This window comes from Triturus cristatus, chromosome 4_2 (genome assembly GCF_964204655.1).
Source record: "Triturus cristatus chromosome 4_2, aTriCri1.1, whole genome shotgun sequence".
Lineage (NCBI taxonomy): Eukaryota > Metazoa > Chordata > Amphibia > Caudata > Salamandridae > Triturus > Triturus cristatus.
This window is the reverse complement of record NC_140586.1, coordinates 421512603-421800960: the sequence shown is the minus strand read 5'-3', so window position 1 is coordinate 421800960 and position 288358 is coordinate 421512603. Positions and strand designations below refer to the sequence as shown.

Below are 288358 nucleotides of genomic sequence, written 5' to 3'. Positions count from 1 at the left end.
TAGGCAACCTCTCCTCACTTCGCCAGTTCCCGAAATGAAGCCCCACCGCTAACAGCGCCGACGTGGCCTGTGCTATCCACCGTATCCCCTGTAGGGGCCCCTCAGGGTGGCACCGCATGTACTCCCCCCTCACTTTCCAGTCGCCGAAATAGCTTGTCCAATTATGCACTCCGTGCGCGCCTCCAGGTAGACCCCGGCCGCCGGCAAAGATCAACTGCAGTCTTCTCAGGCCGCACAAAAGCAGCCTACCTCCCCTCCTGTCACCGTCCCTCAAGGGCAAGGCCGCCTCGCCGGGGGCCAAGGCGGGGGCAGCATGAATCACCCCACAGCCCTCCAGGGTCCAGCAATCTCCAAGCCTTGCCGCTGTCACAACTCTGCCCACCAAATCCGGCGCCGCTCCGCTCTCCCCAGGCTCAGGGGGCCCCTCTCCGTCTCCTCCGCACACAAGGCCACGGGCAGGCAGTCGTCACACAGTGCAGGGAAGGCAGCCAAAGCGGAGCCGAAGGTTCATGCGCCCGTCCCCAGCGACCGCTCGTTCTCCTGGATCTGCGCAGGTGTCCTCGGGCCGCACAGGAACGGCCGACACCCCGTCCTCAGCTTCTCTCAGGGCGAGTCTGCCGCGCCGGGAACAGAGGCCGGCCGGCACCCCTCAGCCTATGCCCAGTCGCAGCCAGTTCCTCCGGGACAGCACCACTCACCGGGAGGAGGAGGGATTCCCTCGCCGGTCCGCTCGCCTCACTCGGTGTCCAGTCTTCTCCGCCTTTCCTGGACGCCGCAACCAGCGCTCGAGGCTCCAACCACTCAGTCGCGATGTCGGTCAGCCGGGGAGCCTCCGCAGGCCCGCCATTTTAATCGTCCCGGCCGGCGCTCTGAGCAAGCAATCCCCTCCGGCAGTTCTCCCACAGTTTACCCACCAAAACTGGTGTCACTCGGTGCCCCCGAGTCCCAGGGGTCTCTCCTCGTTACTTCCCACACGGGACCGTGGGTAGGCAGGTATTACACCGGATGATTGAGTCAGCTGGCGCGGAGCTAAGGGCTCACGCGTCCGCCATCTTCGACTGCTTGGCCATGCCCCCCATGCAGCATTGTCATGATGATCCCTTGGCGGGCCACAAGGGAATAACTAAGACCATTGAATTGATTAAACGAAATTTTTGGTGGTCCGATTTGGAAGCTCAGGTGAGACAGTATGTGGCATCTTGCGCAATTTGTGTTAAGGGAAAAGCTTTAAGACAGGCCCCACAAGGTTTGCTCCAACTTCTGCCCGTCGCCCCATCACCCTGGCACACAATCTCAATGGATTTCATTGTGAATCTTCCTTCCAGCCAGGGACTGTCCACTATTTGGGTTGTTGTAGATCATTTCTCCAAGATGGCTATTTTATTCCATTGAAATCTCTTCCCAATTCAAATCAACTAGTCACTCTGTTCACTCAACATATAATTAAAGCACATGGAATTCCCAAGCTGGTCATCTCAGATAGGGGCCCCAATTTATTTCACGGTTTTGGAGAGCCTTCTTGAGCAAATTGGGGATAGACTCTCGTTTGTCCACCAGCTATCACCCACAGACTGATGGGCAAACAGAGAGAGTCAATCAAGTGTTGTAGCAATATCTGCGCCTCTACTTGATGGACTATGAGGGAGATTGGCCAGAGTTAATATGGGCAGCCGAATTTGCATACAATAATGCTGTACACTCATCCACAGGGGTTTCCCCCTTCTTTTGAAATTTTGGCAGACATCCCAATACCCTGGTGAACAAGTGAGAAAGTTTGGTACCAGCAGTTGAAGAGAAGGTGCGAAAGTTACAAAAAACCTATCAGATTGCTACCCAGAACTTGATTAGGGCCAAAGTAGCACACAAGAAACAGGCAGACAAAAATAGGAGGAAGAACACCATTTTTGAGTCAGGAGACAAGGTGTGGTTGTCCACGCGGTATTTGCGCCTCAAGGGAAATCGAAAGTTCCAGCCTAGATTTGTAGGTCCTTATGAGGTAGAAAGAATGGTGAACCCAGTCAGTGTCAAACTTAAGCTTCCTTCCAGTTTAAAAATTCATCCAGTATTTCATGTATCGTTGGTAAAACGAAACCCAGTGGAAATAAGAATGGATTTGCCTTCAAATCCCATTTGAGATCTGTCCGAAGAGAAATTTAAAGTGAAAAGGAACCTTGACTCTAAATTAAAGAAAGGGAAAATCTTTTATTTGGTTGACTGGAAATGGTTTGGTCCTGAGGATCATTCATGGGAGCCCAGTATCAATGTGCATGCCCCCAAATTGGTTCGCGAATTTCATAAGGCTCATCCCAATAAACCTACTGAGTGAGAGGGAGGATTCTTGGTGGGGGGTATTGTCAAGAAAGGAAATCTGCTCCTCCTCTGCTTCCAAACTCGTAGCTTATAGGAGAAAACAGCTGAGTTACCCTTGGGGCAGACTCCGTCGTTTCCCTTCCCGGAGACGCTTTAAATGGTGATTAGTGCTCCTTCCGCCCCTTCCATCATGGCGCCTATTCAAGGAGCGATATCGTAGGTTAGCGGTCTAGTGCTCCCCAAATATTTTCAAGTTCGTGCGCGTGTTCCTCTAACGTGACGCACTTCAACTGAACTGTCTTGTGAGGAGGTAGTGTCTCTCGTTTATCCTCTCACAGCAACACCAGGAACATTTTCCTCAGGGGCGAATTCCTTCCTCAGCAACATTTCGCTGCCTGACTTCCAGGAGATAAGAAGATTTTGGGCAGCGCTTTAAGCCCTTCAGAGACTCGTCCTCAAGAGCAAATTTGAGGCAATTTCTGTGGTGTTGTCAGAACCAGCTCTTCTCTCGCTGGTGGTTGACACAGGAGCAGGATGACGCAAGCTCCCAATTCCTCCTCTGAACTCCCCGGCCTCCACAATTTCTAAATGCGTAGCCAGAAGAGCCCCAAGGGGGAAAGGGGAATTGGACAGAGAAGAGAATGCACACACTGGTGGTCTTCTTTTCTGCTTCTTCTTATGTAGTCTATCTTTTCTCAGGCTCTTGCTGTTGTTCGTGAGCTGTAATAAACAATTACATGTAAATCACTTTCTACTTCCCTTTTCTTCCTTCCTGTGTCTTTCCTTATTCTCTATTGTACCCACCCTGATTGCTGTGTGCCTTTGCTTCTCTTCTATGCTACTCGTTCTTCTGTTCTTATGTTTTTTCGCTGTAAGATAAAAATCTGGTGTTATTATATTTCCTTCTCCCTTCCTGATCTCTCTCTAGCCCCTTTTTCTCTAAACTCACTTACTGGACAGAGAACGGAAGCCTTGGTTTATTTTCTTATTCTTCTTCACCTCTTATTGGTTGTTCTAACTACTGTTGCTTCTCTGTAGTTTTGTTCTTACTTTTCTGTGTCATTTGTATTCTGCCCTCAAGAGTATCCACTCCCTATGTTTTCTTATTGACAGGAATCGGAACTACTCAGTGTACCAGAAAACCTGTTATATTCTTTGACTTGAGCTAACTCAACTCGAACCCAAAAAACTATGCTACGTCAGAACTTGTGTTGTCTTTTGAACGCTGTAATTTCATTCACATGAACCGGTGCTTCAGTTAAACTTCCGCTGCTGCGAAGTTCGGAACGTTTTCTGTGGTAGAAAATATGGAACAGTCTTACTTGGGGTTGTTGGCTGCTTCCAATCTCTAATTCTCCTCAGAATTCTCGCGACGCGTATCTTCTTTTCCCTGACTAAACGCGACGCGTTGAAGGTACCTCCTACTCCTCTCACGGTTCAGGTGAAGTGCGCAGCTCTCCGCGCGCCTCACCGGTATCACGCAATTCTGCCCGATCAACTAGAGCGCTAACCCGTTTCGGATTATGGAACGCTCTGCCGCCATGTTGCATTCGACCTCGCACCAAATGCTGTTTGCACAGTCTTGACAACACAGCCACCATCATTCCTTTCTTGACATGTGACCTCTTGGTTGGGGACCTGACAGTACCCTCCCTCAAAGATCTTCCTTCCTTCCGGACCTTGCTTGGAAATCTTCTGTGGAATTCTGCTACTAGTCGTGGAGCATTCACTTCAGACTCTGGCTCCCAGGATCTTTCCTCCGGACCGTAACCCTTCCAATCTAATAAGTAATACAACTTTCCATTCTGTAGTTTGGAATCTAAAATTTGTTGAACTTCAAACTCGCTTCCTTTCTCAGTCTGAATTGGCTTTGGGGTCTTACTCAATCTAACTTCTGGTTCTGCCTTCTTTAATAAAGAAACATGAAAAACTGGGTGTATCCGCAACCTCTTAGGTAATTTTAGCTGATAATTTAAGGTGCTAAGCTTTTTTGCAATTGGATAAGGTCCAATGTATCGTGGTTGGAACTTCCTAACCCCTTTTAATCTAATATTTTTTGTACTTAACCAAACCTTGTCTCCTACCAACAATTCTGGTTCTTTTCTTCTCTTTTTGTCTGCGTAGTGTTTATATTTTGCCTTCGCTACTGTCAGATTCTTGATAGCTCTACTATGGGCTTGTGTCAGTTGTTCTACCCAATTGGATACTGCTGGAACACCCACTTCTTGGAAGTTTAAGGAATGTTGTGGATGTCTACCTGTATTCAGAAAGAATGGAGTGTATCCAGTTGATGCATTTGTAGTGTTATTATGTGCAAATTCTGCTGCCCATAAATAATCAGGCCAATCTCCCTCCTGTTCTAAAAGACACAATCTCAGATATTGCTCCAGTTCCTGATTTGTGCGTTCTGTTTGCCCATCTGACTCTGGGTGGAAGCTAGTGGAGTATCGATTCTCTATGTTTAAACGCTTGGTGAATGCCTTCCAAAAATGTGACAGAAACTGAGAGCCCCTATCTGACACCAAAACCTTAGGTATACCATGTGCACGAACTACATGCTGACTGAAAGCATCTGCTAACTCCTGGGCAGAAGGTACCCCCTTCAAGGGCACAAAATGCGCCATCTTTGTAAAGGCGTCCACACACACTAGAATGGAATCATAACCATGACTAGAGGGTAAATCTACTATGAGATCTAAGGTCACAGTGTGCCAGGGAAACGGAGGGGTGGGCAAGGGCTGTAACAGGCCTTGTGGACGTTTCCTTTCTGATTTTCCTCTTGCACAAGTCTCACAAGTCGCCACATACTGATGTATATCCTTGATCATGTTTGGCCACCAGAATCGTCTGCGTACCAATTCTTTAGTCTTGTTAATTCCCTTGTGTCCTGATAAGATGCTATCATGACATTCTTTTAAGGCCTTTAACTGCATCTCTGGAGTGGGCAAGTATAATGCTCCATGGTGATAGGGTAGTCCTTCTCGAATTTCTCTTTTGGAATCTTCTTTTAACCAACTCCTCATCTCTTCGCAACTCAAAGGATCTTCTTTCTCTTGATTTTCTACGGTTTCTTGCAAGACGGCATTGATCACCTTTTCCGCTGGAATTATTGCCTGATCCAGAACCTTTTCCGTGACTCCTTCCGTCTCTAATCTAGATAGGGCATCCGCTTTTCCATTCTGGGCTCCAGGTCGAAAGGTGATTACAAAATCATATTCAGAGAAATACAAGGACCAGCGTAGCTGTCTGGGAGTTAAAGTTCGGGCTGATTTTAGGAACTTCAAATTTCGATGATCAGTATACACTGTTACTACATGTCGAGCTCCCATCAAATAATGCCTCCACTCCTTGAAAGCATCCTTTATGGCCAGTAATTCTTTTTCAGTGATTGTATAATTAATTTCTGGAGGTGTTAATTTTCGAGAGCGGAAGGCCACTGGATGGAGCTGACCTGTAGTTTTGTGTCTCTGCGATAACACTCCTCCCAAGGCCAGATTTGACGCATCCGTTTCAACAAAGAATGGTTCTGCAGGATCTGGATGCAACAAAATAGGCGCTGTGGTGAAATCCTTCTTTAATTGCTCAAATGCTGCCTCTGCTTCCGCATCCCACTGGAAAGGAACTCCTTTCTTCAATAAACGTGTGATTGGGATTAACTTTTTTGAGAAAGACTGAATAAACCTTCTATAGAAGTTGGCAAATCCTATGAAACTTTGGATTTCTTTAACTGAGGTAGGGGATTTCCACTCAGTCACAGCCTTTATCTTATGTTCATCCATGGTGATTCCTCCTGGAGCAAGTACAAATCCCAAGAACTCGACTGTGGTTACATCAAATGCACATTTGTCCAATTTGACAAATAACCCATTCTCACGAAGTCTTTGTAGTACCTTCTTGACATGTTCTTCATGTGTCTCTACTTCTGTCGAGTAAATCAATATGTCGTCAATATACACAATTGCTATTTGGTCTATGCAATCCTTCAATACATCATTGATAAAATGTTGAAATGCAGCTGGCGCGTTGCATAGCCCATATGGCATCACCTGGTATTCGAATAGACCTTGCTTCGTTCTAAACGCCGTCTTCCACTCATCGCCTTCTCTGATTCGAACCAGGTGATAAGCCCCTCGCAGATCAAGCTTGGTATAGATTTTAGCTTCTTTCACCTGGTCCAGAAGAGTGGAAATCAGAGGTAAAGGGTAACGATTCTTGATTGTTATTCGATTTATTGCCCTGTAGTCTATGCACGTGCGTAATTCTCCATTTTTCTTTGGAATGAAAAACAAAGGGGAGGATACTGGAGACTGCGAAGGTCGGATGAACCCATTCTCTAAGTATTCCGCCAGATACTTCTTTAAATGTTTATCCTCTTGTTCGGTCAAAGCATAGATTCTACTGCAGGGTAAGTTCACTCCTGGTTCCAAGTCTATTTTACAATCATACTCCCTGTGAGGAGGTAATTTCTTTGCTTCAGCTTCATTAAAGACATCCTGATATTCTCCATATTTCTTTGGCAAGGTTACCGTGTCTATCAAACAAACTGAATTTTCGTTTACACTTAAATGATAAGCAGGTGATTCTTTTATTTCAATTTTGCAGTCTTTGAAACAATTTTCCTTGCAGTAATCCGAGTTCAAGGTCATTGTTCTTGCGGCCCAATCTATGGTGGGGTTATGCTCCGTGAGCCATGGTAACCCTAAGATCAATTGAAATTGCGGAGCGTCTATTAGATTGAATTGTAATATTTCATGATGACCTTCTGTGGTTTCTAGATGCACTGGCTCTGTGTGACTCACAATGGGGCCTGATGACAGATTAGTACCGTCCACTGCTCTGACGGGCTCACTCTTCTCCTTTCGGATTGCTAGTAATCCTATTCTCCTTGCGAATTGTAAATCGCAGAAATTACCTGTCGCTCCCGAGTCTATCATCACAGCTATTTGATTTCTCTTTTGTTCTCGATAGCTCAGAGTGACAGATATCACCAAATGAGGAGTGTCTGCTTGTAACGTATTTGCCAAAGCATGATTCATTGGAGCTGACTTTGTTTCTGCAACCACCAGTCCAACTCCAGCTACTGGTGGCGCGTGGCGTTTTCCGCCGACTGCGTCTTGGGCTTCTTGGGGCAATCTCGAACAAAATGCCCACTTCCTCCACAATAGAGACACAACTTATTATTCCGCCTCTTCTCCTTCTCCTCCTTTGTAAGAGGTCCACGGATAGTTCCTATTTGCATAGGCTCGGTTCCGCGATTGGTATCTAGCTCCTTGTGAGGTTCATATCTGGCTCTATCAAAACGCGGTACACTGGGTCGATAATCTCGTTTCTTCTCGCCTCTTCTCTCGCTCTGGCGAAAATCGATCTCCAACACTAGATCCACCAAAGCAGAGATGTCTGTGGGACGATTGGGAACTTGTGCTAAGGCATCCTTTAACTCATCCTTTAGCCCCCGATAAAATACTGCGGCTCGTTTGTTCTCTGGCCATTCCGTTTCTAACACCAACTTGTTGAATTGGGCCAAGTATGCAACTAACTCTCTGTTTCCTTGTCGGATCTCTAAAAGTTCATTGTCGGTAGCTTGAGACACCTTCCGACGGTCAAAAATTCGCATGAACTCTTTCTTGAAGTCTTCTAAATTGAATAGCACAGGGTCGTTTCTGGTGACCAAAGGCATTGACCAAGCTGCGGCATCCCCACTTAAGTAGGAAAGGATAAATGCCACTCGAGACTGAGCATCAGGAAACAAGGCTGGTCTGCACATAAAGTGCAAGGAACATTGAGTTAAAAAGACTTGGGCCTTCTGGGGGTCTCCACTAAAGCGTTCTGGAGGTGCTAAGGGAATCACCGGGGATAAAGAATGTATTACTTGTGTGTTACCCCTTGACTGGGACGGAGTTGCTTCCTCAAATGAACCCAAAACTGGGGAAGATATCTTATACTCATCTCCCGCAACCAAACTCCCTATTCTTTGCGCCAGTTCTGTGGTGTCCTTTTTGAGTTCCCTGTTTTCTTCTCTAACGGTAATTAGTTCTCTTTGTATCTCATCCAAAATGTTTCCTAGCTTCTTCAAATCCAAACCTTCCGCCATTCTGCTCAGGTGCCAATACCTCGTGGGCACTTCACTCTGTCAGAACCAGCTCTTCTCTCGCTGGTGGTTGACACAGGAGCAGGATGACGCAAGCTCCCAATTCCTCCTCTGAACTCCCCGGCCTCCACAATTTCTAAATGCGTAGCCAGAAGAGCCCCAAGGGGGAAAGGGGAATTGGACAGAGAAGAGAATGCACACACTGGTGGTCTTCTTTTCTGCTTCTTCTTATGTAGTCTATCTTTTCTCAGGCTCTTGCTGTTGTTCGTGAGCTGTAATAAACAATTACATGTAAATCACTTTCTACTTCCCTTTTCTTCCTTCCTGTGTCTTTCCTTATTCTCTATTGTACCCACCCTGATTGCTGTGTGCCTTTGCTTCTCTTCTATGCTACTCGTTCTTCTGTTCTTATGTTTTTTCGCTGTAAGATAAAAATCTGGTGTTATTATATTTCCTTCTCCCTTCCTGATCTCTCTCTAGCCCCTTTTTCTCTAAACTCACTTACTGGACAGAGAACGGAAGCCTTGGTTTATTTTCTTATTCTTCTTCACCTCTTATTGGTTGTTCTAACTACTGTTGCTTCTCTGTAGTTTTGTTCTTACTTTTCTGTGTCATTTGTATTCTGCCCTCAAGAGTATCCACTCCCTATGTTTTCTTATTGACAGGAATCGGAACTACTCAGTGTACCAGAAAACCTGTTATATTCTTTGACTTGAGCTAACTCAACTCGAACCCAAAAAACTATGCTACGTCAGAACTTGTGTTGTCTTTTGAACGCTGTAATTTCATTCACATGAACCGGTGCTTCAGTTAAACTTCCGCTGCTGCGAAGTTCGGAACGTTTTCTGTGGTAGAAAATATGGAACAGTCTTACTTGGGGTTGTTGGCTGCTTCCAATCTCTAATTCTCCTCAGAATTCTCGCGACGCGTATCTTCTTTTCCCTGACTAAACGCGACGCGTTGAAGGTACCTCCTACTCCTCTCACGGTTCAGGTGAAGTGCGCAGCTCTCCGCGCGCCTCACCGGTATCACGCAATTCTGCCCGATCAACTAGAGCGCTAACCCGTTTCGGATTATGGAACGCTCTGCCGCCATGTTGCATTCGACCTCGCACCAAATGCTGTTTGCACAGTCTTGACAACACAGCCACCATCATTCCTTTCTTGACATGTGACCTCTTGGTTGGGGACCTGACAGGTGTGTCTTGAGTCCTGTGTTTGTACTGGCCATTGGTGAGTCGACTTTAGTCTTTACTCGCCTAGTAATTTGGAAGAAAGCGCGTAGGAGTTAGCAGCTGGCTACAAAATGTTTTAAGTAAGAACTTGGCAGCGCTTCCAGAGAATTTCTTCCTGAATAAATAAGTTCTGGTCACTTTGAACTTTGTAATGGTGTGACTAGCAGCTTCTTGGGCAGAGCAGCCTTCCTTGAAAATTAGAACATTTGCTGCGCAGGAAGGCTATAAGAATCTCTTGGCAGAGACAGTACTTGAATTGATATAGCATGTATGTAGAAATATATATATATATATTATGCTTACCAACAACCTTCAACTGCCTGCCCAGAAAGTATTTACATCTACTTCTTCAGCTCTGCATTATCTACAATATCTCCAGCATCATTTCAGAGAGAGGCGAATCCACTGTTTAGCTAAGGTAAAGGTGTAGTGAGCGTGGGTGGTGGTATCTTGGAGTCTTGGTAATAAACTATAGTAATTATGTTTATTTGTAATTACAGATGCCAGAGCAATCCTACATAGAATCCGAGGAAGCAGGCATTGCAGTGGAGTCTCTCTTGTTATCCCGTTTTCCCCCCTTCCCCCGTCCTGCTGGAAGTGAATTTATTTGCTGGAGTGGGGCAGGGAAGTTGGGAAATATTTCATCACGTTTGGGTCCTGGTTCTCTGAAGGTTGCTGCTCCTGTGGAAGTCAAAGTGTTTCAGGTGCGTGGTACCTTCTTTCTGATAATTGTGACAGGGGTGATGTTTTTAAAAGGATCTCCAAAATTGAAGCGTGCTTTCTATTACTTGTATTGTGCCAGTTATTATAATAAAGTGGTTATTTGTATCAAATGTTTCTTTATATATTAGTTGAGTAACTACAAGTAAAACAATTGATTAAATAATTGTAGCGAGTTTAATGCATAGTATCACTTATTTGTAGTGATATACGGTGCAGTTTTGAGTTTTTTTCTATAATCAATGCGATTGTTTTTTCCCCACTGCTCAAGGATGAATATTTATATAGAGCACATTATTTATGGTGTTCAAGTATGAAAGCTGAGAACAGTAAAAAAGGGAAAATGAAATACCTTAATCAAATGTAAAATACTATGGCATCATAACAAATCTGTACTGTATTGATTATAATATGAACCCATGCACTAGAAAAAATTAAAAGCTTATTATGTCATTTAGGAAAATCTTATACTAATTTATATTTATGTTTTTTTTTGTTTTCATAGAAGAGGTGAATCTCAGCATCTACTGGAGTAATGTAATATCCTAATTAATTCTTTGTATGTTTTTATAACTTATATTGTCAAGGTACATGTCAAGGCAGAAAGTGAAACAGCCACTAACACATCAAGCCACCCACCGATACAGCCATTCATATACCCTCCCACAAACCAGTAAATACAGTCACACCCACTTGCTCATCTATACAGTCACTAACACACCTACTAAACAAACCAATACAGCTAGTTACAGACACACACACTGATCTATATAGGTACTGACATAGTCACTTTAGCACAGATAGAGCCATTGAGACAGCCTCTCAGTCAACCATATACCCACTGACACACCCACTTGGTAACCCATACAGTTAGTAATGCATCCACTAACTCACCCATACAGCCATTAACACATCCACAAACTTACTCATGCAGCCACGCACACACCCACTCATTCAAACGTATAGATTTTTAAATACTATTGGACAACCAGAAAAATTTCGAAGAGTTAAATACCGTTTTATAAAGACATGAACTTCTCAAATCTCCATTTTAAATGAAATTTTAAATAACTGTTGTACTAAAGTACTTTGTAGATTAACTGTGTAAAAATTCTACTAATAAGTATGTAGTTGAACTATTTAAAAACGTCATTTGGTGTAATGTTTTTTGTTTTTAAAAGATCGATCACCTAAAATTAAAAATCTTGAGTCTTGAGTCATTCAAACGTCTACCCACTGACACATACACTCACACACCTATACAGTCACTCACACACACACACACTCACCATAGCCTTATAGCCTGCCGAAGTGGGCTATACTGGCCATTATAGGCCCAATCCAGCGTTAAATAAGGGAGCGGGCCTTTCATGGCCGTTATAGCTCACTATCGGGGGCTATAAGGCTATTAGAACATTCCACCCCTGGAGGATAGAATGCTTCAATCAGTCAATGCAAAGCCTCATGAAGCCAGTGGTGGTTGAAATCCCCTAAGGCTCCGTGAGGCCTTTGTTCACAACAATAGCTGGGAAAGCAGAACATTGAAATTTGATTATTTGGGGTTCTACCAGCCATAGAAGCCCAAAGAACTCCATTGTCTTCAATGGAGCACTTAACATTCCATTGTTCCAATCATGAACACACCATTCACACACCCATTCACTCATCCATAGAGGCATTTATGCACCCACACATACACCACTCATGCACTCACTTATAAAACCACTCATGCACCCTTTCACTCACCCATACAGTCACTCACTCATGCACCACTCACACTCACTCACCCATATAGCCTCTTAAATACCTTCTCACTCACCCGTTAAGCCAGTTATGCAGCCTATCACTCACTCATGCAACTACTCATGCACCCACTGAGTCACCCATACAACTACTCACAGACAGATTCACTCATTGATACAGGTAGTGCTTCATGCACTGACTTGCCTATACAGCCCCTAATTCACCCACTCACTTACCTATACAACCACAAATATACGCACTCACTAATTAATATAGCCACTCACACAGGTACTCACTCACCCATAGAGCTACTCACACACTCAGTCATATAGCCAGTCACAAACACAGTCACTCACCAATGCAGGCACTCACACACACTAACTAACCTATGCAGCCACAGACACAGCCACTTACAAACCCATATAGAGACTCACACACATATACCATTGATGGAATCACTCACTTACCAATACAGCTAGTCACAAACCCAGTTATCCACTCATAGCTTGAGACACACTAACTCCCTCACTCACCCATACAGCCTCTCGTGCACCATTGACTCATCCACTCATGCCACTTTTCACTCACCAATACAGGCACGCATGCACCCACTCACTCATTGCATACAGCCACTTATGCCCCCACTCGCTTACCAATAGAGCTACTCACACACCCACTGACTCACCCATACTGCCACTCATACATGCACTGACTCACCCATATTGCCACTTATGAACCCACTCACCCATCTAGCCACTCACATACCTATTCACTTATCCATACAGCCACGTATGTACCCTGTCACTCACTTATACAACTGCTCATGCACCCACTCACTCACCTATACACCTTCTCACATAACCACTTACTCGCTCATACAGTCACTCACACCCCACTGAGTCACCGATACAGCCACTCACACTCACTCACTCACTAATACAGACAGTTCCACATGCACTCTCCAACCCATACAGTCACTCACACATGTACTCAACCATACAAGCATTCACACACCCACTCACAGACCCATACAGCCACTAACATACACACTCACTCATTCAAACAGCCACTCACACAGGTATTCCCTCACCCATACAGCTACTTACATACATACCCACTCAGTCACTTATACAGCTAATCCCCAACACAGTCACTCAGTAATACAGGCACTAACATACACTAACTAACCTGTGCAGCCACTAACACATCCAGTCACTCAGTCACTCATTCAGACACTAACACACCCACTCACTCATCTACACACTCACTGATACACTTGGACAATACAAGACATATTCACATTGTTACAAACATATATGAAAATATAGGGGCATATTATCAAGCCAGGCGATAAAATTATCACCGCTTTAGCAGCAGAAAACTGCCGCTAAAACGGCGATAATGGGCTTGATAATATGCTCTATGGCATTCCAATTGAAGCCCATGTTAGATGTCCTTCGCATCTAACATGGGCTTCAATTAGAATTCCATAGAGCATATTATCAAGCCCATTATCGCCGTTTTAGCGGCAGTTTTCTGCCGCCAAAGCGGCGATAATTTTATCGCCTGGCTTGATAATATGCCCCATAGTTTTTCTTTTTCAAACCAGAATAGGTGTTTCTAACAAGAACCATTTTTTTGTATTTTCTAACAATTCGGATTTTTTGTGTTTTTTCAGTTTTTCAAATAAAGCAGTAAAACATATTGCTTTGACACAAAACAAAAGTTCTGCAAAAAATGATGTAACAAAAAACACTTGTGTGTGTTACAGAGCAAGGATTGACTGTTTCCCCCTGCTTAAAATCTTCTTACAATTAAGGCAAAATTGCCCGACCTTCATGAACTCCGGTCGGCACAGGAACGTCTGATGACATTTGAGGACCTGATGATGTCCCGGGCTGTACCCGTCATTTCCAGCAGTTGTTCCTTACTGGCTCTTTCTGGGCTCATTCAAGATGTTAATGGTGGACTGTTTTAAGAGGCTTTAGCATGCTGGAAATACCACACAAGTACTTCTTGGCTGTGCCACTCGATAGTATCTTGTGGCAGATGTTGCATCCCACCTTTTTCGCCACAACTTTGTTTTTCATCGAATGGAATTGAAAAATACTGTCAGGCAATACTCTCTTTCTTTTGCTTTAAGTCCTTCTCTGATGCAGAGCTTGAATGATCTTCTCAGTGAATCTCAGGAGCAGTTGCCATTTTTTGCAAGAAAAACTAACCAAAACATCAAATCCATAACAAAATGAATAAGGAAGATGGAGAAGTGTGAAAATTCACACCCACTCCTAAACAATACAGAAAATGGAGTAACCTTCCTCTATTAATCAATGAAAGGCGTTTAAACCAATCAAATCCATTTTTCATGTCTCACATGGGATTCGCGATCATGCCGCAACATTATTGCAAATCTAGAAAATGAATTTAAATAGTTTTGTCTATAATTATAACACTTTTATCCCTTTATTAGTAAACCACTTATCCTAACCAATATGTGCAAAGTCTCTATATATGTTTATAACTATTGCCAAATAAAACACCCGAGTCGCAACTCTCCCATGGCCCTGGAAATATGTGACGGCATTGTTCCCAACAAATTTGAGACCCCCCCCCCCCAAAAAATAAGAGAAATACCACTCTTTAATTTCCACTCTAATAATGTCATTGGGTACAAGGGCCGACAGTGGTCTCTGCAACATGGTACTGGGAGTAATGAGGGCTCAACTATAAAGCTGTGCATTTGATCACATTACCAAAATTAAATGCACAAGGTGACTGGAGACATTTCTTCATAGTCCATTGCAAATCTGTACAGTTGAATATGCACTAGATATTATCGATCAATGTTTCACTTACTAATTAACCAGTAGAAAGTACTCCAATTGAGTAGATATTTTGTGCAAAATTGTGAAACCTTGTAGGATGAATGGGCCAAACCCCCTCTAAGCACAATCGAAGGCCATGCGCAGCAGGAGGTTGGATTTACGTATAGTAATTAAATGTTACTCTGCATTAAGAAAATCCCAGAAATTCACTGAAAAACAACAAAGGTTAAAGGGACTTTCTAAGTAGGGTAGGAGTTATAGTTACGTGAGATACCTAAAACTGGTGAATTTCAGTGGTATTTAGAGTTTGAAACATTACGTTGTTACTGAACATTTCACCTAACTATAATTTTACTTTAACCTTTGTTTTTTTCAGTGATATATACATATGCATATATATGTATATTTATTACCTAGTAGCAGTCGCCACTAGGTAGTTAGACACAGGCAGTGTTCTCCCTCCTCTTTTTGTGATTGGCTTCTTGCTGAGTTATTGGGCTGATGGTGCTCTGGGAGTGGTACTAACCCTGAGAAGACAGTAAACAGCATTGCCAGCATCCCCAAATTTCACTTGTTAGTCTCTACTGAGGAAGGACAACAGTCTTGAAATGTGTCTAGAGATACACAGCACTGGCTGCACCAACAAAGGTGACTACTAAAGACTTTCAACAGAAGTGAGTGTTATCAAGCACGACATTTACCACAATGCATCTGAACTACTTATATGCGGATCTGTCAGGCAGTGTGATCCCTCCTCTTTTTGTGATTGGCTCCTTACTAGGTAGTTACAGTGAGGTCTGGTTTTCCGGAGTGTTTTTTTTGTTTGCTAATAACTTTGGCCCCGTTTGACAAATCTTCACAAAACATAAAAAAAAATAAAAAAATAAAGCTTATCCACCTCAGCTCCTTCCTGGAAAGTTTTGTGGTGATCCCCCAAGCAGGGGCAGGGAAAAAAGAGGGGGAGGTCCCAAAATGCTAAATCCCCGTGCATTTTCTATAGACTTCTTTAAGACGAGCTATAGCAAATAACGCTGAACGGAATTACTCTAAATTCGTCACGAAGGTAGATTTTGGTCTGCAGAGTGTACTTTTTGTGCTTTGGTGTAAATCTGTTCAGCAGTTTTTGAGATATTAAGGGACAAAAAATATAGGGGCTTATTTATGAGCCAGTGGGTCACTATTGCGACGCCGGCACCAGCAGGGTAAAAAATGCGCCATGTTGCGTCATATTTACAAAGTGACTCATCTAGGTCGAAGCTTCACTTTGTAAACCCCTGCGCCACAGTATACCTGCGCCAGGTATAATGTATGCAGGGTGGGCATTTTAACGCAAGTAAGCCTCGTAGAAGTGACGAAGTGAAATCTATGAGATTTCACTGCATCACTTCTAGGATGCAAAATATGTCAATATCTTATGCCTGCCTCACAGCAGGCGTAATACTGATGCAGGCACATTTGAAATGGGACTTGCCCATGTGAAATGACCCATTGATGGAGTTACGTCACTTTCGTGATACACTCCAGCAATGCGCCATTTTTGCGCCTACAGATACATCAGAAATACGGACGTATCTGTAACTCCTTGCGACATGATGCATCATACTGAAAATATGACGCATCCAGCATGTCGCAAGGAAGGCGCAATGAAAAGAGACGCATCGCTGTTTTCACGCAGCGATGCGTCACTTTTCATAAATGAGGCCCATAGATATTTGGGCGGTTGGGCTGGCAAGAGTCTCAGAGACTTGCAGGATCGCCAATTTAAAAAAAGAGCATTCTGATTAAATGGGGAGGAGGCTGCATCACCCCCCCTCCCCACTTCCCCAAGTCTCAAAAGGCCACCAGGAGCCCACCTGAGACCGAAATGTAAAAAAATGGGGAGTGGGGGCTACATGGCTCCCCTCCCTAAGACTCAAAAGGCCCCAGGGAGCCCACTCCTGGGGCCAATTCCTTTACAGCCCTGGGGACCCCATTCTCAGGGGCCAGCTCACAGACTATGTCCTGTTGAGCCCACCCCAGGACATACTGGTTTCCCTGCCCGCAGCGGCATGGGCTGGGAAACCTGTGTTTGCTCTTGCTTGGGCTGGAATTGGACTAAGGAGGGGCGCCCATGCCCCCCATAAAAATTAGGAAAGGGACTCGGGGAATGGGGAACTCAGGGCAAAATCAGCTCATGGAGGGGGCTGCATGACCCTCCTTCCTAGAAAAACATGCCAGGCATGCGGGAGGTCGCAGGGGCCATAAATTGGCCAGACAGAGGGGCCATGCGTCCCTCTCCCCAGGCATGCTGGAACTCCTGGGGATGGGGTCCCCAGGGTAGAAATCGGCCTGGGGAAGGGGGCTGTGTGCCCCCCCGATAATAAAGCCAGGCCCCGGAGGATGGGGTCTCTGGTGCCAATAACGGCCAGGGAAAAGGGGCGCATTGCCCCCTTCCTCTCTAAAATTCTCCAGGCTCTGGTAGACAGGGTGCCCGGGGCTGAAATTGGCCTGGGGGGGCTGCGTGCCCCACTTCCCCTGCAAAGGGCACTGGGCCCCAGAGGATAGGGTACCCATGTCCAAAATTGGTTTGCGGAGGTGAGCCGTGTGCCTCCTTCCTCATAGAAATTGCGCCGGGCTTTGGGGGATAGGGCACCTGGGGCCAAAATCAGCCCAGGAAGGAGGGCCATGCACAACCCTCCCCTTTATTTAAAAGAGTGGCCCTGGTGGGTGGGGTCCCCAGGACCTAACAAAGCTTGAGGAGGGCCCTACACGGCCCCCTCCCCTTTATTTGAATAAGTGGGTCTGGGGTCGCAAAGAACGATAACTGCTCAGGGAGGGGGGCTTCCTCCCCTTTAATAACATTTAAAAAACGACCTGGGGGATGTGGTCCTGAGGGCCTGGCCCTATGGCCAACCCCCTTTGGCGGTGCACACCGTGGGGTTGGCTGTATGGGGGTGTTGACTGCAAGGCCTGGCAGTGCACAGCAGTGTGTTGCATTTACGTATGGTAATTAAGTATTACTTTATGTTAACCCAAGAAATTTACTGAACCTAAGGGAGTTGTATCTGTGATTGCACTAATGATGGCTGATATTCTCCAGAGCTATTTTGCACTTACTGTCAGGCCTCTAATGCCATAGTAATTTATAGACCAATATTCAGGAAAATGAAGCTTGCATAATGCCATGAGTGATGTCATTTGAGATGCCACGAGTGATGTCATCAATGATGTCATAGAAAGTGTCATGAGTGATGTCATATGTAAGGTCATAAGCAGTGCATGACAGGTGCATGAGTTACAGTTAACCCTGCTAACTATATCTGGCAAATTACTGTGTTTTGTTTAATTTAAAAAGTTAATGGTATCACTGACATAGTCACCTAACTATAATGTTACTTTAACCCCTTCTGTGCCCATGACGAGCTGGACTCGTCATGGAGCACAGTCGCGCTGTGCCCATGATGAGTCCAGCTCGTCATGAGGCATTCCCTGGGGAATCCCTCTTGTGCGGGCACCAGAGGGATTCCCTTTTACTGACAATAGCCTCGGGAGCTGGGAAAGAGCTTCCCCAGCTCCCGAGGCCCCCCCCCCCCCTGCTTTCAGTGTAATGACGATCGGCGCGCACGTCGCGCCAACGTCATTACACTGAAACTGAAACTGAAATGAGCCAAGAGGCTCATTTCAGTTTCACTTTGTACGTGCTCAGGGGGCTATCTCAGCCCCCTGAGCACGTAGAAAGACGGGAGAGGTATCGTTGGAAAGGGGAGAATACAGTGGATCCCTGCTTGGGGATCGCCACAGGAGGGCGATCCCCAAGCAGGGATCCACCCACTAGACACCAGGGAGGGGGGAGCGGCCCCTTGGGCAAGGGCCTTTGCTCCCCCCCAAATAATTTTGGCCTAATTTAGTCTTTTTGCCCCCCTGGGGTGCAGATGGAGGCAAAAAGACCACTAGACACCATGGAATTAAAAAAAAAAAAATAGGGGTGGGGGCTGCCCAAAACGGCCAGGCCCATGCCCCACCCCACCCCCCCAATTATTACAGTCTTTCTGCCCCCCCGGGGGCAGATGGGGCATTGGCCCCTAATCTGCCCCTTCGGGGGGCAGAAAGCCCACTAAACACCAGGGATTTTTTTTGCGCAATTGTTTTTAGGGTGTGGGCTGCCCCAAACGGGCACGCCAATGCCCCCACCCCCCCCCCCACAAAAATGACAGTCTTTCTGCCCCCCAGGAGGCAGATGGGAGCTGTAGCCCCCAATCTGGCCTCCCCTGGGGGCGCAGAATGCCCACTAGTAACCATGATTTTTTTGTTTTATTAGTGTTGGGGTAGGGGCTACCCAAAATGGGCATGACAATACCCCACCCCACCCCCAGAGAAATTCCAGTCTTTCTGCCCCCCCCCGGAGGGCAGATGGTGGCAGTGGCCCCTGATCTGCCCCCCCACTAGGCGCCAGCGAGTACGCAGGCTTTTTTTATGCGTGGGGGCTGCCCAAAATGGTCATACCAATGCCCCCACCCCCACAAAAAATAGCCACAGTCTTTCTGCCCCTTTAGGGGCATATCAGGATGAAACCCCCTTCCCCGATTCCCCCCCAGGGCGGCAGAAAGCCCACTGGGCTCCGAATCTTTTTTTGCAATGTGCATACCTGTGGATTTTGGGCCCTAGCGCAGTTGGCACGTAGGCAAACCTAGCAAACCTGTACATTTTTTAAAACTAGACACAGAGGGGAATCCTGGATGGGGCGACTTCACTGGATCTCACCAAGTTCTGTTACCCAGAATCCATTGCAAACCTAAAAATGTGTCCAAAATAACACATTTTGCTCACATTTCTGTGGTGGAAAGTTTTGGAATCTGCGTGGGTCCACAAAATTCCACCCACCCTGCGTTCCCCAAAGTCTTCAGAGAAAAATGGTACCTCACTTGCGTGGGTAGGCCTAGTGCCCGCGTCAGAAAAGGGCCCAAAATCTATTGAGGAGACATCAAAATTACCTATCACAAACCAACCTGGTTTTGCAAAGGGGGTCCCATGAGTTTTTGGCCCCGGGCTTGGCGGCCATCTAGGGAAACCTACCAAACCCACACATTTCTGAAAACTAGACACCCAGGGGATTCCAGGTAGGTATGGCTTGTGTGGATCCCCCAACGTTTCCTTACCCAGAATGCCCTGCAAACCTCAAATTTAGCTGAAAAAAATCACCTTTTTCACAAATTTTTGTGGGGGAAAGTTGTGGCATCACCGGGGTCACACAAATTTCCTACCACCCAGCGTTCCCCCGGGTCTCCCGATAAAAATGGGGCCTCACTCATGTGGGAGGCCCAAGTACCCGCGACAGGCAAGGGCCCAAAACGTATTGAGGCAACATGAAAATTGCCTACCTCAAAACGACCTGGTTTTGCAAGGGGGGTCACCTGGGTTTTTTGGCCCGGTGCTCGGTGGCCACCTAGGGGAACCTACCAATCCCACACATTTCTGAAAATTAGACACCCGGGGGATTCCAGGGTATTGAGGCGACATTAAAATTGCCCACTGTTTTTATCGGGAGACCCGGGGGAACGCTGGGTGGTAGGAAATTTGTGTCAGCCCGGTGATGCCACAACTTTCCCACACAAAAATGTGTGAAAAAAGTGTTTTTTTCAGCTAAATTTGAGGTTTGCAGGGCATTCTGGGTACGGAAACGTTGGGGGATCCATGCAAGCCATACCTCCCTGGAATTCCCCAGGTGTCTAGTTTTCAGAAATGTATAGGTTTGCTAGGTTTCTCTAGGTGCCGGCAGAGCTATGGTTAAAAAACTACAGCTAGGCACTTTGCCAAAAAAGGGTCATTTTTCACAGCGAAATTGAGGTGTGTCCACGTTACGTTTTGCGCCGTTTCCTGTCGCGGGCACTAGGCTGACCCAAACAAGTGAGGTACCATTTTTCTCGGAAGACTTTGGAGAACGCGGGGTGGGTGGAAATTTGTGGATCCACGCAGATTCCAGAACTTTCCACCAGAGAAATGTGGGGAAAATGCGTTTTTTGGGCAATTGTTTAGGTTTGCAAGGGATTCTGGGTAACAGAACCTGGTGGGAGGCAGTCAAGTCACCCCATCCTGGATTCCCCTGGGTGTCTAGTTTTCATAAATGTATAGGTTTGCTAGGTTTCCCTAGGTTCCGGCAGAGCTATGGTTCAAAAACTACAGCTAGGCACTTTGCCAAAAAAAAGGGTCATTTTTCACAGCGAAATTAAGGTGTGTCCACATTGCGTTTTGCGCCATTTCCTGTCGCGGGCACTAGGCCGACCCACACAAGTGAGGTACCATTTTTCTCGGAAGACTTTGGGGAACACTGGGTGGGTGGAAATTTGTGGATTCAAGTAGATTCCAGGACTTTCCACCAGAGAAATATGGGGAAAATGTGGTTTCTTTGGCAATTGTTTAGGTTTGCAAGGGATTCTGGGTAACAGAACTTGGTGGGAGGCAGTCAAGTCACCCCATCCTGGATTCCCCTGGGTGTCTAGTTTTCAAAAATGTATAGGTTTGCTAGGTTTCCCTAGGTGCCGGCAGAGCTAGGGTTAAAAAACTACAGCTAGGCACTTTGCTAAAAAAGGGTAATTTTGCATTGTGAAAATGTTGTGTGTTCACATTGGGTTTTGAGCCATTTCCTGTCGTGGGCACTATGCTTACCCCTACAAGTGAGGTACCATTTTTATCGAGAGACTTAGGGTAATTCAGATTTGTAAAGGAACTGTTATTACCTATTGACTTTCGATGCATTTCTGCCTTCCAAATGAAAGACATTGTGTAAAAAAGAAGTCATTCTAAAAAATGACTGATAATTCTCATGCTAGTATGAGTATCCCAATTTCGGAAATGTGCAAATATCTACTGTTTCTAAACTCTATATTTTGTTCCCATTTTAGAAATACATAGGTGTCTTTCATACCGATTTTTCCATGTACACATTTTTACAGAATAATTACTATATACCCGGTACATAATAAAAAAACCATTGCAAGTTGCTGCTCAGTTTTTGGCTCTGGGTTCAACGGGTTCTTGGTGAACCTACAAGTCCTATATTTCCCCACAACCAGTAATGTCCAGCGGATGTAACGGTCTAATGCTTTCAAAGAGCTGTCAAAATTAGAAGAAGTTACAGGTGAAAACGTTGATCTACACAAATTACCCCTTGCTGAATTCAGAATTTTGTCTACTTCTCTAAAATGTATAGCTTTCCAGGATCCATTATTGCTTTTGTACCCATTTCTACCATTAACTGGAAGAAGGTTGAAAGCACAAAAAATAGCAAAAAATAGGCTATGTCCCAGAAAAATGCCAAAACTGTGTAAAATATTTTGGGTTTCTGACAAAAGTCTGGTATCCCCTAAAAGCTGGGAAAATGGTGATTTCAGCCCCACAAACCCTTTTTTGATAACATTTGCAGTGAAAAACCCAGATGCTTTCATTTGCAGCCCGTTTTTCCCATTTTCTCAAAAAAAAACAAAATTTTGCTGTATTTTGGCTCATTTCTGTGACCCCTCCAGGGGAATCCACAAACCCTGAGTACCTTCAGAATCCCCATGATGTTGGAAGAAAAGGACTCAAATTTGGCGTGGATACCTTATGTGGTCAAAAAGTTACAGGGGCCTCAGCGCGCACTACCCCAAATAGCCAAAAAAAGGGCGTGGGACAGGGGGAGGAAAAGGCTTGGCAGCGAAGGGGTTAACCTTTGATATTTTTCTGTATATTTCAAAGTTTTTTATCATACCTAACTATAATATTACAACTGTGGTCACCAGTATGTTGTCATAGTTAGGATCTAGTTTCAATAGGAAAAGCGTTTTTTGACATGCCTATATCTTTGGTGCCAGTTGATGAATCTTCACGAAATGTTCCCAAAAAAGTCCCTCAGTGATTCTTGTTGTGCATGGAAAGTTTTGGAGCAATCAGTCAAGTGGGGGCCATGATAATTTCCATAGAGATTTTAGTTGCAACTACAACCCGAACCACAAGGCATAATTAAACCAAATTTGGCAGAACAGTAGCTTTTCGTCCAGAAAGAACCCTTTTTGTTATTTGGTGTAAATCCGTTCAGTAGTTTTTGAGATATTAAAGGGAATGTAAATTTGTATGTAAAGGGACGCTATATAGGGACATGGATCCTTCAAGGATCTAACAGTCCACAGGCTGAAATGCAGGTGTTGGCAGCAATGTTGGAAATCTGCTTCAGCGGAGTCCCAAAAAACAACTTTAAAAAATAGAGAAGGGGGCAGGGTAGGAATACCCTGACACCTTAGGCTTCTTGGAGAGGTCTCACCGGGACCCCACCTGGGGCTAAAAAACATTTCTTTTTGTGTTCGGCAGGAGTCCCTGTCTTCTGCTGAAGGAAAAAACAAAAGAACAGGCTCCCATGCTTCTCTATCATTTAGCCACCGGGGGCCTTACATAAAATTTAGAGAGGGGCACATGGGGCCCCCCTACTTGTGCATTTTTTTGCCCAAGGGACCACCACCTTATATTGTGTAACAGGGGCTGCACTCAGCCCCCAGGCAACTCAACCTCCCGAAGGAAATTCTAAATACATTGGTTTTGAGGTCACTGACCATGTCATGAGTGATGTAATATGTGAGGTCATAAGCAGTGCATTGCAGGGGCATGAATAGTTGGCTCAGGTAACTAGAACTGCTGAATTTCTATGGTTTCGTACGAGTAAAATCTGAGCCTAAGTATAAGATCCCTATAATCGTTGGGTGTTTTTGTGGACTTCCAAGGTTTTTTAAATTCTATTTCCTAACTATAATGACCCTGTAACCATCGTTTTTATCAGTATAACTAAAAAATGTAATTATATTTATATATATATTATATATATATATATATATATATATATATATATATATATATATAAAATGGATATTGAATGGAAAGAGGGCTACTTATTGATTACGCTAGATGTCTGCAGCCTTTATACTTCAATTAGGCATGCCCAGGGTATTCAAGCCTTTCAATATTTCCTTAGCTCTCGCTCCATTTCTTTTCTCAGACACAATGAGATGTTGTTACAGATGATGACCTTTTGCCTGGAGAATAATTTCTTCATTTTTGATGGAATTTATTTCAGGCAAAAACAAGGAACTGCGATGGGCACCTGTTTTGCTCCCAGCTTCGCCAATTATGTTATGGGTTGCTGGGAGCAGCAGGTGTCGAAGACACATCATCTGTACCGCAGCCATGTCAAACTTTGGCTGCGGTACATTGATGATCTTTTTATCATTTGGGGTGGATCTGAGTCACAAGCGCACAAATTCATCTCTGATTTAAATCAGAATGAGGTGAATTTGAAGTTTGAAGGCACTGTAAGCAATCACAGTGTGGAATTTCTAGATCTTCATATACAGGCAGTGGATAAAAGATTGGTCTCTAAGCTCTTTCGTAAATCCACTGCGGGTAACACCTTGTTATATGCTGACAGTGGACACCCAAAAACTCTTATTCGCAGTATTCCTTATGGGGAGTTCCTCCGAGCTCGGAGAAATTGCAGTCTGTACTCGGAATTTATTGCCGAGAGTAATTGCATGACTCAAAGATTTTTAGAGAGAGGTTACACCCCTAGGGTCATTGAAGAGGCACTGACGAAGGCAAAGAGATTTACGCAGAGTGAATTGCTGTTACCAAGAGACAAAAGGGACGAGGATTTGAATGAGGGAGTTATAAGATTTATAACCACGTATCACTCCAATTCCTGGGAAACGCGTAAATGTCTTAATCAACATTGGAAGATACTATCCACTGAACCAACACTGAGAGACAGAATAGGTTTGGTGCCTAGTATCACTTATAGGAAGTCAGATTCCTTAAAAGACAAGCTTTGTAAGAACGAGGTAACGAGCAACAATAACTCTGACATAGACATACAAGGATTCTTTACTTGTATGTCATGTAAAGCGTGTAAATGTAGTTCAAACGTGAAGAAAGTGTACTATCCTGTCAGTGATACAGAAAGAAACATAAGCAAACATCTGACTTGTGTGTCGGACTTTTGTGTTTATGTTCTGGTTTGCCCTTGTGCTAAGAAATATGTGGGCAGCACGATGTTCACTGCAAAGAAACGCATTTTGGAACTCCAAAGGGCAATCCAGAACAAGGATAAGTTGTCACCAGTTGCCAGACACTTTGAGGAATTTCACACAAGTAACTGCAACTTATTGAAATTCTTTTTTATTGACAGGGTGTTGGCAACACAAAGAGGGGGTGACAGGATACGCAAACTCCGGCATTTGGAGTCAAGATACATTTTAGATTTGAATACTAAAATCCCTGAGGGACTCAATTCTGAAGAGGAAATGTCCTGGCATCTGGGGGACTGACTCTGTCTATTTGAAGGGACGATTAGTGCCAACTCATTGATAGGATTAAGTTCCCACTTCCAAATTTTCAGGGTATTACCTAAAGTGCAGCGGAGGTAGTGCTAGTTCTGGGTAATTTGGTCAGGATATATTACGTGATCTAATTGAAAGTGTCATTCTGTGCACTTCTGTGTGTCTATTCACAAAAAAATCCATTGGCTTATTTATTTTTATATTTTTATATTGTGGATTGTTGTGTGTTGTATGTTGAACGTTTGTGGCAGGCGTAGCTGAATAATATGAAGCCCAATCTTTCTCTGGCTTATTAGATTGTGATCTTTTCATCTAGATCTCCTCTTCCTTTTGTTTCAGTCTCTGTAGAACAGTCTTGAGAAATGAAGAAGTCCTGGCTATTACGTCTGAAATTGGAAAGCACTCTTATCCACTTGGATAGAATTGGTTTGCTATATATACTATCGATATGAGGATAGAGAATTGAATGTATGAGATTTCTCACTCTATTATATTCTTGTTAGATGGTGAGCTAATGTATTCCCTTTTTGGAACATGATTCTCTAATGGATGTTATTTGTTCATTAATAGTCTTTCCTGCGTGACTACATGCAAGATGATCTGAGGCTTACAAGCTTCATGATCACATATCCATTGATTAAGTGGAAGGATATCCTTTTTCTGTCGATGTATGATACATTTGTATTTATTAATATGCAACTGTTCACTTTGAGATCATTTAGTACGAGAGGCAACATTTTTGCAAATAGATTCATATATGATTTCTTGAGGTCTCGTCACATACACCTAAGATTGTCAAATTATTCAGTTTGTGTGCATGGCATAATGCACACTATACTGTTGCAAGATGGCCGCCACGTTTATTATTTTTGATTTGCATTTCCAATTACGTGGATGCCCGAACTATTAGAACGAGAGGCAGCATTTTTGTATATAGATTCGTAAAGAAATTGTGAGTTTCTCGTTATATACAGTTGAGATTGTCAAAGCATTTAGTTTGTAGTATTGTCAATTATAACTTTATTGTGTTTGAAATTCACGACACAATGTATACAATACTGTTCTAAGATGGCCGCCACGTTATGTTATCATTTCGATTTGCAAGTCCTTTGTTTATGTTTATGCGGATGACGTTGCATGCAACATGTAATCTTAATAAATGTGTGTTTTCGGAACATATACTTACCCGTGACCAAGGCGAGTTTCGCCGAAACGCGTAGGGTAATATTCGGGCTGATGCTCTATAATATGGAATAAAGCAAGATCTTCCAATAACGGATGGACTCGTAGCGGTGATCATTTCCTGACGAGAGGGCACTTGTACTTGGTACTTAGTGAAACTGATTTGAATTTTATGGGGCTACTTCGGACCCCCAGATGCACCGACGTACGAAGTGTCCCGGTGTTCTGAAGAAGTGAGAAGTGATATATATATATATATATATATATATATATCCCAGAAGTAACCTGTTTGGAGTCCGGCAACGGAAACATGGAGCCCCCTGCTGAAGCAGCTGTTGGGAATTTTCCTGGGACGAGTTAGGAAGCGTCGAGCCGAGCGTCTCGAGTGGAGCGGACTCGGAGGACTTGTGCCCAGCAAGGAGGTGGCAGCACTACTGGCAGCTCGAGAACCAGGTACGGAACCGCGAGCATACAAGCAGCAGGTGGGGAGGGGTGCACCTGGGGAGCCGGCCTCTAGGAAAATTTGATAAGAGGAGAAGGCGTCCTACCGGGGCATATTGTGACATTAGCAGTGCAAGGGAAACATGTCCGCCGCAGCGTTACGCAACAGAGAATTGGCTGCAGAGGGGATGTTTTCGGACTCACCTTCAATATCACAGCCTATACACAATAGAGGGGCCAATAATGAATCAAGCAGCGAGCAAGGCCTAAAAGAAAAATACCGCATTTTGGAAAAACTAATGCGGCAAGAACAAGCTAAGTGGTGGGAATCAAAATCATTGCAGGGGTATTTGGACGTGGGCAGGATACCGAGGGGATTGCGCATTATGTTTGCCCCAAGTTATGACACTCCGAACCCCCAAATGATGGCTGAATGGGCAGAGACAAATTTAGAATCATCAAGAAAACTGGTTCAAATCCTGGTCAAATATGCTGTAATTGACCGTGGGGATTTGCAATTAAAAATAGATGCACTGGAATTGGAAATAAATGCTATGGGGGATTCCCAACAGAAATCCAAATTACATGAGGACATGGTGACTAGACTTAGCAAAGAAGAGGAAAAGATAAAACAGCGAAAATCATTTACATTTCAAAGAGATAAAGATGATTATGCAAGTGGGCAGATTTTCACTTTTGCCCGCAAATTTGATGCATACAGATCAGCAGCAGCAAGTCAACATGGGCAAGCACATAAATCTGCGTCCAGATCATATATTCGTGACGAGACACCCACAGCGACTGATTTGAGCTCTGCAGTGGAGAGCGAGTCAGAGGCAGAAGGGAGAGCGGAGCGTATGCAATACAATGCCATGAAACCTACTCTAGGTGAGGAGTTAGATTATATGAGAAGGAGCAGAAGGGAGACATTGCGTCCACAAAATCAACCGGCAAAAAATGACGAACAGCATCCCGAAGACAAAGGAGAAAAACAGCAAGGGTCCGCTGGCTACAACAAACATCCAAACAAGGGAAGAGGCCGTCGGGGGGGATGAAAGAGCAGATAGAAAGTAATATACAAAATTCATCCACTACACCAAGGGCTAAAATTATAATTAATCTTTCAGACATAAATTTGACAGAGGCGGAGGAGCAATTATTATCTTTAGGATTGTCGTATTGTCCTGAGTCGAACTTTGATTATCCTACGACTCGGGCAGATATTTACAAATTTATCCGCAAACTAAAATTGAAAAAGTTTCACGAGTTAAAGTCCCGATCATCCAAGGAAAAAAGGGGTGGGACGATCATGAGTACAGGGGAAACTCGTGAACCTTTGGTGGCAGATCTTGAGGCCTTACAAAGTTTGCAAGAATTGGCAAAGGAGTCAGACACATCCACAAGAGAGCCCGGCCTCAGCCCTGTTTCAAGTTTTGCTATTAGTGCACAGCCAATAGAATTTGATACTAGCGCTAAACCGACTACTCCATTCAAGATAAAATCTAAATTCACTCCCATTATGCCTCGAGATTCCATTGATGGTTTTAACGAACAGGTTGTGGCACAAATAAAGAAATTGAACGTAACCATTAACAAAGAAAAAAGGAAAATGACAAATCATGAAAGGAAGTACAATCAGCTGATAACGAAATTGAAAAAGGAGATCAATGTGGTGATCAGAAACTCCGATAAAGGGGGAAACATCGTGCTGTGGCCGATAAAAGAGTACTTAGAGGAAGCTTACTCTCAATTAAATGATGCCCAATGCTATCGTAGAAGTTCCCTTTTGAAATATAAATCCGTGCAGAATCATTTTTTTTCAAAGTTATTGGCATGGAAGAGTATTGGCCTTCTTAATATGGAGGAATACAAATACTTAAAGACGGAACATCCGATAACACCATCTATGTACTTTATTCCTAGGGTCCATAAAAACATTGAAAAACCTCCTGGAAGACCGATATTAGCGTCTAACAATGGGTTACTAGAGAACAAGTCACGCTACATTGATTTTTTCCTTCAAGAGCAAGTTAAAAAACTCAATTCATTTGTACAGGACACCGGGGATTTTATTAGGAAAATTGCTGACATACAGTGGCAGGAAGGGTGTCACTTATTGGCCCTAGATGTGTCCGCCCTGTATACGTGCATCAAAAATCAGGATGGATTGAAAGCTGTTGAGTTCTTTTTAGCAAATAGGCCACTTAAATACGCACAACATAACAAGATGTTGATGGATATGTTTGGAGAATAATATGTTTATGCTCAAAAACCAAATGTTCCAGCAAATTCAAGGAGTTGCTATTGGGGCTAGCCTGATTTTGTTGCACAGTTGATTGACAATGATGTAAACCTTCATTTCACTTTTAACATTAGCGACACAAGTATAGCCTTTTTAGATGTACAGGTCAATATAATCAATAACAAAATGACCACTTCTTTACATCGCAAGGAAACGGCAGGTAACACATTGTTACATGCGTCAAGCGCACATCCTCCGCATCTAATACAAAGCATCCCCTATGGGGAGATGCTTCGTATTCGAAGAATATGCAGTGAGGAATATGATTTCAATATAAAACAGGGAGAGTGCAAACAGCGGTTTTTGGACAGGGGTTATACCAATACCACTATTGAAACCGCAATAGTCAAATCTAGAAGCCAATCGAGACAAGAAATTATGCAGGATAACAAAAAATCCCATAAGCCAGATGTGGTCAGGGGGGATAGAGCTGTAGAGCCTACAAGACTTATCCTCATCTATTCTAGACAAGAACAACAGCTGAGAGCCATTATAAGAAGAAATTGGCCAATAGTACATGATGATCCAGTGATTGGCGCTCTCCTACCTAAATAACCAGCTATTACCTATAGAAGAGCAGCCTCCATGGGCAATGCTTTGGTTAAGAAAAATCCTGAAGAACACGAGCAAACAGGATGTCTAGTAGCTAGAAGGGGATTTTTTAAATGCTCTAATTGCAAGGCATGTAAGTATGCCTCAAACAGAACCACATACCAGACCGCTTTCAGCGATAGGACTTGTGACATAAAACAACATCTGACATGTCGGACAGATTATGCTGTATATGTTTTACAATGTACTTGCAATCGGTTATACATAGGAAGCACTAAATAACATGTCCACAAGCGTATATTACAGCATATTAGGGCTATCACTAACAATGATCCTAGTTATCCTGTCGCAAGACACTTTAAAACACATCATGACTATAGTTTGCAACATTTAAAATATGATGTCATTGATGCAGTACCCCCGCAAAGAAGAGGCGGGGATCGTGAATTAAAATTAAGGCGCCTTGAAACACGATATATTCTTGAGCTCGACACAAAACAACCAGGGGGTCTTAATACAAGTGAAGATTTACACACTTATCTTGAGTAGGTAGATATTAGACCACCCATAGCTCAGTACTATTTGCACTCCCTCATTCCTTCTTAGCTGCTAATTCTGTCATCCTTTTTACCTTATTGACAATACATCTTTTAGATATATTGTTTTAAAACCTCATGTATTTGAGATGCTTAATCAATTTGCATAGGACTTATTTTAATGAAAAATTTGATATTAAGATTGTTTTATGGTGAATTTTAGGAATCAAACTGTATTTTTGATAATGTATATTTATATATTTTATATTTATATACTAATTCTATTGATTTTATCAATATAACAGTGGGAAATAATTGTCTCACACAGTTCAACCTTCCAAAGACCAATCAATCTATGTTCAAATATTTTCTATAAGTCTTGCTGTTTACACAGATGATAATATTGTTTCGTCTTATCCTTGGAGGCCAATTTGATATGACCCATAGTTATGATAATTAGGTCCGGGACAAGAGAATCAGTTTAAAATAGTTTATAAATATATATATATTTTTCAAATAATTTTTATATCTTCTTGCACATGCACTTTATTTTTAGCACCTGTTCTCTAATCCATCTATGTTTGTTTTGGGCATATTGTAAGATTCTCTTTTTTTACACACAGGGTCAAAATCCATATAATAGACATTGGTTTAATGTACGATCCTTCTCGCATTATGCTGCTATGTTGATAGGATCAAGACTGGCCGAATTTTATGTAAAACGAGTATGTTTGGGTGCTACATGACTATAAGCAATTGAATTGCAATGTACATTTAAGCAACCGATACACAGTAGGCAGATACCGGGGTTTTCTTGCTTCTTGCTTATAGTTTTAAATATTCAATCAGACAAACCAAATACTTTGAAAAGCGAATATTGATTTGGTTTTGTACCCATTCAATATCTAATTATCCATACATTAATTGTACAGGCCTTTTCTTTGCATTATGTATAAATATATATATATTTTCTATATCTATTGGAACATGTGACCTTGCACTAGCACTTTAAAAATGGTGAATCTCCGAGAGAACGCTGTCATGTGATCAAGGCAGAGGAGCTGCCGAAACGCGTCATGGCGGAGTGTTTCCACTTGCAATAAAAAACAAGTTAAGCACTCATTTGGGTCCACTCTCGTTTCGTTTTCCGTAAAAGAGATACAGAAAAGCGAGGATTCTTCACATATATATATATATATATATATAAACTGGATTCCATACCAAGGAAAAAGTAAAGAGGGGCACTCCGGGCGGTGTCATTATTTAATTAGCAAGGCAGAGCAAATAGCGTATTTTCTCTGGCGTGCTAATTAAAGAATAACAACACCACCGGAGTGCTGCTCTGTATTTTTTGGAATCCAATTTGCATTTGAATACGCCCGGGTGTTGACGAGTACCCCTGGCGTTCTGGTTGCATGTCTGCTGTATGCATTCTAAGGAGATTATATATATATATATATATATATATATTTCTTTTTCCAATTAATGGCTAAACTAAAGAACAACTCTACTGTGGTAATTAACAAATCCGACAAAGGCGGAAATACTGCTCTGTGAGATAAAGAGGACTACAAAGCAGAGGCTTACCGGCACCTTGATAACCAAGACTGTTACAAAAAAAATCACAGCGGTAGAGGTCAAGAGAATAAGTAAAAATTGTAAAGATGAACTTACAGCCTGGAAAAGAGAGGGCTTAATATCAAAGGATGAATTTAATTATCTAAATAATGATTTTCCTGTGATGCCAACTATTTATTTAATCCCAAAAGTTCACAAAGGAATCAGCACCATTCCAGGAAGACCTATTATTTCCGCTAAAAACAGTATCTTTGAATGCAGTTATGTTGATTATTATTTACAAGAACATGTCATCAAACTTCCTACTTATATACGTGACTCCAATGACTTCCTTTCCAAACTAAACGCACAACCGTGGTCCGAGGATTATTTATTTTTAACCCTTGATATAACCACCCTGTACACTAGCATTCGACACGAGGACTAATTAAATGCGGTAGACTTTTATTTGAGATAGACCCATATCCATGTATCAGCACAATATCATGTTGTTAAAGATGATTAGATGGTGTCTTTGCAACAATGTTTTCACATTTGATGGTAACATCTTTCAACAGTTGCAGGGTGTGGCTATGGGGGCATGCTTCTTCCCCAGCTATGCCTGTCTCCACGTAGGCTGGTGGAAGGAGCATGTCCTACTAGTCCAACACAGGACCGATTGGGACAATCATGTTGTGCAAATGTGATACACTGATGATGTATTCATCATTTGGAAGGGAACACAGGCACAGGCGAAGAAATTTACAGACAATATCAATTGTAAATCCATGAACCTAAATTTTACTGCAAATATTGATCTTAACACCACCAATTTTCTTGACATCACTGTATATATTGAGAATGGCAACATTGAAACATGTCTCTATAGAAAACCCAGAGCTGGTAATACTCTTTTACACGCCACAAGTTTTCACCCACGGCATACCATTACTAGTATTCCGTATGGCGAATTCTTGCGGATTCCTAGAGCTAGAGCCTGCAGCACCAACAAAACATTGGCATTGCATCAAAATTCTGCCAAACAGAGGTTTATAGAGAGAGGATATAATCCCAGCAAACTAAATATTGCTATCAAAAAAGCAAACAACAAATATAGACAGGGTTTGCTCAATCAGAATGATAAGGATTTAACTACAGATTCCTCCGGTGACCAAACCTCTGTCGACAGTTCTTCACCTAACATCACAGAAGTAGCATTGTGTAGGCTTATCACCACCTACAGTAAACAGGCCAATGCCATTAAAAGCATTATCAGTGCACAATGGCCTATTGTATTAACGGATGATACTCTCAAGCAAATACTGCCTACTAGACACAACCTTACCGCAAGGCAAACTCCATGTACAATGACCTAGTCAGAACCAGCCCCGAATGTGATAATAAGATCAGTTGGCTATCCTCAAAAAAGGCTGTTACAGGTGCAGCACATGTCGTGCATGCAAATTTGGAGTCAATACTACTTCCTACTCCACCACCTTTTCTGACATTCCAGTTAAACTCAGAGGTCATTTCACATGCCGTACCGAATATGCCGTGTACGTTCTGCAGTGTAAATGTGGGTTACGCTACGTCGGTAGTACAAAGTTACAGGCTTATGCGCATACCTTACAACACATACGCACAGTCAATTCAGATCCCACATATCCTGTCGCAAGACACATCAAAACAGAACACAATAACAACCTAAATGTTCTTCAGTACTATGTCATAGACAACATACCCCCCAACAAACGAGGTGGTAATCGAGAAAAAAAGTTAACACAACTAGAATCTCAATATATAGTTTAACTTGATACCAAAGCACCACAGGGTTTAAATCTATGTGAGGATCTGCACATTTATTTATAATTATATGTATTTATAATTGTATATAGCCTTGGCAATTTTACTGGGTGCGTTTTCATCTTTCTACATTATGATCAGTTGCCCCAACTCAGTTCTATCAGAGAAAGGTAATATCATCATTTGGCGTCACTGAAGTTGCTTTTCATAGAAATTACATTTAGGTGATTTCTCTTGCTCTACCATTTGCAGTACCTGGGGGCTCCCAGGTACATTAGAAATATGAGTTGTAGGTTTTATAATATTTGTTTATTGAACCTTTACTATGATATTCACATCAGCTGCTAAAATGTATATTTATCAGCACTTTTTTCCATGTAGTTGCACTTTTGCACATGTGCACTAATCGTTTGCATTTTAATAACAGTTCTGCACTTTATAAATCTTGCACTTACACGTAACACTATCATATGACCAAGGCCACTGCGTTGGCCAAAATGCGTCATGATCGACTGCACCCGAAACTAAAAAAATAAACGCCGCATTGGCAAAACCAGCATATGAAGTTGTCCGTTTCTCTCGCCGTGTGTGAGTGCACATAGGAGTGGTAATTGTATGTGTATATATATATATATATATATATATATATATATATATATATATATATATATATATACACACACAACCACTATTTAATTATTTTAACATTAGTTCCTAAAGGGTGTTGTTTTAGTTCCCTGCCTCCATCTTTCCTATGGGAGTGTGTTGCTGCACCTGTGGTTGCCTATGTGTGGGGCTTGATTTACTCCAGGGCTGAGCTGAAATACATTTACACCAGTTTTGACACCTTTAGAGCTGTAAAAGTGTGTGTAAATAGTAGTGATTTTACTCTTTTGCATGGTGTGTTTGTAGTAGCATATCTCTTCCTAAACCGTCTTCTTAAATCTCCTTAACACCCACCCGACACTTTTTCGTAGTGGTTGCATGGTTGGAGTGGAGGTACAGCCCTTTTGAGTGCTTATTTTTTTTTATAGAGTAGAGTGCTTAGTATAGTGTGTGTGAAAGATTTGGGTCATGTATGTGACATGGAGGAATGCTGCAATTTTATCATTGCAAACTTGCAGCAGCTGTTCTACATGAAATGGGGCAGAGGCAGTTATTTTAAGATGCATACTGCCCTTTGAGATGCATTTTGATTAAGGCTGTCTTAATATCTTTTCCTAGGAAACAGGGCTCCTTGGTTGATCACGACAAAGATTTGTAACTAGTAGGGCTTGGGATACATAACTCCGTTTTGATCTGTGCTTGAGAGCTCTCAGGCAATGGAACTGTATGCACTGAGACTTTTGAAAGGATGGACTCCAAAAGAACATACTGCCTTGGCATCAACAGTAGTGACTGAGTAGATGTAGTCATAGGTATCTCTGCTTTGTGGGAGATCTTGTCATCCTTCGGTGTTTCAAAATTTAGGAGTGCTTTAACATCAAATTTCTTGAGTGTCTCAATATCAAGCATGGAGGTGATGGTGTTACTCTTCAGAAGGCTGCTGCTGTTGGAGGGGCCATTCAAATTCCAAAATAAAGGAAGGACTACTGTCTTGAAGCTTGTTCTAGGACTCTATGGTACACAGTTCAGTCTATTTTCCAAGAAGGCTCAATGGAGCTCACAGGCCTCAACATCCTTCGAGCTCCTAAACATCAGTTCATGGCAAATTCCGAAGTAAGTCCAGAAAATAGCATTTTTATTTTCTTCTACATTACTTTCCACCTGTTATTCCTTGTCAAAAAGATGACATGGTGATGAGAAGAAGCTCACTTTGTCATAATAAGGAAGAAAACTGCGTTAACTTCATAATATTTAAAAAAAACAGCAACTAAAACCCCAAAATGTTGAGTGAAGTAAAAATGTCCAGAAGAGGCAGCATCTTTACTTCATGAAGCACAAACATTAACTGCCTAATGGACAATGCACAGCACAATAAGACATTGCATCGTCTAGAATACCTGCAAGGAGCAGGGTCAGATTTCCAATGTCTATGTCATAATTTCCAATTAGTTTTTCCTCGTACAAGGGTTGAATTTTTTTTGTCCAGCCAAATGTAAACTCAAGTGCTGAATTACAAATTATGCTTGGCATACTGATAAGGAGTCTTAATGCTTTGCCTATGATATGATTTGTAAGCAAAAATGCATGTAGCCATAATAAAACAGTTTACATTTAAAATGTATTCCTGAAGCCTCTGCCTGGTAGGATGTACTGTTTAGCATATTCGGAAGTAGGAGGCTAATATGTACAGACCTTAAATTAACATAGGCATTGATCTTATCTTAGGGTACATTATTTTATCCATTTATAATTAAATAAATATTCTAGTCAAATTAGTCAGCATTAAAAAAATCTAATCTGCAGATTGCTCATATTTAAATTATATAGGAAAATAAGATAAGTCGGTTTTTAAAAGTTACAAGATTAATTCTCTGGCAAGAAATGACAGAATAAGATGTGAAATGTGATGGTCAATATTATTAAAGGATAAATCAAGAGTCAAACATAGGTTTCCTTCATTCTGGCTTTTCTATATTTTTGCAAGCTACAATGACTTATGAAACCAACCTACATTACTGAGGTGGTAAATACGGTGTTTGGACAAAATATAGAGTTAGAAATATTAGGAGACAGAAATATCAGAAATTAAATATTGTGACATAGAAATATTGTGATGCACAAATATCGTTGACAAGAACATCACTTTTTGAGGCAAGCAATCTCATTTTAAATAATATTGTTTTTAATATTGTTTCCAATAAAATAGTGGGTAAAAATATTGTTAATTATTTGAATGTGTTTTAGTTGATCTCATTTTATGTTACAATTGTTCACATAAATGTTAATAATTTTGTTAATATACCTTGTAATTTCTAAGTGATTTAGAATGTTTTATTTATATTTTAAAAGTAATTTATAGTCATAGCGGTTTGTTGAGTTTATAGGGGGACATGGTGGGAAGTTAATTTGGCAATAATTAATTATGAATGATGTAATACATTTTATTTAATTATAGGACTGATTTATTATTTAAATTATGTAATACTGATTTGCTTTTGCTGTATGTTATTTGTGGGCTGTTAGGTCTGTAGGGGTATGTATCAGTCAATTATTAATTGATTTCTATCTATGTAATATATGGAATACATATTTATATAACTTATATTTAGTTGTGGGCTCTAAGGTTTGTATGGCTCGAGGGTGGAAAATCAATTACGGAATAATTAACAATGCATTATTCATTCATTATCAAATCGATTTTTAATTATGTAAATTATGAAATACTTATGTATTTTAATATTTTAGTTGTGGGCTGCTAGGTTTGTAGAAGTCTAGGCTGGGGAGTTAATTAAGTAATAATGTAATAAAAATGAATTATTAATAGTTAATTATTTAATTAATTTGAAACATGTAAATTATGGAAAACTTATTTTTTTTAAATATTTTCGGTGTAGGCCTCTAGGCTTGCATATAAGGTGCAAAGTTAATTAAATAACAATTATTAAATTGATAATTATTTTATTGAGAAATTATGTAAATAGATTGTTTTAGCTTTTTAAATACATATCTATAAATCATGTACATTAATAATCTTTAAATCTATATCTATAAATCAAGTAAATTACTAATCTTTATATTAAGAGTTTAATATTTTTTCCATTTTCATGGGGTTACTTATATATGTAATAAGTTTGAAGTAAAGTACTTTATTTACTCTTCTTTAGGCAACAGTAGGAATAGCAAAATTAACAGCGTCATAGTTTAACACTTTCCCTTCTGTTGTGCTGTTTGGAGTGGGAATAGTACATTTTACCCCTCTGAAATACGCTTTCCCTTCTGTTGCATTGCTTGGAGTGAGAATAGTAAACTTCACTGTGGGAGGGCTGGTGGATAAATAGGCAAGGAGGCTGTATATATTTCTTAATGATGAAGTTTTATTGTTCTTATCACACAAAGTGCCTAATTACAATGTCGACTAGAAAGCCTCCTACCAACATTATGATGACGGCAGTTGGAGTTTAACCCGTCCGGGGAATCTGACGCAGTTCCGACAGGCTAAAGGAGCTCGTTGGCCAGTCGGAAAGCCCACATAATCCCTTAAGTACAGGGTTTCCGCCGTCGGGATTAGGATGTTGGTTTTCAACTACCAATCCCTGTTGGCCTTTCTGACATGGATTTGCAATCAAAAACTGACTTTAGGGCCCCTAGCAGGGCCCTTTTACCCCTGGCCCTCCGCATTTGGCCCTAGGTTGCACCAATGGTGCCCCTCTAAACATCCCTGCACCGTGTGGCAGGCACCGCAAGGTGTCGGACACTGGTGCAGGGATGTTTAAAAACTTAAATTTTCAAATGGAGCTGGTGCTGCGGGTGGTTTCAGCCCACCGCACATGCTCCCATTGAAAAATTGATGTTTCTGACTGCATTCAAATAATGCAGTTCTAACTGTCGGTCGGTTCCCAATCCTCAACAGTGTCAGTCTGAGGCAACTCCGACCGACATCATAGTGAGGGTCAAAGTATTTTGTAACATTACCCCCTCTATCTATTGGACTCCATATGGTCTTATGAGACTTCCTTATCTTTATTTCTTCCTTCAGATTCTCGGTCCACAAAGAGGGTAGCATCCGGAGGTTCAAGCAAAAGAAAGAGCAACAGTAAGTAAGAGTTTTACAAAAACCTTCTTCCAGCCCGTCACCACAACTTATAGTTTGGTGTTTTGTTGGCTGGGAGAAAGAGGAAAGAGGAATGTGCCAATACTAACTAATGAAGTAGGGTGCCTGAGAGAATTAAACATGCATTCCATTCCGTTTTTTAGGTAACTTTTATTCCCAACTCGTCCTTTCTGAGTTTGGGAGGATGTAGGTATAATCTTTCCCAAGTGTGTTAATTTCTGTCTGCTTTGAATAGAATTGTTTTACTCAGAACAGCACTTCTACACAGTATCAGAGTTTCAAAGATATTTAGAACCGCAAGGGTATTTTTCCCTGTGACTTGACAAATGGAAAATAAACCATGTTGTGCTCCCCTACCTCCCTCAATACAACCGCTACCCTTCCTGCTTAAATGTACCCGCTACGAGGCAACTCTCCTGAATTGCGGCCACTCATCTGCTCCCTCGCTGGGGCTCCACCACTCTTCACTCCATGAGTTGGGCTCTTGTCAGAATCAGCTTCTTCCTTCCTCCAGTGGGCGAACACAGCTGTCATCCTGCTGTTCGGATCGTTCCCTCTTCCTGTCATGACTTCAGTCTTTTTTGCCTCGATGTCTTTTCACTGCCTCCAGGATCCAGGGATTGTTTGCTGCCCCAAGGCACTCCTCTCATCTGCCTAAGACAAAGATAGTCCTTTGTTAATGTTGGGATTTTGTTTATGGGTCCTTTCTATTTTTTTACAGGTCCTGCGACGGAATCGGGAGCCAGCTGCGGGAGTTGTTTTTTGGATATATGGTAAGTAGGAGGGGGGTAGGGGATTGCTTCATCGCATTGACCCCTCCAAAGCCCAACACTTTCCCTAATGTTTAGACTGGCATGGGAATATTAAATTTTACCGTCCAAAGTCCCATGCTTTCCCTACTGTTGCTTTAACTGGAGTGGGAATAGTAGATTTGACCCTTTGAAGCTAAACACTTTCCCTACTGTTGCAGTGATTGGAGTAAGAACAGTAAATCTAATCCTCCTGAAGTCCAACACTTTTCCTACTATTGCGGTGACTTGAGTAGGAATAGTATATTTAATATTCTTAGACCCCAATAGTTTTCATAATATTGTTAACAGATTTTATAGCAATATTTGTTTTTTATTTTTATATTTATTTTATTTTTAAATGTATTTTAATATTAATGGTATTTTTAGTAAATGTGTTTTAGAGGGCCTTGTATTTTAAATATTTAATTTATGGTCTAAATGAATTAGTATTTTTTTCATATTGAATTCTTTATATTTATGGTTTTATTGTGTATGTATTGTAAATATAAATAGTGTAACAATTAGTAAAACTATTTTTTACTTTTTAAAGTTATTACTATTAATATATATCATAAATTTTAAAAATAGAAAATTAATATAATGTAAAATAAATATTTTTATTATGTTACAGGATATATATATATATATAAATATTTATATAAACACATTCATTTATGAGTTTATTTAAGCATCTATTTACACATAGTACTAAACTTCAATGGAATGTATTTAACTTACATATTAATTAAAATATTAAACATTTACTACTTTAAACCATGCATATTGAAAAAAAATCTAAATGCTTGCATATGTTTGAACTATTAGTATCAACAATATTTTTTGGTACTTACCATTATGAGTATAAGAGCATGATATTTTGGCAAAGGATTTTTTTGACACAATATTTTTGTCAACTATATTTTTTGCCAAATTATTGTGTCAGTGATCCGGTAAAACATATCTATATTCTAATGAAGACTGTTTAATGATGGACCACAGAAACACTGCCTCAGTGGGAAATTCTACAACCTGAAAAACCAATTCTGCATGCTATGCTGCACAGTACAACCATAACTGAATTTTAAAGTAAACACTTGTTTGTGAGGGGGAGCCAATTTCGCATGGCTCTGTACGACGTCTGCTCCGTATGACGTCAGCTCCGTATGATGTCGACTCCGTATGACGTCAGCTCCATATGATGTCGGCTTTGGATATGGCATCAGTGGAGTCATATAAGTCCCCTCCGGTGCGCTGACGTCCGCTTCTTCTGTGAAACTTTCTGCACGGAATGCAGAGACAGGTAGAAACTGGCTGTGGAAACTGTGTTGAAAAAGAGGAAAACATCTTTACAACAACAAACGAAAAAGGGGAAAAAAAGGTACGATAATACCAGAGAAGACCCTCAAGGAAAAAGCCAAAAAGTCAATGAAGGACAAGTCATGAGGAACAGTGCACAGAGGTGCATGAAACAGTACACAAGAAAAACACCTCCTACTCCCTTAACCCTATACCAGGAGGAAAGGGTGGAAGAGAACTCCATATAAAGTCAATGAGACCAGACCAGCGAATCTGGAAAGCCCCACCACAACAGATGCAGAATAAGGAAAAAGGGAGGCCCACGCACACGCCAACAGCCAGACAATCAGGAAGTAATTGAACTGAAAACACCAAGACCAGACCTCAAGGTCATTCGCAGAGCGAGGGGAAGGACAGGGCGTTAAGGATTCTGCAGATAGACTATGTTTCTACCAGATACATCGTTACCGAAGGGAAGTAACTTTTTCATCTGATACAGACATCTTGCCGCAGATTCCTTAACTTGTGAATTTGATGCCATAGCCATAGTCTCTAGGAGAAGGGTCTGGAAACCAGTCCCACCGTTGGTCCAGGAGGACCGGCTGACCGAGATTAAAGATCAAACACACCACAATGGGAGAAGATAAGGAAGAGAGAGAGAGCAAGGTGGTAACAACCACAACAAAAATGCAAGCAAGTTACATGCGCCAAGAGTAAGGAGCACGTTTCTTCAGGCATAGTGGTACCGAAGTACAGACGCTCATTGTAATCCAACTCCAAGGAAGATAAGCATGGATCCAAATGAACAAAAGTCTAATTGGCCCCATTTGAACATGGGCGCATGACCACTAGAAGGGGCAGAGGAGTCTGCAATGTATACTATAGAGGACTAAGCCACCAGACCGACTAAGCAGAGGATGGCATCTATCTTAGATGAAAGAACGTGGCCACCAAAGAATTCAAAGCAAACCACTAAGTGGAAAGAAAAACTAAGATATTAAAAACAGTGCGAATCAACCTGTGCAAACACAACAAAATGAATTAAGTGCCCCACCAACAGGTGGAAAGGAAAGACCAAGTGCCAAAAAGAGGAACTGGTAACCCAGGCAAGGAAAACCGAGTCTGAGGGAAAAGAGACGTAATCCTACACAAAATCACCTGACAGAATGCATAATGTGAACCTCCAGGGTACACTAAAAATGGGTACGAAAGAACACATGAGGCTCCTGCCCTGATAAGAGCAACAGAAGAAGGGCCACCTGACACAAACCCCTTAACACAAACAGGGGAAGGCCCTAGAAAACAAGGCATACACCAAACGAAGAAGTATCAGATCGAAAGGGATGAACGCCACACTGCCGGAAAGCCCACATAACAGAATATATCCAAAGAGCATAAATGGATACATGAAAAAATGGAACACCATCCTAGCAATAAACCTATGCAGGTAATGCATGGCGCAACCTGATAATACCTGGCAACGCTCAAAGGCATGTCAAGTACGCCCCAGATATTAAATAATGTCTTGGAATATAAGATAATATCTTGGAATATTGCGGGACTGAGGGCCAAAAAAAGAGGATGAACAGTGGCTAGCAATAATAAGGAAAGGTCACAGAGTCGCATTACAGGAAACATGGGACACCGCTGACTCTTTTGTCCTGGATGGCTTCGCCCCCTTTTTTTAAAGTTGCATCCCCCTCTATAGCAGGTCACACAAAGGGAGGCTTGCTTACTTTGATATTGCTTAAAATAACCTGCACTAATAAGGTTATGACTTGCCATTCACCCCATTTACTAGCTGTGGAATTAACCTTCACTAAGCGTCCTACTCTGTTGGTGATTAATTTGTACAATTCCTTTTGCAGAAAAATGACACTGAATATATTGCTGTATTGAAGGGTTTTCAAGAGCACTATGCAGAGGAGAGATGCTCATATTATGAGGTTATTATTTTGGGGGATTTTAATGTACTACTTTGCCAATCTAATTGTATCCTAGGTAAGGGACCCTGGGATACCTTGGTTCCTTCGATTCACTTCAAACACTCGGACCAAGGATGTCGGCTAGAAAGCCTGCTTGCAGCCAATAATCTGCATTGCCATGAACATACAGGTGAAATGGGGGCAGTTCCACCGTTTATCGGTAGGGGCTGTTCCTTCACTATTGATTTCATCTTGATATCTGCTCCATTGCTCCCCACCGTACTTTATTAAAATCACAGTTGGAGTTGTTTTAGTTTATCATAACTCACTGATTTTGGTAATGATGGGGGAGCAGGTTTTTCATGGAGCTGTGGGAAAGAGCATATCAAATAAGGATCTAAAACCAAGAGACCAGGCTCACTGAATTAAGTGGGAGAAGATAATGCTGGAGGCTTTTTTAGACAAGATATACACAGAGGGTGAGGAAGACATTGAACTTTGTCTTGACAACCACACACAGGCCAGCATGGAATTAGGCTCCTATAGTAATTTAGTAAAGCGGATCGCGAATAACCTAATGGTTAGAGGTAGGGTTATGGACATTAAGGTGGGAAAATGGTTTGATGGGTAGTGTTCTTAATCCCATAGATCTCTCATTACTGCTCTGAAACAAAAATCCAGGGGTGAATAAAGGGTAAAGGCATGTAGGAGAGCTTATCAATCTGCTACTAAGCAAAGGAAAGAAAATATAAAGGAACAGGAATGATACGATTTAAATCAAGTCAGCGTCTTGTCCAACAGCTCTAAATTCTGGTGAATTTTTAATAGCCCTTTTTTTTGCAGATCAACACCCCTCGAGAGTGGATGCATTATCCCTTTTGATAGATGGGTCTAACATTTTGAGCAGATCTATAGAGGGGTGGACCTTGGGATGAATGACAATCCATGGAAGCCCAGCATAGATTTTGGGGTAGACGAGGTTCACATAGACCATTATAAAGCTGATCCTGGGACATGGGCCAAGATCCTGACCTGGGTTTTTAATGCAACAACCATGAGTGACCTACCACCCTTTTGGTCTACTGGGTTATTTTACAGATTTGGCGGCAGAAATTATGGGAAAGATGATTGCGGATCGCCTAACACAACGGCCAGATGGGAACAATGTAATCTCAGACCTGCAATATGGCTTTAGGAAAGTAAGTGGGACTGTGGACCAATGCATCAATTAGCTTATGATGATTGGCAAATACATAATAACCATAAAGGGTCGTATGCACACAGCATTTATGGACTTAAAGTTCGCATTTGACTGAGTTAATAGGTTGAAACTACGGCCCTTGCTACCAGATGTTGGCATGGACAGAAATCTGGTGGCCTTTTTGCACTGGTCATATTTAAATCTCACTGCATCGGCCAGATATAATGAAAATGGCTCTCTCACAGCATCCTGGGATGTTTATGCAAAGGGGATGCATCTTATGTCCCTTTTTATTCACCCTATAATATAATAAATTCGGGGCTGCCCTGTCACCGTAAGTAAATATATTCCCAGAGTAGCTTTTAAACCCATCCCAGCACTTTCATATATGCAGACGATGCGGTTTTGCTTGCCAGGACAGCTGTGGTGCTGCAAAGACTTTTAAACACATTTATTGATTTTATGGTCTCACTTGACCTTTCCATAAATTTTTTCAAGTCACATATAATGACGAAAGGTAACAGAATGCAGGATTGCATGCAGAGGGGAACAATTGACTAATGTTGCCACATTTCTATACTTGGGTGTCTTCTTTGATGAAAGAGGGACAAGGGTGGTTCAGCGAACACTCGAAAACCTTGACAAGAGCAGCAGGAGCCACTATGGACTTCGCTAGGAGATTGGGGGCCAAACCGTTACGTCCACTACTGAAGGCCTATAATGATAAATGTATACCAATGGCCACATGTGGCAGTGATGTTTGGGGTTATAAGGATGCCTGTGATTTGCAGGTGTATGAGAAGAAACTCCTCCGCAAACTCATTGCAGTACCCCCCTGTACCCAGTCCTTCATGGTACATGAAGAACTTGAATATAATATGAAATCCTTCACCACTGGAAGGGCAAACTCATGTAAGCACTCCAATGCGAAAAAATTGCTTCAAACATTCAACTCTCCATTAGACGTATTTCACTTGGATTTATTTACCTTCATATTCCAATGGTGAAATTTCCATCCATTTGTTTAAATTCTTTCATACAGTTAAGTATCAAAACATATGAAATCAACAGTTGTTTGATTCACAGGAATAACAAAGAAAATTCCCCAATGCATTTCGGGTTCAGCCCTTCTTCAGGGGTTCTCCCTGTAAAGAAATTGAGATACACTACAATGAGCGGCCAGAGTTGTGAAAAATGTGAAGCGTCTAATGCATGTGCTCAAAGTGACGCGTTCACACAAGTGCGGAAGTGTGATCAAAGTGAATCGTTAAAACAAATACAAAAGTAAACTCCGTAATGATCAAGGTAATCAGGGAGAATAAGTGATAAGAAATGATACGAAGCCGACCTGGCACGGTAGTCAAAACAGAACGTTACGAATGTTACCTGTGAATGCTCAGAACAGAGCGTAATCCATGAAAACGGTCTTCGCGTTGTGCGTGTGTGAGCCGGCAATGAAATCCGGAACTAAATGGCTATACGACCCGGAAGTGAGCCGCGCAAGTATAATTACCACTGAGAACAAACAATCGTGGAACCTATATTACGAGAACAAAGAAAAGATAATGTTGAAATTCAAACAAAGAGAATATCCTGAATCTATTTTATGACAAACAGAGGAAAGAGCAAAACAAAAAGAAAGGGCTGAACTGCTCAAACCTAACATTCATACAGAGAAAAACGAAGAAAGAGCAGCATTCGTGTCCAAATACTCAACCAAAAGTTTCAAAATCAAACAAACCATTAGAAAATATTGGCCTCTTTTACAGGCAGAACTGGATTTCTAAGGCATATTTCAAGAGTTCCCAATCATTGCTTACCAATGCACGAAAAATTTGCAACAACTATTGCAACGAAAGAAGGACCTGACTTATCCTATATACAATGGAAATATCCCGTGTTACAACTGTGGGAGTTGTAATAACATAATAAGGGGTACTACTCTGATGCATCCCACCCAAGGAACTCCAATTAAATTACAAGTGACAGCTACCTGTGACACCAGTAACGTTGTGTACTTGTTAAAATGCCCATGCGAGCTACCCTATGTAGGGAAGACAGAACGAAAAATTAAAATTCGTCTTGTCGAACATAAAAGTAACATAAGATTGAAAAATCTTAAGTCAACAGTTGCTGCACAATACTCAGATAAAAATCATAACATTTGTCAACTAAGGTATTTGATTATGGAACAAGTAGAGATAAAAGGAAGAGAAAACAAAAACGTTTTGCTACAACGTGAACTGTACTGGATCCATAAATTGAACTCACTGAGCCCAAAGGGTTTAAACGAATGTTTAGAATTCAGCTGTCATCTCTAATACTTTGCCTTCATTACAGTGCATACATCCATGATGGACAACATCGTCAACCTTTCATAATGTTATAATGTTATACTGATGTTCACGTATCAATGTGCTGATATGTGCTTCATTGAGCCAGCAAGGGCTCGTTCATAACGTACAGATGTTTTTTTGACTATGTGTGGGCGCTTAGATGCCAGGATGCACCCTTATTTTTTCACTTTCAACTCGTAGTACTGCAAATTATCATCCATTCATTTTCACACTCCCACGAGCACTGTTCAGGTCACAAACTAATGCCATCACACTTTAATATTATTTTTAATTTGTTTCTAGGTTCTCACTATAGTCTATCTTTACATTTATCCCACAATCGTCTGTTTTCAGTGGTAATTGTACTTGCGCGGCTAACTTCCAGGTCGTATAGCCATTTAGTTCTGGACTTCATTGCCGGCTCACACATGCACAATGCGAAGACCGTTTCATGCATTACGCTCTGTTCTGAGCATTCACAGGTACGAGATTTTAAACACCACAGATTTAGTTTGGCACGCTGTATTTGAGCACCTAAGCATGTTAGGGTCACAGTTAAACTTTTTCACTTTTCGAGCGAGTTGGTATCATTTTTGTATATTTTTTTTAATCACTAGGCGCACGCTATACATTCGTGACGTTCCGTTTTGACTACCATGCCAGGTCGGCTTTGCATCTTTTCTTATCACTTATTCTCCCTGATTACCTTGATCGTTACGGAGTTTACTTTCGTATTTGTTTTAGCGAGTCACTTTGATCACACTTCTGCACTTGTGTGACCGAGTCACTTTAAGCACATGCGTTTGACGCTTCACATTTTTCACAACTCTAGCCGCTCATTACGAGCGTTTCTTTTTCTATCTCACACCTTTTTCACGATCACGAGGCATACCATTGAATACATTTTTAACCATTTGAAACAATCCTCTGCATGATACATCACACGGTTGCAACTACTGATTATATTGCTGCCAGACATACGCATTCTGATTCAGGATCAAGTAGTGTATCTCAATTTTTTTTACAGGGAGAACCCCCTGAAGAAGGGCTGAACCCGAAATGCATTGGGGAATTTTCTTTGTTATTTCTGTGAATCAAACAATGGTTGATTTCATATGTTATGATACTTAACTGTATGAAAGAATTTAAACAAATGGATGGAAATTTCACCATTGGAATATGAAGCTAAATAAATCCAAGTGAAATACATCTAATGGAGAGTTGAATGTTTGAAGCAATTTTTTCGCATTGGAGTGCTTACATGAGTTTGCCCTTCCAGTGGTGAAGGACTTCATATCGTATTCAATTAATACACCTCATGATCAGGCGGTGATACTCCATAGCACCCATACACTATTGAATCGTGGTCTCAATTGTTCACTATTGAAAAAAAGGAGTGTAACCGTTCTTTCATTTTTTCACATGAAGAACTTGGGCAGGGTTACATTTCTGATCTTATAGCTATGGCCCCTTTAATACGGTGGTTAAATATATGGTCTAGTCCCACTCCTACCATGAACCAGTCTGTAGTAAAAGACTGTATGAGGTTTGACATGACCGTTGAGATTCATTGGCTAAATAAGTCTCAGAGCAGTCGACAAACCTAGGGCGCCCAGAGCTGTTTATACACCATAGACTGATGCACCCCAACTAGTTGAGAGATATAAAATCACTATTTTCAGCCAGGAGGATGGCAGAAAGGGAAAATAGGGAACTCACCAAGCCCACGGTAAGGCAATACACAATATTGAGCCCAGGGAGTTAGAACAACCCTATTGGACCTATATTACTAACCAACACCATTGTTTTCTTTAGTTAGGCTCAGGTTTAACTATATCCACTGGTGACTATCTGCCCCTAATGGCTTTTCTAAGCCGGGCGCCCTAAACCCTTGAGCTTGTGATGATTTTACGCAACCAGATCTTTTACATTTTCTTTTCTTTTGCAAATTCTATAGTGATCTACAGAAAAAAATATGTTTTACCACTTTTAACGCATTGTAATTTTGCACAAGTGAAGCCAGCCCCGATATACTTGCAAATGTTGTCTTCACCCTTGATTTGTTTTGGTGTTGCTAGTTTTTTATCAGGTGCTCTAAGACAAAGAAAAAAACTGTTTAAAGCTCAAGTGAGATGAAATATATACATGTATCTCTCCTTTTTCATGCACTGAGCTGGTTTCAGAACTTTTACCATATATTAGTGGCCTTTCCTTTGTAAAAACTATGTACTGTATAAGAATGCACTTTAAAGGTCAGTCAAAGTTTAGTCTTCCTGTCTTCTGAGCTAATATCCTCAGATACTTAAATACAGCTTATGTAAAGGGTTTTAGATGGTTCAGTGATCTGTATTGGCAATTGTATATGAAATATTGGTCTGTTCTTTCACCATGTATTGACTAATTGTAGTAATTATTTCTTGTGTGTGTCAATATTGGTTGAATAAAGTTTTATTTGACTTGATAAGGGATTCACACAACAGGCGAATCCAACAAACCCCACCAGCCAGTAGGGGAACACCCCATGCAGGGTCTCAAGACAGGCTGCTAGCAAGCAGCCTCAGAAGACCAGGGCAGAAACACTGATCTGGCAACTGATGCCACAAAACGCACATAACAGCATTGCAATAACAAGGGAAAAAGGGAGGGGGCAAGCTAAGAGTCTGACCCTCCCCAACTAGCCCGAAACCTACGTAAGACCAAATCTGCTTGGGCTTCAAAAAGATGAACCCCATCAAATGGCATGTCAAGCAAGGCTTACTGGACAGCTTCTGGAAATCCAGACAACCAAAGCCACATCTGATGAGCAGTTTGACTGGCTGGTGACCATCTAAATTCAACTCACCCTTGTTGACCTCTGGGAACAAAAGGTAAAAGTTGTGCCAAGGAGTCCCACAAGGCATGGAGTAAGCATCTGAGGACATAAATTGCGTTGGTAGAGTGTAACGCTGCACTAGAGGAGGAAAAAACACGTTTGTCGCAAGAATCCTGCTTCCTGCTTCCTGGACTCCTTGTCGAGGGGGAATGAGGAAGGTTCTCCATCTCAGAGGACACCGTAATGGCCTGGACAATGAAGCTGCGGTGAGTGAGCTGTCGAATAAAGCAAGCGGGGTCCCCTGGGGCTGGCCAATATTTGAGGGTAAAAGTATGGTCTACTGGTACACCTGGCTTAGGTTTTGGCAATGCCCCGAATAAAATATCAGAAAGTGCCTCGCACCCAACTGGCCGGGATGAAGGACCTCAAGAGAGTCAGTAGCCTTCTCCACTGCAGGTAGAGTTAGATGTAAGACATCAGCCACGCTTTAAAAAATTCTGCCAAAGAAGAACTGGCCTCTGAGGCAAGGCCAGGAGGCGATAAAAGAGAGGAAGCAGGCGATTAATCTAGCCTGCTCGCTTCACTCAGCTCAGCAATCCAGCTGTCCAACATAGTAGGACCCACAAGCACTGGCTGCTTTAAGGGGGCTATCCCCTAACGTCCTTCCCCCAACGGCTCTGTATAGACGTCCGCATGGGAAGGTGCATAGGCATCAGACAACATTGGCGCAGATGCAAGGAGCTGAGGCCGACCCTACGAAACACACAGTTGTGTTATGCACTGACTCTGGCTGGGAGTCCTTTGGCACCATAGAAATAGGCACTGGCGGGGTGACCGACGTTACGTCGAAGTCAACCGATGTCACTAGTGGAAGCCCTGAAGGACCGTGCACCAACGCCTCTTTGTCTGAGACTGGACTGCCATCAAGGGCGAACCCGCTGGCGATGATGCAGTTACTGCCCCTACGCCCTCCTTGGGGCTCGCAGGTGTTCCAGAGGGAGACGAGGGCCCAAAGAAGAAATGGAGAGCCCGGTAGTACTCCTGCATCTGGTTCCAGGTCGCCCCACCTCCAGGAAAAGGTGGGATGCGCGGGAGGGACGCTGAAGAGGAGGTAGAAGAGTCTCCGCGATCCACCTCGTGAGTCGAAGGAGCCAGAGAAGGCCGGGACTTCGATCTCTTGTGATGCCGCTTACCATGAGATGCAACCGGAGAATGGGACCGCTGCCGTTGAACACTGGGTGAAGATCGGCGCTCAAGAGAATGACCCCTGAACTGGGAGGATGACCGAATCTGCGGGGAGCTGGAGGCCAGTGACAACCGTGCAGTCAGAAGTTTCATGCGCCACAACCGCAGCGCCTTTGGCTTCAACCGCTGGCAGGCATCACACTCAGTGTCGTGATGCTCACCCAAGCCCCACATACAGATAGAATGTGTGTCCGTACCCGACATATGGCGAGCACAGGACCTACAGGACTTAAACCCATAGGGCAGAGGAATTAAGCACACAGTTTCAAATGAGAAAAGTTAATCACAGAAGGCCGAAAAATGGCCAGAGATGTGCTACTTTGAACCCGCCTGCAGGGCGGAAAAAGGAGAAACTGATGTCAGTGCGCCAGCGGAGGGGACTTATATGGCTCCACTGACGTCAAATACGGAGTCCGACGTCGTACAGAGCCATGCGGCACAACCCCCTGGCGCGCAGAGGTAATGTTGGGAGAAAACCTACAGCTCCAGTCTTACGCCTGGGGAGAATTCAAAAGTTAAGGAATCAGTGGCTAGATGTCTCTATCAGATCACACTAATAAAGCCTTCACAGGCTCAGAGATATTTCTCCACAACAGGCAGGAATAAAATGAAAAGAATATAAATTGGCATGCTGCATCCTGGCTCCCCTCCTTTACAGGAGTGCTTGAACCTAAAATTGGCACTCCGGTTCAGGAGCACTAAGATAAATTGATGTGTCATGTTAGTACAAATATTCTAAAATCACAAATATGCCAAGCTGGAAATCTTATGTATGTAAACCGTGACCTGGATTTTGTTCTCTTGAATCCAAGTGATTTCGTCCAAGGTGTTTTTATAATAGGAAAATGCACAAGACAATAAAAAACATTAGTAGCACTGACTTTCACACTTTAAAGAAGTACCTTGGGCCAAATTTCAATTTTATTCAACTTTAAAAAATAAATTGGTTAAATTCTCTGGAAAAAACACAATGGTAACTCCAATAGTCAAAGTACCAATGGCACCAGAACAAGTTTGTGCATGTTCTGTATAATGTGCATAGGCAATCTTATTTAATACGTAAAATTAGAAGAGTTGGCCCTGCGGACCCTACATTTCGTACATCATGAGTTCCAGTTAATAATGCAAACCACCAATTTAAATTTTGGAATCAATATACTTAGAATATGGTGCTTAAATATTGAATGTCAATCTCAGTATCTCAAATCCCTTCACTGATCATGACATAACCACTCTATTGCACTGCAGTCATAGGATTATTTCTCCCACTGAAGGATGGGCTGAATTGGTCATGTTTAATAGTGCCTTGAATATGATTATAGACTCATACCGTTGATAGACGGAATTCAGCTCTTTCACTCATAGCAAAAGAGTGCTTTTGCTGAGGGAACAAGCATAAAGTGATTGTTCTGCTGTATAGATAATGAGCGGTACAGCCCATGCTCTTCCTGCTGCCTGTAAACAGATCGGCATTCTAAACACAGACAGGAAAATCTCCATATATAGAATTTAAAAGCTCACAAAACAAGTTCATGATAAAGAGACATGGAGCTTGCTTGTCCTCCGACCCCATAAAAAGAAAGAAAGAGCTGAATTCCAACATTATGATTCTAACTAGTAAAAACCCAAAAAACCCTGCTGTTGTATAAAACTTACACATTAAAAGCAATAGGCTGTGCGGAAAGACAAATGTGAAATACTTTTTTTGTGTACCACAAAATTTGATAAACATTCACAAATTCAGATAAATATTGCATTTTTTTGAATACATCAAAGTCCTCCCCCCCCCCCCGCACCCTCCACCCTCCTGGCCCATGTTACCAGTTCACCTTTGCAGGGTATATTTATATACAAAAAAGCAGCAACCATTTCATACAGGGTACATTTTTCAGTCTGAGAACATGATATTTCAGAAAAGAAGACAATGGTTATGCTCCGACTTTCATTAAAAAAAGAAACTTTGCAAAATGTATATAAATTCCATTCACTGGTAAAGGATGCTACTTTGCAAGTAAGACTGTATATTTCTGACCCTGCGATAGTAGGAGAAAAATTGTGTGATGTTATCTACATTTATTAACAAAAGTACAGATTTCTACACTCACAGATATTTTTAAATGCTTATCTTCCTTTATAATCTTGAGAATACTCGTATATAAATTCCGTAATAAAAATGGAGTATAACTAAATGCTCCAGTTTTTTTTTAATACATGAAAACAACCCAAGAAAACATAATGGGCAGGAGTCCTCTGTAAAACCAATATCATTACAAAACATTAAAAGGAAAACAACACATGTGATGCTTTTTTTTACCTACATTGGCAAATACAATTGAAGATGTAAAGGCACTTTGAAAACCCAATATGGTTTGGATCATTAAGTTTGCAAAGTACAAACAGGATTTATGAACATATGACTATGCAGAAGAATGTCAACATGGGTGACATTACGGCATGAAACAAATGTCCAATACATGATAACATTGGTTTTGGGAAGGAAAAGTGGTATGAACTATAAGCAAAACAAAGTATAATGGAATAGATCACAATTATGCTTTTGTACAAAACAAAAATGAAGTACAATAGCAGAGGAACAAAAGGGTTGGTGAGTTGAGAAAAGACAAAACCAATGGTCCAGCACACATTTTTTAATGATTACTCCCCAGAAGTAAATTTCATGAGTAGACAATCGAAGGCAGAAGAGTCTACTTAGTCCAGATGCTTTGTTGATGGTGACTCAGCTTCCAAACGAGGAGCACAATGTTTTAGATCAATACAGTACCAGGAAACTTTGGTCCACAATTCAGAACGTAAGATGTTTCTTACATAACCGCAAAGTCAATCTGTACATAAAGTTGCCTCACCCCAGCCTGTAAAAAAACAAAGAGAAGGAAAAAATATATAAATATGCACATGTCACAGATAGACTAACCAGACATAGCAGGAGGGAAAGGTACACTATAAGTAGGCTTGATAAAACCTCATGGATCATTTGCCAGTGTAGCATCACAGCCTTCTGCCCAGAACTAGAACATTGTGAAAGGCACTGAATCTGAGTCATAACAGGGATGAGGCATTTTAACAACCAAGGCATTAGAGTTATAAAGCGATTTCAACTTTCCAACCACTGTGTGTAGAAAGTTCTCAACTAAAAAGAGAGAAACAGTAAGACAGGCCTTGGAATGCACTTGCAGCCGTTATTTGCCATGAGCCACTAAAGCCTTAAAGCCCACCGTAGTGGGCTCTACCAGTTGGGGAAGGCCTTTAACAAGGGAGTGGGCCTTTAATGGCCGGTAGAGCCCGCTATGGCGGGCTCGAAGGCTATGAGAGCATCCTGTCCTTAGAGGGCAGAATGTTCTAATTTGTAAAAACAAAGGCCTCACGGAGCCCAAGGGAATTAAAATCTCCTCGGGCTCCATGAGGGCTTTGTTCACAGCAAAAGCTGTGAACAAACATTGGAATGTTGCAGCATTGGGCTTCTACCGGCCATTAGAAGCCCAGAGCACTCCATTGTTTTCAATGGATCTCCCAACATCCCAATGTTCTAATACACTTTCTTCAATACAGCACGCAACATTCCCATGTTCTAATCTGATTTGGCGATATCCTTGCCCATTCTTAACTTGCTAGGATGCTTTGAAAAATCATGATCTTTGGTTTATTACAACCACAGGCAATATATCTGGAGTAAGAAGCTGTAGATTACGATTAATTGACATACTATGCCTGGTTTAAGGATCGCAGGCTAAAAAATTTAAATGTTAAGACTCGAGAGCCAAAATGCATATTCATGCTGTTAAAAACAATCATTGCCTGTTCTTTAAAGAGGCTACTCCCTCTTAAATTAATTCTTGAACAGTGTCATGATTCTTGTCTGACAATGTTCTTTCATTGTCAGAAGTTTTTCCCTTCAGAGAGTTGTTTTTTCAGTACAGCACCTCTTACTGCATTCCATGGGTTTCTAAGTGCTGTAACCAGTGTTAGTAATAACAGCTTGATGACACTAAACTTGACAATTGAACAAATTTGACTAGACCTTCCCCAGAGCTCAAACAAAACTCAGATCACTGTTTTTTTCAGTAATGACAGTTCATATCAGGGAGCTATCAAGTCAGTCTCTCCCTCTCATTCCTTTTCTTCATATACTGTCTCGACCTGTAATTAAAAACTATTCAAATTCTCAATTCTTTGCCAGTCCATGTCAGACTTTTACACGTCTTCATTAGTCTAAAGATATGGTCTCAAATACAGTGTCAGTGTACTCTAAATGATATCGAAGAAATTATCTCCACAGTAGTAGTATAATCCTTTTCTTTTGGAAAAAAAATTCATTGTAGTTTTTCAGTATACAAACACTCAGTTGCAACAAGAGACTCCCTAAACAGGGAATCATGAAATTAAACATATGGGGGCCTATTACGATATTGGTCGTAAGGTCTCTAACCTCAGGTCGGAGGCCTTACGACCGACATCTTCGGTTTTAATTCCGACGGGCTGATTTTGATTCAGCTGGTCGGAATTGTTACCAGATGGTTATTATGGGTGGATTCTGCCAGTCGGAACCAGCTTGTAATCCAAATGGACGGTGGTTTACGCCATCCGGATTACAATGCACTGTTTCCGGCAGGGTTTCCATGCCGGACTTTCAGCCATGGAAACCATGTTGGAAAGCGTGTTTGAGGACCCCTAGCAGGGCCCCCTTTCCCTTTCAGCATCCGTTTGGGGGGCCGAGGGGGCACCTATAGTGCCCCCTGTTAATCCCAGGAACCGTGGCAGGGACCTTGAGGTACCTGCCACAGGGTGAAGGGATTAACACCACCTCCCATTTCCCTATTGGAGCATGTACTACGGCCGGTTTAAAGCTGTAACACATGCTTCCATAGGGAAATGTCAGAATGAGACCGAACAGTGTTCCGAGATGCACCCGACATCGTAATAGGCCCCAGAGTGTATAATGGGTGTCAACTCGCGGATGTGCCACGTTGAACATAGGGTATACATCTAGTACAGCAGTACTGTATCAGCAAGTCTTTTCTTATAATGTGTTGTCGCTGTAATCCCCCAACCATTATCCTGTCCCTGATCAGCATTTAATCACACTACTAGCTCCCTGAAAGATAACCAAGGTCCCCATTTTTGTTCGGTGGTTTTGATAACCTTCTAATTGGCATGAACATCCCCTTGGAAGAACGATTCACTCTGATTTTAAAACATAATTCGCCAGTAGCCTTGACTTACTTTCTATTTGCTATGCTATGCTATTATTATTTCCCTTTACTTTGCTTAAAAATAAAGAAATAATAATTTTGCTAACTTGGCTGTACACTATTGGTAGGGACTTATTAGCTATCCTCTTAGGAATTCTTACCACTACTAGTAAGTTGATATTGCAAAAGTGCTGCAGGACCTTATGGAGATGGATCTCAGTTACTTGCACAGAGAGAGGAAAGAAGCCAGTGTGCAGGGCTGCAGCAATTGACCTATAAACACACTGCTTCTAAGTGAGTGGGTTAAAGATACGCCTTCATTAGCAAATGACAAGGTTTTTTTTATTTGCTTTGTGTTGTAGTCATTCTTGCCCTTTACCTCACACCCAACTTTACAAAAAAAATATATCTATCTATATTTGTATATATATATATCTATATCTATATGTATATTCACTGAAAAAACCATAGGTTTCACACATGTTATAGTTAGCGGAAATTTTACTGATAAAAAACCAATAAAATTCCCCCGTTATAGTTAGTGCAGGCAACTATAACTCACGCGACCGCAATCCTCTGCTGATGCTAATACTGTATTTAGACACTTATTTGCCCATGTCTTCTTCCATACATTTTTAGCTATACATATATTACAAATATTTTTTTTTCACAAAGACACATATGTCATCAGCAGAAGATTGCGGTCGCGTGAGTTATAGTTGCCTGCACTAACTATAACGGGGGAATTTCATTGGTTTTTATCAGTAAAATTTCCGCTAACTATAACATGTGTGAAACCTATGGTTTTTTCAGTGAATTTGCAAGGTTTTTTAAATGCTAATTCCTAACTATAACGTGTGTGAAACCTATGTTTTTTTCAGTGAATTTGTACGTTTTTTTAAATGCTAAGTTACTTTACGCCATTCGTGGCGTGCGCGCCCACTTTACGCAGTTAGTGCCGTGCACGCACGGTGGGCACGCGGTGCGCTATGCGCACCGCGTGCCCACGTTACACTAGATGGGCCATGTACGCACGATGCGCTTCGCGCACCGTGCGCACATGGAGGACATATGATGCACTTCGTTTTGAAAGGTAATATTTTAATTTTTCATATATCTTATAAGCCATGCACAAATGGTGCCCTTCGGGCACCATTTGCACACGGGGTGGAGAGAGTGTGGATAATTTTTTTTTTAAATTATTTTTTTTTAAATATTTTAGTTTATCTCATCGCTTATAAGCCATGCACAATTGGTGCCCTGCGGGCACCAATTGCACACGGGGTAGGGAGAGTGTGGATAATTTTTTTTTTTAATATTTTTTTACCGTACGCCTACGGTAAGCGTAATCGGCGAAATTAACGAGAAAATAAAAATTCCGTTTTTGGCCTTGGGGGATCTTTGGGGACTCCCTCAACATGGCTATGTGTGTGGGAGCTATCTAAACAGCCCCTTTACATGTTTTTGTGCTTTGTTTTATAATCCACACTCTCAGTGCGAGAGAGAAAATGGCGGCCGCCGCTTCCTGGTTTCGGCCGATTCGAATGTTTACTAAGATCTAAGAGCCAATCAGAATCGCGCTCGCGCACGCCACCGTACGCGTACGGTAAGCGTACCGTAAGCGCACCGTAAGCTGGCTCAGATATATATATTGATTTAAAGGCTATTTTCTCAGAATCTACTGAACAGATTTACACCAAACCTACAAAAGGCACTTCCTTGACCTGAGGACTACCTCTCTGCCAAATTTCTAGTAATTCTGTTCAGCCGTTCGGGCTGTAGCCCTGTCTAAAGGTCCTATGGAAAAATGCATGGGAAAAACGCGTTTTGGGACCCCCCTTTTATCTCAGCCCCCGCTTGACGAATCCCCCCGAGACTTTCAGGGTAGGAGCGGAGCGTAGCGCCCCACCTATTTTAAAAAATTCGCGAGGATTCGTCGACCGGCGCCAAAGTTATTCAAAATAGAATGTTGCGGATTTCCTATGGAAACGTGGTCCTAACTATAACTACCTACTGGCGACCGCCAGTAGGTAATATCTATATATATCTATATTTGCTAAAAGATAGGTTTCAGGGACGTTATAGTTATAAATTAGCATTTAAAAAACATTTGAAATTCACTGAAAAAACCATAGGTTTCAGGGACGTTATAGTTAGCTGCACATTTCACTCGTACAAAACCATAGAAATTTGGCCGTTTTAGTTAGTTGAGCTAACTACAACTCAAGCCCCCACAATGCACTGCTGATGACATCACAGATTACATCATTCATGACATGGTCAGTGACATCACTGATGACATCACTGATGACATCTCAAATACTCAGGCAACCAATCAATAACCCATATAGACACTCATTTGGCTACTCATCAACCAATGGAGCAGCTTACACAGCAATAGACAGACTGATACAGACATTCACACAGTTTAGTCACTAACCCATGCATTCAGCAAGACAGATTTAATCACTCACTTATACAGTCAGTCACGCACCTACTAAATCCTCCATCCACACACTTATACACCCACTCGTTCTTTAATATATCTTGGCCAATGTATTTATAAAACATATTTAAACTTTACAGAAACACACAGTCACTGGATGATGTCATCAGTGATGTCACTGACCATGTCATGAATGATGTGATATGTGACGTCATCAGCAGTGCATTGTAGGGGCGTGAGTTATAGTTAGCTGAACTAACTATAACGAACGAGTAAAATGTGCAACTAACTATAACGTCCCTGAAGCCTATGGTTCTTTCAGTAAATTTCAAAGGTTTCTCAAAAGCTAATTTGTAACTATAAAGTCCCTGAAACCTATGGTTTTTTCAGTGAATTTCAAAGGTTTTTAAAATGATAATTTGTAACTATAACATCCCTGAAACCTATGTTTTTTTTAGTGAATTTCAAAGGTTTTTTAAATGCTAATTTCTAATTATAATGTTCATTAAACCTATGGTTTTTTCAGTGATTTTAAATTATGATTCCATTCTCAACCTGGTGAAAAAAGTTGATATTGGCCGTTTTCCAGCAATAGATTCCGCCCAAAAAAAATTGCCACAAATGAGAGCAACAACTAACGCTAATAATAATAAGAAAACAGGCGATAAGCCTTGTTAGCAGTAGGAATGTAACATCTGCCTCTAACTGGTGTAAAGTAGGACGACTACCTATAGTGTGAAAGGGAGCGCAGCCCAGAATCACATCTGAAGACCAACTCATGTCATAGAGCTACTGATCATGCACCTCCCACACCCAAGAAGGCCATAAAACCCACTACCACCACCCTCAGGACCTCCACCCGGACCACCCCCCCCAACTACCACCGAGGCAGCGCACAACAGGACAGCGAACCTTCCAAAAACGACATGGCCCCTAAACCACACAATAGCTGAATGTTGAGAGATGTGGCAACCAAAGATGTGTGAAGGACGCAAGTCACCCACCAATAATAATGCACACAATACCAAGTGTAGCGGTCATGTGCTGGAAAGACCTCACTATGCAGAGCACAAACCTCTCCATGAGTACAGATACTGCTGGTGCTTCTAGTGTTGTGGACAGTGGACGCAACTATGTTACCTCAGACAGTGGGGAAGATCTCTGTCATGTACCTGTATCGTCGTCCCCTGTAAGCGGAAGTGCAGTGGGCTGGTCCAACATACGCAACTCCAGCGTAGAAGTGTGAATAAACAGGCCGGGGCTCTGGGCGTGGTTTACTTGTGTGAAGGCCAACGTGTCTGCCACAGCTGCGGTCCTTACCCTGCCACGTGGCTGCCGCCATGTCCTCCTCGACACCGGCCCCCTGCAAACACAGCGGCACAGCACCGCAGACTTATGTCTGTACAGACTACTGCCTTCGAACTACACTGCGGGCAGCAGAGCTCACAATTTCGATGGAGTGGCGATTGCAGATTACGCAGTCCAGTAGGCAAGACACATTTCTCCCAGTGCGGCCCGCCCGGACCACGTATCATCGCAGGCTGCGTACACTCTGAGCGCCAGAAAGTACCACTAACTCAGTGCACCACAAGTCAATGCCACGTGGCCTTATTAAGGCAGAATTCATTAGACAAAAGACATTGCTACCAGTGCGGCCCGCCTGGACCACGCATCATCGCAGGGTAAGCACACGTCGAGTGCTTCAGGTGCCACTAACTCACTGCACTACAAGTCATCGCCACGTAGCCTTATTAAGGCAGAATTCATTAGACAAAAGACATTGCTACCAGTGTGGCCCACCCGGACCACGCATCAACGCAGGGTGCACACACGCTGAGTGCTTCAGGTGCTACTAACTCACTGCACCACAAGTCATCGCCACGAGCCTTATTAAGGCAGAATTCATTAGACAAAGGACACTGCTACCAGTGCGGCCCGCCCGGACCACGCATCATCGCAGGCTCCGCATGTGCAGGTTGCTTCAGGTGCCACTAAGTGTGCAGCTCAACTCAACGCCACGTGGCTGTGGGTCCTTGCTGACCGCTGCCTCCGGCCTACACTGTGGTCAGCAGGGCTCACAATTAAAATTGAGTCTTGATTCATTAATTACAGAGTCCAGTAGGCAACTAACTACAACATCTTCGAAGCCTAAATAATATCCTTTTAGTATCCTTGCTTCAAGAACTTTTTGATATCAATTATACCTTTAATATAATGACCAAATTCATCTTGCAGGTCCAAAGGAACACTGAATGGCAGTCTACACTGCGGACAGCAGAGCTCATAGTTCGAATTCAGTTTTGATTTATTTATTGCAGAGTGAACTGTACTCTATATCTTTGGATTTTCTCAAGAGGAAGTCACAAAAAGCATTCCTCGATGTCTGTGCTGACTACTGCCTTCGATCTACACTGCGGACAGCAGGGCTCACAATTCAGATGGAGTTGCGATTGCAGATGACGCAGTCCAGTAGGCAAGAGACATTGCTCCCAGTGCGGCCTGCCCACACAACGCATCATCGTTGGCTGCGCACACGCTGAGTGCCACACCTACCACTAACTCTATACAGCTCAAGTCAACGCCACGTGGCTGTGGACCCTTCCTGACCACTGCCTACGGTCTACACTGCGGTCAGCAGGGCTCACAATTCAAGATTAGTATTGATGCAAATTGTGTAAGAGACCATAATCGGTTAAGAAAACCAAATGCTCCCAATCTGTGCAGCTAAAGTCAACGCCACGTGGCTGTGGGCCTTTTGCTGACCGCTGCCTCCGACCTACACTGTGGTCAGCAGGGCTCACAATTCAAATTCAGTCTTGATTCATGAATTTCAGAGTCCAGTAGGCAACTAACTATAACGTCCCCGAAACGTACACATTTCAGCAATGTATTCCATACATATTTCATCTTTAGTTACCTACACTGCGGTTAGCAGAGTTCACAATTTACATTGAGACATGATTTATTAATTGCAGACAGAATTGTACTCTATGTCCTCGGATTTTGTCAGGAGGAAGTGACAAAAAGCATTCTTTGATGTCTGTGCTGACTACTGCCATTATTAAGGACTGCAGGGCTCACAATTCAGATCGAGTTGCGATTGCAGATGACGCAGTCCAGTAGGCAACAGACATTGCTACCAGTGCGGCCCTACCGGACCACGCATCATTGCTAGCTGTGCACACGCGGAATGCTTCTGATGCCCCTACCTCAGTGCACCACAACTCATGGACCGTTTATGATAGAATCTTTTGTGTACGATTGTATGATCTGCTGTACCTACCTCAGTGTGCCACAAGTCATGAACCCTTTACGATAGAATCTTTTGTGTATTATTTCACATCTGCTGCCCCTAACTTAGTGCAGCACAAGTCATGGACCCTTTATGACTGAATCTCTATGTGTGATCCGATGATTACTGTTGTACTTGTTACCAGCACCACCCAACACGCATCCAGCACAGACGTCACTGGACATGTGACCCTGGCAATAAAAAGGAGTCGCACGCACGTGCCCGTACCCAGTTCCACTATCTATCTGTGTCCATGTGTTCGTTATGTATGCAACATGCTGCCCCTGGGCCCTACCACATTACATTGTGCTCTGGACAGCGTATGCAACCAACTTACCTTTGACAGTGGGAGAAAACTTTGGTTATGTAACTTTGACTCAGTCATTGTACAAGTACGTACGAAGAGACTGGATGATTAGATTACTGCAAGGAGAGTGTATAGTGAATGTATAAGTGTGTGGGGATTGGAGGAGTGATTGTATAAGTACATATGTTGGCGCGGCCTAACTCCGACAATGAGCTTGTCTAATTGGCTGCCCTCCATGTCCCAAAAACTGAAATTTGGGCTTTGCATGGCCCTGTATTGCTACAGCTGCAATACTCCACTCAATGTGCAATAAACATTCACATCCACACAGATGTGTCATGTCCACCATCTTTCTTGTGTGGAACTATGGATGAATGTAGGGTCACTGATTCCCCGTACCTTTCATGTTGGCCATGTTGTGGGACTTGGCTCACAGAGTGACACATTGACGATTGTGACACGGGAGACGGCAGCACTACAAGAAGAAGACCCGCATGGCATCAGTTGATACCTCATACAGCTCTCGATGGAGCCATGCCCATAGCTCCGGAGCCATTCCTCACAGCCTCACGTAGGACTGGCATACACCAGGCCAGCCCACTCTACTTACGCTTACAGGGAAGGACAACAACGCTACAAGGCACAGATTTTCATTGCAATGATCTGCTGGTCACACCCTAGCTGTCAGTACGTCACAGCCACTCCCTCACGGCTAGTATACACCCACACCACACCCATCCAGCACAGGCGTCACAGGACACATGACCCTCCCAATAAAAAAGACCGGGCGCACGTGCTCGACGCCATTTCAGAGTTGCTTGCACCGGATGCACTGCGGCCGGCACAGGCACACCAGCACGGGATGGTGACTTTCGGTCCACTGAGGTACAGGTACCGTAACTGCTGAGCGGGTGTGCAGTCTGTGGTGATGGCCTGTCCCGGCGGTCAGGACAGCTCAGGTTTTGTGTGCCCTGCTGGACCGCTGTGTAGGCCTGAATCATCAGACAGCGTAGGCCTACCGCCATGTGGCATCGCCTCGCTGGTCACTGAGTTAGTGGCACCGCAAGGGCTGAGCAGGTGTGCAACCTGCGATGATAGGTGCACTGGTATGTCCTCTGCCATGGCAAAATCAAGACGCAGCACCAAATGTGAGACCTGGCGGTCTGCAGAGCAGGGCTGCATGATATGCAGGGTGCCCTATCCGCGAAAAGGTGAGCAGTGAGGCCTGGGTGCGCAGGGACGGACAGACACCTCTGGGCGGTGGGAGTGGATGATGTGCAACAGCCTGGATGCACAAATGCGGAACAGCGATTTAGGCGTGCGCAGTCATATATACTCTGCCATTACTAATTCTGTACCATGTTTCAGATGTGGGAGCTTGAGGGCTCCACTAGGTCCCGGCAACTGGTTGGAGACACAGCGGTAGCATAAAGGTGAGATGTGAGGGTTTTGTCCACAGTATGGGCACTCACTGTCGCTCTTCATCTCTTCCTTTCTCACCTTCACACTCTTTCTCTCTCTCTTCCTCTCACACTATTACTCTCTTTCCCTCTCTCTTCCTCACACTCTTTCTCTCTCTCTCTTCCTCTCTCAGTTTCTCTCTCTTCATCTCTCTCACTCTTTCTCTCTGTCTTCCTCTTCCTCTTTCTCTCTTCCTCTCACTGTTTGTCTCTTACTTCCTCGCACTCTTTCTTTCTTTCTGTCTTCCTCTCACTCTTTCTTTCTTTCGCTATCTCTCTTTCTATCTCCTTTGATGGACGCATGACGCACAATCTTATCTTGCTTTTATCTAACCGGCTGTGATTCACGAATCAACGTCGTCCCCCCTCCCCACAAAACCACCACAGCTGAACGCGTGTAGAACCTAAGATGATGCGTGGCCATCCTGACAACGCCTGAGAAAGTTGCTTCGGCACGTGGTGGACCCTCTTACATACACGCCGATGGCGGAAGGTGAGCAGAGGGGCTTCTTTCCGCAGCAGCGGGCAGTCACCTCTGGGCGGTGGGAGTGGATAGTGTGCAGCAGCCTGGGCTCACAAGAGCGCACAGACACCTCCAAGCAGAGGGAGTGGATGGGCTGTAGCAGCTTCAGTGTGCATTGACGAAACAGAGAATTAGGCGTGTGCAGTTGTATGTACTCTGCAATTACGAATTCTATACTATCTTTCGGATGACTAAACTTGAGGGTGCACTATGTCCCGGCACGTGGTTGGAGACACACCGGTGGCACAAAGGAGAGCTGCGAAGATTTTCACAAGTGTCAACACTCCCTCTCCCTCTTTCTTTCTCCCTCTCTCACACTTTCTCTCTTTCTCTGTCTCTTCCTCTCTCTCATTCTTTCTTTCTCTCTCTTCTTCTCTCTCTCTCTCTCTTCCTCTCTCTCTCTTCCTCTCTCTCACACTTCCTCTGTCTCTTTCCTTGTATCTTATTGTTTCTCTCTTTCTCGGTCTTCCTCTCCCTCACTCTTTCTCTGTCTTCCTCTCTCTAACTCTTTCTCTGTCTTCCTCTCTCTCACTCTTTCACCTCCTCTCTCTCACTCTGTCTCTCTTCCTCTCTCTCACTCTTCCTCTCTTTCACACTGTTTCTTTCTTTCTCTTCCTTGTATCTCACTTTCTCACTCTTTCTTTATCTTCCTCTCTCTCTTTCTTTGTTTCTCTCTCTCCCTCTCATTCCTTTTTCTCCTTTGCTGGACGCATGACGCACCATCTTATCTTTCTTTTTGTCTTGCAGGCTGTGATTCACAAATGGTCCAGCGATGACACGACATGGCTGTACATAGTTTTATTTGGTTTTTTTTGTTTTAATAAAACGTTTTATATGTAAATCCATACATGACTAAGATTCTTATTTGTCCAACCTCACAAGCATCTTCTTACTAATAATAAACATTACCCCATTTTTTACGATCCAGATTCCCTAACGTGACTGTCACATTTGTTTGTGGGGGGGTGAGGGGGGATGGCGGACAAGGAGCAACTGCTGGGGGATGTCGGAGCAGTGTTGGGTGTCCGACCTGCATTATCGTTGCCTCCATTGCATCTGTTCTCAGAGACATTCAAGCCGGCGGGCTGGCTCGTAGATGAAGAGCTACGCACTGACTGGCAGGCCCATAGAGGGAGAACCAGCTCGCAGAGGAACACCTGCGGGCCGACTGGTATAGGGAAAGGTGCGGGCCATCGGCTTCCAAAGGGACAGCTGCGGAACAGTGATGTGGGGAGAGGGACCGTGAAGAGCGTATCTCGCAGAGAGACCTGCGATATATTTCAAGTCTTGGCTTCACAGATACAACTGTGGGCCCGAGAACACGCACCCGAAGAGCTGTGAGCCGACAAGTGCTTTGCAGAGGGAGACTTGCGGGCCCAAGAATGTTGTTGGAGGTAAGCTGTTGATGGGGGAAAAGGGTGCGGTACCTGCTGATCTAGGGAGACGCAGCGTGAAAAGGGGATCTCACACAGACAGAGCTCCGGTATATTAAATTGCCCCCGGGACCTTTCTTTTATATTTTCACTCGATGCGAGGCACAAGATGGCTGATAACACTTCCTGGTTTGAAGTGTTAGCAGCCAATCGGAGAACACTTCCTGGTTTGAAGTGTTAACAGCCAATCAGAGGCAAGCTTGTGCTCGGGAGTTAGGCACCGTCCAGATATATATATCTTTTTTCCTTTAATATCTCAAAAACTACTGAACGGATTTACACCATTTCAACAAAAGCGTGCTGTCTGGACGAAGACCTTTCTCCCAGCCAAATTTGGCGAAATTCCGTTCAGCAGTTTGACCTGTAGCCTTGTCTAACGTTTCCTATGGAAAATGCATTGAGAAAACACTTTTTCGGACCCCCCTTTATTCTCAGCCCCCCCTTGACCAATCACCCTGTAATATGTCTTTGCAGCTGGATGGCTCAGTTTGTGGGTGCAAATATCTCGCAATCAACTTGCTTTCAATTAACAACCAACCTTGTACGTTTCAATACACCCCTAAACTTTCAAGATAGGAGATGATCAAAGAGAGAAATGTTTTGGAAAATTTTGCAAAGATTCGTCAAACGACACCAAAGTTATCAGCACATGGAGGACTCCAGGAGGGTGGCCCCCCCCAACATTAGTGTAGGTCTTGGGGATACCAGCGGGCTCCCGCAGCCCCAGCGAGCCCCCCCTATTATTTTTTAAGAAATGCCCCCAGGACCTAGTCCACCCCGGGGTCTCATTAAAGTAAAACGCGGGAAGCCGAGACCCTAGCGCGAATTGCGCCGATATATATATATTTTTTAATGCTTTCTTTGGCCCCGAGGGTCCTTCTGGGAACCCCTGAGCAGGCCTAGGGGGTCAGGGTGTTTCTAACCTGTCCCCTTCTCTTGTTTTATACCTTTGTTTCTCTGTTTTCTGGTGACTTGCTTCTACCGAGTCACAAGATGGCTGCCAACACTTCCTGGTTTGGAGTGATGACAGCGAATCACAGTGAAGCTCGTGCACGGGACTTAGGCTCCGCCCAAAAATCAAAACTTTTATTTTTCTAATTTCTCAGCAACTACTGATTTACACCATTTAAAATAAAAGGTCGCTTTCTGATCCAAGCAGTACCTTTTTGCCAAATTTGGGGTAATTCCGTTCAGTAGTTTCGGCTCTAGCCTTGCACAAAGTTTCCTATGGGAAATTTATTTTTTGACTCTTATTCTTTGAATTGCTCAAAAACTAATGAACGGATTTACACCATTTAAAAACAAGATTGCTTTCTGAACCAAGCTCTACCTTTCTGCCAAATTTGGGGTAATTCCGTTCAGCAGTTCGGGCTGTAGCTCGTCGCAATATTTCCTATGGAAGTTAACATGGGGGAAACGCGTTTTGGGACCCCCTTTTTTCTCAGCCCCCACTTGACCAATCACCCCCAAACTTTCAGGATAGGAGCTGACCTGGATAGGCTTTTTTTGGGGGGAGAATTTCACAAAGATTCGTCAAACGACGCCAAAGATATTAGCAAATCAAAAAATGCTTTCCTATGGAAACTAGGTTGTAACTATAACTACCTACTGGCGACTGCCATCTCAGCAAGCCCCTTGTTAACCAGTAGTTGACTGCCCCCAGGTGATATATATATATATATATATATATATATATATATCTATCCTACAAGTCCCAGGATACCTTCAGACTGAATACAGATCCAACCCACCTAGAGGCAGTCAACTACTGGTTAACAAGGGGCTTGCTGAGATGACGTTATCACTGCCACTGACCAGCCGGTCCGTGAACAAGAAGCAGGAGCTTTGAAACGCGTTGGACCTTTCTGAACATTGAACATTGAAATGAAATTCGGTTGCGATGCAATAAAGGACCTTCTTGAAAGCTAAGGGGGCCCGCTTCTGTCTCTTGAGTGCATCTCCGAGCAAGTGGCAATCCTTTTTGAAAATATATTACGGCCAGCCTCGGTCGTGGAGTTTGCACTGCCACATATATATGGACTGTAGCGATATACTTGCATTTCGCAAAATACAGAGGAGACAAAGTTGTGCTTTAAATTAAACCGTAATTCATTTCATACCTACTGGAGGTTTAATACTTTGATACTTATGTTTTGTGGCAGGAACGCTCAATCCTACAAGTCCCAGGATACCTTCAGACTGAATACAGATCCAACCCACCTGGGGGCAGTCAACTACTGGTTAACAAGGGGCTTGCTGAGATGACGTTATCACTGCCACTGACCAGCCGGTCCGTGAACAAGAAGCAGGAGCTTTGAAACGCGTTGGACCTTTCTGAACATTGAAATGAAATTCGGTTGCGATGCAATAAAGGACCTTCTTGAAAGCTAAGGGGGCCCGCTTCTGTCTCTTGAGTGCATCTCCGAGCAAGTGGCAATCCTTTTTGAAAATATATTACGCCCAGCCTCGGTCGTGGAGTTTGCACCGCCACATATATATGGACTGTAGCGATATACTTGCATTTCGCAAAATACAGAGAAGACGAAGTTGTGCTTTAAATTAAACCGTAATTCATTTCATACCTACTGGAGGTTTAATACTTTGATACTTATGTTTTGTGGCAGGAACGCTCAATCCTACAAGTCCCAGGATACCTTGACTGAATACAGATCCAACCCACCTGGGGGCAGTCAACTACTGGTTAACAAGGGGCTTGTTGAGATGACGTTATCACTGCCACTGACCAGCCGGTCCGTGAACAATAAGCAGGAGCTTTGAAACGCGTTGGACCTTTCTGAACATTGAACATTGAAATGAAATTCGGTTGCGATGCAATAAAGGACCTTCTTGAAAGCTAAGGGGGCCCGCTTCTGTCTCTTGAGTGCATCTCCGAGCAAGTGGCAATCCTTTTTGAAAATATATTACGCCCAGCCTCGGTCGTGGAGTTTGCACCGCCACATATATATGGACTGTAGCGATATACTTGCATTTCGCAAAATACAGAGGAGACGAAGTTGTGCTTTAAATTAAACCGTAATTCATTTCATACCTACTGGAGGTTTAATACTTTGATACTTATGTTTTGTGGCAGGAACGCTCAATCCTACAAGTCCCAGGATACCTTGACTGAATACAGATCCAACCCACCTGGGGGCAGTCAACTACTGGTTAACAAGGGGCTTGTTGAGATGACGTTATCACTGCCACTGACCAGCCGGTCCGTGAACAATAAGCAGGAGCTTTGAAACGCGTTGGACCTTTCTGAACATTGAAATGAAATTCGGTTGCGATGCAATAAAGGACCTTCTTGAAAGCTAAGGGGGCCCGCTTCTGTCTCTTGAGTGCATCTCCGAGCAAGTGGCAATCCTTTTTGAAAAAAAAAAAAAATATATATATATATATATCCAAGAAAGGTTGCCCTCGTAGGAGTGCCGCTCACGAAGGGGTTACCGCACTCCAGCCACCAGTCACAGCACCCAGTCTGGCACAATCCATGCACTTAAAATGCCATACGCGTTTCGGGCGACTTAGCGCCCTTGTTGACTGGCTGCATCAATGGAAAACAACAGGCGTTGATTATAAGCACGTATTTATTTGAATTTGCGAGTCCCGCCCCAATGGGCTGTAGCAGAAAGGCATTGTGGTACTTGCCATTTTCTGCCAAACTCCGTCGCGCTATAAACCCCAGTGGGTGCCTGCTGTAGTCCGTTTAAAATGTCTTGACCCAGGTGGGTGGAATGAATTAAAACCAGCGCCTTGGTGCTGCCAATATTATCTGGTAGCTTAGGCCCCCCTCGTTCTGCTCGCTGCTCGACATCCTGAGCAGTGTAGATCCACATGAATCAGCGGCGGGGCACTCCCGTGACTGGACCAGCCACAAAACATAAATCCAAGAAAGGTTGCCCTCGTAGGAGTGCCGCTCACGAAGGGGTTACCGCACTCCAGCCACCAGTCACAGCACCCAGTCTGGCACAATCCATGCACTTACAATGCCATTTTCCCATAGGACCTTTAGTCGAAGGGACAGCCCGAACGGCTGAACAGAATTACTTGAAATTTGGCAAAGAGGTAGTCCTCAGGTCAGGCATGTGCCTTTTGCATATATGGTGTCAATCTGTTCAGTAGTTCCTGAGAAAATTGCAGTTAAAAGTACATAAATATCTATATGCGCGCAACGTGCGCGCACCGTGCGCGCATGGTGCCGTGCGCGAGCGTAATTCTGATTGGTGGTTAGATGTCAGTCAACATTCGAATCGGTCGAAATCAGGAAGTGTCGGACGCCATTTTGTGTGTGGCAGTGAAAAAGAAAGGTGCAGAACGTGAAAAGGGGGCAGGGTAGAGAGTTCCTGACCCCCGAGCCTTTGTCAGGGGGTCCCTGAAGGATCCAGAAGGGTGAAAAAAAACATTTTATTTTTTTTCAAAAAATCGTGGGGTGCGCGCACGGAGCACGCACGCATGCACACACGGAGCACGCACACATGCGCACACGGAGACGCACCGTGAAAAACCCGAAAAAAAAACAACAACAAAAAAAAAACTGTTTATAAGTTTATGGAAGATATTAACTATGCTGTTCAACTTTATCCAAATTAAAAAAAAAAGAGCTGAGCCATTCCAGATTACAGGATACAGTCAATCTATAACTATATACATGGGTAGTTTTTTTTTTTTTTTGATTTTCAAAACCTTTATTTGAGAGAGTACATCAACAATACAGCCTCACGCCTACAACCCCTCGGGCCGGCCGCTGTCCATCACCTTTCTAGCCATCATCTGTAAGGTACACGGCCATTTATCCGACAGCCCGGAGGCCCGGTGGCGAGAAGCAGTCACTCATCTCCCGCCTCAGTTCAGTTCTGTGCCTACTGAGCTCGGGGTCGTGCCGGTACATTTATCTGTAAGCTCGCATGTCTACCCTGTGCAGAGCCGGCAGAGTCCTTCTCATGGAAATCCGATCAGTAGTCCACTGGCACCTGGAAGGCCCCTTCGCCATAGTCATGCAGGATACATAGCAGCACTCTCCCCCTAGCCCGAGTGAACATGTCCTGCGGCAATATATTTTTCCGCAGCTCACGCGACGGCGACCCCAGCATTGGGTCGCGAGGAAGTACCTCCCTGCAAGCTGTGCGTCCACATTCACCACCACCCAACCAGTCTCCCTCACATACCGGACCATCATGTTAGCGTTCCTCCTGCCACAGCCGCGTAAGGAGACCTCCCCTCCTCCACTCCTCGGGGGTCTCCGTACTGGTCAGCACACCAAGCCATCTCCGCAGCAGCGTCACCCATCCCACAGCTGTAAGGTCTTCCGTTAGAGGCATAGCCCACTCCGTCAACAGTCGCCCTACACCCAAGCCGGTCATCCCATCGAATCCAAATCACACTATCTCGCCCCGCACACAGCAGTCCCCAGGCTTACCCCGCCCGCCTCCCGAGTTCCGTCCAGCCCTGAAGTGCCCTCAGCCACTAAATATGCTCTGAGCGGGTCCCAAATATCCTTGGCCCTATTACGCGCTGGTTGTGTTTCTGCATATAGTAGGTTCTGTTCCTGACAGTGTAGTAAGTCGGTGATCCACTCCTTAAACTTCGGGGCACGGCCCCTCCCCCACCGACAAGCGACTCTCCGTTTCGCCATCAAAAGTGCGATATCCCCAAACTTTCGATGCGCCTTGGGTAGCCTCATGGTATAGCCCAACAGCATCATGAGCGGGTCACAGTCAACCGTATCTCCTATCATGGTCGTCAGCGCTTTGTGGACCTGTGTCCAGTATGCCGCCACCGCCGGACAAAGCCACGACAAGTGTAAAAAATCCGCCCCCTCCATGTGACAACGCTCACACCTGTCATCTTCTGCCAAACGAAACCGCAGCTTCCTCGCTGGCGTGTAATACATTCGCTGCAGGAACTTATAATGGATCATTCGTAACCTGCAGCTAGCTGCTATCTGCGAGGTCATCCCGCAGCAGTACGCCCATTGCGCCTCCGTTATGTCCCTCCCTAGATCCGCACTCCACTGCCGGAGCGCTCTGCACTCCCCGTCACCACCATGCTCTTGAATACTTCGGTACAGGTGGGAGACCAGATGTTTGCCATCCTCTGACGTGTGTACTATTTGTAGAGGCAACACCACCGCAGGCTCCTCTGGGAAGTGCGGAAGGATGGCCCTCAGTCCCTGCCTCAGCCGAAGATAATAAAAGACCTCCAACGGGGTGTGCTGAACCCCATGGAACCACTGCTCCCTCGTCTTAAACCGCCCATCCAGGAAAAGGTCTCCCCAGGATCTAACCTCCAGACCGGCGCACATCTCCTGGAACCCCTTCTCCCGCAACAGGGATAGCTCTGGGTGATAAGCTAGTGGCAATTTTGGTGCATATAAAAACGGGAGCGCAATTTTGCGGAGGATCCGCCGCCACGCATCCACCGTACTCGTGACCGTTGCAGCCGGAGTGTCGAGCACCCCGTCCGGGCCGTAAATAATGCCCTTTAGTGGCAGCGGCCGAACAATCCAGTCCTCCACAGTCAGCTGCGGCATAAACGGCGTAGGCGCAAACCAGTGGTACGCAAAGTGGGCCTGGGCGCTAATGTAGTATGCCAGAAAATCAGGGACATCGAACCCCCCTGTCCCATAGGGCTGGGTAATAATGGACCATGCTAATCGAGGTTGCTTCCCAGCCCAGAACAATCTTATCAATTCTGTGCGGAGTGTACGGAAGAAAAAGGCACCCGGATAGTAAGGGATATTCTGGAACAGATATAAAAACCGAGGCAACACCACCATTTTAATAAGTGAGGCCCTCCCAGCCATGGTGAAAGGCAGGGAAATCCATCGTGTCACATCCTCAGTTAGCTTCGCAACAGCCGTGCCATAATTTAAACGCACAGTCTCTTCCCTATTTTGAGATATCTGTATCCCCAAATACCGCAGATCGGTATCACACCACTCGAGTGGATAATCCAGTGGGAAGCGGCGCACCGCAGGGGTCAGGGGAAAGAACTGCGATTTCTGCCAGTTAATTTGTACCCCGGATATCCGGCCGAAAACCAAGAATTCCCGAAGCAATGGGTTGAGATGCGCCAGCGGATCCACCACATACAACGTCAAATCATCAGCATACAATGACACGTCTATCTGACGCTGGACGCATTTAAATGCGCTTGGCTTGTGCAGTTGGCGAACACGGCAGGCCAATGGCTCGATCGCAATAGCGAATAACAACGGGGACAATGGGCATCCCTGTCTCGTGCCTCTGGTCAATGAAACCGGACGCGACATTTCCCCATTGATTAAGACTCTCGCTTTCGGGTCCGTATACAACAATCGCACCCAAGCAACAAATATTTTCGGAAACCCCATCCTATACAGAATAGCAAATAGATAGTTCCACTCCACGGAGTCAAATGCTTTGGTAGCATCGAGGAATACAGCAGCCACCGGCAACTCCGGCGCTATAGTATGCATCAGGGAGAAAAGTGTACGCAAGTTATTGCCCGTGGATCGCCCTGGGATAAACCCGGATTGGTCTGGGAGGGCTATTTTGGGCATCAGTAGCAATAATCTATTGGCGAGGACCTTCGCCAATATTTTAGCGTCGCAGTTTAACAGTGAGAGCGGTCTATACGCACCGCAGTCGGTAGGGTCTTTGCCCGGTTTCAACAACGAGGTGATCAACACCTCTCTCATGGACCCGGGCAACACTCCTACTTCCAGAGACTCCTCGTAGACCTCCTTGAGAACAGGGGCGATAATATCCACGTAGCTTTTATAAAATTCCGCCGGCAGCCCATCCAGGCCCGACGCCTTACCGTTGCTAAGAGACATAATGGCTTCCCTAATTTCGTCCAATTCGAACGGTGCCCCTAGAAACTGTCTGTGGTCATCACTCAACCAGCACAGTGCAATATTATCGAGAAACCCCCCAAAATCCACCTCGCCCACACTGCGTGCCGTGTATAGATCTTTATAATGTGCAGTGAATTGCTCCAAAATGCCTTTGGTATCCCGACTTATATCCCCTTCCGACGTGCCTAACTCCAATATGTGTGTATTGTAACGCGGCGGCCGTGTGATTTCCGCTAGCGCGCGCCCTGGTTGCTCCCCCTCGCAGAACCTGCGAGCCTGCCAATATTTGCCACAAAATCGAGCCTCCCTATCCGCCTCTTTTTCATACTGTGTAAGACGTTCCCTGAATTCCGCATGGAGGGGGCCCATTGGCCCCTGACTCATCCTGGTCTCCAACCCTTTAAGTTCCTCTTCTAGTTTCGCAAGCGTTTTTCGTATGTTTTTCAAGACCCCAAAGCTCTTCGCAATATAGTAGCCCCTAACCGTCACTTTAAATGCCTCCCAGATGGTTTCCACACTAGCCACCGAATCTTTATTGCGGGGAAAGAACTCTGCAATCTCCTCCCCCAGCTCTGCTTGAAATAAAGGGTCCAAAAGGGCCGTGGGCTGCATACGCCATCTTGTGGTCACCCCTCCATACCCCGGAAGCGCTATCTGAGCAAGGACCGGGCAATGATCCGAGTACGTCCGAGGTAGGTGCACAACCTTCCCCAAGTCCACCGCTATGCCCCGGGACACAAAACAATAATCCAGTCTAGCCCAGGAGTTAGCAAACGCTGTAAAATGCGTGCCCTCCCGCAACCCACCGTGCACGAGACGCCAGCTATCTATTAAGTGGCCTTCCTCCAAGATACCCGCCAGCGCATCTCGCGCTTTCTTATTGTAGTGAACACTACTATCCGATCTGTCTAATCCAGGGGCCAGCGCCACATTAAAATCGCCTCCCCATAAAATGTGCATAGATCCAATGTGGAGCATCTGTCCCCATAACTGCGCGAAAAACATCGGCGAGTCGACATTGGGGCCGTAGCAGTTCACAATCGTGATGGTGTCAGTGCCCAGCCTACCCCAGAGCATGACAAACCTTCCCTCCGTGTCCACGCGCTCACCAAGCTTCACAAAAGGTACATTCTTTTTGATCCAAATCGCAACCCCCCTAGCATACCCTGAGTAGGACGAAAAACTGCGTACCCTCGCCCATCTACCAGCCAGCGTATAGTGCGATCGGGGGGCCAGATGTGTCTCCTGCAACAGTGCGATCTGTACATGGTGCTGTTCTAGATAAGCCAACACTTTTCTGCATTTTCTAGCGTCATTTAGGCCCCGAACATTCCACGACAGCACCGTGAGCCGTTCTCTCCTGGTCGTCTCAGTCATCGCTCGGTCCACACCCATTCTCCCGACAGCATCTCGACTCCCAGCCCCTCATCTTCACATGCATTCGTGTAATCAGCCAATCACACCCCCGCAGCATCAGCAGCAGCCCCAAATGGGCAAGCAGCACAGGTATCTTCAACCACTCCGTCCCGAGTACTCTCCACGAACAACATACTCCCTTCATCCCCAACCCTCCCTCCCCCAACCACAAACTCTGAACATACCGCTCCCCAACGTCCCCCCCCACTCTTCCCCCGCCCACTGAAGCAAACCCCAACCTGTCAGCCATGTCCCCTCCCCATCCCTCCCCCAAATACCCCCTGAACAAGGGCGAAAACAGTCCCCATAGCTCCCCATGAGTTCTCGGGTATTTCCCTTCGGGGAATCCGCCTAGGTGGCATCACTAATTCCCCCTCATCTACTCCAGTCTCCCACCAATATGGCAGTCGGACTCGAGGACCCAGAGGGGGTGTCCGGCGTTATAAGCTTTGGCAACCCTAGCATGCCATCCCAACCTCACCGCAGTTCACAACTTATGGAGGAAACACATCTACATTATCCACAAACATCTCGTGCGAAAAACTGCAACCCTCTCCATGGGCCCCCCATGTCTCCCCTCCCCGCTGCCCTGAAGAGGGATACGGAGTACCCAGTCCAATGCTGTGCCTGCGTCAAGTGGTTTAACAGTTCACTTACTCGCCCCCAGAGGATAGTGTAGATTGTTCATCTGCTCTACTTACAGTTCGCCGTCTAGCCTCTCTCCGGGCAGCGGTGCCTGCTCATCGTCCACTTCCGCACCCGATTTGTGGGCGCGTTTGTAATGTTTGAGGAAGTCCTCTACCTGCTGCGGAGTCGTGAAAAACCGCTGACGGCCTTGGTATGTGACCCGCAGCTTCGCTGGGTAGAGTAGTGCGTAGTCTAGTTGCAGTGCCCGCAGCTTGGCCTTCACCGCCATGAATTTCCTGCGCTCCTCCTGGGCTATCGGTGTGAAATCCGGAAACAGCGTGAATGAATTGCCCTCATACGAGAGAGACCGGGTGCCCCTGGCTACTCTCAGGGCCGCATCCCGATCTCGGTAGTTTAGTAACCGGGCAATGATGGGCCTGGGAGTCGCTCCTGGTTTCGGTCTAGGGCCCAGGGAGCGGTGTGCCCTCTCTACTATAAAGTGAGGAGAGAACACTTCCGAGCCAATCGCTGTGCGTAGCATCCTTTCCACATACTCCTCCATTTTGCCCACATTGGTCGTCTCCGGTATCCCTATGATGCGAACGTTGTTGCGCCTGCTTCTCGCCTCCAAATCCTCGTTCTTGGACACTATGATGCGCAGCAGGTTATCCATTCTGGTAAGCTGCGAGGTGTGCTGCGAAACAGTGTCTTCTGTGTCCGATATCCGTTGTTCCGCACCCTTTAGACGCTCCTCGTGCGCATCCAATTTATGCACCACGGCATCCATTCTCGACGATATCCTATCCACTTTGTCCGCGATCGTCGCGAATCCCTGGCGCATCTCGCGCAGCATCTCCTGCAGGTCCGCCGACGCAGCCGAGGAGTCCCCTGCAGCTCCATTCACTCCAGTCGGGACTTGCGGCGCTTCCGAAGGTTTAGTCCCCTTTTTGCCGGTCTCAAACGACAGCTTGGGCTGTCTCACGTCCGTCTTACCCATCACGATCCGCCGGCAGGGTAGGCCGCCACTCCGGCCCCTCGACCGTCACCTCCGCCTCAGGTCTAGGCCCGCCTCGATCAGCAGACTCGTGCAAGGGGAAGACGGGGGTGGCTCGCCAGCCCCAGAACCAGCCCCCCGATGTGTCTCCGCGTCTGGCCACAGCTTTCCCCCGACGATAGCAACACCAGTGCCCAGGTCGGTCCAGTCGATGGCCCCCACCAGTGACCTCTCACGTAGCTCAGGTTCCGCTCCCGAGGCAGGGTATGTGGTCCGCCACTGCTGCTCCCCTTCGCGCCAATACCCAGCTCCAGCTGGTAGGCAGACTCATGCAGCGTAATACGCCGTGCAGGCGGCCTCCAAGGGCCCACAGCCCTCCTGTCCCAGCAAGCGGTTCCCCCTCACCGGCCGTCCAGCCCAGGCTGAGACGTCCTGTAGGTGGCCAGCGCTGCCCCCCGATCCCCCCCGGCAGCGAAGCGGGCGTCAGCGGTACCTTCCACCGCCCACGCGGTCTCCGTCTTGGCCTCCGTGCGACGCTGCAGGCCCGCCTGATGGGTGAGCCGGAGTGGGGCCCCCTGCGCTGTCCACCCGGTCCTGCTGCCAGCGACCGCGTTTCCCCCGCAGCTCGCAGTCAGCCGAGGAGCTCCCAGCTGCCACCTCCAGCTAGTCCTCCGCTGCTATGTCTCCGACGGGGGGGGGGGGACTGGGTCTCTCCCGTCTCTCCGGCAGTGTCTCTGACCCCGGGGGGGGGGGGGGCTCGCGCCGCTCTCCTCACCAGCGCCGGCTTTCGGGATCCGCTTCCCGCCTCTCGTCCGTCAGCGGCCTGCGGCAGTTATTGCAGCCCCGATCTCGCCTAGAAGGCGTCCCCCAGCTGGCCGGTTCCTGTCCTCCAGCCGCACAGGCCGCCGGGGCTTCCGACGCTCGTATCTTCCCCGCTGTAGTGGCTAGCAAGCCAGGACTTGGACAGCCAGCACCGGACCTCTCAGGGAAGCGATGGGTGTGATTGCAGCCTCCTAGGTCGCCATTTAAGGATTTTGTGAAGGATAAATGTCGCCGGACTGCGGGAGCCTTACACGAAGGCGACCATTCGCTAGTGCGCCACCTAGCGTCCCCCATATACATAGGTAGTTTATTGTAAAATAAATATTAAAAAAAATAATAATACATACATAAATTAGCATTTATAAAACCTTACAAATCCACTAAAAAAAACATAGGTTTCACACACGTTATAGTTAGAAATTAGCATTTAAAAAACCTTGCAAATTCACTGAAAAAACCATAGGTTTCACACATGTTATAGTTAGGAATTAGCATTTAAAAAACCTTGCAAATTCACTGAGAAAACCATAGGTTTCACACACGTTATAGTTAGGAATTAGCATTTAAAAAACCTTGGAAATTCACTGAAAAAACCATAGGTTTCAGGCACGTTATAGTTAGCTGGACATTTCACTCGTACAAAACCATTGAAATTCCCCCGTTATAGTTAGTTCAGCTAACTATAACTCGCGCGCTCGCAATCCACTGCTGATGACGTCACATATTACATCACTCATGACATGGTCAGTGACATCACTCATGACATCACTGATGACATCTCAGATGACATCTCAAATGACATCACTGATGACGTCATCCATGTGATAAATTACCGCATCTTCTCACATCCTAATATAACCTTTGATACACCGACTCAAAATTTCAGAGTTCCATTCTCAAAACCATAGATACTCCAATACCAATAACTACATACCCACTCATTGACTTTTAGGTCTACATACACCTCCACTCACTCACCTGTACAGTCACTCATACTTACAGTCACTCCATACAAGACTATCATATGCATTTATACACCTATATAGACACTCACACACCACCAATCATCCATAGAGGTACTCTCACACCTAGTCAGTCATGCAAATAATCACACTCCCCTTTACTCACCTATGCGGTTATACACACTCAAGTTCACTTACTCATAAAAATAGTACCACATTCTTACGGTCTTATAGAATCATTGATGCAAGCACACACTCATCCATACAGTCACTCTCACAATCATACACTCTCACATCTACCCACTTATATACTCTTACACGCATATATACTGCCTTTCACATATGTGGTTAGTCACAAATGTACCACTGAGATATACATTCAATCCCTAATACACCCATACATACACTCACTCAACCATACAGTTCATCACAGATGCACTCTTAAAACCATGCACCCACTGAATCACCCACTGACACATCTAGTCACAGAGTAACACACACCCTACCCACACAAACACACAGGATCCCATACAGATACTCAGACAAGCAATCAATAACTCATATAGACACTCATATAGCTATTCACAAAACCATGCAGCCACTTATACACCAACATACAGACACATACAGACATTCACACAGTTTAGTCACTAGTCTGCAGTAAGATACATTTAATGACTCACTTATAGAGTCAGTTAAGCACCACAAAAAATCATCCATTTACACACTTGTACACCCACTTATTCTTCAACAGGCCTTTCCCTATATATATTAAACATATTAAAACTGTTCAGAAACACATACTCAATGGATGACATCATCAGTGATGTCATCAGTGATGTCATTTGAGATGTCATCAGTGATGTCATGAGTGATGTCACTGACCATGTCATGTGTGATGTAATATGTGATGTCATCAGCAGTGGATTGCGGGCGCGCGAGTTATAGTTAGCTGAACTAACTATAACGGGGGAATTTCAATGGTTTTGTACGAGTGAAATGTCCAGCTAACTATAACATGTGTGAAACCTATGGTTTTTTCAGTGAATTTCCAAGGTTTTTTAAATGCTAATTCCTAACTATAACGTGTGTGAAACCTATGGTTTTTTCAGTGAATATATATATATACACATATATATATATATATATATATATATATACATATATACATATACACACATACACACACACCCACGACCCCGCATTGAAAGAGACGCGTTTCGCCTGCACAGCAGGCTTTATCAATATATATATATATTCAATCAACTGCAGTTTTTGGGTCAAATTCCCAACCTGTGGTGTAGAACATGGTTTAAATTCAGTAAGGGCTAATACATAATGTGAGAGAGGTAGGGCACTGAAGGTAGAAGAACACAGGTGATGGAGCAATGATGGGACAAGTTTTGGGAAAGTCCTTTGCCAAATGCTAGGGAGGATTCTACTGGTTCGTACCCCTGCTTCAGGGTCTAGCATAGGTGAATGCTGGCCTAATGCCCCAAGGGCTATTGCATACACAGTACAATTCTTCTTCTGCTTGCAAAATGATGGAGGAATGGGACGTTGGACTGCCAGCTATATCACTTTTGGAACAGAGACTTGGGCAGCTAGCAGGAGGCTACCAAGTCAAGCTCACAGTACTCTAGGGGCTTGACAGCATCTGCTGTACAAACTTGTTTTTTTAAATAAAAACAAATCACAATGATAACATGGTATTACTGATGTCTTTGTAGTAAAACTCTGCTGTTTCTAAGCGCTGTAAATTAAATTCAAAGTCACCTTGCACATCATAAACTGGGACATGTCATCCCCTGAGGAAGTGCTTTGTAGATTTTCTTCTTTGCATAGAGAATTTTAAACTAAAAATAAAGGTTTTTATGACTCTTAAATCACTGTTTGTGTACGTGATCACCAGTAAAGATGGCAAAAGAAATATCATTAACAGTTTAAGTGCAGGCACTAGGGAGGGCTGTAAAAGAGCACCAAAGAGTTGTATTTCTTTATTTTAGAGGCAGTCTGATGGGAAAGAGCTTCCCCAGCAGCCCAAGCAGCGCATGGTATGCTGGCGTCCTTTCATTGAAAGTGAAATGTTTCGATCTGCTCAATTCACTTTTGCTGCATCAGCATCAGTGCGTGGGCGCATAACTCAGCACCCCGGGCTCCAATTTTCCATTGGATCGTGCCTAGTTGATCCCTGCTTGGGGATCACCACAGGAGGGTGACCCCCAAGTAGGGATCCACCCACTAGACACCAGGAATGTGAATTGGGGGGGAAGATAGCACCCCCCCTGGGCATGGGCATGCTCCCCCACCTTGGGTCACATTAGTCTTTCTGCCTCTCCAGGGGGTTAATGAGTATTTACCCTGAATCTGCTACCCGCCCTCAAGATGAGGGGGCTTAAAGACCACTAGACACCAGGAATTGATGAATGGCATAACTATGTTTTAAGGGGGAGACCCCAATGACATAGGCCTGTGCCTCCTTCGGCCCGGGATGCATTAGTCTTTTAGCCCCCCCTCCAGAGGTGGATGAGGGTGATCACCCCCTATCTGCTCCCCAAGTAGGGCAGAAAGTCCACTAGATTGAGGGAGATTACCTTCAATCAGCCCCTGGAGGGTGGAGGGGGGGGGCTGCATAAAGCCCACTTCACTCCAGGGATATACTTTATGGTTGTAGGGAAAAAATGGTGTGTGGATGGACCACCATGGTGTTTGGACTATCCTTCAGCCCTAAAACCTCAACAGTCTTTCTGCCCACCTGCGGCCCAGCTCCAGTCTCATGACAAGCAGTTTGATCCTTTTGGCCGAAGTTTTGGCATATGGACCAGCAGGGTAGGATTAAATCCCGCAACAGAAATGGATCAAACCAGGGTTAATGGAAGTCCTCGCGGGAGAAGGAGGGCAAGGGGGCTCTTGTTAACTCTAGTTTGATTCATCCCTGTCGCAAGGAAAATGTTTAATTTTAGGAAAAGTTTGATGTTTGCAGGGCACTATTTTCTAAGAAACCGTTGTGGTATCCACAGGGGGCACACCACCCTGGACGTCCCTGGGTGTCTGGTTTTCAGAAATGTCTGGGTTTGGCAGGGTAGCAGTCGAACCCAGGAAAAAATTTCACAGCTAACACCAATGCAAAATTAGCTCATTTTTTACAGTAAATGTTGAAATGTCCACATTGTTTTTTGGGCCATTTCTGTTGGGGGCACCAGACAGACAGACAGAGACACACAATACAATTTTTTGGGGAGACGTGGGGAAACGCTGAGTGGTAGGAAATGTGTGGCTCCCTGCAGAACTCTCTCTCACATAAATGTGAGGAAAATGTGTGTTTTTAGCCAAAGTTTGAGGTTTGCAGGGCATTGTGGGAAAGAAATTGTTGAGAGATTAATGCGGAGCACACCAACCTGGACTCCCCCGGGTGTCTAATATTCAGATATGTGCTGGTTTGGTTTGTTTCCCTCGGTTACGGCTGAACTAGGGCCCAAATTCCACAGCTTGCCAAGTTGCAAAAAAGGGGTAGTTGTGAATGGAAAAAGTTGATTTGTCCATGTTGTGTATTGGGCCCTTTCCTGTTGCACAGCCCCTTTCCTGTTGCAGGGGCTGGACCCACCCATATAAGTGAGATACCACTTTTTATCGGGAGACTTGGGTGAACACTGGGTGGTAGTAAATTTGTGACTCCCAGCAGATTCCAGAACTTTTCATCACAGACATGTGAAGAAAATGTGTGTTTTTAGCCGAAGTTTAGTGTTTGCAAGTGCCTTTAAGTAAAAAAAAAAAAAAAAATGTTAAAAAAACTGCGACCCTGGACTTCCCTGTGTGTCTACTTTTAAAAAATTGGCAGTTTTGGTAGGTTTCCCAAGGGGCTGGCAGAACTAGGGCCCCAATTCTGCAGCCACCAACAACACAGAAGAGTGTAGGTGTTTGGGTGCACAATTTTGATCAGTTCATTTTGCGTTTTGGACCTTGTCCTGTTGTGGGTCCACGGCCCACTCACACAAGTGAGGTACCATGAGGGGGAACATTGCATGGTAAGAAATATGTGCATCCCTCCAGATTCCAGAAACTTCCCTCACAAAAATGTGAGGAGAATTGTTTTTTTGTTTTTTAGGCACACTTAGAGATTTGCAAGGGCTTCTGGATAAAATCACTCCATTAGAACCACAAAAGTCAAACCACCCTGTTCACTCCCTGAGTGTCTAGTTTTTAGAAATGTCTGGGTATGGTAGGTTTTCCTGGGTGGCGGCTGTTCTGTGGTCCAAAGTCCACAAATAGACACATGGTAATAAAACCATGGATTCTGCTAGGTAAAATATGATGCTTTGAGGGTCCATTTTGGGGTATATGGAGTTGCAGGTGCTAGGCCCAACCACAAAAGTGTGGTGCCAATTTTATTGTGAGAAATGTGGGAATACAGAACAGCATAATGTTTTTTATCATCAATTGGATTTCTCTGCATTTGTGCTTTCCAAACGTTAGTCAGGGTGTAAGAAAGAAGGCATTTTGTAAAATACCCTCTTAATCACATGCTAGTATGTGTACCTACATATTCAGAGAGGTACAAATAACCACTGCTCCTAAACTCAGTATGTGGTGTACATTTCAGAAATAGACATGTTTTCTTCATACCCACTTTTCTCTCATATGAATTGCCCTATACTCAATACACAATGAAAAACCTTTGTTTGATGCAGGTCAGTTTGTGGCTCTAGGTACCTTGAGCTCTTGGAGAACCTATTAACTCTATATATTCCTGCAACCAGAAGGGCCTAGCATTTGTAAATTGGCAACCGTGACAAGAATGACTGTTTTTTCATACTCATTTCCAATTTGTTTCTATTTCAACAGTTAGTTTGTTTGGGAAAACATTGAGGGATCTACATAAATGACCGCTTGCTGAATTCAGAATTGTGCCTACGTTTCAGAACAGTATAGCTTTATGGCATCACCCCCGGTTTTACACCGGTTTCCTCCATCAACTGGAAGGAGGTTGAAAGCCCAAGCATTAGAAAAAATTGACTACCTCTTAGAAAAACATCAAAACTGTGGCTACAAATTATTTTTTTTATACATCTCTGCATGTTCATGAAAGCTGGTGATTTTAGCACAACAAACCTTTCATTGATGCCATGTCTTGGGAAAAAATTGACACCTTTTTGAGGAGCACTTTTTCCCATTTGTCGCAACAAAAACCACAGATGTTGCTATATTTTGGCTATTTTCTTGGTTTCCTCTAAGGGAATCCAGAAACCCTGGGTATCTTTAAACTCCCATAATGTTGGGGAAAAATGATGCAAATTTAGTATGGAGATCTAAGTGTGAAGTACCACAAATTGCCAAAAAAAAGAGCTCAGCACTGGGGCGAGAAAACCTCAGCAGTTAAGGAGTTAAAGGAGCCAATGTACAGCAATTTAAGAACCACTGCTATGATTCTCGAACTACAGGTGGAAGGGTGGCCTGGTTCACCCCTCTGAACAGTGCCACATTGGGTTTTTTCTATCCCTTCAAGCGTTAAAAGAATTATAATAATAAAAAAACAAAAATAAAAACAGGGCCCTTTTTAAAATTGTTTTTTTTTTTTAAGAGTTTATAATGCTCTGTAGAGAGGAAGAAAACCCACAGAGCTATTTGCTATGTGTCTAACATCGTGAGCTTATCAATTGGCCATTTGTGGGTTCGTAAACCATGACCATCACATTTATCCCTTGCACATATGGATGTTCAGCTGGTCCTGCTCCGCCCAAATAGTAGGAGTTTCCCTGTGCTTAATTTGAGATAAATGCATTTTTCTTAGGCGTCAGACGTCAGAGCTGCCAAACACGAAGGCTGCACAGTGTCGTTTCCACCTACTACCTCTTTCTTCCACCATCCAACACTGTCTTTTTATCTTTGGGAGGTTCTTTTTCATTCCCCTTTGTTGGTTTGCCACTGTTTTCCTATATTTCCTTCCCCCTTTCTGCCTTCCACTCTCTTGCGCTTGTCAGACAGGATGATAAAAATACGTCCTGGACATGGATCTCCAAAAATGAGTGCTGCTGCCCACCACCAGCAAACACTCGCCCAACTTAGGACTGGGCATGCTCCCTCAAGCTCAGTTAAAGTGCAACGCAGCTCTCTTCTCCTGGATCCTCCTACTCCAGCTTGCATCTGTAGGAGGAGGAGGACCAAGGAAGTGGACTGTTGCCCTGGTGTCCTGTGCGTAATTGAACTTAAAGATGAGCACGGGCGCAAGAGACAGCTCAGCCTCACTTGGCCATAGTTGTAAGTAAATGGGCACACAACCACCGAGCCCTAGGTCAAGGCTGAGATTGTTGTAAAAAGGGGTAAGGGCAGAATACAACCCTTCCTACTTCTTACACAATGTCTCCAGGAGGGATATGTCTGGCACCAGACCCCTTTCATGCCTTAGACAAGGCCGGGGTGCATTTTTAAAACTCCTTCTGATCCTTGTCAGGACAGAAAGGATGATGGTTGTTTCCCCAGACCCTATGACAGGCTAGGGAGAGAGTGTGCATAACTTGGGGTGGGGGGCATTATGTAGCATTGGCTCTCTAGCTATGCAGCTTTCCTTTTTTTTTAATTCCTCACAATGCTTGAGAACAGGTTTAAAAAAAAAAACTATTTCTCTTTACAGAAAGAGCACACTACCATATGTGTACCATTTTCGAGTGGGCTGCAATCTTCCGGTCTAAACACAAATTGCTTCTGAGACACCAATGAAGTAAGGAGAAAGTATCTCCAACTTCGTATGTGAAATGAAAGTCAATGGGGAGGCATGCCAATGTCAGGTGACGCAGTGGACCAGGGGTACAATAACCGGCGGCACATGAGACCACAAAGGTCTCCAGATCCAACCAGTCAACCTGGTGATGGATAAGACCATGATACTGGGAAGGTCTAAAATAGAGGAAATACATGGATTAAAACAACGCTGTTGCAGAGGTGGGTCGGGCATGCTGCTCAGTCACCGCTGTTTACTCGCACATGTAAGGCATCCTGTACAAGTCTCCGGTGAGTAGTTAGTGGAACTCAGCAGATGCCAACGAACATCTTCCTTGCGGTGAGGAGTACAGAATCACAGACTTAGTTCCGCAGTACAGGACTCCTTTAATGTGTAGGAGGCTTTTATGCAGGATGAGGTCTGCAATAAGGCAGACAAGCAGAGCTTCAGCAGGGGCACAGACTTGGTGCAAGCCTAGAGGAAGTGGCACATCTCAAGGGTTTCACACTCTTGAATGCACCGCCTACAGCAGGGCAAAGGTTGGGCAGATGTTCAATGCATCCTCAAGTTCAAAGGCCCTGTTAATATGTATGGGTCAGAATTCCCCTCCTCAGAGAGGTATTGGTAAGGCAGGAGCGTCTCCTTGCTTACAGGAGCTTAAGTCAACTCTCTAGGTGATCCTCTGGCACAAATCTGTGTAATTACGCTCCGGATAGGCTAAATATAGGAAGAAATGAGGGATGGAGCTGTTATAAGTGAGCAGCACAGATCCTCCCTCTTACATAAGTCATCTTAACATTTAAGTGAATAAGTAAGATCATTGACTAGTAACACTAAAAGCAATTGTACCAGTAATGTTCAGGAAGCTTTCTACCAGAATACATGCAGACTAATGTTCGCAATGTCTGTGTATAACGTTCTTGAACATTTCATAACGCTCAAGAGGCTCTCATCTGCCCCAAGTATCTGGGCTTAATTTAACATAAGCAGGCAACTCACCTGGGTGCACCTTTGTACCTCAAAAGCTACAATCAGCAGCCACTAGCCAGGCTTTATTAAGGGGGGCAACATACCTGAGACTACATGTACAAAGAATCGCCCCATTTTAAGGGCACACAAAGGGTGGCTTTGAGAAGCATCAGATCTGCAATTTGACGCGACCCACAAAAAGCATAAATCCACAGTACTAAGGAAAAATAGCAGGGATGGTGAAGTTACTCTGCTAGTCCTATGTATGTATACATTTATTAATGAGTGACAGCAGCAACTGTAGTTATGTACTATTCCCAAATGAATTGTTTAGGAATTTTTCAATTTAGACACGTTTCACACATGTGCCTGAACTTTGAAAATAATTTGCCCTATACACCTAAGCTCATTCTATCAATCTTTATGCAGATTGGTATTGTAGGGATGGGGTAAGTTATTGGGAGTAATCCAAAAATCAGCATTTCTCATTATAGGCCCCACAAGAATCTTTTGCTCTCAGTTGCAGCAAAATCCGATCGGATTTATGTCAGATATGGCCTAAAGTTAGAACTTTAAGCAGAACTGATTGAGATTAGTTTAAAATCTTTATTCGATTTCAACACAAAACCATAAAAGAGAATGCAACAATTCCATAATGTATTTAAAAAGACCTCAACATAACATCTAACAGCCTGTATCATCAACAATAAAAAACAGTATATGCAATTCACAATACAACAATTAAAAATATGGTCGCAAGTTGAATGTAAACAAAATGGCGGCTGTGGTGATTCAATATAAGGTGCAGAACTGATTCATTTTTGGTAAACAGCAGTTTAGTTTTTGCAATATCTGAACTCTATGTATATATGTTTGCAAACTGTCGATTTTACCAACGCTGCACTTAGTGGTTCCCAGCCTTCGGCGCCTGACAGCAGCAGCCACTCAAAATTCAAAGGGATTCCTGCGAGTTTGCCCCAATCGACAAAAAAAACAAGATATGGCACACCAAAGGACTGCACAATAACTGTATTGTGCACCAGTTTAAAGACGACACGTTTCGGCGTTAGCCTTTCTCAAGTGATTTCCTGTACAACAATCCCCTTTAGAAATAGGCTCCATGGTGCATAGACATAGAAAAGTTTCTCGTCAATTTCGAGTGTACATGTATTTAAACCAAAAAACATTGTTGTATAAGAATTTAACTGCAATTTTGATGTAACAAAATCAATCCTGTCCACTCAATCATGATTATCGATTTAAAATAAACTTTTGAATAAATTGTCTTGTCAAAAGGTTACATCTTTGTCAATAAAGTTTATTCTGTGTGCCAGTAAAAATCAAACGTAAATTGCGTTTGGCCGTTTGTACCGCATATTACAGTTATTATTATTTCATGATCAGTTGCAGTTCGCTTATTCAAAACCAGTTTGGCAATTATAGCTGGTCACCTTCTCAACCTTGGTAATGCAATATTCAACCGTAATGTTGCGTTGTTTACAATAAATAAAATTCTTTTAAATAAAGTTTAAATCCACGTCAGCTTCACGTATGTATACACTGTTTAGAAAGTAACCCACAATATCCAACATCTGATTTTTTACAGAGGTAAATTAGACGACCCTTATGTTCCAACCTATTTCGCTGGTACCACATAATTGATGACAAGTGCCACATCACACATTACTAATACATGAATTACAAATTTCCCTGTATAATTCATTCATTAATACAGATCAACACCTTCTCCGGAGTCAGTTCAATTAGTTTGGGATGGAGACAGGAAGGCCTATATGTGGTGCAAAATAATATATATAATAATTGTGAGACTGTGGTGAGTGAGCGCCCCTCCCAGTGTTGAGAGCAAAGAGGAGAAAGCCAGGAGGTCACAGGTTATCACCAAATTATTGGGTGGTACCTATAAGGCTTAAGCACAATTGTAACACCTTTTAGCCTAAGACCCCTTCATCGGAATCTATCATTTACCATCACCAGTTTCAACCTAGCTCCACATTAAAATTGTGATAAAAATGAAAATTATGTACTTAAATATCAATATTATTTTTTTAAACAGGTGAAAGTTTTCAAACAGTACACGGTTCTAGACAGTACCCAACTCTACTTCGGTATAAGAGGATTTTTTTAACAACCTATGTGTGTGGCAAGCTCCTCGCCCCCATTCAAGCCTTAAGGTCTCTTATACCGAAGTAGAGTTGGGTACTATCTAGAACCGTGTACTGTTTGAAAACCTTCACCTGTTTTTTAAAAAAAACCAATTCTTATTGATATTTTAGTACATCATTTTCATTTTTTTCACAATTTTAATATGTGGAGCTAGGTTGAAACCGAAATAACAACGCGGTCGTTGTAACAACCGCATTGTTACGGCATGCGTTGTTACGCATGCGTGGAAAACGCTGTTTACCCGCCAGAACAGCCATTAGGGGAGTCACTATGGAGAACAAACAGCAGATTGGCACATAGCCCAAACGGCAGGACCAGGAACTGGAGGAGCCTCAAACCCCACAGCAGACACCAGAAACCTCTGAAGACACAGACAAACCTGAACGTTTAGGAACACAACCTGCCGAACGATCGCAGCCACGAAGACCCCAGGAGACCTCTGAGGAAGTAGTCACTGGAAGGATAGCATCTGAATGGAATAGATGCCACCCAGTAGATGAGGTGCCACTATTCAGCACTGGCTGAAATACCCACGAAACCTTCAGCCCCAGGCAAAGGACAGCATACACCCCTCGACCGACCCGCACCAGCGAGACCAGGGTGACCCGCACTGGGAAGGGAGCAGAGAGGCACCTCATAGCCAGAGGAAGGAAGATGAAGTTGATGAGAAAGAAGCTCCAAATGAGGCTCCAAACCCACTAGACAGAAAGTCAAGCACCCATGCAGGAAGGAACCCTTGGGCACCCCAGTAGCCGATCGATCAAGAGGCTTAGAAGAATTGCTGGAAAAGTGACCATCAGGATAAGGAGTGCAACCAATCCAGGTGGACAGATCATCACACCCTCAATGGCAACCCATGCTACGATGATAAAAAACCGAACTGCTACCAGTCCCACAACCAGAGGAACCGTCAGGACATGAAAGTAGAGGAGGACGCCATAGACAACAGTAACAATAACTGCCAACACAACAGGCAGGAAGGCAAGTTATCGATCCATATGAACCTGGACATCTGACACACTCACCCCACCGGAAAAGCACCCGTCAGTGCCACAAACTTCTTCCCCAAGGAGTTCGCTGTCAATGCCTCAGATGATGCTGCCCTTAGAACCAAACTAGAGACCGGGAAAGACTGTCAGGAAAACCTACATCATGCAAGTCACAGGAACCGAAGTCCCAAACCCCACTGAATTAATGAAGCACTGCCAACAAGATGGGCCAAGAAGGACCCAATCAGGAGGGATGGGAGCTAAAGCACCAGGAATCCACCACGTCCCAAACCTACTTATCCCGGCCGATGAGAGGCATTGCATACTACCAGTCGGATGAACAGAGACGCGGAGCAAGGACAAGTCAGCTGCACCGCTGTAAACAGACTCTTTGGTTTGGCTCCACACAGAGAGCCCCGGAGGCCAATCAGCTGCTAGCCGAGAATACACCTCCCCACCCCCTATGTAACCTAGATGTGCCCACTCTGGCAGGAGGAAGGAACCACGAACCTCCGGCTGAAAGCAAGGTGTGCAAACCGAAATTAACAGCAGGAAGCCACAACAACACAAACTCACCTTGGACGGAGAAAGACAGCGCAGACCACCGGCCGGGTGAACAGTACAGCAGAGCATGAAAAAGGCAGCAGCACTGTGTTCAGATACTACACCTCTTGCTGGCCTGGGGAGAAGCAGCACTAGATTTACAGCGACTATGCAGAGCCCAGTTAGGCTGCCGAAATCACACCACCCGCTCTGGTACAACACAGAGAGCCTTGCAGGCCAATCAGCTGGTCACCGACAATGACAATGCCACCCGAGAACCCCAACATGCCCATCCCAGCTAGAGTAAAGCATCGCAGGCCTGCAGCCGGACACGCAGAGCAAACTAAATCTTCAAAGCAGGCCCCAATCAACCCTCTAACACCCAACACAACAGTCATGGATAAGTGTGTCAACAGGCCAATTACTAACAGGCACAACCAGAATCTCAAAAGGGTCCGCTGTCACAAACAGGAGTAATGACACAGACACAGCAATGTTCCCCCCTACCAGAACATATGACAAACCGAAAATAAAAGAAGAATGAATTTAAACAGATGTATCAGAAACGCCTACCAAGCTCTGAATAACAATTCAAGGACATACAAGCAGAAAGCCACATACATGATTACCCAAGACATAATATGAAATGTCTGTTAGCCTGAAAACTAGAACACAGCTCCTACAAATGTTTTGGAAATCATGCCCAAAAAATACCATAGGCCCAAGTCCAACCCAAAAAAACACAAAGTAAAATGTGAACAAACTGCATATTTAATAGACCTGGCAAAACTCCCCGACAGGACCTGAACCTTTGGCCACAAGGATAGGATGAAACCATAGACAAGCGCGTGCCCCAATGAGCTATAACTCCCCCCTACCTGCCGGCCTTCTCTTTAGAAACATCCGTTGTACATCACCACAATAGTGCAGACAGCCCTCACTTGGCGCTTACATCAGTGTCCCCTGCAGGTGCATAGACGCCATCGGGAAAACCCACCCGCTCGTCTCCTACTTGCCACCCTCGCCAGGCAGAAGATGCGTAAGCACGGCGACACAGGGGTAGGCCAGACAATCGCATTCTTATTTGTTACAGATATCACTCCATTGCATCCCCCACAGGCGCCCAGCAGCCTGGGGAGTGCCGAAATCTCACCTCCCAATCTCGCCGCACCGTGAGTGGGAACAGAGAGGCGCCACAACGTAACCTGCACACACCAGGCCCATGAGAAAGCCGTTCCCAGCCCACATGCTCTGCCACGCAGACACGGAGCCATGACCAGTATGGAGAAGCAACCTGCCGTCAGCTGCCGAGCAGTCTCAGACACTGTGCAGCCGTAGGGTCTCCAAGAGAAGAATGCTGACCAGCTGGTCACCTCGGCAACACAGCCACTCACACTCTGGCCGGAGGAAGGCTCAGCAGACCTCTGGCCGCATGAACTCAGCCCTCGGCAAACAGGCCACACCCACCCCGGCTGGAGGAAGGAACCCGAGACATCTGGCCGCGGAAAAACTTCACTGAAGAAAAAGAAAAGTCTGCTCCACTGCATGCAGACGCTGCTCCCTGGAAACTCACCACCATATTAATTGCCAGTTATCACCAGAACCAACACAATCAAGCCACCTTCAGGCACGCAGCGATGGAGAAGCCGCCGACCCGGCTGGAGCACGCACACCGTGCCTGCCCACTGAGGTGTAGAAATCCCCAGCCGTTCACCTCCACCGAGTTGTGCGATATGCTGCCAAACCATAAGAACTGGTAAGACAAAAACAAACTAACTCTCGCTGGAGTGAGCACGCTGCACTCACCCTACAGTGTCTCCAGACAGAAAAGATCAGGAAGTGTGGTGGGGTTGGGCTATTTTTATGTTGGTTGGGGTTGTGTCTATGAGGCACAAGAATCTCATTGTATAATAGAGATAAGCGAGAGGGGCCAGGAGGTAATGCTAATCTCCAGCATCAGATGATACCGATATATACAGTAACTGTGTGCAGTCATTAGAAAAGTGATCCTCACAACTAACTAATATCTATAACTAGCCTGCTTCATACCATCTGAAAACAAAACGTCCACTGAGTTTGATTTTGGAAAACTGCATTCAGATTGTTAAGGAGGGAGAAAGTTATAGGTAGCAATAAATGTTTAACTAAAAATACTGTAGTGGATTACTGATAACAAGAATTGCAAAACCACATGACCGAGGACTATGTCTAATCAGTACTGGGGGTGAGAGAATGACCACATAGCGTGGCCAAAAACTACTGGGATCAGTCAAATGTTGAGGCCAACAAGATTTAAGGGACAAAGGCCAGATGTAGTAACTTTCAGGTCGCAAAGATTGGTCACAATTTGCTACATTTTGAGACCAGAAACTTATGTTGTGCTCAAAATAAGGAATCTTAGGGAGTCACAGACCATCCTCTGTAATAAGTGTTCAACAGGCGGGTCACAATCACAGGGATGGTAGCCTGCAACGGTCATCCCTGTGATTGCATTAAAAAAAATCTTAAAGGAAATAAGGCTGTCTGTGAAAAAAAAAGTGGACCACTTCGTACCCCTCTGAAATTTGAAGTCCAATTCGGTAATGGGATGGAGTTCAAAGGCTACCCCTTTCCTTTTGCAAATAAGTTACTATAACCCAAATTGGAAGTCAGTAACTTATCAATGGTTTGCAGTCTGGAATTCTGGTCACAAACAAATGATACATAAGGCACCAAATGGCTATTTGGAAAGGACACCCACTACATGCACCTTCCAATAGCGAGTTGTAAACCATTTATAAACCCGGCGTTTTACAGACTCCTAAAATTGGTTTAGTGCATAGATTAATCATATTTAGCACAGTTTAGCAAATCACAGGTTTTGCGGCCACTAACACGTTTTCGTACATCTGGCCCGAAGAGTCTGATGTACTAACACTCATTTACAGTGGCAAAGCCTACCACAAATGAAGGGGAAGCAATATACTAAAAGTACTTTATAAGTTAGAAATGTCTCTCGAGCATACAGTATCATTCTCTTCAATGGGATTCAAAATGAAATGTATCGAGGTTCTACAACCACAGTTGCGATCACAAGCCATTGAGTGGATGCTGACATCAGGCATAAACTTAAGACCATGTATGTCCTTCCTTTGTATTACAGTGTGATGTGTTTTACAGACACCTTGGCACACTGTTTTGGTGCTAAGTCTCTACAGTGTTTCTTAATTCTACTAAATGTGTGTTCCAGGATACAACTCAGACTTTGGACTAGTGAGTATGGCTTTTATGTTTGACTCCTATTATAATGACTATTGATTTTGCCTTAAATAGGCTACTGATGGTTCTCTGGTTGGAGATAGAAGAGAGATCACAGAGATACCCACACCACCTGGACGAGGCACTTGACCATAATCATTGACCGGTTGTGGACAGAGAGGATTTAGAACAACTCTTTGTCAAACAATGGCTTTAAATGGACCAAAGAGAAATGCCATAGACTCTTCTTACCTTTTAGATATATCAAGATATACGACATTGAAAACTCACCATATACTTTAGTCATTTGATAATCTTTTGACAAAATGGTACCTAACTAATCCTGTAAAACAAATCATTGGATAAAAGTATTTGAGGTTCCATTTGATCCTCATACCAATAACCGAGCTCAGGCTGGTATGGAAGTGTGATAAACAGTTTAAATTCATATATAGTCATCTCTACGGGGACAGGGATGAGATGCTTTTTCACCTACTCGGCATACACCCAAAGTTACTAAGTGGATGAATCAGATTTTTAAATCCATAGTTTGAATAGTTTGGCTTTTTTTTACTTACTTGTAATGAGTTTAACTGTACTATAAACGTGTAATTTAGAAATAGTCATGCAAAGAAAGCAACAATGTGTTACCTTAATTAGACTGTGGTGAAACAATGTATTTATATTTTTTAGGCTCCAGTTTAGATTAAATAGATGATGTGTGGAGCTTGATTTCTAAAAGGTAAAGTCTGACTTCACAGTTAAATATTAAACTATGCTTGGCTTACTGGAATCCCTAAACATAAATTAAAGTGACCTAGAAAGACAGGACCTGTTGAAGAAAATGTTAAGCATGTTTCTTTCAAATGTTCATTCACATACAGACTGACAAGTGATAGGTTATTATGCGAGCTTACAAACAAGTCCTATATTGCCATCAAGGGTTATGGTTTGTAAATGTTACGCATTTTGTGTCACGTGCTTAGTTTGGTGCAATTATAAATCAATATTTTTTTTAAACAGGGAATTTTCTTTTTTACTGAAAACGAGAAGCTAAATAATGGATTATACTGTTTTAGTAAAATGATAACTAAATTATTTGATTAGGAAGTTAAGAAAACAGCATTTAGAGAAAGCAGGCTTTGTTTTATGTATTAAACAGAATATCCATTCTGTTGAAGTCAGACATTTTTTAAGCTGCTGCTAGCAAGAAGGGCTTGGATGCAATAAGAATGGTAGTTTTTCATGACTGCTAATTGAGCAATAGGGAATGGTTAAACTCAATATATTTTTGAAGTTGCTTCTGCAATTTTAAGCTAGCAATGGTCCCTGACTGTAATTAAAATAGCCAGGCTTTGCTTAGCTTTCATGAAGATAACGCTAATTAAACAATGGGCAATCATACCTGCCAACTCACACGGTGCCCCATTGTGACACACGATATCATTTGTAATCACCAATGGAGGGTGAGAGATAGTGAAATCAGTTGCACTCTTCCACTATCGAACATTACAATCACACAGGCAACTGATTTAACAAGGGTTCCCTGGAAATATATCCGGTTCCCTCTTAATATCAGGATGTCAGATGTACTCTCTGCTTGGTTTTTTTTTTTTTACTTCTAAGGGGGTATCCCAAGATTTTGTAGTAGACGGCGTACTCACTTATCGTGACATGCTTAATTATTGGCGCCTATCCACACCCTGGTAACATGATACTACCAGGGTGAACTCAACCATAGATGGAAATGTGAGTTCTTAGATAAAGGAAAACTGGATATGCAGGGACCCAGAAAAGTGATATATTAAAAATACCTCAAGGTATACCCAAAAGTTTTATTTTATTGAAAGGGTCCCAGTGGTATGAATAAAAACTTAAACATTGAGTGTTCTATTGAAAGGCAATTCTTCAATTGAACGAGATCGGTTCCCATCACACGGTCTACTGGTGAGGAGTCGATATCACACTGTGGCAGGGAAAACGAGCTGAAAACCACTGTAAAAAGTGGTTTTCCAGATCGTTTTCGAGAGGCTTTTAACTCTCGACATCCATTAAGGTGTGTGAAACACACCTTAAAACATCGGCACCAGCCTCAGCAAACTTGTTTTTTTGGGGGGGGAGGAGGGAGCTTGGGGGCAGGGTGGGGTTTAAAAGTGCCTCCGTAGGTACTTCTCAGCACGAGGTCCCGCCCCTTTCAAGGCCCCGCCCCTCCTCACACTGTGACATTGTTCTTAAAGTTGGCCGGTCTGGGCAATGGTGAAGCTTTACAGAGTGGTCGGTGACGTTCATGCTTAAAAACCAATTAATTGAAACAACGGAATTCAGACTGCATCTAGGCCTCCTCTGGGACAAAATCATTCTTTCACAAGCATCCGTGAAATTACATCCTCTTCCTGTGAAATATGGGTTTTTAAGACACTGCATTTTGTGGAGCAAAGGTTCCTAAGCATGTAATATACAGGATGTCAACAGTGTAATATGCTGTTTATTATGACTATTGAGTTTGTGGAGGGGACATCAATCATGAGAGGTGAGGTTGGATGGAACAGACTTGTGACTGGCCCCACCGTAGACTTCATGCCTTTCATATATGTACCTAACATGAGAAACACTCCAAGGTGAGGGTGCAGCATGAAGCAAACCCTTTACCAGACCAAGTAGCCTTTCATAGGAAAGACCACAGGTGCCCTGTCTTCCATTTCTAGGGAGGCGTCCAAAAATTCTCTTGCACGTTCCTATTATGCAGAAAAAGTATTATCTTTTTCTAGGCCCCTGCTTATTTGAACTGCACTATACATTATTTTTAACTGTACCTTGCTTGGAGTTGGGAGGTAGAAGGATTCACAGAGTAACGTCTCCGAGGCTGAAATTCCTTACCGTAAATCATAGTGGAGCTGAAGTATGAAGCTTGTAACAACATAAGTTGTGTGCAATGTTTTCAAAGGCTAGAAACATAGCATTTCCAAAGTTTATATCCCAAGCCTAATGTGATTTGCTTAAAGTTCTGCACAAGGGTACCTTATAAAAGGATTGACTTATAAAAGGAATATATAGCATTTGTAAATATTTAATCTAAATGAAGCTTCTATTAATGGCTCCCTAACTAATAATATAAATACAACGCTGGAGGACATCCTCCTGATTAAGCGGACGCCTTTTGTCTGTACGGAAAAAAATGCTGATGCAACACATAAGTGTGGATTTTGTCAGTGAAGGTGTGACTGTAAACGTTCTTTTTTTCCGTTTGATTTTCTTTTTTTTTCTTTCAGGGTTTTTCTCTGGTGGGTGATACAGAGCAATCTACACCTAAATCAATTTAAAAAAGGGGTTCACTCAATTGCAATATAATAAGTACATACCTATGCACGTAACCAGGCGAGAGTCATTTCAACTTGTATCCCATAGTTCTCACTTTTTTGTCCGGTATCCCTTTTGTATTTTTCAACAAGATCGAGGAACCTCCTTCAGACATAGGAATAACTTTGGGTATACCTAATATTGCTGAAACCATATATGATTGGCAGGTGAATAGAAGGGCCTCTAATGTATTCTTCAATAATCCACAATGTCTTTCAGCGAAAGATTAGGACTATTCACTTTCAGTTAACTTAAAGATGTAAATTTGATCACTTTCTAGAAGAGGAGACATTATGAATCGTGTTATCTTGCTGGTTTTAGTGGCTCTATCCTAATGGCCTAATATTCTGTGAGGCGGGTTCTTGTCGGCAATGGGAAAACCTAGAGGAAGGGGTTGTAATTGCTTCCCTTTGAACACCTGGATCAAGAATATTCTATATCAATTGTGATCAGTTTCATAAAGGTACAGATTATAATCAAGGTGCCAGGATATTTAAAATAACATATTCTGCAATGAATCAGTTCATAATCACATAGTTAACTTCTCTTAGGCATGAATGGAAACGTACCTGAGTAAAAATATTGTGAGTCTGGCTTAAAATCCACCTGGCATCTGCATCGGGAGCTACAAGAAGCTTTAAAGTTCCAATGTAAACATCTGTACATAGCGTCCAAAAGTGAGGATCATGTAGACTGTAAACTCCTTGTAACTGTTGTACCTAAAATAAAAAACATATAGGATATTCATTTATGTACTAAGCAATACCCCCACTTTGCATCATCCATAAATTAACACACTAGGCCCTTGGAGATGTTGCATCAAAGTTTTAATAAATGACCATGAAAAGTCCTGCAGGTATTTTGATCTATTTTTAAAAACATTTTTTGTGGATTAAAGGTTTTGTTGTGGGGTGCAGGTTAGAATTATTATAAACTGCCTGAAAAGTAGCTGTGGGAACTCAGCATATCATTTGATTTCCATCAGAAGCTTAATGGACAATGCTCACAGGTCAGGCGATGTGGGCACCACTGAAATAAGAATATAACAAAACAAATTTACAAACCAGGGAATTACATTTCCAGAGAGAGCACTAACCCTTTGGTAACACTGAGGCAGAGCATGGTCCAGTGTGGGAGGCGTTCGCTGCATCAGTATTCCAATTGACTGTTTCAGCAGAGGTACCACACTAACAAAAGAAGACACAAAGGACAACATGAAGATCTCTCACTTAACAAGCAGAGGTAGACCACAGTATAAACCCATGTAAAAGAACCTGAGATAGTTTAATAACATTGAGCTCGGTAGTGAAGAGAAAATCTTTGTACCGCACTGCATTTTATTTCCAAACCACCCAGAAAAGGGCAAGATTAGAAGCATAAAATGAGAAACTATAATTACCTGTAATCCTGTGAAATGAATACAGACTTCCAAGTAGACAGCACTATTACCGATCAATAGGAGTAGGCAAAAAGTGTAGTCATAAAAATTATAATATATATATATTGTAATAAAGGAAGTACTTTGACAAGGAGAAAATGGATAAAAGTGGTGCACCATGTTTTGTAAATTAAAAGAAGAAACTACATTGACAAACCCAAAAAGACATATGTGGGGTAGGGCTCTTTTGATGCGGTTAAAAAGAACTGAACTAGTTTGTTGGAAGAGCTTTCAGATGTGTTTCTCCTGCCAATTGAGAGCAAAAGAAGAGTGCTGGGCTCTCAGAGGGGCAACTGGCATGTGAAACAAGCCCTGGGAAAGCCAATGGGCCTCACTTTTTAAGCCAGTGGGACTGGCTTGCAGCTGAAAATGCAAGTCAGACCTATAAGCTTTGGCAATGCTTGTTCATACTGCACACTCAATCTCATTATTTACCATTTTATCCTTGACAGAGACTCAATATTGAAACAAGCAGGAAATGCACAAAAAGACAAGACTCAAATGTGGTATTCAGATGTCCTCAATGTTTTGAAAAGCTGCAACCACCTGTTTCCTGATGCAGGCTGCAATACCTTAGACTGTTACTAGATGTCCCTGGAGTCAGATACGAATCCTTTCAGTCGCAGGCTACAGTACCTTAAGCCAGACCCACATACCTGCTTTAGGAAGTCAGAGTACCTAAAACAGTTATTAGAGGCCCCTTGAGTCAGACGCAAATACTTGGTTGGCAAATTGCAGAAGCAGAGGCTGTTAGTAGAGGTCTACAAGCATCCACCACTGATTATTCGATCTTTAGACACCAGAAGATTATGAACAGGGCAGATGCCCTTGAATGACAGCCTTTGTTGAGGATGGAAGAAACAAATGTCAAAAAAGCAACTGTGCTTTCCTTACAAAAGAGTGGAAAGATTTTGACAGGAATGGGTTTCCCACATTCCTGTCCATATAAATCCTATGGATAGATTTCATGCGAAATGTGGATTCTGTACTTTGAATCAGGGAAAGAAAACTAGGCTTAATCTCGCTACTTTCTTGCCTCTTCTCCTCTCTAAGAGTATTCTAGTGGTGGCTCTGTTGCAAAAAGACAATTTCAGGCAGCCGAAGGGATAATTTCTGTTCTAGTCGAGAGAGCAGATTTGATGCAGAGTCAATTGTCAGCTTTGTTAAAGTAACAATCAGAAACGGTCTTAGGGTTCAGTTGTTCCAGGGCAGCAATGGTCCAGGCAGTTTCATGAGCACATTGGTTAGATTCCTGATGGACCTAATGGATCCCAGTGGGGGTCAACTACAAGGTCTACATCCTGGAGACAGAGGACAGACAACCAGCAAGTCATTGCATGATGGTTGTAGGACCATGTTTGCCCCTGATAATCTTGAAAACAAACACCACTCGCTTGGGGGATGGGGGAGCGAGGGGGAGTGTGGAAAACCCAGTCAATGCACAGATAACTTCCAAAAAAGCAGAAACTCAATGACTGAACGTGGATGGCTCAAAGCTTAACATTCCTCTTCTTTCTTAAAGTACTGATACCACGAAGTCTCCAACGAGCTACAGTTCTTCTGTTGAGAGAAAAATCTCGAATATAAGATTGCAAAGTGTTTACACTCAAAATGATGGCAATTGTATTTTATAAATTACAAAATGTCATTTGGTATAAGGTTTGCTGCAAAGAAAATCAACAATCTCTGGTTTTCATCTCTGCATTGGAATCATTCATTAGTAAAGAAACATACTTTTCAGATGAAGAACGGTGAGGAGGGGGATGGGGGGAAAAATCAACATTTACTGCAGCCAAACCTAACCATGATGACATGGTAGGATATTAAAAGAGCAAGCTCCGCATATTATTGAAAAGAGACAGATTCCAGTGCCTCCTCGAAAACTCGAGAACAAGCATTTGGAAATTATTAAAAACATGCATGAGTTCTAAGCAGAAAACCTGGCTTTCCTTCTTCTGCCAATGCCAAATAAGCCAGTGTGGTGCACATAAGCATTACAATAAGAGGTAACCAGCTGCAATGCGGACAACGTTTGTGCAGTGGGTAGAAATAGAGCATTATAACTAAAAATAAAAAAAGTGTATTTAGATGAAAGTCTGACATTCTTACAATTTCGGTCTTGCCCAGTGTTCATATGTTTGCAGTTTTTGATTACATGTGGCCAGGGTGTGATGTTTCTTAAAGTGTATTAGCTTCCCACCAGTGAGCTGTACTGGAGGGGGCTCATAGCCATCTACACTTATGTGGTTAAGCTAGCGGGCACACAGATTGTTTTAATTTTGTACGCACGGGCCAAAAAAGCAGCATGGTGTTCCACTTAGCTCTGTGGCGGTGGAAGTCATTCATTTTGGGAACATTTCTACACAAATGGAATACTTATGTTTCTGTTAATACTAATATGAATCTCTGGTGGAAAGGGCACGTAGCGAGCATGTATTTTTACAGGGGAGATGAATTAAGAAAATGGAGAATTCTGCACCCAGACAGTACCTTGTTTTAGAGTATCTCAGGAAGTAAATGTAATTTGGGTGTTTTATGGTAAATGCAGTTTAAATAAAGAAAATATTGTAATCTAATTGTCTTGCAATTGCATTTGTATAGCACTTACAGTCCCTGTTGAGGCATGAAAGCGCTTTTTCGGCAAGTAGCGAGCTACTCCAGAACCCAAAAGGATTAGTGGTGAATTAGTATAGTGAAATATGAAATTAATTTGAGCGGTGGATATGTTAGTCTGTTATTTGAATTGAGAAGGATAGTGGAGGGATAGAATAAGAGGGAAAGGTTTGCATTTATATAGCGCTTGCTACCCCTGATGAGGTGTTGAAGCACTTTTTGGCGAGTAGCAGGCTACTCCGAAACCAAAAGGATTAGTGGTGAATTAGTGTAGGGAAAAACAAAATCAATGTGAGCGGTGTGATAATGTGAATCAAGAACATGGACTGAAATTCAGAAAAGTTCATTTATGCATGTGGCTCGCACAGTTGCAGTTACTTGTATAAGAGATACAATAACACCCATTGCACATAAATACGGGGAGCATGAATTAAGCATTTTTTCTACATTTTCTACAACTGTTCATTTTATTTACTGTCCTTAGTTTGTAAGTTTCTAAATCTTCATTTTATTAAAGAAATAAAGATGACAAAACCTTTAATATTAATCCAGGGGAAATAGCATCTGCTGAGCATCTAATCTCTCAGCGTCAATATATCAATACACTGGAGAATAATGCAGCTGAACCTAACCCATCCAGCCACAGGTATGTGCTAGGTGCGCAGAGAAGCATTCACCTACAAACTGTCAAACTTCCACAGACATACTGTAAGAGTAAATAATGGCTCAAATTATTACAGCTATATTAGTGAACACGTTCTAATCCTATCCTCCTCCATATACAGTTTCATTGTTGGGGGTCTTAATTAACAACAGTTGAAATTCTTAATGATTAAAACATCACATCCTAATTTATTTCTCAATTATTGAGGCAAGTTCAAAGCCTATGTTAAACAACAGTTCTGCTTAACATAGAAGTGTCATCACTCACAGTCTACGTATTCATCTAATGCCATACATTTTTAGGTCTCGGCTAGCGAAGGCTGCGCTTGCGCAGTCTCGCTCACGAGATTTAACGTTTTTCAGTACGGGGCTTAAACCCACCCCTCTTCTCCACTGGCTGGCTTCCTAAACGGAGGCCAGCCATTGGACGAGAGGGGCGTCTGTCCGTTCAAGCCCCGTCTTTTTCGGATTCGGGGCGTGTTTTTTACTTTCTTTCTCTCCTCTGGAATGTAAACATTCCAGCCAATGGCAAGAGGAGAGAAAGAAAAACACTCCCCCGAATCTGAAAATGCAGCTGCGTTTCTCCGAGGCATTTCTGCTTGACCTCGGAGAAAGGCGGCGGTGTACATGGCTCTCGCCAGGTAAGGCAACAGACACTGAGTTGGGTCAGTAGCGCGAGGCTCGGGTAATCTCAGGCTGCAGAAAGCCACACGCGGGAGAGACCGTCTGAACGTCAGGGGTCACCTCAGGCCGCAGAGAGGAGCAGGAGACACTCAGGGCAGCCAGGGATGGAGGTGAGGAGGGGGAGCAGAGACTGCTCGGCGACCCTGGGAGCGGACCAACATTCGGTGCGCAAATAGAGGTAGGATTGGACAAATTTCTAAAACCACCAAATCGGCTTAAGAACGTCATGTCGTGACCTTGAGCCCCCTGATGACATCACGGGAAACCACATGGTAACTGGGTCCAGGCTTTAAGCTTACATAATATCACGATAAATAACATGGAATAAACGCGCGACCTTTCATCGTCATGGCCCCGTTTAGCCTCGTCCACTCCTCTCTTTACCAATAAGGAATATGCTACTTACCAGTATGCATCTGTTCTTGGCATGTAGAGCTGCAGATCTATACACTGTGCATAGATCGCCATCTGGTGTTGGGCCCGGATGTTTGCAGTTTGTTTTTCCTCTTGGAAAGTCTTTGGAAGTCACGAGGTCAGTGACTCCTCCTTTGGTTCGTATTGCGCATGGGCTTCGGCTCCATCCTCAGATTGTTTTTCGCCAGCAGGGAAAGATGGAGCGTAGTAATAACAGTAAAGAAACCCATGTGTGTTGTTTCTAAATAAGATAGACTGGAACGGATACAGGTAGCCGGGGAGGCGGGTGGGCGTGTATAGATCTGCAGCTCTACATGCCAAGAACAGATGCATACTGGTAAGTAGCATATTACGTTCGAGGCATATGAGCTGCAGATCATACACTGTGCATAGACTATATAGCAGTACCCAACCCTAGCGGCGACCACCAGCATCCGTTGCAGTTGTTTGGAACAGTGTTTTTAGTACAGCCTGGCCCACACTAGCTTGTTGCTTGGTTTGCACATCTACACAGTAATGTTTTGTGAAAGTGTGCGGTGTTGACCATGTCGCTGCTTTGCAGATGTCATCTAGTGGTAGGTTTCCTAGAAAAGCCATAGAAGCCCCTATCTTCCTTGTAGAGTGGGCTTTAGGGGGAACAGATAGCGTTCGTTTTGCTTTGTGGTAGCAAATCTGTATGCATTTTACAATCCACCTAGCTATCCCTGATTTAGAAATAGGGTTGCCTTTATGTGGTGGAGAGAAAGAGACAAATAGCTGTTTGGTTTTTCTGAAAGGTTGTTTTCTTTGGATGTAGTAAAGTAAGGCCCTTTTAACATCCAGTGTGTGTAAAGCCCTTTGCGCAACGGTTTGAGGTTGTGAGAAAAAGACTGGTAATTCTACCGACTGGTTTAGATGGAAGGGAGAAATGACTTTGGGTAGAAATTTTGGGTTGGTGCGGAGTACAACCTTGTTCTGATGCATTTGGAGAAAAGGTTCCTGTATAGTGAGTGCTTGTATTTCACTAACCCTTCTAAGGGAAGTGATGGCCACTAGAAATGCTGTTTTCCATGTGAGAAATTGCAGCTCACATTTATGTAATGGTTCTAAAGGGGGTCCCATTAGCCTCGTGAGAACTATATTCAAGTTCCAGACAGGTGAGGGTGGTACTCTGGGTGGAATTACTCTTTTGAGGCCTTCCATAAAGGCTTTGATGGCAGGCACCCTGAAAAGTGATAGGTGCTGCCTGTTCTGTAAGTAAGCAGCAATTGCTGCGAGGTGTAACCGAATGGATGTATATGCTAGGTTACACCTTTGTAGATGGAGCAAGTAACATATGATGTGCTGTATGGACACATTTAGAGGGTTGTTTGTGTTGTTGTGGCAGTAAACAACAAATCTTTTCCACTTTGCAGCATAACATGCCCTAGCAGTAGGGCGTCTAGCTTCCCTGATAATATTCATGCAATCAGGGGGAAGGTTAAGGTATCCGAATTCTAGGACCTCAGGAGCCAGATCGCAAGGTTGAGCTGAGCTTGGTCCGGGTGCCTAATCTCTCCATGGTTCTGGGTTAGGAGGCATGGTGAGAGGTGCAGCTTTTGGTGTGGTACTACCGAGAGTTCCAGCAGTGTGGTGTACCACGGTTGTCTGGCCCATGTTGGAGCTACTAGGATCAGTGTTAGGGAATGCTGTTGTAGCTTTCGTACCACTAATGGAATTAGTGGAAGAGGTGGAAAAGCGTATGCAAATTTGTTTGACCAGTTCATCCATATCGCATTGCCTTTGGACAATGGGTGTGGATATCTGGCAGCGAAGCTTGGGCATTTTTTGTTTTCGTGGGTGGCGAATAGGTCTATGTGTGGATGCCCCCACTTCTGAAAGAACGGGTGAAACCTGTGGGTGAAGTTCCCATTCGTGAATCTGTTGCGTTTGTCTGCTGAGCAGATCTGCCACGGTGTTTTGGACTCCTGGGACGTGTTGGGCCAGGAGAAAGATTTTCTGTGTAATTACCCATCTCCATATGCTCTGTGCTAATTGAGAGAGCTGTGGAGAGTGTGTGCCCCCCTGTTTTGAATGTAGTACATGGCAGTCATGTTGTCTGTGCGAATGAGGACTGCCTTGCCTGAAATCTGCGTCTGGAAGGATTTTAGGGCTAGGAAGATTGCCAGTAACTCCAGATGGTTGATGTGGAGTAACTTCTGTTGCCCTGTACTGTGAGATGTAACACATGAGCTCCCCAGCCGGAGAGCGATGCGTCTGTTAGGATTATATGTGGAACCGGGTCGAGGAACGGTCGACCTCTGGAAAGGTTTGTGGTGTTCCACCACTGCAGAGAGCGATGGGTGCGACCGTCCACCAACACCAGATCTGTCAGTTGCCCCTGGGCCTGGTTCCACTGGCGCGCTAAACACTCTTGGAGTGGACGCATTTGAAGTCTTGCATGGGGCACTATGAAAATGCAAGAGGGCATCATCCCTATCAGTTGCATAAACACCCTTGCTGGGAGAGAGTGTTGAAATATGAATTTTTGACGCAGAGCCTGTATATTTGCAATCCTGGCAGGATTGGGATAGGCTATGGCTTTTGAGGTGTCTATGGTGGCACCGAGGTATTGTTTTGTGTGTGATGGTACCAGGTGGGACTTTTGGTGGTTCACCGTGAAACCTAGCTGGTGAAGTAGTTGGATTGTAGCGGCGGTGTGTTGCAGACATTGTTTGTAGGATGTGGCTCTTATTAGCCAGTCGTCCAAATACGGGAAGACGTGAATGTGCTGTCTTCTGAGGTGTGCCGCCACTACTGCTAGGCACTTGGTGAATACCCTTGGCGCTGTTGTTACCCCGAACGGGAGCACCTTGAACTGGTAGTGTTGCCCGTCCACTACAAATCTGAGGTACTTTCTGTGAGCATGGTGTACTGGGATGTGAAAGTATGCGTCTTTCAAGTCCAGAGTGGTGAGAAAGTCGTTCTGGGAGAGGAGTGGAAGAACCTGTTGATGGGTTACCATGTGAAAATGGTCTGAATGTATGTAAGTATTTAGAGGTCTGAGATCTAGGATAGGTCGTAGAGTCTCGTCTCTCTTCGGAATCAGAAAGTACAGGGAGTAGACCCCTAAATTTTGTTGATTGATGGGGACCTGCTCTATGGCTTGTTTTTGCAGGAGGGAGATTACCTCCAGTTTTAGTAACGTGGCATGTTCTTGAGACATTGGGCGTTGCCTGGGTGGAATGTTTGGGAAGGTAGATGTTAATTCTAGGCAATACTCTGAATGAATAATTTGGGTCACCCATCTGTCTGAGGTGATTGTCTCCCAGACGTGAAGGAAATGTTGTATTCTGCCCCCGACCGGAGTGGAATGGTCTGGAGGGAGCGGGGGAAAGTCATTGGGTAGGCGGTGTGGCAGAGCGGGTGGTATTTGTCTTGCCTCTGCCTTTATTATTATTGCCTCTGTATCTGCCTCTTTGATAACCCTTTGTGAAGGTAGACTGAGGAGGGGGTTTGTAGGACGTGGATGCACTATCCGAGGAGTAGCCTCTGCCCGTGCCCCGAAAGGAAGAGCGGCGAAAGGAGTGCCTAGGAGTGTGTGACTGTAGGGCTCCCATGGATTTCGTCGTATCAGTATCTTTCTTCATCTTCTCGAGGGCTTCATCAACTTTTGGGCCAAATAAATGTTGTTGGTCGAATGGGTGATTCAATATGGAGGCTTGTACCTCAGGTTTAAAACCTGAAACTCTTAGCCAGGCGTGGCGACGGAGAAGGACACTGGTGTTTATGGCCCTGGAGGCTGCATCTTCCGCATCTAGGGCACAGCGTATAGAGGTATTAGTGATAGTTTTTCCCTCTTGGATCAATTCATTAGCCCTATTTCTGTATTTTTCAGGGAGATGGTGCATGATGATCTCTAACTCATCATAATGCGCCCTGTCGTATCTGGCCAATAGCGCTTGCGTGTTGGCGATACGCCATATATTGGCGGCTTGTGACGCAGTGCGCTTCCCTGACGCGTCTAGGAGCTTGGACTCTTTGTCAGGTGGTGGTGCTTCGCCTGACGCCTGAGAATTTGAACGCTTCCTAGCTGTAGATACCACTAAGGAATCCAGTGGTGCAGGGCCTTTAATGTAAGAAGGATCTGTGGGGGCGAGGTCTTTAAAAACCTCCGGTGCATGTTTGATTACTCCTTTTAACATAGGTAGAATGGCAGTAGACCTATGTGCATTATCAAAGGTGTTTAGGAGAAAGTCTTCCTCCACTGGGTCAGTATGTAACTCCACCCCGTAATAATGTGCCACACTCTGTAGTAGGTGGTGAAAGCCTAACAAATCTTCTGGTGGGGATGGCCTAGATGGGTAAAGGTCATCCTGTGGGACATCTGGGATGTCCGGATTGTTATAGTCATTCCATGGGTCTGGAGATCCAGTAGGGGTGGGGTCTTGTGGCACATCTGCTGGATCATAGTAAGGGTCCCCTAGATCATCTTGGTCTGGAGACAGAGTTGGAGAGCGATGAGGCAGGGGTGGAGAAGGTGGAGGTGGGGAGGGTGGAGGAGGTGGAGGAGGTGGGGAAGGCACTCTGAAAGGGGAGGTAGCAGTGTCCTTCCTCTTTGGAGGTGGAGGTGGAGCTGGTTTGTCCAAGTGTCTCTTTTTTGAAGACAGTGTCAAATGTCCAGTTTTTGGATCCTTGGTAAGTGTCTCTTGCAGAGGATCCGGTGTGAAAAGTTCTTGCGACACTGGTTGTTCGGTCGGCGCCGAGGTTTTCGGGGCAGACGGCTTTTTAGGCTTGTCCAAGCCGTGCTTCTTCGGGACCTCCGATTTTTTGTTCTGTGCCGAAAGAGGCTTCGGCACGGGGGTGTCGGTGCCGAGGGCCTTATGATGTTTGGTCGGCACCGAGAGGGCGGGTTTCGACACCGAGGGCTTTGGTGCTGGGCTCGGTGTGGAGGTGGAGGCCGATTTTTTCTTCGGTGCCGAAGGGTGTCTTTCGGTACTGCTGGTAGGCTGGCTCGAGCCCGAGCTGCCGGAAGGCTTAATAGGCTTCTTTACCGGGCCCGAAGGTGGGGTCTGAGAAGCAGTATCCTTGGTCTTGCCTAGGCTCGAAGGCGAAGGCGTGACCGAAGCCTTTTTGGGTATCGGCGTGGGTGTGGGAGGGGGTATAGTACTCATGACCCTCTGCGCCGGGGTGATGTCCTCCACATCTGAGTCGTTGGCCTCGGAAGCACTGACGAGGTAGTAGTCCTCTTCTTCGATGTTCTGCTGTCCCGGAGCTTCGACGTCGTCCCCGAAGATGTCGACTGGAGCAGAGGTCGAGGAGTGCGCCATGTTGCGTCTGGCCCTTCGATCTCGAATAGTCTTTTTCGATCTAAAAGACTTGCAGGCGGGACAGTCTCGGGCCTCGTGTTCAGGGGAGAGGCAGAGGTTGCACACCTCATGAAGATCGGTGTGGGGGAATTTGGACCCACATCGAGGGCACTTCTTGAAGGGAGTTCTTTCCATCAGCCAAGACCGGAGCCGGAATAGGCCCGAAGGCCGCCGTCGACGACCGGAATCGAAGAAGTGCCGAAGAGAAGATGATTAAGATGATTTATTATCTGAAGGATCTCGATGAGCGAGGATTTTTGCATCGATCGTTGAACTGGAAAAGTTCGGAACCGGAGCGCGAAGTATTACATCCGAGCCCGATGGCGGAAAAAAAACAATCTGAGGATGGAGCCGAAGCCCATGCGCAATACGAACCAAAGGAGGAGAAACCGACCTCGTGACTTCCAAAGACTTTCCAAGAGGAAAAACAAACTGCAAACATCCGGGCCCAACACCAGATGGCGATCTATGTATAATCTGCAGCTCATATGCCTCGAACATATTAATACTCTGCGGTATTGTCAGTCAGCAGGGCTTTAAGTGGGCCGGGTCCTGCCGGTGCTCTGCATCTGCAGCTCTAAAAAGCAAGGTCTGAGACGGGTCCCTGCCGGGGTCTCCGTTTTTTTACTTTAATCTGAACTCGGCAGCAATCGACTGCTTTTGATGTAGCTTTTTTTTGCAGTTCTATATTACACGAACTGAACCCAAAAGGTATTGGGGCGCTTTATATGCGCACCAACACCTACAGATGTTCAAATTGTGTTCGGTGGGCGCGAGGAAATTAAGGAATTTGCCCAGAATCACAGGATGTGGAGTCGACGCCCAGACGGCAACCTGCTCCAAAGTCGGCGGCTCTAGCCATTACGCCAAAAACTCCCACAAGAACGAAAGCGTTTTTTATATTCCGTACAACAAAGGTATAGTTGTTGCTCATTTATCTTATGCAAATAACCATTGACAAAGCCAATAGTCTTGGCTCGTTCAAATGTGGGTCTGGATGAATGGACAGAAGCAACAAAATACCAGTGGGGCGACACACTATGGTAAACACAGATTTTTACATGCCGTGGGGGCAGCTTAAAGGGGTCATCCTGTGTTGAGAAAAGACCGTTCCTTTTACCCTCTTTGCATCGCTAAGTGTCACCCCTCGGCGTCCAGAATACGGCTTTGCTTGATGACGTCTGGTCCAAACCAGACACCTACTGTGACGTCATTCACCGGGTGACTCCTATAAAGGAGGCCGATGGAAATTCTTTCTGCTCATGGAGCTGGCTTTCCTGTGCCCACGGGGTCTCCCCACAGCGCCCCTTAATGGAGGGCACCTCAGTGAAATTAGGATGTTCAAGTTGCGAGTGAGAAGCAACGAGAGTGCAGGTCTCGGAAATGCGGGGAGGTGCCTGGAAGGGATGTGTAAGCGCTGTGACGGACCAAGAAAAACAACCATGCCGGGTCTATTTGTGTCGGGATCAGCCTGGCTAATGGAGATTACACACCTCGAGCTGCAGGAGATCCAATTAGCGAGAATGGAGCCAAGCGGAGTCATTCATTGAAGGTGTGAAGGGGCGTGGCCCATCGAACTGAGAAGGGGAGGGGGCTCGTTTATTTGTGTGTGGGTTGCTATATGTGAGTGGCTCTGTGTGGGTGGCTCTGTGTGTGGGTGGCCTTGTGTGTGTGGCTCTGTGTGTGGGTGCAAATGCAATAGGTCTCGCATTTGAGAGTGATTAAGCTATTGACATTGTAAATAACAATGCCTTTTCTTTAAATGTTTTAAAAACATTTTCCTCCAAGCTTCTGCCCATCCAGGGCTTTATAACGCATAGGAATGTAAATATGTATATAACTTTAATCTATGAACAGAGCATATCTGTGTTTACATAGATTACCATCTTGTTATACTGGGATCTAGGACATTCAAAGATGGCGCTGATGTTAGGGAGGAAATGTCGGGGACAACGTGATCTACGTTTGTCCCTGTTTATGGATTGCATGAACGTTTTAAAATCATGGCGAGTTGGCGCCTCGGTAAACATGGATGAAGGTTGTTACCGAAACGAGTCTGTTTTGTGATCGTGGAAGTTTCCAGTAAATAAATTTTGGGAACTGCCCCCTGTGAGTGCTGTCTTTCTCCGGTAAAGTTGGATTTGAGAAGGGGAGTTGCAGCGGTAATATATATATATTTATTATCTACTGGCGGTCGCCAGTAGATAGTTATAGTTAGGACCGTGTTTCCATAGGAAATCCGCAACATTCTATTTGGAATAACTTTGGCGCCGGTTGACGAATCCTCGCGAAATTTTCAAAATAGGTGGGGCGCTCCGCTCCGCTCCTACCCTGAACGTCTCAGGGGAATTCGTCAAGCGGGGGCTGAGAAAAAAGGGGGGTCCCAAAACGCGTTTTCCCCATGCATTTTCCCATAGGACCTTTAGTCCGAGCTACAGCCCGAACGGCTGAACAGAATTACTTGAAATTTGGCAGAGAGGTAGTCCTCAGGTCAGAGATGTGCCTTTTGCAGGTCTGGTGTAAATCTGTTCAGTAGTCCTGAGAAAATAGCATTTAAATCTATATATATATCTGTAAGCGCGCTCTGTGCGCTTACGGTAAGCTTACCGTACGCGTACGGTGCCGTGCGCGAGCTCAATTCTGATTGGTGGTTACATGACTGTAAACATTCGAATCGGTCGAAATCAGAAAGTGTCGGCCGCCATTTTCTGTCTCTCGCACTGAAAAACAAAGGTGGATAACGTGAAAAGGGGGCAACGAAGAGAGATGCAGACCCCCTAGCGTTTGTCAGGGGGTCCACGAAGGACCAAAAAGTACGAAAAATACATTTAATCATTTTTAAAAAAAATCGCGGAGTGCGCGTACGGTAAGCTTACCGTACGCGCACGGCAAAAAAAAATAATTAAAAAAAAAAAACGAAATAACAATCACATTTATTAAATAAAATGAAGGACCCGCAAGGGAGAAAAAAAAATTGTTACTGTGTAAAAAAAGGCGAGGCGCGCACGGTATGAACTGCACAACGTGGGCGCTCGGTGTGCGAAGCGCACCGCGTGCCCACAGAGCGCGCACGGTGCGCGAAGCGCACCGTGCGCGCAGGGTGTGCGCACGGTGAAAAACCAGAAAAAAAAATAAAAAATACATAACTTAGCATTTAAAAAACCGTACAAATTCACTGAAAAAACCATAGGTTTCACACACGTTATAGTTAGGAATTAGCATTTAAAAAACCTTGCAAATTCACTTAAAAAACCATAGGTTTCACACATGTTATAGTTAGCTGTACATTTCACTCGTAAAAAACCAATGAAATTCCACGTTATAGTTAGATCAGGTAACTATAACTTGCGCGACCGCAATCCACAATGTGTCATTTCAGATGTCATCATTGATGTGAAGAGTGATATCACTGACCATGTCATGAGTGATGTAATATGTGACGTCATCAGCAGTTTATTGTGGGCGCGCAAGTTATAGTTACCTGATCTAACTATAACATGGAATTTCATTGGTTTTTTACGAGTGAAATGTACAGCTAACTATAACATGTGTGAAACCTATGGTTTTTTAAGTGAATATATATATATATATATAATTGTTTTTAATGGAAAACAAGATATTTATCAGAAGGAGGCAACAAACATTGAGGGAAATCAGTGCTGGAAATAATGCATGAAACTGCAAAATGCTAAGAAAACGTCAAGGAAAAAAGAAATGATATTCAGGTATGATAAGGGAGAAGCATTCACTTTAAATTGCAACACATGCCAGAGGTGGAGGGAGATGTGTACCTGCCGTGGTGTCTTGAAGTATACTTGAAAGTCTAGTGCCCAATAGTATCAAACGTCTGCTAAATACTTAAGAACTCGATTTAAAATGTTCCAAGATCATCACTGAAAACCTCTGCTAATTACTTAATGAACTACATGAGTAAATATTTGTATAGCACAGATAAAAAAGGTGGCTGACCGCATTTGCAGTGTATCACTCCACAGGATGAAGCGATAGCCAATGGTCTAGAGAGGAAAATGACACACTTCATTCAGATTTACAAAATGTTGACAAATTTGAAGCAACCTACATCCGTGAACTTCTTTACATCAGCTGACTAATCTTGAACATTAGCTTGATTCATAGATCACAGCATCCTTCATATAGTATCTAGTGTATAGCACCTTGGGCGCGGCCATTCAAGGATGTGTATGTAGTGGTACATGAAAATTTGAACTTGATGCACTTGCTATCAGGTGCCATTGAGCAATCTTCAGCATTGTAAACTGCCTAAGTCCACTGATCAGATTTGCATTGCTATTTTGGACACAATTTGCCTTTTCAAGTATATTTAGTGTGCCTCAAGGCCCCAAGACTGTACCCGTTTAATTTATAATTAGTGATAGCTCAAAACACAATGGCCTGAAGCTCATTGTTGGGAACATGGCGCAGCATTTTTTCTTAGGTGATGAAGTTTGAAATATACCACCTGCACAGCAGTCTTAGTATGCCACAACGGGCAGGCTTCGCTAGTAAAAATCCTTTGGTTATTGATAGCATTCTAAATTAGGATTGTCTTTCTAAACATGAGTTGCAGGGGTTCCTAAGAGTAGTTTATGAAGGTCACTACTGAGACCCAAAGAGAAGAGCCTCAGTTTTTATGCCATTCAACAATAATCATCTAAACTTCGTAAAATTCTAAATCTTGGAGAAGCATGCTGTTTTCTGCCGGTATTGCTCCCAGTGACTGTCCACTCTAATGGGAGCTGAGACTTGTCCTCATATGACTGGCATTTCAAACCTAAGTAGGAAAAAATATGTAATAAAGGCACTATATCTATCTAAAACATTACCAGTGGTAAAGGAAAGCCTTGTACTACCGCCATAGGACAGGAGGGATTGGGGAGGCAGAGATTCTCACCTTCCTTTCAAAAATTAAAAGAACAAGCAATAGGATATTGGGAGGGCCCCAAACACCTCCAAACGAGCTAGGAGAATACTGTGCTCCACAGTGTCAATGGCTGCAGAAAGAGAACGCAAAAAGAGCAAAGAGATTTTGCTCCTGGCTGCAGTAGGAAGAACGTGTATCTGTGGAAGATCCAGTTAAGGAGAGCATCAATCCTTCCCAGGAGTTATACTCTCAATTGATCTATGAAAAATAAGACTATTCCATTACCTTCCAGGCTGGGCTACTCCTTTTACTTCCTTGGTGAAGAAAAGTCTCAAACTCAAGTATGACTATGACATGCAGCATGATAGGGGTTGGCCATGCAGGCTACTCTTTTTATGGAATAACTTTAGGCCGAGGGACTTTCAGCAAGAGGAATACTAAATGCCAACAAATAAGAAACAGGTAGTGCATTTGCTATCATGCCTTCTGTACCAAGCACTGCCTTAAAAACCTTCTTAGAAACTGTGCCATAAAGGTGTACGATTTGGATAAGTCCATGAATCAATAAGGAATTGTAGGAATTGGCCACAATATCTAATTTATTTAAGCACTTGAACATAGAGACAAACTGTCAATTTACAGGAATAAAAAACAATATAACATTAAAATATGTCAAAGAAGGATCTAAACATCACCAAAAGATTATCTATTATGCAAAGTGAAGTAAGAGTGTGCCTGGAATGTGTAAACGAGTAGTAGTACGCCTGTGCAAGAACTCTTCGCTAAGGTTGGAAATTAGGACTGCTGAGTGGGGTGAATACTTGTTTCAGAAAAGGCTTGCAAATGACGGAATAGGAGAGTGAGGACAAGGCTCTGTGGCATCATAGGGGCACTCCAAGCCCAAAAGAAGTCAATTTTCTTTTGAAAGAGAGATGGTCGCAGGGATTTGCATGCCAGTCGAGAAAATGAAGACGCAATCTGCGTATAGAGGCAGGGCAATGCGTTGGCAGCGTTAGGAGGTTCAGCAAGACAGGCTGGAGGTATAATTTCTTTACCCAGGCAAAGGTTCTTTTATACCCTCTGGAGCTGGCTGGTCAAGCCTTGCAACAGGATGATAGTTTGGTTTTATTCCAGAGTCTTTCTAAGGTGCGGTAATACAGACTCTGGCTGCCAGAGGATTACATTAGTTGACAATATCTCCATTGTTAATCCTCCATGTCTTTTGAGGTCAGTATGGGAATCCTGCATGGCAAAACAAAAACAAAAAACACTTTTTGGTGTTCTAACTAGGCCTGGGCGGTAAATTCCGTTCCGTTCGCGGAATTTGCGGAATTTGGGTAATTTCGCGTTCCGCGGAGAACGCGGAATTGCCCAAAAATCTGCGTTCCGCGATTTCGCGAAATTTTTTGCTTGTTCGCGTTCTCAATATGCGTGTTCGCGAGATATTTCACCCCGAGCACGCAAACAGCGATCGCGAAAAGGAAAAAAGTATCGCGAACAAGCAATTCCGCGTGCTCGCGGAATTTCTGCGTGTTCGCGGAGATTTTTACCGTTTCGCGGAGATTTGCGTAGCGCGATTACGCGAATTCCGCCCACCCCTAGTTCTAACACACAATGTACATTCTGACGCATGGGGTTAATGGGCATGCTGATATCCCTATAAGTAGGAAAAGAAGTCACCACACTTGGCACGTTTCGCGATAACATTTATTGTCAGCCTATTTCAACGTGAGCAGTATGTGAAAATGCACATTTAACTCCAAGTATGCACATAAACATTCATGACGCCCTAGAAAGGAGGACAGAAGGATAGACCAGATTTTCCATGAATTGCAAAACTGAAAAATATCTGTATCCTACAGTGTATACTGGCGGGTGGGGGAGGGAAATGTAACTTCCGATTTTGATTAGCAAACTGTAACCTGTTTTACTGAAGAAAAAAAATCACAAATTTTAGTTTAAACAATCACTTCATTATTTTACAAGTCTATTAAGTTGGGTCACAAATGGACCATTTATAAGGGGAACCTGAGAGGAAAGAGTTAAAAGGTACTGACGACCTGGGTAACACTTTAGCTGAGCGTTTGGAGTTGGTTTTGAGCTGGGCTCAGGTTAAAGCCTCCACTCTTTGATGTGTGGTACAAAAGAGTCTCTGCAAACACAGGGAAGCCAGAGTAAACACTTTTTAACATTTCTGACGCTGTTTGAGCCAGCAGGTTATCTATCACATCTGTCGCCTGAGGTGGCAGCTTCCCTGTGAACAGGAAATGTAAGCTCGCCACTTGCACAGTGGATGCGCTGTCTGATGGGAATGTTACCGCATGCTACGCCACTAAAGGGCCAAGTACTGCACATTAGTGGAAGTGCAGTGCTCTATCGCCAGCGCCCCCTGCAAACACAAAGTGAACGTGTTTTCTGCTACAAATACTGTAAAAGTTCCTAAATGGTCGGTTATGCTTTCCAACTATAATGTGCATTTCACTGACAGTGCTTAGTTTGTAAAACATTAAGTGCCAGGGCCCTCGTCAGGAGGCCATTGCAGCTTGTACCATTCACTTACCTGCCAGTAACTGTTACAGCCCAACTACTAACCATCACGCCCCTACAAGTGTGACAATTCAGACTATTGTAGACCCTCAAAGTTACAAGAGTGGCTTGTGAGGAAGGTATTCGTCAGTCAAATGTATATAGAATTAATAAATCACTGTTTGCCTTCTCATCTCTAAATTAGTAAAACAGTGCCACCATGTGGCAGACTGTCATAAGTGCAGGTGTCGACACTGAAGTGCCGGTGCTATGCACCGGAAACCACCAGCTCAAATTAAGCACTGCATTCACATTACTGGCCTCACACCAGCGCTCTTAATATTCAGGGTAATTTTTACATAAGTCTTTCACTAAACTCGATGTAGAACAACAAAGGAGAAAAAAAAAATACAGTGTATGTATTAAACGGATGAAAAATGCACCGCTGCAGCAGAAGCGCCTAGTTATCTTTTTTAGAATTTTAAAAATGTCAACGATATGATATTGAAAAACTAAACCAACAGTTTTTCAACAATATATGGTAAACCAGAAAATAAAACAAACTATTTCCAGTGGTAAACCCCTCTTACTAATATAAATCAAGTTATAGCAGATCAAAGAAAACAGTAAAGTATAAACTCTAAAGTACACTCTGAATGATAAATTGTAGAACATTTTTTAAAAATTACTTAACATTGGACTATGTGCCAAAAAGTTGCACTCCTACCAAGAACTACAAACGGAATCACAATGAATGGGTTGGCAAGTGGCGAAATGTGGAGGAAACATTTAAAAATAACTATAAAAATGTGTGTTTTATATATATGCCTCATACCACACATTTACGGATTCTAAGCGCTATAAAGAACAGACAATACCCCTCATTCACTTCAATGGTGAGAAAGCTTTGTCAGTTTTGAAGGGCTTCAAACTCACTACAGATCACGGGATACCTCATTGACTTTTACCTCACTGGACCACTCCTCCCAGCTTTACCTGGAGCACTTCAACTGCACTCTGCTGTGAAAGACAACTAGCTTACACGACAGAAACTGCAGAATTCCTAGATCTTAAAATAGCAAAACAGGCTTGATACCGGTTTAGTGCATTTAGAATGATACCCAGGCGCTTGGGTCACAGTCTGAGGTTAACAAATGCTATAACAAAATACAGTAGCAACCATGGAGAACCTGTCAGTGTTCCAAAATGAATAATTTGTGAAATACATGAAAGACAAACGGCATGGACTGATTTTGAACCCCCCCCCCCAGTGTTTGTGATATAATCACATTAACAACGATAGTTACAAAGGAGCATGCCTCTGCAAGGGGAAAGCCACTGATCTTGCATATCAGAGCAACCAATAAGAACAAGTATTGGCAAAGCCAACAAGTATGGCGTAAGGAGCCCAGGTTTTGGCTTTGCGGGTCCTTGTTTTGTTTTATAATGGTTTTTGCAAACCTTGTTTGTTGGGGAAGCTGGCAGGCCCTAATCAAAGTAAAGAAAATCAATTGGCGGCTACATGCAAAAATTATTTTTTTTGGTCTTGTAAAGCACACATTGCCATAACAGAACCTGGCACCGAAGAAAACTACTTGCCACTGAAGATAACCAGTGGGTGAAAGGGACTGACCCGTTGCCCGTGCTGTATGCTATAGTGGGTGGAGGAAAAATGTGAATGACACAATAACTGACCAATGGAATAAGAAGGCTATAAGCAGGGCCATTGGAATTATGAAACAGGAGAGGGGCAAATTATGTGGCAGCGTTGAGCAAATTATGTGGCAAGAAAAGGCAAAATATGTGGCATAATGTGGAGCATTTTTTTAGTTGAGTTTTATATAGAGCAGACTCGACCTGATGGTATCAAAGCGCTTTACATGATCAAAAGTTATGTTACAGACGGACACATTCATGTTTGCTAGTTTTTGTAATAGTATAACTTTATTATTTCAATCAATCAGTCAAGTAGTACTTGTATAGCGTGGCTTATCACCCTTGTGGGTATCCAGGCGCAGTGCTGCATGCATCATTGAAGAGCCAGGTCTCGAGTCCCTTCTTGAAGGGGGTCAGCGAGGGTGCGGAGCAGAGGTGTAGGAGGAGGGCGTTCCAGGCTTTGGCGGCAAGGAGAGAGAAGAATCGTCTTCTGGAACGGCAGTGGCAGATACATGGTATCTGTGCGAGGGTGAGGTGTGCGGAGCAGAGATTCCAGGTCGGTCAGTGGAAGTGCAGGCGGTGGCTCATGTATGCGGGTACTTGGTCGCGGAGGGCTTTGTGGCCGTGGCTCACGAAGCTTGAACTGGCATCTCTTCTGGACGTGGAGCCTGTGAAGGCCCTTCAGGTGCTGTGGGATGTGTGTCCTCTTGGCCAGGTTTTAAACTTGGGGACACTGTCTGGCATTGATTGCACCTAATTAGCACCCAATTATAGCAATAAGCAACAGAAAGGTGACCAGTCAACCTTTACAAAGGGCCTTCCACTTCGTGGCAACACATGTAGCGCATTTTTTGTAACTTTTGAACCGTTTGAGCTAGAAACATTTTTGGGGGATTGAAATCTGCAGATTATGCAGCAGATGATGGATTATGCTGCAAATTTATAACTATGCAAAAAACGTAGATGCAGTACAATTGCATAATTCCAGTGGTTCTGGCTATAAGCAACACCTGACCAAAAAAATTGGGAAAACATTAAAAGCACAGGCAGTTTACAGAACTGCTACAGCTGCTGATGGGGTGGCTGTAGAGCGCATTTCCTTCTGCATGAAGAACCAGTCTATTTCTAACTCAAGCACCAGCCTCTAACTCAACCAGAAACACAGCCACCAATCAAGCATCTCCTGGCAGCACAGAGAACAAACCTATTAAAGAGATGCCTTCTCATGGTACACCCTTTGTTAGAAAAGAATTTCAAGTAACACCAAAAACACTTTTGATGATGAATATATTTCTAAGTACAAATGGTAAATTAAAATATCAAAACTGAATAACCAGGGGGCGTGGCTAGCTGCCAGGCAAGATGGGCGCAGCTTGAAGGAGCCCCGAGGGTGAGGCCGACTCCCCTCTAATCCGTTCACTAATCCGCGGCAGAAACTGTGCCCAAGGACCGTAGGCTGAGAGTCTAGAGGAAGCGACTCCGCCTGATCCAAGTTTGAGGTCTCCCCGTGGCCCGGAATACGATCCGCGCCGCCCCGACAGTTGCGGCCTGCGTCGGCGGCTGAGACCGGGGCCTAGATTTAGTAAAGTGGCCCAGGTGACGTGCGGGAGGCCTGGACCCGCCCCAGTGGCGCACCGGAGGATCAGCTGCTCAGCGAGGGGCCTGGCGGTCGCGCGAGACATCCGCGCCGTGGTCGTGTCGCTACTGTACGGCCACAGTGAAAACAGGGCAGGGGAGACACGGCGCTGAGGCGGCACACCGAGGGACGGCCCCGCAACAGCGATACGGGTCCGACGGTGGACCCCCCCACCTGGCAACGCGAGCTACAGGAGGCGTCCATGACACGCTCCGGGGGAGACCTTACTGCCCACACTACCTTGAAGATCTCGTGAGGAGGAGGGAGTGGACAAGATACGACTGGTGGTGCCGCCAGACGGTGGTATTGTATGCCTCCTGCGCTGCCTCTCTTATGCGAGTCAAGTGAGGTGTGCTGCGGGCGCGGAGTGGCTTGAGCGAGCACGGATTGCAGCGAGTTCAGCGCTGGGGACAGTATTTATTTGGAGGTGTGCCTGCAGATCTGTTTTGTGCCGGGGAACGGAGCCAACTGCTGCGGGCCGAGACGGCGGTCAATTTTGTACTGAATGGGGAACGAATGCGTCTGACCAGGGCTCCCTGCTCCATCAACTGGCCCACAGTAAACAGAGGTCACACTCAACGACACCTACCTGCGCAAATATGAGTGGGAAAGAAAACCGCGCGAACCAGCAGGGCAAATTGGACAAATTTGCATACAGTAAAGACCTTCCCCAATGCCGGAGCGAAACGGGCGCACGGAAAAGGTTGGGGTGGAAGCTGGGGCTCCTAAAGTGACGCTGGAGGACATTATGGCTGCCCTGACTAAAGTGCAAACTACAGTGGGGTCGATTTCCACAGATGTGTCCCTCCTTAGAGCGGACTTTCAGAAAATGTCGGCCAGGGTCACAGACGTGGAGCAAGTGACATCTACCCTGACGAAGGACACTAGCTATCTACTCCAAAAAGTGTCGCAACTGGAGGCGGAGAACAAGCGCATGGCGACAAAGTTGGACGATCAGGAGGGGCGCTCCCGTCGCAATAACGTGCGAATTACGGGAATTCCCGAAAGTGAGGGTTACCCCGCCATGGACTTATATGTGGAAGAACTGATAAAAACCAGATTGCAACCTAGGGGACTCTCAACCTTCTTCTCGGTTGAACGCGCCCACAGAATACCTGGAGGCCGGCCTAAAGTTGGGGCGCCCCCCAGGCCGGTCCTGGGTCGCACATTCAACTTCCGCGACAGGGATGCCATTCTCCAGACGGCTCGAGTGGCGCCGCCCCTCCGTATCCAGAATTCAACGGTGTCCTTTTTCCCCAGACTATCAGAGATCAAGAAGAAACTGAGAGCCCGAGAACTACCCTATTTTATGCTCTTCCCGGCGCGGCTACGTGTGGTGGCGGATGGGAAGACGTGGTTCTTTGAGACGCTAGAGGATGCTCACGACTGGCTCGAGGGATGGCAACAGGTGAAAAGCGTTGGACGCTCGGACAGGCGAAGGCGACAGCCTGGGGAGTCGGAGGACCTCGCTGATCAAGACCGAAGGGCGGAGGAGGCAGAGCGGTCGCAGGGAGAGGCCGGATAGAGCGCTGATTGGCGCCTCTCCTGGACTAGAGGTGTGTAGAGACCTTGGAGGACTATTGGGACTGGAGTTGCCTACTCAAATTTTACTATACTGCATAGACAATTGGACCTTGGGACAGGGGATGTTCTTGGTCTTCCTCGGACCTCCCGCTCCTTTGCACGCAAGTAATGTTCTGGGATTTGGGTTCTGAGCACTCTGCTGAGTTGGGGTGGCGGGCAGTTCAAGGTCCGTATGGCAGGGAGGCAGGGAGGAGGTTGGGGGGAAAGGGATTGTTTAAATGTTTTTTTCAAAAGTTTCCGTTAATGGTGACAATGATACTTAGAACATGCAGTACAAGCACTAAATATAGCATACATGACCTACACCGGTATATCCGCAACGTCAGTTACCTTCTGCCCCAGCCTTTGTAATGACTGATATAACGCATGGGACGCCAGCTAAGAACACTCTAGCTCCAGTGCAGCCTCTCTCTCTGCTCACGTGAAACGTGCGTGGCTTGGGAGACAAAATTAAACGAGGTCTGGTCCTGCATGGTATTAAGAGGTGCGCCCCGGCGGTGGTCTTGCTGCAGGAGACCCACCTTACCGGCACTACTAGTAGAGTGATGGATAGATGGGGGTACAAGATGCTAGCACACTCCGAATTCTCCTCAGGGTCTCGGGGGGTGGGCATAATGGTGCGACGACAGTCCCCTTTAATAGTACACAAAGTTAAAACTGATGGATCGGGGCGGTTTGCAGCGATAATCACCCAATGGGAGGGGCGGCCCCTAAATATAGTCTCTGTTTATATCCCCCCAGCACTACATGCCACGGCGCTCCCGGTGCTCAGCGGATTTCTGCTGGATCTGCCGGAGGGGGAGCTAATACTGGGCGGTGACTTTAACGCTGTTATAGACGACCTGGCTGATCGATACCTTGCACGGGCGGGTGGTGCGGGAGTATCCCGCCTCGGGAGCTTTATCGAAGCACTCGGGCTAACGGATTTATGGCGGCTATATCACCCAAAAACGCAACAGTTGACATACCACTCTGGGGTACATAATAGCTTAACTCGGATAGACTACTTTCTGGGATCGGCTGGAAGTCTAAAAAATATAGACAGTATAGAAATCAGACCCAGGGGCATATCTGATCACTCCCCGATACTCCTACAGTACACGTGCTGCCACCTAACGAGAGGCCGCATCTATCCAATACACCCAGGCTATCTCCAGCTCCCTGCTGTCCACAAATCAATCACGAAGGCGACGAGCCTTTATTTTCAGGAGAATGCTTCCTCTGTTGACTCCCCAACTGTCCTTTGGGAGGCATATAAAACAGTCCTTAGGGGGCAGGCTATAGCCTCCATTGCGGCATACAAGCGCGAAAAACACTTAGAACTACAGTCGTTAGAGCTGGAGCTACACGCGGCGGAGGTTCACCAGGCCCAAGACCCAACTCCTGAGGCTTCTCACAGCCTGAGAGTAGCGCAGCGGTTGGAAGCCACGAGACACAAAATTTACGACGTCGGTGATAAAACTGGGAAGCTGCTGGCGTGGTTAGATAGAAGGGATAGAAGCGCTAGGTGGATAGCGCTGAAGGGGGACAGATGACGACTGAACCGCGTGAAATAGTGCACGTCCTGGCAAGACACTTTCAGGCGGTCTACTCTTCTGCTTCATCCATGACAGTGGAGGATGCGCTGACATATGTAAGAGACCTTGACATGCCCAAACTCTCCCCTGAGGCCAAGAACACCCTGGAAGCCGAGCCCACAGTAGAAGAGATACAGGCAGCAATCGGCGAGCTGCAATCCGGTAAAGCGTTAGGACCAAACGGCATACCGGTTGACCTCTACAAGAGGGCGGCTGAGACGCTTGCCCCACATTTACTGAATATGTTTACTGACAGTCTGCAGAAGGGCGAATTTCCGCCTGATCAGCGCACAGCCACCATAGTGGGGATACCGAAATCGGGTAAGCCAGCTGATAAATGTACCTCCTATCGTCCCATATCGCTGTTTAATGTGGAGGCTAAGATCCTCGCAAAATTACTGGCAACCAGGCTAACACCGCACCTGTCAGAAATCGTACACCCAGATCAGTCTGGCTTTATGCCCTGCAGAAGTACATCCCATAATTTGAGGCGATTACACGATGTGTTGGCTCGGACGGACCGTTTGCGGGAACCAGCGGTGCTCCTTTCACTGGATGCGCGAATGGCGTTCGACATGGTCGAATGGCCCTTTCTATTTGCAGTACTATTACACCTGGGCTTTGGGCCAAAATTCTGTGCCTGGATCCGACTTCTTTACACCAAACCACTGGCCCACGTTACTGCCAATGGACATATGTCGGAAGATTTTCCTTTGACGCGTGGCACGCGTCAGGGTTGTCCCTTATCGCCATTACTCTTCGCCCTGGCGCTGGAGCCGCTAGCGGCATGGATACGCTGGGAGCCCATGATACGGGGCCTCAAATGGTCGGACAGCTGGGAGGACCGAGTCTTCCTATACGCGGATGATGTGTTGCTGTACCTGTCCTCCCCTAGACGCTCCATACTAGCACTACTCAACATTTGCGAGGTCTTTGGCAGAGCGTCGGGATATAGAATAAACTGGTCCAAATCTGTTTTGTATGTACTACATGGCCCTCCACCGCAGCTACCCGCGGACTGCCCGCTCCGGACGACGGAAGGGTCATTTAAATATTTAGGCATATACATCACGGCGGATCAGGCGGACTTTTACCAACGGAATTTACGGCCTCCTATGTACCGCCTCAAACGAGATGTACGTCACTGGGGAGCGCTACCGCTAACCCTGTTGGGGAGGGCGGCGCTCTTTAAAATGATGGCCCTGCCTCGGTTTTTATACGTGCTGGAAAATACGCTGTATCAAGTGCCACCGGCTTACTTTTGTGCAATTGCGGCGCAGGTCACTAGCCTCCTATGGAGTAACGGGCCGGCACGTATTGGGCAGTCTAAACTAGTCCGCGGTTGGTATGACGGGGGATAGCACTCCCCAATGTCCAACTTTATTACTGGGCGGCACAGCTAAAGGTAGTCAATCAATGGCTCCATGCGCCACAGTCCGACCCAGCATTTAAGGTGGACAGGGACATATTGGGCACGAGGGGTATGCTGTCGCCCCTATACGACGGAAGACTGGCCCCGGTGTTAATCGGCCCCCTGAAGCAGACCGTTGTCATCTGGCACGCGGCCCAGGCCAAACTGGGGTGGCGTGGGGTTTTGACCAACTCACGCCTCTATGGGACACAAAGCGGTTGGGGCGGCTCAGGAACAGCAGGGGCTTTGACAGCTGGGACAGCATCGGGATCTCTGTGGTAGGCGACATGTGGCATAAAGGTGCAGTGGTCCCATTCACACGCCTGCGACAACAATACGAACTAGCGCCCTCGGAATGGTTCCGGTATACGCAGATTAAACATGCCTTGGTATCAAAGTTGGCACCCGGCGCGGAGGTTCCGGAGGCATCCCCCTTGGAGGACAGGTTGCTGACAGATTATATGCCAAAGAAGACCACGTCACTCACATACCGAAAGCTAGTATACAACCTCCTGCGGGAGAAATGGGCTCGTGATGTAGGCGAGTTTGATGATCCGGAATGGCGGGAGGCGCTAGCTTCGCCGCGAGAGGCAGGTATACCCTCGAGGCTACGGCTGGTACAGCTCCGGATTCTGCACCGCTCATATTACACCAGACACACGCTACATAAAATGGGTAGAGCGCCACACCCATTCTGTCTGCGCGGCTGCGGGGAGGAGGGTACCTTCTTTCACACCATCTGGGAGTGCCCTATAATTCAAGACTATTGGAGGCGGGTGATGCGGACGATGTCACAGTTGGGGGAGTGTCATTGGTGCCGGAGCCCAGGCGCTGTTTGTTAAACGTGCGGGAACCTAATGACCTCAACCGCCAGGCTCAGAGCTGGGCTACGTTGGGGATTGTGACAGCTAAACGGAACATAGCCCAAAAATGGGGGGCGGGGGAGGCACCATCGCTGTCCGCATGGGGAAGGGACATGGATGCAGCCATGCTGGCTGAGCGATCAACATTCATCAGGCGGGGATGCCCCCGTAAATGGGATAAGGTATGGGGGGCATGGAATAAATTTAGAGGAGGCATATGCGATCCACCGCCCATGCAGGATGATGATACCTCTCACACAGACTGATGGGAGAGGCTTGGGGGCGGGAGTGTGGGGCGTCGATATTGGAAATGTAAAACTGTGTAGAAATGGTTTCAACTGGCTGGATGTAAAATCGTGTGCTGTACTGCTATGAGATACGGGAAAACTGTACAATCAAATGACAATCTGTTTTGTTCAAAGGAAAACAATAAAAAAGTTTTTTAAAAAAAAGAAAAAATGAATAACCAGAATTCGCCTCAAATAGGAGCATGTAATTGGTCACATACATTACAGACAGACACAGCCATTGCAGGTAATCCTTACTCTGCATTATATCCAATGCTGCCCTTAACCTAGATAGATAGCAAGCATACCCATGTAAGCCTTTTATCAACAAACCGGTATTTCACCTCGAAGTTGAGGGACGAGGAGAAGGCTTGGATATAATCTTTCTTCAAATAATTCTATAACGTATTCATCTATAATTCCCCTAATTTGATTCCTCACAGCTACAACTGAACATCTCTATACACCACTTCCTCCCCACTTTGTTTCTCTCAGCTTGCATGTTTGGCTAGCGAAGTCTAGTTCGTAGATCATCTGTTTTCGATTGCACAACATCATACAGATGTCACACCCAGCACGTGCCATAATACAACAGTGTAAACTGTCTTGGAATCTGAAAATAGCAATAACATGTTTTCTAAACACTATTTCTTGGGTACTATTTTTAAGCATCTATCACCAAAGAGGAGTTAATAATAAATGATTCCCATAGGTAAACATTCCAGGGTTACTTTCACCATAGATACTATTAACCACAGAACATGACTAATGTCTTCAAGTTTAACCCCCATCATCAAAGCTTTGTATAATCTCCTTCTGCGATGCCTTTCAATCATTTGAGGTCTTTATCGCAGTCTATTTTAGCCTTATTTTAAGCTTGTTGGGAACCTACAAGTTCCATTTACTTAACTTATTAACTCACTATCTCCTGGGAAATGTACCTATTGACTGGTGAGTATATATTCTCTAATGATTCACTAGATCCATATCACTTCTTCCCTGTGGTGGGTTGAGGAGTGCAAACACATCCTTTGTGTTCATAGCTGAGAGCCGTCAACTGATTTTTGTTCTTTATTGACAATCTGGTTTATTGTTGTTCCCCGAAGAGGCATGGAAGATTGTTTTGGATATATTTAAACATAAAGGAAGCTTAAAGAAAAAAATCAAAATAGGTCTTCAAGAAAAGAAAAAAAAAATTCTATGCCGAACAAATGTTTTGCAAACACAATTTCTTTCAAAACATCACTCATCAAAGCTAAAACATCTGATTTCTAAATAACATCAGCACTGACTTCCTCCTTAAAGCAACAGAGGGAAAGCAATACAAAATGTAACCCTCCACAGCGTGCACAAAAATATAACAAGCAAGGCCCGACAATTGCAACAAATAAGGAACCCACAAGAAGAGAGGGTGGAGGAAGAGGATCTATCGCTCCGTACCAGTTATGCAAAAAAGCGGAGGTTTAAAGCTGTGTTTTAAACATACTGCTTTCAGAGGTTTTCTATACTGGATCAAAATTGTGTCACACACATCTTCAACAGCTTTTCCCACACCCAATTAATAACTCAAATCTTCCAGCCAATCATCTATTTTTGGTTTATACTTCGATTTTCCATTTTACCAGATCGTTTGATTGATTACAATCAGGGTCCCCATGATGCAGGGTTACCACCATGATGCATTCCACAAAGACACTAATCAAAGTTCAAAACTGCCAAAAGGTGGCCACCTAAGTGAAGGGCCATAGATGAACTGCAACCTCTCAAGTACCTTGATTCAACACAGCAGCACTCTGCTGCACAACCAACACGCCTGGACCAGTGTAACCATGTACACTGGACATAAATATCCTATCGATTTTCTTTGCTGTGGAGGGAAGTAATTAAAGACAAATGGTAAATTATGCTGCATTTCGGTTTTACCATAAAAATCACGTTCAACACAATCTAATCTTTGAAGAATATGGCGAACATGACGTGCACCATGACTCACAAGCACAGAGCTACATTCTTTGATGAACATGGTGCATGGGCTAGAATGACAGGCATCTAGACTCACAAGGGCAGATTACGGCAAGATATGGTTAGGGAAATGCTATATTTTCAGAAGGACTGATCTGAAGGACTTACTTAGAAAATATTATAGAGTAACAGCTATATAGAAGTTGAAACTATGGCCAGGAGATAGAAGGTTTAAATGGAAAAGAACTCCAATGGATCAGGGATCAACAATGGGGTCTACTTTATGTTCCACATTGCTTTGTGCAACCCATCAGCTGTCAATTTTACAGCCAGTATTTAGTAGAAATAGACAATGGTGGCATGGGGAAGAAGGGAAAAAGCTGTAAATGTAGTTCTGTGAAAGCGTAAGGCACCGACCTGAAAAATTGCGAGTTCACAGTCTAATTAATTTTGCAGGTCTTTCTCGAACAATTCTTGTGGATGAGGGTTTTTTCAATTTTAGGATAATAATGAGATATGCCTTTATACATGTACGGTTGCTAAAATTTCCTCTGAAACACAAATTCAATACCTCCTAAGCTTATGCATATGGAAGTTCATCAATGGGCGGTTTTTACTTTCTACACCCATTTTACATGGTAGCTCCATCTTCTTTAGTTCTGCTTAATCTATAAACATTATTAAAATGTTAATATTTTACCTCCGAAAATTAATTTTCAAGCGTTCATTGTGCATCTGAGATTTCTTGTGCAAATGAGTGAATTGTAAAAACTGATCCCACTTTTCAAAAAATAATAAAATATGTTAGCTTCCTGCAAATAGGTTTTTTAGTATTCAAATAAATGATAACCACATGATGGCATGCCAAAAGTAGGTGACTGTGTAGAGAGCAGGTAGGGAATACAAGTTGTGGGGAAATTAGAAGACTGCAGAAGAACAGAGGGAGGTGGACCACTTTGTAGGATGTGGAGGGTCAGGAATATATGCTTTCAGCAGAAAATCTGGAAGATGCTTATAAAATCAATGATCGTGATGCAGTTCCTTCCTTACAATCTGTTTTCTGGCCAACCACATGTGGATTAATGCAAAGTATGGATCCACTTTTGAGACGAACACCCACCAGTAGACCCCTCACAATCATAAGCCCCAGTGGTGCTACATCTATTGCACTAATTAAATCTATACACACTCAACGGTGTGGTTACTGAAAGATAAATATATTGAGGAAGCTTGAACTCTTGTTAACATTTACACTGAGCAGGGAAGTTGTCCTGACCGGAACACTTACCAGCAAATGCTTGCCCAATGATGCCGAGTAGTAAATTAGATGGAGGAAGTGCAAAAGCAGTAGGGCGCCTCATAGTCACCTATGAATGTTTATATTGCAGGATCTAGATTGCAAAGGAAAGTTGTCAACATACTGCATGCTGCCTACGGTCTAGATTTCTCACCAAAAAGGCATGAGCAACCTCTAATATTTGTAATTCGGAATGAAACTTCATACCTAAATCAAGGGTGTGGTTTACCTATTTGGGTAAGACCACAAATACATGCCTTCAGTGTCTCCTGCTTTTCCCTTTCTTTGTGTCAGTTCTCCATTTTTATCTGTGCCACTTTTCCATCCAACGACTGAGTTTCAAAACAAAGCAAGTATGGTTAGGGTATGAAAATGCAGCTACATATTGGCTGCTAAGACAGGAGGCACGGACGCAATGTCCCATGTGGACTCAGTTGAGCTGTGAGAATCAATCAGGGTTGGAGTTGGTCGTGGTTGTAGATATTGAACATGCTAGGTCATTGGTGGTGGGGAAACCAAAAGGACTAAGAAAAACAACACTGGCTAGTAAACTTTTTGAAGCTATCGTTTCAATATGTATAACAGAATGGTTGAATGTTGTCTTTTGGAGTGTCATGTGTATGCAAAGTAGGGACAAACTATGAAAAATGGGACATGAAATACAGAGATATTTTGAAACCATGGGTTTTTTCAATTACACAGTAACCTCCAAATTTGTCTCTATAAGGTGAGTGGCCATTGTGAATTTAAAACCACAAATAAAGGTAGTTAAATCAACAGCAGGCACTGGCGTGTGACAGACAATTGTAGGGATCACCAGCAGACAATCTATTCTTACCCTGTTCTGGATGTATGCGTCTAACATAGACATGACTAACTTTTTTCTTAAATTGGTATTCGATCTAGGAGGATGGAAGTACCATTGTTTATGTGTGGTAACTTCAACTATGTAATAAATACCTATTTAGACATGTCTTATCATCAGGACATAATGTGGCGAAACTGTGGAGTTATTCCATAGCTAATAAAATCTTACATCTTGTAGATATTTTGTGGGTTGCAAAATCCAGAAGGCAAATTGTTTACATTCTTTTTAATGCCACAGGAAAAGTCTTCAGGCTCAATCCTTTATGAACTCCCTTCAATTTCCTTCAGGTATGCTTGTTAGAAATGTACTCTACGTTTGTTTCCATGCTCCAATCGCCCCGTTTATTTCAGGAAATTGGGGATATATAGGATCAGTCAGGTAGACTTTATTTTGGACTGTATCATAGTGTAGAGAGGTCTGTATTACTGAACTTGAGACTTTTGCTCAGCATAACAAGGTCACATAGATTGTTTTCAACTTTTCACACCACTATTCCATAGCTCAGAAGACATCAGCAGGGCAGATATGGGGCAAAATTGTGGGCTGGAATAAAGAGTTCTCTGAAACTTTGTTTTGGTAAGTTTTACTGCCTTTTGGGATAAGTGTGTTGTACCACGGCTGTGTGCCCTCACACTGTTATTTTTTCAACAACGGTGGAATATTTTTTGCAAAAGAGACATAAAGAGGAACAAAGAAACTTGAAATGCTGCAAGTCCAAGATTATCAACCCTACCCTCTAATGTACAACTCCAAATTAAAAGCCCAACTCCTGCACTTGTTTCTTTCACGCCACCGAGGCGAAGAACAATTTCAGACAATGTATTCATAGTAAACTAGCTCTAAAGATGACGGAAGATTCAGTTTTCTGGTGGCAAACTGACAGCAAATCTCCTCTGTGAATAATCAAAAAGCGCACACATTGCTTTTTGTATGCATTATCTGTGTCCACCAGGACTAAACTGCAATTTGGAACACAAGATCTGCATTTTGAAAACCTGAGACAGATGAGCGTGAAATTCGCAAAAAGTATCCATTTGTTTAAAATGCATGGAGAAAAATGAGCTACCTTAAGGCCTGTGGAAGAAAAATGCGCTTGAAAACTTCTTGCTATCCTTTTCTACCACAGCACAAATAAAGCAAAAATCCACATTTCTCTTCAACAGAAAAGAGGGCTCACTTGGTCAAATGTGCTGCTTTGCCAACACCAACCTACTTACAAACAGCAGTTGGTCAATCATGCATCTACTATATTGTAAAAGGTTCAACAAATATTTATTGAAGCCTGCATTGTCTGCTCATATTAAAAAAAAAAAATCATCAACTTGAATCCAGTCTCTTATTTTTATGGCTTACCTAAGAGCAGTTCTAAGAAGGATAAAGTATAATAAGATAACATTTGTGCAGAATCTGACAGCTAACTGGGTGTTGCCTAAGAAATAAACCACGGAAGGAAACGTGTGTTAAAAGTTTCTCAGCAGTCACATGGTAGAGATTTTTCGTTGATGCAACATTGCTGATGAAACATTGCTCCTGCAAAATGAAGTCAGTGAATACAACCATCACATCGCATTATAGCCGCTGTCGAGCAATACCCTGATCATTAAACACAGAGTGACCGGCATGACTCGCGAGCCGCAGGGGAGGTCCTAGAATGAGAGGGATGGCATATAACGACCAAGAGAGCCAGAGACAGAAGGGATACAATTCTTTAAGAACATTCTACTCATAGGAAATAAATGACCTAAATCATGAAGGGAAAAACACTGAAATGAAGAAGCAGAAGACCGATACCAGACAAGTTATACTATTCAGAGGAGCGGCCCACCCTTCCAGGGTTCTGATGGAGTGATTATAGTTAGGGCCACTGGAATTATGTGGCAAGGGAGGACCAAGTTATGTGGCAGGCTTGAGGAAATGATGCTGCAAGACAAGGCAAATTATACAGCGTAATGCGGCAGATTTGAAGCAGTATTACTTCACTAGTTTGTTATTTGTATACGTTAACAATGTATGGGGGAAGATTTCACCCCATTAATATCACGTTCACATCTACAAATAGCAATCATCAACTGAAAGGTTACAGGTCACTGCGCCACAAAAGTCCTGTCACTGCGCTGCAAACTGTTTGTGGATGCATTTTTAGTAACGTCTGCCTGAGGTATAGCCGTCATTTTTCGGCCTCTGTCAAAGGACTGTCTTTAGCAGTAAACGTAAAAGTCTAATATGTTCCCTACAGAATTTTCTATCTGGTTGTATGATCAACGCTCAATATTCTCTTTCAGAGTAACCATTCCTGCAATACGAAAATCTTTTACACCTACCGCCCTCATCCCCCTCCAATAATCCCAATTTCTCATTCTGTTTCACCTTCTAGCCATCTCACAAAATCTAACCACCTCCAACATATTTCCCACCCCTCTTTTTAGGTCTAGCATGCGCTGCATAGGAAAAGACATTTAGAAATCGATTCAGTTTTGCAGGCAAAAATGTGCACGCATTGCATTGCTTTCAATGGCAACGCGTGCATGTTTAGCGATTCCCTTGCGGGAGCGAGCTTTCAAACCATCTGTTTGTAATTAACAGATGGTTCCTGCTCACTCCCGCAAGTGAAACGGGCGCAGGCCCCCTCCTCACTCCCCTCCCCCTGCTTAACAAATGCCATGCCCAGCTTTCACTTTCACAATGTCGGCCGCGCATTTCTTTTGTTCAGCACAGCTCGCCGTACTCCGCTTGTTTTTATTCTTTGCTCACACCGAGTCGCTGATCGCTGTGCTTGATTCAGCTCTCTGTGCCGCCAGTCACGCCTCCAAACCTTCCCGCTCACTTCCTCACAGTCTGCCTGCTGAAGACCCTCCGCCCCTGCGCCCTCTGCCGTGCGCTTGGTTTACCAAGCTCACTGAGGTTTCCGAGCTTGGTTGCAGTTCCTGTGATAGCTGTGCCGCGTGTACAACGAGCTTAGAAGCTCTGCTGCAGTTGATATGCTGCATTTGTAAATTGCATCTTTTAAAGCTGCCTTTGTGTGCTTTGTGTTCCTGAGACTCGGTTGCACAGAGGGTTGGCAGTACTTTTTTTGTAACCCTCTAAGAAGTGCAGAGTTGCAAGCATGTTCCCAAGTTCCCCTTTAGCTCTTCACAGCTCGACTCCTGCTTCTTTGCTAAGCGCTTTAAAGCCCTGCTGCGCTGATCCATTATCAGCCTTGGAAGGATAAAAGAGGCAGACAGCATTTTAGAAGATCTGCCAAATAAAATCTAGCCATGACCAAGCGACCATTCTTTCGGCACTGAAACCTGTGTGTGCTGCTTCAGATGCCCTGAGAGGCAGCACTTTCCCGAATACCTGTGCATCCCGTGGGACACTTGAGGTCGCTTATTACAGATCCGAGTTTAGTAGTACTGAGGGCCAAGCTTCTGGATCATCTAGTTGTATGGGACTTGCGTTTCATTCTCTAACGTGCCTGACTTAAGCCTGTGGCTGAAAATGGGGTGCACAGTTTTAAGTTAAATGTGCCTTACGCTGCAAAGGCGATTTGTATTGTAAACATGAAAGGACATTTTGAAATACACCCATCATACATGCATCCCCGTTGTACAGGCCCTGCCGTGTACCCTCTAACGTTACCTTGAAATGCAGCCCCATTGTGTCTGTGTGCGGCATCTCTGTAACAGGAAGTGTGCGCTGTGGTGCACTAATCTGTCAACGTAAGAAAGGGTTTTTGTGTGTTGAAAAAGTGCCCCCTGCTGCATAAAGACAGCTTGACAACCACCTCGCCTTTTTTGTCAATTTTATGGGTTACTGATACAACCAGGGTCGCGGTCCCAGACACTCCAAGTCTTAGCTAAAAAGTGAAGCATTTACATAATGTTAAAAATCTGAGCTCTGACGCTGTCCAAACATCCCAAAAAGCACTTAAATGTTGAATGAGCACTAATAAAAAATAAAAAAAAACTAGAGGAAGCTTGGTTCCTTTGAAATAATGCCCTTGGCTAATAGTTGTTATAAAAGATGCTCTTTAGAATCGCAGTTCATTATAACGTGGTTCAAAAATACACTTTCCTTCAAAGATGTCGACTGCAGCTTTAATTCTAGCCGTTCGTTAGAATAAAGAATACAACCATTTTTCTTGGTTGAAGGTATGAATAAATCGATGATGGATGGTTAGGCAGGCGGGCAGCAGTTCCTTTTAGCAATGCTCTTAACACCTCAGGTTTTGCAACTGGTAATGCAGTGTTGTCTACATTCAGGAGCACAACTATATTTTTTTAAACATAGCAGGTATTTAAACTATCTGCTTTCCGAGTCACGTCAGAAAAGATCCCACTGTCGCCAAGTAAGCGCTTGTCTCTCTTCTTGACACTGGAAGGATGAAAAGCTGAAGGGACTATGTAGGCGGTAGGATACAGAGTCTTTCGCAGTGGGTGCTTTACCGATCATTCTACCTCACTGTTTTGTAGCGAGCTCGCTGTTGCGCAGCCACACTCGTATTCATGCAAACTATTTTAAATACCGGAATAGATGTGCAATGCATCACACATTATGAAAAATGCAAAGCATCAACTTTTCTTCTTTGATGATTCAGAATAAAACTCTGAATCATGCCATACATATTATTTATAACGTTCTCATCCATCACAGACACGTCCCAAAGACATTCTTCAATAACGGCCATCTTGCTGATGCTACTGGTCAGTGTGAGGCTGTTGACATGCATTAGGACTTACGAATGGTGTGAAAGATTGAATCATTGTAACGATTTAACCCAAATGGCAAGTAAATTAAACAAGCATTGGCACAGCCAATAGGTCTCACCTTTGGGGCCTTATTAGTATTTAGTTATGCAGCACAATATCCTTGGTGCAACAACATCAACGGTTGCATGGCTAAACACTTATAAGGTCCCAAAGGCGAGACCTATTGGCTATGTCAATGCTCGTTTCCAGTTGCATCAACTCACACCAATAATTACACCAAACTCCTATTACCTTAGTACATCACTACTTGAAAATGGAGGCCACTCTTCAGTTTCATTGGAGCACGAGACTAACCCAGTAACCAACAAATCTAAAACAATAATTACTAATCATTGGATTAACCTTTAAATTGCGTCCTTCGTGCCTCGTCCTGGGTACTAAGCGCTATATAAATATATTTACACTACGATACAATTTAATAATGATATCTAGAAACATATGGGAAAGACCTGTGTGAAACAGATTAATGATTCTTTACATAAGCGGTTTTCAAATCCTATTTTCATAGTCACAACAAAATTAACCAGCAAACAACATTTTCACAAAAAACTAAGCAGCAAAACATAGCGCCGTTATTTATTTTTACATCAAAACAAAACCACTAGGGAGAAGGAAGGGTGGGAGCCCTGGCCTACACAGCAATTACTGGGCAGCACAGATGCAAAATATTTTTAAGTAGTTCAATCAAAATTCGAACTTTGAGCCAGAATTGCTGACAAAGGAAACGGATGAATAAGCTTTCAAAATAAACTTTTCCAGACAGCCGATAGTGGCAGCAGATACCAACGCAGGTTAGAATAGCTTTAGTTGCAGGAAGTGCACATGGAAAAAATATAAACTCAAAATTCCTTATGCACCCCAGGCCCCACTACAGGCGCTTCTTGAACTTAGACTGAAATAGACATGGGCAGGTCTCCAGGGAAACAGAGACTTGAAAAAGCATAGGAACCCTGTTTATTGAGGATAGGTTCCTCAGTGTTGAAGAAGAAGACCAAAGAAAACCCCCAAAAGAGGTTAAACTGTTTTTGCAACATTACAGGTTACGTAGGGTAATGCGGAACACGTGGCATGACACCATGACCCAACTCCGGCCTACACCATGTACACTGGTGGTCCTAGTGTCCACAGACAAGGCTGCAAAAGGATAACCAGGCTATACACTGCAATAAGGAGTGACACAATGGAAGTGCCAATCATGCAAAAGGGAGGGGCAGACAATGGCACTGAACTGCACCCAAAAGATTGGGATGTTGTAGTCTCTTTAATACAGACAGTAACTAGCAATGCTAGGTTTAGGTTAATATATTTTAACATACTGTCTAGAACATGTGCAATGCCGTCATTGTTGCCAAAGCTAACCCTTAATAGAGCTCACTTGGACATGCCCAAAACTGGACCATTATTGGGGGGCAGTGTTGGGCAGATATCAAGACAGTACTGCTGTGATTAGACTTAGAACCCGAAATGCGCCTATTGGGTATTATACATTCTCCGTTGAGCAACCCGATCAAGAAAATGTGTGCACTTGTCCTACATTACAGCTGGTTAAGTATCAAACAGCAACAGACTGATCATCTGATATGTTGGATAAAGGTACAGAAGAATGAGCAACTGCTGAAGAAATTTGGGCAAGTATGTACAGAACAGCCAATAAATTGTAGGATGAGGTGACCATGCTGGAAAGAACGCATCAGAGATTGATCTGCCAACAGATACCAGATCACCGTACATTCTGTAAGTGAATTACAGTTCATGCTGTTCTTGACTAAATGTGTGCTGCGAATAATATGCTTGTCTTCGGTTTAGTGGTATAACAATTATGTACAACATGTCTGATATGATGTATGCCTCTAATGACACAGCACATGTGCTTTCGCTACAGCGATCTCGCCATTGGCTGATGACCTCTTGGAAGTGCCTGTGTTTTTGATTTATCTTGCTTAAAAGTAATAACAAGCATTACAAATGCAATAGGTCTCGCCTTTCAGTAAGTTAAAGCCATTTGCTTTGCTATACAATACCATTAGCAAAGCAAATGGCTTTAACTTAATCAAAGGAGAGACCTATTGCAATTTGGTGCAGAGGATAAACCACTGGGGCTGTGTGTTCCTGGGGCAGAATGTGTGTAGCTAACAATCTGCATGCATACATGCAGTGTCAAGGATGCACTCGTGTGTGTGCATGAATGGGAAAGGTGTGACAGTGTGCATAAAGTTTACATTAGGCTGCCTTTTCCAGTGGAACAGGTGTGGGGAAGGCTATTAAGAGATTAGGGAAAGCGGCCTTCCAATTCTACTTATTTTGTGAATAAAATGATTTTTTTGCAGGCACCAGGAGTCTCTATAAAGTGCTAATCGAGCTGCAGGGTGTCTGCGGAGCAGATGAATGGTCAATAATGCCACTGATGCTTTTAAAGTCCTGTCAATATCCGTAAAAAATGAGAACAAACAAGACAGAGAAGCTCTGCAATCTGCTCCGCGGAGCAAGCAATACATTCTCTGTTCCGTTTCCTGTTTCATATGTACCCAAGACCCCGTCCGGATCACAAATTGCTTGATTTAAATTTAAGACCACCCCAATAGCTCCAACAGAATGCAAATGAGGCTGGGTAAAGTGTGTCAGTCTGTTGAAAAACAACCTACTAAAGGCAGAGTCGGAATCTAGCATACAAAAGGAAGTCGGGGTACTAAATCACACACTAAGTTAAGGGTTTTACATGGGAGAGGAGTCCCCGGGCACCCTTTCCAGAAATGCACCGTTAAAGCAAAAAATTGCAAGGTTTAAGCCCCTGTACCCAGCTCAGCAGACATATAGCAGGCATACACTCCACAGGTTCCATTATAACATCTGTGAGCACTTGAGTGAGCATTAACCAAAATGTATATATACCAGCGCAACTCCAGGCCAGGTGTATAAAATCCGCATCCGTCTGCCCTCAGCGCACGCAGCATGCACTTTCACGCAAGCCAAACCTTCGCAATTGAAGCGGTGTATAATAGAGCTGATGTAGGTATTTAAAGTGGATTATATGAAGGTTGCAATTTGCCGTCAAACGCCCAGTTAACACACAAAATCATTTTCAGGCATCTAATGATAATGCGGTGCACAAGACAGCATTCCACCTATTTTATGAGAGGGATTCACTGATATCAGTTTCCCTAAGGGACGCATTGTACAGCTTGGTGATCAGGCCCCTAAGTCCCCCCCCCACCTCCCCGCCAGCACTGCCTGCAGTGCCAGCAGCGTGCACGGCTCGGCCGGATATGCCGGGTTAATATCGCAGATTGCCTGTCGCACCCGCACATACGTGAACCTCAGCATCAAACCGGCGTCGCGCCCACCCTGCAGGTCCGTCAGCGCCCGGAATTGGCCGTGGCTATATAAGTCACAACCATCACAAATCTTGCTTCCTTTTTTCTGCATGCATTTTCACATAATTAAAGAGCATTTTAGGAGCACTATAAAAAGTCATAAATTGTTCAATTTTCAACCATGAATACATATTGTCAATAATGCAAGCTGAGCTTACAACTTAATGCATTTCCTTAGGGTACAGCTGTAATCACAAAGGCTTTGCATTTATGGATCACATATACAATTCTGAACCTTTTCTTCAAGTGGATGAGTATCTTGCTTTAACAATAGACAATTCTTTTTCCCATAACCCTACTGTGCAGTGTAAACTGGTAGCTAATGTTTGCGCTGCAGGAGGTTAGGTCTACTTGTCCAGTGGACAATACAAGTATAACTTGTCCTTGACTCCAAAGAATATCTTCTGGCCATTGAGCGCCAGGAATTCCACACCCCCAGAGCTGGACACTAATTTAAGATTGGAGAAATAGTGGGTCCTTTCTGCAGATCCTAACCTGGAGTTGAGACAACTTGTAGAAAAAGGGCAGGGGGAGCAGTAGGAGCTCTGCACCGCTACCTGACAAATGGCTAGTTAATCAATTTCCTGGTGCAGGTTATGACCAAGTACAGCTACTCCATCCTGCTTTGATGTTCGCCCGACCCAACTAATCCCAAAAACACACTCTGGCTTCAGAGACTTTATCCCTTTTCTGTGGGTGTCAAAAACATTTTGAGGATAAAACCCAATGGTTCAATGAACACAAACCCAAAATGTCCAGAACAGCCATACAGCCAGGGCAACTGAACAGCTCGGGAGGCCTTGGGAGCTAGGAAGGCATAAAGCCCCAAAGCCCTTATGACACCACCACTTTGCAAAAACTGTTCAAAAGCCTAGGCCCGCACTGGTTCATAAAGCTGGAAACCATCACGCCTTCTGACTACGGCGAAAACACAGTTCAGTAATCTCATTGGGGGTCCAGGTCTCTGCCCATGGGACCACTCACCATTGTGTTCTATCTGCCCCTGGTCGGATGAACTGTTGCAACAGCTGGCCTAACGTAACCCAAATAGCTCTCCAGTTCTCAGGCAAGCACTAAGCTCACTGCTGGTTTGTCCCCTAAATAGAAATGCTGGAGCGGTGAATGCTCAAGCCACTCTCAGGATCATCTCAGAAACACTCGTCGAGTCATTATTTAATGAGAGTGATGATCCATGCTATTTATGTGATTTTAACCTTTCTCACAACCTACTGTAAAGACATTAGTGCTGGCCGATCACAGGGAGCATGAAAAGATGTTTAGTGCGATACAGTATTAAATAGTGGGGAGCCAGACTCGTATAGATCCTGATGCACTACGCACAAGACTTTGAATTCAATTCTCTGTTCCACCTGAAGCCAATGCAGTTTGCAATGCATCTATGACAGGTTTGAATTTTCTTATCACAAAAATCAGTTTGATAACCACATTCTTGAGCAGTTTCTGAAGTGCTGCGTACTGTTGCTTTTACAGGCATCTAAGGGAGGTGGGGGAAGACGCTGTCCGTGTACAGCATTCTGAGCTGCTGCAGCTCTTTCCCTGTACCGTAGAGCGATACGGTCCGCGTGCGGCATTCTTGCTGCTGCCAACAGAGAATGATGGATTCAGGCATGGTCAACGCTTGCGGTTCGTCATGCCTTTCTCTTCAGCTTTTTTCTGCCATATTGTGCAACCTCTTGCAACTGGAGTTCAAAAAGTTTATGATCGACTATGAGAAATATTTTTGTAAGAAATTTACTATTTCATTTATGTGCTCACCAGTGACACCTAGTGGGAAATTTTGCATCCTTGCTTTTGTTTTCAACCTATGGTATTCTGCCCAAACCAAGATGGTGCATTCCTTCACTTTCAGAGTGTTCAATAGGTAAATCTTCTGAATCATATTTAAGGCAAACTAAAGCTGCAAGAGGTGCAGCACAACACTTCAAGTAGTCTTCTTGCGTTCAATGGCCCCTTGACTTCAACCCCTAGTTTTTCACCATTCTAACAAGTGCAGAGTTAGGGTTGAGCTCTTATTTCTTGACATATATTTTGGCCAGGGCTTATGTTTCTTGTGATTTATACCTTTGTCATGAACTGATTGTTTAAGTTTTTTTTGCCTTATTAGTCTTTATTCCTCAAAATGCTGGAGTTTCTTCAATCTTCTGGGTGTCAGCTCCCTTCGTTCTTGTCCTGGTGTCGTATTTTGCATGGTCAGCAGTTGACATCAGCCTTTATCATCACCTAGCCTGTTCTCTATACTAAGATTAGGCAAGGTGGAGAACGGGAGAAGGTCGTCCTTTTCATCCTTAAAGGCACCACCAAGATAAGGTAAGTGCGGATCTCAGAGCAGCGCTTATCAGTTGAAATTCTAAAGGGGGCGTGGCTTGACTGGGGCCGATGGCGGACGCTTAAGTGAGGAGCTCCGCACCAGCCGCCCATTAATCCTGTTGCCAGAGCTCACTGGGGCTGCACCGATTTGTCCTGCTGCTACGGCGGCACCTGGAGGGTGATACGACACCGCTGGTTGCGGTGTTCCCTGGGGCTGAGAGGCGAGACCGGCGCCCGGTGGCATCACTAGGGGTTGCGGACCGCACCGGGTGACACCATCACATGGAGTGACACCACACCATCTGGGGACTGGGGGCGTGCTTTCGAAATAGAGCCAATGACTTCCTTTAGGCCATCCGCCTGACGCATATGCGCACACCTCCGTGCCTACAGTTCAGAAAGAAGCAAAACAGCGGGGCATTCATGCCGGAGTGTTTGGATACGTGTATCCCCCTGTGTGTGGAGGGATTGATGGCAAGCGGGCAGTGTCAGTGCTGCTGCTGCACGGAGCAGCTCGGAGGTCCCGGGCAGTGCATGGAGCTTCACTGAACAGAAAGGGGGCTATGTGCCCCTGCTTCCGTCCCTGCGAGTGGCGGGGTCCGTGGCTGCGTCACCGACTCCCTCCCTCGTGAAACAAAATAAATCTCCTCAGATGTCTGGCCGCGCCAAGAGCTCGAGGTTAGCTCTGCTCTCGCTATGCCTGCGTAAAATGTTCTCTGCATTAGGGGCCAAGGGGAGACTCTGCTCATCGGGGCTGTTTTCCAGCGTCCCCTGCAACTCGTCCACCGAGTCACTGGCAAGAAGTTTCCTCCAGGAGCCAGCAGCCTCAGCCTGCCTGTCTCTGCGCCACCTCCCCTGAACGACGGCCAAAATGCCGGACGACAAGGTAAGGGGAACGTGCTTGTATGCTTTTAAATGTAATATTCTATAGGAAATGGCAAGGCGGCGTGTGGATTGCAACTACAGCACAACAAACAGTTTTACTTGAAAATAATTGTTTTATTGGACCTAAAAATGAAACATTTTTTAAACATCAACTGAAAGAAATTACTGCTATCCCCCCAGAAGTGCAGGATTTCCTTGGTATGCCGTCGTCAGTGGCAGTGCTTTCAATGTGGCTGCCGCGAACCTCACCCAGGCATCCCGCGCCCCTCACGGCTTCTCGGTTTCACTTCGGCATTCTGCTGTGCTTGTGACAGGCTTACCTTTTCACAGGAACAGTGGCGTCACTAGGGGGGTGCGGACCGCACTGGGTGACACCAACCCTAGTGACACCGATGTGCTTCCCAGAGCGGCCATTGAGGGGAAAAGCCTACCTTCCTGGATCCCTGCGGTGGTCCGGCCGCTACGCGACGCGACTTCCCGGCATAGTACCGCATGTAGGCCTCGGTTCGCGCTGCTGCTGACCCCAGAGGCTCCCGCCGAGTGTGTTGAAGGGGGTGCCCTGCTGTGGAGGGTTCGGAAGTCCTGGAGAGAGGGAGCGGCGCTGTGTGCGCCGAGGGAGGAGACCGGAGTCCGCAGTCCGTGTTGGCCGGAGGTGAGACTAGCGCGGTTGCGGCCCTGATCGGAGAAGCCCATCGCCCACAGCAGCGGCGCCTCTCAGATTGCAGTGGTTGCCAACAGGAGGGCGCAATCCTGAGCACTGGAGCACGGTGTGTGCCTGGGCTTTGGCTGCGGGTGCAGGATACAACCTGGTCGTCATTTCGAGCTTTGTGCTTCGGACTGTGCCTGTGTCTTCCCCTTGGGGCGCTAGGCCAACTTCTGGCACCCTGTAAAGCGGGAGGGAGGTGCTTGCGGTTATCTCCTTTGCAGCGCTTGCAACTGGAGGTCGCTTTGCTTCCCCCCCGCTGCCGTGACTCACGCAGAGTGGCGAACAGTCACTTTTCCTTTATGACTTTATCTGTGGCATGAACTACTGCTTAGGGAAGCCCTACAGTGTCTGCTTGGTGATATTACTGGTGGTACGTGCAGGAGAGCAGTCTTTATCCTGCTGGGGGCCATGGGGCTGGTGGTTTCTCTGCTTACTCACATTGGGGAGCCAGGTGTCGCACCCACTTGGTAACAGAGCTGCGAGCATCTATTTGGGGCCCAGAGCTTCCCCTGCTGTGGGCTACACCGCCATTGGCAAACTCAGGAATAAACCTACCGGATCCACGCAGGATCACGATGACAGCGTGACTGAGCGCCTGCAGCCAGGATTGGGGGACCCATTACAATGCCAACTGCAGCAAATCCTTGAAGCCATCTCTGACACCAAAGCCACCCTGCACCAGGATATCAGTACAGTGGCGGTGGGCTTGGGGCTTCTACGCGAGGAACACAAGAAGTTATCAGAAAGGGTCAGGTATAATGAGTCTTCTGTGGCAGAGTTCCTGCCGGCGCAGAAAGCGACTGAGATTTTCAACTGAGTGCCCTCACAGACAGAGTCAGTGCCCTGGAGCGTAGGGCTGAAGACGCGGAAGGCCGCAATCAGCGGAACAACGTCCGTGTGGTAGGATTGCCGGAGGGAACCGAAGGAAGCGATATGGTACCTTATCTGGAACATTGGTTCAAAACAGTGGTGGCCCCTGAGGGGCTGACTTCCTTCTATACTTTGGAACGCGCCCACAGAGTGCCAGCTAGACCTTTGGCTCCAGGAAGACCTCCGCGACAGATAGTGGCCCGTCTGCTTCACTTACGGGACAGGGACATTCTGCAGCAGAGGGACAGAGGGCCCCTTTCAAGTAGACAATAGTAAGGTCACTCTGTTTCCGGATTATAATCTGGAAGTTCAGCGGAAGCGAGCTTCCTATATGGAAGTCAAAAAAGCCCTGAGAGACGAGGGGCTGCAGAACGCCCTGATGTTCCCGGCCCGGCTGCACATGGTGCTCGACAATGCCACTCGCTACTTTGATTCTCCCTCTGACGCGTGGGACTGGCTAGAAGGCTACATAGGGGGACTGGCAACGGATGTGCCCTGGGAGAGAACGACTGCAGGGACCAGCCGTCCTAGATCTCAGAGAATACGGCGATCACGGAGAAGAGCCCAGGAGCTGCCTAGCACAACCCAAACAATGAAGGAGCGGGCTGCAGCATTGCAGGTGGTGCTATCCTTATCCCAGAATCAGAGTCTTCCTGCAATGGATGATGACGCGAGGTCCGATAACGGATCGGCAGACAATGACTCGGACACGTTGAATGGTAGCAGCCTGAAATTGCCAGTGATAACACCCCAAAGTGCGGATGATATTGTGTGACCTAGCTATTAGTTCCTGGCAGTAGTTTTTCATTTCCCCTCTATTACTGTATTATCCTGAGTGGGGTCCCTGAGCTTGCTTTGCTTCATCATAGCTGGTGCCTCGCGAGCTGGGTACATGTCCCCGGTCAGTCATGTCCACTACTGCCTCTGAAGTAGTCGGAGGTTTTATTTAGTTTTAGGTTATTAAGGTTTGGATGGGAGCTCCTTTCATAGTTACTGTCCTTGGGAGGGGGAGTTGGGGTTTGGGGTTGTTTTATTGGGACCCATGCAACGCATCACTGGCACTCGGTATGACTCTTGGGCACAGATATCATCATGGAATTGTTGGTGGATTTAAAATGCGTATCTTGGAATGTTAGGGGTCTGCACACAATGGGCCGCCGCTATAAGATACATGCTTATTTAATACGTAGGGGGATTCAGATAGCCTTTTTCAAAAAAACACATATCACTGGTCAGGAGGGTATTGCCCTGCAGCGTAGATGGAGAGGTCAAGTGTATCATACCGCTTATTCTGCTTTTGCGCGTGGAGTTTTAATCTGGGTTAGGGCGGGGGTCCCTTTTCAGCTAGTGCAGCAGGTCACGGACCCTGAGGGCAGGTATGTGGTGGTGTTGGGCCGTCTTAATGGCAGGGACATTACGTTGTGTAGCGTTTATGAGCCTACCATTGATCAGCCGACCTTTTTCGACCAACTCTCTGGGAAACTGGCGCCTTATATGACCGGCACAGTTCTCATGGGAGGGGATTTTAATTCGGTCTCTGATATCCTGCTGGATAGGTCTCACCCACCCCTCAACACTGCCCCTACCCTTAAGATAGCTAGAGCTAGGAGGGTCTGGCAGGATCACTGGGGTCTGGTAGACGCATGGAGAGCGCATCACCCGACTTATAGAGACTTTTCTTTTTTCTCGGCCCTTCACGAACTTCATGTTCGGATTGATGCTATACTCTGTTCCCCAGACCTGTATACTATGATCACACATAATGAGTATCTCACCAGGACACTGTCGGATCATAACCCATTACTGGTCAGGGTTGAATGATCTCGGGTGCGCCCGGCAATTCCGAACTGGCGTTTCGGGAGGCTATGGGCACTGGGGTGACCCAATATTTCTTGGAGAACGAAGGCTCAGCATCTTCGATTGATGTGGAATTGGATGCCTTTAAAGTGGTGGTGAGGGGACTGTGCATTTCCAATGTGGTTGGGGTCAGGAAGACCATACTCCAAGACTTAGATACTGCTGATCGATGCCTGCGAGAACAAGAGCGAGCTCGACCTGGTCAGCCTCAAAGACACAGGGCCTTACTGGAAGCGAGAGTAGCAGTCACTGTGGAAGTTGAGAGACTGCACTGCTTCGACTATAGGAAATATGCTGCACGCGCCCACACCGAGCGGGATAAATCTGGCACCTTACTGGCTTGGTTGGCCAACCCTGAGCGGCGGGGATCGCCTATTTTAGAATTATGTAGCCCATCGGGGGAACTTTGTCGCACACAACAGGGAATTAATTAGCAGTTCCATGCATATTACACTGATCTTTACCAAAGTAAGGTCCTGATGAATGGGGTTTTTGGCTGAGGCAAATCTCCCAGTAATTGCTAACTCAGAAGCAGGGCAACTCGGTCAGGACATCACATTGGGGGAAGTGAGGTGCGATTAAGCATATGGCGTGCAAAAAGACCCCCGGAGCGGATGGGTTGCCGGTTGAATTTTATCTCACCTACATAGATCTGATTGCCCCTAAATTAGTGACCCTCTATAATGAGGCAAGGAAGGTGGGACATCTCCCTGTCACTACCCGTGAAGCGATAATAATCCCCTTCCTGAAACCAGAGAAGTCGCCCTCAGATAGAACTGCGTACAGGCCTCTGTCAATGCTCCCTACCGATTATAAGATCTTGAGCCAGATTCTGGCAGCCCGGTTGCTCCCCCATATCACCCACTTGGTCCACACCGACCAGGCGGGTTTTATTTCAAAGCAAAATACAGCGGTTAATGTGCGACGGCTACTGCGCATATTGCAATCTGATACATACTCGAGGGCATCAGCTGCCATATTCTCGGTTAATATTGAAAAGGCATTAGATAGTCTGGAATGGCCTTTTTTATTTCAGGTTATGCGCACATTTGGACTAGGGGAGGACTTTGTGAATTGGACAGCATTGTTATATAGATTCTTTACGGCGCGCGTTAAGACGGGGGGCTTGAACTCAGGTACATGTGCGGTGAGCAGAGGGACACGTCAGGGTTGCCCACTCTCCCCACTTATTTTTGCTTTGGCTATTGAACCATTAGCGGCCCATGCCCGGACGGATCGTCGATACAGGGGCCTCGATGTCCATGGCGATATTCAATACATTGCGCTTTATGCTGATGATCTCCTTATGTTCTTAGCGGACACAGCAGCTGCCCTCGATGGGGCGAGATGACTGCTCTGGGATCTTGAACTGATGGCGGGACATAGGGTGAACTGGGAGAAGTCCTGCCTATTTCCTGTGGCCCAACCGAGGGAGGGTCCTTCGAGTACTGATGGAGTTCATTGGGAGTACAATTGCTTGACTTACCTGGGGACCCGTATTTATCATACTCAGGCGGATCTCTTGGAGGGGGAACGTGGGCAGGGCCATCCGGGGGCTTCAGGGTACTATGGAGTTCTGGGGGACGCTCCCACTATCTGTGGCGGGGGCGAGTGGCTCTGCTTCAGATGGTGACGCTGCCTAGGCTTCTATATTATTTTGGGACCCTCCCCATCTGGATCCTGGCGGCGATCTTTAAGCGCCTGGAAACGATGGTCACGAGATTTCTCTGGCTCACCGGCAGGCGAAGAGTGCCCCTGAAAACCCTCTTGCGGCCGAGAGGCGAGGGTGGACTAGCGGTGCTGGACTTCGAGTCTTATTATTTAGCAGCCCAACTGCAATGGCTTACCCAAGCGATGGCTCTGGAGTTTAGAGGAGTGAGCGAGAGGGAAGGCAGACGTACCTTGTCCTGTATTATTTTGCAGCAATCGCTTTGTCTCAAAATACTACCTACGGAATACAAAACGTTCTGGTTATGTTGGAACAGGAGTCAGAGGAGAGCGCAGATTGCGCGCCCTTATGCTTCTGAGATCCCCATCACTATGTGTAGGGTACTTCCTCACGGGGGTAACTGGGCAGCACTGAATCAATGGAGTGATCTGGGCCTGACAGCGCTGGGCGATTTGTATGATGATAATGCCCTTATACCGCTCAAGACTCAGAGGGACCAACATGATCTACCTCGAGGGGACTATTTGCTCCATTCGGCCCTTATAGCGGTCATTCAGAAGCACTGGGGGAGGGGCTTCTGAGCCGCAGACTTCCATGGTTTGCCAGTATGTGGTATTGGCAGTGGGTACTTTCAAGGCAGTCACATGTTTATATAGACGAATGACCCGAGAGAGGCTCGCCCCTCTGGCGGACCTGCAGTGGAAATGGGAGGAGGATCTGGGCATTGAGATCCCTGAGAAGGTGTGGTCTGAATTGTTGGAACAGCCTTGGAAAAGCCCTAGAAACACTAGATTCCAGCTGGTTAAATTTTTTATTTTGCATAGGGCGTATCTGACTCCAGTAAAAATTAACAAATATTTTAATGTGACCACAGCGCTCTACTCGCGATGCACCAAGTAGGGGACAGAGCTTCGCCATATGCTCTGGGACTTCCCCAAATTGATTGGTTATTGGGGGGAGGTGATGGAGCTGCTCTTTGACATCACAGAGAGGATTGTAGAACTAGCGCCAGGCCCCTGATAACTCCACTGGTTCCCTCACACCTCCAAAACAAAGATCACTAGCAAGTTTATAGACTTGGGGCTGGTGTTAGCCAAGCAAAAGATTACAGCGCACTGGAAATCTAAACGAAACCCGAGCATTAAGAGATGGAGGGGTGTTTTTCTCCGATGGGCAGAGTGCGAGGGCACTGCTAGGATTCAAGCAGCTAGTCGCGCGCATAGTGACAAAGCTTTAGAAACGGCAAGAGCTTGGGAGGCACTCGCGCTTTTATTGAGAACAGCAGAGGCGGATTCGGACGTAGACTCCGTGACTAGTGATCAGTCTGTCCAAAACTGATGACAACTTGATTAACAAGTACATGGGGATGTGTGGGAGAGATCTTCTTTTAACTGGGTTTGGTTCGATTATGGTCAACCGCCTTCTCTATTAAAGACCATTTTACATGCCAGCGATTATTTCCGACCACCACAGGTAAAGGAATGAAGAGGCATGTTTGTTATGATATCTCTGCTTACAGCCCCTTCGTATGTAATGCCATATGGTCGTTGGCTTTGTTTAAATGCCTGAATGTTGACCGCAGGAATCACATTCTGTCTGTACTAGATGATTTCGATGTTAATTGAATAAACATATAAAAAAAATAAAAAAAAATCAGTTGAAATTCTAAATAACATTTGTCAAAAACCAAGGCAAAGGGGAGCAACAAAAGGCATTAGCAGAGGCATTACTGGAAGGAAAACAAGCAAGGATCAAAAAGATACACACATCTTCAGTCTTCAATATTCAACCCATTTTTGATCAAGTCTTCCTTTTGCTTTGTGTAAAGAATAGTATCCCCACTTACCTAACTCCAATAAGTATTGATATCAACATCGAACAGATTGGGTCTGCTATCATCCAACCATAGTTCTGCATCAGAATTGCTGACACAATAACTCCTATGCTGCCAAGGGTATCAGCAACAATATGCAGAAAGACACCTGAAATTTTACAAACAAAAATGAGAACATGATCACTTTTCTGAAAGTAAATGAGAAAGTCTAGAAATTATAAGCCTATTATTGAGTACTGCTAGAATTTGATTTGAGACATAATGTTATCTCCAGCAAAATCAGACTAGCATCCCATAGAAGTAAAATTTCAGGAGGGACAGTCCAGCATTGTGAGTGCCACCACTGACGAAGAGGCCCCCCTTGCCTGTCCACCTCACTTGAGCTCCCCACTCTACACATTTTCCTTCTCCCAGCGCTCACCCCGTGTGAGACCCCGGCGTTGGACACGGGGACAGACAGCGACCGCCCATCGACATTGGCATGCTTCGCCCCTTGACTCTCTATGGGTAACTAGGCTACACAGTTATATACCAACAACTAGCCTTACTCCCATGAAACACTATGGCATATCGAACATGTAATCCCCAAGTTGTTACAGTTACCTCATATCACTTACCCCCCCTACTCTTGCTCCACCATGTTGGGAGGGCCCCCTGTGGTTCATTGGTCATGGGCAGGGCAGTACAGCGAGGCAACACTGCCCCAGGGTAGCCTCCCCTCACATGCCACTCACTCCACACAAACATCGTCATGGCCCCCTCAGCTGAAATTTGTTTCACATTGAACATCCTAAACATGCACACCGCCAGACAGCGCTAGATAGTCTATTCCTATATGAAGCATCAAGCGCAAATCGTGCGTGCATTGGAGAGGCCTCATCTGTGCCACCAGCTACTCGGCGTATGCACGAAGCACCCTGGTATGGGTGCGCCCTGGCGTCCCCTTCCAGGAAACAAGCATGACCAATCACAGTGAAGGCTGCTTTGCAATCCCTGAAGGCTGGCTAGACGGCCGGCCACTACTCCCCGTGAGCATCTACGCACCCACCAACGAGCAGGGGGCCTTCTGGGATGCCCTCTCCACTGCACTTGCCCATAAGACCACGTTGCCGTGGGTGTTGGGTGGAGACTACCATTGCATGCTCGACCTAGCGCTGGATAAGTACCATCCCACCAAGCCTCTCTCCCTCCCCCACGCGCAGGCAGGCAGCTTTCGGAACTGGGCACATTACTGGTCACTTATGGATGCGATCCCGACACCCTGGATCCCGGCTCTACTCCTTCCACTCCATACTTCTCAATTTGCATGTACAGCTCAACAACTTCCTTTACTCTGCCCCATTGGTACCCCTGGTTCAACACACAGATTACCTGGGGTGCACAGTCTTCATTCACGACGCACACATCATGGACCTCAAATGGGTATTTCCTGTCCCCAACGTGAAAGTTACCACGAGATTGCTTGGAATTCTACAGTGGGATGCATTTAATGTGGTAACGGTGTATCCAACAGATAGCAGGAGTCCGCAGGACCCTGGATAAGGACAGCTGAGCAGAACCTAGCTGACCTGAGCAAAGCAACTGATACTAACCCCACACTCTCCCAGCAACTCATGGAAGCAAAAACCTCTTAAGCCGCCCTCCTAGAAAATATTGGGCGCTACAATTTCACAGCCCATGCAGCTAAAGTCCACAGAGAAGGTGACAAATCTGGCAGACTCTTGCCTTGGCTAATCCGGCAGGCTCGCCCCATCACCGAAGTGGTCGAACTGGTGGGCAACACTGCCCACACACAAGATATACTGCAGGCATTCTAAGACTACTACTCATCCATCTACAGGGCACTACCCGACGCTGTGGCAAATTACTCCAATGCGTTCCTGACCGGCATTACCCTCCTGTGCATCTCGGCCTCCACTAGACTATCCCTGGACACGGCGATCAAGTCAACGGACGTGGCACAGGCGTTCCACGATCTCGCCCGGAACAAAACACTGAGATTAGACTGTCTGCCTCTGGAATACTACAGCACCTACTCATCATTCTTGGCACCCTGCCTTGCAGAAATGGACGGAACGGCATTAGACACTGGTAAACTCTTGCACTTGCTCCAAAACTCCCTCTTGGTCTCCCTCCCTAACAGAGACCCTATACAACTGGCATCTTAAAGGCCCATAGCCATCCTCAGTGAAATTATAAAATCTTCGGGAAAATCCTAGCTGACAGGTACGTTCAGATCCTCCCGAAACTAGCACACTCAGACCAAAACGGCTTTGTCCATGGTCATAGCAACTCCCAGAACATTCATCGCCTCTTGCATGTGCAGGTCCAGGTGAGGGAACAGTTTTCGCATGCGGCCTCTCTCATTCTCGACCTAAAGAAGGCATTTGAAGGACTAACGTGACACTACCTAGTCACAGTACTCATGCGTATCGGGATCAGGCCCAGACTTTTATCCTACACCTGAATACTGTACTCCAAGCCAACCTCCCAGATCCGCCCACTTTCTCCCTTACTATTTGTGCTCGCAGTGGAGCCCCTCACCGTGCAGCTGCGAGATGAGAATCGGGAGTGGGACATCCCACTCATGGGCAGGATGCAAGCTGTGTCTTTATATGCAAATGACCTGCTTCTAGACATGCTAGACCAGCTCCTATATATACTAGACATAGTGGCTGACCTTACACCACTCTGAGACACTAAGCCCCGATCAACAACCATGTGACATACATCTTGGCGATACCCAGTTAGCATGCTCAGGCATCCAGTCACCCAGGGGTCTATCTGTATCATAATCCCCAGGACCTATATGAGGGGAACAACTGTAAGGCACTGGCGGGAATCTGAACCCAGGTACATTTCTGCCAGTTCCTTTCCCCAGCCCCCATAGGCAGTATCACCTTGGCAAAGATGGTCATTTTGCCCAGCCTTCTATATTATTTCGCGAACCTACCAGTTATTCCACCAAGCTCCCTCTTTAAGGAACTAGACTCTCTCCTCTGCACCCTCATCTGGGGAGTCAGGCATAGACGAGTTGCCCGTGCCAAATTACAGCTGCCGGTGGACCAGGGAGGCTTGGCGCCCCTTCCTCCGAGGCATACTTTCTTGCAGACAATTCCAATGGCTGTCCGGCTGGGCGTTATCTGGAAAAAGCCAGCACCAAGCTCATGCCCCTGCCAATATCCACGATCTGGGGTTTACCCCTACCGAAAGCCCTGCCTACATTCCCCTGGGCCTTGCAGGTGGCGATAGCAAAGACATGCATGGCCAGGAAACACCGTTTCTCCAGTTTTGGGAGGGGAATTTTTTTGACAAGGAATGGAACCAGGCAATCGAGTTTCCCAAACAGGTCTCCAGCAACTCTTGTTTTAAAAACATACAATTCTTTATACTTCATAGGGCGTATTTAACCCCGGCTCAGCCACACTGCTACTTCTCCGAGACGCACTTCGAATGCCCATGCTGCAGAGCTCCTGGCGCAGACCTCATGCATATGCTGTGGTCCTGACCTACCCTCCAAAGTTATTGTCATTCGATCCACACCACCCTGGGCGGGTCACAGAGCTACCAGACATTCACACCTGAGAAGCATGCGCCTGGGCATATTTAAGCGCAAGAAAAGACAAAGTATGTGCCCTCTTCAAGGCCCTGGCACTTCTACTAGTCAAACCCACACTCACACATCACTGGCATTCCCCCATAGTCCCCCAGTGGAAGCCGGCAGAAAAAGACAGTGCGACAGCTGTACAGACAACCTATATCCCTCAGTGGGCCACCCTACTTACACACTTCAGCGGGAGGTGGGAAACGAGGGCCTACCGGCCATAAACACGCTATACACTTCCCACACATGATATAAACACCACCGCGCCCACATTGACATGGACTCGCAGTATACCTTTGCCCACTTACACATATCTAGGACACTCCCACAAGCCTCCTCATCCGCCCTCACCACACTGACCACACTTCTTTCTAGAATGAGCCACTACAACCGAACCCGCCTCCCCCCACTCCAACCCCTCTGTTCACCCCCAGTTATGCCATAATGATGATCTGAGGCAGGTTAAACACTGCGTGCTCCAAGGACAGTGCAGACCCCGGTGTCTATATGCACCATGCGAAGATGTTTTGTATAATGCAACCATGCTTAATCTCACTGATCTCCCTGCTCAGCACTGCGGCAACATGCTGTAAGACGTCATGTATTAACGTTGTTTGTGTTCTAAAAATCAATAAAAATATTTTCCACCCAAAAAAAATAAAGTATTTCAGCAAAAAAATGGAGGCAAGTAGACAAAAGGTTTGAGGGAAGATCACCCTAAGGCTGAGAGGTCTAACACCCGGCAAGGCTTTAGTTAGACTGTGCCATAGAGCTCTTGGGATACAACCACTCCAGGACCTTACAACGTCCTACACAGCTTTTAAAATATCCATCAATAGTTAAATGAGGAAGCTGTCTGTTGCTGACGGTAATGAGGTCCTATCAACAGATACCATGCTTGGATGGCATTAAATGACTATAACATCTTCAAACCTTAGCAATAGCTTAAACCTGGATACTCTGTTTCTAAAACAAAAATTCAAGACTCAACACTTGCCATCTGTCATGTCTTCGAAGCACACAATGGACCACCTGCGAAGGTTAGCCAAAGAGCACTTTGTTAACTACTTTGTATCTGTCCTGAATTCTAAAAAGGTCAGGAGAGAGCTTCTGAGAGTGCCTTTCAGCCAACGTGGCATCCGCTCCTGCAGACAAGCAACCCTTCCCTGTTTTAACTCTGCAGACGCAATCAGGGCCGGACTGGCCGGAGCGGGCATCGGGCGTTTCCCCGGGAGGCTGGAAGGATGGGGCCGTTTTTGTTACTGGAAAACAGTTTTGCAGCAGTACTGCTATATCGGCCCTAAGTAACAAAAGCAGCAGCGGGAGCTGGTCCATCAACATCGTCAGGGCTGCTCTGGATACGCAGTCCGGCCCTGGACGCAATCCAAAACTGCCAGTTTATAAAATTCCTATTAAGAGCTGAAAACTAAACAGACTGTATTGCTCTAAGATCAAGACCACACCACCCCTGAATTTCTGTGAGTCTAGGTAGCCTTAGACTCCTTTTTACTCACAAGTGTTTTAAGTATTTCTACTATGTATAGTTTTTTTTAAACATTATTTTGTATGTAGACGTGGTACTGTATGCAATGATTTTAATTAATATTGTATAATAAACGATCTGGTTTGCAGTATACAATGTCAGATAAAAAATGCTTACTGGAAAGTAATGCCATTGTTAATACATGCCGGTCTATAATTTTACATACAGAGAAATAAGAAATTGTTTAATTTTTAATATGGACTGTAGTGCAGATAATTAAATTAAACTTCTCAGCCAAACAAACCTGAATCCCCCAGTTAATGGTTTTAGCTGGCACTCTAGGACGATGATCAACCACTGGTGTGATGTGACACTTGCTCTGAAAGAGTTTCTTATTTGTGAAGATCATGAACAACAGCAGTAAAATATTTCACTGCAAAAGCACAAAGCTTTTAGCATATTTTGACATCTCGTTATGGAAGAATAGGTTTTCAGTTGGGAAATGCACTTCTTTACCGCAGATGGGCTGTGGTAGGTGAATTATTGGTTGCTTTTTGTTCAGGAAAAAACACTATTTGTGTACGTTAAGCAGGGCCACTGTAATTATGCAGCAAAGGAGGACCAAATTATATGACAGGTTTACTAAATTATGCGGCAAGAAAATGCAAATAATGCGGCACATTGTGTGATAGTATCAATTCATTATTTTGTCATGTTAGCACTGTCTGAACAAAGGTTTTACTTTATTAGTACTAGTTTAACACTCAAATACAGCAATATGCCACTGAAAGCTGATTAGTCAGCATTTGCGAAGTGATTTCTGGTGCACAGTAACATGTGTTACTGCTATTTTAATAACTTTTGATGCGTTTGAGCAAGAAACACCTTTTTTGTTAAAATCTGCACATTATGCAGCAGATAATAAATTGTGTGGTAAATTTGGCAAATCTATATCTATGCGAAAACCACAACGGCCGCACAATAGCATAATTCCGGTGACACTGATGTTAAGCCAGCATCACCAGTACACTGTAATTACCTATTGTTTTCTTCTAAAGAGGAACTGTATCAGTGCCCAACATTTCATTTAATAAAATGTCTAGGTTTCAAATGTTATTCCAATAATTAAAATGTTATATACCTACAACTCTATGGCCAGGTTCCCCAACCAGATACCTCCCGTCCTGCCTAAACGCTGCAGATCATCCTCTGTGTGCCGGAACGTTTTGATAAATCCCAGTTAAGAATGCGCTTGTTGACACGAGCGTTCGTGTCGACTTTATTCCCTTTACTGTTTATCTGAATTGCGGGCTAGAAAATTGAAAGATCCTGTATTCGTCTGGATGCCTTTCTGAACTAACGTATAACAACCCAGTGAATATATGTATCTGTATCAACTTGGCAGACTTAACATTTTTATTAAGAAATCTGATAGTCACCATTATAATGGACCTTTTCATCTTTAATTTGAACCACTGGTTCTCTAGACATATTTAAACCTTCTGCGACCGACTAAGATAATTTTGATATTTTGGATGTCCTAACATCAAGTGGGACTCGCTGTCTATCTCTTACTCACCAATCATCAAATATAAAGCTTATACTTGACTTGCTGTCATTTTGAGCCCTGAAGAAGTTCTGTTAAAATTTGTCTTTAAAGGAACGAAACGCGTTGGCTGTTGTTGTGTATTTATCAGCTATGAAATAAAAGTCAAACAAAGAAACAGAGAAACACTTTGGACTCTCTATTTTATGTTCAGTGCACCTCCATTTGTTGTGAACTCTATGGCCAACCCCTGCATCCAACCCACATAAGCAGCCACCCCCTCCTGCTGTGCACGGTGCGGGGTTGGCCACAGGATGGGGTCCTCGGGTCCTGCACAGGCTCAGGCAAGGTGGCCGGCCACACCCCCCCCCACAATACAAAATAAAAAAAACATATGGGCAGAGGGACACCCAAATAAAACAAGCATTAAAAATGCAATAGGTCACGCCTTTCATTAAGTTAAAGACATTTGCTTTGCTATACAATACCATTAGCAAAGCAAATGGCTTTAACTTAATCAAAGGCGAGACCTATTGCATTTTCAATGCTTGTTAACTTTGCTGCATTCTTTTACATGAATGCGTTAGAGGCATCACTTTGAGGCAGATGACTCAATCACCAAGCTCTGTAACGAAATGCCACTCTGCACTATAATCTTCCTGCACTGTCAGATCACAACCACTGTGCCTGTATTCCACAATCATCTCACCACATACTCTTTCGCAAAGCTCCCCAGCACTCCAGTGAGAGCAGGCAAACGTCTCTGTGCTGAAATGTAGGCAGCATTATACCTTTCTTTTTGGGTACTTTGCGGTGTTTTAAACCAGCAATACACGGAATGCTCGTATTGCAAGCGCCACGGTCTAACTGTTAAACAGTGCACAAACTTTATTTTTTTCACAATTCGAAATGACAGATTTTGTTCAAATTAAGCTTCCAGTAACAGTTTTTGCACGTGCAGCTCCCCCCTGGTAATAACTGGAAGAATTTGAACCGACAAGACAGTATGAAAATAGAAATATCGCGCCTGATGTATCAAAGGGTTGCACCCATTCTGCGTCTATAGGAAAATGTGTTAGCACATATGAGTCACTGCTTGCTAATACCAGTCACAGAGGCCATTTCTCTATGTTATTCCCCATTCCCATTGGAAAAACATAGAAATGGGTGCAAGAATTGCTGGGAGAAATAGGGTTATCATGCAGTAAGGGTATTTCTTCCCTGCGGGGTTTGTGACAGATTCTAGCAGCACACTTGTAATATGAAGCCTTTCAAGTCTCAAGCCCTCTATAGCAGGCCATCCGTGTCATCACAGACACTGTTTCCAGCCCTGGGCTCTCAACCTAGACATCAGTGCTCGCAGGTGTTAGTCTAACCTGCTCAATTGAAGCAAACCAAAACTACAAGACCCGGAAAGCTTTAGGTTAAACATGAAAGCCCTGGACAGGAAACAAAGTCATTGGTGAAATATATGGAGCTGATCTGACGGATGCTGCTGCTGCTGAAATATTGGGTTTTATTTTTGCTGCTATTAGGAGCCTTTCCGGCGCAGACACTTACTACCTATTCTTAAAGCTATGGGTATCACCAATACAAACCGGCATTTCATGTTCTCCGAATGAACCGGCTGTTTGCCATTCTGTAAGATAATTTTTTTTAAGTGCTCTGCGATGGTGAAACTTATAAAATTTGTAGACTCCTTTTTAGCTTTTAATCGTAACCTTAGGATATGTTATGACTGTGTATTGCATTATATAGATTTTTGATGTTTTTTTTATGACGCGTCTCATCACTGTTGTTCTTTGATGATTGTTGTTAAATAATTGAATAAAGAGATATGATGATGAACAGCAGAGAACCGTGTCATTGTATAAATCCCAGGAAACAACAGCGAATCATGTCCCTATTTAGATCCCCAACAGCTGGCCCCAGCTTGGACCCCAAAAGCAGCAGAACCCGGTCCCTAAAGTATCCTGTCCCCACAGTGGAGTCTCTCGGGGAGATCCGGAGCTGGTTTCCACCCCCTTGCATGCTAGTACTTCGGATGGCGTGGGAGGTGTCGGGTGACAGATCTACAAACCATGGCTAGAGCACCATCACCGGGGTGGGCTGTCTGAGCAGATCAATCCTCTGTAAATGTATAGGAGGGAGTAAGACAGCAGATCTCCAACCACGAGAGAAGATTTTAAGGTCGATTGGCAGATTTCCAGGCACTGGATCAGGTCCCCAGGTTTGGGAGAACATCTCAAAGCGTGGCAGCTGATCGCCAGGCGCTGGACAGACCTCCAACCATGGGAGAAGTGACCACAAATCCAGAGTCATGAGAGCAAAACTCACGATATGGCAGCTGAAAGCGAGGCGCCTGGGGCGGGTCAGATGTTCAGGAGAGAGCAGGTCTTACATCGTGCGGTCAGCTCTCCAGGTAATCTCCAGACATGCGGTCAGGTTGCCAGAGAAGAGAGTAGATCTCCAGACATATGGTTAGGTTTGCAGGCAAGAGAGAAGGTCTCCAGGCATGCAAGGAGATCTAAAAGCAGGTTGGTCGACCTCCAGGGACGAGGGCAGTTATCCGGGCAGGGGAGGAGGTCTCCAGACATGCAGACATCTCCAAGCACAGGAGCAGGTCTCATTGCACGCGGGAAGATCCCCAGGCCTGCGAGCAGATCTCCAGACTCAGGGGTAGACTTCCATGGACAGGGAAAATTCTCCGGCACGTGCGGTGATCTACATACATCCAGGCAGCTCCCCGGATTGCGAGCAGATCTCCAGACACGGGGGTCCACTTACAGGGATAGTTGTCCAGGCACGTGAGGCGATCCCTAGACACTCGGGCAGATCTCCAGGCATCCGGGGAGATCCACAGGGGTAGGTCTGCGACTCGCGCGCAGATCCTCTCAGCTGGAATTGATACTCCTCGCCGAAATAGTCAGTTCGGAAGGCCGCCCCCTCTACCACAAGGGGCAGGGGGGCTAGGTGGAGTAAGCCCCCACCAATCAAACAACACCAACGCTTGTGGGGACAGATCACCTGGCGGAGGGGGGAGGGGCAGTGTCTCCGCTCTAGGGCGAACTTAAGCCCTTGTCAGCCACGGAGAGTAGCGCTGTGGGCAGGCGGCAGGGCGAGTTCTCACCTATGACATTTCCATCACATGACATGTTGCTGCCTCACTAGGGGGCAGCCCTCCGCCCCGTGGCACACAGATCTTGGTGCCCGTACTGCCTCTGCCACTGAGAGCAGGCTTACCGCCACGGAGAGACCTCAAGTCCCGGGGCGATGTGGGTCTGGGAGGTGTAAAGTGTCACCCGCCCAACGGGTCACTCACCCATCACAAGCCCCTGCAACACCAGAGGACAGACCTCACCCCTCCTCCCCCATACAGATCTTGGTGCCCCTCCCTGCCACAAAAAAACATGTTTACATCCATGGACAGACCCCAAGGCTTGGTTCAAAGTCATATCCCCCCAGTGGGTGCTTTCCCCACTACCACATATCATTTCACTCAATCCACAGCGGACAGATTTCCTCCCGCAGCGCACCGTTCCACCCCCCGGAGACCCACAGCTGATCTCCGGGCCCAGAAAGAATTACTGCCCCTGCTCCGATCGCAGCTATTGTGAATCATTTACCACAACAGGTCTCCAACCCCCTGCTCGTTTGCACAGACCCCCGCACCTGGGCACCATATCTCCAACTGGACGTGTCACATAACTGGGGAACATGTACCTCCCACCCCCCAGTCAGCTCTCTGCCAGACGAAAGATCGGTCGCATGGATGGGGTACCCCACCGCAAGTGCCTCTACCTCCCACCCCAATTTTTATCAGCAATCTCTTTCGAGCAGCAGCCAACACCCATCCTGGCAGGGGGGTCGGTGGCTCCCCAGACCAAAAGCAGGGATCACTACATCGAGAGTAGATCCCCAGCTTGGAAGCGTGCTGGTCGGTGGACAGGATCCTTATTCCATGGAACAGATCCCAGGGCGCCCCCTGGAAAGAGATGTAGATCCTTCGACCCTGACCGAAGGGGCAGATCTCTACCGCACGAAGCAGCCCCTCCTCCACCTCACCAACTCACTGGACAGAGATCTCTGCTCGAGCTGCCATCCTCTCAACCCCGGGGTCGGAGAGACCCGGGGTGCGAGGGGCAGACCCCCGACTGCTCGAAGAGATCCGGGCTCCGGGGAGCAGCCTTCACTCTCTACAAAGAGAGGGGGTGCTCGGTGTGGCAGACGGCGCCGCAGAGAAGCTGAACTCCACAGATTCCCTCTGTATAGAGATTCCCGATACGAGAGCAGATCCGTTGAGAAGAGATCCCTCCTCTGAGATCTTCCAAACCCTGAAGTTGGAGCGTACGCCTGCACCCCTACTACGGGAAGAGGACCAGGGTGCCTAACTTTAGGAGTAGATTCCGGCTTCAGATAGTGGGTAGGGGCCACTGGTCAGTTTCCTCCACACAAGTAGATCCCCGGGTCTCACCATAGGAAAAGAAACCTTATCCAGAGAATAGATAGATCCTTAATCCACGAAGCAGACTCCCTGTCCTGAAAGACACCCCTTAACTGAGGGGGTCGATCCTTCCAGCCCGCTATAAGAAGCAATAACAGAAGTGAACATGGAGAAGCAGCCTCCGGTACGCGTGTCTGGAAGAGACGCCCTGCGCGAGTGAAATCTCCAGTCCGGGTGGGCGGGGCCTAATGCCGACACCAACCCCGCTTCCACAGAAGCCGGACACAAAAGCAACGACAATAGTTCTCGCCAAGGCGAAGCAGCGCATGCGCTGCAACGCAGGCAAGACCTGAAACGTACTCCTAACTGGAACTCTGTGCTCTTCAGCTGGTGTGCAAGGCCCTATGTGATTGCTTTTAAGATTGCATTTTGTGGGCTGAGAAATGTTAAGAGAAAGACTCAGAGACATGTTTTAGTTAAAGAATAATAAAAACTATGTTAAAAGAAAGACTCTCTGACATGTTTTTTTATTAAACCTTAATTAAACATTTTATAATACTCACTATTGTTAAACCTTGTATTGTGTGAATTACTGAAATATGCACTAGGTTAAAATTATTGGTGTTTTTTGGAGAAAGATGACAATAGGCTCACTTTTTAGGTCTCGCCTGAGCCAGCGCGCATGTGCTGTTCTGCGAGGCTTCTTGTAGGGGCTTTAAACTCGGAGCACACGCTTGTGCGTGTGCTTTTTTCTGTTGCTGACACCTTTTGGCCTTTGCGTGCGTTTTTCTAAGAAAGACAGCACGCAATTGGCCAAAGGCGGGTGCATGTCCCGCCTTCTCTCTCCCCTGCCTAGTGAGCTCGGGAGCGAGCAGCAGCGCGGCCTGGTGCCAGTTGCATAGCTCACATTCCTTGAAGGGCGCGCGCACCGTGCTTGGTACTTACTTGTGGCTGCCGGCTATGCTAGGGAAATGACCCATGAAACATGCTCCTGAACAACTAAATAAAAACAATCAGTAGCAAAGCCCATGGAAACTATCGGCTTTGTCGGCCTTTTAAGCCATGTTGCACAGCTGAAAGCTTTTTAAAAAGCACCTACTGCGTCATAGCGTTTTTAATTTGCATTGCTGGCCGGAGGGAGGTGTGCAAAACGGAGGGTGTATTTAACTCTCACCCACTTTATTGCCAGCAATAAAAAATAATAAAACAGACAGACCATAATTATGCAGAAAATGGAGCAGCTGCAAAATTGCATAATTCCAATAGCCCCGATCTTATTAGACACTCACGTGCCCTTGCCTCATTTTTCTTGCCTCACTTTCCTCTTTCCTCTCGCTCTCATTGACTGCCACAGTCAAGACGCAGACAGACCCACTAGACTTGCTATGTAACACATGAAGCTACTCCGGACTTTGTGCCAGCAGCGTGCTGGGACTTTCGGGCCCCTGCATTGGACTGAATCATTCTTCCCATAGCAAATGAAAGTAGAAGCTTTAACACAAACGTGTGTGCAGTGCAAATAAAGTTTTGACCCATCCCGCTGAAAAGGTGAAACTATAAGTCCCTGAATGCAAAGTCTCATTACTGGGTGAAGAGGTCTCAGTGCAACGAGCACTTAGCAGCCAGGTCTATTTCCCTTCTGACACGGATGCTCGGCCATGTTTAAAGAACCAGAATTTAAAAAAAAAAAAACGACTAGATGTAACCCTCAGGCACGCCAACAATGACACTGCCAGTCCCAGGATGGTTGATACAGTAAAATAACGATTGAAAATGAATTACTCAAATTCAATCCGAAAAAAGCTACAACTCCCAGAATGCACTGATTTGGCAAACATTCCGACAGGAACCATGGTGCCCCACAGCCATTAGGTTATGTAGACATTCTACTCCAAAGTGATGCTGGTCTATAAATGTACTGGGTACACTCGGGTTGGAACAGAAAATCGTATGGTTAAAATTTAAAATATATGTTCCACTGCAATAGGAAGAGCAGCTATTCATGTGCCAAGAAAAGCAGCAGCAGCCGCAAAAAAGCATTAAGAAAGATTTTTCCCCCAGGTTTGTTCATTTTTTCTATTATTAACTAGGTACCCTGTGGCTCTTACTGTTACCCGCCTGTTCTCAAGAGACTCAAATATTTGTTTATAGAGTAGAACATCTTTTCAATGACAGTTCACGCATATAACCTCTTTGTTAGTGGCCAAGCAGCCACCTGAGTGAGCAGAGAGGCCAACCGCACATATAACAAAACAAGCATTGGCATAGCCAATAGGTCTTGCCTTTGGGACCTTATAAGTGTTTAGCCATGCAACAGTTGATGTTGTTGCACCAAGGATATTGTGCTGGATAACTAAACACTTATAAAGTCCCAAAGGCGAGACCTATCGGCTAAGCCAATGCTTGTTATATTTTGGTGTTGTGACTCTTTGGCAAAGTCAGTAAATCTACCTGAGTGCAACCAAGACCTGCAAGACCAACTGTACGTGGCGCATGCCAGAAGGCTGTGCATGGCATGGGGTTGGCTGCTTGTAAGGGGTTGGGTGGAGAGCCAGACTACAGAAAAAAAAAATGAAAGGAGGCAAAAGAGAAAGACAGAAGGAACAAGAAAGAATGAATAAAAAAAGAACAAAAAGGAGGAAGGGAAGAAGAGAGAATGAAGAAAAGGCAAAAAAGAACAAAGGAAAGAATAATGGAAAGACAAAAAAGAAGGGAATGCAAAAAAAGAAGGAAAAGGAAAACAGTGGACAGAAGAAGGCAGAAAAGAAAAGAAAAAATAAAGAAAGAAGATGGAAAGAGGGTTCACAGTATAAAAAATATTGGAATCTAGAACCCAAATTGCATCCCACCTATGCTTAAAAATCTCTTATAGGAGTGCTGCAAATTAAACAAAATAACGTTGTTTTTTTCCAGGGCAAAGTTTATCAAAGAACCACAGGTGAAACAGAGTCCAAGAGCACAATATGCTGTGAAATAGCAGCAGTCCACTTCAAAAGGAATTTACAAGAGCACTGGAACAAGACAGGAACTGATAAAGCTGGAAAGTGCCCTCTGCTCACTTCAAATGTGCTACCAAACTAGGCAGCACTGGGACTAAATGGAACTCCTTGTGTGGAGATATGCAGTTTGTGAAAGAGCAAAATGCAGTCACTCCAGAGGCGTAGCTAGAGCTTGTGGCGCCCGGGGCTATCCCTCAGATTGCCGCCCCTAGGGGGTGGGTTGCTGGGGAGAAAGGACGGCAAACACTTGAAAGAGGACCGAGAGACACGTAGTATCGCCGCTAATAGTTACCTCGATCACGCAAGTCACATGCACATACATGACACGGTCCAAGGCTACATAGTTGAATACACCGGTGACTGGCAGTACAAAAGAGAACACACAGACTGCATGATCTATCTGGGGACTCAGAAAAACCGCATGTGACATCCATCAGAGAGCTGCGTGAACAATTACCTGGTAATCCCCTCAGAACAATGCAAACATGCACATACATGACACTGTTCAGGGATCCATCATCTACAGCTGACATTAAATGACCATTCATCATGGTCCCCCATTAAAGCAGTGCACTTAGTGATCTGCATGGTACATGTTCTTTGCAGCAGGCATATTAACCCTCTGTGCTACCTTTCCAGGAGTCAACCCTTCCACTAGACAAAATTCGGATCTCTCTCTAGGAACAACATTAATCACCGAAGTTATCATGACATTTTTATTGTTTCTGAAAATTGTTGGAGGCCAGGAAGGTGGCAGCAAGTTTTTTTTAAACCATAATATACTTGCAAACACTACGTACCCACCCGAAATAGGTACCCAGTGCGGTCACACAGTTTGCACCGCCCTAACCTGCTCAAGGTTCTTGTGACCTCAGTGACAGAGTCACAGTGACTGGATCACTGTTGCTCTAGGGTGTGCTGCTTCGTAGGCCTGCCCGCAAGACTGGAGATGAACTTCAGTATGGATTGTGGTGGACAGGCCTTCAAGGTTAACTCACAATTGACACCACTAGGGTACACCTGCTTGTGCTAAGACATCAAGCCTTCTAAGGTCTAGTGGGGCCTTGTAAGGTCTAGCATGGGAATATGCTCCCTCAGTAGAGTGGTCTGGTGGACTGGTCATGAAGGCTGTACCCAGTTCCCCAGTTCCAAATTCGACAGCTCTGGCCATAGTGCCACATCCTCTCCCCACTGAACAGCATACTGCCTCACTGAGAGAAACTCGCACTGCCTTCAGCTACAACCTAATTGTGCCCACTATAAACACTTGGATGTGGCTCAATTCAAATTATGCACTTGATAAAGAGTAATATGCTGCCTAAAAAAAAAAAAAAAGTAAAAGCAAACACTCATAGGGAATGCAAGATTAAGTAAAGCATGTGAAATGTAAGCAAAAACAACATGGTTACCTTAACGATCTCTCACTCACTATTCAGAAATCAGCGAGTGGTTTTACCTGAAAAGTTAAGGACATGACTACAGGGCCCTGAAGGGAACCGTTTCAATGTCCGTTGCTTATATCCTTAATAAACGTAAGCAGTATGGTTTTAAAAGACCACATCCATAAACAGAGCCATGGGACACATTTTGTTTTCCAAGCCATCCATCAACCAGGTACTGCAGTACCTCCAGGAATGGTACACTTCCCCACCTGGGGACAACAATGCTGTTCAAAGAAAGACGAGAAAACAAAAGTTGCGCTTCACTGCAAAGTCTGTAAAGTGAGGCTGATGTGTTTGGATGTGAATAAAACCAATCTGGCCACTTTGCAACCACTCTGTCTTGCTTTATTTAGTTATGTATTTATTTTTCATATTTAAAACCTTCTATTTCTCTCCATCCCGCTGCACTTTGGAATAGAAAAATGTCAGAAAAAGGGCATTTCCCGCCAGAGTGTTTTTCTTTTTTGGATCCATTTCACAGGGAAGCAACTAAATGAAAGAAGGAAAGAGGTTGTGAACCGTTTCTTCAAGTTACGGTTTTCAGTAAGTGAGGAGCAGGACAGAAAGAGAGGGAATAATAGGAAGAGAGGGGGGGGGGGGCAGCTGCCAGCACAAAAAAGAAGAGGACATTGCCAGAGTCCAATTCCTTCTCTACCCGTCCCCGAACGTCCACGAAAGCAAGCCGAGCCTTATCTGAATACCTTTGTCCCCCCCAAAATAGTGCCGCCTGGGGCAGACCGCCCCCTAGCTAAGCCACTGAGTCACTCAAAATGAAGTTAACCAAAGGCTTAAGTAGGTAGCTGACCCACTGTCTCATGCTGTAGTGGGCGGAAGCAAAATGGGAATGACACAACAGACCAATGGGTGATGAGAGGTAGCTGAAAGCTTTAAGTAAGTATATTATTTTAGTAATATCAAAAGGACTTGGCCAGACCTAAAAAATATATGGGGTCAGGTTATAGAACATATCCTGCAGCCGTCATTGTCGAGGCATTAGGCCATCTGTAGCAGGGGTTGGGGTTGGATACAGGGCCTTGGAAAAAGCCGTGAGCAGCAACAGTTGGGTGCAGGGTTGGGTGCTGGGTTTGGCCAGGCTCTGGCCAACTCACCGCCACCCGCGGTGGGATTAGATACACATGTGGCCCAGGCCCTGTTGACTACAGCCAAAGGTCCCGAGCAGCAAGGGCGTTGGCCGCTGCTTGCCAGAGAGGGCTGGAAGCATCCTCAAGTTTGAATATATTTTTTTTTTTACTGAAATCCACACAAAAAAAAAAATCACATATGAAAGTGACTTTATAGTTCGGTGTTGAAATCAGATAAAAATGTACATTTTAAAAACAAAAAAATAATAAAATTCAAAAGTAGTTGACTGAGACAACTTTAACTTGCACCCCTGCCATGCAATACATATGACCTCACATATTCTATGACTCATGACATCTCAAATTACATCATTGACCAAATCACTGATGACATTATCCAGTCATTGGGACAGCGTCCTCTAGGATTTGTAGACTTGAAATAATTCAACACGCTATACCTGTGGCCAATATTCTACTACCAGTCATGTGATAATGGACATAACGTTTGACCACATGCTGGAGACCCAGCATATCTGTCAAGTCACCCACATATGATCTGTCAAGTCACCCACATATGATCTGTCAAGTCACCCACATATGATCTGTCAAGTCACCCACATTTGGTGGATGTGAGCCTCTTTTTACTTGTATTCACCCACCTAATGAACATAATGCCTACGTAGACTTTGATGTGGTCACCCTTTTTAAACCTTGAATACACCCCAAAAAAGACTTTGTACACTAACTTGATCACCCTCTTGAGGAAGTTCACGTGACCTGTAAGTTTAAGTGAAAAAGGTTGACAGATATGCTTTTACCATTTAAAAGACCATTTCTGCCAGGCTCTATGGACAACTCCCCGTAGTTTGGAGAATTGCATTTCATTTTTCCTGAGATATAAGATAAATATATATTCATACATGTAAAAACACGAGTCTCCAGAACCCCTTAAAGATGCACTGCCCATATTACACAGTTCCCTGTTATATATCCTGTTTTAAAAATATGTTTAAAAGAATTAATTAAAAAACAGAAATTCACTTAAAAAACATAATTACGGCACAGGTATGTTTGCGAATAAAACATGAAAAACCACTGAAATGCACCAGTTATTGCTAGTTCTGCAATCTCTAACTGACAAAACAGCCATGCAAGCTCTAACTTGCATATCAAAGGCCGAAGGCTGTGTGCATCGATGAATGGTTGCAAGGCCTGGCCTTCAGCAAAGGGCTCAAAGACCTATGCAGACTAAAGCTCTAGCTTTTTAACCCTTTCAAGCCAACGTCCAAATAAATTTAAAGGCTGTTTTCTCAAAACTACCAAATGGATTTACCCCAAACCAAGCTAAGCTCGTTTAAATCACTACTTTCTTAACAAGCTTTGTGTAATTCTGCCCTAGGGGTTTTTTCCCCTGTATTAGGGAGCAAGAATTCCTCTGGAAATTAAAAGGGGAAAAGTCATATTTTTGACACCCCTATTTTTACCCCCAACTGTGATGTATGTGCATGAAACTTGACGATCCCGGAAATAGTTACATTGTCTACTTGGGCTACTCAAACCTTTCCATTCCGCTGCTATTACCTACGACAACTTAAACAATACAAGGTGTTGACTCCTTGCTGCTATTGTAACAACATGGTCTCAGATATGCCCGATCTCAAAGGACACTATCTGTGCTAAACTGAAGTTTAGAAAGTCAAGCGCTCCTTCAGATCTCTGTCCGGCAAACTGCCAGAATTATGGCTCCGGCTGTGGCCCCTGTACTTCCCTCACGTTGTAACAACCCATTTCCCATAGGAGTGGTTCCTGATTAATGTAATACCGCTGCAGTATTAGTAAAGAAGCCTCACCTTGACTCACAAAGACAGGACAATTATTGTCCAATCTCTCTACTGATTGTGTTGGCCAAAATAATGGAAAGCCATTTTAATTACCATCTCCCAGGCTATATAGAAGACAGGGGTACACACAACCAAATCCAGTCAGGACTTTGCCCATCTCTGAGCACCGAGACGGTGCTGCCGTCCGCCTGCAATGACATCTGGATGATCCTGGATAATGGGGGCTCCATGGCCCTCATTCTCTTTGATCTCTCTTCAGTGTTTGACAGGGTCTCACATACAATTCGCCTACACAGGCATAATATTACAGACGTACGTGCCGAGTTGGTTCAAATCATTTCTGCAAATGAGGTCTCAGTTGGTTCTTCTGCGTCTAGCAATCAAAACTGTAGAGTGCCCCAGGTGTCCTCAATACGCCTCACCTGGCCTCCTATGGGCTTCAATTCCACTCTTACACCGATGATTCCCACATTAATCTACGGTTAGAGGATTGTCACATATCCATTCAAGACCAATTAAAATGTTGCCTCACATCGGTGGCATGCTGGATGAAGGAAGTCTTAGTCTCTCTGAACCTCTCCATCTGGGTGGCTGCAATGTTTAGGAACTGGTCCAATGCCCAGGGACAGTGTATGCAACTTGTGTGTGACTTTTAAATCCATGTTACCTTTTGAGACCCTTATTAATAATCTAGTGACAACTCGTTTTGGCTTGCTCAAAATGTTGGGAAAAATCATGCCTTTTTTGTGCCCATGTGAAAACCTTGGTGCAGGCACTGATTACTAGCTGTGTGGGTCTTCCAGTATATCTGACACAGGGCCCGCAATTAGAACAAAACACATCAGCCAGGCTTATACCAGGACTCGTTATGTATCAAGCTGAAAAGTGCTTCTGTCACATGCAGACTATATCTAGTGCAAAAATCTTATACATCTGTCCATTAAAAGGATACACTCCATAGCTCAGCTTGGAACACCCCTACAGAACCTCGCAAAAGAAATTATCCTGTCATCAGGCAGCTTCAAGTGATTATACAGCCTTCAAATTTGCCAAGTAACCAATTGCACACATTTGCATTTCTTTGGGGAAGCAGACACCATGACAAGAAGCCTTACTTCTTTTTAGCCGTCTGCCCCACCCTCCGGAATCAGCACAGTAGACTCCCTTGCACATCAGCTGGGGAATCTAAAATTGTGGAAATATACTTTTGTTCTTTAGCGGAGAGGCTAAAATTACGAACAAATGCCGTCCGTTAAGACATCACAGACAACGGACTTTAGGGCTAATTTAAGGACAGTCCATTAAAATTACGGACAGTTGTTCACCCTAAATGCCACTGATTTGCAGTAAGCAACAGGTCAGAGGAGTGATACAGAATATAAAGAGAAAGGGGAATATGTGGGGAGAGAAAGAGCAGTAAAGGGGAAGCAGGAGACCTAGAGCGCAGAGACGTAAAGAAGTAAAGTTGGACAGCAGAAGAGAAAACAACAAAGAAACACAGAAATAGCGAGAGAACAAGTAAGTGATTGAGAGAGTAGTCGCGTGAGAGTGTAAGAGAGAGGGATTCAGAGCAAGAAATTTAGGGAGTACATATGCATATAGTAGTAAAGGCCAACTCTAGGCAAAAGGCAGTGGACCACTGGACATGGTCAAAGTCAACTATAAAGTCAATGAGTAACAGGCGAGGTAGCTGGTTTATCCAATGATAATAATGAATTGTGCTGCACTGCTCTTTGAAGTGCGGATTCAACTCTCATCACCTGGGGCAGAGTTGAGAGGTTGCTCCAGATTTTGGGTGCATGGGTGGAAAGGTCTGCTGTCTTGCTCTTTCTTTTTTACTTACAATTCTTATTCTGCTGCCTGGTGGAGTCCTGGCTGCGAGCGCGCAACAATAGAGTTGTGAAGTTTGACTGCAAGATAAGCGGGGCTACTAGTCACGATATATTTCTAAACGATGCAGCTAGGTTTGAAGATGGTGGGGCTAGCAAGGACAGCCAACAGGGATCGGAGTGACAGAAAGAGTGCGGGAGAGACTGAAAGTGAACAAAAGTCTGTGAATAGAAGTAACAGTGCTGGGGTGTAAATAAAAGGAAGGCGGAGGCAATTTTTGAGTTGGACTAGTAATAGCAGACACGCATCCTGGAAAGCGTTTTTTTTTGGGCGGGGGCTCGGCTTGTGTTTGAGGTCAAAACTAGAAATAAGCGTAACAGCCCTCGATGCCTTCGCTTCTCGCTGTAGCTCTAAAGGAGAATACAGGGATTCTACACTGACAGTGCGCTCGCGGCCGCGCAGGGATTCATTCAGGGTTATTTGGCGTGAAGCGGTGGGTAGCGCAAGACCAAAACGGCAGAAACACAATAAAGGGCTTCGCGTTACCTTTCCGGGGCATGAATAACGCCCGAGGACCTTGCCAAAATAAACCGTGTGCTCACTTTTCAAGAAACGACTACCAGGAAATAAATAATAGGACGCACAGCGAGTTTTTTAAGACTCCATATAAACGTCTACCCGAAGAATGGAGCAACCCTGCCCTCTGCTGGCCTAACACGTGAACAATAAGTTCCTTAACATAACTGGAGTCAGGCGCCTTGCCGTCTACATTTAAGAAGGTTCCTTGATTTATGTATTTATACGCAGTGCTTGAAATGGAACCAGAGTACCTGATAGTTTATAAGAAGTGCCGGTACTCTCCAACTTGGCGCGAAGGAGTTTCTAAGAAGTGCCGGTACTCTCCAACTTGGCGCGAAGGCGAGCGCTTTACAACAGAAGAGATAGCAATATAGTGGGCATATTTCTTTCATAGGACTTGGCGCATCGATCCAACAAAAGGTTAAAGCCTGTCACAATTAGAGGGTGCGACAATGAATGGTTTGGATAAGCATTTCCATATAACCAATTTCGCTGCAAATTGTTTCTTTATACACAGGGCACCAGTCCTAAAAAACATAAATTGGGGGACTAACCAAGTTAGGCACTACGCAAATGACATTACGGCGTGTAGCATCACCGCACAACACCTCATAGGAGTGGATTCACAAACACATGGCCTCACAAGCAGTGAAATCAGATTTTAAGACTAGACACATAGGTCTATGATGAATACATGTGAGCGCTTTATTAAACAAATGAATGATGGTCTGTACATGATTTGAGTTCCCCGTTTGAAAAAAATAACAGCCCAAATGTGCCTATTTCTTCCAGGTCTCTGGCGCTGGCCATGATGGAAAAAATCAAAGGGCGGATGCGAGGGATACTTGAAATGGTTTTCCAGAGATGCACTGCACCTTGCACTTTGACGGCCTAGTACACAGGTAGAGCATATTTGCACTGCTATGAGGCAGATTGTTGCACATCAGTTGGATTATACATCACGGTGTAGGAGAGTAGCATCTGCTTCACATGTTTACCCCCACTTTTTGCTGGTGCTTCACTGTTTTTGACTTTAGTCTGGCTGGGAGCCTGCTATTCAGGGCCCCAGCCTAGCTGCTTCCTCTCTAAATTGATTACATGTACATTAGGTACATCACAGATTGGATTCTGGAGTGCCCTTATAAGTCCCTAGTATATGGTGTCTATTTAGTACCCAGGGCATAGGTACACCAGAGGCCTACCAGGGGCCGAAGCATGTATTATGCCACCCCTGGAAAGCCACCCAAAATGACAGCACAGGTCTGCTACTGCAGCCTGGGTAAGGTGGTGCATGCACCCCTGTGACATAGGTTACCTATATCACTATATATATATATATATATATATATATATATATATATATATATATATATATATATATATATATATATATATATATATATATATATATATATATATATATATATATATATATATATATATATATATATATATATTCACTGAAAAAAACATAGGTTTCACACATGTTATAGTTAGCTGGACATTTTACTGATAAAAAACCAATGAAATTCCCCCGTTATAGTTACTGTAGGCAACTATAACTCACGCGACCGCAATCCTCTGCTGATGCTAATACTGTATTTAGACACTTATTTGCCCATATCTTCTTCCATTAAATTTTAGCTATACATATATTACAAATATTTTTTTTTCATAAAGACACATATGTCATCAGCAGAGGATTACGGTCGCGTGAGTTATAGTTGCCTACAGTAACTATAACGGGGGAATTTCATTGGTTTTTTATCAGTAAAATGTCCAGCTAACTATAACATGTGTGAAACCTATGGTTTTTTCAGTGAATTAGCAAGGTTTTTTAAATGCTATTTCCTAACTATAACATGTGTGAAACCTATGGTTTTTTCAGTGAATTTGTACGGTTTTTTAAATGCTAAGTTACTTTACGCCATTTGTGGCGTGCGCGCCCACTTAAAAACCGTGCACGGAACGAACTGCGTTATCAACTTTAATAAGCCCTGTACATTTGGTGGCCTTCGGCCACCAAAAGCACAGGGGGTGAGGTCAATGTGGATAGTGTTTTTTTTATTTCGATTTTATAATTTCATGTTGCCAAAATTACGTTTTTTTTCTCTATTAATAAGCCCTGCACATTTGGTGGCCTGCGGCCACCAAAAGCACACGGGGTGGGGTAAGTGTGGATAGTGTTTTTTTTATTTTTATTTTTTTACCGTAAGCGTACGGTAAGCTTACGGTAAGCGTACGGTAAGCGTACGGTAAGCGTACCCCGCGAAATTGCCGAAAAAAAAATAAAACCGTTTTTGCTCTTGGGGGATGTTTGGGGACTCCCTCAACATGACTATGTGGGAGGGAGTTGTCAAAACAGCCCCGTAACATGTTTTTGGCCATCATGTTTGATAAACAACACTCAGTGCGAGAGACAAAATGGCGGACGCCGCTTCCTGGTTTCGGCCGATTCGAATGTTTACTAAGATCTAAGAGCCAATCAGAATCGCGCTCGCGCACGCCACCGTAAGCTTACGGTAAGCGTACGGTAAGCGTACGGTAAGCGTACCGTAAGCGGGCTCAGATATATATATTGATTTAAAGGCTATTTTCTCAGAATCTACTGAACAGATTTACACCAAACCTACAAAAGGCACTTCCTTGACCTAGGGACTACCTCTCTGCCAAATTTCTAGTAATTCTGTTCAGCCGTTCGGGCTGTAGCTCGTTCTAAAGGTCCTATGGAAAAATGCATGGGAAAAACGCGTTTTGGGACCCCCCTTTTATCTCAGCCCCCGCTTGACGAATCCCCCCGAGACTTTCAGGGTAGGAGCGGAGCGTAGCGCCCCACCTATTTTGAGAAATTCGCGAGGATTCGTCGACCGGCGCCAAAGTTATTCAAAATAGAATGTTGAGGTTTTCCTATGGAAACGTGGTCCTAACTATAACTACCTACTGGCGACCGCCAGTAGGTATATATATATATATATATATATATATATATATATATATATATATATATATATATTTATATATATTTATTATCTACTGGCGGTCGCCAGTAGATAGTTATAGTTAGGACCGTGTTTCCATAGGAAATCCGCAACATTCTATTTGGAATAACTTTGGCGTCGGTTGACGAATCCTCGCGAATTTTTCAAAACTAATGGGGCGCTACGCTCCGCTCCTACCCTGAAAGTTTCGGGGTGATTCGTCAAGCGGGGGCTGAGAAAAAAGGGGGGTCCCAAAACGCGTTTTCCCCATGCATTTTTCCATAGGACCTTTAGTCCGAGCTACAGCCCGAACGGCTGAACAGAATTATGTGACATTTGGCAGAGAGGTAGCCCTCAGGTCAGGGATGTGCCTTTTGCAGGTCTTGTGTAAATCTGTTCAGTATTTCCTGAGAAAATAGCATTTAAATCAATATATATATCTGTGGGCGCGCTCCAAGCGCTTACCGTGCGCTTACGGTAAGCTTACCGTACGCGCACGGTGCCGTGCGCGAGCGCGAGCGCGATTCTGATTGGTTGTTAGATCAAAGTAAACATTCTAATCGGTCGAAATCAGGAAGTGTCGGCCGCCATTTTGTCTCTCGCAGTCTGAGGGGGTGAAAAACAAAGGTGGATAACGTGAAAAGAGGGCAGGCTGGACAGTTCCTGACCCCTAGCCTTTGTCAGGGGGTGTCAGAAGGACCCCCAAGGGCAAAAAATTAATAAAATTTTTTTTTTTTTTTTTTTTTTTTTTTTTTTAAATCGCCGAATGCGCGCAGCGTACGCGCACGGCGTAAATGGAGAAATTCCGCGTAATTACGCGTACCGTGCGCGCACGGTAAAAAAAAATTTTCAAAAAGGAAAGCTTAAAAAAAAAAAAAAAAAATTGTGAGGTAAGGTTGGCTCTTAAAAGAGCCGTTGGGTTCATAGAGGGATGGAGGAAAGAAAGAATGGGAATATTATGAGCGTCTACAAACGTGCTGGTCTATCTTATTGTTAATAAGGGGAACACTGGTCTCCCCAAAAACAATAAGACCAGAACACGTTATACACCTCATTACAACCCTCCCAAATCGAGGGTTAACGTCCAGAGGAGCAGAAGAAGGTGATGCTCCCACCTCAGAGGAAGGGCTCAGCTGAGCTGCCGATGATGTACTCGGCTGAGCTTCTGAGGCTGGGCTCTGGTGACTTACTGAAGAGTTTTCTCCAGTATGTCGAGCAAAGGTCCTGGGATGTCTATCCCTAAGGTGTCTCATCATAGAGTGATTTCCAAAGGAATACTTTTTCCTTGGATTTCCTCTAGATAAAACACGGTCACAAAGTGTGCAAGTGACCAATGGAGCATTGACCTTTTTCTCCCCCTCTGGAAAAGTAAAATACTCCCATACAAAAGAATTCTTCTGTTTCCTCCTTCTCTGGATGATGGTGGTGCTGCTAGCCTCACTCTCAGAAGAGGTCTGCTGTTCTGCCATTGTATCTCAATGTCAATTCAGCTCCTTCTCCTAAGGGATCTCAAGCAGTAATGAGGGGAATGGGTGTGGTGTGGGAAGTTTCTGGAACTGAAAGTAGTTTCAACCAATCAAAAGTGTTCTTTCAAGCAGTAATGAGGGGAATGGGTGTGGTGTGGGAAGTTTCTGGAACTGAAAGTAGTTTCAACCAATGAAAAGTGTTCTTTGTGGATCACATGACCTACCGTGCGCGCTCCGTAAGCTTACGGTACGCGCTCGTAAACAAGTACGCATGCGCAAACGTGACGCTTACGGAGCGCGTACGTAAGATGCACTCGCGCATGCGCATTACACGCCCCTGCGTAACCGCGACGTTGCTTCCGCGTGTACGCATACGTCACGTACGTATCACGTAAGCGCGCTGTACTTATGACGTGTGGAGCGCGTAGCGTCAGCTTACCGTACGCGTATCCTATTACGTACGCGCACCGTACTTATGACGTACGGAGCGCGTAGCGTCAGCTTACCGTACGCGCACGGAAAAAAATGCATAAAAAAAAAAAAAAAACCTTTCCAAAATGCAGGATATAGTACATATATTATTTTATACATAGGTTTACAAAAAATCTCAAAAAAAAATTTGCATTTAAAAAACCGTACAAATTCACTGAAAAAACCATAGGTTTCACACACGTTATAGTTAGGAATTAGCATTTAAAAAACCTTGCAAATTCACTGAAAAAACCATAGGTTTCACACATGTTATAGTTAGCTGTACATTTCACTCGTAAAAAACCAATGAAATTCCACGTTATAGTTAGATCAGGTAACTATAACTTGCGCGACCGCAATCCACAATGTGTCATTTGAGATGTCATCATTGATGTGATGAGTGATGTCACTGACCATGTCATGAGTGATGTAATATGTGACGTCATCAGCAGTGGATTGCGGGTGCACAAGTTATAGTTACCTGATCTAACTATAACGTGGAATTTCATTGGTTTTTTACGAGTGAAATGTACAGCTAACTATAACATGTGTGAAACCTATGGTTTTTTCAGTGAATATATATATATATATATATATATATATATATATATATATATATATATTATCTACTGGCGGTCGCCAGTAGATAGTTATAGTTAGGACCGTGTTTCCATAGGAAATCCGCAACATTCTATTTGGAATAACTTTGGCGCCGATTGACGAATCCTCGCGAAATTCTCAAAATAGGTGGGGCGCTCCGCTCCTTCCCTGAAAGTCTCGGGGGGATGCGTCAAGCGGGGGCTGAGAAAAAGGGGGGGTCCCAAAACGCGTTTTCCCCATGCATTTTTACATAGGACCTTTAGTCCGAGCTACAGCCCGAACGGCTGAACAGAATTACTTGAAATTTGGCAGAGAGGTAGCCCTCAGGTCAGGGATGTGCCTTTTGAAGGTCTCGTGTAAATCTGTTCAGTATTTCCTGAGAAAATAGCATTTAAATCAATATATATATCTATAGGCGCGCTCCGAGCGCGTACCGTAAGCTTACCATACGCGCACGCCGCCGTGAGCGAGCGCAATTCTGATTGGTTGTTAGATGTCAGTAAACATTCGAATCGGTCGAAACCAGGAAGTGTCGGCCGCCATTTTGTCTCTCGCAGTCTGAGGGGGTGAAAAACAAAGGTGGAGAACGTGAAAAGGGGGCAGGGTGGACAGTTCCTGACCCCCTAGCCTTTGTCAGGGGGTCCCAGAAGGACCCCCAAGGGCAAAAATTAATTTTAATTTTTTTTCGAAAAATCGCCGAATGCGCGTAGCGTACGTGCACGGCGTAAACGGAAAAATTCCACGAGAATTCCGTGAACTTCGCGTAACTATTCCGCGATTACGCGTACCGTACGCGCACGGCAAAAAAAAAATTTCAAAAAGGAAAGCTTAAAAAAAAATAAAAAAAATTGTGAGGTAAGGTTGGCTCTTAAAAGAGCCGTTGGGTTAATACAGGGATAGAGGAAAGAAAGAATGGGAATATTATGAACGTCTACAAACGTGCTGGTCTATCTTATTGTTAATAAGGGAAACACTGGTCTCCCCAAAAACAATAAGACCACAACACGTTGTACACCTCATTGAAACCCTCCGAAATCGAGGGTTAATGTCCAGAGGAGCTGAAGAAGGTGATGCTCCCACCTCAGAGGAAGGGCTCAGCTGAGCTGCCGATGATGTACTCGGCTGAGCTTCTGAGGTTGGGCTCCGGTGACTTACTGAAGAGTTTTCTTCAGTATGTCGAGCAAAGGTCCTGGGATGTTTATCCCTAAGGTGTCTCTTCATAGAGTGATTTCCAAAGGAATACTTCTTCCTTGGATCTCCTCTAGATAAAACACGGTCACAAAGTGTGCAAGTGACCAATGGAGCATTGACCTTTTTCTGCCCCTCTGGAAAAGTAAAATACTCCCACACAAAAGAATCCTTTTGTTTCCTCCTTCTCTGTCTGATGATGGTGCTGCTAGGCTCACTCTCAGAAGAGGTCTGCTGCTCTGCCATTGTATCTCAATGTCAATTCAGCTCCTTCTCCTAGGGGATCTCAAGCAGTAATGAGGGGAATGGGTGTGGTGTGGGAAGTTTCTGGAACTGAAAGTAGTTTCAACCAATGAAAAGTGCTCTTTGTGGATCACATGACCTACCGTGCGCGCTCCGTAAGCTTACGGTACGCGCTCGTAAACAAGTACGCATGCGCAAACGTGATGCTTACGGAGCGCGTACGTAAGATGCACTCGCGCATGCGCATTACACGCCCCTGCGTAACCGCGACGTTGCTTCCGCGCACCGCGCATGCGTATACGCGTACGTCACGTACGTATCACGTAAGCGCACTGTACTTATGACGTACGGAGCGCGTAGCGTCAGCTTACCGTACGCGCATCGTATCACGTAAGCGCACCGTACTTATGACGTACGGAGCGCGTAGTGTCAGCTTACCGTACGCGCACAGCAAAAAATGCATAAAAAAAAAATACAAGTTTCAAGAGTTGTAGAAGATAATAACTGTGATGTACAACTGTATGTAAACATTAATTTTTAAAAAATTAACCATTCCATAATGCAGGATATAGTACATATATTATTTTATACATAGGTTGGATATTATTTTTTACCAAAAATCTCAAAAAAAAATTTGCATTTAAAAAACCGTACAAATTCACTGAAAAAACCATAGGTTTCACACACGTTATAGTTAGAAATTAGCATTTAAAAAACCTTGCAAATTCACTGAAAAAACCATAGGTTTCACACATGTTATAGTTAGCAGGACATTTCACTCGTGAAAAACCAATGAAATTCCCCCGTTATAGTTAGTGCAGGCAACTATAACTCACGCGACCGCAATCCTCTGCTGATGACGTGAGATATTACATCACTGATGACATATGTGTCTTTATGAAAAATAAATATTTGTAATATATGTATAGCTAAAGATTAATGGAAGAAGACATGGGTAAATAAGTGTCTAAATACAGTGATGTAATATCTGACGTCATCAGCAGAGGATTGCGGTCGCGTGAGTTATAGTTGCCTGCACTAACTATAACGGGGGAATTTCATTGGTTTTTCACGAGTGAAATGTGCTGCTAACTATAACATGTGTGAAACCTATGGTTTTTTCAGTGAATATATATTATATATACACACACACACACACACACACACACACACACACACACACACACATATATATAAACCTATAAGTCACTCCTATGGCAGGCCTTATCCATGAGCAGAGCCCCTCTGCAGCTCTCGGAGACCCTTCTCTGATGCTGTTTGTAATGCAGCCTGACCATATACTCTTAAGTGCATTATAACCTCGCGGTAAATGCTAACTTTGGAATTGGTTGCACAGAAACGTGTTTGGTGTCAAACGCTTTGGAATCTTACCCCCCCCCCCCCCCGCCAGTTCTGGCAGTGGGGGTAGAATTCCACCCTTCTAGAGGGAAAGAAATGACCGTACTGGGCTACCCGGTAGAAACTTAACAGAGCCCTGGCATCACAAAATGGATGCTGCAGCCACAGACACGGGTCTGGCCTCCTGCTGCTGACCGAAACTCCGGCAGGTGAGGCCTGGACAATAGGCTTCCTGTCACAGGGAGGTGTAACCACCTCCCAGACAGGCTTATGTGTATTGGGGCTGGGTGGGAGCACTCAAAGTGCTTTGAAGTCCTGCACTGGGGGCACATTTGGTGTCCCTGTGCATAGTCCAGCTCAAACCGGTTCAGGGGCTTCCAGCCCCTGCTCTAGCGCAAAACTGGACAAAGGAAATGGGTGTAGCCACCCCTCTTTACAAACCCTCCCATAGGTGGGTCCTCAGAGCTAGTCCAACTCCTTCCTTAGGTATAAGTAAGGAACCTCTGTAACCAGAACTTTAGCTATCCCTGGACGAGACTCTGAAGCTGAATCCTGGAACTTCTACGCTCTACTCAAGACTAGAGGACTGAAGAAATCTCCCTTGGGGTCAAGGAGTGACTCCCCTGCTTGGCAGGCACCAACAAAGCAATTTGCCAGTTTGCATTATCTAAGCTCCCACCGGACTCCAAAGTATTTGCAGCCCAGGAAGAGGATTTACGAGACATCTCAGAGGCCGACCCGAGTCCCCAGCAAAGCTGAGACCCGCCGCCCTCGTGAGTAACGTGGAACCGGAACTCCTGGTCACCGTGCATTTCTACAAGTGCATTGACTTCTCGACGTCTCTTGAAGTCGTGCTTGGGCTCACTTGTAGCCCCCACCTCGAGCACTGAATCCACCGAAGATTGTCGGCCTAGTCACCCCAAGTGACCCGTGGGTCATTTTGTGTTTCGTCTCGAGGTCCCTTCGCGATCCCTGGTTCGTTGACTGGTGGGTCCCTGAGGTGGTAACTTTGAATTTCCTTGGGCTTCCCTGGTTGCTCCAGACGTGCCCCGACTCCCTACCAAGTGGTAAGTCCCACAGACCTTGCTGGTCTGCACCGAAGCATCTTTCTTGTTTCTGCGTGGGTTCCTTTTGCCAAGGTTTGTTGTGTACAATCCGGGCACCGACGCTGCAGCACTCGACATCCTTCGTGGGACAGCTCGAATCCAGCTCCTGGTCGTCCTCAACGCCTCCTGGTCCTCTTGGCTGAAGAGTCAAGCTTCACCTTCTTCACCTGAAATCACCCGACATCCGTGGGCATCTGCCTATCACCTTCCTGGTCACTGGCTAGTGATCCAGACTCTGTCCCCTCTGCTTTCAGATTCTTCTGATCATCGATCCAGGCTTGGATCTCTTTGGACACTTCGCATCTTCCCGGCAGCAGCACTTCTTTGTCAGCTCCCATTGAAATCGACGACGCAAACCGACACCAAAAGACACCTATGCACCCGGCTTCCCAGGGTGAGGTAACACGAGTACTCCGGTGCTCCCGTGGGTGTTAGCCCTAGAACTTCCTAAGTCCAAAAGGGTTTGGTCCTGACTCAATTCCAAGTGTCCCTAATCTTGAAAAATCTAACCGCGACTTTCCCCATAGAAGCTAACAGGAGCTCGCAGCTGTGTTCACACAGAGCACACGGCCCCCGAGGGTCCCCTGTGTCACTACCTTGGGTGGTTCCTTGGGATCCCAGCGATTCTACAGGCGCTAGGCCTTGTGTCTAGTTAAGTCGTGGTTCTTATACCACTATTTTAGTATATGGTTTGGCTCGCCCCTAGGGCCTGACGTGTATTTGTGCTATTTTACTGTAATAATTGAAATGTAACTTATGTGTTTTGACCTCTAGTCTCATAAAAAGACTAGGAGGGTGTGTTTAGTAATAAATACATATATTTTATATATATACCTGGTGTGGATATCTTTCATTTAGGAACTCAAGAGATTAAACAAGCTGCTTTACATTCCTTCAAGACTTAGCCTGAAGGCTGCTCTCCATAGCTACCACTAGGATAGTGTTCAATAAAGGTTGTCTTTAACCTATAACCAACAAGGGGTTGTTTGGACTGGTACAAGGTGCCCACTATAACTAGTGGATAGCATATACCAGGCCAACTTCTCACACACGGCACCTTGCACTTTGACGCCCATGTACATAGGTAGAGCGTATTTGCACCTGTATGTGGCAGACTGTTGCACAGCAGTTGGATTTGCATGACAATCAATATGTTCGTACTTGCTATTGATATCTTGGTTGAGTATTTTTTAACCCTGAGCACTTTAGTATTCTTCAGAAACTATGCAGGTCTGTTTTAAGAATATACTTGAAACAGTTTGTGCCTTGTTTACTTTTTTGACGAATTTTAAAACGGTTGGTAATGTGGCCCTCATGAAACACAAAAGATAAGGACCCTCACTCGTTTGATGCACTTTCACTACTAATTCATGGACAGATTTTAGTCGTATTTTGAGGCTGGATTTTATAAGATGTTAATTTTAAATTGATGCATTTTACTGTGAACATATTTGTAAAAATGTTAAGTAATTATATAATTAAGTTTTACTTACTTACTAACAGAACTCAGGCAAGCAAAAAAAGTAGGTAAACATTTTCTCTGAAAGCTTTTAAACGCACAATGGCATTGCACTGGAGAAGACCAATGAGGGGCTAGGAGGGATATGGTGGAAGGGTTGGGGCGGAGATGGGTTAAGGGGTCACATGGCTTGCAATAAATGCGGGTCAAACCACTGTAAACTGGGGTATGCTCTATTTCGCCACATTTGCAGTTCCTCAGCCATACTAAAAGACAAGGGAACTGCTTTGTTTCCAACGGTGGAGCTTCAGTAGACTTCTGTGTCGGAAATGGCCCGCTGGTGACCATTCCACTACAGGTCTGAGCTTTAAAACATAGGAAGGCCAGCCCTATTTACGATCGGCCTTCCAATGAGGATGTTAATCTACCAAAGTCCTCATTCAGAGGCACAGCAGTCTCAGTCTGGAAGAATTCGCAATGAGACACACACAAACAAACACACACACACACACTCTCCCAATGTGTCAGGACCAGTTTCATTTTGTTTCACAGAAACAAACTCCCACTTTGAATGTTTGCTTGTGTAGAACCTAAACTTTTCATCCGGCTGGCACTGCATCTTTACCCAAGTTCAATGCCTTGTTGCGAGAGCTATATCAGTGGAAATTCCCCTACCAACGTGGTCTCACAGTGTGACAGCTGGGTCTCTGCTGGGCCAGCCAAGACATGCCTTCTGTAACCCCATTGGTTTGTCTGCCAAAAGTAAATAAAGTCATTTTTTCTGTGAAGTCTATCTTAACGCAGAACCATATTATTAATGTTAAATAATGCTTTATGACAAACTGTTGTAAAAGTTATAAATTTCAAGTGAATGTCACAAAGCAAATCACTTTGAAGGTTGCAAAAAAAGGAAAAAGAGAGATAAAGGTATGTTCATACCTCCTGAACTTTAGAGGGTTTGTACAATTATAAAAGTCTTTTGTAAATGTAAGGAGTTGTTTGTTCCTTTCAGTGGTACTAAGTGAGTTACGGGCTGACCTGCTCAGACTCTCAAAGTAGGAGTTCACATAGTACTATTGCTCTAACATGGAGTCTATCAAATAATTATGAGAGGTCAGCCATAGTCCCTCTTTGAGGCCAGCTAAGAGACATCCTGTGGTATTCTTAGCCAGCTTAGCAAAAATGTATAGAGTTGGCATAGTCTATTTTGGAACGGATTAAAGTACCAATGCGAGGGACATGAAAGATAAGCAGCAGGGCCGGCTTTAACACTGGTGGCGCCCTGTGCGACAATGTTTGTTGGTACCCCCCCAATGGCCACCTCTGCCATGGATTCCCTCACTAGCACCCTTAAACTGTGCCCCTCAAGTCTCCATAACCACGGTCTCTCAGATGCATTTAGTTTAACACATTAGACAGAGACAATCATACATGTATAAATCAGTTTATAGGAAATGTTACATCAGACAGGACTACAAGGTGTAGCATAGGAGTGACATGTCATTGATACTGGTAAGAAATATAGTGTAAGAGTCATCATTCTGGAAAAGCACAAATTCAGAATTTAAAACATAACACCATTGTTAGGGGGTTCCCTTTAATAATAAGATTTGTTTTCTACCTAAATGAACCCTTTTGGGAAGATTATGATAATGAAAGACTGTGAAAAAAACATATAGCTCTAACATATACCTTGAAGTTTGCATGCAGCTCTTTGATGACAGTTAATAGTTCAATGTTCTATATTAGGATTTTGACTTCTAAACTACAAGTTAGAAAAAAGAGCTTTTTTACAGAAGCAGTATTCCACTGACCTATTTATATTATATGCACTTTGTGATCCGCATGATACACGTTCTTAGCAGCAGGCATTTTAACCCTTTGCACTACCTTAGGACGAGTCAAAACTTCCACTAGGCAAACCTACAGTCTCTTTCCAGGAAGACGATTAATCACCCCGGAGTTATCTCGACATTTTAATTGATGCCTGTAAATTGCTGGAGGTCAGGAACAGGGCAGCAGGCGCCTTTAAAATGTTAATATACTTGTAAAAATGACGCCCCCACCCCTAGTCAGCGCCCGGTGCGGTGGCACCGATTGCACAGCACCGGGCGTCACAGCTTTCCTTCTGCCTTAGCAGCTTGTGACTAAAACTGATTTAGAAATTCATTTACAGGTGACAGTCTACCCGGATAGCAAGTTTCGGATGAGTTCATAAAGGCTGTGAGGGAAGAAGGGAAAACCAGATGCAAATAGACTTCTCAGATACTATCATAGCAGTTTATCAGCGTCCTTTTTTAAAAAGAATAAATTGATGTCGTTTCTCCCTATCATGTATGCAAGATACCTAAATCCACGTTACGATTGAAAAGTCTTCCTGGGATTTAAAGACCTGTTTTCAGTTAGACAGGTGTGTTTATTCATGAAATGAAAGGATATTCCTGGTCCCTAATAGAGCTATCAAGTTGAGGAAGAAAATGCAAATATTAAATAAGATGAGAGGAATATGAGGGTTATCGGACTCTACTAAGGGCAGTGAATTTTGAAAGGGTAAATTGTAATCCAAAGAGCTGCTCCTTTCTCTAAACAATAAGTCATGCCTCACAGCTTGAGAGGCAGGGGCCTACTTTGGCAGATGTATACAGAAATTTAGTTGATGCAAGTACGTTTGATAAGCATGCCAAAAAACATGGTAAGGGTAGATTCTTTGCAGCCATAGGACGTAAAGCTGCATGTCGAACAGGAGTTGATTATCTAGGCTACAGGGGTAAACATGATTGCAACTCAGTTGTACTGGAAGTGCATTGATCATGCCAACTGAGTGATTGCAGTCACAGGCTATTCTTTGCAAGGTCTGATGAGATAGGCTCAAACGCAAGCAATTGAGCGAATCAATGCTGCGGGGTGGAGGGAGCCGAGATTGCAAGCACCCTGTAAGCATCTGTTTGTGGCTGGTGGTGCTGTAAGATGCACCCATCCTCCTCCCCCAAAGCCTTGGGTTGTTGCAGATGCCTTTCTTTTTCATGGTCATCATCTTCGGCTTTCCTATGCACCACATTCATCCTCAGCCGCCGTGCGGAAAACAATCTAACAGTGGAGTCGCTGCCCATGCACATTACCAATCATGGAGTCTATATACCTAGTGACTCGAAAGACTTCGAAGAAAAACAAGGCTGCACCCATCCAAGCCCAACACTAGATGGCAGAAGTATGCAGAGAATGTCTATCTACAGCTACACATGCCACAAACAAATATTCATGATGTTGTTTAGATGCTAAACTTGACTTCAAGAAGCTGTGCAGTGCATCCAGTTAAGATAGCTGCTCAACAATGCCCTTCACAGTTATCTACTTGTCACATCACATGACACTGATGCCTTCACTAGTGACAACATAGATGATATAGACTATGTCACTGGGCGCAATACAAAAAATAACTATTTATGATACTTAATTCAAAATGTATGTGATATATAGAAATCCTCCTCAAACCTCAACTACGGTATTAAGCATGACAACCGAGGTAAGACAGCTTTGCAGCAAATTACGCCTCACTTGACACAGTTTGCGTGGAAAACGGAAGGTTATGGCCTGACTATTACGTGAAACATACTCATTCAAAAACACATCACCTTAGTAAAGACACCCCTGACATCTTCAAAGATACGATAGAACAAACAAATAGGCAGTTCACAAAATTACTAAAAAGCTTACTGTTCAAGAAGATAGATCACTCAGTAGACCATTACACACTACACATTGCTGTCCCTCAGCCCAAATGCCCATGCCAATGCATAGTCACGCGGGAAGGAACTTTGATGATGTTGCATAACACGGGAATTCCAATTAGAAGGAAATGGAACCACAATGAGAGCTATGGTGGACTTCTTTAACATTTCATACATATCAGCAAATTACTCTCTCCAATAGGTCGCAATAATGCAGAATACGGCAATGATATTTATAGAGAAGACTAATAAAGTGCCGAATTTAAAATAGAAAGTACTATGGGGTTAGTATCTGTGTGTGCCTCAGCATAAGTAATTGAATGAGAGGGGCCCTCAAACCAAAGGGGCAGGGCTCTGTATCAGACTATAAAGTCAAAAATATAAAATATAATACTTTTTTACTTTATTGTGCCTTAGAATACCCAGGAATACTTTTAAAATACTTCTGAAAAAAACAAGGAAGCCAAAAAAATGAACACCCACAGTTTAGAATTATAACACTGGAAGGCTGCCTCTTCCGAATTCTGAGAAAGAGAGCTTAAAGACCGCAATCAGACAGAAAGAAATTAGAATTACATTTTATGAAAAGCTAAAAATGGTTATTTTTTCAAATACCCCAACCCACGGTCGTTATTGCTTGTGATGACGTCAGTCACACACTATCAGTAAATACTGGTGTTTGGGAGTCTCCTGGGTTTAAGAATTCCACAAATATGCAAAACAAATAGCACATAAAGTAACGGAAATCAAGAAACTCTGTCAGATGTTACCTTCTAATATCTGCCTGTTTGGCCCCCTGGGTTCTTCATGGGGCGGTTCATCTAGAACAGAAGCAGAATATATCGTAAATCAATGACGTCAGTTAGCAGTCACATAATGTACTGTTATACACTCTCACTAAGAGACAGATACAGCATACAAACACAATTATCAATGTCAGATCATACGTTGCAAAAACATACCTTGTCTCCATCTTTTAGGAATAACATGCTTGATTTGTCAATGGTGCCTACCAGAATATTGCCCTACTGTTTTTTTAAACAACCAATAATTTATGATAAAACCATTTCACTCAAACAGTTGGGATCTTCGGATTATTTCGAACATTTAAAGTCACCATGTCAACATGCTTTAAAAGGATCTGCAACACCAGTTCATATGGTGTATTTGGACATCCTTTTAAAAAACATTACAACGAATCAACTGGAATACTGAGGGTAGGATTTTTTTGTTTTTAATGTGCTATGCGAGAGCAGAGCCGGCAACAACTGGCATGGCCATGTCGTGTTTGGACTCCAGCAGGTGCTCTCCTCTTGGAGTTCTGGGACTAGTAGGAAGTGTGGTGAAGCTCCCGTGAGGTCTCCTGTGCCAGGAAGTAGATTGCTCTCTGCAGGATGGACATTGAAGTGGCCAGAACTGGCTGGAGGTAATTTACTATTACTGCATTATGAGAAATGTATGTAAGAGGTGCTGTGACCCTGTGAATGTGCCTCATAATAAGGACAGATCTGGGTAAGCAGAGTAAAACAGATCGAGTGTCTGAGACTCAACCACAATCTTGGATCCCCAGAGCCTACAGCGGCTACGTTAAAGAGGGACATGAATTAAGGCACATAGAGGAGAAACAGTGGTTGTGTGTGGGGCAGTGGACCTCTCCAGCAGCTATGGCAGTCAAAGCAAAGCCAAGACTAGATACAGAGACGTGAACACCAGTCAAGGGTATGGTAGTCTCCAGGGTATGGTAGTCTCCAAATAACAGAAGATTAAAGTTGCTAGTTTCAGTATATGAATATGGTTGACTAAGAAGAACCATTTTAGAACCATCCCACCAAGCACCCAAGGGCCTCCAGGCCACATCTCCAGCCCTCAATATCTCATCATAAGGCTTCTAACTCCTCGCTGACTTGCCATCAAGCCACAGAATCACCAACAGAGCCACAGTCTAGCTTGCTCGGCAAACTTGGAGTCACATCCCCTACAGGTACTTTAAGCTGCGCTGCACATAAACATGACTCAATATTTATCTCTTTTGAATGACTTGCGCATCGGAGAGCTCTACAACACGGTCAGCAGGTTTCTTTCACGAGGGTAAGACTAGAGCATCTTGTTTTCTGGAAAAGGACCAACCATTTCCACTGACATGAGCGGCTTTCTTTAAAGGGTGGCCATATCATCCTGCTCCTATAAAGTACCTATAGAACTGCTCCATACCAAAATATTTTTAAAAGGTCACCCTGAAAATGTATAATTTCCAATTTCTACGGTATTGTATACGGTCTATCAACAGGTAACATCTCCATTAATATGTCAATGGAAACTCAGGACCTTACCCTCATATTGATTTTCTTCAATAAATCTATGAGGGTTGACTACCCATTTCAAACTCTTTCACTTCCTCAATGTAAACTCATTAAAAAACAGTACCACAGCAACTTAACAGAAACACAGTCAGTTGAACCACATTCAGTTGCAAACACGAGCATGCATCAGTGCTCATTCAGAACACATAACTTGTCTAGAAACTGAACTATTTTTACTTCTACTGATTAACTAGTCCGGTCATCTGACTTTTCCAACTACATTGAATTCCTTGCTGCTTCAACAAGAACTAAGTTAACAACTCTGTAACCAGTTCCTTGCAATTACCTCCAGTTTTCTCTATCATATGACTTGATCACTCTCAACAGGCTAATGTAATTGTCCCTCTGATTCGATGTGCCTATCAAAACTCACATCCCGACTCCTTCCTGGGGATGCAGCTGTAAGAGGCCCTCTTACAAGACAGCTCTAGGAAGGACAATACTGGTGGAAACTTACCTATGACCCAATTTTGACCACAGCTTATACAATAATGTGCCTTGAACACTACTGAAAAAAGAAATGCCCACTCAGCACAGGATGGTGAAATTACTGACTTAATACACATTTAGCCTCGGCTTATTCATCACTACAGCCAGATTCTCTCCGACTTTGGTCATTCAATGATACGCCAAGACAGAATTAACAAAGCAATATTCTAAAACAAAACGTGACTCAAAAGGGTAAATGGTAATGGAGAGAAGAATTAGTTGCACAAATGTTGCTAGTATTGAATGCCTTGTGCTCTAGCCTGGTCAAGTCTCACACACCAGCCCTACCATAGCCTCAAAACAGGCGCCTTTTCACCATTTTATTTCAAAGGTTCGGCTACTGTGAGAGGTGAAACACAGTATGTTTTGCTCAGCTGCAATCACAGCAGTTTTTTTCATATATAATTTTTAATATAACTGCATTGAGGTCATTAAATTTGTGTTAAGTATTCAAATAACACAAATATTAAATACTAGTTATAAAGCACACTAGTGAACATCCACGAGGGTAGTGAAAAGAAGGTTCTTTGTAATAGTGGGTGTGCTGAGGGATGCTCATCTCATCCTAAAGAAAAAACCGTGATAGGAATCAATCAGGGCTTCTAGTTCTTAACCTGCTCATTGTAAAGCTTCTCGGTGCGAACAAATTACGGTGTGCTTTAATGCTGCACGAGTGTTATTCCACACATTTTTAAATATGGATCTCAAATGTTAACTCTTCATATTCCACCTTTAGAATCCTACTCACCTGAACAGCTATGGCCAGGGCCATGTGCATGCTCATCATTGTGGCTGTGTCCATGACCATGAGATTCGTGACTGTGCCCGTGCCCTCCGTGGCTATGTCCATGACTCAGAGAACCGTTACCCAACGAGTGGCTGTGACCGTGCCCTGTGGATTGATAATAATTTAGATTAGTTATTTCCTTACACTACATGCTTTAAACCTTACCTCATACAGTGCCAGTTGCAAACATGTATGACTTTCAATAGTGTGCAATTCTCAAATTACTGTGCCAATGACAATGTATGAATACAGACTGTGGCTCACTCAATAAGTACAAGTTTCTGAATGCACTAAACACCGTGTCCGCTTTGGGGAAACGTAAAAAAATCGCCATGCAGCTGTGTCCTACTTACCGTTTAGTACTGTTGTCCAATGCTCTCCAAAGCAAAATGGCTTGGCGAACAAAAGACCTGCTATAGAAGTGTCCGGGATAAGGAGGGGCCCATCCAGTTTCAGCCTCCCACACGCAGAGTAAGAACAATAAATAAAAGCAAACATGATATTTCCTTAATGCAGATTGTAGCCTACATTTGTTTACAGTTCGCTGTGGCGTAACGGCAAGCGATACCTATTTTGAAGCTGGGGCAAATAGACACACAGACAGACAGACAGACACACACACACACACACACACACACACCCCTCCCCGCCCAGTGAGCGGCGTCCTCGACTGTGATTCAATTCAAATTCTTACACCACATATACTTAACACCACGATGATTATGGTGAATGCACAGAGCAGCAGATCCTGTAGGTCTCTGACGCAATGAGGCGGTGGGTGATTTCCTACACACCGTATGGAGCTTTGCAGTTCTTTGCCCAAACTGGAAGTACATCAGAGTGGCGCTTACGGCTGCTGTTGGTCGCCCAATTGCTCACACTCACAAAATGGCTCTTTCTAATGTGAAAGAGGATGAGGGTTTTACACATGTGGAGAAGACGTTTCTGAAACATAGTTTGATGATTGGAAAAAGAGACAGTCCCCCAATGGAAACAGACAGGTTCTCCTCTCACTGTGGCCATGAAAAGTGGAAATGGACTTGTGCTGTACAGGGGGAAAACTGTTTACTATGACAAAGGATGGATGCCTCTAGAAAAATGAGAGGGTATGGGGTGCCTGGCAGTGGTTTCATGATTTGAGTTAAAAATATTTGTACTCTTTCGATAACACCATGGCTTTATGAAGAAAGGTGAGATAAACACTCTATATATGATATGATGCGATATTGAATATGGCGGGAGGAGTGGTGGGATTAACTGCACTGTTTTTTGTAGCAGTTTTTTTCTTTTCAATTTGAATGTTGTCTTCAGATATGAAAAATTAAATAAACAGATTTAAAAAATATATACAATTTAACCCCTTCGCCGCGGCAGGAATTCCGCCGCGGCGCTGGGGGGGGTTTGGGGGCAGCGCGGTGGCGCTGTGCTTGTGACGGAACCGCTCCGTCACGAGCCACAGTTGAGCTGTGCTCATGACGGAGTGGTTCCGTCACGTCTCCGCCCACTGCGCTAATCGCCCGCACAGGCGGGGAATTAGCGCCGCGTGGGCTGAGCGGCCGCAGCATGACGGAACCACTCCGTCATGAGCACAGCGCAACCGTGGCTCATGACGGAGTGGTTCCGTCATGAGCAGGGAAGGGGTTAAAGCAGGAAACAGGCACACCACCCTTCAAGGACATTGAATAAAAAATTCAGGTACAGGTGCGTCCTACGCCTTCCATTGCTTGGCACTTTGTTTGGCTTCTTTAGCTGGGTATTGGTTTCTTGTTCTTCCGGGCACCAGATTCAGGTTGAGAGGGCTTGGACTATATATCTTTAAGACTGCTTGCCTTCTTTCCCCAAGCAGCAGTCATGCTATTAGCTGATGCTGGGCAATTCCGTGACAAGGTCTGAGTGCATCTGCGGTCTGTGGAAATGTCTTTCTCTAGTCCAGAGTGAAGCAATGCCTCCTGCCAGGCCCTTGCTCTCTCACACTCCACAGGGTAAAGGCTCACCGTGTCACTCCCAACCAAGGTCGAGCTCTGTGGTCCAGCTGATGCCCCAAAAGGACTTGTCTTGGCAGGTGTCCTCAGAAGCAGAAGTGGGACACCCTGAACTGCTCATGACTCCAGATCACAGCTTCCTAGACTACTGTAAGCCGGTTGTGTCCACTGCTCTTGTGCCTTACAGTGCTCAGCGATGAAACAGGGGATTGTATCTGCCCCCTGCCCAGCTGGTTTAGGGCCCACCGCAGCCTGAGTCTAAATATAGCTTAGGGCCTACCCCAGACAAGGAGTCAGGCCTCAGGTCCATCGCATAAGTGGTGCACAGGGAAGGTGCAAATCCATCGTCCCCACTATGACTGTAGTGTTTGCCCCTCCAGAGATGAGTCATGGGAAGCATGCCAACAGGCTTTCCTCCTTACCCCCTATCTCCCTCCAGGGCTCGCTGTCTTGCAGTTCTCATCAGGGGAAGTGTTTCATTGCTCACCTCCACTCCAATGGGGATGAGGCCCACAGAATGTACAGGCATGGACAAACCCCACCCCCTTGGTCAGTCTCGCCCAAGCAGCCCAGTGGGTTCCTTCTCACTCACTCGTGGGCCGCATGCAAACTCTCTCTCCCCTGTTCCACACCGGGACTCCCATCCTTTGAGATGGCAATGTTCCCCACAGCGGGCACCCTCCCTATCCGCGACACCTCTCCTCAGCTCAAAGGGCCGGATTCCCCAAGGGTACACCACTCGTGTTCACCCTGAGACTAGTCCTCTCAGACACCGTGTTTCTCCAAGAGACAGGTGGACCCTCAGGCATTGCATGACCTGGCTTCTGCTCCTCCCGTGGTGGGAGCCTGGGAAAAGTCACGGTCATCTACCATAGGCCTTGGGCTCCACTATAATTTTGTCTCTCAGTGTGCAGGCCATATGTGCCACTGCGATGACTGGTCTTCTTGGTGGAATCTGAGATCATCTGGACCTGCATTGCCCTCCGCCTGAGTGCTGGACCAAATTCCTAGTGTTTTCTTGTTTCGGAGGTAGTAGATAAGTCTATTTTGGCAGACCGGTGACTAATGACCACAGAAGCCACCATCTTGGACCACCAATTGCAATTTTTAATACATACATCAAACTCATTGAGTCCCCATCCATGATCAAGTTTTAGGATGAATAAGCTGTACAAGATCTCCAGAGCTTTCTCCCTCAATGTATGAACAATGCCAATCTATGTCCAGTTCCACAGTTCGGCTCACACATTCCAGCAGAATTCAGAAATGCCTTCTTTTAATTATTCAATGGAAGTAGTTCTGGATGTGCTAGAAAAAGTGGAGGCAAGATGACATTTTGCGCAAGAGGTTTCAGATTGAATTGAATAAGAATAAGCAGTAAAATAAAGAGAACAGGAGAACTCCCTCAAATCCTAAATATTCATACATAAACAAGCCAGTTATCCTGGAAGAAATGAAATACAACCCACAATGGACTTATCCAAATATCCCCACAAACCTCTACAATTCAAGATGAACAAGACCCTTCTGCACACCTGCCAACCCATAGTTACTAGCACCCAGTCGAGGTGTGCCTGTCACCACCCATCAAAATGTTTCCAACTTTAACTGCAGGAACACAATCCATGTGTAAAGTTAAGGTGTGCCTGTCACTGTTGCCAAACCTTGTTTGCAAAGCTTGGAATCTATTAATAACATGCCTGGATAAGCCTTTTGTTGTTCATATTCGGAGCACTCATGATTTACCCTGTGATTCTGCCTAATGGACACCATGTGAAAATATACTTGCTGGCAAGAAAGCTACAGGATGCTTTAAAATTAGGCAGTGTCAGTCTGACATACTTCAGCTAGATATCAAAAGGGAGTCTAAAACTTTGTCTGGCCTATTTTAGCCACATAGTGGTAGAATGCCTCGGCCTAAGGCTGTACTTCAAAAAGAAAAAAAATCTAGCCCTGTTTTTGGAGTGAATTTTAAACAAGAGAACTCATCTGTGCGCTAGATGGGAAAAGGAAGATGGCGAATAGAGTCCGCCGTGAGTAGCAGGCTCCCAAGAGGTCTCTCAATGCCTTCCTTTCTCACTATATTCACTGTGGAATAGCGCAAGCTGAACGAGGAATGCTGAATCCTGTTTGCTCTAAAAAAAGAGAATATTACTTTTTTAGGTGTGAATCTTAACAAAATATAACAAAATAAAACTTCAGGATAGTTACTTATCCGGATGCTCCAGCGCGACACGTGGCTATTACTCCTCTTCAGGAACAACCGGAGCTGTATTCACCGACGAAACGGTCAGCGGAGTTCGGTGATCTATTGGCCTTGTCTACCTCCTGTTTCACGACATGCCTCCTCCGAAGATTCCCATCCCGCGTGGTGGACGTCTGAATCGAAATTCTGCTGCTGTTACTATTGCTGCCGTGGCTAATACTTCAAGCGATCTGGCCGCCATCACAAGCAAGAAGAGCACGCCTAAAGTCAGCAGACCGGTAATGAGGCTATTACAATCAGGGAAGGCATCAGATTTCCTTCTTAATGCCCAAGAAGCTGGAATTGCTGAAATAGTCATAGACGCAGTACAGAATGGGCTCGGAGGTCTGCTTCACTCGGCCTGTGATCCAGAGGTGGCACCCCCTTTAAAGAGGATGGCTGTGTTCCACTCCGAGGCTGATGTCACGGTTTTGCCTGCAGTAAAGGCTGTGCAACTTCCTCAGCCACTCCAAACGGAGGTGAGTGGTGCCGCTGTTGCCTCTGTCTGCTCTGTAGACTTTGTAGATTTAAATACAACTGAAAATGTATCAACGCTATCACAGGCACACTCATTTACACAATTCCCAGCTACGAGCGGTTGCGAATTAAGTGAGCAGAGTGATACAGTTAATAGTAAGGAAACTATGTTACAGCTTGGGAGAGGCTCGGGATCTGAGTCAACAGCCTCTGAAACTGAAACTGATGAAACTACTGAGCAGGAGACTGTGCTAGAACCGCAGCAATCTCTAGTTCTGATGGATTCACTCACTCCAGATTGTGGTACAAACGCAGATGGGCACTCAACAACAACAAGTTACTAAAGTTGATAACTTAACTGCAACTAATACAGATGACTCACTTGGTTATCTATGTACAGACTCGGCTAACCTCTCATCTACTAAAAAGAAAAAACGCAATTTTAAAAATACTAAATAGGTAAGGTCTTTCAGTAAGGCTCCTGAAACTATAAGGCTGATGCATCAACAAGGCAATGTACTGGTCTCACTACATTCAAAAGTTAAATCTCAGGACACCCCTTTACGTAAATGGGTGACCTCGAAGGGAGAAGTTAAAGCTATCATTTCGAGACTATCTGGCTCTGGGTTGGCCTTGATGCCTAATAGCGGTCAAAATATTTCTCCTCTGCAAGCTCCTCTCCACGCTACATCGCAACATCCATCGAAATAAACTACTTTGTTCGATGGCCCTCCTACTGTTTACCCGATCTGTTCTACGCAACCTGCACAAACCACAAGGGAGGTATCTAAGCCAATGAGTAGCGGCTTAGCAGTAAGTACACCCATAACTGCATTGGGGATAGCGATAACACCAGAGCCAATGATAGAGCCCTCGCTAAGCTCAATTCTGCAGGTACTATCAGTTCAAAGAACAGAGGCGCTAGATCATTATATACAGCTCAGGGCGGATAATTCTATGATCCAGCAGTCACTAAATACAGTAACTAGTAAGGTGGCCGTACTCACCAGCGATGTGAGGGAACTACAGCAACGATTGACTGATAATGAAGATGCGATATCACACACTACTAATCTGGTTCGTGATCATGACAGGCAACTTATAGCTTTACAGGAAAAAAATTGAAGATTTGGAGAACAGGCAACGCCGCAATAATTTGAGGGTATTTGGGGTCCCGGAAGGTATAAAAGGCTCTGACCCACAGGCCTATATGGTACAACTATTTCAGAAGGCATTCCCTGACCTTGCCGATTGGGACTGGGACTCTCAAATCCAGCATGCTCACAGGAGGCCGATTTTTCTTCATCAGTCAGAACAGTCAAACCTACATCGCCCACGACTGATGCTCATTTATATAGGCAATTTTCTACTACGCTAGGCTATTGCTATTAAAGTCCGACCTACTTCACCGGTTGTATTCGAATCATGCTCTATTGTGGTCAGATTAGATTTATGTAAAGCTGCTATGGACGAAAGATGGAGGATGCAACAGCTCATTGACTCTTGGAAGGCGCTTGGCACCCTGGTTTATCTCCAAGAACCGGCCTGATTGAAGGTGATAAAGGATAGTCCCTCGCAGATCTACTATTCAGACCATGACGCAAAACTAGCACTTTCAAGAATGCAGCAGAATTCTAAAGAATGCCAGGAATAGACAACTATTGGTGTTTTCTTCTCTGTTACTTCATGTTTTTATTTTTTTGCTGGTCTACTCTCTTTTTTGTATCTACTGTTTTACGACTTTCTAATGGACTATGCAGCTACTAATTATAGTAGGGAGGCTCGAGGGCCCAGGGCCCTGCTCCTCTAGGCTGTCTTAGATCGACAGCAGGTTAGTGGGGGTGATTCCTTTTCTTGAACACTGGGTGGGTGGGAGGGGGTAGTTCCCGAGCTTTGAGTTGGGGTCGTTCTTTTTTGGGGGTTTACTTATGCTATGCAGGTGTGTATTTAGGTTTTAAAGTACAGAGGGTACATATTATACTAGTTGTAATTAAGATAAATAGTGACGTTCAATGTATTTATATAGCAAGTTTATTTTTTCTAATGCTTGTATTTAGGCCATTGTTGGACCCGGCCTCGTGGCGTGGTCCCGAACCCTCCTACCAGACCAAACGGGGGCAACCCCAACCCTTCGAAGCCCCCCGAGATTGTACACCGCTACCCGCATCAGCCTTCGCGACGCGGCCCGCCCGGGCCTCGGTCCCCGCGAAGCCCCGACATCGAGGCGCCAAGACCCAACCCAAGGGGGTCGAGTGGCCACTCCACAGATCCCGGAGGAGGGGAGTTTCGATGGGGCCTCCCGCCGGCCCCCGACGCCTGGGTCCGATCGCCCTCCGGCCTCCCTGGGCGATGGCTCCACCCCCCGCTGGGTGTCTGGACTCTCTCATCCCGGCCCCTCCGGCCCCTCCGGCGCGAGGGTCCGGACATCAAAGGGCTCCAGCCATATATCTGGGGCAACCCACAACCAGGACAGTAATTGTATCCTGGAGTCCAGAGCCCTGCTGATCGGATCGCGGCTGACCCTACGGAGAGAGACTCATTACCTGGAACTGAGAAACTCGAGCCCTGCTGACTGCGTCGCGGCTCCCCCTTGCTGAGAAGAAGACCCTCACGGAACATCAGGGCCCTGCTGACATCGTCGCGGCCCGACCTCGCTGAACTAACTATCGGAGGCCCTGCTGACCTCGTCGCGGCTCGACCTCGCGGAAGCAACCACCGGAGCCCTGCTGACCTCGTCGCGGCTCGACCTCACCGAAGCGACCCCTCGAGCCCTGAGACGACGTCCCGGGCCGATACGGAGACTGTCCCGCTACCCCCGTTCCTAACCCAACCCTGAGACTCTTTTGGATCCCTTGATCCGCCTGTAAATATTGCCACGGAGACCTACCCTTAATTCTGATAAAAGACTTGTGAGCATTGATACCCTGGTTGTGTCCCTTTGTGGTGGGGGGGGATTACTTGGCTGTACGATCCTAGGAGAAGGACCTCACCCAGGAGGCTTCTCAGCGGCGCTCGGCTACTTCCTTACGGAACGGTGCCTCTCGGGGTGGTCAGTCCGACACCATCTGACTCCCCGGAGGTCGCCCTTCTAACATCCATCTTTTTCTAATAAACTTTCAAAGGATAAATGTCTGGGGAAAGGCAAAAGCTTTGCACAGTATGAGTTGTTATGCGTCTTATAATGGAGAGAATTTGGTGTATTTGTTGGAACGTAGCGGGGCTGAATTTGTCATCTAAACGTCAGCTGGTCAGGGAAGAGCTTAAACTTTATAGACCTCATTTGGTAATCCTTGAAGAGACACATCTGGCCTATAAGGATAGAGGTTTGCTCAAACAGTTAGGTTTTGAAATAATGGTATGTACTTCACAGAGTGCTGCGATTAGAGGGGTAGCGATACTTAAGGTGCTGCGATTGGAGGGGTAGCGATCATTAAGGTTAATCGGCTAGACTGCAAAAAACTTAAAACCGCTTCCGATCCAGGTGGCAGGTGGGCCTTGGCACAATTTGAAGAATATAATAAAAAATATTTATTTTGTGCGGTTTATGGTCCAAACTCGGACGATCCTACCCTGTTTAATAAACTAATGTTAGATTTGTTTGATTGGCAAGGAGAAATAATTATTGCAGGGGACTTTAACTGTACTCTAAACTAAGACATCGATTCAACTAATAGGTGATTTTCCTAGAATGCGGAGGGTTCGTGAGTCAATTTTTGAATTAGCTCGAACTCATGGTTTGACAGACGCATGTTGGATGCTGCATCCTACTCTGCCAGATTATACATCTTATTCTGCGCCCCATCGACAATATTCAAGAATAGATCTGGCTTTTGTTAGCATCAGTATGTTATCAACTGCTCAAATAGAGGTTTGGCCACGAATAACCTCTGTCTTGATAAGCTTAAAGCTAACAAGTGCAAACAAGAAAAAGTGATCTTTTCGTTTCCTAGATACCTATTGGCTGACTCAGAGTTTATAGCATATACTCAACGGAGTCTTACGGAGTTTTTGTGGTGCAATAATAATACTGCTTCACCTGCCATAGTATGGGATACAATGAAAGCTTACATACGCTGCACCACTCAACAGTATATCTATCAAATAAATAAAACTTAGCAGAATAACACGAAACTAAGTTGTGATACACTAACACGCTTAGAAATGATGCATGCGGAGGAACTTAAGGCTAGCGGCCCAAACAGCGATTTAATATATGCCTCTTTAATTGAGACACGCATACTTTTGAACAGGAAGCTTAAGGAAAAGATTGCAGCTGCTTTTAACAAAAGCTGATCATATCAATATGAATATGGGGACCAGGTTGGGAGGATTTTGTCATACCAGATTGCGGATAAAAAAATCTAAAACGCGGAAAGATACCATAAAAAGGTAGAGATAGCAGGCTACATACATCTCCCAACTCAATTTTAGAACAATTTACTCAGTTTTATATGGAACTTTATACCCTCCCTGGTAATATTGATAAAAGCGCATTGGACAGATACTTACAACGTGTGGAACTCTTGTCTTTGAGCCGCAGCAGACTATCTTCAACAAGATATCACTGCTGAAGAAATAGTATCTGCTATAGCCGCGCTGCCTTCTGGCAAGTTGGCAGGTGATGATACTCTGCCAATAGAATTTTACAAAACCTTTACAAATTCTATCCTTTCGTTACTACAAGATGTTATATACCAGATAGGAGAAGGTGGGGGAAGCTTCCAAGTCCTGGGGTATGACGAATATTGTTTTATGCCTTATAAAGGTGAAATCAGCTGAAGAATGTGGGTCTTACTGCCCAATATCCCTGATTAATTCTGACGCAAAAAAAATTGCCACAATATTGGCTAACCGGTTAGCGCCCTCCATGCCGGATCTTGTATCTGATCACCAGCAAAGGTTTATAATAAGTAGAGATACTACTGCACACGTAAATAAAGCTATAACAGCGTTTGATATTGCTAATAAAACATCTAGTAATTTAGGGATGGTCCTTTTAGATACTGAAAAAGCATTTGACCGTGTTGTATGGGGTGCATTATGGGCAATATTGATTAATAATAGGCTATCGGGTCGTTTTTTGAGGTGGATTTGTTCGTGATACATCAACCCACAGTCTAAAGTTTTATATACCAACTTGCACTTGGCCTCTTTTTCGATACGTCATGGCACTCGGCAGGGGTGCCCACTTTCCCCCTGCTGTTCGCTCTATATATATATATATATCTATATATAGAGCCATTTGTTAATGCACTAAACCGGAATACTCGCATTATTCCATTTAGTAATGGGATGTGTCAACTTCAGACTGTTGTGTATGCCAATGATATTGCGGTATTACATCCGACCCAGTATCAGCACTGAGTGCAATTCAGGAAAAAGCAATAGCTTTTGGCTATTTTTCAGGCTATAAACTTAATTCCCATAAAACTCAAATTCATCATAACTTGGATTTGTCTGTTCCTTTAAAAGGAGGATGTGCTGTTGTAACTTACTTGGGGGTTTGGATATCTGCTAACATTGAACAAATTTGGACACTTAATTATGAACCACTACTCCATTTGGTCACACAAAAATTAAAGAATTGGAACAAACTTCCTATAACTATTATTGGTAGGAATGATATCATAAAGATGTCAATTTTACCCAAGTTTTTATATTTGTTCCGAGCTATCCCTATACGTGTCTGCGACTACTATTTCCAAAAATTGGAGGGTGTAATCAGTAGCTTTATTTGGGGCCATAAGCAAGCACGCCGTACGATACGCTCTCTCAAACTTCCCTATAAGCTGGGCGGACTACAGCTCCCTTATCTTAAACTTTATTTTTGGGCAGCATTTACCGGGCACCTGCAAAGCTTACTAACAGATAGACAACCATATTCTGGCCTCTCTCTAGCACTGCTTACAGACAGCAAAATGTTTTTGGATTAATGATCCTAATTACTACAAAAGGGTCAGCTTTAAGACCATTAGAGATATGGTCCGCATATGGCAAGAAATTCTCGATTATTGCTCACTCACTCCCAAAGATCTCACACAGCACGACTATTTCAGATTATGGAATAACCCAATTCTCCCAAGTATATTTCAATATTTTACTGCTTGTAGATGGGCAAGGTGTGGTATTGAACGGCTCGGACATCTCTATGATGCTAATGTCTTCCGCACCTTTGCGTCAGTACAATCTACTTTTGATCTCCCACAACAACCTTTTTTAAAATATTTACAAATTAGAGATTATTTTCAAAAATCACAACGGGTGCTGCTCCCTCATACACACAAATTATTGACATATTTTTTAAATCTTTCGTTAAAAGCTAGAATAAGCTCAATATATCTCCAACTTTGCAGATTCAAAGGCGATGATACTGGTCGCCTGGCTTCCAAATGGCGCGACGTTAGATATTATCACGGACGCTTCTGAGATAGTCTTTGCTTTAGATACTTTAGATAGTTCTAAAAACTTAAAGCTGCAACAATTTCGAACTATTTGTATGCTCTATGGTACCCCTGAAAGGATTAGTAAATGGCAGCAAAAAGAATAGCGGAGTTGGTGATGGTGCAGATAGACCATGCTGTCCCAAATGTAATCTTATGGCAGCTAATATTCTTCATATGTTCTGCACCCGTCCTATGCCGTCTGATTTTTGGGAGAAAGTCACACAGTTTATTGCTCAATGCTTGGAGTCTGATTTATCGTTTACTAACAAAGAGATCATGCCCAGAAATAAGGAGATTGAGAATCATGCCATGAGAAGCTTTCTTTCCATCGCACTAGTAGCTGCACGTCTGTGTATAGCTAGGGTGTGAATTATGCCCGATCCACCAATTTTCTTTGAATGGTTGGCTCCCATGAAAGACATGTATGAGAGGGAGCGGGCATTGGCCAAATCTAGAGCTATACGCTCAATGCAAAAGTTTAACCGCATATGGAAATTTCTCCTGTGATTTATGTGATCCCCCAGACATACATAGTTACTTTTAATGGGTTTTTTTCTAGCTTGATATGATTATTTGATATATGCTTACAACTATTTGCTATGGCTTATGTTTATTAATGGTTATGTACCCTCGGTGTTGAAAAATAAAAAAATGTAAAAGGGGAGAACTCGTCTGTGCTAGTGGGAACAGAGGCCGAGGAGGTTTGTAAAGTGGATCAAACATTTTACAAGTAAGGGAAAGGTTAACAAGCATTTGCAATGCAATAGGTCTCGCATTAGGAAAGTTTGAGCTATTAGTATTGTAAATGCCAAATTTTCTATTTATGTGTTGGTTTTGAAAAAAGCTAAATTAATAACTTTGTCATTTACAATTCCAATAGTTTCTCAAAATCTACTGATGCGTTTTAGAAACACTTTGATCCTGTAATGTTTGTGTTTTTGTTAAAATTTAGAAAAGGCACCTACTGACATCGTACGAACTAGGGGGCAGTGTGTAAGAGGGCAGTGTGTGAGGGGGAATTGTATGAGGGCACAGTGTGAGTGTGTAAGGGTGCTGGCTGTGTGTGTGTGCGGGGTGTAAGGGTGCAGTGTGTGTGACCTAAAGTACTGTGAGTGGGTAATGTGTGAGAGCAGTGTATGAGGGGGCAGTGTGTCAAGGGGTCAGTGTGTGAGGAGGGGTCAGTGTGAGTGGTTTGTGTGAGGGGCAGTGTGTGTAGTCTGTGTGAGAGGGGGCAGTGTGTGTAGTCTGTGTGAGGAGGGGCAGTGTGTGTAGTCTGTGTGAGGAGGGGCAGTGTGTGTGGTCTGTGTGAGGGGGCAGTGTGTGTGGTCTGTGTGGAGGGGTAAGTGTGAGTGGTCTGTGTGGAGGGGTAAGTGTGAGTGGTATATGTGAGGGGGCAGTGTTTGTGGTCTGTGTGAGAGGGGGGCAGTGTGAACTTTGTTCATTTGTTAAATAAAGTTAAACAAAAATTCTAATTTAAGCACAAAACACCTAGCACCAATAGACATTAACCGACGAAAAAAACCAAAAATCTACTGATGCGTTTTAGAAACGCTTTGATCCTGTAACATTTGTGTTTTTGTTAAAATTTAGAAAAGGCACCTACTTACATCGTACAAACTAGGGGGCAGTGTGTAAGAGGGAAGTGTGTGAGGGGGAATTGTTTGAGGGCACAGTGTGAGTGAGAAAGGGTGCGGGCTGTGTGTGTGTGTGGGGTGTAAGGGTGCAGTGTGTGTGACCTAAAGCACTGTGAGTGGGTTATGTGTGAGAGCAGTGTATGTGGGGGCAGTGTGTCAAGGGGTCAGTGTGTGAGGAGGGGTCAGTGTGTGTGGTTTGTGTGAGAGGGGGCAGTGTGTGTAGTCTGTGTGAGAGGGGGGCAGTGTGTGTAGTCTGTGCGAGAGGGGGGCAGTGTGTGTAGTCTGTGCGAGAGGGGGGCAGTGTGTGTAGTCTGTGCGAGAGGGGGCAGTGTGTGTGGTCTGTGTGAGGGGGCAGTGTGTGTGGTCTGTGTGAGGGGGCATTGTGTGTAGTCTGTGTGAGGGGGGCAGTGTGTGTGGTCTGTGTGGAGGGGTAAGTGTGAGTGGTCTGTGTGGAGGGGTAAGTGTGAGTGGTATGTGTGAGGGGGGTAGTGTTTGTGGTCCGTGTGAGAGGGGGGCAGTGTGTGCGGTCTGTGTGAGGGGGCATTGTGTGTGGTCTGTGTGAGAGGGGGGCAGTGTTGGTTAGTGACTTGTCAGTAAACTGTATTTCTATTTTCTTTAAAGGCTGTATTAGTATTGAAAATACACAATCTGACACTGGCTCACGTAAATGACTGCAGTGCCTTGGAAGTAAACTGTATTCTTATTTATTTGAGGGTGAGGGGGTGCAGAGTGTGAGGGGGCTAATGTGTGTAGGGCAGTGTGTGAGTTGGCATTTTGTGGGGTCTAATGTGTGTAGGGTAGTGTGTGAGGTGGCAGTTTGGGGGGTCTAATGTGTGTAGGGCAGTGTGTGAGGTGGCATTTTGTGTGGTCTAATGTGTGTAGGGCATTGTGTGAGGCAAAACAGAATAAAAGGATAAAAGTGCTGTTTGTAGAGAGAGTGATTTTTTGTTTGTTTTGCATGAGAATGTAAGCAGGAAACTCAGACAAAAGCATACGTGTTTGGATGCGTAAAGCAGAACACAGAGGCTGGAAACTATTGAAGACTAGGGCAGAGAGCAAAACACAGAGGCGAGACAGGATAAAAGTGCTGTTTGTGGAGAGAGTGATTTTTTTTTCGCATAAGAATGTAAGAAGGAAAGGAGACAATGAACGTGTTTGGGTGCGTAAAGTTAAATAAAAAAAAAACATTCAAAGTAAATAAATATAATAGACGCATGCAAAACTCATAGGCACAAGGTCAAGTAGTCAGTCGCACAAAGCCGAAAATCAGAAAAAGATGCGAGAAAGAAAAGGCGGAGAGAACTACATGGAAGAGGAGAGACGCGTCGGCGGTTAAAAGAAAAAAACATTCAAAGTAAATAAATATAATAGACGCATGCAAAACTCATAGGCGAGAGGTCAAGTAGTCAGTCACACAAAGCCCAAAAAAAATAAATGCGAGAAAGAAAAGGCGGGGCGGAACTACATGGAAGAGGAGAGACGCTTGGGCGGAGAGGAGTGCTGTTTGTAGAGAGTGATTTTTTGTTTGTTTTGCATGAGATTGTAAGCAGGAAAATCAGACAAAAGCATACGTGTTTGGATGCGTAAAGCAGAACACAGAGGCTGGAAACTATTGAAGACGAGGGCAGACAGCAAAACACAGAGAGGCGAGACAGGATAAAAGTGCTGTTTGTGGAGAGAGTGATTTTTTTTGGGCATAAGAATGTAAGAAGGAAAGGAAACAATGAACGTGTTTGGGTGCGTAAAGTTAAATAAAAAAACATTCAAAGTAAATAAATATAATAGACGCATGCAAAACTCATAGGCATGAGGTCAAGTAGTCAGTCGCACAAAGCCGAAAATCAGAAAAAGATGCTAGAAAGAGGGGCAGGGCGGAACAACACGGAAGGGGAGAGACGCGTGGGCGGAGAGGAGCCTGTGAGAACGCGTGGCGGAGATCAAAGAAAAGGCGTGCGACCATATGGAGAGTGAGGGGGTGTGCAGCCTGGTGAGCTGAATGCGTGTGGCAACAGAGGGAGAGCGCGGCGCGCGCGCCCGAAGTGTCTGGTAGAAAATGGAAGCTGTAAAGAATGCGCGTGGTTGTGGCAGTTGTTGACAATGCGCGTGATTGTGCTCACATGAACTGTACGCGATCCGCAGCTAGGTAGACTTTTCGGACTGCTTACTATAATCTCGCCTATCCATCCCTGCGGGATAGAATAGGCGAGACCTAAAAATGACTCCCTGTCTTACTTTTTTTAGGTCTCGGCTAGCGAAGGCTGCGCTTGCGCAGTCTCGCTCGCGAGATTTAACGTTTTAGGAGTGGGGCTTTAACCCGCCCCTTTTTTCCCTCTTCTCCATTGGCTGGCCTCTTAAATGCTGGTCAGCCATTGGAGAAGAGCTTTGTCTCTTCAAACAAGCCCCGTCTTTTTCGGATTCGGGGGCGTGTTTTTTCGATTCTTTCGGTCCTCTGGAATGTAAACATTACAGCCAATGGCAAGAGGAGAGAAAGAAAAACACGCCCCCGAATCCGAAAACGGCGCTGCGTTTCTCCGAGGCATTTCTGCTTGACCTCGGAGAAAGGCAGCGGTGTTCATGGCTTAGCTTAGGGAATTTGTGATGTTTCGGGTTTTTCCATGCCTATTCTATTAACGCGGCCTTTTACCGTTATAATAGTGTGCCGTCTTGCCCGATTCAAAGTCCAGTTAACTGCAGTTGTATTTAATTAATATTTAGATCATGAAAGCTGTTCTAGAATGTTGAATGCGAAAAAGATGCTCGCCAAATAACATGCAAACGTCAGCCTGCGAATAACATATTGGCTGAATGAGATGCTGTCAGCATTACGTAATAAGGTGGGAAATAAGATGCTAATTTATGCTCGGCCGCCGGATGGTGCAATACACACATTTGTGAGTCTGGCACATTTCATGTTCCAGTTTGCAAAATATTTAATCCTGAATCGAAGAGCACTCACTAGCTTGTGTCGTGGAGCTGTTGTTGCACTTGTGCCACCTATAGCAGCCCTGGTCCGGATGCGAGTTTACACTGCAACCCGTCCACGCATCTCGTGAGAACCGCTCTTCCTGTCGCGGAGCGCTGTAGGCTGCCCGCACAGCTCTCGAGAGATCAGCCCGGACCCATCATGGCGGAAGGTATTGCTTGCTTGTTCAGTGTGCGCCAGAGCCGGGTTTCAGGGGGGTGGTGAGAGGGTGCCTGTGGTCCTGTACATGCACCCAACCTCCTGGGGGTCACCCGCGTACCATTCCACGGTGAGCAGCTGGGTTAAAAGCCAACTATTTTACGTGTACTGGTCCACGCCCTACTGAGGCTGGAGCCGGCTAAGCTGTCATCTCATAAATAGTGCTGCTGACATTTGTTATCGATATGTCTCTCTCACAACTTTTACACTTGTGCTTGCATCCTCTCTCCCAGCAAAATACAACTACTATGCCTTCAGCAAAACCTGAACTTGCCAGTTACAAACCCTGTAGTCTCAGGAGATGATAGTATGGCTTTATTCTTCGTGGTCCGCATTCCGATCTTACTATATTTTTGTAAAATCCAAGAGGCATGTTTTGCCTCTGGCAGAATAAACATTGCAGTGTCTCTCACAACAGACTTGTGCACAATGTTTCAGTTGTTTTTGCGTGGCCTTTATTACCTAGGAGGATCACTAAGTGTATTTTTCTAAAACTGTATACTTATGATTGATGTTTAATGTTCTTCCTAGAGAGAGATCGGAGTTTTGTCTAGTGGAAGTTTTGACTCCTGGAAAGGTAGCACATAGGGTTGATGTGCCTGCAGCAAAGAACATGTACCATGCAGATCACAAAGTGCACATAATGTAAATAGGTCAGTGGGCTACTGCGTGTGTGTGTGTAGGTGGCTCTATTTGTGTGTGGGTTGCTCTATGTGAGTGGCTCTGTGGGTGGCTCTGTGTGTGTGGGTGGCTTTGTGTGTGTGGGTGCAAATGCAATAGGTCTCGCATTTGAGAGTGATTAAGCTATTGACTTTGTAAATAACAATGCCGTTTCTTTAAATGTTTTAAAAACAAAAACATAAACAAAAATAATGTCATGAGCAATGTCAATAGCTCTAACTTTAACAATGCCGAGATCGTTGCATTGTAAATGCTTGTTTCTAACTTGTTCCCTATGCCAGAAAATGGGAAAAGAGCAAGTGTCATGTGGGTAGGATTCACACAATTTGTTATTCTGATTTGCATAAAAAATGCATAAGAATTTGTTCAGGCTAATCGAACCGCCACACACTGCCTAATTTAAAAAGATTTTTTTTAAATCACAAATAATTAAAGATAGCAATTAATCCAATGAATTTCGAAAGCAGGCTTTAACCAGAGAGATAGGTGTAAATTAGGAGTGAGCTCAAATGAGGGAACAATTACTTTGTCAACCTGTCAGTTATCACATAGGCCTGATGCCAACTCATTCTTTCAGTCAGAAATTAACTTCAAACATTCATCCAAAGAAAGAACAGTTTTGTTAAGAGGCCATAAAATGTGTTCTTCATTGTTTTGGCGATTTAACTGTGCGCATATTTTAACATTAGATAATATGATACTGATATATTAAACTATAACTAAACTATCAAATATATTTAAAAATACTTCTTTGCTTTTAAACTTTATTACAAGGTAATGGCCAGGATCTACACCAGTGACCTTGGGGTACTTTCCATAACGCACCTAATATTAGATCTATTTGTCCAACCAATGGACCTTTTAGCACAACAAACCCTCCCTCCCCCAATTCCCCGAAGGATGAGCACGTCATGTAAGAGATGAAACCATTGTTTAGGGACAGACATTAACAGGTAACTATTCCTCACCAGCACGGAACGGGCCAAAAAACCTATGTTGTGCTCCTCCCCAAATATCTGCCAAGCTTCCTTCCATTTTGCACGGCTTCTCCACAACATCCAAGTTGCACTCATCTCCCCTTTCATGCCCCAAGTCTTATTTACTGCACCTCAGCTCTCGCCTCTCCAATCTGTAGCTTCCACTGCCCAGCGAGAACCCTTGCCACGCCATCTTCTCTTCATCCTGGTTGTGCCTCGACTTCATGTTGTGGTCTGCACACAGCCCCAAATTCTGAATAGCACCTGAAACTGTGCCATGCAGCAGTGTAACATCCTCATTACTGTCTCCTACTGTGGGCTGTCATTGGCTTCGACATCTTAAACATCAGCAGAACAAATCAGCCCCTGGAGCATGCTTCTATCTCTGTCCTGGGGATACAACGGGGTAGGAAGCAGAAGGGTCTACAATGCTTCAGATCATGTGCTGTCCCTTCTGGGGACGTCAGGGAATTCCCGGATGGGAAAGCAAATAACCTTAAACTTTACCGATGAACTTACATCGCTGCTGCAATGAATTGGCAAACACTAGTCTAAAGATATTATCGGGGTAACTATGGTCAAAAATTGCCTTAAAAGAGAAGAAGTGGCTAGTCTCCACACTTTGGTGATATTTTCACTACTGGGCTGCCTTACTTTATTACCTACTGAACCACATTGTTCTAAGAATGCTAAAAACTTGCTAATTCATCGGCATGATAGAAATCGGACATTTACGAAGAACCGATATGAGATGATGTGGTGGGTGTTCAAATGTACATCTGCCTTGAGGAGCAAAAGCTTGATAAAACAAGCATTGGCATAGCCAATAGGTATCGCCTTTGGGACCTTATAAGTGTTTAGTCATGCAACAGTTGCATAACTAAATACTTATAAAGGTCCCAAAAGCGAGACCTATTGGCTATGCAAAGCGGCCCTGCAGCCGCGAAAGTGAAAGTGATCGCGATCAAACATCAAAGCGGCCGCGGGGCCGCGAAAGTGAAAGTAATCGCGGTAAAGCGCGGCGCGCGCACCCTCGCACATGCACTGTAGCTCTAGGCTGGCCTGGTAGCACTTTTTGGAGCCCTCTCAATAAGTCTCGCCAGACCAGCGCATGCGCTGGGTCATGCGAGACCTAAAAAACATAGGGGTTAGAAACCAATGCTTCTGCCTCTATTATTATTAAGCCTGGTTACTTTAGAGTGTCAAACCTTGCTCCTGATGCTATGGAAGGAGCTTAAGCATTGCCTTCATTTCTCTACAGATGGCCCTTCAGATAATAAATGAACACAGTATACTCATTAGATGAATGGAGACAGGAATGTGATGGAACAAATTGTGCAGCTCCAAATGGCCTCTGGCAACCTCCCAAGCCCCGCTGTACTGATTTGGTTCTGGGGCATCGAAGGCATGTGTGCATAGCTGACGGAATAGTGGGGCAACACTATAAAGTTAACACGCGGTACCCTATGTATGTGTAATGCCAACTAGTGGAAAACACCAGAAACAATTCCTTTGAATGTTACAGAAGAGTGTCCAGTAACGCAACAGACATCACGGAGGGGGTGAGAGTGCCAGTTCTAGGAAATCAAATTAATTTATTCGAGGGGAGGATTTTCCCCAGGCCTAGCTCAGTGGTAGGAAAATAGAGAAAACGCCTCTTAATAGAGTGTTTCTGTTTGTTGCCGTTAGCAGCCTGTCTAAGGTACCAGGCAACTTATCTACAACCAAACAACAGCTCACAAGTGTGGTAAACACCTATCCTGTTGTCCAACTCTTAGACTAGTGACCCTCTGGGCACTAGTATGGAATCAACAACGTCACCTTACCTCTGGCACCCGATGGGTTTTTTTTTTTTAAATCCTATTTCCAGCTTCAAATTCACAATCATTTTCTATTTTCTCATATTTCTTGCCAACTCCAGCACACAGGAGCAGTCTTGAACAGCGCGTACTGAAAGAATATTTACCTTGATCACCAACCAAGACAGACAATTGGATACGCAGCTAAAAATGCAGCCAGTCCAAACAACATCACATTACTACAGCAATTAGCACCCAAGCAGAAACAAGTAATCAGTGAAAATCACCCATACCAGAATCATGCGAATGCCCATGGCCCCCATGCTGAAATACGAATATTCCTACGAGGTTCACTAGGAATCCGAGGATAGAAACCGGCAGCAGTCTTTCATGGTGCACATCTGGCGGCTCCAACGCTCTCTGAAAATCAGAACATACTTTATTTCACTGGACATCACTTATTAATTTCACATTTTTATTTTGTTCCACATACTAGGCCAAATAACACTTTACAAAACACGAAAAATATATTAAGAAGAATAACTAATGGTAAAACAAGTTTTTTTACATGTTTTTTGTTTAAGACATTAACTCTTCCAGTACTTGGGAAACATAGAATGGCAGGCAATAGAAGCTGCAGGATACAGGTGGACATTCCAGTCCACCTGGCGTCCTCCCCACAGTACTAAGCACAGCACACTTGACAAGTATAATTTGACTCTGTACAGATCAGACCTAGAACAGACTCTTATTCTAAAGAAGAAGCAACTCGAACCAACCATTACTCACACTTGGGAGAACTTTATACAGCAAACTGCATAAGTATGTTCGAATAGAGACACTTATAGCTGGATGGTATTGCATTCTCAGAACAGCACCGCCCACAGAATCAATTAAAGTATAAACTCAAGATTGGCGCCAACAGACTCTATGGGGTACTGTGCGCGTATAAGTGTAATTTTACACCATGCGCTTGATGGGAATAGTCACAGTGAGGTGAGCAACCAAGCAAAGCAGTGACTTCCTGGAATAGTAACACTAATGTACTCACTCTTCAGTACTCGTTTGTACATTTCCAACTCTGGCTTTGCACTTATTACAAAACACACTAATTTACTGTTTCCTCAAAAAAACAGCATTGAAATCTAAAGTTTTGATAGGTTACCACAGACTTAAAATCCATTACATTTTAAGATCTGCAATACTAATTCAGAAGCTCTCTGCAAAGAAACACACGTCAGCAAGGAAAACAAACACTTGCAGTTTAACTTCATAACAACATACCTCAACTCCTTCAGAGAAAATGAAAAAAGCTGTGAAGATCAGAAAAAGGCCGTTTACAAAACCAGCCAGCACTTCTGCTCGAACATACCTGTGCAAACCAAGAGGAAAGAAAAAATCAACATGACTACTACTAGTACTAGTGATCCAAATTAAGGTTCACCCTCAGTGAACAGAAATTTACAGAGGGTGTAAAGCATTTCCGTGTATAGCAACATATTTCAAATAAGCAAAGGCACTTTTTTTAACATCTATTTACAAGACGTTTAAGGCACTAAGGTGCAAAACAAGTGACGAATGGGAGCGAACTGTAGGGCAGTGTCGTGGGTAGATGTGTCTCGAGAACCAGACGGAGCATGGCATGCAAAGGCACAACACTGAAAACTAACTAGTAGTGTGGTGTGTAGTGATGGGTGATGACGAATAAGGTGCAGGCCTCGCCCGTGCTTGCTTGTGTTTCATAGCAAGGAAGATTTATGTATCAGGCCGAAAGTACTCCCCATGTAAGTTTGAACTGCAGGATGACAAGAGACCCTTCTGGGTGGGCAGGGCAGTTGAGGCTTCGCAATTACTCTGGATTTTGAAAACGTATTTTTTTTTCTTTTTCATCCTCATTCTCTTACTCTAGAAAAGTGAATATTTTCGGATGAGGACGGCTAGGGATCTCAGGAATTGGTGCCAGAAGGAGCTATTCCATAGATTCATTGGGGACCAGGCGGAGAAGCTAAAGAATGCATATGTGATGCAGTCATGAGCGTAGATTAAGAACCTGATGGTGTTTAAGAGATGAGTAGTTATGAAATCTGGTCCATAAAGCTTATAGTGAGTATCGACCATTATCTGTAATGGTCCCCAAAAGTCAGCATGCACTGGGCCCTCAGGGAACAAAACATAGGTATGGTGGAAGGGAGATGCGTGAATCGACACCACTTTTAAAATATTTGTCTTCATAATATACCTGACCCTCATCAAATGTAATATTAAAGTTTAGTTCTCTAAATCAGGAGAAGACCTCTTACTCAGATCCCTCCACCGCGTGCTTCATTTCATTCTTATATTTTCTAGGGCAGCTTAAGGGCCCATCTTACTGGGGACACCTGGAACATAAATAAGAACTGTAGGCTGAATTTGATAAAAGTTGTAGGCTGTAGAAAATATCAACGTGCCTGTCAATGGAGTTGTCATGGACAAAGATGCTTTTCTCATCATCTATCAGCAAGGTTTCTTGGAAATCAATGAGGACAAAGCGGTCAACAAAGCTCTTGTGAATGGAGCGGGCCGTTAATGCATATCTCATTGAGGAGGACCTTGTTAATTATTGAACTGCTAATGGGAGAGCCTTTGGCAATAAGTTAGGGACTGATGTTCAAAACCAGCTAAGTGATGACCAACTACTATCCAGCTGGCCATAGAGATAGTGGTCCATGAGGAAATCACAGCATTAAGTTGTGCCAGAGCTTTTAATACCTTTTTGGGGTATGGGTGCCCCATCAACAAGAGGGCAGGCTTCTCCGAAAAGCACACACATTACGTGGAGAAGGACCAGTTCAGGTCCACACCTTTCAACCTCAATTCCTTTAAAAAAGGAACATGTTTTTGAACTGGTGCTATTTTTTTCAGAGATGGTTTAGTACTTCTAACATATTATTACTCAAACAAAGTGGTCTACTTGCGGGTACAAACATGCCTCCTCCATTCAAGGTTTTGCTTGAGAGCATAGTCTGTTTTTTTCACAGTTCTTAAGAAATAGTTGGGATGTCAACAATACATGCATTCTTCTTGTGGCTCCTTTACAAATATTTCCTCGAGACCGCTCATTTTAAAAAATGTCAAAGAGTTTTTATAAAGATGTGGTTGGTTCTCGGGGAAGAAAAGAAGCATAAGGAGGAACCAAAGATCGCAACATACATGCGTTCCATCAGACCCGGTATGGGATTTCATAGATACTTAAATTTAAAGTGGGAAGGCACTGTGAAAAGGGTTAAATCCTTTAAAATCCTCTTATCTGTCTTGAAGGTGGTCATACATTCAGAAAGTGCCCCCACATGAACCTTTTTCCCCATCAAAATGTACAAGGAAGAATCAGAGAGACCAATGGCTGGCAGCTAAAAAGAAAAGTTGTGGTGAGAGCAGGCGTGGTCATGATGGTGGCCAAACATAGACAAGATTGCTAGCTTCAACATGCTGCTTTTGTTTAAGCATTGTGGTGTGAATCCTGACCTTCCACCCCTCCCCTCCCCTCCCCTCCTGGCAGCTACAGTGACTCGAAAGCCTCACGCTCAATAGCACTCCACCTCTGTTCCCGTGGTAGTAACCTCCTACTGATGAAGGCTACAGGTTGATCTAGGCCCTCCTCATTCATGTGTGATAGAACAGCCCCCACACCATGCTCTGAAGCGTCTGTTTGCACTATGAACTCCTTGGAGAAGTTGGGTGCCAAGAGCACGGGCACGGTGCACATAGCAGCTTTTAAGGCCTCAAAAGCTTCCTGACCGGTGTCAGCCCTAATCACTTTATTTGGCTGCTTCCTGGAAGTCAGCTCTGTCAAGGGTGCAACAATGTTGCCATACCCCTTGACAAACCTCCAGTAGTAACCTGTGAGTCCTAAGAAGGCTCTCACCTCTGTCTGGGTTTTGGGCGGCTCCCAAGCCAGGATGGTTTCGATCTTGGGCTGCAGGGGCGCCACCTGGCCGCTCCCTACCTGGTGTCCCAAGTACACCACGTAACCCTGCCCGATCTGGCCCTTACTCGCCTTGATCGTGAGGCCTGCCCTCCGCAGCGCCATCAACACTTCCCAGAGGTGGCGCAGGTGTTCTTCCCAACTGGCGCTGAACACTGTGATGTCATCCAGGTAGGCGGCACTGAACGAGTCCAGTCCAGCCAACACCTGGTTGACCAACCTCTGAAAGGTGGCAGGGGCATTCTTCATCCTAAAGGGCATCACCCGGAACTGGTAGTGCCCATCTGGTGTGTAGAATGCTGACCTCTCCTTTGCCCCATAGGTCAAGGTGATCTGCCAGTACCCAGACGTTACGTCAAACGTGCTGAGGTACCGTGCAGCCCCTAGCCGATCTATGAGCTCATCAGCTCTGGGGATGGGGTGTGCATCAGTCCTGGTGACTGCATTGAGCCCTCGGTAGTCCACACAGAACCGGAGTTCGGGTGTGGCACCCGGCGCGGCAGCGTTTGGGACCAAGACCACTGGGCTAGCCCAAGGGCTGCTAGAGGACTCAATTACCCCTAGCGCAAGCATCTTGGAGACCTCCTCCTTGATGCAAGCTCTTACCCTGTCAGTCACTCTGTAGGCCTTGTGCCTCACATGTACTATCCCCAGTGTCCACCTCATGGACGCACCAATCAGTGACACCAGGAACCAGGGAGAACAGATCCGAAAACTGTCCCAGCAACTGGTGGCAGTCATTCTGTGGCTCAGGGGTCAGGGTGGAAGAGAGGTTGACACCATCCACTGACCCATCTTGCTCTCTGGCTGACAGGAGGTCAGGAAGAGGCTCGGTCTCCTCCTCCATCCCAGCATCTGTTGCCAAGAGCACGCCCATTTGAGACCTCTCCAAGTGGGGCTTCAGGTGGTTGACATGCAGGACCCTCAAGGGGTTCCTGGGAGACTGCAAGTCCACCAAGTAGGTAACTGGACTCTTGCGCTCCACAACCTCAAAGGGGCCGGTCCACTTATCCTGGAGCGCACCGGGCTCCACTGGGGCCATGACCCACACCTTCTGTCCAGGCCAAAGCTAGCTCAACCAGAGTGGCATTCTGGTCGTACAACGATTCATCTCCTCCTGGCTGGCTTCCAGATTCGCCTCAGCGAGTTGTCTGAAACGCCTAGTCTGGTTCCTAAAGGCCAGCATGTAGCTATATACATCCTGGGGAGGTTTCCTGGGAGATTGCTCCCAGCCTTCTTTGACCAGGCTTAGAGGTCCTCTCACAGGGTGTCCATAGAGAAGCTCAAAGGGACTGAACCCTAAAGATTTCTGTGGCACCTCACGGTAAGCAAAGAGCAGGCATGGTAAGTGGACGTCCCACTTATGCCTCATGGGTTTCTCAAGACCCATTATCATGCCTTTGAGGGTTCGGTTGGATCTCTCAACCAACCCGTTTCCTTGGGGGTGGTAAGGAGTGGTGAACTTATAGATTACACCGCACTCCTGCCACAGCGACTTCATATACTTGAATATGAAGTTGGTTCCCCGGTCAGACACTACCTTGCGAGGGAATCCCACTATGGAGAAAATTCCCCATCAGTGCTCGTCCCACCACGGGGGCCGTCACTGTATTCAGAGGTATGTCTTCCGGGTACCGGGTGGCATGGTCCACCAAGACCAGGATGAAACTGTTGCCCATGGCTGTCTTGGGGTCCAGTGGCCCCACAATGTCAATACCCACCCGTTCAAAGAGAGTGCTAACTACTGGGAAGGGCTGGAGAGGAGCCTTGCGCTTCCCTCCCACTCTTACCACTTGCCTGGCAAGTCTGACATGTCCTGCAGTGAGTGTCTGAACTCCTGCGCATTTGGGGCCAATAAAAATGTGTGACAAGCCTTTCAAAGGTCTTGTCCTGCCCCAAATGTCCTGCCAATGGAACATCATGAGCCAGCCCCAGCAGGAAGGCTCTGAAGCGCTGGGGTACCACCAGCACACGGGCTGACCCAGGCTCAGCAACCTTAGGCTCAGTATACAGGAGGTCATTCTCCCAGTAGATCCAATGTGATCCCGACTGATCACCTGCTGCCTGGTCTGCAGCCTGTTGCTGCAGACCCACAAGAGAAGGGCATTCTTTCTGCTCCTTGCAGATTTCCTCCCTGGAGGGTCCTCCTTCTTGCTGCCAATGGGTCAGCTCAGGCAGGTCCCCCAGTTCGGCTACCTGTACCCCTGTAGGGTCAAGGGCATCCCCCTCACGGTCTGTTCCCTCCTGCACCGTGGGAACTTCAGGGGCCAGTTTCCCACGCACTCTGCCTCTACTCTTGACGGCAGGTACCTGGGCCTCCCTCTCAGGCTCCAGGTCCTCTTTAGCACCTTTACTCGCTGCCATTGACCGGGTGGTCACACACGCCCAGTCAGGCATACCCAACATTTCTAAATGTGCATTTCGCTCCACCTTCGCCCAAGGTGAGCTCTCCAAGTCATTCCCTAACAAACAGTCAACAGGCATGGCGGGCCTCACAGCTACCTGAAGAGTACCAGAGACCCCCCCCACTCAAAGGGAACCTGAGCCACCTTGCAGTGACTCTCCGTGTTCTCAGCGGCAACAACTGGGTAGAATGCTCCAGGGACAACCTGCTCTTGATAGCTGTCACACTGGCTCCTGTATCTCTCAGAGCCTCCACTCTATGGCCATTGATGGTCACCCACTGCCTGTATTATTTAGTGTTATCAGGCAGCTGGGTCCTGGGAACCACCTCACAGTCAACTAATGAGACAAGGGAAATCTCTGCGGGACCCCACCCACCTTGGGCACCCATCTCCTCACCCAGGGCTACACTAGCCATCTGCCGGGTGGCTGCACGAGAGGGGGCTGGTTTTCCAAACAGGCAACACTTGGGATCATTGGCAAAATGACCCAGTTCTCCACATTTGTAGCATCTCGGGGGCCCTCTTTGAACAGGTGAACCTGTCGGGGCCCCTGACGGTTTCTGGGGGGGGGAGGGGGGAGGCTGAGAACCTTTCCCTTGGTTCCCTTGGGGATTACTTTGGGGCCTCTTATGGAACTCCCTCTGTTTACCCTTGTCCCCCCCACTCTTCTGCTGTGGACCCTGCCCACTCTTGGCCGAGTCTCCCACGTGACCCTTGTGGACCCTGGTACTGTCCCAGCGGTCCGCCTCCTCAGCAAGCTTCCTAGGATTAGCCTACTACCAGTCAGGTGCTGGCATAGCTCAGGAAAACAGTTACTTGACAAGTGCTCCCATGCAATCAAATCAAGCAGTCCCTGAAAATCATCAACTTTGCTACCCTTCACCCAACCATCCAATGCTCTGCAGAAAAAAGTGACATATTCAATATAGGTACTGTTTGCTATCTTGGTGCAACCCCTGAACCTCTGTCTGTACATCTCAGGGGTCAAACCATATCTAGACATCAATGCATCTTTCATGTGGGGATAGGAATTATAGACATCAGAAGGCAAGTCTAGCAGTGTGTCCCGCCCCTCACTAAGGAACCGTCCCCACAACCCCGCTCCCCAATCCTTTTCAGGGACCCGGTGGGAAGACATGGCTACCTCATAGGCCTTGAACCACTGCCCAATATCATCATTTTAAAAACATTCCTTCAATACATCTTTAGGGATATATACTCTAGATTCCACAGGCATTGACGGTGTGCTGTCACCAGAGGGGGTACTCCCTAAGTTCTGGGCTTTCAACTCCAACTCCCTCAAAATCTGTTCATGTTCAAACTGTAGTTTCTTCTCTTCTAGGGCTAACTTTCTACTTTGCATTTCAAATTCTAACTGCCCACTTAACTTAAGCTTGGTCAGCTCAAGTTCATGCATCCAACACTCTTTTCTATCTGCCAACTCCTTTGGAGATAGACTTTTACCAGAAACACTGCTACCGGCAGGGGAAGCGGTTCTCCTTCCTCTTGGACCCACTGGCCCATCCAGCTGCTCATCTGCATTATAATCATCAGTGGCATTCCTTGCTTCTACCCAGGCCCTCAGCGCCTTGTAGAACTCTGCCTTATGTTTGCATCCAGTAATGCAAACATTAAATTTTTTGCAACAGAATTTCAGCTGTTGTACTTTGTAGCTTTCCAGTTTCTCTTCTTCCCATTCCCATTCATTATCAACAGAGACTATGGATGCTGCTTTCTCCACCATGGTTAAGCTTGGCAGTACTCAAAAATAGAAAGTCCCAAAAAGAAATCTACCAACAAGTATTGGTTGCGTTATGGTCTGCACTCACTAAGTAGTGTTCACCAATCACTGTACATAAGTCACAAATGCAAGTCCAGAATCCTCACCGCTGACCACCAATGTTAGACTTGGGGGTCTCTAGTTGGCACAGGTATTCACTTGTGACAAATATGGACCCTCGCCTCTAGTCAGGGTAAGGGGATACACTCGTAAAATAACCCCTGCTCACCCCCTTGGTAGCTTGGCACGAGCAGACGGGCTTATCTCAGAGGCAGTGTAAAGCACATACATTAATCAAGTGACAACACTACAGAAGGACACCACACAGGTTTTATATAAAAAATAAGTATTCTTTACATAACACAATACTGTTACTTTAGATGGTAGAATTTTGCTGAGTTCTCTTAAGTTCTTAGATGCAACACTTTAAGTCAATGTACCTTTTAGATGCGACACGCAGGGCAACAAAAGTGTTGCAACGATGTTGATGCGATTAAGTTTTTGGTGCAAAGAAATAAAGACGTGAAGATCTTCCAGATGTGGCACGCTTCTCCGGTGTTGCGAGAAGACTAGACTCAATGCTTCAGCTGCAGCGGCGACACACTTTACGCGATGCAACGACAGCGGCCTTGGCAGCGGCACTCTTCTCCGACGTTTGCGAGACACTTCCGCTCGATGCGATGTTGCAGCGGTGACACTCCTTTACGCGATGCGACGACAGCAGCTCCGACGGCGGCACGCTTCTCCGTGGATGCGAGGCGCTTTTCGCGGTGCAATGCGACAACTACGATGGCTGCGATGGCGACACGCTTCTTCCTCGATGCGAGACTCTTCTCTTGATGCGGTGCAATGCATCAGCTACGATGGCTGCGATGGCGACACGCTTCTTCGGCGTTGCGAGACACTTCCTGGATGATGCGAGACGCTTCCGCTCGATGAAATGCTGCAGCAACGACACATTTTACGAGATGCGACGAAAACAGCTCCGACGGCGGCAAGCTTCTCCTTCTTGAGTCGCGCTTCCAGCTCCTTGCGACACGCAGTCCATCAGAAGGCCCAACAACAGCAGCAGGCACTTCCAAAGAACTTTGGGGAGCTGGGGGGTGAAGTCTGTTGTTCCTGAGACTTCAGCAGGAGGCAAGCTCTTTTCCAAGCCCTTGGAGATCCTTCACAAGTTGAGCAAAAGTACACACAAAGTTCCTTTCTCCTCTCTTTGGCAGTAAGACAACCACTGCAGGCCAATCCCCCAGGTTCAGGGATAGTTTCCTCCTCAGCTTCTTCTGGTTCCTCCCTCAGCAGAGGTTCTTCTTGTTTTCCCAAAGTGATCTAAATTCTTGGGATCAGGGTCCCAATACTTATACCCCAAAATCCTTTGTCCGCTGAGGGCAGAGGGGCCTATGCCCAGTCCAAACCAGTTCCAATTCTGGCCTATGGAGAACAGGTAGCCTTGCAATAGTGAAAAACTAAAATGGCTGTAATTCACTATTAGAACATGCCACACACACCAGGGCATGTCCTACCTTATCCTTACAATGCACCCTGCCCTTGGGCCTACCATAGGGGTGTCTTATATGAAGAAAAGGGAAGGTTTAGGGACTGGCAAGTGGGTGCACTTGCCCAGTCAGCATGACAGTACCAGACTGCACACAGGCTCTGCAATGGCAGACCTTAGACACATGTTTACAGGCTGCTTCTGTGGGTGGCACAACCAGTGCTGCAAGCCCACCAGCAGTATTTGGATTACAAGCCCTGGGCACTCCTGGGGCACTGTACTAGGGTCCGACAGGTAAACCAAACCAACCAATCATGGAATCACAAATCATACATCAATTTACAATAGGGAGTACTTGCACTGTGGCACTGGACAGCAGTGGCACAGGGCCCTGAGCAACTAACACCAGCAAAAACATATGAGGCAACAGCGAAAAATGGAAGGGAGACCCACACCAAGGTGCCAGGTCTAACACATATTTTTTCCTGAATTAATAAAGCTTCTTCTATAGTCAGTTCACCTGGTACTTAATTTACACAATTGCATGCCAAATACAATTTACAAAACACCCAAACAACTATATATTAAGGGGGTGATAGGATTGCTATATGTGTCACCGCCAGAGGTAAGGCTACCAGTGCCTGGAATGGTCAAAAAAGCAAAATCTCAGACAAAAAACTTGGACAGCCTCAAAGCCGGATGGAAGAAAGAGAGGCCCAATAGAAAATGGGTTTGGAGAGGAAGCATCTACCTCCACCCAAGAGAATTATCAGCAAGATCTGTTTTCCCTAGGTCCAAATGAACATTTTCCAGAGTGCACTACACAAGGGTTGAGCTGTGCAAATTTGGGTGTCATAATAGTGAAATGTGTCCATGAACCTGTGGCTGGGAAGGTACTTTACCCACACACTGAGCAGTTGCTTGATTATAGAGAAATAATGGGAGTAGGTTGATAAGAAGCTTGGGTTCCACCAGCAAACAGAGATACAGCACAATGATGGGGAGCCCGTCACCACAAGACATTGAGAAATGGACCCCACAAAATGGACTGGTGTATGGGGCAGTGGACAGAGTGGTATATCAAGGTAGGGGATGTCCCAAAAAATGTGAAAAAATCATGTCAGATATGGGAAGAACATAATGGATTTGACTAAGTACGAAGAGCAGGTTAAGTAAAGTGGGAAGTTATGCACCATGGCTCTGTTAGCTAAATGCTATGTCATTACAGGAACTCAAAAATGTATCCTGGGATGAATATTTAGTAGATGAAACTGCTTAAAACTGTACATATGGATTATTGTGCCATTTTTCATGTGTTATTTCCGTATTTGATCATTACTACAATATGTACATTTTACAGAGACTCTACATTTTCCTTTTGTAATGTCATGAAAAGTTCACCAATTCTTTGAATGAACATAAAAATGAAAAACTCAACACAAGTATTTTTAAAAATTGTATTCATCCTATAAACTATGACATCCTTGATTAAGGTTCACCTGCCTTTATTTATGTAACCAAATGTACATCCCTGGGTGGCAACAAAAATAGCCCTAAATAGATTATATGCAAAAACAACAGTTGATGGACAGAGTGCAGAACAATGTCATACATTCACCCCAGTACAGAGATCTGGGCCTAAATCCATCGTTTTGTTGCTCACCATGCCATTCCAGTTTGAACCCAGCCATATGCAAATAAGTCTTGACCCTGTGCCTCATGGGAACAGTCCAGCCCGAACTGCCAAACCAGGTCCTCCCTGGACTGGAAACAAGCATCCTAGGACCGGTTTTGGGGTTTCACCCCTCTTTAGCCAGAATAGCTTGATTTCAGTGGCATGGAGAGCACGGGACCCACAACTGGGCATACCCTTCCCACTCGGGGTGACAGATGCAAAAACAACAGTTGATGGACAGAATGCAGAACAATGTCATACATTCACCCCAGTACAGAGATCTGGGCCTAAATCCATTTGCTCACCATGCCATTCCAGTTTGAACCCAGCCATATGCAAATCAGTCTTGACCCTGTGCCTCATGGGAACAGTCCAACATTCCATGGGAATCAAGCTATCCTGGCTGAAGAGGGGTGAAACCCCGAAACCAGTCCTAGGATGCTAGTTTTCGGTCCAGGAAGGACCTGGCTTGGCAGTTCGGGCTGGACTGTTCCCATGAGGCACAGGGTCAAGACTGATTTGCATATGGCCAGGTCTAAACTGGGGTGGCATGGTGAGCAAAAGAATGATGGATTTAACCCAGATCTCTTTACTGGGGGTGAATGTTTTGATTTGTTCTGCATTCCGTCCGTCAATTGTGTGTCTTTTGCTAAATAGATTATATACATGGGGTACATATCAGGAAACTGTGTAATATGGTCCAATATTGCCATTGAGTTGTCCTGGTGACATCATAACCCATAAGGCTAAAGACTGAGTAGTTTGTAAACGTCATTAGAACCACTGGATGGCAATTACACCTGGTATAGTTATTTATTGTCTATATCACATGTTTATTTTTGTATAGCTTGAAAAGGCTGTTTACTTCTAAGTGCAGCTAACAATGGCATTGAGGTTTATTCGAATGTTTAGGTCGTGTATACACATCATTTGAATAAATTGTTAATAAAAACCAACAGCAACAATTTGCAGAGTTCACCAAAAATGTATTTTCTCAGATGGATGAAAATAGTAATAGACAAAATACCACATAACTAGCATTTTTGCGGCATAATTGGATGTGAATAATTTGGCCTTCCCATGCCACTTAATCCTAGTCACCCTGACAATGTTAAAGCACTGCTCAGTGGTTTGGGGAATGCCATGATGTTGATAAAATCTATATTTTACAGATAACCATGAAATATTTTCCATATTTCCCAGTTCCTTTTGAATTATGGGTTTTTATAAATATATATATATATATATATATATACACATATATATATATATATATATATATATATATTACCTACTGGCGGTCGCCAGTAGGTAGTTATAGTTAGGACCCTGTTTCCATAGGAAAACCGCAACATTCTATTTTGAATAACTTTGGCGCCGGTCGATGAATCCTCGCGAAATTTTCAAAACTAATGGGGCGCTAAGCTCCGCTCCTACCCTGAAAGTCTCGGGGGGATTTCGTTAAGTGGGGGCTGAGAAAAAAGGGGGGGTCCCAAAACGCGTTTTCCCCATGCATTTTTCCATAGGACCTTTAGACACAGCTACAGCCCGAACGGCTGAACAGAGTTAATTGAAATTTGGCAGAGAGGTAGTCTACAGGTCAAGGAAGTGCCTTTTGTAGGTCTGGTGTAAATCTGTTCAGTAGTTCCTGAGAAAATAGCCTTTAAATCAATATATATATCTGTGGCAGCTTACGGTGCGCTTACCGTGCGCTTACGGTAAGCTTACCGTACGCGTACGGTGACGTGCGCGATTCTGATTGGCTGTTAGATCTTAGTAAACATTCGAATCGGTCGAAACCAGGAAGTGTCGGCCGCCATTTTCTCTCTCGCACTCTGAGGGGAGTTGAGGAAATTCAAAGTCGGAAAACAATAAAAGAGGTTTGCTAAACTGCTCCCAACCACCCAGTCATGATTATGGTGTTCCCAAAGAACCTACAAGGCAAAAAAATTAATTTTTAGAATTTTCGAAAAATCGCCGATTACGATTACGGTAAAAAAAAATAAGAAATAAAAAAATGTCCACGTTTTCCACCCCCAGTGTGCAAAAGGTGGCCATAGGCCTCCTTTTGTGCATGGCATATTTTAAATGTACAGAATAAGTAATATTTAACATTTAACAACGATGTGCCTAATACGGCCTCCGTGTGCGCACATGGCCCATCTAGCGTAACGTGGGCACGCGGTGCGCGTAGCGCACCGCGTGCCCACCGTGCGTGCACAGCACTAACTGCGTAAAGTGGGCGCGCGATGCGCGAAGCGCACCGTGCGCGCACGGAGCGAACTGCGTAAAGTGGGCGCGCACGCCACGAACGGCGTAAAGTAACTTAGCATTTCAAAAACCGTACAAATTCACTGAAAAAACCATAGGTTTCACACACGTTATAGTTAGGAATTAGCATTTAAAAAACCTTGCAAATTCACTGAAAAACCATAGGTTTCACACAAGTTATAGTTAGCGGACATTTTACTGATAAAAAACCATTGAAATTCCCCCGTTATAGTTAGTGCAGGCAACTATAACTCACGCAACCGCAATCCTCTGCTGATGACATATGTGTCTTTATGAAAAAAAAATATTTGTAATATATGTATAGCTAAAAATTTATGGAAGAAGAAATGGGTAAATAAGTGTCTAAATACAGTATTAGCATCAGCAGAGGATTGCGGTCGCGTGAGTTATAGTTGCCTGCACTAACTATAACGGGGGAATTTCAATGGTTTTTTATCAGTAAAATGTCCGCTAACTATAACTTGTGTGAAACCTATGGTTTTTTCAGTGAATATATATATATATATATATATATATATATATATATATATATATATATATATATATATATATATATGTGTGAAACAGAGTTATGATTTTGGGCTTATTGTATCATATTTTTAAACTTCAATGCTGTTTAACTTAAAAAGCTACTAACGTATTTTAAAAACATGTAAAGCTGTAAAGCGGCCTTGCGTAGCAGCAGAAAGGTTTCTGTTGCTGCACATGACAAGTAGCATGCTTCAGTCTGAACGTTCTGTATCTACAGTTTAAAGTTCTGACAAGCAAATTCTATGTCAGGACCGGAGGCAGGATTATGCTTATCTTTCTCCACTTTATTAACAAGGAGCCATTTTAAAGAACTGGTAAACAAACATTGCCATACACCATAGGGAATGGAAAAGAGTTTAACAATAGAGTATGCAGTCCATGTACAGAGTGTCCGTGGGAATCCACCAATCAGCATCTCATAGTCCTCTGTCAGCCTCTACTCCTCTTTCCTCGCTGCTTGCAGCCAGATAAGTGCCTTCCTTTTTTCTCTGGAAATGTGTGGTTATCTTTGCCTTTGATTCTATTGTTGGCTCATGGCCTCATGCTTTTTACTTGCTGTCAGCAACCTTTAAAACGGTATACTTGTGTTTATTTCGCCTTCTGTGTCCTTTAGTGACAATGTTTACAGGCACTCGCTAGCGGTTCTATTTATTTGCTTAGCGCTGCTTTTTCCTCAACAGGTTCTTGCATGTGCTGACAAACGCGCCAGCTACGCGGGCCGGATTGTTTATGGCTGTGAGAGCGTCTTCTCCCTAACGGCCGATGCTGGTGCTGGCTCGCGGTCCGCTCCTCCAGCCGCTAGGGGGAGTTTGTGTGCCCTCTTCCGCGGCGCGAGCTCTATCGGCAATCCGCACATTCTGCGCATTTCTCAGCCGTTGAGCAGCGCCGAGGTGGAGCCTTGATCTGCCTCACACCCGCCTCGGTCTGTAATCTGCCGTTAGGCAGCTGTTTCTTATACTACTGTGCACGCCCCTTACCTTACGCCAGTGTGGGGTCTGTAGGCTGCCATTAGGCAGAAGCTTTGGTGTAAGGGGTCCGTATTAAGCAAGTGACTGTCCGCTCTGAAGGAGTCTGTAAGTGGGACTTTGAAGGTTTCTAGGACTCGTTTTTGGTAGGCAGATCGCCCACTTATATCTCTTCTTGCACCTGGGCTGTTGGGTCCTGGGCATTTGAAGGTTTCTAGAGCCCGTATTTGGTAGGCAGATCACCCACTTCTATCTCTTCTTGCACCTGGGCTGCTGGGTCCGGGGCATTAGCCATTTTTTGTCACGCAAGCCCTGCTTGCCCAAAGTGTAGGCTGACACCCAGTCCCCCTTATCTGACCTGCAGGTCTAGTTGTCCACTTACCTTTAGAAGGTTGTTTTTCTGCCTGGAGTCATGGCTGGCTATCAGGGGACTTACCAGGATGACCAGTGGGAGGAGGAGCCCCTTAATGCCCTGCCTTGGGATGACTCTTTTTATGACGCAGTGGACAGTTCCATTCACACTGCGGTTGCAGAAGCTATGGCGCCATTAGAGGAATGACTGACCAGGAAAATTGATAAGGCCTGTGCGCTTTTTACCCAAGCTGCGCAGTTTGCGCCAAACCCTGCGCCAGGTGATGCTGTCCCTGATGCTCTGACTCGGGTGTCGACGCTGATGCATTCAGTCGCCTTAAGCAGGCATTTCTGGCTAGCTTGCAAGCATTATCAGGCACTGTTCCAGCAGCACCAGTTGGGCCCTCACCTCCTGAAGGTGGATGACCAGGTTGACGTGGATGATCGGGGTGATGCAGATGATCAAGGGGACGCGGACGATGAAGCTGGTCCCTCTCGCCCCTGGCGCCCTTCTCGCCCAGGCCCGGACTTTGGTGACCCTGACCTCTGTGCGGATATGTTGAACCCCAACGACATCCTGCACCCTCGGTCATAGGACTGGGCCCCTTCGCTCAAGGTAGCCCAATATGTGGCCAGTCGTATCCGGCGGCCGTTGGAACCGGGAGTTCGTAATTGCCTCCGGGCGGAGTGTCCTCGCCCGTCCCTGGAGGGGAAGGTGGCAGCCACCCCAGATATAGATGCCCGCATGGCCACCTTCTTACAAAAATTTGTGAAGGATCCCAAGAAGGGTATAGACAGGTCTTGGCGGGCTTGCCAAGACAAGCTGTTGGATGTTTTTGGCCCTGCCACCAAAATTTTAGACATAGCCGAAGAGGCTAAAGCTTCCGGTTCCCTCATTTCCCCTGATTATCTCTCTTCTTGGGCGCAGAGGGTGGTTGTTTTCCTCGGGAACACCCACTGCGCCCTGTCTACGGAGAGGCGAAGGTCTCTTCTTATTAAGATAGACCCCAAGCTTGGGGACCTAGCTGATTCGGAAGCAGGCCCAGTCGCCCAGGGGGGCTTATTTGGGGAACCGTTCATCAAGGAACTGGGGCGATTTGTTAACACCTTTACGTCATTAGACAAGGCCCAGTCTTCGATCAAAAGAGTGTTTCACCCTCGGGTATTCCGCGGGGCCGGACGTGATAGGGGCCGCTCGTCCGGCCGCCCTTTTAACAGGGGACAAGGCTCCAACCAAGGCCGTTAACAAGACCAGGCGAGATTTGGGAACATCTACCCAACAAGAGGTCGGCATGGCAAAGGTCGAGGCGGCAGAGGCGGTGGAGCCTCCAACTCCTTCGGTGAGTGTTCTCCCTTCTTCCCGTCTAAGTGTGGGGGGCCGTCTGGCGCGTTTTTCAGAGGCTTGGACTTCCATCACGGGGGATGCCTGGGTACTGCAGACGGTGCAAGGTTTTCACATCGAATTCCAAGGGGATCCCGTGAAACCAGTCCGGCCACGGACGCCGCGTTGGTCGATTTAGAGGTGCGCTCCCTCTTAGAGAAGGAGGCGATTGTGGAATCTTCCCCTCATCCCAGAGGGTTTGTCAGCAACATCTTCCTGGTGGACAAGCCAGATGGCGGTCAACGTCCCGTAATCAACCTTCGGGAGTTCAACGAGTGGCTTGTCTATCGCCACTTCAAGATGGAAGGGATCCATCTTCTCCGCGATATTTTTCACCCCAACGACTGGATGGCGCGTCTCGATCTCAAGGACGCCTACTTGGCGATTCCCATATTTCCGCCTCACAGGCGTTTTCTCCAGTTTTTCTGGAAGGACAAGACCTTCGAGTTCGCCACTCTTCCGTTTGGCCTGTCGTCAGCCCCTTGGTGTTTCACCAAGGTCCTTCGGCCGGTCATGGAACGTCTTCGGGCGTCGGGAGTTCGCCTCATCGTCTACCTCGACGATATTCTCCTGATGGCGCAGTGCCCCAGAATGTTGGCAGCTCAGCTCCAATCGGCGGTGAACCTCCTGCAGAGGTTGGGCTTTGTGATCAACGAATCCAAGTCCACCTTGGTGCCGGCACAGAAGGTCAACTTTTTGGGGTTCCTCATCGACTCAGTGGCATCCTCTCTCGACTTTCCCTCTCGCAAGTTGACGAAAATTCGTCACAATATTCGGAGGACCCTGACCCAGTCACGCACCTCCCTCAGGCAACTGGCGCGCATTGTCAGCCTACTCTCGGCGTCCACCCAGGCCATCTTCCCGGGCACCTTGCATTACCGGGCCCTCCAACGCCTCAAAGCAATGCATCTTCGTTGTGGCCTTTCTTATTCGCAATAGCTTCCGCTGGCCGAGGATGCCAGGGAAGAGCTTCAATGGTGGCTTGCCAACATGGAGGCTTGGAACGGGAGAGCGATATTTGGGTCCACGCCAGATATCGTTATCGAATCAGACGCCAGCAGGTCCGGCTGGGGCGCGAGTTGTAGAGAATTCACTACGGGCGGTGTGTGGTCTCCTCAAGAACAACAATACCACATCAACTGTCTGGAGCTCTTAGCAGGCTCTTTCGCAATCCAGTGCTGGACAATGGACTCGATACGATCATGTGTCCTTCTCAAAATGGACAACGTATCGGCAGTCCGCTACATAAACCATCTTGGCGGTACGAGGTCTATCGGACCTAGCAGCGCATCTTTGGCAATACTGCCTGGACCATCAGGTTTCTCTCACGGCGGAGTATCTTCCGGGACGGAACAATCAGGTGGCAGACTTTCACTCTCGTCACCTCCACGATGCGAGCCTTTGGAAGCTCCATCCAGGGGTGTTCTCGGATCTTCAGCAGGTCTGGGGCCCCTTCTCAGTGGATCTGTTTGCCTCCCGCCTGGATCATCAGCTTCCTCGCTTCTTCAGCTGGATCCCTTGGCGGAGAGGACAGATGCGTTTCTGCAGGATTGGCAGAACGAGGCAGGCTACGCATTTCCCCCGTTCGCCATGATAACGAGAGTCTCAGCCCAGGTTCGCCAGCAAGGGGCGACCTTGGTGTTGGGCACCCCACTATGGAGGTCGCAAGTATGGTTTCCAGTTCTGCTGGAACTTCCTTGGGATTCTCCAATCTCACTCCCCCGCTTTCCAGCCCTCCTGCTCAGTCCAGACAAGGATCCTCACCCGCTCATTCTACAGGGCTCTCTGGCCCTGATGGCATGGAGGATTACCGGGGACGCTGGCAGGTCCCGGGCCTTTCAGGAGCAGCTGAGAAGTTCATGTCCAAGGCCTGAGCTGACAGTACAGCTAAGCGCTACCGATCCACTTGGAGGAGGTGGTATCGTTGGTGTTTGCGACGGGGTTTCGGTCCCGTGGCAGCAGATGTGACTGCTGTTTTAAATTTTTTGGCTGGCCTGGCGGAGGACGGTTTGGCCTATCGCTCGATCAATACTTTCCGTTCTGCGATTTCGGCAGGGCATGCCTTGGTGGACGGCTCCCCAGTGGGTGAGCATCCCTTAGTGTGTAGGTTATTGCGAGGCATTCGTCTGTCCTTACCTCCGGAGCCGAGGTATTCTGTCCTTTGGGACGTAAATCAGGTCTTAAACTAGTTCCTGTCCTGGCAGCCGAATAGATTCCTTTCCCGCAAGGAGCTTTCGGCGCGAGTGTCTGACGTCCGGGTGCTGGATGTGACTTGGAGAATTTTTTCCCCTACGGGGGTCACGTTTACAGTTCATCGGCGGACTAAAACTAGCACAAAAACTATTTCCTACCCTGCCTTCCCAGAGTCTCCTAAGCTCTGCGTAGTGTCTTGCCTAAAGGCATATGAGGAGATGTCGGAGGAAATTCGCCCTCCAGGTGAGCGACAGCTGCTTATCGCCCTTAAGAGGCCTCACAAGGCTGTTTCCTCTCCAACTATTGCCCGCTGGGTCCGTTGGGTGATGCAGGACGCGGGCATTGACCTTTGGGTTTTTGGCGCCCATTCAGCTAGGGGGGCCATGGCCTCTAAAGCATTTACCCTAGGAGCTCGTCTGGAGGACATTCCGAATGCTGCGGATTGGTCTTCAGACTCCACCTTCAAACGGTTTTACTTTAAACCGGTGATTGATATGGCTCACTTGGTGGTGAGTAAGCTTTAAACAAGCATAATCTTCGCCTCCGGTCCTGACATAGAATGAAAAATTTCCTAGCTATCGTAACGGAAAGTTTCAATTCTATTAAGGACTCGGAGGCGAGGATTATCCCACCCAGGGTACACCTATGTGTAACTGCCTATCCTCGTATCAGAGTAAGTAAAGTGTGTTATGCTTGGGTTTTACTCCAGTTATAGTTGTGTAAGTTTTGCATTGGTCTTTCCCCCTACAGGGCTAAACCTTAGCCACGGCGGTTGCCTTATTATTGTTTTTCTTACTACCTGCAGGGGATTCCGTCAAGCAGGATTCCTGAGGTGTTCGGGCTGGCTGTGCAAGAGCATCAAAAGAGGGGAAGTAGAGGTTGACAGAGGACTATGAGATGCTGGAAGCCCTGTGATTGGTGGATTCCCACAGACACTCTGTACATGGACTGCATACTCTACTGTTAAACTCTTTTCCATTCCCTATGGTTTATGGGAATGTTTGTTTACCAGTTCTTTAAAATGGCTGCTTGGTAATAAAGTGGAGAAAGATAAGCATAATCCTCGCCTCCAAGTACTTAATAATAGAATTGAAACTTCCTGTTACGATAGCAAGGACATTTTTCATTCCCTCCCCTTTCCTAAAGCCTGAAGGGCATCAGAGAAAGCGAAGTATGTAGATCTATGGATGGTGGTTATTGCCTTAAAAATGTTTAAAAAGAGTACAGATGCCAACACCTAAAATATCAAATTTCTGAAATACCTACCGGAACCCATTCATCTTTATAGAACACCCTGGTTCTTCATGGCTTACCCAGAGACACAATCCTAGAGTCGGGCCGGATTATATGCATCGTAAGCAAAAACTGGACGTTACAGAATTATAAATGAGCCAGACAGGGTTGTCGGAAAAAATGTAGCAGGCTAGAAGTAATATATGGGGTGATTTGTTTCTGTCTAAATGGAAATGTTTTGCTGCTGTTCCATTTGCCAATACAATAGTTAAACTCTAAAACCCCAAATCCTTTTAGTTTGTCACTGCTAAAAATGAAATCAGCAATCCTCACTTCGGGGGTTCCTTGGGAGAGTGAAACATTTTGATTGTGTAGTGTCTAGATTTATCAAAGGGTTACGAGACAAACAATTAAAAATATATATATATATCAAAATGAGAACTTTAACTAGGGTTTGATCAATCTTTACTAATCATTTTAATAGATGCACCATGTGAGCAGTAATGAAGGACTGTTGTCATCAAGATGGAAACCATCATGTTATATAAATCTCACACATTTCTGATAATAGCTTCTTATATCAATCCTTGAAAAGCCAAACTCAGCTTTGAGAAGGGCTAAGAGGGCATGATATAAAATGAATGGCAGAAAATGTTTTTGGGGCAAGTGTTTTAATATTGGTCACAAGAAACGAATAAGCAATGTGCTTTAAGTAAACAAATCACAGCACCTTAGCACCGTGCTCCAAGACTTAATTCATAAATCCAAGACCTAATCCACAAATCCAAGATTGTAAAGTTGCGGGTGTTTCTGTAGGCCATCTCTACTTTGTTTTTACTTATGTTATCTACCAATACCAAACTTCCCAGAGTTATAATATGGACAATGGGGAGAAAAGAGAGCAATTAAATTATAAAATGGCAAATGTCAAGCAAGTTAGCCCGCCAAGAATCATATTTTCAAATTAGAAATATAGGCTAATACTCTGTAATACTACTAAGAAGAAGGTGCAAAATCAGAGGGACATGAAGAAAAAAAAAACTGTTACGATGGGATGTGGATGTTCTCAACATATCGGGGTCAACAACATTGAGCTGCAATTGGATCTACTCCAGAAAACAGACTACCAACATGTCAAGGAAAGAATTTGTATAGGTAAATATACTGTTCCTAACTCCACTACTTACCTTGATAATATATTGGTAGTAGATATTGTGGATTCAATTTCAGATTCAATTCAAGTGCAGCTTGATCCAGTAGTCTGAATGCAAAAGGATAAATTTACCCTCTTCGGGATTTGTCTTCAGACTCTCACTTCAACTGGGGGGAAATGTAGGATTTGTTGCCATGCCACACTCTTGAGTAGCACTATGATCAAGCATCCAGAGCCACCTTTTCACCACATATCGCATGCAACTATATTCTCTTACACTAAATCTGGGCACCAAAATCCAGAAATCGAAGCACCCTCTGGTTTCCTCTGGCAAGTCCCTTTCAAATAACCTACCTTGCGTAAGGAGGGATTGTTTAAGATCAGGGCCATGGGAGCCATGATAATGAAACCCACTTCAGAGGCAGTAGAATGCGCAGAAGACCGGAAAGCGGCATGTTAGGAGTCTTGAAACACATCTAAACCATCCCCTGGTAGTGTTAACAGGCTGGAGGAGGAAAGACTGCATCACCACTGTTACCAAAGTCTCCAAGCCGAGAAAAAGGATATTAGATGCCCTTCATAGGTTTTCAATTGCTGCCATCTTTCAAACTGGAATGGCATGGTGAGCAAGCAAAAAAACGATGGATTTAGGCCCAGATCTCTGGACTGGGGTGAATGTATGACATTGTTCTGCATTCTGTCCATCAATAGTTCTTTTTGCATTTGTCACCCTGAGTGGGACGGGTATGCTCAGACGTGAGTCCCGTGCTCTCCATGCCACTGGAATCAAGCTATCCTGGCTGAAGAGGGGTGAAACCCCGAAACCGGTCCTAGGATGCTTGTTTCCAGTCCAGGGAGGACCTAGCCTGGCAGTTCGGACTGGACTGTTCCCATTGGGCACAGGGTCAATACTGATTTGCATATGGCTGGGTCCAAAATGGAATGGCATGGTGAGCAAATAATGATGGATTTAGGCCCAGATCTCTGTACTAGGGTGAATGTATGACATTGTTCTGCATTCTGTCCATCAATAGTTTTTTTGCAGCCATCTTTCTTTTAAGCATGTTCTTGGCGTTTGTCAAAGAACACAGAACTTGTGTTTTCACACTGACCCTTTTCCTCCAATGGCATGACCCCCCCCAGTTGCAGCACACTGCAATCCGATGCGCTCCATGATCCTTTCAGCCAGCACCTTAGTTTCCATGTTTCTCGACGGGACTCTACTGAAGTCAACTTTACTATACCTTTTCCAACATTTTAATAATAATGCACTTGGTGGTAATTATATACTTATGGCACTTAGACAGGTCTCCTACAGGTGCAAAATTGTCCATGTCCTCTAAGCCCCCCCTCCTTTGTTAGCATGGTGGAAGGAACTATGCTTCTTGCTTTTGTTGTTTATTTGCCATACTTGGACAGCTACTGCAGTTGACCTACTACACACAGAAATGCAGCACTAGCACTGCACAGCTGAATCTCCCCAAGAATACGCCTGGTCTTGCTTCTTGCTGCCCCACCCAGCAAGCACATCCTGAGGATGTCTGTGCTGGTTCTGGTCAAACCAGAACCTGCTATATACAAGGAGTGTCTCCAGTCATCACTAGTAAGTAAGTGGCAGCGCTTCCACGCCAAATCTGACCCAGCACGCCCCTCTCACAGAGGCAGATACCCTCAAGGCCATCATCACCATCATGTGCAAACTTTAGTCATATGTTGATACCAGAGGAGTGTGGTTCTGGTGCCCATCAAGGACTCTGCAGTCTTCAAAGAGCTTGAATGGCACCACATGGACTAAAAGGCGAGATTAACATACAGTGGCCAAGAAAAATCACCTCTCTTCTACGCTATCAGCCTATGCCCAATTACTATTTCTGATTATCAAGACTGTCCACTTCACCACACATTAGTGTATAGCAATTAGAGGTTCACTGATAATTCTAATCTCTGCAATAAACATGCATACTTTGTACAAAAAAAAGATGAACCCTCTCCCCCTCAAACACTGCTCTGCCTTTTGCCCTTAATATCCACTGTACTCTGTCATGTATTAAGGAACTAGCTTAGGTAGATCTTAACACCTCGAGGTAAAACTACATCTACAGATAGTGCCCAATATTGCTATCCTTCGGCACCCTTTTATGACCTTGTCCATATACATCTTATAAGATGTAAAAGGATTTAACAATTATTTATGCTAATTCAATTACTGAAGTGAGATTCTTGCATGACCAGCGTCAGAAAATATAATTGAAAAACATTAGTATAACAGGTCAACAGAGAATGTTAGTATGTGTAATCCATTTCGCGAAGCTATCAGCTAAATGGGAAAGGCTGAAGAAAAAGCATCGTTTAGTTAGTTGATTAGCTTATAACACTTATTTTTGGAAATAGAGCCGTGTAAGTACACTCAGTAAGATCTTCCCGCACATCAGGTCCCTCAGGACGTTTGCTTCTACAAGTCAGGGTGTCCTGCGGTGCCGATGTCACTGATATGCAAACAATAAGGTTTGTGATACAATATTTGAACTTGGAAAAGTCAACAAGTTCCTAAGAAAACATAAAAATCACTGTGCTTAGTTTGCTCCTTCTCTTGTGGTTGAATGTATTATTTAAAATGTGTTCAAAACAGTCAAAACCCAAGACAGCGAAAGTGCAACTGCATTCTGCCTGTAATCCTAATTGTAATGGTTATTCAAAGAATCAATTAAATATGTTGACTTTGCAAATCAAATTCATTTTGATGACTGAGGAAATCCTATTTTACCTTTGTGAGCATCTGGCATACCTCTTATTGTAGTAAACATGTACTGTATACATAGGGAAAAATATACACATTAGTAGGTAAAAAGTTAATCCATGAAATCCAGGAACACTAATTTTCATTTAGATGCATCAAAACTTCAAACTCTTTGATGTGGTCCATGAGCCTCAACCACACAGCCCAGGATATTTATGTCAAAGACCATTTTTAGGTCTCGCCTGGCGAACGCAGCGCGAAAGCGCTGTTGCCAGCGAGATCTATTGTTGCTGACTTGCCTCTGAAGTGGGACAGGAGAAGGGCACGCGCAGGGCTTTTGGCGATTGTAGTCTGTAGACGCGCTTGTGGAGACGCGCTTGCAATGATGTGTACAGCCACGCGGTGTGCACATCTCCTGTCCCCCTTCAGTCCTCAGCAGCCTCATGCACTTTCACTTTCCATTTTCCCGTCGGCTCCACGGAGACAGCTTGTTTAAACTTTTCACCGCTTAGAAAGAACACGCTTACCCAGAATATGAGGCTGAGCAAAATGAGTCTGGTTTTGGAGGTGATCACCCCGCAGTCCATATTTGAACTTAAGTTGTCTTCGAGTCCTGCGTTGCTTGCTGCCTGTATATTTCCTCTATGTAGCTCTTATCGTTTGCCTGATCAGAGAGTGAGCTACCAGGCACGACTCGCATTATCCCGCGGAGGTCACGTGGCTGCTGTCCCTGCACCACCACTCACCCGAGGGGGAGGCGGGGGGAGCCATGCTACACTTGTTCCACAATGATATGCTACTGGAGCCGCCATCTTTAAACTGAGTCCTTTCCACACCACTGCACCAGCTGGAGGGAATATTAGGATGTCATTTGTTAACAATGAATCTGTATTTTATTAATTTACAAGAAGCATTTGTATATATTCGGGAGGAATGTTGTGTACGCATCGTTTTTACTGAGGTATTTAAAGATGTATCCTTAAAAAAAGTTAATTTTCTGCAATTAGACTTTCAGTTTTGCATCTTCCGCAAAGTTCCAACATGCCAGCGAATAGCAGGGTGACCATGTGGCCCATCAAGGTTCATTCTATTTGGTCTGTCCTAAGCTTTTTTCGATCCTATTATGGTCACTCTAGCAGCATCTTGTTTTTGTTAGGCACGGAGAGATTAAACGATTTAACCAGAATCACAGGATGTCACGCGTCCTTGCCGAGATTCGAGCCCGGTTCCCCCGACTTGACGCCGACCGCCGTAGCCCTTAGGCAAACTTCTCTCCCCTCGGAGGAGACCTTCATAGTCTGTCATCTGGTGACAGTATTTATTGAACTCATGATTGGCACGGAATGTTGTATCCCCTAGGGTAGTGATGGCGTCACTCACTATAGTGTCAGACTGCACATCTCCGATCCCACCGCTTCCCCGTTCTGCACTGTGCTTTAGGTTTAACCTTGGTGATGTCACGGAAATGATAAATGAACAGGGGCGCGAGTTTGAGCCACTTAAGATTTTATTACTGGGTGTTTATGTCTGTGCAAGGTAAATTAAACGCATTAGCAGAAGGTAAAATAACACCATGAGTCAATGTACCAGAGTCGAAATGGCGCCCGCACCAAAGAGCAAGCCAGTGAATGAATGTGCGACACCAGATTGGCTGTTTTTTTACCAAGCTTGAAGTGACATGCAATGGAACTGTGCAACAAACCCCCGTGCTTAATTTTTATGAGAATAAGTGCCGGGGCCAGCATTTTCCTCAGAAGCCCGTGGCAGACGCTATCAAATGTCGAGGGTGCCAAACACAGAGGCTGCGTAGTGTTAAAACCACTGTATGCCTCTTTCATCCACCACCATCCACCCCCTCCATTAGCTCCCTCTTTCAGATTCTTTTTCATCTTTGCTTTCTTTCTTTGTCACTGTTTTTCTGTCATTCATTTCCTACTTCTTCCCCTCTTTTGTGTTTTCTCTCTCCTGCTCTGGGCATATGTCTGATGAGGAAAAATAAGGGCAACTACCAGCTCAAATTAAACACTGAACTAACCCTGATAAAAACAAGCATTTGCAATGCAATAGGTCTCGCATTTAGGCGAGTTTAAGCTACTGGCATTGCAATGCCTTTTATTTAGGTTTTAAAAACGAAAATAAAAATAAAAGGCAATGTCATTTACAATGTTAATAGCTCAAACTCGTGTAAATGCGAGGTCTATTGCATTGCAAATGCTTGTTAAATAAATGGGGCAAAATGAAAATTACAAATACACACACTTAAAAAACTCATTAAAGCATTATTCTAGCTCAGGTATTGTTTGAGGTAGGGTCTCTTGCGCAGTCTTTAGTTGGGTTCCGACTGAGAAATAGCGAGTTACCTGCTGGCCTTGTGCTGACACACACTTTTAAGACGGTCCCTTTTTCCCTTTAGGGAGGTGGAGTTTCCCTACGTTCCCTTCCATATAAACCCTGACTGGCCGAGAAGCCGGTGCTTGGCTTTCGGATTCCCGAATTCTCGTCCACGCCCCTTGTATCCTGCCTGTGTGTTTTGGCGTTTCCCGGTATTTTGAAGACTACGGAAGAGTATAACGTGTTGTGTCCCTGGTGCTCTCTCCTGCCTATTTAGTTCACTTCCCTGGTTCTCGTGAGAAGGCGGGTGAGACTCTCCCCTGCAGTGTTATAGGCTTTGGATTGTTACGGCTGTCTCTGCAAAGACGCGGTCTGCTCATTCGTACCGCTTGTTGTCTCCTGCCTCCCCTTCCTGAACGGCTGTGATTCCCGCTCCTCTGCCGTCCATCGGCGTACTCTGTTGTACACTCCCTGGCCTTGAAGATTGTAGCGCGGCTGCTGTGATTTAGCCGTTTTGCAAGGTATAAAAAACCGCGACTGCAACCCTAGATTTAAAACGCGGTCGCGTTCTGTTACTCCTTTGTGTGAAACATAGTAACGAGCTTCCCGCTAGCTGCCAGATAAGCAAGAAGTCGTTCCTTGGAGGCAGCGCCCGGATCCCACATGGGTATTTAGCTAGAGGTTAGCTTTCCCTCTCCTGTAGTATACATCTGACTCCCTTATTGGTACTCTGACTTTTCCTACTCCTCAGATTAAACTAGCTGGTTAGTTTCCCGGTAAATACTACTTACTGACGTTGTTACGTTTTAGCAACAGGGTGAATTCATACGCTGGTAGTTTCCTACCTTATGGTTGGACGTATTGAATCAGTACGTGTAAGCTGTTGAACTGATTCTAAAATTAATTGCTACCAACAATCATCCTCTGCACTGCTGGTCATTCGGATCTTCATTTGGCCTAAGGAGATGTTCAGTTGGTAAGGGACATTGTGTGTGTGTGTGTCAATCATAACGCCAGCAATTGTGATAGCCTGTGTATTCTCAAAATAGGGGTGGGGAAGGACTAAGTAACATTCTCTTCCTTATTTCCTCTGTAGGTTGTTCCCTTCCAGTGCATCCTGAAAACAACCAGCTGGGGGTTCCGAAGTGTTAGCTGCCTTCACATTTCAGCCCCACATCTCCGAGGGTTCACCTGTGGGTGTGAGTTTAATTGAGTTGATCTCACCCATAGAGGGGCTTTGGGAGTGTGGGGACTTCCTCGTCGCTCCTGTGGATTGAGCTGAGTGGTGTCGGCAACAGGTATCTCTAACCAGTCAATCACGAGCTACCAGAGGCTCCCAGACAGCTTTTAGCTCACAGCCTTGAGTTCTTTTTTATATAAGCGCAGGATCATATTTTCCTTTTAAAGTTAAAGGAAGGATGCGTTTATGTTATATTATTAACATCAGGCTGAAGATGGTAGGGCCTGATAGTGAGCAGTGCTCAGTCAGATTTATGACCAAGGTTGAGGCTGGCACACACAGGTGAAGAGTTGAAGCACTGAGGTATTTAGCTGTTAAATAAAAGTCTTTATAAACTCAGTATCAGAGCTGTGAAGAAAATGATGTTTCTGAATGCTTTTATATGGGAGAAAATGAGAATGAAAAGTTACCTTAATAATTAAGTTAACTCTAGATAGTTTGTGAATAATAAGGCAGGTTGTTGTATAATATGATAATGTAAGGAAATGTACGACATACTTTGCGATGTGTTATGAAGCAGTGCTATCAATAAAAACAGTTGACAAAACAAATGATTAAGTTTACTCTTTATTTTACTTTTCACCCATTTCAAAGTGTCACATTTACAAACAGTAGGCCCCGTTCTCCCAGTGGCCAATAGACACTGTGCGATAAGTATAACTGAAATATACAGCCATTTGTTTTAATGAGAGACATTTACAGTACAGAAAATGTTCCATATTATGAACATTTTTGCAGAACATTTTTCTGCACCTTACATTTCTCCTGTTTAAAAAAAAATTATTGTATGATTTTGTAATGTTGCCACATATGGCGAAAGGTATGTCCTGTGTTGCACGTACATACGACACAGGCTCTCTGTCACCCATACAAATATAGCCCATTCTTACGCACACATTTTCATACATCCCTAAAGACCACGCTCTCATTAACACATATGCAAAAACAACAATTGATGGACAGAATGCAGAACAATGTCATACATTCACCCCAGTACAGAGATCTGGGCCTAAATCCATCGTTTTTTTGCTAATGGCATATGGCAGCTCTGTCATAGTGCTCCTAGTTAAAGTATTTTGTTCAAACCATAGTATCTGGCTCCATGGACATTAGGCTTGAAGTCAATGCAGCTGGCCATGGGGGTGTCTGGTAACAATGCACCAGTTGTTAAGCCTTCTGTAACTCACAATCATTTTCACAGATCAGAAGTAGATCTCACTACAGAAAAGGTCGCGGACCCCAGTTCTAGCTAATCAAAATTGAAAAGTGAAAACATATGAAATGGCCAGGTCATACGTTCAAAAACGGGTTAAAACGGTGACTTGGAGAGCTTAAGTCCCACTGCTTTTGACAGAATCAAAACGTCAACTATGTTTTGAGAGCAAAATCTACTCATGTACAGAAAGTTATTTAGTAAATCGGTTAAGAGTTGGAAGCATAAATCCTTGATAAAGTATGTGTTGCAGCAGCACTGGAATGAATCTTGTTACCCTCCACCACAATTTGGCACTAAAAGGCTTCTACAATGTACTCGGCAAACATCGTCAATGACTTACATAGAAGGTGCACTAACAACAGTAACTAAATACCTACAGCAGGGACCATTGTGTGGAACCCGCTTACACTAAAGCTCAGGGAATTGCACACATTCTCCAGTTTTAAGGGAGATTTGAAAACATACAAACATGTTGTTAGACCATCCACATATATGGCACCAAAAATATCAATCAGATACAGTGTGTCTTGTAAATATCTCTATTTATAAGATCATTCATTTGCAGCAATGATATACATTGGTACTCTTTTCTGATTAAGGAGTCACCAAAGTTTTTAACCCCCATCCCAACTATGATGAACACAAACTTTGATGGTGAGACTGTTCCGCCATTGTATAATTCAACCATAGAGCTGTTTCATACTGAAGACAATCCTATATGAACCTAGAAGGTTTGGCCAACTAGAGAACAATTACACATAATGTTAATTTTCAAAAGAAATTGAGAAATTTGAAGTAGCTCTGTTTTAGTTCCATCATGACAGTCACATCCTGGACACAATACTAACAGTATGCAGACATGGAAGTGAGCTGGCATTATACTTCCATCAAAGGCATTGGAGTAGTTATTAATGGTGGTGCTGGGACTGACTATTGTTTCTTTGCCGACCCGCAATTATGGCATTGTCAACATTGAGGTTCTGTTGGGGATGCCGAGAACTGCTCCTTTGTTTGTGGAGGATGCCATGTAGTTGGTTTCCTCTTTTCCCAAGTGATAGGGTATACATGTAAGACCCGGGATTAACTTTAACGTTTGTTGGGAGAAGTTCTTGGTAATCCTGCAAATTGGTGGAATCTCTCTCAAATGTTAAATGCATGCAGGTAAAAACTCAATCATGTAAATTCTCTTTGAAAGCAAAACTATCTCATGTATGTCTGCTCGAGACCAATACAGTTCTGCAAACAGAAACATACTGATGCTTAATGAAATCCCATTTCTATTGTTACACACTCCACTTGCTCACTAAGCAAACGTGCTATGATCGCATGTTCAGCTGTGGTGAAACTCAAAGGGATCGAGGGCCCTATTACAGAAATTGCCCTGGGTGCGCAACTGGAAGGTGCACCCAGTTTGTGTGCCCCCAGGGCTCTTTGGAAATATAGAAGGGGTCGCAGATACTTGTGAGGCCCCTTCCGTAATACTGATAGCGCTGCATACATGTAGAGCCAGCGCCATCTCAAGTGGGCATTCCCTCATTTGCATGGAAGTGTGGCTCCATGCAAATGAGAAAATCTCTTTGCCTCTACACCCGCACCATATTATGGACATGTGCACAAAGGCAAAAAAGGTGTCAGGAGGCGCACTGAGAATGTGCCACAAAAAGGTGGCGCACTCTCAGTGTGTTTCCTGAGGCCAGTCCTCAGGGGGTCCCATGAACATCCCAGACATCCCCTTGCTGGAGGGGGCAGTAAGTCACATCACCTGCCTGCAAGGGGATCTTTAATCCCTCTTGAAAGTGCTGACGAGTGCCACCTGCACTGTGAAACGAGGAGTGGCGTTAAAGAAGCTGCTCCGTAGTTCACTTGAATGCGCTGCCCCACCCCCCCAGGGCAGCACAAGTCTGCAGCTACCATGAGGGGCAGCTCATTCAACATAATAGGGCTCACTCTCCCTGTTTATGCACAGTGTACCAGTTTGAAGGTGCACCGTGGCACAAACAGGAAAAGTGTGCCCTCTTCATAATACGTTCCCAGATCCTGCCACATGTACTAACAAACATACACTTTGTTTTAAAGTTATTATCATTGTATGCTGATCTACGAATCGGAAAATAACATTTACCGTACATACACTGAAGCCTTTAGAATGAAGTGTTTGTTACCTCAGCTTCCCTGCTACACAGATGTAATATATTTTAGATTACACACATTTTGTAAAAGATATGCTGAAAAAGCAGGCAGGTAATGGCAAGTAAGACCCGTGACATAATTGTAAAGAAGAGTAGTAATGTAAATAGGAGTTATAAGGTCTAAACGATTAATACATAACCCACTAAAGATTCTGCACAATCTCGTCAACTTTTTGAGCTACATTTTTTAATCATTCATGAAGCCATTATAAACATTTGTGGGTGTGTGTTATTTGAACTGGCAACATAATTTATATAACACAAACGCTTATAAATTAGAATGACTTTAACTGACAGGCACGGTAATACCCGTATAATGATGTTCATTTTAAAGCATTGTGAACATTAGTTTCAGGCTAGGTAAACCTAAACTTTGATGCAAAAAACAATGCAACAGGTTGTACTTGAGCCTCCGAGAACAAAAATGCCAGATGTTTAAATTGCAGGATATGCTAAAGCAGGAAATGTGCATACAAGGAAATTAAACTGCCTCCAGCTAAGATGGCTGATTAACTCACAATAAGACAAAGATCTATACTGGCTGTCTACAAAAGCAAGTAAGATATGAAGGAAGACGTAGCACTGCTACTTTAGAATCGGGTGCTCTACAGCAACTCTAAACAATACATTAATAAAAGCTATTATCTAAATATTACGTTCATGTTATGCTTTGGAAAGCACAAAAGCAGTGCATATTTGTGAGAAAATGGGTTTCTGTTGTGCCCCCCCCGAAACACTTTTTGCACAGCTTTTGATTTAACTGTGACTGTAGAGTACTGGGTCCTTGCTGTCCAGGTTCCCAGTACCAGTGTTCTTTCCCTAACAACATGTCCACACTTGGTATTTCTGCCCTCCTGTAAGTCCCTAGTAGTGGTACCCTGGGTACCTAGCGCTTGGAGGCTGAAGAGGTCTCCATGGACCACCTCACTGGGACAATTCCACTGCCCCTGCAGCTGGCATGTCCCTGTGAGGTGAAAAAAATGACCAAGTCGATATGGCACACTGGCTGTGTGCCATGCCAGCTATCATTGCCTAAGATATAGGTAAGTTACCCCTCTAGCAGGCCTTACCAACCCCGAGGCAGGGTGCACTATATTCCAGTTGTGAGCATATTTGCATGAGGAGATATGCCCCTACAGTATTAGGGTATATTTCTTAATATTGTAAATGCCAGGGAATCCACAAAGAATACATGGGCTGGGAACTTGGCAACTCGAGTTCACAGCACCATGATGGCTTCACTGAATCTAGGAGTGCTTGGTACCAAACAGCTCTGTGCAATAAATCTACACTGATGCCAGTGTGAGATTTATTATAATATGTACTTAGAGGGCACTTCAGAGTATGCCCCCTGAAAACCTACCAACCCTGCAGTAGGCACTGACTGGCTTAAGGCATCCTGCCACACACAGACATGTTTCTGGACCTCTGTGTGGGGAGCCTCTGCTCTCTGGGACCAGAAACAATGCACATCCTGGGCAGAGGTGTCTAACCTCCACCCCCAGGATTGGCCAGTTTTCGAAGGAGAAGTTTCAGAAGCCTGCTGCTTTTGTAATGTGAGACCCAGCCTCTGCAGCTAGCAGCTGATGGCAGCCCCCGGTTTACACGCCCACTTTGGGCGGGAAGACCTACGGGGAAACTTAGAAAGGCTAGGAGGTGTGCCCACCTTTGCCAACCCCACTCCTGTGGTGGAGGAGGCGAAGTTAAGCACACTTTTCAGTCTCCTCCATCTTGAAGATGAGGGGACCCCTCCAATGAGGGCTAGGTCTATGCCCCTTCCCATAGGTGGGTGGCATAATTGAGGGTGTAGTCACCCCCAGGTAAGGTGCCCCTACCTGCTAATCCCCTAGCACGCCCCTAAATTTAGCATTTAGGTGGCTCCACCAGACCTTGAAACTAGATCTGCTATGACCTAAGAAGCAAGAAGACGACACTGCAGAGAAGACTGAAGACAAAGAATGCCTTGGCCCCAGCCCTACCGGCCTGTCTTTAGCTTCTCAGTATTTACCTTATTGCGAAGATCTTGACCTTAAAATATAGTACAAACAACGCATAATTTTCTAAAATGGGTCTGGATCTCCTTCTTGAGCCGTGTGTCCACTATTGTGCAATAAATGTCTTACACTCCTCTGTGTTAGGCCTAAGGCTACTCACCCTCACTACCACTAATAGAGCACTTTGGGTTTTACATTGAGCCCTGTACACTTTTGGGGAAACCCTGGACTCGGTATAACCACCTATTGGTGATACCATACACAATGCCAGCTTCCTACATATTTCCTTTCCCACTCAAGCAAAAGGCAAGTGATCTGGCTAGTCCACACAAAACAGACACATTTACAGAGGATTACTTAGGGATTCTTTGCTTCTATCTTTGTACAGCACCTTTGCTCCAGAGCAAATACATATGTTTTGCAACCTAGATAACAGTATTTACATCAACAATTGGGTTGTAAGCTACAGGGTGCCCAGGAAAACGATTTAAATACTAGTCCCAAAATACAGTGCGTCAGCAAGTGTTTTGAGCAAGTCAGACATCTCCAATAGTTTTTTAAAGGTCATCTATGCTCCACACCAACCCCCAAGAAATTATTTTCGAAAATGGGACAAGTTTATTAATTTCCCAGAACAATTTTCCAAAAATATTACCTAAAAAGGTTTGGTTATAAAGATCCCTTTTAAACAAAAATAAAAGAAACTCATAAAACAGAATGGGTGGAACACAGAGGAGCAATATTTTACTGCACTGGCATATCATTACATTCTCTGTGAGAGAATTTGTTGCTGCTCCTTCAGGCTGCTTTTAAGGCTGGCTGGGCCAATGATCCCCTGCCATGCTCAGCCCTGATAGCAATCTCTTGATCCTCACGCAGGGGCGGCTCCTCCGCTTGAGCGGCGGAGCGTTGCCCCACTTAATATCCCCTAAAGCCCCAGAGATGAAATATAAATGGTAATTTATTACAATTTTATTTGTCATCGTCCCGAGCCAAGCATCAGGGCGGGGAGGCTGCTGATTGACAGCAGCAAGGAGGAGGGTGGACTGTCTAATGCATTGTTTAATGTGTGCATGTCGTTTTGGCCAGCCGTCTTGAGACAGCCAGCTACACATATGCACTTTAAACATCTCTAACCCAGCTGTATTAAGACAGCTATGTTAGAGAAAGCCAAAGCCTCCAGAGCGCTGTAGAGAGCCGAGAGAGGCCGCTCCCACCAGTCCTAGCACTGCTCTCATGCTGGTGAGAGCAGCGCTAGGATTGGTGAAGGGAGTTGCAGTATCCTGTTCCTGTGAGTGTCGGCAAAAGAAGAGCTCCGGAGCGAAGGACGTTGTGTTTGGTAAGTCTTTATATTAATTTTGCGCGCGTGCCCACCACACTCCCCACCCTCTCTCCCCCAACCTCCCCCCCACTGATGCCATATGCCACTGGCCCTCAGCCCATCAGGGGTTTTCACCATGCCCCAAAGAGCCCAGCTGGCAGGTTTCATCATCCGCAGTGGCACAAAATAAAGCAAGACTACAAGGGATACAATAGTCTGAATACCCACATTGACAAGTGACATCTAATTAAGCACCGTCTTACCCGTAAGAAAAGGAATCATTCGATCTCCACCTTGAAATAACAGAAGCTGCCAGTCCTGCTAAGAGGGCCGTGCAGTCGAAAAACATATGAAAGGAATCCGATATTAAGCCTAAACTGAAAAACAGATAAAATACACAACATCAGCACTTCAGCCGTGAAAACATTTGGGTAAGCACTTCATCAATAATAACATAAACAGGATAAGGGATAATGGAAAAAAAATAATCACACAATACATCTGTTAATAAAGAACATTTGCACCAGAGTGGAACAAATTCTGGTCGTGATGACCTCCTTCTACAAGACCACTCGGTCTACACACAGGTTCGCTTCAAGAGTGCAGTATTCAAACCCGCCCTTCAACGTGTTGCCCTATCAGTGATAAATAGCTTCCTCATCATTCCCTTATTACACATAAGTAGCTTTATCATCGTTAGGGTGTATTTGGTATGTTTCGTTGTTTTCTCCCTCCAGGAATCATCAGTTTCCTATTTGCTCCCAGTAATCACTATTTTCCATACTCCCACCCTATATTACAAGGCTATTCCATCTTTGTTTACCCATAATATTTCTTCGTCCTTTTAATTATTATTAATCAGCCTTTTTTCCTCACACAATTTATCAGTATCCTCGCTCTTCGTTTCTATGCCTCTTAAGAACTATAAACTGCTGGCCTCCACTGTGTGCAGAATGTTAGTTTAATTCCTTCAGATCCGAAAAGACTGGGGTACACCCAAAAATAATTGATTTAATTGCAGCAAACAGTTCACATAGGTTGCATGCACTCCTTTGGGCTTATGCAGGTTGTAAAGCAGGTTCATTGGTTACTTATTTCAAAACGAGGCGGAACAGGAAGCTCCCAGCTGTAATATTATCAGGTCTCTAACACTGATCTATAACAAAATACAGAGTAATGGTTCTTTACCTTGTTGCGTGCCCCTCTGCCTCCATGTTTTCATTCACACCTATGTCTGATCCTATCTCCTGCCCAACATCAATGCTTTCCTGCAGACAAACCTCCTTTTCAGGTCTGCCTTCACCTGCTCTATAATTCCAGGTCGTCTTGCATGCTCAAGTGATATCTCTGCATACAAGGGAACCCTGAAATTCATGCAAACAGTAATGAAGGCCTCAGTCAATCATTTCAGGCGTAAAGCAATCATAAGTGACAAGATAGCCAGAGTATGCCCAGATCATAAGATCCATATACAGGTTGCACGGCTTCTGCAAGAGGAGGCTTCTTTCCCACAGGACTCAATGAATGCATCCTTCCAATACTGGTGAAGGTCAGATAGCATAGGAGATCCAAAAAGTGGCCCTTGCTTCCAGCGTCCGTTTTGAACTTGAAATCTTTATTTCAATCTTGTCCTAAAGGAGCTGCAACCAGTTCTGCTCCCTTCACCAGGCTACCGCCACTAGGCACTGTGACAGATAAAGAGTGCAGTTTTAGGGACTGACAGAGTGTAGCCAGCACACTAGTGACACTGAATAGGTTTAATATGGATGGCGTCCCCAAGATCTACCATAATTTGAATAATTACAGGAAGAATACTTAATACTGTGGAAATGGCACGAGGCAAACAAGTGAGAAAGGGAAGCTCCTGATTGTCTCTTACAAGGATGCAATTCGCAGATCTCAAGAATTTGCCATACCTGTAAAACATCATAGAAACTAAGGAAGTAACAAAAAACTATTTTGAGGGACATTGCAAATCTGCTGGGGATAGGGCCGACAGGTTAATAAAATCGGATTTCTCCAATAGTATTTATTAAAGAATAAATCATGCTTTTCTATCTGCTAACTATCCCATAACATTTCAATAAAATTAGAGCACTCTCAGATTTTATATGTCAGCCTTTGTCTCTTACATTTATTAAAATATCCATGTGGCTAAGCGTCTTCCCCAGGACTGTGAAATCTGTCATATCCCAATAGGTCACTCTAGGAAGCTCACTCAAACTTGACCTCTATTTCAACTCAGGCCACCCAGGAACATCAGACCCTTCATCCCCAAACATGACTTCAAAGTCACAGCATGGGACTGGTGATGCATTGCACAGAATTCGGGAACTTTCTGATGGCCTGTAAACTCTCTTAAAGCCATCCTCCTCTCTGCAGCCAGGCCGATCATTTGCACAAGAAAATAAAACAAAACTGATCCCTTTCTAAACTCCCTTATGTGACTAACACTTGATCTCGCTCCACTTATTGTATTACATACAAAGATACACCTTTATTCCCCCCACCCACCTACCCACTCCACGTCACACAAAAACTGGAAATTTAAAGTGAATATCGAAACCTAAGAAGCAGTGATCAACCTGTTCTCAAAATAATCTTGTTATAAAAATGTCCATGATCAAGTACACATTTTTAGAGAATGGACCATATAACATTCGTGCTCTCATTGCAAATCTTTTAAGCCAAACTAAAAAACTATTGAACCTGCTCAGAAATCCCTCACTTTGTTCATGCCTGTTGACGTCAGGGTTGGATGCAGGGGGTGTGGGAGTAGTGTGCACAAATTAAGAAGAGATGATGACCGACTGGAGATACGGTTAGTCACACCTTTCCTGCTGATACCTGAGCATCTCTTTTGATCTTAAAATTCATAAACTCCAAGGTTAGTTTTTCATTTCATTCAGCAGAAAATCACTCTTTTATTCTATATGACATACCCCTTGCTTTTCCAGGGGAGGTAGTGGACCTCCAACATGGAACACAGCATTCTAAATCATGTCAAGCACAATCTTCCATCTTGGTGAACAGATCATATGTAGCTGAAGCGGCTGAGGGTCGAGTGTCGGTCCAGTTCACAGTAATAAGACACACAGTCTTCTGGTGTCGACAGAGATAATCTCACATAATTACACTGGGAGATCCGCATAGCTTGCTCTGCCCCTCTCTGTCCTGTCTCTCACCCTTCAGTGGTTTGTGGTAGTTGTTTTCACACTCCCTAGCATTCAGAGCTCCAACTCAGCAGACGGTGCTTGCAATTCATATGTACATTTAAGAGGTTGACATTCACCATATGCACCTTTGGATACTGGCAAAGAAGCCAATGAAAAATTGCAATTCATGTAAAAGACACTGATGTTAAACCAGGCACAATTTGCAAGCCTTTCTTTGTGGTGAGGTGCATCCGCTATGCAGATATCATGGCTGGTTATTAACAACACCCCTTTAATTTAATTTTCTTGTGCACGTTTAAAAAAACAGCAGGAACACGTAATTTGTCAAATGTGAATAAAGTACAGCTGTTCACTACCACTTGTCAATCTACAGAGATCCATGGCTGGATGTCCTACCAGCCTCACAAGATCAAGCGTCACATGGGAGCATAGCACTTGAAAAGACTGAATCTAGAGGTGTTAAACATGCCCTGGATCTGTGTTTAGGAACCATCGAGGTGGCTTGATGATTGCATTCAATAAACCCTTAATGGGTTATTACTTGGTTGCGTACAGCATTTCAACTGCAGATTTGATAGGCACTGCTTATTTACTATGCACTAAACTAGAAAAGGTTCTTTAGCATTGTTCTATTATTCTATAGGTCATTGTTTCACTTCTTCATATGCAATCGTGACTGCCTGTCAACAGCAGGCACCAGAGAATGACTTTGTCCTTCCATAACATTATGGCATACAAAGTTTGTTGCAAGCATCATCCTACTTAGCCAAAAGCATGAGAGCCCCATTCTCTTTTCAGAGCAGAAGCAAGGCTCAGCCATCATCTTTGTTCTTGTCTGTGCACATGCAGTTAGGAACTATGATGCTCCTTTCAAGAACGAGCATTGGAGGTACCAAACCCAGAGTAGTAAACAGAGAACTGCAGATGTGAGTGTAGAATATGTGATGAGCAAGTGATAAAGAGCTGGTTCTGAAAGTGCTGATCCATGAAGCACTTGGGCATCTCTTCGATATGGCAGCAGCACTCCAAATTATACCTTTCTTGGGCTCACCTGTTACTCCAGATGCCATAAAGCAGCTCCACAAAAGCAAAAGAGAGGTTGAGGCACAGGAAGAAGAACAAGTTCCGCGACGTAGTATCTGAGAGAATGGATCTGAAAAAAATCATAAAGACCATTGTCAGTATACACATCAGTATACAGATAAGTAGAAGATCAGTCCAGGAATTTTGGGGCACTGCATCTAAACAAGGGAAAATGAGCAGAGATTAAATGTGTTAGAAAGTGGGGTGGTTCGTAATTTGGGGAATGAACAATGCTTGTGTAGGGAACAACACCGTTTATAGATGAAGAGGGGCTCACACTTGGTTCCTTGCAAGGACCTCCTGTGACTGGCCCCTTCTAGTTTTTTTCCTTGGTCCCCAAAGTCCCCCCTGTACTTTTTGCTTTATAACAACATTTGAGAGCCCTCCCAAATTGCAGATTGGTTTGGGCCCTGAGAATTACCCTTTTTGTCTCCTCATTCTGAACCCTAAGGTGTAGTCACCCTTAACCCCTGGAATCGAGCCCAAACCAGTGGAAGCCGGATTATAGTTTTTGAGTTGCCTGGGTGCTACCAATGAGAGTTTCTACTGGCTTCCCTGAGGAAAGGTAAGTGTAGAGGTGTGGAAACGTGTAATATTTAACATTAGCATAAGCAACATCCATTTTGGCTGTGGTGTCCATTTAGTTTCCTTCGTAATTCTTTCGTACTCTGCTGTTTGCCTTTTCACTCTGCTTGTGCCATCTATTTTAGTTGACCTTCTGACATGGCTAAGCAATGTACGAGCTGGGGGTTTGTAGCTGCCAGTGCACCTGGTCTTAGATGTTATCTGTTGACTGTTTAACTCTGCCATAAGCATTCCTGCTCCCCCTCCCTATTTGCTGACCAAGTGGTTATCCATCTGCCCTTGTATGCTGATAGCTATTTCTAAACTTGTTCCTTCCATTTTTGTCCACATGCTTACATTGCAGAAAAAGAGTATATAAGGACGATGGTCTGTGAGTTCAAGTGTACTACCTCCTGCAGCACTTGAGTGTTGTGTGGACATGGTCCCACTCATGAGTGATTAATAAACTTGTTATTTTAATTTCAACTCCAGTGCCAATCTCTTTTTGTTAGTCTTTGGAACCCGTGGACGAGAGGGTTACCCTGCACCAGTGTACCCCTAAAAAGGTACATTTCCATAGAGGCTTAGGGCAAAAGATGCGTCACTTATGGGTGTTTTGTATTAAATGTAAGACAGAGCTGTGGAATATCTATAGACTGACACCCATGACTTATTGTTTGGAATGAGGGGCAAAATGTTTTCATGTTTACTTTATCCAATGGACAAGCAGCCCCCACTCCCTGAAGCAAAAACCCTTTGGATGCCAGTTTACAGTACGGATCTGTGAAAAGATTGTCTGTACTAAAGCAAGATGTATATTTTTATGTGTATATAGTTTAAGCATGTATGTAGTATTCATTAATGCAAAGCTTTCCCTATTAGTGACACCACTGTAAGGAAATGCTGCGAGTTACGATTGCATTGTTGACAGGGTTGCAATTCAAAAATCTGTAAACACTTGCCAAACTTATGCTCTCATAGTGTTGCCTGATTACATTCAGGAGCCCAAAAAGAAAGTCTGGCTTTTTTTGTTTTTTTAAAGAAAATGTACACAAAAAAAATCAAACATGAAAAAAGGGATTTGCTAAAAAGTTGTGGAAATTTAGATACCATTTCTCGAAGGCATCTTTTAGTAAAATGGTTGATGCATGCCCATATATTGAAACAAACTGAGGGAGAATCAGTGTAAAAACATTACAGTCACTATGAAAATAATTTAGGCAACCAATTCTTAAAGAAGGACACACAAGTGCACTCTCGGCTATATGTCCTCGTATTCATGCAGATGTGTGACTTTCAGAATTTGCAAACGTTTACAGAAGTATGCCCGGAAACCATACTCCTATCAAACTTTTGTGAATTCCATTTTCGAGCCAAAACCCTTGGGTGAATGTGTGCTTTATAAATACCTGGTATGTTATATTTTTGTTTATGGAAACTTCTGGTGAGCGAATGCAAATTCACTTTTTCTACGCCCCTTTTTTTCCTCCACCCTTGAAATGGCTGTACACGTATGCCTGCCAAGAGTTTACCTTCAACCTGTACCAAGTGTGGGAAGAAATTGGAGAAGAGTTTCTGAATACGCTCCAACATGCAATTTAGTAGATGTGCACAGAATCACAGGACATTCCAAACCTGGAACCACCGCTTTCCACCTACTTCTAACCCCTGTACATAGATTTGCAGAAATGTGGGAACATCAGCCTTGCGCCAATTCAAGTCCTGCCTGATGTAACACGAGCATAATCAGAGAGGCTGTTATCATAGCTTTGATATAATGAGAAAGCTGCCATAACTTGTCATTCGCTGCATGGCACCAAAAGGGACAAGTAGATTTTGTTTTTGTATATATACAGCAGGTTGATTTACGAAAGATTGTGCCCCTTGGCAAGTAGACATTTTATAAAATTCCACACCCCTGCTGGGTTTGCTACTGTTGCATATAGTCAATGCTACCGTTATCCTTCGTGAACTTTCATAATTATGAAAAATGATGAAGGACTTACTGAACATTGCCACCGTACCTAAGGTGGCGCTACATGTAAATGTACGGTAACATTCATCATATTACAAGAATATTTGCAAGTTGGTGGACACCCAATGTCCGTAGAGGAGAGTCTCATCTCCCCCACTTCTGTCTGTTCTTTCTTTGTGTCAGTTTCACTGAAAAGAAGGCCCTTCAGGGCCCACCTAAGCCATGCACTGCAGCAATGGCTCTTGGTGTCCCACAAAATTCTCTGAAGAGGGGAAAGTGGAGCTAGCTGACTCACTCGAACTTCGAATTCATAAGGGTGCATTGGACACAGACTGGTAGTGGGCATCTACCCAACTACTTTTTCTTGGACAAAAAAGCTAAAGCTCCCCAACACATCACTAATCCTGGATACTGAAGTGCATCAACAGTGAGAGGCTGGTGTGCTTCCTTCCTACTTTGGAAACTCCAGTGAGTCCTGAGAGCATGCGGATACCTCTCACCACACAAGGTGATCAGTTCATGATTTGCCAACTGCAGATGTTTGGGAACATCCAGAAAGCCTCTTGAGTCTTTAACCAAAGACTAACGTAGGGCAGTTCGAAAGAGCGGCTGCTGCAAGTGCAGGTGAGACAGCATCCCTCTCTGCACCAACTTTTATTATTTTTGTTCCACTTCTTAATTGCTCCCTTTGGCACGCCAAGTGAAGTGATCTAGGACCTGGTTACCTACCCAGGTAGTTGGCTGAAGGAGCTTTTGTGGTTCACTATGTCCTCCGTCTTGTCAGCAAAAAAGGGGCTGGGCCAACTGAAAGTCGTACAAAAGGTGCCCCGCCCCCGATCAGTAGTCTAATTCTGTGAATAACACGGTTTTGAATATGGTAAATGAGGTCATTAATTAGCAATGTGTTCCTACCTATTTTCTAATAAAATGATATAAACTGTATAATTAAAAGTACTTGTGCAATTTATTTGTAAAAGACGGTCATTTCAAGTGTACCATTTTTCACAGGATAAAACTAATGATAAATAATTAAGCAAAATGTTTGTCTTACAAAACCCCTGAGAGCAGCATACCATCATCATACACCCATGCACAGGCTAGAACAGGAACGACAAGACACTGCATCCTTGCTGGCATCATTGATACAGTTGTGCTTGCTTTCTGCTGCATTATTTCACTTTTCACAAGCATCTTAGTTTGCAGTGTACAGATAACAGTGTCACTGCATAGGGTAGTGTGGGGGAGGCGTGTCAGTTTTTTTTATAAAATGCTGTGGTGGGTAGGGACATTGATTCCATGCATCTGTGTGAAACTGGAGTGTACTGCAGGCTTCAATATGAATGGGGTTGATTTTCGTTTCTTATTATTCTTCTGAGGGTGAGAAAATGTTTGTGAATGACTTAGTTTGACAGTAATGTATGTCATCAGCACTTTAAATTTGATGTGTGCACCGTTTTATGTAATGCTTAATTTGTAAAAAAAATTAAGTGTCAGGGCCCTCGTCAGGAGGCAACTGCTAGTTTGCAACACCTATTGCCCCACCACCGCTGCCAATGACAGAACCAAGAGAACTGCTAATCATCACACTCCTACAAGTGACAATTCAGACTATTCAATGCACCCAAGAATGGCTTGGGCGGCAGGTATTAGTCATTTTTACAGTATACTGAACTATTAAACAACTGTTGTTGTGCTCATCTCTAAATTAGATATACAATGCCAACCATGTGGCAGACTGTCATAAGTCCCGGTGCTGACAATTAAGTGCTGGTGCCAAGCACCTGAAACCACTAGCTCAAATTAAGCACTGGTTTTAAGTCTAAAACAATTTAATAACAGCCTAGTCATAGGTTGCTAAAGCGTGCTTCCTCCAGTTGCAGTATGCATTTTCATAAGAAGTAGTGGATTATGGAGAACAGAGGTACCAGTTGGAAGGAGCAGCTCAGCATGCACTAGTTGCTGGCTAGAGCTGTGGGCTGGAGAGCCGGGGCTAGCGGCCATGCAACCACAGTGCCACCAGAGGAATCTTGTTCCTACCACCATGGAAATGAAAGCTCATACATACTTCATCTTCCTCAACCTTGTGTTTGCTCCTCCAGTTCCAGCAGACGCCCTTTCTCATGCTGCTGACTAGCTTTCCAGGAAATGCCAAGTTTGCTCTCCGGGAACTTAAACGTTTGCCGTACCATGCAAACAAAAGTGTATTTGGTGAATCCATCAGTTCAGTGGCTTTTGGTATGGTATTTGCATGTTTTTGTGTAAAAGTAAATCCTACTTCGCTACATCACAGGCTTTCACAAATAAGTTACCGAAATTTCAAGACGTCTTTCAATTTTAAAAGACAGACAACATTTAGCCGTACTCCTAGTTTAACGTATAAGGTCTGGTGTTGCTTTACTTGTTTAAATTTCTCTGGTAGACTAATGCATTCAGAAATGTGCTAGGGTAATGTTGGTCTGGATAGTCCTTTAAGCTAGCTCTGAAAAAGGCATGTGTTAGTAAATGGTCACGTGTGCACCAACTCCCACCACAGTTTCACTGATCAGTGCTTATGCCTCATGGTGCACTCATGTATCGCTACCAGAATGGCCAATTAGAATCACTCCTCCAATGATTCAAAATCAGTGATAGTGTCCCTCAGTGACTAACATTATTCGCCTGGAGCATATGGTTACAGATCAAGCCACCACAGGCCCAGTTTGCACAATGAAACATGCATTGTTCATGCCTTAGAAGGCCCAGGTGCACACCCACTGTGAATATCCGCAATGACCAAGTTAAGTAGATAGTGGCCACTTTCTAGAATTGTCCCAGTAAATATAGGTTGCGTTTATGACTATGTGCCGAAATAAAGATTTTACTGATTCCCCTATAGGTGGCGCATTTCCACCGCACCCACTAAATACACAATATCAGGTTTCACATTCAGCCACACACACACACACAAGTACACACATGGCACACATTCTATACTCAGGTTCAAGTGCATATAATCTCTTGCTCAATCACAGAAATAAACTGCAAAAAAAGGTGGTACAGATTGGTGAGGTGTTTAAGTGTAATCTTGCAGAATGAACTCTCTCCATGCTCTAGCTATAGTGATCCAAAATAGTGGGTATTCCGAACACCGAAAACGCAAGTGCGCTCTGCTTATGCTAGCAAAGTTTCCCCCAAAAAATATAGAAGCTGAGGTAACACTCAGCAGTAATCACGGAGCCAAAGGCTCCATAATTAGTGGAAGGACTCCATGCTGTGCCTATGCAGGGAGCTCAGCAGTAACCTTTCATTTCCACTATGTTTGAATCGTCAGGCGCTAAATGGACTGCAGGGTAAGACTAATTTTTCGGTCAAGCCTAGGCAGCACATGCGCTGTCTCTTGAGACATGCTGTATCTACTCTGTGGGTTTTCAGCACGCCCATCACTTTCCATTCGTCCTTGGTCGTCCTTTCAAAATTCCTTTGTTTTCGTTGGTGAGTAGTTTACATTTGTCCTGCCTTTTGGCTGTTTTAAACCCACCCTGGTGAATGACCATGTTACATGGATCAGTTTACTTCTGGCTATTGGTTTAGTTTCGGTGCACTTCTTTTCCTATTTCCTAGGCTTGCGATGCCGCCCCCCCACGCCCTGCTCCCGCCCGTTGCTGCGTTTCCTGCTCATGTTGGTGTCCGTTGTTGCTCGCAATTCACTTACTCTCCCCATGCGGTGCCATCCCCCTACCACCTCCTACCAGTCGCTGCGTTTCCAGCTCATATCGGTGTCCATCGAGCTCGCAAATCAGTAAATCTCCCTGTGTGGCGCTGTCCTCCCATCACTTTTCACCCATCGCTACTTATATAGTTCTCACTTCTTTGTTCCAACATGTTGGATTTTCTACGCTTTTAACATGAGCATCCAATACCACGTCTCCAACCCGAAGTGGAGCCTGAGACAACTCTAACTATGCAAAAGCCAAAGCTGCTGGCTTTGTCAAAGTTTATAGCCACTGCAACTTATTTCCTCGTGCTGCATAAGTATTTCCTCTACGTCTCACTATTTAGAGACGTCCTTCTTCAACTATAGCAACTGAGTCTGTTGTTCTAGTTTTCTTCCCCAACAATCAATCAGAAAGGGGATCGAATTGCGGCTTGCATTTGGAACATTTAAAGGGACCGCATTACTTTACTTTCATTTCAGATTTCCTTAACTTCCCTGGCTTGTTACCCACATTTGCTACTGGCGCTAAACTATCATGGCCCAAGGTATTTATTTTAAGGGTATTGAGCGGTGGGTTGAGGGGTTTTAGGAGCTTGGCTCAGGTCCTTAAGTTTTAATGGTAGTCAGTACACTGTTACTCAAAAGACGGTGATGCCTAAAATGTGTGAATTCCACACAATTTATTAATTCTTTTTGTTGCAGAACACTGCCGCTAGTATGCGTATTTTTCACTGCCGCTGTGGGAATTCCACAAACCGAGTTGATTACTTGGACGGATTATGCATCCCTCACAAATAGTCCAGTATCAGACTTGGCCCCATTGCCCAATCCTGGCATTTCCAATAACGGTATTTTGTGTGCTGGATTTTTTTTTCAGCCTAACTGGCCATTTGAAAGTGAAGCTACGAGTCTCAGAATGCAACTGTTGGCTTAAAAGGTTGGACTGGTGGAGTAACCTTTTGACAACTGCTGCACCCTGAAAAGCACAAGACTAGGAACTTCACACCTTACACATGAAACTGATGTCGCCCAGTTAGCGGGGAACGAGTTCCTCCTCCCACCTAAAAAACTAATGTTGAGGACATTCCATGCAAGTGTAAAAAACTTTTTTCAGTAGCTGTACAGAGCACGTTGTCTATTTTGAAATAGAATTGTTGCGTTGGAGTCTCTGTTCTGAGCAGCATTGCATTCATATCCATTGCTTCATTCCCGTATAGTTGCCAGGTGGTCCCACCTTCCCAAATTATTTAAAGGACCATCTAGTGGGTGGGTGGGGAATGGCAGTTTCCTTCTTCAGATCTGCATTAATAGGATTGCTTTCATGTCTTACACATCATATGTAAGGACCGTAGGTTACTACTTTTATTGAGTCGTCCCAAAAATTCAGGCCATAGATGTGCATCCAGGTTGTTTTTGACTTTCCAGTGAAACCACAGTCAGATCTGTGATACTGTCAGAGTTCTTGGATGCATATTAGTGCGTTTTGAAATTTCTTTTGTGAGACAGTCCTGAAAAGTAGCCACTACCTTTAAACTAGTATTTGTGGTCCTTCCATTCACACATGAATGCTAAGTCAGGGCTGATGTCCCAGTACAGTAAGTAAAAACCAAAGGAAATGATGTACGGAGTGTTGAACATTGCAAGCACTCACCCCCAGTCAACTGATCTGGGTTTAATCCATCACCGTTCTTTAGCCCACTCTGCCACCCCAGTTCAGACATGGCCATATGCAAATCAGTCTGACCCTGTGCCTCATGGGAACAGTCCAGCCCAAACTGCCAAGCCATGTCTTCCCTGGACCGGAAACAAGCTTCCTAGGACCGGTTTCTGGCATTTCAGCGGTCTTCAGCCAGGCTTGCTTGAATCCAGTGGCAAAGTGAGCAAGGGACTCACGTCTGAGCATACCCTGCCAACTTATGGCGAACAAAGCAAAACCAAAGGAAATGATGGACGGAGCGTTGAACATTGCAAGCACTCACGCCCAGTCAACTGATCTGGGTTTAATCCATCACCTTTCTTTAGCCCATTCTGCCACCCCAGTTCAGACATGGCCATATGCAAATCAGTCTGACCCTGTGCCTCATGGGAACAGGCCAGCCTGAACTGTCAAGCCAGATCAGTTGACTGGGGGTGAGTGCTTGCAATGTTCAACACTCCGTCCATCATTTCCTTTGGTTTTGCTTTGTTCGTCATAAGTTGGCAGGGTATGCTCAGACGTGAGTCCCTTGCTCACTTTGCCACTGGATTCAAGCAAGCCTGGCTGAAGACCGCTGAAATGCCAGAAACCGGTCCTAGGAAGCTTGTTTCCGGTCCAGAGAAGACATGGATTGGCAGTTCGGGCTGGACTGTTCCCATGAGGCACAGGGTCAGACTGATTTGCATATGGCCATGTCTGAACTGGGGTGGCAGAGTGGGGTAAAGAACGGTGATGGATTAAACCCAGATCAGTTGACTGGGGGCGAGTGCTTGCAATGTTCAACACTCCGTCCATCATTTCCTTTGGTTTTGCCTAGTACAGTAAATAGCTTGCCACAGATGGAATATGCAACAGTGTAGATGATGCTAGCTTCTGCCTGGTGATAATGGTCACCCGATTCTGAGATATAATGTGATCTTACCATATTTGAATATAACATCATTGGAGAAATGTGTGGTAGACAGATGACCAAGCCTTTGTCACCTTTTTATCTGCATTTTCAGAGTTTTGCCCAATCATTAAAAAGATGCTGGCCTACAAGTCTCGGCCTGCAAAATGTGTTGGCTAAAAAGTCCGGACTGGCATAAGGTATGCATCATATCGCGCTATAAAGCAGTAGGGTGCAGTATAGTATTAGGGCCGAAGAGAGCTGCCACAGGGATTTTTTTCTCTAAGACTCCATCTTGTGTGTTCAGATGTTGTCAGGTATCACAGTACATTCTGGGAGGAGGAATATGGTAGGGCTGCAGAATGAGCATGGAGGAGGATCAAGAATGTATTATGGTGGGTGAACATAGCTCATGGGGGGGCGGGTGGTTCAAACTGGTAGTTGATATGGAGGATGAGCTTGGGCTGTGCTTGGTACACCTGGGTGAAAACTATTTTACTACTGCAGTGCCACCCAATCACAGCTGTTAGTAAAAAGCCAAAGTCTAACACATGGTGAAATGTCAGGATCTCTGGTTTTCCTTGATAGCAACTGGTAAAAAGGCTTGTGTTTTTTTGTCATGTGTTTTAATCAATTGCCTTTAGGTGAATTTACAAACACATCTGTGAGGTGATAGCTAAGAGTGTAAGAAGACAGGCGAGAATAGCTGACTAAAAATGAGTATTTCAAGAGAGCTGTAAAGCATCTGGAAAACATATGTAAATTGCACTGCCTCTCTGACCACCTGCCTTACTTTGAGGTTAATAAGGTTTCTTGGGGAAGAGCAACCAGTCTTTCTCTCTCTCTTGTAATCTCTCTCGCTCTCTCACACACTCTTCCAGCCTCTCTCGAGTGGTTGACTTCAGGTCTTATATTTTTATTAGGAGTTTTGTATGGCACTAGCCTGACCCGAGGGTATTGGAGCGCTTCACAACAGTTTTTGAGCAAGATCCATACAATAAGCAGTTTTCTACATATAAGTTCGGCAGTCTAAGTGTGCTGAGCAGCATTGAGGTAGTACGTGAGTCCTGAGATAACCTCATAGAGTGCACGTTGTCTTGGGGTTGATACAATAAAGCAGGATTCTACATAATAGGTTCGGAAATCAAAGTGTGCTGAGCAGCATTGAGGTAGTCCGCGAGTCCCGAGATAACCTCATAGAGTGCACGTTGTATTGGGGTTGAACAAATTAAGGGGGGGGAGGAGCAGTTGGGGGTCGAATAGCAGGGAGGAGGAAAGTCTTAGAGCAACAATGTCAGAAAGAGACGACGAGCAGGGAATTGCGTATTGATGGCGGCCATCCATTCGGGAGGGAGCGGTTGAGGAAAAGGACTTTAAGTTGTTTTTTTTAATTTTGTGAAGGATGGGAATGGCGTTCCAGATTTTGGGTGCATTTCTGGCGAAGGACTGTGCAGCAGTTTTTTGTTTGTGTGTTTTCATGGGGATGAGTAGTAGGGTACTGGAGCTCCTGAGGTTCCTTGTCTGACCAGCCCTCTTGAGTTTGGCAGCCAAATACTCAGGTTTTCCTGTGTGCAGGACTTTATGTGTGAGGCAGGCAGTTCTGTATCTGGCACGCAGTTCAATTGGGAGCCATTTTAGTTCTCAGAGTTCTGGTGAGATGTGATCGTATTTCCTGATTCCAGTGATCATTCTATCTGCTGCCCTGAGAGTAGTTTTGAGGGGGGCTAGGTGCAATTTTGTTGTACCAGTGAGGGTGGCATTCCCATAGCCGAGTCTGGATAGCACCAGTGATTGGGTGGCTTGTTTGAGGCCGTTGGTTGGGATGAATTGTTTTATTTTGTGAAGTAACTTCAGGTTGACGAAGGCACTCTTTGCAGAGTTCTTGATGTGATTGGCCATGTCGAGTTTTGAGTCTAGGGTAATTCCTAATGATTTAACGGAGTGGGTCAGAGTGTGATTGCCGTTAAGAGCATCCAAAGCTTTGAGCCATTCTGAAATATGAGGGTTCTCATCTTTGTTGGAGATGAGGAGTATTTCAGTTCTGTCTTGGTTGAGTTTTAAGTGGTTAAGCGACAGCCAATGTTGGATTCTTTTAGAGTGACATTTAGTCTGTGAATGTCATCAATGGAGGAGGTTTCAAGATAGATTTGGGTGTCATCTGCATAGAGGTGGAAAGGGATGTTAGCCTTTTTGAGTAGAGTGGTGAGGGGTTCCATGTATATGTTGAACTGTTGAGGTGAGAGCACTGAACCTTGGGGGACGCCCCTGTTGACAGGGTGTAGATCGGAGGTAAAGTTTTTTATTTTATCCTTTGTGAGCGGCTGTGTAAGAAGGAGGAGAACCAGCGTAGGACCACCTCATCAGCTCCTACCCTTCCTTGTAGCGCCTCGATGAGAAGTTGGTGATTAACCGTTGTCAAAGGCTGCCGATAGGTCTAAGGGAATGAGGAGTCAGCATTGGTCGGTATCAAGGGATTTGTGGAGGTCGTCTGTGATGTTAAGGATCGCGGTCTCTGTGCTGTAGCCTTTTCTGAAACCCGATTGGTGGGGGTCAAGAAGGTTGATGTTATCCATGTGCTGAGTCAGTTGTTGGAGGACGCATTTTTCCAGGATTTTGGATAGGAGGGGGAGATTGGAGATGGGTCTGAAGTTATTCAGTTCCTTGGAGTCAAGGCCTGTTTTTTTTTTTTAAGGAGAGGTGTGGCTTGGCCAACTTTGAGGCATTCAGGTATGATGCCGGTTCTCAGGGAGCTGTTAATGATCTTGCACCAGAACGGGGCTATGGAGAGACTCAGTTTTCTGGTCAGCTCGGTGGGAATTGGGTCAAGGACGTGAGAGGCTGGTATGGATGTGGAGATCAGTTTGAGGATCTCGGTTTCCGGGATGGGGTTGAAGGACTTCCAGGTTTTTGTGGGGTGCTTTGGCGAGCTATCTAATGTCACTGGAGGCAGGTTTTTGCAGACGAGGTTGACGTTGATATCCAGTGAGAGCTCAATCTTGGTGATTTTTTCTTCAAAGAAGTTGGCGAAGTTTTCACACAAGTCTCTGGAGGCCTGTAGGGAGGATTCAGGTGGTTTGGAGGTTTGTTGTTTGATGATTTTGAACAGTTCATTGTGCCTGTTTTTTGCGTTGTCCAGGGTGGCACAGAAGAAGGTGGATTTTTCGCTGCGGATGTGGTTTTTGTATTTCCTTCGGGCTGCTTTGAGTTGTTCGAGTAGGCTTGAAGAGGGGTTGCTCCTCCATAGTCTTTCTGAAGCTCTTAGCTGTCTTCTTTCGTTGTTAATGTCCGTGTTGAACCAAGATCTGGATGGGATGTTTTTTTTTTTTCCATTTTAAGGGGGCTACTTGATTAATAATGGATGTCATGTTTGTGTTGTAGTGGGCGGTGAGTTCTGTTGTGGATAGATCGTAAGTGTGGAGGCAGTGAGGAGAGAGTTAACCTTTCTCTCTAGGTCAGTCATGTTAATCTGGGTGAAGTTTCTAGTCAATTTCGGAGGGTCTTGGGTGGGGGGGTTAGGTGTGATAGGCTGAGTGAGGTGGAAAAGGATTAAGTGGTGGTCGGACCAGTCCACGAGCAGGATGCTGTCTATCATGACAGTGTCGTGCTGGGCGACAATGATGTCTAGGATTGCTCCTTTGTTATGGGTTTCCTCTGAGCAGTGTTGGGTGAGGTTGTTGCTGTGAAGCAGCTCCTTCGGGTTCTGGATTAGCAGGCTTTCTTCATTCCAGTGAAGATTGAAATCGCCCAGAATAAGGTTGTTCATATCTCGGAGAGAGCAGTGGGCAATCAGGTCAGACAGGTGTTCAGTGAATGTGGTGGTGTTGCCTGGGGGGTGATAAATGAGGTGGCAGATGAGTGTTTTATTGTTGCTAGAGTTGATGTTGGCGGTTAGGCACTCAAAGGTGCTGTAGGTGAAGGAGTATATTTCCGTCACGGAAATATTGTTTTTGTGGATGATGGCTATGCCTCCATGTGAGAAGTTGGCCTGGTATATGATGTTCACTAGTTAAAGTGACCACCTTGTACCATGCCAAGCAACCCTTATGGTGTGGTTGTAAGTCAACCTTTTCGGACTAGCTGCCCTAGTGGTAGCGTAGGCTAAGCAGTCTTTGAGGCTAAACTCGTGAAGCGTGTTAAGCCAGCTGTTTTACCAAATGCAACCCCCTTTTATACCAATGAAAGGACACCACACAGATATATATTCAAAATATATATGTATTTATTTCTCAAAGTAACCCCTAGTCTCTTTATGAGCACAGGAGCACAAATCGTCAAACAAGATTACAGTAGAATACACAGAAGTTGCACTTTATATGGATAGGCCCTGGTGGCCGCTCGAACCATATACTAAAATAGTGGTATAAGTACCACGAACAGAAAAGGGAAAAGGCCTAGGGCCTCTAGAATCGCTGGGCCTACAAGGAGCTAACTTCAGTTAGTGACCAGGAGGTCCACGGGTGGCGTGTGCAGAGCAAATAGTCACACGCGTGCTCCCATAGGTTTCAATGGGTGCGTAAAAAGTACAAAGTTACTGCAAAGAGGATCCTCCGGATGGACTAGGAACTCAAGATTTGGAACACAGGCACTAGAGATGTAATACTACACTTGGGCACAGGAGTGCCAGCTTTACCTCACCCACAGGAAGCGGGTGCATAGGCCTCGAAGTGCGTCGGGTTTCTTCTATCTGTTCCGTGGAGCCTGTGGACAAAGATGCTGCAGGCGGTCGGTCCGGGAGAGATGCGGTGGATCCAAGAGTGGATCGGAGATGCTGAAGACCTGTAATCAGAGGGGACAGCGTTCACAGTCACTAGCCAGTGAACAGCGTGGCACCAGGTGGGTACCAGGCAATGTCGGGTGCAAACAGGGAGAAAGGTGTAGCTTGTCTCTGCAGCCACGTGGTCCCTGGAGGTCGACGACGTCCAGGAGTCGGTTCACGAGCTGTCCCACGCAGGCTCTCGCTGTTGGCGGTGTCGGCGACTTGATCGAAGCAAACAAGCCTTGGCAAAAGCAATTGTTGTAGGAGATGAAATATGCTGATGATTCTGACCAGCAAGGTCAGAAGGACTTCTCCTTTGGAGGGGAGCAAGGGCCAGTCTGGAGCAACCAGACCAGCGGTGTATTTCGTGAAGTTCGTCGCCAAGATGGCTACTAGCCAGCGGGCCAGCAACCGGTTAGGCGCGTCGAGTGGCAAAATGCAGAAGGGCCCCACGCAGATCGTGGAGATGCTGGAGGGCTCACCTTTGGTGCAGATGCTGCTCGAGGGTTGGGCTTCTCAGATCCCAAAGCACAACTTGGAGGGAGCCTCGGTTGTTGCACTTGTCAGCTTGTCGTGGTCGTTTCAAGATGGCTGGCTCCACGTGTCTCGGTGCCTCCACGGGTCTCCTCTTTTCAGGGACTGTGGATCGGGCGGTGAGAGGTCTGGAGGTCCAGGTCTTGTCAGTCTCTGGGCTCGGGCTCCGGCGGGAGGCGGCGGCAAAGCAGACGTCGATTCGCTGGATGGTGCTTGCGTTAGCAAGGTGGTCACTCCCTGACCACAGGGGAGATTTCCTTCAGTCTTCTGTGTAGCAGAATGTCGAAGTTCCCGTCTTCTTCTTAGTTTCAAGTTGATTCCAGGATGTCTGAAGTCTTAGGACACAGCTCCTACCTTTAAGCGGATTCTAGGGGCCGGACTACCTGCTAGGTCCCTCCCTAGGGGTGGGACCAGGAAGGGGGGTGGTTACACCCCCAATCCTTTGTCCAGCTCGCCCCAGTCCCGGGACTGGTGTGCCCCAGGACCGGTTTGAACTGGCATATGCACCGAGGCTCCTTGTGAGCCACAGGCATGTCTGGTTTCTTTCAAGCCCTACCTGACCAATACACAAAATCCTGTCTGGGGTGGTGCATGCACCTCCCCTGGCAGGAAACCCTTTGTCCACACCTCCCAAGCTGGAAGGACTCCCAGCAGCAGGAGGGCAGACTTGTGTCTGTGGTGGCAGCATCCATTTTGTGGAGCTGAGGCTATGTCTGATTTTACCCGGGTTTCAGGTACTGTACATGTCGTGTCCCTCTAGAAGGGTGGAATGCTAACCCCGTCGCCAGAATTGGCGAGGGGTTAGTATTCCAATTCGTATGACACCTTACTCGACATGTTTTGATAAAGCCAAACCAAAGATAGCATTCAACCGCGAGGTTCATAATGCACTTAAGAGTATATGGTATGACGATATCTGGAAACAGTAGAAGGAAGTTGTTCCGACCACTGCAGACAGGCTCAGCTCATGCCAGAGCACCATCTCACATGGAACCCAGCACTCTGCCTTCAGGATTGTTAAGGCCTGCCATAGGAGTGACTTATAGGTTACCAGGTGTCCCATTTAAGGTTAGGTATAGGTATTCTACACCTAAGTAAGAGGTGGTTACACCAACTTACCCCAGCTGAGTGATCAGCCAGTTGTGTCAAATTTGTTAGGCCAAGCCTGGGGTGGCACAATACATGCTTCAGCCCCTGGCAGGCCTTGGGTACACCAATGCCCTGGGTACCTAGTGTACACTGGTACAGGGGCTGATAGGGTGATCCACTTCCAATTGGTTATGCACCTAGGGTGCATAGTTTTAACTTAGTAGAGAGAACAGCAGGCTGGGGGTCTAATTGGCAGGCCCACAGCCTCAATATGTCAAAAACCAGTGAAGCAAAAAGCAAAAATTTGGGGTGACCATAGGATAGCAGACCCTACTCTCCTACACTCCACCTCTTTGATCTTTTCTATCTTTGTTGGTGATAAAGCCAGGGGGGCAAGAGTATCCATGAGTGGAAATGAGGAGTCATTTAGCCGTGTCTCAGTGATGAATGCTAAGTCTATGTCATGGGTGGGAATGGATTCTGCTAGCTCTGTGGCATGCTTGGTGGCTGATCTGCAGTTTATGAGCATGCAGTTTGTGGGGGACGTTTCTGTTGTGTGTTTTATCGTTCGGGGGACCGCGGGGATGATAGTGCGTGTGGCCGGGGGTCTACGGGATTTCGGGGGGGCCTGTTCTCTTCCCAGTCCGGCGATCACCTATATTTTGGATTGGGGGTGGTAGTAATAAGATTGTCGTACGAGGAAGTGAGAGCTGCCGCTTCACTCACAGAAGTGACATCTCTAGTTCTTTTCGGTCTCTGTGTCTGATGAGGGGGGTAGAGGTCCCTTCCGGATGGGGAGCATTGGGAAGCCTCTGTTGAGAGAGAGAAGGGAAGGAAGGGTAGTGGTGAGGCTTTATGGGTGCGGCGAGGTTGGAAAGGATTTCACTAAGACCCTGGATTATGGTGGTAATTTGGCTTTCAAGCAGGGGGAGCCGCTGCCCAGTCTCTATGTCAGTGTGGGTGTTCTGTGCGGGAAAGTTAAACCTGGGGGGGGGGGGGGGGGGGGGAAGAGCCGGACGCTGTTAGGTTGCCCTTTAGTGGGTGAGGTGTCCATGTGGGATCTTGGCGCGGGTCGGTGGTGCGGGGAGGCGGGGCCATGTTGGGGCGTGGATGTTAAATTGCATGAGGGACTGGGGAGGGGGTTGGGAGTCACGTACTGTGTGCTTAGGTTGTTCGAAGTGGGTTGGGAGGGAGGGAGGGTGGGGTCAGGAGAGGGAGGTTGCCAGAGGGGGGGTAGAGGGGTCTTGTTCTCTGGTAGTGTTGGAGGTGGTGTCTCGCAGCAGGAGGCAGGCGTTATTACTAGGGTGCTCCGGGATGGAGGGTGAGTTCTGTTGGCCAATCGGGTTTTTCAGGGAGAGGATGCTGGGTGGGCAGGGGAGGAGTGCGTGGGAGGGGGAAGTCCAGAGGGATGGGAAGAGAGCATCAAAGATTTCTAGGTTGTCATTGTTGGCTTGTATCAGGACTGTGCCATTGGAGTAGATGGTCACAGTGGTGTTCCCATTTCGCCTAGTGTGGTTAGGGGCCGAGAAAGTCAGTTTGCAGCTATGGGACGTGTTAGTCATTTTGGAGATATTGAGTTGCGATCTGAGGATGGAATTCCATGTTTCGGGTCTTTCAGTGTGGAAGATGAGATCCATTATTACTTGTCCTTTGGGGGCGCAGTGATAGATGTCCACGAATAGGGATTCAAGAATGTTATCTGATCAGTTTTTGTTTAAAGGTTTTTTTCGCTTTTGGTGAGAGGTTGGGGGGAAGCTGATCGCGAATTAGTTCAGGCCGTGCGGTTTTAATTGGTTCGCAAATGAGGGGTTGGAGTAGGCTGATGTGGCGTATGGCATAGTGGCTAAGAGGGACGGGGCAGGCACCCAATAAGGAAGGGTCCAGAACCGTCCGTAGAGGGGAAAGTGCGAGTAGTATAGAGATTTTGTGCTGTTGCTCTAGGGCTGGTTGTTGACTCTCCAGAGCATAAGGTTGAGGATGACTTCTGGGAGGTCGTAGAAAGGCGAGGTATCTACAGACAGGGCAGCTACAGACTTTGCAGCTACAAAATTTCCACTCGCTATACCAACACAGCTCCGGCCTGCTTGGATAACAGTTGTTTAACAGCTGAGGCAATATCAGAGGGCTCCCGACCCAAAACTCCATATGGCTGTGACTCAGCGCTGGGAAAGTGAGCGCGTCGAGCAGTGGTGGCTCCTCCATTGGGGCGTTTGGGCGCCGCCCCACTGCTTTCTCGCAGTGCGAGAAGGCAGAAACATAAATGATAATAACTACCATTTATGTTTCTGCTTCTCGCACTACGAGAAAGCAGAAGTGCCTGGTTGGGGGTGGGCGGTCCTGCTCGAAGGCAGGGGGGGAGTGGCCTGGCCACTGTTGTGCATACTGACTGTTTGGCCGGCCCTGGGGCTGACCAAACAGTCAGTATGCGCAACAGTGGGCAAGCCACTCCCCCCTGCCCTCGAGCAGGACCGCCCACTCTCCCATTTTCTCTATGTAGGCTGCTGCATGCAGCAGCCTACATAGAGAAAATGGCCCGGGTGGGGCGCTCTCAGAGTCGCCTCACCAGTTGTGATTGAAGGAGGGAAGGGAGGGAGGATGCTTTACCTGATGACGCGAGGAGAGCTGCAGCCGGCGGGCCCGGAATTCGAAAACCCAGGAGTCAGGACCGGACGTCGGGAACCTTTCAGAAGATGGCGCGGAGCGGCAGGACAGTAAGTTTTATTTTATATATTTTTTCCCATTAAACCCCTTCCGCCTCCCCCCCCCCCGCGTGGAGCGAATACCCAATTTAAATTACACCCCCCCCCCCCCCCCCCCGCCCGTAATGATGGCCGCGACTTCTGGAATGAGTGGCATACACAGACGTTGTGTTGAGTTATAATAAAGGGTTCTAGTCACAACAGTATTTTAATTCAGACGAGGGGAAGCGCCCTACGATGTAATTCTATCCTTCTTAGAGCTGTGCCCTGGAAGAAATCGCAGCCAGGGTGCTCGGTGTTGTTTTAATCACGCGCTTGTATAGATTAGCCGCACACTGTGAAGTTTTAATTGCATTTGCGCTCAGATGCCTCCACGGCATTTCTATACACCTCGAGACAAAAGCTGAATCCTCGACCAGAACTTTCCACAGAGGCTGCAGGAATTGCATATGATGCGCGCCTTTAAAACCACTGCTTTTACAGTGCGGATGGAAAGAGCATTCGGTAATCCTCCGCAGGAACAAAACCTCTTTTAAAAGCTGCGTGTCCTTTACTTTCTAGAGTGGGCACCTTGTTGGATGGTTTTGGCATATCAACATATTGAGTGGAGCTGAAAGATAAAATGGTGGTGGCAGCTTGGGCCTCTTAAGGGTATCAACGTTCCAGAAGTAGGGGTGGGAGCGGGGCTGGCTTTAGCGCTGGTGGCTCCTGGGGCGATATTGTTTGCCCCCTACCTCCCCAAAAAATCCCTCTTTCTCCACCGATTCCCTCACTACCAAGCTCCCTCAGTGTCTCACAACTCCCCAATAGCCCCTATCTCACATGCTTTTCCTTTGTTTAATTAATGCTGTGTACTGTAGAGTTTCAGAGCCCTTTGCATCACACACTTTATACAGAGACAATGGATTAGAACTGATGTGTAAAGGAGTGCATGGTAAATGTTCCCCAAGACAAAGAGGACTACATAGTGCAGGTGTCACATGTCATCTATACTGTAGGCATTATAGTTTAATACTGACTGCTTGGTCTGGTGCAGCAGCAGCACAAACTCATAATGTAAAACGGAACACAGTGGTTGTGTTGACTTTAATAATAAGAATTAATTTCAACTCAAATGATTTGAACCCACATTAGGTTGATGACTAAAGCAAAAAATCATAACCCCCTTAGGTCGCTCTGGCTCATTTGCTCCGCCACCAATTTTACGCCCTACCACTTTCAAATGTCACCAGCCGCCACTGGCGTCGAAATCTTGGTAAGAGGGATCGGAGCTCCGCCATTTGAAGGTCAGGCAGGCTTTGCAGGAGGATAGAAACATCCTCATCTTTCTTGCAGTTTTGATGTGGGTGTGAAAAAGGGAGAAATTTGTACAGTTCCAAGAAGGCCAACTCTTAGTTTAGTAAGCTTCTGCTTATGTGCTGGAAGTCCTATTTCCCTTTTCTTTTTTTAAGTTTCCAGCATGGGTCCTTCTTCTTCTCTGGGGAGTGCTGGGCCAGTCCTTTTTCAATATTTTACCCTATGGTACTGAAAGCTAATGTCTGTTTGTACATATTGTACGGGACCAGTGTCTGCGCTCCAGGCCCTCTGAGTCGAGTAGGGGTACTACTGCCACAAGGATAGTTAGGTGATGGTCTTCGAGCACAGTTTCTTTTCCGTGCTTTTTCAAGGTTTCCATTCCTCAATTCCACGCACTCCTCTTCTTAGGGTGTCGTCTGCAAACAAAAGCCTCCCTCTTTATGCGTCTGTCGCCTGCTCTCACTTTCTTTCTCTCTCCCTCTCTCACACACTCTTTCTGCTCCTCTGTCTGGAGTTTATTCAGCATTTGGTGCATACATTTTCTATCCCTCTGTCTTCGCGTCTATTCTATGCAGCTCTCACCCCTATCTATCCACCATGCCAGATAACACCACTACACAAATCCACTCCACACCATACAATTCCACAACTAACAATTTCAATCCAACCCACATAATTCAACTCTACACGACATACATTCACTCCACTCCAAACCAAAACACATGGGTAAAAGACATTGTCATTTACAATGGCAATAGCTCTAACACTCGCAAATGCGAGACCTATTGGCATTGCAAATCTTGTTTATCTTCTAGGTCAACTTACTGCTCACCAATACCAAGGCTTAAACTGCTGCCATTATCACGTGTGCACAAAGTCATATGCATAGATTTAAAAAGCCAGTGACCTCTTAGGAGCGTTTGCCACAGGTCAGAAGAAGCAGAGTAGAAGGTACAGCTTATTATTGACTTGTTACTTCCTTGCATTGCACCCTGACACTACACTATCTTTCATTCAAGTGTTGGTCCACATAGTGTAGTTGTGCGAGTCCAGTGACCCTCTCTCTGCATCTCACCATCATGATGTCTATAGTTGAAAATCTTGTACCATTTAACACACTGATGTACAAAAGACCTTGACTGAGGGCATGCAGTGTGAGCAACTGGAAAAGCGAGATCCTACAATCCTTCAGGGTACCACAGGGTTCCATCCTCTACTTGAAACGCCGGGAATTCATGCTCACCGACAATAGTATTAAGATCCATTAATATACTGAACACACTCATTCGACATCAAGAATTTAGCAACTCAAATTCTGTCTCGACTCATCCAGAATTGGGCATCAAGCCTATACATGAAGCTCAGACAGATAAAGAATGAATACCGCCTGTCTGTCAACGTATCCAAACAAGATTGAAGCCTGGCTATCTGACATGAACCTAACTGGCTGCACAGCTAGCTGACTGACAAATCCGTTGGATTCATCCTTAATCCAAACCTCACACTCAAAGAATACATCATCAGGAAAACCCAAGTAGAGTGGTGCTAGCTCTCACTCCTGAAGAAAGTGAATGAATTATTTCCAGAGGAAGCTTTCAGAATGACAGTGCGAACCCTAGACCTCTCGGACCTGTAGAGGACTATGGATTGAGAGCACTGCTGGCAAGTGTTCCCAATGGCACAGCAGCAGTGTCAGTGTGCGTGCTAGGTACCATGGAGCATGTGTTCTTTCTAATTCCACTCTTGCTGGATACACATAACTACATTTTTGAAAATGCTGCTCTGGCTGACATTGGTTAGAACAGTATACATAATTTTGAAAGTACTTTTCGAAGAAAATGTGACAAGTACAATTGAGCCATTGTAGAGTTTCTCAATTCTTCTTGCAGAAGAACACTCAAAATGAGAAGTGGAATTATAAAAGGTATTGAAGAGTGAAGCCTCGTATTGTTTTACAGAATACAAATTATTAATTATAACAAATGTATATGAGCAGTAGTCTAAGAAACAATAGGTCCATAAGAACTGTCGATATTTTATTGGTTTTAGTATATTGCATAGATTTTTCAAACTATGCAAACAAATGATAAACGATAATTATATTAATGGTTAGTGCAAACAGAGTTTAAAATTACCTTACTTTATTTGTACAGCTACAGCTTGAATAAACAGTCAGAGTGTTGAAGACGTCTGCAAATGCACCGGTGTTAATAAATTATACAAACATTTGAATGTTGCAATTGAGGTGACTGGCACACAAGTAACAAATAGTGCAAGATAATATCATCCTGGGAAACTAAACGTTGACGTTACAATGTATCAAGATAACAAAAAAAGGCGGTCCGTCTAACAAGAACCAAAACAATCGAAGGATGGTCACCAGCAGCTATGCCAAAGGCTAGGGACATACGAGAGGGGCGTTGACAAGCACTGTGTACACTGGTATAATAGCTTTAAAATGCAAGACAAGATGGCAGATTAAACACCAAGCACATGACAAGGGGAGGGAATGCCTAAAAGTGAAATAAATGCATGTGAGAGGTCATCAGCAATGAAGCGTGTGACACGGGCATGCCACAGGGACATAAATTACAGACAGTTCTCATGCACTGAAACACACAACATTGCGCACCTACAATGTAAAGCATTACCTGCGATAAGGCAAATTGCCCAAAACTAAAACACATGGATTAGAGGGAAGGCAGAGAACCTTACCAGAAGGGAATGGCCCATTTCCATTTATGATGCAGCACAGGAGTTTAGAAATTCTTGCTCAATGAGCCTTAATGTTAATAAGTCGAGGAAATCTTTGAACACACTCCATACTCCTGATATTCACTTTTAAATACCCACATAATTGATGACGCGCTGCAAATCTTGGATCAAAACAAGGGATGCCTGCTAGTCCTGCTTGACTTATCCTCAGCCTTCGACACAGTCAAACATGACAATCTTCTAGACCTGCTGAAACACAGGATGGGACTATCTGGTACTGTGTTAAACTGGTTCACGTCCTTCCTCCAAAACAGAACACAAAGATTCAAGATTAACCAATCGCTCTCCAACCCCTCTCCGGTCACTCTGGGAGTACACCAGGGTTCATCCCTCTCCCCGACACTCTTCAATATGTTTATGGAACATCTCACTGAGCTACTCAATTCATCTAACATCCAATATCACATTTATGCCGACGACACTCAACTCTACATTAAGGTCCACTCACTTGATGACATCAAGTCCCTTAATTCAACACTCCTTAAAACACAGATCTGGCTGGCAGAAAATCATCTAAAACTAAACAGTCTAAAAACTGAATTTCTACTAATCGCCCCTCCCAACCAAACGGCCAACATCCTTGAATGGATGAAGCACATTACAGCATTCGATGGTCAACCTATCATCATTTACAGCATTCGATGGTCAACCTATCATCATTGACTCAGCTAAATCACTGGGAATAACCTTGGACAATAAATTAAATATGCAGAAGCACATCAGCGCTGCAACCAAAGGAGCTAATTTCCAGATTAACACCTTGAGAAAACTGAAACCCTTCATACCGGCCAGCGACTTTAAACAGGCAGTTCAATCTCTAGTAATTCCCAAAGTGGATTACGGAAGCATTGCTCTCTGCGGACTACCCAGATCAACGACCGCTCCTTTAAGAGCCACACTCAATACAGCTGCTAGGCTCATCACAGGCTCCAAAAGAAACAGCCACATCTCCCCTGACCTTCGTGCCCTCAACTGGCTTCCTTTTGAGGCCAGAATTCAACTGAAAATCGCTTGTATGACGCATAAGGCCTTGCATCACAAAACACCGAGATACCTAGCGGAGAAATTGGTACTTTCGGGTGGTAACAGATCCACTAGGAGCTCCAGCAATCTTCTACTTAAACCACAACTGTTCTCCAAGAAGAAAACTTACTACCGCTCCTTCTCAGGAATGGCTCCCAGGATTTGGAATGCCTTGCCACATGAAACGAGACTTAATCCATCCGCAGCGTTTTTCAAAAAAGAAGTGAAATCTATTCTTCTATCCAAATTCACTTGACTCTCTGATATTCCCATGTTAATACATGCTATTCGCTATGCTCATCTTTATTGTATTAACCTACTATACGTCACCTATATGTTTTTGTTTTTTGTTGTTGATTCTCTGTACTGTAAAGCGCTCTGATACCTGCAAGGGTCTTGTTCGCGCTAAAAAAAATTGCTAAAATAAATAAATAAATGACCAGCAGCAGACAACAGCAGATATTTTAAGTGATGAAACTTAGCCCATGCGAGGAGAAAAAGGAACTTAAGTAACAAACAATTAAACCACCACCACTGCTGAATCAGTCCCCAGGCAATCATGCAATGCTCCATGGGCACAAGCCACAGGTCAGTCATGGGCCTGAATTTCTCCTACTGTTCTCCCCGAGCAAAATGCTCCCCACCAGCTGCAAATGAAGGCTAACGAGGCTGTAGGGGCTACAGGGACTCTCCCGACCAGCTCATTGTCAACAAGAGCCAATGAGCCTGCTGGACAGAGCCCAATGTGGACTTGGTATACAGCGCAACCATCACAACGTTTAACTCGGAAAAGGGGGTGTTGTTTAGTTCCTATAAACCTATATAGGATCTGCATGTTTAGACCACATACACTGTGTGATTGGTGTCCAGATACCCCCACCGGGTATGTTCACCTGTATTTCTAGCTAGCTCACAGTACCACTGTAAACTCCTCTTACGAAGGAGAGAATAGTTCTGGCAACTATTTAACATGACAACTCTGTCCCATCAGGGATCATGGAAACAGTGCAGTACTTTTCGCTCAGTCACTCGTTCTCACTTTGTCTCAGAGAGATACACAAAATAAATGGTGGGGACATTTTAATTAAGCATTTATTGAACCAGTTCATTCTAGTGTAAAATAGCTGTGCTGAAACAACCATAAAACAGAAACAGATATTAACGATATTAAGCACCAACAGAATAAATGGATGGTAGATTTCTACCATAGTGCTAAAACAATGGATACATGCAATCATATAAATACATGACAATAGTAATACGTACTCCTACAATGCAACCCTATCTAGATGTATCTAAGTGTGCCTAGCATGTATGTAGGTGTAGGACCAAGAATCCCCCTACGCTGAAGCCAACCCCATAACCTGAAGTGAGAGACTGTGGGACCTCGTCTTGGTCTCGAGATGGCCACCCCGCGAGGGGTGTCAGACCACTGCGCGCTGGAGTGTCTGCATGCAGGAACCTCAGTATCTCGCCACAGCGTGTCAGCATGGAAGTCTTTCTCCTCTGCCTGCCTTTGCAAAGATATGGTGTATATATACCCAAAAGGTACCCTCAGGGGATTCTACCTTGCTGTGTCATGTCGGCCGAGGATGACGGAAGGGATGACCCTTATACATAGTTATTATGCAGAATATGGTAATCCTGCTGTGATTCTGAGAATCTTCATGCATAATTAATTAGGCTAGTTTTCGGGGAAAACAACACAGCATTTTATGCAGCGCTTAACTGGTAAAATGGCAATACCAAAACCCGTTCTATAGTGTGATGGTACAGTAAATGTAGGTGAAGGGTATGAACCATAACAGGGGATGCAGAAGAAGGCATGTATACCAGGGCTTTAAGTGGGATGCAAAATGTGTAGGGGATTGCAGATTATAAAGGGGGCGTAGCCTAAATCATTAAGAGCATAACTTAAACAAGTAAACTACATTTCTGTGATCCCCATAACGTGCCATCTCACAGGTACATTGGAGCAAGATTCATTAAAACATGGGAAATGTAAACAGGAACTAGATCGCTGAAATGAATTACCGTCATTTTTTTACATTAATTGTTCTTCAATCAATCAGTGTTATTTGTCAGTATGTTTAGGGACATGAATGAGGGGTCCAATAGTGACCCCGGCCCACTTTAAGCTCTGCATATACCCCTGCACACCAAACATAATGTATTCTGAAGTGAACAAAGGAGAGCTGCCCATATAACATCTGTAATGGATTACTGGATGCAAGCAATTAACACCCCTGGTCAGTCTTATTTTGCGTAGTGGTCTGTAAGTTTAGGTGTGAGGGTTCACAGGGAGTGCCACACCTCTCAGATTCCTTCTGCTTTAATTCACAAACCATTAAGAGCTTAAAAGAAAAGCTGCCTGAAAAGACAAACTATGGTTCACACACATACAACTTAATAAAGTGTGCATTAATCAACAAGAAATAGATACATTTGCCAACAATGTGCTGCATCCTGTCTACCTGGTAATCGAGGAAAAGTTTACGTTTCTTGAACGTACAATACACTAGAGATATAAGTGACTAATTAGCTAATTATGACCATACACACAGCACTCAAAATATTTGTTGCTTCTTAATATGTCAATTATCACCCAACTCAATTGAAAGCAGCCTGTCGCCCTCAGAAGAACAACTGCGTGTATTAGTCCTGCACAGAGATGCAAATTTATGCTGTGGGCGTTCATGCAAGACTTTGAAGCAGGTGCAAAACCCTTTGAGCTATTATAACGTAACCGGATATTCTGAGCTGCCAGTTACAACTGGAGCTCTGAAACAAATGCAAGAACCTGGCTACTAAGAACTCGTGTGAGTTTTTAGAAGTGTGACCTGTGGATTATATTCATTGACCTGCAAGAGGCACACTAACAACCTGAGCTCCTGTGGCAGTGTTGGAATCTGAAACCAGCTGCATACATGCAAAACGCTGAAAAATGTGTCTTAACACAATGAGCTATGTTGCCAGCTGATAGATTTGGCCAGAAGATCTAATCCTCATATCTCAGTGGGTTAAATTTCCAACTCTGGAAATCTGAGGGCGTCTTCAAAGTGCCAGAAATTGTTTGCTGCGGCCAACTCATCTTTCGTTCTTCAATGATTAATAAATTAGATATCACTGAGTTGGGTAATAACAACATCTATTACTAACAGTTCCATTTAATGATGAGGTTCTGGTAACAAGCGATTGGTAAAAAAAAAGTACATACGTGTGCAAGTTTGTGATTATGTACATATATATCAATTGTGTTAAATTAGGTGATGGAAATGAGTTTTTTTTCATATGGGCAGTACTCTACAACTCCAGATGTTCCTTTAAACAAAAAAATTGTAATCCTAGTTAAAGCCTATCGCAGGCCAATTGCCCCTGCCTGGACTTTGCACGTATTTAAAAATACACAAGGAAGAAACAAGGATAACCAAGGATGATTTAGAGATATAAGAAACAAGAGTCCCTAAGCCGAGGGTATAATTAAAAAATACTCTGGGTGCACAACAATAATGCCCAGGGATTCTTCAATGAGTAGGATAAATAACTTTTATTGTATATAAAATTAACAATTAAATTGGGTTTGAAGGAGTGTATACCCTTACAGGGTGCAACTAAACAGGTGTCACCTACACAAACAGGCACGTGAAAGGATCTTCTTGTGACAATTTATACAAAATCAAACATCACAATTCTCATAGAAACAACACTACTGAACCCAAAGAATAATTTTACAAAATCACGTGGGTCAGAGTGATTCAGTCGACGACAATTCGATCCACTACATATACGGAATCATCATCAGAACAATACAATGTTTGCCTGTATACATAATGAAAACCTCATAAATACCAATATAACCTGTAAGAGAAAGGGGGGGCGGGGGGTAGGCAGAAGAGGGGGAAGGAGAACAATTAATTGAATTACCTAGGTAAGTGCAAACAAAAATTCGATGGGCAACCGTGATACAGTCATGGTTAAAACATGCGGTAGACTACGTGGTGCGTCTCTGCAACGTGATCTGCCAGTAGGGCCAGAATAAGTGAGTGACCTCCACGGCAACCATGATCATGCGTTGTACCACAGTAGTCTGTGAGTATAAAACTAGTTATAGCACTCAAAGCTAATATGGGCTCTAGCCAGACCAGACTGCACATTAGAAGACACATGCACACGAGAAAGTATCTAATTACTCCAACGAACGGATAAATCTAATTACCCAATTCAACTTGCTAAACCACAGTCCGTTCCCGCCAAGTATCAAAGCCTCCAGTCAAGGGGATACCAATAGGTCTGAAAGGAGTCAAATTAATAGTAAGCAATGATATGGTGTAAGCGAGTACGCTCCTAAATAAGGGGGAAACACAATATTAGCATACATATTAACAATGCTTCAAGGCATGTGCCTGAATGGGACAGGACCCAATCGTGACCCTCCACAATAACGAGCTTGCTAGAGCCGGTATTATATCAAGCAATGAGTGTCATCAGAGAACGGGACCGCAGTAACTCAAATCCCGGTTTGCTGGTTCTAAAAAACGAAGGACAATACAGTATAATTAGTCATACAAAAAAGGAATCTAGAAATTAACCTCAACTGCACCCAACATAGCTGACAACCTATTCAAATACCATGGTCGGTATGGAGAATGAGGATGCCAAGATAAAGTTGCAGGGTCCCTGGCAAGCGGGAATACAGCCTCAGTATCTCTTCTCTGAATTGCAATGCTATGTGCTACATTTTACGTTGTTATGTTTTTCTGGCACCTGACAAGTACTGACTACTGAGACCTCGATAATTCCCCTATTTGCGGTAACTTGACAACATACTATGAGCAGAGGGTCCATGTAGCAATTATGATGTATAATGTGTTTGAATAACTGAAGACTACGACCTTTCACTTGGTTTTACCACCATGCTTATATGAATCACTCCCATGAATGTTATTTATGAGAAAGGCATTTAATAGACAACCTAGATTTCTTCCTCTCTCTCCGTATGTGCAGGAGATCTCTTCTCTGAATTGCAATGCTAAGTGCTACAATTGTATGTCCTTATGTTTTCCAGGCATCTGACCAGTACAGACTACTGAGACTTTTGCATTACAGCATACTATGATTCAGGGTCCTTGTAGCAATTATGTTGTGTAATGTGTTTTAAAAAATTGAAGTCTGTGAACCTTGACTTGGGTTATGTACCACCAATTTATGATCATACACCAGGATTTCTATCATGCATAATTTGTCTTGGTTCACCTATCATGGCAACATTCTTCATCTATTCCTTATATTGTTTTATTGCTATTGGTGTCCAACTCATGTTCGTAATTACCTTTACCAGTCTTGGCTTGCCACCATTCTAAGATGGCTGCTGCCTTTTTTTGTTTCACTTGGAGTCTGAATCACTTAAGTCTGCTTTCTAAATTAATTTCATGAAGACGCAAGCGCTTTTTATATCAACCATTTCATCGCCAGCTTGCTCCGGCACTCGCCAGCTTGCCACTGCACACCACGTTCCAGCTGGGTAGGTTGGACTTCCTTATGTAGCATTCTTCTTTGTTCTTCTACGACTACTATTGTCCTATATTGTGCTTACTTCTCTCTCCTCAGGTACGGCTGAGCTATATTCTCACCTGCCAGGGACACCTCTACCTTATCTTGACATCCTCACGCTCGATACCGACCATGGTATTTCAATAGTTTATCAGGTGGGTTGGGTGCAGCTAAGTTCATCTCTATTTTGTAGGACTCATTATACGGTATTGTCCTTCATATTTTAAAACCAGGTCCCGTTCACTGATGATACTTGTTGCTTGTTATAACACCAGCTCTAGCAAGCCCGTTATTGTGGAGAGTAGAGATCGGGTACTGTCCCATTGTGACACATGGCTTGATGCACTGTTGATAGAGATGCTAATAATGTGTTTCCCTCTTATTTAGTAGCGTACTGGCTTACACCAGATCATTGCTTACAATTAATTTGACTCCTTTCAGATCTATGGGTATCCCCTTGACTGGAGACTTGGATACTTGGCAGGAATGCACAGTGGTTTAGAAAGTTGAATTGGGTAACTAGATATATTCTCTTGGTTGCTAGTAATTAGATACCTTCTAATTGCAAGTGTCTTCTAATGTGCAGTTTGGTCTGGCCAGAGACTATATTAGCTTTGAGTGCTATAATGAGTTTTATACTCATGGACTACACTGGTACAATGCATGACCATAGTTGCCCTGCCTGTGACTCACTCATTCTAACACTACTGGCAAGTCACGTTGCAGAGATGCACCACGCAGTCTACTGCATGTTTTACGTGTTATTTCTATTTTGTGTTTTGTCATGGTTTAGATTTTGAATTTAAACAGGATTTTTTCTCTCTGGTTGTTTACTGTTAACAGTAATTACTATTTTGTTTGACTGACATTTCTTGCTTCCTTTTTGTAAATTGACATATTTATGTTGGCGGGTGAGGTCAAGATTGGTAGGACACTTAGGCTCCTTTATTGCCATCCTGTTTTACCAAATTTGACATTGGCCTTCACAGACCTTACAAGGGGGGGCTGCTTCCAGGTCGGAAGGAGGTGACAAGGGCGCAGGGGGTTTCTGGGCAGTCGCTGACACGGTCCTTTACCTAGCAGCCACCCGTGCATGCGCAGTTAGGCATAACCTAGCACTGGCCCTTGCGGGTGACAAACCTGGGTGTAGGGGGTGCCCCGCAGTAGGTATACTAAGGGCAGCAGGGCCTCCTGCACAAGTTTCTGCGATAACATTGGAGCCCTCCCCGTGGGGACGGGCGGGAGAGGGAAAGGGGACTCCTCCCATTAGGAGGGCCCTGACAGGGTCAAAGAAGGGGTAGAGCCAGCCTTGTTCTCACTCTGAATCATCACGGAATAATTTGCTTGGTTGCACAGGAACAGATAAGTTATGCTTAGGTGATTCACATGTACTAGAATTGATGTTAAGGCTAGGATACCAAAAATTCACTTACCCAAATGATTCAATTCATTTTTCTCCTTAATCTCTTCCCTCCACCTCCCCCCTTCCTATTTACTCTTAGAGGTTATATTTAAATGTACGTGGTTTCACATTTAGTTAAGTATACAGATAAACATTGTCTTGTCCTGATGATGATCCCATACGTCTGAAGCATTTAAAGGTCGTCGAATAAGTCACTCTGACCTGCGCGATTATGTAAAATTGTTCTTAGGGTGCAGCAGTGTTGTCTCTGTGAGAGTTGTGATGTTTGATTTTGTATAAATTGTCACAAAAAATACCCCTTCCCTTGCCTGTTTGTGTAGGTGACAGCTGTTTACTTGCGCCCTGTATGGGTATACACTCCTATTAACCCAATTTTATTTACAATAAAAATTCTTTAAGCTACTCATTGAAGAATTCCTGGGCATTATTGTTGTACACCCAGGGTATTTTTTAATCATACCCTCAGCTTAGGGACCTTTGTTCCTTATAGCACTGAGCTTAGCGCCTGACAAAGACCCAGGATGATAGTTAAGGATTACACTTGTGATAAAAGTTGATCTAGGGGTCTATTTGGCCTCTCAGTCGAAACTTCTTTCTCCTGATCCTGCTGAGGTGCAGATGCGCCCTTTACAAATACAAATAAGAGTAAAATGCTGAGAAATTGACAAGGCCTTCACCATCATTATTTGGAGAATCACAATTGGAAAACTGGAACGTTTTATGGAAAGCGAGTGTAAAATGGTGGTACTGACTAGCATGTTACACAAGTGTGTTCAACTTCTACCTATTCAAGGCACCGAAATTTCCAAAATACGCTGGCATCCTATACATGCAGAGTGTAACCAGGCCTGAAGCATTTAACTGGAATCTTCGCTGTATGAAGCAGGCTAAAATAGACCCATGTCTTTGTTGTTAGTAATGGCTTAGTAGGCTGAATTTAGTACTAAGATAACAATGTAGCTTGCGAGAAGATTCTAAAGATGGCCGTCCACCTTATTGGGAATGCTAGCAATAGTAAGAGGTTAATTACGTGATCCTCCTGTGATCACTCACTTGGGTGGGAGAGATAAGCCACAAAAATTATGGTGTTTCTCAAAGAATTAAAGACTTTTTTAAGCCCATTTCATTTCTCAGTCTTTTTTCAAGTGAGTGAGACCATTTGGCTTTCCCAATTTAAAGTAAGGAAACGGATATGTGAAGTTCCACATTCATAAGGTCTATCCCTCGGCCTTTGTGATGAGGAAAGAAGGTGTTTGGTGGATTGTAAACAGCCATGAGTGCCTTCCCTGGTTCTGTCAGCAGCAATACACACCAAGCTCTCTGGCAGATGTACCAGGAACTTATGATGTTACCTTCGGCCAAAAGGAGCCTTCCACTAAATAATAAAACAGAAAGAAAAAACTGAAAATGCCAGAAGGCAGGTGTTGGCGTGACCTGGTGATACAGAAATTATTTATCACTTACTACCATTTGTTTGTGATACAGGGAGATTGAGCCTTCCAGAAAACAATGATTTGGAAAGAAAAAGGCCAAGTACAAGGTGTTCACACGAATGCTGGCACAACGAACCAATGCATCAGTTTATATTATTTTGCTCTTTGTGTTAAAATATATATTTTTTAAAAGCGTTGGCAAAGTTAAAAGGTGTGTGTTGAACATGACAATAAATGTAAATGCAGGCATTCACAAATGCAGTTTGCCTGCATTGCATACACAAATGCGGTTAATCAAATTAAAGCCTGAACTATTGGCTTTGTCAACACTAGGGTAATAAATGAGTCAAGAAATGACTACTTTCTATGTACAGAGCATATAAGTGGAAGAATTGAATGTGACATACAAAGTAATAATTGGATGTACTTATCAAATGTTAAAAAAAGTCCCTCATGAATAATAGTGGAAGCACTTCTTGGAAGGCAGAATGATACACCAAATTGTATGAGGTGATTGACTAACACTCCTCTGAGAAGAAACAAAGGCCATTATTTGTATATATTTATGAAGTGGAAAAAATAAGACTGCAGGCAGATGCACTGTCAAGCCAGGCCCAAAAAAAGGCAACAAAAATCCTTATGAGAATTAGTTACTAATCTTGTAGCCACATATCCTAATTAAATCTCGAAAGAGTGAGGGAGAATGAGAGATAGGATACAGAGAAGAGGAAGAAAGTAGTCACATACATAAAAGTAGCAAAGGAAATGATGTTGTAATGGTCTAATAACACAACTTCAGACAAGAGAGCGTGAGCTGTCAAAAGACCAAATGTATTATAGTACATAGATACTTATATTTTCTGATTTGTTTAGATGTTTATTAATGCTGCTTTAGCTTCGTTCTTGTCTCTCCCCTTAATAGGCTTAGAACGATGCTATTGGCCCACTCATATTGATACACCTGGGTATTACATACATTAAGGCTCCAAGTAAATGAAAGTTTGATTATTTCACATTAATTAACGGTAAAGCCATTGGGTAACCTGCTGGCCCTGATTCCCACATACATTAATAATTAAAATCTAAAACTCCTCTAGAGAGGTCGCCCAAATAAACGGACTATACCCAAGTCTTCAAGCAAAAGCTGAGAATACCTCAACAAACTAGAAAAGAAACAGCAAAATGTTGGCAACACATGGCAAATGTAAAAACAAATCCAATAAAAGCTTTGGAGGAGTCACTGATAAATAAAAGATGTGAATTAAAAACACTTGTATAGTCTAAATGACTTTGCTAGGCATAAAGCAGCTTGGGAAAAGTTTTCCTGGGATGATTTGCACCAGCATCTAAGATTCATAAACTCGAGGTCACTGCATTACCAAAAACAAATTGTACCACAAGATGTGGTGCTAAATCCCTGGTGGGTGCAGACAGTCCAAGAGATTTCTGTTGTAAACCCAGATTTGTTCCCTTTCTGGATGTTTGAAACTGATCTAAATTAGATGACCTAGCCAAGCAAAAGCACACCAATCCCATATTCTATTTCACACAGTTCCCTAAATTAACCTTCCTAATAATCCCAATTATGTGTCCATTTCCACTATCCTCTACCTTAAGGCATCATCCAACCGGATCACGTAGATCCTACAGAATAGTTTCCATTAGTGGTCCTGGGGTTTCCCCATTTCTGTCTTATGGGTCATATACCCATTACCTCTGCAAAGATGCATAGCTGCCAAGTAGTCATATGTCAAGTGTGCCAGTTTGAGACATAAGTATCATGTTATAGTATGTCACTTTGCATTCTAGAACTTGTAGCTTTTTACTTTTACCATTTTAAGTATAGGCTTAAAAACCCAGCATCCAACTTGCTTTAGGCAAAAAAAAAATCGGCAAAATTTGATCTGAGGCACTAGTCACAAATGCTGATGCTCTGTTCCATATACGTGAAAACACGAGGTGTTACCACCCACCCAGTGCTCCCAGTTTTCCGTCAATACTCCGTGCAGTCTCCAGAGAGTCTCCATTACCTCTACACTATCTCGTCATCCTCTGCCCCGTCTTACCTAAACCATCCTGACAACTTCCGCAGCAGATTAAACTTGGGAGGCTTGTATTCGTCGTCCTTGATTGATAAAGGTAACATCTTAGCAGAGAGCTCAGGTCCCGCTTGCTCCCCTTCTGCCCCTGTGCAGTGCGCCCTCTATAGCACACCACTCTGTTCCCGTCAGGGTTCCTATATTCGAAGCTGCTGTACAGTCAGTCACACTCTGCCCAGACAGGGACACTGTATGTGCTGCCGACAAAGAAAAAGGACGAAACACAATACTTGGCAACAGACAGGGAAGCACCACGAGTGGATTTCCGTGTTAATAAGTGACCATGACCTAGATGGAGTCATTTCCGTCATTCTTCAGAAAGTTGGGGTAAAAATGACAGGGATATCAGTATGCATAATTCAACAAGAGGTAGGAAGATATGGTTCGTTTCTTACATCATTATAACGGTTTAGTTAATGAATAATAATAACATAAGGAAGAATGTATTATGTATTAGATATGTGCCACATTAAATGTAGGTCTGCACGTTCTTATATCAACTGTATATTATTTCTGAATACTGATCAGAGCTGACATTTCCTTAAAATATGTTAATTGCAAAATGGACGCTAAGCATATCCACAGCCTGGTAAGACATACCAAGCATACCTGCCATGGTAGCCCTTCTTCTATCTCAATGCCGGTACATTAGCTTCTCGAGTCCTTTCCATCTTCGGCCATATTCAAAAAATAATTTTTCATTGGTAATGAGACTGCACTTAAGAAACAGCTCTCAGTCTAAGAGCCAGTTTGACATTAACACGGGAGAAGCTACCGTCGCGTACCAAAGTAGGATTCTACAATATTGCATTTTAAAGTATTAAAGGAATTGTATAACACGCTTCCCTCGCTTTTTCGACTTGGTTTTGAATTTTGCAATTGCTACTGGAGTGGTTTAGTTTTCTACAATTTGGTGGAGTGCTTGGCTGTGTTTGCGGCGTGCGGCTTTTAAACGGACTGGCCGCTGTAAGATGGTGGTCACATCATACTTTGACTCAAACGTGGGCGGCAGAGTGTACTTGTTTCCTTCTGAAGCCGCCAGCTCACCCTAGTGTCACGTGACGTAAACACCCCCCTTTCTTACTGAAACCCTAGAAAAGACAGGGAGCTGGCAATCACTATCCACAGTATCATCATGCTTGTTATGAAGACGGGTTATCGCAATTAACAAAATGCTATTCGTGAACAGGTGCTCAGTCGTATGCTATTTTATGATTACTGTAATATAACACTATTTGTCAAATATTATCAACACCGAACTGGCTTACAGTTTGTACACTGGATAGGAATGTGTTACAAAACTTCAGAATTTATACTTTCACTGTGTATTCACGAATTATCATAAATTCTTCTCCGCTGTTTGTCCCAACGTTAAGCTACCTATTAACTAAACAGCATGGTGATCCCTTACAACATGGTTGCCTCTGTAGACGAGTACATTCACATCCCATTACGTGGCCATTCTTGCCCTACGTTTGTTTCCAAGTTACCGGCATAAACTAATGAAAACTGCTTCCTGCCCCGGGGCTGCTCAGCTGACTGGAGGCTGAAACTCACACAGCTGTTGCTATGCTGTCAGTTTACCTCTCTGAGGGGCGTGAGTCGTCAGTCGAACTGAACAAAAAGCGATACGCGTCCTAAGCCTGAGCTAGGCTAGCGTCCCCTGCCGCTGTACTATCATTTTCAGTCTTACAATGCGTCTAGATTTTCCTTCCTTCTGATAACTGAACCCTCGCTGTAGCAGAACTTTTTTGTTTATTTATTTAAACTAGATTGCCCTCGGTGCTTAATTTACAAAAGAATGAATATCGGTGCCCAAAGCTCTGCTCAGAATCCCGCAGCCGATGCAGTTGATGCGCAGAGTGCCGAGGCTGAATACCTTTAAATTCACCTCATGCATTTTTTGTGTGCAGATTTTATATAGTGCTTACTCGACCCAAGGTATTGGAGCGCTTTACATGAGCATCAGTTACGTTACGTTTTTAGGTCTCGCCTAGCGACGCAGCGCATGCGTTGCTCGCTCCTGGCGAAATCCTATTGCTTCTTACTGGCGTGCTTGCTGAATCCGTGCTTTCTATAGGGAGGGAAGCATGTTTGGTTCCCTCCCTATCTTTCTTCAGTGTGCCTGCCCGGATAGGACATGTGCACGTGCCCCGACAGGGCATATGCACGCGTATGTTGTAGGCGTGTAATGACAGCGTCTTAGAACGCGTGCATAGCGTGCGCTTACACTTTCTTTACTCCCCGCGTTTGCTTTCTTTGTTTAATCACTTATGAAGTTGTGTCGTGCTTTATTTTACGACGGCGCCCACCTTTATGTATATTTAATTAAAATACTCTTCCATGACATCTGGTAACTCAACAAACTATCCCCGATGTTTTTCATGTTACTGGCATTTTCAAACAGTATGAAGGAAGTTGTGAAAATTGTACACAAAAATACAGGCACGTCCATTTGCGAGTGTTCAGTGAATTGTGTAGTGTAGGGGTCAAGGGTTGGAAGAACAGCCCATACCAAGGTTTGTGGTAGGTAAGTGGTGGTTTATTTAATCATTATTAGGTTCCAACAGCGGGAGAGCGCCGGAGAACGTCCTCCGCGCTCGTGGGCTCCGCACAGTATGCCGGCACCCAAAATGGCCGCCGCGCTCTACGTCATCACGTATGTGTGAAGACTAGAGCGCGACGCTACATATCTCCCTTCTTTATGGATAAACATTTATCAAATAAGATCAAATCTAACAGTCTACTTGCGGGCGGATTCAATCCCGCCTCCCATCTCAAAGTCTCTATACTTCGACGGTTTTACCACTGCTCTTCCTGTGCGGGTGCGTCTCACTGGAGTGCCAGAAGTGTACTCAGTCCCCTCTTGGAAGTTTCTCGCCTCACCACCTTCAGTACTCAGGGGAACTCCCCTGCTGGGAGATCCACTGTAGTTTTCCGAGTACTCCGAGGCACCGGGGTCGCTCCAGACCTCTGCTTCTGCATCTCTCTCTCTTTCTCCCGGGCTTCCTGTGCTTACTTCTGCTCGGTTGGCTTCAGCCTCTTGGTTCTGGGGAGGTACCACCTGTCCTCTTTCTCTTCCGCTCCATCGCAGAATCTTGTTGCACTTAGACATCCTGTCCTGTGACCAAACCTTTGCATCGCTCAGTAGGGCTGACCGGTTATAGACTTCTTCCACTTGCAAGGGTGTGCTGAATTTGCTGTCCCCTTTCCTTCTTAACTGGGCTAGTTTGACACGAACCCACTCTCCACTTTCTAGCTCCGTCTCCTTGACATTTCTTCTTTTGTTGAAGTGTTCCGTGTATATTCTTTGCGCTCTTTCTAGATTGTGGTGCACTACTGCTGGGGACCACTTGCTCGTGATGGTGCGCTCCTTCCATGCTACATTGTCTTTCGTGAATGGGTCTCTACCCCTTAGGATCTGGAAAGGGCTGTAACCTGTGCTGGTTGGGGTAATCCTGTACGCCCACAACATGCTCTTCAATTCCTTCTCCCAGTCCTTTCCAGTTCCTATCATTGACTGTACAGACCCCATGATGACTTGGTTAAACCTCTCGGCTAGTCCATTTCCTGCCGGATGGTATATGGATGTGTGTTTGACCTTTATACCATTCCTTCCCATGTATGCGTTCCACTTTTCCGATACAAACTGAGGCCCATTGTCACTTAGGATGGAGCGTGGAATACCTTCCCAAAGGAAAACAGCCGTTAGGAACTTTAATATTTTGTTCGTGTCCATGTCTTCCTGTATGTCCACCTCTGGCCCCTTAGAGTACCGGTCTACGAGTACTACCACATATTTCTGGATTCCCTGACCATCCAATATCGACCCAGAATGTCTATCGATAGGTCCTCCCATGGGTTGTCATTGTTGTCAACCTTTCCTAAGGGTGGTCGCATAAGGCTCTGGGACTTGTCCGCTTTTTGGCATTGGTCACACTCTCGTACGTGCCTTTCTATCTGGTAGTCCATCGCCGGCCACCAGTACATCTGCCTCGCCCTGAGCTTTGTCTTTACGATGCCCAGGTGTCCCTCGTGAATGAGAGCCCGTAAATGCGGGATCAACTTGTTGGGGGGAACTACCTTCTCTCCTCTCCTCAGGAAGATCCCTTGGTCGCAAACTGATAACTCTTCGCTTACTTCAAAGAATTTCCTGAGCGCCACCCCATATGCCTCTTTTCCGGCCCGCATTGCTTAACTGCTCCTATGTCTGCGTCAGTCTCGTACGCTTCCTTCCACTCTTGTCCACTTATCACTCGTTCGTGATCTTCCATGAATGCCACTTTGGTATCCTCTTCTTCAGGCGTGCCTGGAGCTTCCTCCATAGCTGATGCTTGACTGAGGTAGTCAACTACTTTGTTCTTTTGTCCTGGGATGTGTTCCACATCATACCTATTGTCTAATAATTTCAAGGTCATCTTCGCGATGAGAGGTGTCGCTGTAGCATGCCCTGACGACGTGAGAACTTTGACCAGGGGCTTATGGTCTGTTCTCAGCTTGAATCTCGTGCCCCATAGGAACTGGCGGAACTTCTCCATGGCCCAAACTACCGCCAACATTTCCTTTTCTATCACGCTATACTTCTGTTCCGTGGGCGACAATGATCTCGATGCAAAGCTGAGGGTGGACAGTTCTCCTCCTTTCGACTCCTGCATTAGGACTGCCCCTAGGCCCTTTATCCTCTGGAACTCTTCTTGTGTTTCCTTTGTCCATTCGAAGTTGGTCTTATCCTGTAGGAGTTGTCGCAAGTGGTGTGTTTTTGTAGCAAAGTGCTGTACGAATTTGCTATAGAACTCTGCCATGCCAAGGAATGACCTGACTTCCTCCTTGGTCCTTGGGGGTGGTGCTTCACATATCGCCCTGACGTTGGACCGTTTGGGTGTGATGCCTTGGTCGCTGATCACGTGCCCTGAGTATGTGACCGACGTCATACCAAACCGGCACTTGTCCCATTCTGCCGTGAGTCTATTGCATTCCAGGATTTGTAGGACTTTCGACAACTTGGCATCGTGGTCTGCTTTGTTCATGCCCATTACCAGGATGTCATCTTGGAAGTACTGCACTCCTTCTACTTCACGGAACAGCTTGTGCATTAGTTTCTGAAATACGGCTGCTGCTGAGGCCAGTCCAAATGGCATCCTGCGAAACTGATAGCACCCGAAAGGAGTTATGAATGATGTCAACTTCCGGCAGGTATGGTGCAGTGCTATCTGGTGGTATGCTGAGATGAGATCGATGGTCGAGAACCACTTCACCCCCTTGGTTTTTGCCAGCATCTCGTCAATTCTTGGTAGAGGGAACTTTTCTACTATTATGTTTTTGTTCAACTCCCTCAGGTCCACACACAGGCGTATTTTGCCGTTCGGTTTCATGGCGACCACCAACGGAGCCAACCACTCTGCGCTTGTTATCGGTTCAATTATGCCGTTTTCCTCTAGCCTGTGTAACTCTTGTACCTGTTCTCTGATCGCCAGCGGGATGTTTCTCACCTTGTGGCACACCGGCTTTGCTTTGAGCTAGATCTTGTGCGTGAATTTCGTTAATTTGCCGACCTTGCCGCCGAACACGGTGGGAAACTCTTCCTTCAGTTTTCCTATATCCGGCCGCTGGTCCTCGCTGGTCATCAGGACTTGTGTGATGCCTCCAGGGTTCAACTGTATTCCCAGGTCTCCTTGGTCTATCCACCCTAGGACCGAAGGACCCTTCTCTGCCACATATAATTTGCACCTTGCACTTCGTTCCTTAAATTCGAATTTCAATCTGCGGTATCCCACCTTGGGAATGGGGTCTCCCGTGAATGTGACTGGACGAATGTCTGGGGGCTCCAGGTGGCAACCTAGGTGGTTCTTGAAGTGTTCGTCCCACACATTTCGTTGGATTATGGTGTAGGGGGATCCGGAATCAGCTACCATCTGTATTGGTATTCCTCCTATCACTAGGTCGCATTGGGGTTTCTTGGAGTGGTTGCAGTTGATCCCTAGTATGTGCTCGTCTATGCACAACACACTGTCGTCATCTTCATCATTTTCTCCTTCCTCTTCCGCCTCTTGTGCGACATACTTGACCGCTATGCTTTTTTGCTTGCGGCGACATACTTTTTCGTAATGCCCAACTATTCCACAAAACATGCATTTGGCCTTGAATGCCGGACACCGCTTGTCATATGCTGGGTGAGACAGACTGCCGCACCTGTAGCACGTGTTCTTGCTTTCGTTACCCGGTTTCCTCGCCGGTGCTGGTCTGGACGTCAATTTGGTCTGTGTCCTCGTGTCCCCTGTTGCTCCCTTGCCTCTCACTGGTGGTTCTGCTTCCGTAACTTTGTTCAATATGGGCCTAGGGACCGTCTCTTTCTTCGCCGCCTCCGCGCATCTCTTAGATAGCTCTGCCTTTTTACCATGGCTATGACTTCCTTCAGGGTCGCCTCTCCATTGACCCATAGCTTATCCTGTATCGTCGAGTTAGTGGTGTGCATGACTATGTGGTCCTTGATGAATTTATCATGTAATGCACCAAACTTACACGTGACTGCCAATTTCCTCAACGCTGCTACGTATTCATCTATGGACTCTCCTACTGCTTGTTTCCGTTGTTGGAAGTTGTATCTGTCTATAGATGTGCACACCGCTGGTCTGTAGTGTTTATTTAAATCATCTATCGCGTGCTGGAACACATCGTCATCGGCTGCCTGCCTTGGCGTGGGAACTATGTTCTGGAATACTCTGATACCTTACGGTCCTAGGTTGTGAAGCAATATCCTCTTCCTCCTTTTGCTGGGAAATGCTTATCCATTCTCGACTTCCAGTGCTTCTAGATAGTTCATAAAGTATTCCCTCCAATCCTCCCATTTCATCGAGGGATCTCCCGGTTTGGGTAGGAAGGGGATCGGTGTTGTGAGTGAGGACGGTTGGGCGCACATTTCTGCTCTCCTCCCTGGTGACTCCTCTTCTCCCCTCGGACTGCCTGGCGCACTTTGTCTTTGCAGGCGTGCGCCGCCGCTCCACCCCCTCTGCTATGCTCTGCCTGCTCCGCCAGGGCCTCCCTCGCTTCCTCTCACTTTTGGGATGTGAAGGACCTTGTTTCTGTGCTTGTGTGCCTGTGTTTTTTTCCTGGGCCTCTCTTCACTCCGCTTTAGTGGATCGGCGTGTATCTGCCGCGTCCACACTTCCTGCACAATAGTGTGCTCCTGGGGCTGTCTGTTGTTTATAGCGTCGATCCTCCCTGCCTCATGGACAGGCTCTCTTATCTCTGCTGCTCCGGGCGCTACCGCCAAGTGCGATGTGTGTTTCCGCGAGTTCCTCTGCTTCTTGCACTGTGCGTCCCCTCTGTCGCGCTCTCCCTAGATATGTACCTGTTGTTGGTCGATGGCTGCCTCTCCGGAGCACCTGGCCACATGTATCACCCTGTTCAGTTGCTCCTTGTTCCTCTTCCTTGCTGATCCCAGACCCTCGTCGCCATTTGTAGTGTAGGGGTCAAGGGTTGGAAGAACAGCCCATAGCAAGGTTTGTGGGAGGTAAGTACTGGTTTATTTAATCATTATTAGGTTACAACATCGGGAGAGCGCCGGGGAACGTCCTCCGCGCTCGCGCGCTTCTTGCGTTATGCCGGCACCCAAAATGGCCGCCGCGCTCTACGTCATCACGTATGTGTGAAGACTAGAGCGCGACGCTACAAATTGGAAAATAGATTGCAAAATAAAAACCTCATGACATCATTCACAAGACGGAGCTCTTCACCTTACAATCGGTTGTTTGAGATCGCTGAGCAGTATTTCTTTTTTGCCTGCAGATTTATATAGCGCGAGCTCGACCTGAAGGTATCGGAGCGCGTTACAGGAGCACCACTCACGTTAGTTAAACAAGGACACAGTTATTTTTGGTAGGCTTCGGTAGATGAATTGATTTGCCCAGAATCACAGGATGTTGAGCCAACGCCGAGGCTCGAACCTAGTTCCCCAGCTCCAGAGTCTGCAGCTCTGGCTGTTAGGCCGCATCCTGTCAATTGCACACAGCTATGCCGAAGACGGGCCCGCCAGAGTAACATCCGCTGCTAAATTACCGTTACCTTGCATGCACATTTTTTCCTTTGATTCAGTCATCTGGCTCAGAGACGTTATGAAAGACTGTCTGATAAATTATTGCCTGCATTCACAGCGCACCCTTATATTGCACCTGTGTTCTTGCGCTCTTTTTAATAAATATTAAAGATCTAGTCCACAGAGGAGAACCTAGAGCAGACATGATGAGCGGTTTATGTTGGCTGTGATGTGCATTTTCATTGTTGCATTCTTGGTGCCGCTCATAAAGCCCCAGTGTCTGACTCCAAATAGGACCTGGACTGATGCACAGTTTTACGTTTATTTCTTTAGAGGCTGTGGAGCTCCTGAGGGGCTTAAAGGTAAAGTGTGATCTAGAATAAGCTTTGGGGGTAAGGGTGAGAGCATAAAATCAAAAGGCATAAAAGCTAATCAGTATTAGAAGACGTACTTGTGTGCGTTTGTGTATAGTTAAAAAAGAAAACAAGGCCCATAGTGATTCCACCCTTATAGACAATCATTAAATATATTTATTTCTTATTTGGCGTTTCATATTTTGTGAAGAAGATTGCCTTTTGTCCACATCAACGTGCCTTGCAGTACTAAAGCATAAAAGCAGTGAGTGCGGTTTGGTAGCTTGAGATTATTTTCAGTGGTTTAGTACAGTCTGTTCTGCTATTCAGCCAGCATTAGCATTCAGCACAGAGTATGGTTCAAATATACATATGATTTGGATTGTAATTGACAGCAGTGGGGCAGGTAGATGTGGGAGTTTAGTTGGGTAGGGCATTTTGCACGGGTAGAGTAACATTACATGTGGGCAGTTTGTAAAGTAGGGCATAGCTAAAGTCTTCCTCTATATTTTTAGTCAGTGCAGTGTTTCAGAGTCTTTTTGATCGTTAGAAGGTTGCCAGCACATTGCAGTTGTCAGCAGTCTTCTGAAACATTAGTACGTCAGCTGTACCCTCCTAATTAAAATAATGCATCCCAGAGCGCATGTCCTTGTGCAACAAAGGGTTTGCCTCCCCATTGTCTCTGGCTTTGGTTGGCACAATATCTCTGTCTATGAAAGGTGAGAACATTGAATGGGCTGTTGGTCAAAGTGCTACACAGCCTTATTTGGAGGTAGTAGGGGGTTGTGCATGCAATCTAAGTATAGGCCCTAAACTTTGTTAATTAGAAATTTGATTCTGTGGTGGATGCTTCAACCAAAATGTTTTCTGATTAAGTAACGAAGTCCAACTTATTGATTTTCTTGAGTAAATTTCATCAGTATTAAATATTGACTTCAAGGAATACTTTAACTGGTTTGTGAGTCACGGTTCACGGTTTAAAGTCTTTATTTCGATTTTTACATCATAAAAGACAATTAAGAGCAATAAAAATTAGACATACAAAAGATAGGTAATTTAAAACCATCACAATTACAATTTCATACATTTCAAAAAACATTACAACGTTAAGAATAGAATTAAACAATATGATAAAGACCTAGTACATGAAAAAACCTGTTGAGAAGTTAAAAAACGAGAGCAAGATCAAGGTGCCTGCAGATATCTTGCTCTAATCACCCATGTCCACCCCAGGAATTTGGCTACGCCCACAACTACCACCTCAGAGGTATTGGTACGAAGCACCCATATAGCCTCAGCACTCCCTCTGACTTTAAGATGGCGGCAAAAGGGTCTAATCCATTTGCTTCTTGGAGCATAATAGGCTGGACATGCAAATAGGAGATGGCCAACACTCTCCTTGTGACCAATGCACCAGGGGCAGAAATCACTCGCTCGGTTAGATCAGTTCTTGGTGAAGGATTTTAAGGGCAAAGACCCTACTCGGAACTGGTGGTAGAGCTTTTTGTCAAGTGTCTTAGTTATAACGTCCCAGTAATTCTCCAGGAAAGGGTCCAATTTATGGGACAAGAACCTTCCTGTTAAGCTAGTACAATCTGAGGCGTTAACTAATGCTTGGCGAACAAAAGCCCAGTAGAGTGCTTTAAATTCCTGTTTTGAAGGAAAGGTGGTTGAACCCGGGGAAACCCACAGCTGATTAAGACCCATGTCATCCAAGATCAATTTCACTTCACGAAGCCAGGGTATGCTACTAGACCCCCAAATAGATCTTACTTCCTCAAGTTCCCTAGCAAAGAGGCTTAAGTCTGGGGAAGTCCAGATACGTCTCCACAGGGCTACTAGCCTGTATCGAGCCATTTCGTTGATTGGATTGCAGCCCATATCCAGATATAGTGGTTTGATTGGAGCTGATTGGGGGAGTCCTACAAGTTTCCGCAAGAATTTATTTTGAACTTTCACCAGGGTTGATAGGTCCATATACCCCCAGAGGTCTGCCTCGTACAGTATCGCGGAGCTTACCTTGGTGGCATAGATCTTAAGTGCGGGTTTGACACGTTTAGTTGAGGACCTTTTTTGCTCCTGCAGAAGACAACCAGTAAGGCGAGCAAATTTTATGTGTAATATGTCAACCTGTGGTTTCCAGCGGAGACGGTAGTCCAAGGTTACTCCTAAATAGGTCATAACCTCAACTTGTTCCAAACCGACTCCATTCATGCTCACTGAGCTCTTAATAGGGCGACTTTTAGTTAGGACCATAAATTTAGTTTTGCTCACATTGATTTTTAAATCGTTGACATTACAAAACTCCTCATATCGGGTCAATGCAATTTGCAGACCACTACGAGTCTTTGAGAGAAGGAAGGTGTCATCGGCAAAAATGAGCATAGGGAACTTGGTCCCGCCCAAAGAGGGTGCATCAGTGGGGGTCTTAGCAAAGAACTTGACCACCTGGTCAATGAACAACAAAAAGAGTGTAGGTGCCAGAACGCAACCCTGGCAGACGCCACGTGTTACGGGGAAGCAATCCGTCACCTGCCCTTGGCCTCCCCACCTCACCCTAGCAAAATTTCCCTTGTGTAATCTTACAATCATGTCCAATATTTCTAACGGCAGTCCCAAATTTTTAAGAACGGTCCAGAGTTTAGCCCTTGGCACAAGATCGAAGGCCGATTTCAGATCTATAAAGGCTGCGTAGATGGACCCGCCGCCCAACAGCACCACCTTCCAGTAGATCAGACAAAATCTGAAGACCTGGTCAATGGTGCTGGTACCTGATCTGAAACCGGCCTGTGGGGGGACAGGATACCCTCCAACTCCATCCACCCCTGAACTCTGGCAAGGACCATCCTTGCAATGACCTTTTGAAGTGAATCAATTAAACTTATGGGACGGTAGTTTCCCGGGACTGAACGGTCCCCTTTTTTAAAAATGGGGAGAATCTCCGCCCCTTCCAGGACACGGGGATCCGGGCCCCCTTGGCAATAGCATTCGCTACCGCAGTTATATAAGGAACTCAGAGTTGGGGATTGATTTTGAATAAATCAGCCGGGATGGAGTCCATCCCTGGCGCCTTCCCCCTTTGGACCAGGCGGAGCGCAGACTCAGTTTCCAGTGGCGTGAAGTTTAACTCTTGGTTGGGAGTAAGGGTAATTTCCTGCTTGGTCGGTTCCATGTCGATTTCTAAATCAGGATCCATGAACTGACCAGAATAGAAATCAACCCATGCTTCTGCAGACACATGATTAACTGGATTTTGGGAATCGGGGTTTCTGTCCCACTTAACAATTTCCCAGAACTTAATCTGGTTACCAGAAGTACAGGTATCCAATAGGTCAGACCAATGTAGGTCATCCCACTCCTTTTTTGCTTCCCACTGAATTGTTTTATACATTGAACGTGCCTCTTTTATATCGCTGGAAATCCTAGATTTCACTGCTTTGACTAAACGACTATGTGCCTCCCTGCAGTTTTTATTGTACCATTTCTCACGGGATCCATATGCCTTTGCTTTGCCTTGTGTGGGTGGAAGGGTTAAGAGGGCCTTAAGATTAGCAAAGCACCGTTCGTGAAGATCACAAATCTGATCACTAACATCCATGGTGGGGGCGAGAATCGAAATATCGCTCAAAGTCGACGAGACTACCTTCATTATGCTATCTAAAACGGTTGGATCCTCCACCACCCTGGACCATCTGAGCCTTCTCCTATCGTTTGTCAAGATAGCATCACCTGTTAGATGAACAGCAGTTATAGACCTGCCGGATCCACCTGGGAGTCTCATGCTTAATGACAAAGGGTTGTGGTCACTTTCAGGACGGGACACAACTTCCATATCATCCAAGAGTGACCAATATTCCATTTTTAACAAGATGTAATCTATTCTACTTTTCCTCACCCCATTGTCAAAAGTGGGTTTGCCATCCTTATCAGAGGCCGTACGACCATTGGTTGCCCTCAAACCCCAATCCAGACACAACCCCAACCAGTGTAAAGCTGCCTCAGAGCCTCTATTAATATTATTCAAAGACAGCATCGGGATATTCCAGA

At 44.8% G+C, this 288358-nt stretch overlaps 1 protein-coding gene across 1 annotated transcript; it reads right to left on the bottom strand.

Moving 5' to 3' along the window:
• Nucleotides 1-50849: 50849 nt before the first annotated feature.
• Nucleotides 50850-276149, bottom strand: SLC30A7 (solute carrier family 30 member 7). The gene is made up of 11 exons (XM_085601904.1): nt 275894-276149; nt 242400-242501; nt 238436-238549; nt 205017-205104; nt 204026-204152; nt 184275-184418; nt 181448-181498; nt 145242-145377; nt 96370-96460; nt 95843-95992; nt 50850-52820 (listed from the first exon to the last, which is right to left on the bottom strand). The coding sequence occupies exons 1-11, from the start codon at nt 275971-275973 to the stop codon at nt 52773-52775; spliced, it is 1131 nt and encodes a 376-aa protein (XP_085458030.1). The 5' UTR covers nt 275974-276149; the 3' UTR covers nt 50850-52772.
• Between the last annotated feature and the right edge of the window lie 12209 nt (nt 276150-288358).

What these genes read in the sequence shown, in the direction of transcription:
- SLC30A7 (XM_085601904.1), bottom strand. Translation starts at nt 275,973, where the DNA reads ATGTTACCTTTATCAATCAAGGACGACGAATACAAGCCTCCCAAGTTT. An exon ending in TATGGCATCTGGAGTAACAG is followed by an intron (nt 238,550 to 242,399) that starts GTGAGCCCAAGA and finishes TCTGTTTTTCAG; the next exon opens with TTTAGGCTTAATATCGGATT. An exon ending in AATGATTCCTTTTCTTACGG is followed by an intron (nt 205,105 to 238,435) that starts GTAAGACGGTGC and finishes TGGTTTGCACAG; the next exon opens with GTATGTTCGAGCAGAAGTGC.